A 246,202-nucleotide genomic window follows, 5' to 3' on the forward strand; every position below is an offset into this window, starting at 1 on the left:
CAATGTACTTACTGATAAAATGCACTTTTAATGCTAAACCTTTATTCCAGTGACTGCAGAGGTACTTGTGGTAGCGTTTTTCTGAAGTGTTTGACAGTTCTCAGAAGCCCTGCCATATATTTTGAAAATACTCGTTCTCTTATCTGGGAGAAAGTCAGACAGGGGGATAAATGGTCTAATAACTAGCGTACCACATTCAATTACTTTTTCAAATAGTAATATAATGATTTTAAAATTTTTGTTAAAGCTGTTTAAGAAGAAAAAACGAGCTCGAAAGATAGTAAATGCATGAAAATTGTGCATAACGTGCTGAATAAATCAGGTTTAGAAATAGTCAATAGGCTTACTGTGATACTATCTCAACATACTACATACGAAGAGGATTCTTAGCACGCACTAACATGACTGGTCATCTGCACACAAAATCTGCATCACAACTAAAAGTGCTTTTTGCAACCAGTAGCAGTGACTCTACTTCAAAATCCCAGCCCTAAACCACCATATATTGGTAAATTACAGTCAAAATATATACAGACATACATATTCAAGATCAACTATTTTTTTTAATGTTAATTTTGTTCATTTCTGTAATTATATTTATAATATATATGATATACAAAATATGTTGTATATCTAATATATATTAGATATTAATTTTCTGTAATTATATATAGTTTTCTTGATGTGAATCCAGATCAGAAGGAAGTAACCAGAATGACGGAGAGAGCACAAGCAGTTCTTACCGGACTGTACAGGCAATTATATGAATAGTGGAATAAGGAATGTCACCTTTAAGGTGACAGTAATGCCCTAAGCAGCTACTTTCATCATTAAGTTTGCAATCCATACACGCTTTAAAGGAAAGTAATTTTATGTCATTTTCCTCACCCATTCCTCACACCAAGCAGCTTTACCTACTCCTCACAGAAAATATCCTATAAAGGACAGACAACAGTATGCAGTGACCGAAAACACTTTAACCATAATAAAACTGACAAGGATAAGTTTGAGATTATTAAGCGGGCAAGAGACAAAAAACACAATCTAGTAATTTATGCAAAAATTAATGAGAGTAATTTCTGCTGGTTTAGATCTCTTATATGACCTTAGGCAACTTACATTTATTAATAAAGGTTTGAAATTACCCCCCCACTGCAGTTTCATACTCATACCCTGCACTGATTTACACGTATGGAAATTCTGAAAGAGATCAGCTCTGGTATAGATTTGAAGTATTAAAAAAGTCTTCCCGATTCTCACTTGTGTCTTTCACTCTGCCTCTGAGGAAGCCGGTCAGACAGGCTGGCTGCTCTGAGAGGAAAATCAAACAAATCACCTGAGTCAACCAGAAACCTTTTGTTTGCTTGGTTGCTTTTGTTTTGGTTTTTTGATTGGTTGGTTTTGTTTGTCTGGTTGTTTTTAAAGGAAAATGAAGTATACATCTACTGAAATACATAATACAGGCAGTTTTAGTCTAAAAATGGATTATGTCAGAGTAGCCAAAAAATATAATATATGCTTTCCTAATCCTCTTTGTGATTACATAGGTTCCCCAAGACAATTTCAGCAGAAGAAATATTAGGTAAGCAAGTGACTCTTTTTTTTTTTTGCATTCTCTAATAAGCTGTAGCAGAAGGTTTAGGAAGGGAAACAACCAAACCTCCACAAAACAGCAGTAGTCTGTAAGTAATGGACTGCCTTATTTACAATGGACCATCCAGTTATTTATAGTGTGGTTATTTAGAATGTGCCATAATGATTTTAGAAAATTATTCTATCCAAATGCTGCCACATCATGCTTATTAGTTTTGCATAGCAATTAACCCTTAATCTGGGGTTAGAGCCTTTTGCTAGCTATGATAAAGCAGCACCTATTAAGAAGAAAACAAAAACAAAACAACAAAAATATTAATAATTTTAAAACTCTGAAACAACAAAAATAACCCACAAAAATAAAACATCTTTTTTTAAAAAATAATTATTTTATTAAACCCTTCTTAAAAATCTGAGTGGTCAGGCTTGGTGAGTGTGTCATTGATTATTAGTTCATGCTCTGTAACCCTGTTGTTTTCTAGCTTAGCATTTTATGGAACCCACAGGTTGCTGTGCCCTAGCACAATCAAAAACCGAAAGCATTATTATACGATAAAAATAGATCCATGAAGACAGTTCCCTATGGCAGTTGCTTGGTGCACCCCGTACTGAAGGAGCAGCAGCTTTGCTCTGAGGTCCCCAAGTGGTTGCTGCTTGAAGCAGCCACTGCAGTTTGTAAAGACCCGGCCTCTGCGCCAGACACTTCCTGAGTGATGGATCTAATACTATGCCTTTCCTGTATAGATCTGGCATTGTAATCCACTTGGATTAAATTATTCAGTCCTAAATCTGTGTTCTTGTTACCATGATTAGTTAATTTGACATAAAGCCTTCTCAGACACGTGGGGCTACTCCATTACTAGCAAGGTCCCCTCTCCTGCATACTTTGCCTCACAGTGTTGCAGTGTATCCTGTGTGAGTGGTCTTGCTGCTTTTGCAGTGACCATGTCATCTTGCCTGTTGTCTGCTCTCCTAAACCTTTCTGGAGGGTAAATCTGGGTCCTGCTGAGTAAGGCTGGGTCCAACAAGAGGCTTAGTCTGAGCCCAGCCTTCCGGACACTGTGGGCAGTGTGGGCACTGTGTTTTCCTACTGCTAGGTGAAAGCTGTGGGCATGCTGAAGTACAATGAGGCAAAATTATTTCAGAAAAGCTTATGCTGAAGTTTATGAGGAAGCTGTTTTAAAGGAATTCAATACCCCTTTTTAAAATATTTTCAGAAGCTCTTTCACAGAACTCTTGCTAATTCCCTGCCACAAGTACTATTGCAAGAGCTCACCAGTACAGATAAGAGATGTTAGGTTTGGATGTTTTAAAGAGATGAAGAAATATCCTTTTGTGATGAAGGTTTCAGGCCATAGGAGAGGGAAGCAAATGTAACAACTGCAGAGGACAGGGAAAGAACAGCATCTTCAGAAAGGTCTGAGGCAAACAGATGATGAATGTGGTGTGCCAGGGCTGGAAGGGGTTCCTGGAACTCCTCTGCGCAGGGTGTGTGTCATCTCTTACACCTTAATACCAGGGCACCTTTTTTTTTTTTCCCCTGTTGCAGAGTCAGGCTCAGTGTGTATTAGAAAACGCTGACTGGTTCCATGCTGTGCCTGTATTGCTTGGTGTGGTAGTGTGTGCTTGCTGCCTGGCCTGATGTCAAGCTAAACAGAGCAGGCTATTGCTAAGCAGTCTTTTTGGTTGGTTGGTTGTTGGTGTGTTTTTGTTTGGCTGCTTGTTGTTTTTTGTTTGTTTGTTTGGGTTTTTTTACTGGGGAAGCTAATTTGGATTTCTCAACTTGGCTGTTCCTTCCTGCCCTGCACCCCCAGTCTTTAAGAGCTTCATAACAGGAGCTGTTAATTGGTTGGTGGCATCAGAATTTCTCTGTGGGACGAGAACCACACAGACATAGTATGTCCAGGCAAGCCCTGAGAGAGGAAGAGGGTTGCTTAGAGCACAGAACTAGAGCAAACACAGGACTAGAAAATGTAAGTAAAGTTCCTATTCTGTGTTCAGTTCAGGAAAAGAGAACTTAGCTCACATGCATTTTCAATAAACAAATAGGTTTTTGCCTCCTATATCATCTCTGTTGTTGGGACCTGAAGAGCTGTTGAGGTTGCAAAGTACCGGAATGGGATTTGGGAACTTCAACTTCTCTTCCTAGATCTGTTCATAGCTTGTCTCTGACTCTCAGTAATTTGCTTTATCTCTCTAGGCCTGATCAACCCTGGTGTTCACTTTTCAAGAAAGCTTTAAGATTGACCAATGAAAGCCAAGCTGTAGGTGGCAGCTATGACTGGTTCTGTTCTGTCCTTTTGCTGTCCCGTGTTTGCTTCTGTTAGGAACAACTATCACATTTTTATGAAAATGTAAATATGTGATGCCATGTTCATACTGTTAATTGGTTTGCTGTTAACTGGTTTTAGGGCATTAGCCTTGTTAAAGCTTTTCATTTGTTGGCTAAAGGGCAGTGTCCCTACCCTGATCCATTGTGACAGGGATAAGAGTTCATCTGCCAAGAGGCAGGGGAGGTGTTCCCTGCGATCGGACCTCTCCTGGCAGCCCAAAGTGTGCACACAAAGAGCCGCAGATACCAAGCGGTGGTGACGGGAAAATTGACATCTTGCGGTGGGAAAACTGTGAGCGTGTGCTATTGGCTGCAGTGTACCAGTGACCTGACTGATCAGCTAATGAGACATATTGGTAGGGAGATATGTAGTAAGGGTGTCAGAAAGTCTGTGCCCTCTGAGTAACTTAGGCAATGGGGAAAGGACGAGGGATTGTTTGTGGTCACAGAACTAGGATAAAAAGGGGGACTGCGTCCACCCCACCTTTTGAGAGATCCCCTGGGAACCTGGTACACTGCTGTTACTGGATTTGCACTTTCTGGCTTTAAATGAATTTGGACTTCACCATCACGTTAGCCTGGGCTGAACTGGGATAAACTGATAATAAACTCAGGCCTCTGTAGTGCTTCTTTAGTTTTTTAAATGGGCCATTGGCGTTCTTGGTCTTCAGGACTCCAAGCTCTGCTCTTTGCGCCATGAATGGGATTATCTTTTTTGTTGTGTTTCGTTTTACTGGAAAAGATGGAGAATGATGTTTTCTGCACAAATGTCTTTCCTTTTTCTTTGTTCTATTGAAGGAGATTTGTGCAAGATTTTCTGACTTTCCACTTCCTGAATGGCCACTGTCGATGCTGCATCTCCTGGACCCCAGCAGCAGCAGCCTGGACAAGACCAGGAACCGCAAGCAGCTTTTGGAATCCCAGGCCTCTGTTTTAGCATGTTTTACTTTGTAGGAGAATGTATGTGACCCTGGTAGGCATCTTCCATTTACATGGTTGCCTTTTTGCCTGTCAAACTAAGCGCTGTGACAAGTTTAGCTGTAGCGCACTGAAAATGTGACCTTTGCCATTATTCCAGGAACCCACCATGTGAAGATCAACAATTTCTCTGACAGTTCCTCTGTCACACTCCTCATCAAAATAGATGTAGGTTTTGTTTCCCTCCGCCTCTCAGAGCTGTTCAGGTGACCATTAAGCCTCTCTCCTCCTCCAGCTCAGAGTAGAATTCCCGGTTTCTTCCTGGTATTCCTGAGGATGGAATCCCACCTGTGCTGGGGAACCCTGCAGTGCCTGCAGGATGTACAAGTGAAACAACAAATTTGGGGAGATTGTTGGTTCCTATGTGCCTGTGTAGCTTTGCGGAAGAGCAAATACCTACTGAACAAGGTATAGAGAAGTTTCTTCTTTCACGTTACAGATGTCTTCTTCACCTGCTTTACATTTGTATATTGCTCTTGAATCCCAGACCTCATTTGTTGTTCTATTGAAGATTTCTGCAAGATGTTGTGACTCTCCATTTCCTGAGTTGCTACTGTTGATGCTTCATCTCCTGGACCCTGCTGCCAGTGGCAGCAGCCTTCCTTCCCAGGGCAGTCTGCTGTCATTCATTATAACATATGGAGCAGATTCTTTTGTTTACTTTCAAATGCTTTTCTTTCTATTCAGGTGAAAGTGAACTAGGAAAATGTTATGCCTTTATTGTGATAGACATGTTGAATCTGTCTGAAGTGTCAAGCAAAATCTTCCTACTATGAATACAAAATCCTTGAGGCAGGCAGTGCTGGAAAGGTCCCTGCTGTGAGGGGTAAGTTTATTTTCACATGGAAAATAATTTGTGAAAGTTCTGACACATGAAGCATATCTATGTATTGCAAAGGCAAATATTGCTAATAGGCAAATATTGCTAATAGGCTGTAGCAGAGGAGACAGACCTCAGTTTGTGTGCAGTCCCTTGGAGAGTTCAGTAGTTTACGTGGCTTGTTGTTGCCAGGTCAGCCATTTTGATTTGTTTGGGTAATCTAAATTTTTTTTTCTACAAAATATTTTATCAAATGATCACATCTTCTTCTAGAGATAAACTCAGGATCTTGGCTTATTTTCTGTCTCCGATTTTTGTGTGTTTTTGTTGGGTTTTGGGTCTTGGGGGGGGAAGTATCTTTGTTCATAAGATGTTTGTGACTTGTAAGTAGTCCCTCAGTTTTACTTGCCTTTTCTCATTTGATCTTGTCTCAGTTGCAGAAGACAAGCAAGGGAATATGTGTAACCCAAAATGTAGCAGAAGGAAGGACACATGTTTTTTGCTTGTGTGCTGTCATTTGTGTAGATTAATATAAGGAGGAGAAGCTGGAATTGAGTAGATACAAAGAAGAGATCTGTTTTAAAGGAAATGCAGAAATATGTTGAGCAGTTCATATAGCAAAGTAATAAGAATGAAGGGGGACACAGTATTAGCTTATTTTGTCAAGTGCACTGCATTAAAAAAAAAAAATTAAAATCAAACGATCTATACATGTAATACAGCAAATACAGTTTCCATGAATATTAAATTTGCAAGTTTATTTGAAAATCATTAAATTAAATAAAGCAGCATTAAAATCCAACAAATGTGGAGGAAGATGAAGAGGAAAACAATGACCACATAACATTTGTATTCTGCCCTTCCCATGTATCTTTTATGCTAGTTGAACATTTGTTCTCCATGGAACCCGAAAAACCTCCAAATTCTGAGGTTATATCACTTGTCTGAAATAATTCCAGTAGAGCCTGCACTGGTGAGCTACAAGAACTTCTCCTCTCTTCAGGAACAGACAGTCCATCTGTATACTTTACACATAACTCCATACTCTGTTTCCAGGTTTCTCTTTTATTTCTTCCCAAGTAAACCTTCACTTTTCTGTGCAGCTTTCCAGACGGTGAACTGTGTGCACTGCTGGCAGCCAATTCATTAAGTTCTTTGTTTACAGCAGTATCAGACCCCTCAGCCTCCAGAAGAACATTGTGCTGCATCTGTTGATGATTATCACATAAATCACGATGTTTCTTGACTAACGTAGGATTGGCATCTGTTTTCTTCAAACACTTTGCTGGTAGAACTACTGCATTATTTAATTTTCGTTTTGGCTGTGATGGGTTTTTGTATTTTTCACTAAAATCTGTAACCTGAGTATGCGAATATAAAGTACACATGTGTTCTTGAAAACACTGTAAAGTCTTTTTATTTACTTCTGGTTCCACTATTTCTTTACGGAATGGCTGATAAGGTTGAGACAAGTTCTCTGTGTATGCTTTGTCATCTTTCTGAGGGGGTGCCTGTATGAAATTTGCTGATACAACAGTTTCTCTTAAGTTTGCAACACAGGAGCAATCAGTTTTTAAATTTTCATCATTATTTCTGAACTTACTTTTCAGTTCTGAAGGTTGAGAGAGGTGACAAAGACCTGAACAGACAGATCCATAAACAGGGGTAGGTATTGGCACAGAGTTTGGTTGTATTTCTGCAGGCTGGAGATCCAGTTTGAGTGCCTGCATTGCGGTGTCCTTCCATGAGTAACTTTTCAATGAAATGCGTTGCTTTTTCAGTCGTTCTTTCAGCTCGTCTGGTCTGGTTATCTTTCCAATAATAGGAGAAAAACATCCTGTACTACATTTTGTCCTACAATGGAATTGTTTAAAATGATTAACAAATGCTCGAAAGAGACATGGGTAACATAATTCCATAACTGATCCTAGAAAAGCAACCAAAGTGACAAAGCAGGTTTTGTTTTTACATTTAAGGAAAGGTATATTCAGGGTAGCAACACACTTTCTGCAGGAACAGAGTGCCTTACATTTGAGTTTGATGTTTCCTTATTGATTTTTACAGCTCATGAAATTGTTTTTAAAATACATGAAGTAAGCAGTCTAGTATTTCAGTAAATCGCAATTCACAGTGGTATTATGAACAGAAGTAGTTTATAAATATAATGCAGTGACTACAAATACTTACAAATGTTCTATGCTACATACACACAAAATTAGTAAAATTGTATATGCTTTTCTTGACATAGTATTTCAAACCTAACCACTCTGAGAATTTTGAAATCACAAAAGGAATAAAGGTTTGCCTTCATTAGGCTACCAGTTGTTTGACTCTATTTGAATTTCTTTTGGTTTCACTAGGAGTACCTTTATTTCTTCAATACTTTCTTCTTTTAAAAATAAATCAGAAATTTATTCCTTATCTCCTGACTTATTTACAAATAAATCAGAGCAATCCTGAATTGAGTTACTGTTCCAAGTAATGAAGATGGTGGTGCCTACAGTCCAAGACACGAAACAAGTCCTCTCCCAGTTAAGCCTTTGAGCTATGAACAAGAAAGGAAAATCTGCTTTCCCTGTCCAGCACAGGTGGGACAGAAGCCAAGAGGCTTAGAGTAGAGATAGGAAGATCTAGATCAGACAACAAAAAGTTTTTCCACTGGTAAGGGGATCAGATTGACTGTGGAGGATATAATTCGCTGTTCTTAAGACTACTAAGAATGCCAGAAAGTTTTTAGAGCAAGATGTCCAGACATTGCTGTTCTTCTGTCAGCAATATTTTAGTACAGCAGATCTTGCTTTTTGAAGCTGAAGGATGAGGAGGACAACTTTTGGTAATTCCTTTCAGTCTCATTTTCCTGTGATGCCATCTACACTTTTAATGTTTGGTTGTTTTTTTTTAATAATATCTGCTTTATAGAACTGATTTGCCAGGTACAACTGCATTGCAGATTTAAGTGATTTATTTCAGACTGAAAGTATGAATTTATTCTGTACCAGATCCAGAATTTCAGAACTAAGTATCTTTATGTTTTATGTCTTAACTCACACCCTTTGAAACTTAGAACATGTAACTTACCTTGTTATTTTTTTTGCATCATCCTTATATTCAACAAACTCATAAACAAACTTGGAGATTATATCATCGACAACTTGATACTGTGTGCTTTGTGCAAAATTTCGGTGCTGTTCACTTTCAAGATGCTGGAATTAAAGAAAAAACATGAAACAAATCTAATACTACAGATACGAATATACAAGTCAACAGTATGATATGAGGCAGTAAGTAAATATCGTTGATTTATTACCAGTGTCTCTGACACATGAACTATTAGTGCCTTCAGCTATCATATATAGAGGCAGGAATCAAGAATTAAAACCTGTAAGGGAAAAAATACTCACTTGCTGCTTTTTAGGGGACATATTAAAAGAAAAAAATCTTTTAAGATAAAAAATACATTAAACTAACAAGGAGAAGTGATTGTTGATACCACACTTAAGAAATATGACTGTATCAAACTATATACTTGACATTTCACATACTGTTTGTAGATCTTCATATTTCTTCCCACAACATTCACAATATCCTCTCTTTTTTTTGTCCTTCTGAGGGAGCTGAACAGGAGTTCCGCCATCCTTGTCCATATTTATTTTGTTTCTGTTAACAGAAAAAGATATATTAATGAGTGTCAAATAGGGACCTGAGCAATATATTTGTTTTTCAGAGCATGTTCATTCTTATTCACTTAATTGAAAAAGAGCAAATATCTTTATTTCCCCTGAAACGATCTACATTATGTTATCCAATGCTTGGGAAAAACAAAGAGAAAAATTGTTCATTAATTAAAAAAATATTTACTGCAACAAGATAGGCAGATCCAGTAGAACTATATGTCAGCATAAAATGTCCAGGTTAGTACAGGGGTACTACTATCACTGACTCAGAATAAACAATGCAAAATTGTTAAACAAAAAAATCTCACTTGACAAATCAAAGGACACACCACCTCTGTGCAGAGCTGATAAAAGAAAAAGAGGTTTGATAAAATCAAAACTAGAGAAGTCTTCTAATATGTCATCGACTGTCAGTACTTTTGATGCCAACAAAATATGCAGCAAAACCACTTGATCTAACAGATGACCTCTAATTTTTTGGTAAAAGAACAGTCCTATTTGTTGGTTATACGTAGCTTTTGAATATGCTGACCAAATGCCATCATTTCTCTAGGTACAGGATAAGTGGAAAGACAAGGAAATGAACCTCAGGTTCTTCATGGATACTAAAACACAAAGAGGTTTTTAATAGCTGCCCCATGACCTTCATAGTCCTCATCTGGAAAGAGCTACTGTTTGCTACAATTCACTATTAAACTACCTAAGGATGATATGGTAGTGGTAAAGTAAAACCATCCATCTCCACTTCCCTTTTACATCAGGGGAACAGTGCCATCTCCCTGTCCAGCCACAAATCATTCTGACAGACTTTACCAAGTATCTGCATGGATGTAAGCTCAGGATTTTTTATCAAAAACTTGTCTTGAAAAATCTCTAACTTACAAAGCATAGCAATGTGTTGCCCAGCACCATATATGTACACTGCTTTCAACAACTGCTTTCAATCAACAAGTCTAAATTGGTAACACCTCCCCCAGCATTTGTTGAGTTCCACAGAACAAACTCCACCTGACTGTACTTTACTATTACAGGAGCATTTTTACGTTCCCTCTTTAGAACTGTAAATATCACAGAGAACCAATCAAGCCAGATATAAGCAACAGCATTTATCATCTGAAGATTGAATCATGTCTGCAGGTCTTGCCTGATGCAGAAGCAAGCAGAACTAACAACTCAGCTTCAACAAGTGTTTCTCCCAGATAAAGATAAGGGAGCACTCTCCTTTCTCTCTCCTGAAACTACCATTCCTCACGTTTACCTGCAAGTAGGAAATAATCTCCCACCTAAACAGCTCTTTGGCATGTGTCAACCTGAAAGATTATATAGGAATATTAATTCAAACATAACTCCTGAAATTTTTAATATATCATATTCCTTAATCCATATAAATGAAGAGAATATTGCCATTTTTATTTTTAACGCTTTAAAAAGAATGGGTCTTTCTACCCCGCCTCTGAAGAGAAACCATCAAAAATTGCCTTATTATTGCAAGCGTTACTGCTGTATTATATTTGCTTTGATTTTTCATAGTGCTTCCTTCATTGCAATTAAAAAAAAAATATTATATATATATACATATATCTAAAAATTTCATAATGGCAACATCAGCTGAAAACCTCAGGCACTATCATAATGGTGAAGACTGGACAGAACCTGAACAGTGGAGAAGTTAGGTTATAAAGAAAACAAGGATCACATCTAAATAAGTCTTAGACCCCACAGACAGAGAAGCAGCCAAAGTTACTAGATACAGAAAGTCCCACACATAGCAAAGCTACCTTTCACCTAAATATCTTTAATCTCTCATATGAATCAATTTTAGAAGTCAATGAAAGACTCATTAATACTCCAGATATGCTAGGCTGAAGAAATCCAAGACAATAGTTTGATTCGCAAAAAACTCCCATATAATTAAAACTCCGAAGTAATTTCAAATAATAAAAATTATTTACCAAAAGTCCTAACTGCATCTGGAATGCTCAAATAGAGCCTGAATGCCAGAATATATCATATAAACACTTGCTGCAATTCTGCTGGGCAGTTATCATCCACTTTCCATTACTGAAGAGTTGCAGCAGTATTTGCAGAGTCTAATTTCTATAAACTAGACTTTATCAACAATGGGCACTCTTTACCAACAATGATTTTGTACTGTGACTGAGTAGCACTGTTTTAAACTGACTACTTTAGCATTATACTGACAAATATCAAAAGAAGTCTTAAGAAATACACTTCCTGTAAAGTACTTACTGGATGGCATCCAAGAGGAGGACAAAGAAGAAACCAGTGGCAGAAAGGAAAAAAATATCTTATGCTGACCCACAGTGATAGGAGAAGGCTGCATTTTTGGATGTATGCATCTGTATGTCCAAAAAAAGGACTAAAGACAGGATAAAGACAGTACAGAAAGATAGACAGACACCAACAGTTACAGTTGCAGCAAACACATCATATCAGACATGGCTATTAGTATTATAAACCACACAAAATTCGAAGTAGAGCAACTATTTTCGAAAACAACTATGTTAGAATTATTTTAGAGAACTTCCCTGTCCTCTAGCCACACCTCAATAACAAGTTTTCTACAAACCTTTGCTTAGGCTGAATTTGCTTTTGACCAGAAGGATACTTCTTATCCACCTCAAAGGGACTATACGGTTTTGGAACACAGTAGTTCAGAACTGGAAAAATGGGTAACTGCAGATAAAACGGTCGGTAGTGCCTGTTTTAGACAAAAGAAGTGCATTAGAACCACCAGAAATGGAAAAAGGGAGTTTATAGAACAAATTACAGTCAGGTACAAATAATGAAGTATTTCTCTTTTACATGTAACATACACAGAATCCTAAGCAGATAAATATCCCAGAATTATAAGCAACCCAGGCAGAAGAAAAAGACCAAGTCAGGAAAACAGAATAGGGACAAATTAAGTATATTATTCTGCTTCTGAACTGTTACTTATGTTGCATAAACAGTTACATATCCAAGAACATTAAGTTACCTTAAAAAGAGTTGCAGGTGTTTAGTAAAATGCTACATTCAGAAGTCAAATTATTTATATACAAATTTCTTGTACTTAGAACTGTGTTTGTCCACTTCTCCTCACTATCCTCATGTCCTTCATAAATATGACATCAACTCACAGTGCAAGACCAGATTTTGATTTTTTTAATTTTTTTTTTAGTTCAGGATAGTGTCAAAGAAATCATGTGAAAGAATTTGGAGCTTATAAACATCAGCATAAAGCAGAAGGTAGATAAGAATATAAAGATACAAAACATACTGCGTAGCCCTGTGCTTTTTTGTAATTCATTGCTCTCTCAACTTCTGGGAAACTGGTATTTCCTTAAACAACCAGGTCTGACCAATTACAGGACCAGAAAAATGTGGAAATTTTCAAGGCTGAAAGTATCAGATTTCATACTACTCTGGATACTGAAATCAGATTTATATATATATATTTTTTTTTTACAAAAAGAAATGATTGTACAGGAAATTAAACCTAATTTCAAGGGATGACTGGCAGTGTTATGTTTACAGTTGGATTCTATGATCTTAAAAGTCTTTTCCAACCTAAATGATTCTATGACAATTCTATAACAACTTATTTCCTTACATCCAAACAGTCTCTGCAGAAGATGAATGTTACTGAGTTGAACTACAAGACTGGAATTTAGTATACAAAGTTTTACTGGCCTTTTGGGCTATTGGATACGGACCTAAGATCATAGAATCAATCATATAGTCATAGAACACCAGGTTGGAAAGGACTTGAAGGATGATCTGGTCCAACCTTCTGTGGCAAAAGCACAGTCTAGACAAGATGGCCCAGCACTCTGCCCAGTGTCTAATACTGGGGAATCCACCACTTCCCTGGGGACATGATGACAATGGCCCACTGTTCTCACAGAGAAAAACTTCCCTTTTGAGTCTAATCGGAATCTCCCCAGAGAGTCTCCGTCTTCTTTGTAGCCACCCTTTAAATACTGGAACATGGTGATGAGGTCTCCTCTAAGCCTTCTTTTCTCAAGGCTGAACAAGCCCAGTTCTCTCAGCCCTCCTCACATGGTGGCTTCTCAATCCTTTGATCATCTTCCTGGCCCTGCTCTGGACCCTCTCCAGCCTGTCCACATATTTTTGCACAGCAGGGACCAAAACTGAACACAGTATTCCAGGTGTGGCCTGACAAGCACTGAGTAGAGCAGGATAATGACTTTGTCTCTGCTGGTGATGCCCTTGCTAACACAGCCCAGCATCCTGTTAGCAGCTCACTGTTCACTCATGTTGAGCTGCTTGTCCACCAGAACCCCCAGGTCCCTTGCCATAGAGCTGCAGGATGCAAAGGTTCAGAGCTTCCAGGTTTCCTTTTCATTCACATGGTCCTTGGCTGAAAGTAACTCTACCTATCTATTCCCTACTCTGCTATTACCTGCTCAATCTCATTCAGCCATTAAACGCAGATATCCACTCAGAGCATACAAAAATTAAATTTTTGTACCTTATTTTAAGAGGACAGTATGTATGCCTGGCATCTAAAGTCAGGAAGTTGAAGGACCTTGAAATCTGAAGGTCATTTCCTCAAGACATACTACACATTTCTGAACTACTCACTTTGAAAACCACATTATTGAATGCATGAAGAGAACACTTACCGACTTCTATCTTCCACCTTGACAAATGGATTTTTCAGTTTACCTGCTCAAGGGGAATAAAAAGGAAATTAAGAGAGAAATAATTTTCTTCATTCAGCAAGTTACTACAGTAGCTGAGTAAATAAGCTGACATTATAACTCATTATGCATACGTACTGACAAACCCTTGACTTCCATGAAGTTTTTCTATGCTTTTTTTAGACACACAAACTAGAATACAGCAGCACACTCGATCAGATGAGAACTGTAGCACATTTTTAAGCATTCAGAGGCAAAACAAAACCCTCTACAAATGTTGAAATACTTACTTCTTGACTTTTGAGCAGTAACTTCTTTTCCCTATGGAAAGAAAAGAGGACATAAAAATTCCTCTGAGTATCATTCTGCATTTTACTTCTAAGATTTAGCTGTAGCTAATTTTAAGTTATGAGGGTCTCCCTGTGTTAATCATGACTTCATACACAGTCGTAATAAATTTTGCAAGACACTAAGCTCATTAGTACTTCAGAAATACGGCAATACATTTCCCAAAGAAACATTCAATTCTACACTGCAAAAAAAATGTTTTCCTTGAGACTTTTCACTTTCTCTCCTCCCCTAAAATACCTTGCCATGGTTGAAAGTTGATTCTTAAATACAGATATTATTTTTACAACATTTTATAAACGCTAATTAACTACAAGATGTAAAACGCCACCAAAAATTGCAGACAGCAATGTTCTCCAATCAAAAGAATTCTTCTCATTTGAATGGATTTATACAGGCATTTTTGGTTTTGTTTTAGCAATGAAGATGATAAGTAATAGAAGTATTTTCTCTTCAGAAAAGAGTAAAACCTACATTCAAGCATTAGCTTTAGCTGTAATTGATTCTGATAAGGGTACAAACTCGCACTTCATACTTCTTGCAAAAACCCACCACCCTGCTAGCCATGAACACTGATACTCACACTATGCATTTTAAAACTGATGATTTAGCAGAGGATTTCATGTAGTCTCAATAATTAGCCAATATTGCATTCCAAAACAAAATAACATGTACTAAACAGCGTGTTTTCATGTACTTATCACAGACCTGCCTTGACTAGATAATTGTACAGCTTCACATTTAATTTAAATTATAGAGCAGCTGCAGACAGAGCACACAAGCAGCTAAAACAGTTTCAATGTCTAACTAGATCACACATTAAAATCCAGAGAATTTGCGATTTTCACATGCCAACTTCACATTATTGGTCCAATAGCTCAAAGATGCTTTATGATAGTTCTTTAAAAGACTCAGATGGAAAAGGTGCAGACTTGAGCAACTGACACAGATTCCCTAGAGACAGTTTCTTCAAGAAACATAACTGTGATTCTTCAAAATGGTCCATCAAAAGGAAAGAGTTCCTAATCACTGTGTCATGGGGAAAATTATACAAGGCAACTTAACCACAGTCTACGACATACCAAAACCAAACTATATTTACTATTTTTGAGGCAGGCAGAATGGAAATTTGAGACAGTTCGTTAGTTACGATTCCTAGATACTCCTTGCAGGAGCAGAGGTCTAAACATTATTTAATCAATGCTACTACAGAATTGGTTTTTGAATAATGCTGTAATACATAGCTAATACTTTCTCTTTTTCAAAGATGGTTTTAAAATCAATTCATAAAACATACAGGCCTGAAAAACTGAATATGAGCAAAACTATTTAAAAAAATCTGTAAGTTTCACAGTAGGCAGCATTTAGTACAGTTGTGCTTTCTCAGTTAATGAAATAATTTTCACAAACAGCAAAGAGCCACTTACCCCATCTTTAATAGAACTGCCTCCTCTTTTGATTAGATAGAGCTCCCTCTTCTTTTGTTCGATGTAATTCTTAACATCTGTCAAAAAAAGGGAAAATTACAGTCAGCCGAGTTTATTTTCATATGTTTGAAGCAATTGTTTGCTTTTAGTATTTTGAACAAAAGAATAATTAAATGATTATTACAAGTTCAAGTTAGGCTTCATGAAACAAAAATATTTACCATCAATATGAAGTATTTTCACTCCCCAACTCAAAGCATTGGATAGTATACTACCGGAGGGGATTAAGTCCTGCAAACAATAAATTTTATTAATGATTTTAAAGCAATATATGGTAGATTATATAATTACAAATATATTAAAACATGGAATATGAAAGCTGAGATCAAAGTGCAAACGCTTTGCTTCTTGCCAGAAGACTGTCACTTCCCTTGACTGACTTTTCCGTTTCTGTGTCACGACATTTCACCATCAAAAGATGGTATGTTATCTTTCATACATCCAAAACTGTTCTCTACTGTCACATTTTAAAGTAACTAAGATTTGAAAAGCGAATTTATACATTTGCTTTAACTTCATGAGCACCTCTCAAATGCTAGCTATACTAGCTATCCTGATAAATTATAATACTGGTCATTAGAATGTATAGACTTTTAATCCTTCAGGAAGTATCCAGAAAGCGTGAACCAACAGTTTTACTTAGAACAATCCCTCAGTTTCTTCCTGAGCGTTCCACAAGGGACTCCTCTGTTAGACCATTAAGACCACTTTTACTACTGTTTGTTTTGTAGAAGTTTTTCAAGCACAACTTTGACTACTCTGCTTACCTGCTCTTTGATTGCTTTTTCAACTAAGGATTTTCCTCTACTCATACGTACCTATATTAAAACAGAAACATGTTTGTAGCGAGTTTAGAACTCATTAAATAAAAATGTAAGGCAATTTACACTGTTGCTAACAAATACATGTTTTAGCTATGATAATCTCCTTTTGTTTACCATACTTCTATTTTTCATAATTCACATCTTCCCCACAAGGTTAGAATTGATACAGTCTGAGGGAAAAAAAAAAAAAACAAAAAAGTAGTTGTTTTCAGTCAAAGCAGGTCACTGCATGGCTGAAGCAATGTTAGAGCTGGAACAACATCGAGGGTGGCAATAAGCAGCCAGTGGCACATGCCCAAAAAATGAGGCTTCATCAGCTGCACTTGTGCCATGAATATAATCATAGCATCTGCCTTAGCCCCATCTTTTCTACCACAAGCGCATCTCCTCTTGTACTGCATGCTGTTTGTTAGTAACGAACATGTCTTTACCTATCCAGGTTATTCGCAAAATGAGGTCATCTCACCTACGTAATGCAAAGACCAGCCCACAGACTGCTCGCAGTCAGGTTTCTAAATAAGTACCATGTATATAGTACAGCTAATTGTTGCCAACTGTATTTTGAAAGGATGCAAGACTTGCCCATGTAAGAAATGTCACATCAATCTGCACAAATTCAGATACTGTTGCAATTAATGTGATCGCCTAAGAAAGAGCTCAGAAAAACTTACTATTCATAATGTTTGAATTTAATTATATCCTTGAAGTACTACCAAAGAGTGATGTTAATGCCAATACCCATAGATGTCTGCATTAACATCAAAGCAGCCAGATATTAATAGACTGTGTTGCTAAAGGCACAAGAACAAGTAGATTCAATCACAAGCCTATCCATATTGATCAAGCTGTCAAACATAATTATGTCAACATTAAATTATAAGTGAGGCATACTACATTAGACTAGATCTTAGTGTAGTTAGCTTATTTGCAGAAAATGCTCCTTTTTTAAATTAATCTTTTAAACTTTGCTTAATTAGTTCGAATTTGTTAAGCTTAGAAAGTTAACCTGAACTAGTTCAAAAGTATTTTTCATCTGTATAAAAAAACCCCAAACCAACAAAATATCAACCAAAAAAAACTCCACACACTAAAAATAAACTCTTAGCCACCCAAGGAACTGTTGCTATACTTAGGAAATGAAGTAGGCGAAAAATTTTAAGAGCATAATACATCAATTATACCCAGTTTGCAGTATTATTACTAAGAAACTTACTGTATCTACAATCTTAAATGAACTTCCATCATGTCGATCTTTTTGGTTGCTAGGATGAGCTGAACTATTTCCTCCATTACGTGCAGATTCTGGGCTAGGAACAGGAGAAATCTGACCAAGAGATGGTGCAAATTTTGCCTCCTTTTTATTAGACACCAGATAGCTGATATCTTTACTAAGAAAACTCTCCACTCTCTAAATGTAAAAATATAAAAAAAGTTAATTATTTCAGGGCAACCAATCAGTAGCACAATTTTACATTGCATATATTAAAGAAAAGTGACAAAACTTCTATAATAATTAAAGTCGAAACCATTTAATTAATGAACAGGTATTTTCTAAAGATCTGGATGACAATTACAATTGAGCTGTAGTAGCATCTCACCAGTTACAAACTCTTAATTTCAATTTCTCAATTTTGTAATCTCTGTGAAACGAAGTTTTGCTTTGTTTTCATTATTATCATTCTTTGAACTACCCAGCTGTAATACTTTTTAAATAGAAGACAAACATTACACCGAGAAATAACAGAATAATTAAAAAACCCCAAAGTTTTTATGATCTTGTGTAACATAAATTCCATAGAAGCCATACTTAAAGGTAGTGTACGCAAATGGAATTTACGGCTTTCAAGGAGCTACAAAATTCACCGAGTTATTTGAGAATCAGCAGAAAAAATAAAGTTTCAGGATAGTTACAATGTTTCACACCTACGCTTATGAATAACACTTCTCAAAAATGTAGAAGACTTTAGTAGATTCATAATATTTTCATACTCAGCAAGACAAAAGCTATGTTTTCCCTATACTTATTTTCTACCATTTTGCTCCTTCAGTCTTTCATAAACAACTGCTGTGTGACTATTAAATCTATTCGCCTGATTATTTCTTGCCAGTTTATGAAGCTTAAAACATTTTCCTCTTCTCCACTAATCAATATAGAAAGCACAAAATCACACAGGCAACAATCTTGAAGCTGTGCCTTCCAATCCTGCTCTATGTACCTTTTACAGAATTGGGACATTCAGAGAGCGGAACCTTTGAGTCCACTCCACACGAGTAACGAAGAAACACATGTGGTAGAATAGAATGATAGAATAGTTTGGGTTGGAAGGGACCTTCAAAGCTCATCTACTCCAACCACCCTGCCACGGGCAGGGACATCTTCAACTAGACCAGGTTGCTCAGAGTGCCACCCAGCCTGGCCTTGAATGTCTCCAGGGATGGGGCATCTACCACTTCTCTGGGCAACCTGGGCCAGTGTTTCACCACCCTCATTGTAAAAAAATTTCTTCCTCATGTCTAGCCTGAATCTCCCCTCCTTAAGTTTAAAACCATCACCCTTTGTCCTGTTTTAACAGGCCCTGCTCAAAAAGTCTGACTCCATCTTTCTTAGTAAGTAAACTTTCTTTGAAGTCCTGAAAGGCCGCAATAAGGTCTCCTCAGAGCCTTCTCTTCTCCAGGCTGAACAACCCTAACTCTCTCAGCCTGTCCCCACAGAAGAATGGTAGCTGACCTGGAGGGCAGTGGTCACCACAGATTTAGGCATCTACTCCTCAGAATAAAAGAGAAAAACTTCATTCAGTCTTGGATTTGCAAGCTTAGCTTTCATATATGAATGTCTAAAATTCTGTTTTAGAGAGAAAGACAAAAGATAGCCTGCACTCATTTAATGATAAATGTAAAGGGACACATTTACCTTAAAACCATATTATTGCTGCTTCTTGCCTCTACTATATTTTCAGACAGCATCTTGATTTATAAGCATCAGTTTTACAAAACTTATCAGTACTCCTCTGAGGTCAGAAAAGTATTGCCAAAGCAATGTTCAGAATAGCTACCAATTTAAGCAGATCCCTTTTGCTTCTGTGGTTAAAGGGTGTTTAATACTTTAACTGCCAAGATTCCTCTACCCAATTCAAAACACTCAACTTTGAAGCAGACTAAGGAATTGCATTTCTTGTGTGTCATCACAATACCCTGTACTTGCTTGTATCAAAGTGTTTCTTCCATACAGAAGAAAGAATTAGGGGAAAAAAAGGTACTAAGATGCTTAGAAAATTTGTGATCTAAGTAAGAGTACTAAAAAATATTCATTAACATACTCTGTGCAGAAAGTACTTACTGAAGTTACTGACACAAATAACAGAGAAAAGGTATTGCATATGCACAGATTTTCTTCTACTTTCATAATGGCTTCTGCTCCTTAACTTACCCCTCCTAGATCTTTGAGGTCCTTTCCTATTTTTTCAGAGATCACATTTGATGGAATATCAAGGTAAAACACCTTCCCAGTCAGTGGCTTATACTTAAGTCTCTCTGGTTTTCCTGTATCTGTTTTCACATTCTTCAGAGATCTTATCTTTTCTGGTTTTGCTTGCATTCCATCCGCTGCAAAAAGGGAATTTAAACAAGACTGTGTTTTATGAATTGATTTTTTTCTTTTCAAAAAGAAAAATTCCTAAATTATGAAAATGGATAAGTCCCTTACACACAATTTATGATTAAAAAAATAAAATAAAATACCTGTATGTTAAAAATGTCAAAACCAAGACATTAATAGTAATACCACATACAGCCCTTAAAGTTTCTAAAAATAATATCCTAAAAGGACTTTTTACTACAGTTGCTATGCAAGGCCATACATTTTCTCCCCCAGTTTGGCACATATTTGCTATCTCTGTACCACAGTATATACACTACTTGCACAGTCACTGATAATCACAAGAACACCATTTTAGAACAGAACCTGTCTTTCTCATATTCATCTGAAACCAAAAGGATTCATATAGACTCACAGAACAAAAAGTGGTCAAAAGTAACTGAAACGCCAAAAAATAAATTACCTAGACCCTACTATTTATCTACATTTTGAGCACCCACCTAAGATGCAGGAAAACTAAGTTTGAAGTTCAGAACCATTCTAGTTATGACCACTCTTTATGTCTCAGTTAACTTTACTCTAAAACTAAGGAACAACGTACAGCAATTAAACTTTGCTGATGAACCTTCCCAATGCTCAGCGCAGAGCTATCCACCCAGGTCTAACTATTAGATTAAAAAACCAAATAAAAAAATTAGTCTGGGTGAAAAATAAGCCTCATTTCTCCAGGGAAATCTTGGAGCGTGGTAGAGTTCTACAAGAGCATCAGCTCAACACTGAGTAGCAATCAAAAAAGAAAAAAAAAAATCAGAAATTGCTAAGAAACAGAAAATAAAATGGATAATTATGTCACTTTATAAATGCAGGACTCAGCTACATCTTAAATATAGCCTCTGAAAGAGTAACAAGAATGACCAACGGCATGAAGAACAACCTCATAGATTAGAACTTTGCAAATTATTTAGGGGAAAAAGAATGGAGAGATGCAAAATCAAGATGTACATAAAGAGAATGGCTAAACGGCCTATGCCAGTAGAAGAGCTATGGGGCACCAAACAAAACTAAGAGTCAGGTACAAAAAGAAAAACAATGATTTATTCTCTATGCAACAGGGCAAACCTGCCAAAGAATGTTATCCATTCTAAGATGCAGTTTCTAGGAGAGCCTGGACAAGTACAAGGAAGACAAATACTTTGAGGGGTCCCAAATGCATTAAAGTGACATGCAACTCATGAAGTTCCTGTAGCTACACATAGCTAGAAACTAGAATAATATTAATAGCTGCAAGGAATTATCCCTTCTCTGTTCTCACATACTTTCACAGGAATCCATTTACAACCAATGACAGAGACAGAATCATCAAAAACTTGAAATATTGTTAGTTTCCCATTCTATTTTCTTCCTCACTAACAACCTACTCCTAGTTGTTTCTCTTCTGGAGAAGCTCAAAACAGACAACGAGGGCTACTGCAGGAAGAGAGCAGGCTTCTTCTGTAGACAAAAATCCAACACACAAAACAGTCCTTCTGTTATGTATTTTCACCCTGCCTGAAGTGGTCTTGGATGGGAGAAGGAGCAGAATCACCACTCATACTGCAAGATTCTGTAAGTAATGGCTATGAACACACATAAGAGAGGCAGGAATAGCAGAAACATTTGTAGAATCTAGGAGACCAAAAGAATTAGAGAAATAGGAAAACGGAGAGGTTTAGGACAGTGTAGCTGATTCAGAATCTTAACAGAAAAGATGGATGATAAGCAGGTGTGCAAGTGAAATTCTGCAGATGGCCATGGATCAAATACAGTGTTAGACCCAGCACACATATGTGATGGCCAGAGCAGTTCAAAAATTAACATATTAAATACTTGAAATAATATTGGAAAACACATATTAAACTTCTTAGTGATAATAAAAAGCTCAGAGGGAGTCAGTAGTACTGCAGTAACGCTGAGGAGCCTCTCTTGCAAAGCAACAGCATTTCCATCCCCTGGGCCTGGGTGCTGCGGTGGCCCCTCCGTGCCTGCTCCTGGGGCCGGCAAAGGGCTGCCCGGGGGCAGCAGTTCGCACGGAGCGGCCTAGTGAATTTCAACACAGCGACCAGCTCCTGTGCACCGCAGGCATCTTGTAACGCAGAGCGCGTTATCCAGCTACCTTTTTGTACGTTTAACTCCCCAAACCATGCAAAGGCTATTTCAGCCGTGCACCACCACCAAAGCCAGCCCCAGGCGTGCTCAGCCGCGCTCTGATCGAGGCAAGAGGCCCACACGGGGCTCCGGGCTGACCGCGGGGTCTCACAGCGACAGCCCGGGAGGAGCACGGGCCCCAGGCAGCGGCCCAAAGCGGAACGCTCGAACCCCCGAGCCCCAGCCGCCCCCAGCCACCCGCCGCTTACGGGAACGCGCTCCTTCCTGGGCGGCCTCCGCAGCGTTCGGTTTCATCTTCCCGCGGAGTCACATCCTCCTCCCTCTCTCCGCCCGCCGGCAGACCCGCAGGGGTTCGGCAGCTCCAGCCCCACTTTCCCCAGCGGCTTGGAGCCGCAGCCCGCCCACCCGCCCCCCGCTCTCTCCGCCGCAGCCGATGGGGCCGGCGCGGGTCTCCGGGCGGCGCCGGGTCGTGCTGTGTCTCCACACCCGCGTTTCCCGCCTCCGCCAGCCGCAGCCCGCCGCGGGGCCTCGCTGCTCCTGCCGCAGAGCGGCGCCCGGTGCCGCCGCGGGCCGCGCGCCACCAACGGCCGCCCCGCCGCGCGCACGCGGTAGACACGGGCAGGCGGGCGAAGGGCGGGGGCCGAGCGCGGCGGGAGGTGCTGTGGGGCGGGGAGAGACGCGGGCGGACGGGGCCCCTCTGTGAAGCGGAGGGCTGAAGGGAAAGGAGTCCCGAAGGGAAAGGAGTCCCGGGGCAGAGGGGCTCCGCGGGGGAGGGAGATCAGTGGCCGTTACTACGGGAGACGGGGAGAGGGGCGACACCACCCCCTCACCGCGCCTCAGGGTCTGGTCAGGCCGCTGGGCGCCCCCTTCAGCAGAAATCCCGGGGAAGAGTCTCCGCCCGGCCCCGGCAAGGTGTGAGGGAGGCCTTCGGAGGAGCAGCCGCCTCGCCCCGCCCGCCCCGGGCGTTCCTCGCTCGAGGGCAGGTGGGACGGCGGGCCCGGGCCAGGCCGGGCCCGGGTCGCCGCCTGTGGCTGTGCTGGGGCTGGGCGCTGGGAGAGGCGGCTCAGAGGCCTGGCCGAGGACGCTCCACATCTTTATTACGGAGGGTTTGGCCTCCCGCCATCACAACTCGGTCGCGGCTTATAAACGGGTTATATATGATATTCTGGAAAGTAATTTTGTTATAAAATAAGTTTTAAAATAGATTAAAAAAAACCAAACAACCACCAGCCGAATTAGTAGTTAGCCTCTGAAAGGCGAGTATTGTCCTATGTAGCTGATCTTTCTTTTATTTAAAGCAGTGAAAACAGCAAAACATAATGTTCCTGTAGAGCAAATAAAAGGTTTACATCAATGTAACCTAATGAAACTGCACTTATGCAGAATGTGCATTTTGAAAGATATGCCTCTATTTAGGGATTTTATGTTCTGGAGTGTTTTTATTATTTTCTCCTGTCCTGGGTTGTTGCAGATACTGGGAATATATAAGCTCCTTATTTTTAGATACTGTGAGTATGTTCCTAAGGTATTGTAACCTTGTCTGTGCAGCTATACAGCAGGATTTGTTCAAGAAATTAATATTTAATGGTAGCATTAATAGCAGTTAGTCACTGCTCCTCACGTGAGGAGCTTGCCAGTGTGTATAGTCATGACTACTGGGCTGTGGCTGTTGGATCAACCTGGATTTTCTCACAGGAGTGACGGAAGCAAGAAGAGGGCTCAATGAATTATTCTGCTGTGCTACAGTTTATGGGCCGCAGGCTGGAAATTTGTATTTGTACAGATTATTTAAGTGTTCTTAAACCCTCTGTTGCAGCAAGAGGTAATACATACTAAATATTTAATGTGATTTACAAAAACTATAAACATTGTAATTCATGTAAGAAGGATTTGCAAGATTTATTGCCATTTAGAAAGCTTATACTATTTATAAAACATGGTGGAAATACTCTAATTTCAAAAAAAATACAGAGATGTTTGTATACAAGCAGAAAACTAATATTTATGTTATTGCTTCTAAAACATAATGTATTAATGAAATTTAAAAATATTTTTCCCTTTGATTTTTCTGCAAGTTTTGACAATAATGTTGCAGTATGTTTTTCTGTTCCTTGACAGGTTTTTCTTCTCCAGGAATAAAACCATGGCTGAAATGAGTGATAGCAACTTAAATGGAATCACCGTTACTCAGCAAGCAATAGCCTCTTGTTGTGGAGCTATAATTACATCATTGTTTGGTAAGGCAAATTGTCAAGCTTGCCACAGAGAATCTTTCCAAAATGATTACTCTTCAGTTTGATTCAGCATGATGTCTACATATATATGGTTTATAAATTTCCATTAGTATTTCAACAAGGATGTTTTTTAATCATTTTCTCATAATTTTTTGTATTTAAACAAATGTAGTTAATTGCAATCTTTTCTGTCCCTGATGATCTTTAAACATTTCTAAAAATAATTTTTATTAACTTTTCATTTCTATGTCTTTTTTCCTCTTGATGTAGTAATTAATTGATTTTTTTCTGCAAGAAACAAAATTAATAATACAAATTAATTTTCGTACTTCCTGCTGCTTAAAAATAGATTTTAAGTAAAAGTTTGCTTTAGAGTACAAGACACAAATCCTGAAAGACTGGCCATTTCAGTAGTAACATTAATTTATTCTGCTGTGATGTCTTATACTGTCAAAGCCTTTTATTGGGGGGCAGGGGTGCATCCCTAAACACTGCTTTTAAGGATAGCTTTTTGTTAGGCTTTTAAACTTCTGAATAGTCTATGGAATTTATCTTCTGCTTCATGTTCAGGCATCATGCTCAGTACCTCCTTCTCCATGCATAACCAAATTGGTTGGTTATATTCAGCACTTCATATCCCTTGGAGCTCTCCAAGCTCATTAGTTTCTACCTAGTATTTTGGTTACTTTTTGGCTTAAACTACCTTTTGGTTCTGACTTTTAACACTGATTATGCTGGAGGGAACTGTGTGATTTTCTATGCACTGTTTTTTCCCTCACCAAATTCCCAAATTTTTAAAAAATAGGATGTTACCAGGAACCTGTCAAATCCATAGGGATTTTAGCCTGTCTTCATACCATGTGTCCTGTGATGTTAAGTAATGTAGCAAGCAAAGCTACATCAGACCTGCGGAATTCCTAAGATGGATTCCAACTGGGTGTACATAGGATTCTAGTACAGTGTCAGGTGTTGGTATTCAAGACCTCAAGAGGTATAGGAGATTGGCTCCTTTCTGAAGTGGCAACTGAGAGACAAGGCAGAGTATGTGTGAGTGGCTAAAATGCTACTAGTTGCCAGATTTTAAGCAACTGAAATAAGCTGAAGGAGTTGCATTGAGATCTCCACGTTTGGCTAGGGAGATGTGAGCCAAGTATTTCAGCCTTGGCATCAACAGAGAGCTCAGTCGTGAGCCAGTTGCTGGTGTGTAGGAATGGGCTCAATGAGACACATGCTGGAGTGTTTGGCTTAGCCTCTAGCTGCTGCTTAGTAAGCAAGGTTGTAGGTCCTGTGTGATTTTTGTCAACTGCATAGGTGTTTTGGATACCTTAGAGACTCAGGTGGTACTAGCAGCTTCTGTGTAGGCAACTGAATCAAACCCTCAGTCAATATAATCCAGAGAGGCTGGTGCAGCTGACCAGCCACTGTAGTGTTCAGAATGTCTAGGCCTGTAGTAACTGTAAGGCCTGGAGTGGAAGCAAGAAAATGCTCACTAAACCTTCATGTACTTTTCAACAACTCTGAAGTTTTAGGTCTTGCCTATGCTTGACCCCAAAATCTGATCTCATATGTCTTGTGGTATGCCACTTATAAAAGGTTGGTGACAGGGCAAAATAGCACAAGTTCTAGCACTTTCAGACAAGATCACACAATGGTTTTTGCATGAGGTTTGTGTATCTCTAATATTTGTTGCCTGTGCAACTGTTAGGAATTAGAAAAGATAATGTGGTCACTTGCAAACCACACAGGATTTGCAGGTCTGCCTTTTTTTCTTTGTTTGATAACATTATAAAACAAGTCTGTTTTTTCTTCTCCGGGGGCAAAAAAAAAAAAAAAAGTTGTGTAAGTTCATGGTAAGGCGTCTGTACAGTTCTACATTTTCAGGGCATGCAGGGTGTTTCTAAATTACTTCTGTTTCATTTTAGTAACTCCTCTTGACGTTATCAAAACTCGACTGCAAGCCCAAAGCAATCCATTCTCCAAAGGTAAACAAATGTGTAAGTGTAATGGAGGACACAGTTTGCTTTTTGCTTGTTTCACAACAGTTGTGTTTGTTTCTTCAGTGTAAGTAGGGGGGGAAAAAAGGAACACAGCAACATACACTGAAATTACTAGAGAAAGAATGTGCCAGTGAACATGTACGGTGGAAAAAAAACAAAACGAACATAAATGCATACCATTTTAAACAGGCTTTTTTTCTGTCTGTCTTAGTATTTTCATTGTGGCAGAAAATACAGCTATTACTGAGTTGCATTAAAAAACCCCACTATTAATAAAAAACGAATATTTCATCAGAGGGCTTATGTGATCAGGATGCTATATCAAAGTTAATCTTCTCCAGAATCTTTTGAAAAAGAGCAGTAAGTCACTTCTCACTTGGGTTCTAAATAGATTGAGACATTGCACATTCAAAGATATGCTAATGTTTCCTACTATTTAGTTGTAATTGATAAATGAAAAAGGAAAGGAGATGACTGGTGTTCCATGTTGTATATGGAGATTAATTTTGCAGTCACACTTACTGTAAATCAGGAAAAGTATTCCTGCTTTCTAGCCTGTTTTTTCAGTAAATTCTAAACCCTTCAGAAATCTGAAAATGTGAACCATGGAGTATGTTTTTCTAATGGTGACAATGTTTTATCAAACAGGTTCAAAGTATGTGAAATAAAAAACAAGTAGGTAGGATGATCTAGTATAAATACCGTCTAACCTAAGATATAATACCTCCACTTGTAATGTGGATGCTGAGGCTACTTAATAAAAGATGTAAAACTCTGGAATATGTTCATCTAGTTACATACAGTAGTGACATTCAGGTTTTATATAGCTGTTAGCCTTTAGCAGATGGTAGTGTAATGTAAACGTCTCCTGGAGCCTGCGAACGCAATTTCACTTAGTCAGGCATTTTGAGGAAAACATTTGTTCCCTCTTCCCTTTTACCTAATTTGTCATTGAGTTTCCAACATTATTTTACCCCTGTGTCTAAACAGAGATAAATCTGTGTTGCTGTTATACCCAATTTGAAACTGCTGCTGAGGAAGAACAATCTTACAAGCATTAACTCTATTCTTACATACCATTTTATTAGGAAAGTGTTTTGTATACTCCAGTGGTCTTATGGATCATATATGTGTTTCTGAGAATGGGGACAGCAAAGCTTGTTATAAAAAACCTGGGCATTTCAAAGGGATGTTGGTAAGAACATTTTCCATTTACTTAAAACTGTATATTGAAAACATTTTTAAGTAGCATACTGTAAATTTATTGAGATTTTTTCAAGTTCTAGTAGAATCTGTTGTAATTTGAGAGGGTGTTTGTGTGGTTACACTGTCGTTTATTAATTATACCTTCTCCTTTCTACAAGAAAATACATATTATTTCCTTAGGATGAACAAGGGGGCAGCTGTGCATCTCTCCTCACAGGATAATGGTTCTATGATGTTATTTTCCCCACCTGAGCTATATTGCCAATAGTTGCTGGTTGCAGGTACTGAATTTCTGTACCTGCTTACAGCTTTTCTGTCTACAGATCTCCCAGTGTGCTCCTGAGCTGAACTAACAATGCAGACAATGTTTTAAAGTTAAGTTCATGTGTCAAGTTCTGGATCCATTGAAACTTGTAGGACTGGCATTTTAGCCCAACACTTGAAGCAGACTTGCTGTTGGACACTGTGGTGCTGCTTCATTTATCAAGATTTTGTTTGACTCTGCCATCAAATTACACTTATGATCAAGGATTTTTCAGAATTGAATATCTGAGAAGAATGAAATGTTCATACAGAAGGTTTCTTGAGCAGTTTTATACTGTTGTTTAGAAAAAAAAATGTCATAAGTTTGATTTTTCCCGTTAACTTCAACATACAATTTTTAGAAAGTCAGTTTTCTAATTGTCATGATTTTGTGCCCATTTTTTGCTGTGAAAAGGTGATTGATAAAGAAGAATGATTAGCATGTAATTGGATCTCCTTTCTTTAAAATAAAACAGTGCTGGACAACTGTGCAGTAAAGAATACTGTAGTGGACATTGTAGGTTTCCAGTGATAGGACTGTACAAATGTTTGCTGTATTTGCCCATATAGTTAGTAAGGTATATAAATATGCTGCTCAGTCACTGGATTTAGTTACATCCTTTCTCCATCCTTTTAGGTATACCTTTCTGTGTTGGAAATTCGTTGGAACTTCACTGTTTACTCTAGTTAGTACAGAGTATATATGGAGAAAACATAAGAGTATGGCATTTTCTGTCTTTTTTTCTTCTTAAGTGTCTTTTTTGTGAGATCATGTCAGGACCTTTTAGGGTTTCTTGATTCCCTCTCAAAGCTCTGTTTTTAAGGTCAGGCTTGTTTTAGTAAATTGTGTCTTTGTTTTCACCATGCAACTTTTTACTTCAGTGGATCTGTCCATTGAGGCTGCCTCCTCTGGAGCTATTTGCCTTTTTCTTCCTGTGAATCCTTTTTATGATCTGTCAGGTTCTGTATCTTTTGAGGTGCTGAGATAATGTCTGGTCTTAAGCATATTCTAATCCATCTAATCTCAACCTTTCCCCAAAATGTTTAAGAAAAGTACGTATCCTAATATTAGAGAGTTTGTCTTTTTGGTTGTGATTTCAGTTGAATGATCTTCAAGGTTTAGTGTTCCCCTCCTGTTGGTGGTCTGGGAATATATGGGACAGCTGTGTTATTAATTGTAAGCTTCTAAATACATAGTATAGTGTATATACATGGCACATATGTTGTCATATTGTTGTCAGAGAACGCAAGTATTGAAGAATCATTGAGAGTTAATTGCTATTTCATGCCTAGAACTTTTGTTATGTATTAAAAGTATTTTAAATACATTTCCACATGTCGTTCCTCTGCTGAAAATAACTTACTCATAGGGCTGTCAGTTACTGATAAAAACATACTACTTGGGTCCTTTAAAAATGGAAGGAAATTCTTGATTTCAAACACACAAATTGTTTTGTTCAGCTCAGTGGAACTATTTACGTGGCGTTAGCAATTACAAAATTGGGATCTTAGAATGATAAGCCATTTTAGAAACATACCATTTTAACACATTAATTTTGTGTTCTGCTGGCTAAAATATATCATTGAGTATAAAAGCTTTGTAGCTAATTATCACTCGTTGTCTGATTGTATTTTTAGGACGCATTTTTGAAAATTATCCAAATAGAGGGAATTAGATCTCTGTGGAGTGGACTTCCCCCAACACTGTAAGCTGATTGTTGTTTTTTTCTTGATAACGTGTTATTAATTATTGTTTAAAAATTTGCTCCATTATTTACACACATGAGTATGTTTTTTCTAAGTTATTTAATGATGTAATCAGTTAGATCAGAAACATCTAAAGGCAATATAATTTCTGCCAGAACTTGAGATTTCTCTTTGCAATTTGATACATTCTCAGTAGTTAGGCAGGAATATCAGACTTCATTCTGCCTTTTAGATGTGGTAACCTTACTGTAACCCTTCCTTTGACAGTATCATTGAATCACAGGGTTGAATGTGAATGCTGTTCTCTGGTTGATATTTGCTATCCTAACTTGTTACTAATGACTTGCAATAAGCAACACAGCTGTTTCTACAGACACTGTAGTTTTTCACCTCATTATCATGACTTTTTTTTTTTTTCTATCTAACTGAAATCTTCTTTATTCCAAAAAACTGTATTGTTTTTTTATCGTATACAATTTTGTCATGGAAAACAGATAATTCCTTTTCTCTCCACAACAGCAGTTTACATATTTAAACACTGTTATCAAATCCCCTCCTGGATTCCTCTTAAGGCTAAACAACACCAATCTGTTTTATCTTGTTATTCATATTAACCTAGTACAGATAGTAATTAAGTCCTCTGTGTCCTCCTCCATAAGCAATCTGAGAAAGTGGTCGAATCTAACCTGTATATTAAAGTTGTGTCTTGTAAGACATGAAGTGTTTTGTTACAGTTCTCTTGTTCCAAGTCAAAGAGCCCACTGGGAAAGCCCTGGCACACTTTTGATTTGCACACAGTGCTCCGTATAATAGGCACAAAAAAGCAAAGAATGGTGGAGCTCAGGCCTTGGTATGTAAGCTGCAGCAATATATAAACCTTGAGGATCTAACTGCACCAAGAGGTCTGTGTTTCAGCCATGACAGAGATTTTCTTCAACCCGTGTTCTGTACTGCTGCAGAGAAGAACCATCTTCTTGACTGGAGAGAGATACACAGGTTTAAAAAGAAGATCTAAACTACAACTTGTTGGTTTTCCAAGAGTCTTCACTGTTTTTTGGTAATGGTGATATGTGCTATATTGGCACAGACGTAACTCCTACACTGATTACAGATATCGCTGGTTTTCTTATAGTCTGTACTATGCTGGAATGGAAGAGGCTTATATTTACTCCTTCCATATTGTCTTTTAAGTAATAAGAATCATAAGCATTGATTAAGATAGAGAACATACTTTCCAATTGTAGCTGCTTCCATAATGTTTTGCTTGCTTGCTTGCTTCAAGTTCAGGTCTTTCAATTCCGTTCCTTTCTCAAAACAGTTCTGAAGCTGATATGAAATACGTTTTGAAGTAAATAACCCATCATAATTTTGCTTACAGTTTTTCCCAATGAAATTAAAAACTAGAAAACTGGGAAACCAGTGAATTTGAAACTCTGAACTAGAGGCAATGAATCAAAGCCATGGGATTAATACTTTTTCTTCATCCATAACTACACACAGCTGGAAATTTAACTTTTCCTTATTTAACCAAAACATGCATTCAAGATGGTTGACTCCTGTTTTTCTTTTATTGATTTAATTCCCTCTCTTATATCTTAGAATAATGGCACTTCCTGCCACAGTGATCTATTTTACCTGCTACGACCAACTGAGTGAAGCTCTGAAATCTAGACTAGGAAAGGATAATGAACATATTCCAGTTCTTGCAGGTTCCTTAAGCAGAGGTAAGTTGTCATCTGTTTAAATAGAAACTGAAATAAAATACCTGCATGCTGCTTTCTTGGCTTCATTTTGTTGATTTGTTTTGTTTTTAAAGTAAATTTGCCATGGCTTTAAATGAGGGATAGTATTACGTGGAGTGAGTTATAGGAAGGAACACTGTAATTACCCAGTATTTCTTGGGTAACATAACATTCTAAGCTCAAATAATGTGGTTTATTTTTGCTGTTACACTTTCAATACATTTGTAATTTGTCCAAATTTTATAGTTCTATACTTCTACTTCAATTTAAGTCTGTTCTGTGATGATTCTAATAATAAACATAATTATTTTCAATAATGGAAGCTACACAGGTAGTGACAAGGAAGATGAAAATTGAACTTGTACTGATTTTACAGCTGTATGATATAAAGGGACTGAATTTCTTTTTATATTTTCTTACTTTTGTTTATCCTTCTCCTCATCTAGTTTTGTAGAAGTGGGTGAGGTCACATATTTTGAGGCTTCCTTAGAAGGCTGAGGCTGTAGTTCCGTATTCTACTTGTGACAACTGTGATGGGGGACTGGAAGACCAGTAGAAAAATAATTGTTATTGTGTGGTGATGTGGCAAATTGATATTATTAGGCTGTTCCAGATTTAGAATTCACATGACAAAGAAACCTTCTACCAGCAAGAGGAAAAAACTGAAATGATTCGAGTCTGGTGTGTGTGTGATAGCAGCTTGTTAGTGATTGGTGACTCACTGATATTTCCAGGAGATGCAAGAGAGTTACTTTATCGGATACAGATTGCCTGCTAAATATTCTTGGTGGTTTGAAATAAGAATAGCAAACATGCTTAGAAGTCCATAAAAGCTTAACCTCTAACCATTTTCTTTTTCCTTAACAAAAAACCCACACAAACCTCAGGCTCAGTTTCTTCAAGTTACACTTAAAAATGGTAATTATTGAAAAGTAATCCTTGTAAGTACTTGAAATTATCAGCCTATTTATGTAATAAATCTAAAAATGAGGATTTTTATCATGTTACATGGATTACAACATGCCAGTATTGAAAAAAGGTAGGTAGCTTGTGTGCCCAGAAAATTTAGGTACTGTGAATAGATATGGTATTCTTATCTGGAAAGGAAATTAATTTTGGGAATTATTTCAAGGAAAATGGGAAAGTTGAAAGGAATCCAATATATAAAGCAAGGTGAGATCTGGCTTTAATGTTCAGGAAATATTACTATTAAATGCTGATTTTTAAAAAAGCTCACATTTTTATCATTTGCAGTTGGTTCAGTTACTGTAGTGAGCCCCCTGGAGCTGATCAGGACCAGAATGCAGTATCGCAGGTTGTCCTACAAGCAGTTGTACGCACGCATCAGCAGTGAAGTGGCTGTAGATGGATGGTTTTCCCTGTGGAGGGGATGGAGTTCTACTGTTCTGAGAGATGTACCTTTCTCAGGTAGGATTTATTTTCCATGCAAGTTTGTATTATGTCAGAAGATCTGTTTATGCGTAACTCTTTTAGACTTTTTTTTTTCTGTGGTTTTAGGTAATTTTATTAGTTAGCTGTAAGAATGACTGAGATTTACTTGGGTTTTTTTGAGTGTTTTTATTTATAAAATCTTTGAGGACCTGTTTTTTTTCTCCCCATTTGGTTTCTGGATACCAGCTAGGGTTCATTGTTACATTCCCTTTCTCTATACTGTTGCTTCTCATCTATAGAATTGTAGAACACCAGGTTGGAAGTGACTTCAAGGATCATCAGTCCAGCCTTTCTTGAAAAAAAAATAGCTTATGTAGCGACTGTTTTTTGAAGACTTTCAGTAAAAAATAGTCTGTGATAGGTGTAGTGGCTATTTCCTTATAGAGAAACATGCTATATCTTAGCGTCTGGTGCTTAATTTTGAAAACATGTCCAAAGAGAGAGTGACACAGTAGTGTCTTTGGGAATTTTTTTTAGCCAGATGAATGAAGTGAGAGCACCACTTGTTAGCAAAACTTCAAAGCTGACACTAGAAGAAAAGTCTTATACAAAGCATAACTTGTCCTGGGACTATTCTTTAAGATGACAAAGAGAGGAGATCACACTTTCTTCTTTCTTGTTACACCTCTGCTGTGTTGTAAGCTGCAGAGATAATTGGATGTGACAACTAAAGGACTGTTTTCATGTTAATGCCAGTGGTGAGAGCCCCTTTCTCTTTGAGGCACGTTGTTGTCAGAGCACTTGTGTATCATCAGGCATCAATTGTCCTTGAAGCAGTTTCTATCCTTTAGATAGTACCAGGAGTAGCACCTTTGAACACTTTGCGCTGACCAGAAAAATGCTTCAAACCTATTATTGGGGGCAGAGAACCCTTGAAGTATTTGACCTACTATCTTTGTTCTCCTACTCAATTCTTAAAATAATCTGTCATGCAATTTAATTTGTGATTCCCAGCAGTCTAGTGAACCAATCATTGGTTTGGACTCTTATGGGATTTCAGCACATTTAGGTGTGTACCTGGAATAAATTTTAAATTGGCTGTGAACCAACCCAGTGCCTGGTAAGTGGGGATGATTACGATATTTAGTTAAAAATTGCACTTAGAAGTTAAGTGAGTTAACAGAACTAAGTTATTTCAGCTGTTTTCTTTTCAGAATGAATAATACTCTGTTTTCTTTCACTTTGCTACTGGTAGATGTTTGAAGATTGTGGTTGGATTGTATTTCCTGCTTAAGGATCCTGTTACTTTATGAGAATTAATTTAGCCTTCTGTGATAGGCAAGCCTTCCAAACCAATGGAAACCTGCCTTCTCTAAGCCTAAAGATAACTGTCAGAATTCATCTGAACTTTTTGCCCAAAGTGCTTCCTGTTGAATATTCAATTTCCTTATTTTTCTTCTCTGCCAAATGCATCTTTCTCTCAGGCTGTTCTGCTAAGCTTTAAAAGGAAGCTCTGAAAGTCTTCATCCAATTCCTGTTGTCTGACTTCAAGTGGCAGCTCTTGTTCTCTTACTGATTTTTGTCTGCAGCAGTGTGGCAGGAGCTAGTGATCTTCTTTCCCTCTGCTGCTTGTCACAGTGTGGGAGTATCTGTGGAAGGCTGTGGAGGGAGTGCACAAGGAAGAGGGCACTAAGGTGGTATCTGTATGTTCTTCACAGCCCTTTTCAGATTCTTGCATCCATGCTTGCTGTTCCTCCAGTGGTCTAAAACATCCTTGTTGGGTTTAAGTTAGTCCCCACACTGCTCTGGCATTCACTTTGCACCTGTCGGGCACTTGTATGTGCCCAGCAGTTCGTAGGCATCATGGGGTGCTGGACAGGTAGAGGCACAGGTTACCACGCAGCTACTGCCTTATAGGTTAAGGACTATTGTTGAAGAGCCAGAAGTGAGCAGGCAATTAGATGCATGAGTAAAGGAAAATGAATTTAAAAAAAAGAAATAAAATCAAAATGAAATGACACAAAACTCAGACACAAAACTCAGGGTGTTTAATGCTGCTTAATACATTTTCCAAATGTGCTTTCTGATTATTTTCTCCATGAAGTTAAGATGTGCTCCCTTAATAACTTCAATCTTAGCTCTTCTGTTTGAATGATGCCCCAACAGCATCATAGCTTCTGGTATTCTTACAGCAGTCTGCACCTTTGCTGCAGTTTGCTTAAGTCAGCTCTTTCAAGAGGAATTAAAATCAGTGTAACAATTTGTATGGAGAAACCAGCTCCCCTGTGAAGAGTCAAGCAGCACAGAGTAACTCAAGCAGCACAGGGTGATTAGAATCCCACCGGATTACTAGCCCAATTATGAATGATGTGCTTCAAACATATTCCATGGCAGTTTAGCTAGACTGAATAAAACTGAAACTGTTAATGTTTATAAGCACAAGAATTGGGTTAACAATAACACCTGAATAATTCATTAAGCCATTTTGCAGAGAATATAAATGTCAAAGGTATACAGGGAAGGGAGTCATGCAGGTCCTTAAGCTAAGTTTTGGATTTAGGTAATTCATAGTAAATTAGGGTTTTGTACATTTCAATAGTAGATTTTCCTCAAACCCTGAGAATGCCTTCTGAGATACTGCCTACATTTACATTTGCAAAATGTTGGAGGCCAGATATATGTGCTGGCTATTTTCATGGCAAGAAAATCCTCTGGTATTTCTCTGCTGGCACAGCCTCCAGAACTCGGTGCAGAATGAGACATAGTTATCTTCCGGGATATGCAGCTGTTATTTGCAGTATTTATTTGACCAGCTGCCACAAGGAATCACTCTATAGTTCAGCCCATAGCATACAGTTTGAAGAGTTTGAGAGTGCAGAAAGAGTGCAGTTTAGTTTAGCAGATGAAAACAGAATCCAATGTTACTTCTAAAAGTTGTTCACCAGGCTTGCCTTTGAGAGTTCTCACAAAGGGAATCCCCCCTTAGTAATTCCAGAGAGCACAATTGCATTTCTTGGCTCTCTCAGAATTAGATTTTATACTCTGTCCCCCAGAAGAGTATGAGGCAGTCCTGAGCAACCTTTCCTTTTGTATGAAACATTTTTAGAGTTAGTGAGATCTGTGAAATCTGTGAAATATACCTTAAAATATAGCAAATAATTAGAAACCTACATTTTGATTTCTGTTAAATTGAATTTAAAAAAATCGGTTATGTGAGTTTCGTAGTGCTTGGGTTAGATTGCATTATGGAAGGAGTTACTTGATGGAAATGACAAAATTATTAGGCCAATTTGTATTGTATGAAGAAATTTGGAATATGGAGATACAGGGAACAAGGCAGTCTGTCTATGGATCATCACAGAGAACACTTCTACTTTGCTTTCAGCTTTTGTTTGGTTTTGCTCCTTTTGCCACAGTAGAATTCTTACATCTGTACTTGATAAAAGAGTTTCTGCATTTGACATACAAGTGTGTTGTAATGCAGGTTTATTGTTTTATAACCATAGCATTGTACTGGCATAATTATGAACGTTTCAAGAAGATGTTGTGCAAAGAAGTTGGTGTACATGAACCAACATTTTTTATTGCTTTTACTTCAGGAGTTGCATCTGGGTCTGTAAGTATGTTTTTGTTTCTAGTACTACTCTTTATTATTATCACTAATAAACTAAAAGAAGTATAATATTATTCTCTCAGAAATGCCGTATGTTTTGAGGTGCATCTAATTTAAATACACATGGCTTAGCATTCAAACTTATTAGGTATATCTGAGTAAATTAGTGTTCTGAAGTACAAGACTTATAATAATATCAGGCGCTTGGAATATCAAATCTAGTTTTAAATTGTGTGCACTTTAATTTTTTTAATTAAATTTTAATTGTTTGTGCTCTATGTTAAAAATTATTTCTTTTCCTGATAGATTGCAGCTGTCATAACTCAGCCATTTGATGTAGTGAAAACACATAGGCAGACTGAACTTTGGACGCGTGAGACCTCAGAAAGTAAGTTGCTAGTAAGGAGAAAAAAAACCTATAATGTTTGTAAAATTAAAACCTAGTGTTTGAGTATATAGACTTTTGGTAGGAATTTTAAATATTTGTCTCTTCTTCTAAAGTTTATCTAAAAATTATATCACTAAGGCCTTTTTTCTGTTGTGTCTGAAAACTTTCTTTTCCATTGCTTGGGAGGTGGACCAGTGAGGGACTTTCATTAACTTAAATAAATGTTAGATCATGGCTTTAAGATTACAGACCGGTAAAAAAGCTGAGCACCTGAACAGTTCCTGCTTAGAAACTAATCTGAAGGCCCTAGCTCAGAAAGATGTTATGGAAACTTAGCGCATGGCATGAGGTTTCATTCTCTCAGGTAAATTTTTTTTTTTCTGGTATAATTCTCAAAAAAAATTGTGTTTCATTGCTGAACAGACAAAGATCAAAAAAATCTTTAAATAGTTTGTGTTTCAATTCTTCCCTTGTGCTGATGACTGTAAGGATTCATTGCCAACACCACTTAGAATCACAAGTAGCACCATATATTTATTAGTTTGACATTAACTAGATTAATTTGTATTTAAAATTTCATTATGGTTATCTGTAATTTGTACTAGTTTAATTCTTTCCAAATCCAGTTGCTGTTAGAGTTGGACACTGACTCTGCATCTACATATTATGTCTCTGTGACTGCAAAAATATTTTGCAGCTTCCAGATGCTGTACGAAGTTCCTGCTGAATGTATTCCATGAAACTGTTTCAACTTCAGTTTAGAAAGAAAATTCTTAATCACTTTCATATTACAGATCAATGAAAACCACATGTGCAGAGTGAAATAGCACAAAAAAAATCCCTCAATTTAAAACAGTCACACATGGCTGCAATGCAGATCGCTTCTTGATGCTGCTGCAGCTGGATTGCTTGTGGTATCTGATCTAGCTCTACAAGGAACTGTGATCCATATCTCATAGACCTATACTTTCTTAAACAAACTTCTAAATTTTGGGAGGATTTGATATTTGTAAACTTAGATGTAAGGTGTAGTGTCCTAGCTTAATTGTTATATTCATTCTTATGATATCCATTCTCACAACTTACTTTTAGATTCAGTTTACCATAAAGGGCAGTTCTTGTTTAAAAATCTGAATTGCGACAATCTTTTAGCTACATATAGAAAGTGACGTGGAAAGGGACTGGCACATTTGACAGCGAGGTGACTTTTAAAAATTATTTCAGTTACTCTAGTAAGGAATATTGTCTCTGTTCATACATCTTACTCCAGGTGCTACTACAGGTTTTTCTGTATCATGCTATTTTAACTTGAGTATTTTATGAATTTTCATACTGTATGAATTTAACATCCTGTATAAATAGTATGGATAAAATTAACAAGGAATTAATTAAACCTAATAATTACATCTGAAGTAACTGCCTCTAATTTCTAAAAATATTTTTCTGTGGCATTGTGTATGTTCCTTAATTCACTGTTTCCTTATACTATCTTGAGTTCCACAGGGGGGCTGTCCATCGGCCTGGGCAGTTACGAGGAAAATCATCACTCAAAATGGGATTACTGGATTATTTGCTGGTAAATCTTTTGATAGCTTTCTAAAAAAAAACTCAGACCAGAGAGAAAGTTTTTGAATCAGTAACAAATTATTATAGATGTTAATATGCATAAATTATATAATATTTCCATCTCTGTGAACACTCAGTTATGGAATAGTTTGCATATATAAAGCAACAGACATGCATCCATCCCGAGAGAATTTTGGTGATCTCTTGACAGGTTACTGAGATACATGTCCCAGATGGACATGATTTATTCAAACAATACAGGGACTGGGCTTGACAGATATGGTTGTATTGGCAATTAAAAATGGTGGGAAAAGGTTCATTTCAGGAAATAGGTTTTTTCAAATTTAGATAATTTGTTGATTTCTTAAACTGTAATGCTTAGGGTTTTCAGGAAGAATTGGTACAAAGGAAATGAAATGTATTGTAGGTTTGGAAGCTGCAGTATGGAGGTTTTTCTAGGCTGAGAAAGTTTCTTAGATGCAGCTTTTAGTCCAGTGCTGAACTTTCCAAACCGTCAGTACTGTTGTAGCACCTATATTTAGGAATAACCATCCTAATTTTTATTCTTCATCTCATACTAGTTTCTATGTCAACTTTTTTTGTTCTTTCTGTCTCAGAAACAGACCTTAAGCTTCAGTGGTATTTTTCTGTCTCCCTTCTTAGTCTTTGAAGAAGATGCATTATTGAGAACCCAAAAATTCTGAATATGGAATAGATATTTTGAAGTAGAATTCACACAGTAAAATACTGTTAGTGGCCTATGGGACACTGGGCCCAGGATAGATCTCATCTACCCTATGATGCAGTCATTTCAAGTTGGACTTCAATGCAGTTTTTTTATAGAGGAATGGAAGATACGGCAATTCTATTAGTATTTGTTTGTTTGCTAGGTGGGAGTATTTTTGTCAAATACTGTATATAATATTTGAGACATTCAAGGTCAAGCAACAGCTATTCCCCAAGAATTTTTTCCTTACATTTTTTATTAAACTAGAAATGTTATTTAGAATATTTGTTAAATGTTTATGTTTAAACAAATGGAGAAATGCAATTTTGACAATTTAATGGTTGTGAATGAGTCAAAGAGTTTAAATTTTACTTGTATGTTATCTCATGTGTACTCACCTGAGTGCACACATCTTACGTGACTTCCTTACCCTCACTGCACCTATGGAGGGACCATTGCTGCCCAGCTGTGTCCAGTGTTCAGTACATCGGTACATAGTTTACTGTGTAGCTGGTGGTGTTTCAGTTCCGCTGAACCATTCAGTAAGACAGAATGTCACTGATAAGACTTCATTTAGCTGTGGACTTCCTTGATGTGTTTTCTTTTTCTTATTGCATGGACTGTCTTAAAGACTGTCTTTTGGATAGTTTTGGCAGATGTCACTTTTTATCCCTGAACCACGTGCAGTAGCTATTTATACTGCTGAGCAGCATAGATGTACTCCTGACCATCATAAGACAGCTTGGCCATTTAAACACTGCAGATTTATAGAACGGAAAAGAAATCCCCAGGAGTACCTTCTGGTCTCTTTTTCAAATCCTGGCAACTCTTTGAAACCAGTGAGCCCTACCTAATCATATGATGTAATTCTTGGTACTAACTCAAAACCTCCAGCAACAAAGCTGGTCATTTTTCCAAGAGGTCCAGGAGAAAGTAGTATTCCTCCTTATTTTCATCATTATGGCTCAATCGTAAGAGGACTTTCTGGCATCAAGGAGTGCTCATAGAGACCTCACAAGACTCATGAGCGTCTTTGCCATGGCATAAGTGGCTTTGTGAGCTGGCAAGTGTGACATGAGACAAGAAAAATGACATCATCCTGAAACTGAGGATTTCTTTTAATACATTAGATCTCTCAGGAAATGTTCCATTTCTGTAGTTACCAGAAAGGATTGACTCCCTTCTGAGATAATTACCAGTCTTTTCAGTAACTCATGGTGGATTTAGCCAAATCTCAGAATATTCTCTTGGAGAATGACATGGAAATTTTTTCACAGATTTGTAGGTTTTTGACAGCAGCTATCGTGGATGCTGCTAGCCTTATGCCAGAGATTTCTAATTGGCATGCTCTGTCAAGCAAAACAGGAGGAAAAAAGAAGAACTGTGTTTCCCAGGAATTGGATGTTCTTGCATTCTCATCCATTGTGTCCTAAGTAGCCATAGAATGCAACTTGTGTTTCTAGTTGCCAGTCTCCTAAGGAAACACAAAAGTGCTTTGATCGTTTAGCTGTATGCTGCTCTCCCCTCTGCAACTAGCAGATACTCTACCTGCATGCACAGGAACTTCTTCAATATCTAGACTGAATGTCTCTGTACCCGGCAGAACTTTGTGGTGAAAAACTGTGTGCCCAACTAGTTTTTAGGACAACCCGCAAGATGGAGCTGGAACAAGGATTGCTGTCATAATGGGAAGGTCTTGGCAGGAAAGCTCAGCATGCCTCAGGAATTCAGGTTTTAGTAGAAAAATTGCTTTTCTGTAAGAACATTATTGAAATGAAAAATTTATCATCTTTGATTCTTAAAGATTTTTGTAGAATTTTTAGGTCATTTGGTGTTGTATTAACTGTCCCTCAAGAAATACAACACTGCAGCTCAGTAGCAAAGCAGAGCCTTAGACCAGACCATTCTCAGACTTCTGCCTAAAGCAGTGAGAGTATCAGACTACAGCTGTTAGCATCTCTTCCATGGAGCTGTGAGCTTTCTGTCAGCAATCCTGAAGGTGCCATTGGAAGGTGCCTGTTATTCTTCTGATGGTTGCAGTTCCCTCTTTCTCCTAATTTCTTTCTCGTTTACATTAGAGTAGATCCTTACTAAGCATCACAACAGTTAGTGCTTGAGACACAAAGAACTCTACATCGTATGGCTTGTCCCTCTTCAGTCTCTCAATATGTTGTTCTTTCTCTGAGAGGCTACTTCAGGTGGAAATCCCGGTGCTCTGAATGAAGGGTATTTTTACAGTAGATTTGTCTATGCCTCATTATTTCATTGAGGAATGGAGGTGTCAGGGCACAGTTTAAATGGGGGAAGCCAAAAGTTTTCATCTGTGGGCTCAAAAGTAGTAGAATGGTGACTACAGAGCCATTTGAGAAAGATGCTGTTATGTTCCTTTGGCTCTTCTTGATGTGTATTATTGTACCTTAGAGAAATTCATACTTTATTTCTCACCTTCCAAAATACTTGTGCTTCACTGTGGTTCATCACCATTCTCGTCTGTCTTGAAAAACATCAGAGTTCTTAGCAAGAAGCCTGCAGTCATTTCAGCCTGTATAAAATGAAAGAGTATTTTTTCCTGGATTATGGTTTGGTATGAGGTTCCTAGTTCCTCCAGCCTTCCTATAACTCAACATTATTCTGCGCTTCAAATAAATGCATTTCATGGTGAATGCTTGTAAGTTTTGCTTCCCACTGCTCAGTCCACGATTCACATCCAAGTATATATGAATACCAAGGTTACTACTGAGTTATATTTTGGGAGTGCACATGTATGTTGTGCTGTGATTATCAGTTAATGGAATTCTTTGAGACCTGCCATCCACAAGTGCACTCACTGTCTACCTTCTCTCCCATTTATTTATTGTGGCTGAGTAGGAATTAAGAGGAAACTCAGGCAGTGCCAGGCATTTCCTACTCTTTACCTGCGTACGCACAAAGGCAGTCTGGGATTGCCACCACATGTGACAGGAACTGAGAGAATCAGAGTCTCCAGCCTCACATGACAGTGCAAATGGATATTCACAGTGTGAATCTTCAAGCTCGCTGCACATCCTCAGGAATTCTAATTACTGGTTCATATATTTTTGTGAAGAAGTGCTATCATTCGTTAAACAAAAGCAAGTATTTACCTGGGGGTGAAACTTTGCCTTTGTTGAATACCTACATTCAGGTAGTTCTATCAATAATTTACTAGCCCAGGTATCGCCAGACTAAAACAGTCTCGTGTCTTAACTAAACTGTTTTTAAAGTGTTCTGCTTTTGAATATTGTCCTTTCTGTGCATGGCAACTGGACACTGAAAATTCAACCTTGAATGTTTATAAAATGCTCATAGTCACAAAGTGCTCTTGATTTCCTGTGTGCCCCCCTCAGGATATCCATCTCCCTCAGCCTTCTTACTTCCCTGGTACCTGGTGTTCAGCTCCCGCCGTGCCCTTCTCCCCAGCTGTAGGGAAAGAGATTCCTGTGTCTTTCTGTCTTCAGCAAGCCTGCCTGATGGGTGAGGCTGCTCTTGCCCTGGTCTGTTGAATGGCTGGGAAAATACTCTGTTGTGGCCGTGCACAGACGTCCTTGGTCATGACACGTGTTGTCGTGTGTGTCTCTGGAAGCCTAAGGAGGAAAACACAACATACTGAGATTAAAATGGTATTGGGATAAAAACCTATGGTAGCTCATACTTACCTGAACAACAACGCAAGAGACATTGCAAACCCAGGATACTTACCAGTCTTGACAACACCGTGTTGGTTCATTGAGGTTCCTTGTGTGAATGGCTACACAGTTGGCTGAAGACTTGCAAGACTTGTGTTTGCTGACAGAGATTAAATTGCTTTACTTGCTGTACAGTGATGATGTAGCTGGGTAACAGATTTTGCGTAATTCAGAGCACTGATGCCAGCAGAATGCAAGACACCACTAAGTATCAACATTATTAGACATTTTGGGTGAAATTTACTTCATAGATTAGGTTACCTACATTTAGGTCTTGACACGTGAGTAACAGAGTGTAGATACATTCTCTTGATCAGCCTTTATCTCGGTTCAGTCGCCCACAGGTAGGTGAGATGACTTGGGGCTATTCTGCCTGATTCTTGCTGCTGTTGCAAAAGGACACAAGTTTTCCGTAGGTCATGCATCATATGTGCTAGGTCCATGCAGATTTCTTTGCGTTTCAAGTGGAAGTAGATGGCTGTGATAGACAAGAGGATTCAGCCTTATTTTTCCTACCTCTACGTAAGCTCAATCACTTTCCAAATGCTGACAAGATCACAGTGGATTGTAATGGGAGACATTTAACACCCAAATTCTATTGTGTATGCATGTGGCCAGGATCCTTCCATTTTAATAAACATGCTGTGGGCCTTAGGAGAGAGTGGCAGGGGACTCACGCATTTTGTTTGGCAGCTGGCTTGAAGGGCTGAGACACATACTTACGGCAGAGGGTACAGCTCAGCATGGTGCTCAAGCTCTTTCCTCCCTGCCTTCATCCATTTCAGCATTCAGGGCTTCTTGCACCTCTTCTTGTTCCACCTGAGAGGTCACAAGCCTCTGCCTGTCCCACATGAGCAGCAGGTTTGCACTGACCCTCTGGTGAGGGCACATTCTGCCCCCCAGGGCCTCCTCATCTCGGCAGAGACACAGGGGACTTGGGGCAGGCAGGGCCACACAGGATGAGCACATAGGATTATTACAGTGGTAATACGTACAGCCAGTAATTCTGGTATTTCGGACAGGTAGAACCTCAGTTCTACACTGATAGACTATGGCATCAAGATACTATGACCGCTAAATAGTACTACTGCAATTCGATCTGAAAATAAATGATAATGAACACTTTCCTTTCTTTCCTGGGCAGGTATTATTCCACGGCTGTCTAAAGTTGCTCCTGCATGTGCCATAATGATCAGCTCATATGAATACGGAAAGTCTTTCTTTTCTCATTTAAATGAAAAAATGAACCAACGTCCTTAATTCTCCATCATCTGATTATATGAAGTCAAAATACCAAATTTGTGCCAAATTTGAATCTGTCAAGGTGTTTTCTAGAAGTCCCAGTGAAATTCTGCCATTACATTTGGTAACTAAGTACAACTTCATTTTTAACCGTTTCACAAAGGATAAATTCACTTTTTTCTTAAGACTAAGAAAATATACATGACCCTTAAACTATCATTGAAGATTTTGTGACTTCTCTTGCAGCTAGAGAGAAAAACGAAAGAAGGAGAAAAAAAAAAAGGTGCTGACTGTTCTTCAGTGATAAGTAAAAAGGGAAAAAAATGAGGCTGGACAGAGCAATGAAGAATAACCACTGCCACTGTGTTCATTTGCAGTCTGACTAAACATTTTTGTTGGGTATTTAAAATGATGTTTAGAAAAGGTTTGGGGGTTCCAATTTTATGATTTGATTATTCCCCCATAAGGAGGTTGATACAGAATAAACTCAAACATTTATTCTTGCCTACCGCAATTTTGTGCATGTTTGTTATTTGCGACTCTATATTTTGTGTAAATGCATATTATAAAACAGTCTTCAGCTTCTTCATAGGTTTATTTAAAATGAAATATGCTTTAGTTCAAACAGGGAAAAAAGTACATAATGGTCATTAGAAACCCAGAGAGCACAGTGAATACATCGGTAGGTGCTGCAGGGGCTTTTTAGCCTATGGTAACACTCCAAGAAAGTAAAGCAGACACGGGCACTGAAGACAACTGTCTGTACGGGTGTGCTGGAGGAACACGGCCTCGCCTGGCTTTGGGAGGTGCAAACTGTCACAAAGCTCCACGCTGGGAGCATCCCCCACAGACAGTTGGTGTGGGATCACCTGGGTGTGAAGGCCAGCTTTGTCACAGGTGGGGCCGTGCCAGTCTGACTCAGCCATGTCACCTGGAGGGAGGAGCACGTTCAGTTCTGAGTACAGACACAGCTGTTCTCTGCTGGGGGGTACACTGCACACCCTGCTATGAATGCTTGCGGTGGCTCCCTTGCCCACAGGCACTTGACTTACTGTATCAGAGCTTCTTCTGCATGATCTTCATTTTATAAACTATTTTTAAATACCCTCACTACATCCTTTAATGCATTTTCAATTAAGTGGCTGAATTTTATTTTTTGCCTATTTTAATGAGGGCGTGGACTGGTACAAAAGCAACTCAGTAGTCAGGTCAATTAGGGCACTATTTTTCAGGTGTGCTTTACATAAGGAATGAACTTCAGTCCTAGTCTATGATGAAGAAGGTATGTATCCCAGCGTGTGTTTGGCCTTGGTGAAAATGTTTCATGCACTAGTTGTAAAGACGTTAGGTGCAGAGTTACAGCATACGGTGCAGGCAAGAGCTACTGCTGTAGGAGATATTTGACACTATTACACCAATGTGATTTTTCAGCATAATTTTACACTAGAAACTCAAAATAAGGCCTAAGAGAAAGAAAGTAACAGAGATTTTGGACCACATTGCAGGTGACAGAGCACTGGAACAGGCTGCCCAGGGGGGTTGTGGAGTCTCCTTCTCTGGAGACATTCAAGATCCACCTGGACATGTTCCTGTGCGACCTCATCTAGGTGTTCCTGCTGCAGCAGGGGGATTGGACTAGATGATCTCTTGAGGTCCCTTCCAATCCCAAACATACTGTGTGATACTGTGTGAAATGCAGCAATGAAACCAAAGTCTCACTGTCTGGCAAGAAAAGAATTTGCTATGAGGTCAGCAATACTGTGATTTGCTGAATGGTCTTATTTTATCATGTACAATTAAAAAAAGAGGCAAAAATGAGTAATTAGTGATGATACAAAATGTTTAATTTACATGCAGCATCTATGGAACATCGAGGGAACAAAACATACAGGTTTGGCATTTTTTCAATTTTTTTGAAAAATGATTAATGTTTAGAACTGACAAAGACACACATAACTGATTTCCCATGCACGAAATGACACCCAGAAACTCAGTGGTGTCAGACTACATAAAAGACTTCAGTCAAATGACGTGGATTTCACACCAGTAGCTCCATAAAATGAGCCATCAGCAAACATGACTGAGGATCATGATTACAGCCCCCTCCAAAACACTGACGTAGTGGGAGAAGTGGTTACAGCAAATAAAACTGATTAAATCACTGTACCTTGATGTAGAATGTCAACTTGCGGAATCCAGACTCTCTCATTGTATTCAGAGTAAAAATGCATCTCTAGTTTACAAATCAGTATTTAATAATGTTACTCAACTGTCATGAGAGAACAGCTGCTTAATGTGACAACAAAATCAAAGAGTTACATGAAGTAATGGACATTCTGACAGTGTATGGAAGGATTTAATAGTCAGAGTTTATTACAGAGAAATTAACTGGGTGTGTAGATGAGGGCTTGAAAGAAAAGGTCTGGCGGATTTTGCGAAGCTGCTTTAAAATCTGCATTAAAATGGCACCAGTAGTTGTTTACCTGCCATGGACGCAGTAACCAGCACTGTGGACTAGAGAGTTGAGGAGATGTATCTTGAACCTCCTCCAGCTAAATCCAACAGTGCCTTGAGTTCCAGAGATGCACAGCCTCGTACTTTAAAAGGCTCAACATTTCCCATAGTTTTAGTACAGGTAAGAGCAGATCCTTCCTTTCAAGCCCACCCTAAAATGAGCAGATCATAGTAGTAGTGCCAAGGTACCATTACAAGAGGCAAATCAACTCAAACTATACAGTGTAGTGACATACTGTAAACATCTAAGAGTAAGCAATAATTAAAAATCTGTTTTGTATTGCAGCTACTCATGTAAACAATTTATGAAACTTCTTTGGCACAAAAAAGCATTTTCCCTAGCATTTATAAATACAATGTACTTACATGCATTTAAGTCTTGTTTAAAAAGTTACTAATCATACTGATAAGCATTACCTTGATTAGCAAAATTCATAGATAAAGGATCCATTGTATCTTACAAAGAATTAAGAATACAGTTTGCAATTCAAAAATTAATTTGCAAACTTTGTAGGGTAATCTGGAAAGTTAATTTCACTTTAAAAAGTCTCTTTTTTTTTTCCTATCAGTAATTTAAATCAATGGCAAGTAATTTGAGAAGACTGACTTAAATAAGTTCTGTTGTGTTACCTAATCAAGAAAAATACCTATTGCACTACTACAGTAATGAGAAAAATCTTTAACATGAAAATCCTGTCATTGCATTGTCTTTGTTTCACCTTTTTCACTCTCCTTGGGAACTTGCCAATCCAGACACAATCCACACTTCCCAAGGTGCCAACCCCACCATCCTTAGTCCCCATCTTTCTAGCAAGGCCAATAAACGAAGAAATTTCTCATATAATGTTTCATTATCTGTAACTCAGGTCACTCAAAGGCATTTAGTGAGTTTCCTCAAAATCTACAAATTGCTAAGTATGCTTGATTTAAATTATCAACTTACATTTGTTAGTCACATGCAACTTCAAGCGTTAGTAAGTGTGTTTCAGTGTGATTCTTCAGTGTGATTCGGACTTCTCCTAAGTGCCACGATGCTGACAGGAATGTAAAGTCTAACACTGAGTCAACTTGAGAAGAGCTGTTGATAGGTTAAGTATTCTATCTGAGGCCCTATGCAACATACACAGATGAAAAGCTGGGGTTTAGGTAAAATATTTACTTGCCTGCAAAGACTGGCATTAAGGATTCCCTGTCTATTCTGCAAGAGTTGGTAGCCGTTTAAAGCACTGCAGAGAAGAACCACGGCTACGGTAGGGCCAGGCCGTTGCAAGGAGAAACAAAGGTCATGGCAGTTAAGTATGGGACTGATTTTCAACTGTTTCATTTTAAAAATCAGTCACTAAATATTGACTTACATGTCCTTTACCTGACCAAGAGCTTTAAATAATTCAAGACTAAAACAGAAAATTTGAAAAGTCCTCTGGGGGGGAAAAAGGGAATGAAACTGACAGACTTCATGAATTAAACAGGTAACCATGAAAAGAAAAAATAAAGCAGCTTATTTTTTAACTTACAACTAGCAATCTTCATTGCAAGTCATTTTATGGAACATAAACCAAATGCGTATAACACAAAGTTCTTTCTTCTTGTGCTTATCTCAAGATGGTGTTAAGCCTGGACTTGTCATCTCTGTTGTGGGACTTGCAAGATATTCACTTGATTTAAGACTTGTGAGCGATTTGTAGCTTGCTACTGAAGTTAGAGAGCCACAAAGACCAAGCAATGATGGAGTGTCTTCCTTCCCTGTTGAGAGAAACAAGAATTAAGCTAATCATTTTTACAGCACAATATGACTTGATCACAAAAAAACCATGATGGAACAGAAAAACTGTTTCATCCACACTATTATGAATGACATATCACCGCTTCAGCACACACGTACTTCGTAAATGCAATTAGGAAGACAGGTAATTAATGGCACAATTTCCCGGTCCCTGCCTGGGCAGTGCAGGCGGGGCCATCATCAGCCCCCTCTGGATGGGGACTCAGAGGCTCCACTGACTCCATGGAGAACAGAAGTCCTTAATTCAAGCACCAGTTTTATTTGAGTAATTATGCATAAACGAAATTGAGGTTACTAATATAATGTCAGTACCAGAGGTGTAATTTTGAATCCCTCAGAAAGGAGTAGAATTGACTGGAATCAGGATATATTTCTTTGAAAATAAACACAGTGTGTTAAACTTTGGTAATTTGAAGTACGTTAGGCTCCGACCACCAGAAAAAGCCCTACAACGCAACAGTGGTAGCACGAGTAGCTGCCCTGCCACCCAAATACACTTGACGGTTAACATGGAACATCCTATATGTATAGGACTGCATTTGACAATTTTTCAATTTATTTTATGTGTTCCCTTCTCAAAACATCTGTTCAAGCTATTTTGTGCCAACTCCAATTACATTATAAAGAATTTTGTTTACCGGCATCTCCTATTTTATCCTCCTGGCTCAGCCACAGAATAGCAAAGATCACTTTGAACTACAGATTAAAATAACATTTAAAAGGTCACAGGCACAATATTTTCTTGATAAGCCAGTCTAATAGAATTTTTTAAAACACATCTATAAAGTAGAATTTCTTAAAATTGTGTCTCTTCTTCCCGTCAGAATGGTTTTCATCTCATGAGAAAGATGAAAGAAAACACCAAAACAACCCAAACCACACCCTGCCCAACAACTCATTATTTAAAAAAACCCAAAACCAACAAAAGTGAGATGTAGTTCTCTTGCATCACTTGCCGATCTTAGTAGAAGTTTCCACCAGGTTTTAGGCCTCACCTCTGAGTTGGTTTTTTTTTCAAGTGACTGAATAGCTTTCCCTAACAAATGAACTGGATTAGCTCTTACAGAAAGTCTTGACTTAAAAAAAAAAAATACTCTTTATTCCCATAAAAACTATCCTTGAAAGACTACATTCAATTTGAGGACAGAAAACACACAAAGAGCACTGAACACTGTTCGGCCACAGCCATTCATTTCAACAAGTGTGAAGCTAAAAATCTGACTACATGAGTGGGCTTAATAGTAAAGTGAAAGTTTAGTACCTCTAATCTTTTAATTAAAACCACCATACCGGAAGTTAGACAAGAGGTATTTGAACAGCTGTACAAAATCTTATTAAAACTTAGGTACTGATGAACCTCAATAATTTAGAAGTGAGATGTTATGCTAACCTTAAAGACAGAGTCTTGAAATCAAAACCTAAACTATTCTTATCAGTGGTTTTGCCACATCTTAATTTACAGAACGTAAAACAAAGTATAACTTTAAATGATTAATATTGAAAAAAAAAAGCTAGTTGAAAGTAGATCTCTACAGGAACTCTCTTCTCAATAGCCACACGAATTCTATTTCACTTTCTCTAAGCTAACTTGAAATAATTTAGATTTTAAGACTGTTTAGTTTTTTAAACAGTTCTAAATTTTACATCCTTGATATTTTAAACCCAAGAAATTTTATAGTTACAAACTACTGTATTGTCAAGTCTATTTAAAGTTAACATTTGAAGAGATATAAAAAGGATTTTTTTAATAGCAACTTATATTCTGTACCCAAAATGCTATTTCAGAAGTCTTCCAGCATTTTTCTGTTTTTCACATTTGCCCAGAAGATGGAGCAGCTCAGTGCTGGTAAGTACAGATTCTGAAAGGGGGTGTCTGTGTATATTACATTTCTATACTAGCATGGTTCACATCGTGTTCCTCTGTTTTAACAAAACCACTATCAGGCTGCATCTCCACAGACAAATGCTGAAGGCAAGAGGTAAACATGACAGTGTTGGTTGCAAATCCAGTGCCTTTAATGTCTAATAAACAAAAAAGAAAACTTAAAGAACTCAAATTATTTGCGGTAGTAATTGCAGAAGGATGACAGAAGATCGTCCTTGTAGTTGAGCTGTCCCTGTTTCTGTGATGGAGAAGGAATATATCTTGAAGCTTAGCTTTAGATACAGCACGTAGTCTTATAATTACCGGGGAGGTGGGCATCTTCATAAATCCAAACTTATTTGAAGCATAGTCCTTAGGGAAACTGAAACAATTTGCATATCAATTAAAAAATATGCTGTTCCATGCATATTCTGTTCACACTGAAAATTCACCTCACAGAGACCAAAGATCAGAGCTATGAAGAGCAAAATAAACTGAAGCCACTGGACTGGCTCTGTACCTTCATTTAACAAGTTCATTCTATCCTGCTTCCCATCCTGTGAGTGACCTGGATCCAGAGAGGACTGAGAAAGACTAACGTCTGCTGAAAGCTGGTCCAGACTTTGAAAACTTTTCCTGTAAAGCAAGTAATATTTAACAGTAACACATTTAAAGACCTAACTAGGTATCACTAGGTATCTTACATTCTCCACAACAAGGAACCTAGGCAGTTAATCTTCCTTCTCTTAAATACTGTTTGTCTCCCAAAACACTGTTTATTCCTAAAGCATGTTTTTAAAATAAATCCAAAGGAATTATTTTTTTTATGGTAAGCAAGAAGGATTGTTATTTTTTTTTTCTCCCAGCTGATCTTTGTACATTGTAACAGGTAATTCCAATAGGATACGTTTAAGAGTATGCTCAGGGAAATGTATAATTTTGAGTTTCCTTGTTCCTCTGACGGTGAATCAAAATAAATATTATAAATGTTTGACTTACTCATCCCATTGTTGATTATGCTTTCTATAGAGCAGAGTGTCCAAGGCAACAGCATTGACATCCAGAGCTCCTGGGGAAGGCCACTGTTTGGTGAGGTGAGTAGTTAATTCTTGTCTTGATCTCAAGTCATTGTTCTTTAGCACAGTCCTGTGAATACAAAAAGCAGTAAATCTAAGTCTATTAAATGCAATTCCTTAAGATACAGAAAGAAACAACAGGACAAATTGTTTAGGAGCACGAGAAAAGTTAAAATTAGAATCTTTCTGCAAAAGCAATAAAAAAGCAACTGCTTTCTACAGATTCTTTCTGCCAGCATGATTGTCATTAACAGTCCAACTATTTTGCAAACTGATTATAGGAATGTGATGTCCTTTCCACCCCCACCGCTGCCAGTTTTTCAGTTTGAACACACACCCTCAATACTGTTCCAGAATGGATTAAAAACGAGACATGTTAACTCTGTTACATGGTTCTAGGTAAAATATAACACACAGCTATTCTGTTTTCTACCACCTTACAGTTTCTAGTAATTTGTGGTTTTAAATTACAGAAAATGTGTTACCTGAGAACCTTATCTGTTAAAATTAGTTTTGCCCCATTGTCCCATGAAGCAGACCAGTTTTCTAAAGTTCTGGAAACAAGGACATTATTATATCACAAAAGTCACACAGGAATGAGGGAAGTACATGGTTCTTCAGGTTTCAAGACAAGACCAGCCTTTTTCAATAGTACAAGCCAACCTCCAACCTACCTTTGTACTGCTCTAAATAGCTCTAGAAACAGAAGTAATATTGCTTGTTAACCCATAAATCCATGAAATACTAGGCAATAATAAAATGCTGCTTTACAACAAGTTTGACCATCTGTGGCCTAAACAGAAGAGCTAATGTTACGTATCTCCGTACCAAACGTACTCAGGAGTTCAAAGCCACGAGCCATGTTGTTATCTGAAATGCCAAACTGCATAGCAAATTAAATAGCTATTCATGGCACACATACATTCATGTGAATTCACAAATAACACTGTCAACAGGTCTGTTTTTACAATGCAGTTTTTATTTTGGTGGCATCTAAACTGTTTAGACCAGAACCTCAGTAATGGCAAATAACAGCACCCAAAGAGCCAGAATTTCACCCAAAACAAGGCAAGACAGTAGTGAGTTCAGTAAGGAACCTTTAGTAGCTGAGTTTGAGAGAGGAGACAGACACACAGCAATTTTGCAAGAGGAGGTGGTGAAGCACCACAGTGAACAAAACTACTTTCAAGAAACTCTTGTGATGATGAATTCCTCCAGCATTCATGCAAGCAAACAAACAAATTTTCTACCCTGGGATTTCTCCTCTTGTCCTTCTCTCTACGGGGTCTATAGGAATAACCATTTTAAAAACTCCAAGCTCTCAGTATTTTCAAATATCTTGTATGGTATTCACTTCCACATGTAATTCCCCTAATCCCACCAGATACATTGGATATTAAACCGGTGTGTTAAATGCTTGTTGATTTGAGGAAGCTGACACAGTGACCTAACAAGTTCTCACAAGGTTAGCCAGGTACACAATATCACCTCCTTATTCAGAAGGACTCCTTGCATGCCTCCATAGAAGCTTCGTAACAGGACACAGCTTTATTAGCAACTATGCATGCAGTAACTAAATGCAAATTCATCCCCATATTAACACACACATGTAAATTCCTGTTTGGACAACTCCTGTAGGTTACCACCGCACAACTCAGCAGCAGTGTTATTGCTAAATAAACATGCTGAGCAAAGATGACAAAACCACACATCTACAGACATGTTGCTAATAGTGGAATTTTGGCATTTTATGTAGGTTTCTATACTGGGGCTTTTTCCATAAATCTTTATGCTATAGTAACCTGAAAATTCAATCTGTGTAGATAAAAGTTCTGAAACAAAGCATAACCAAGCTGCTCCAGGGATTTTAGCATAACGATATTTAAAGACAGTTCCAGCAGATTACTACTTAAACAACTTCACCATGCTCAGGAAGAAACTTGGCATCAAGTAGGATACAGAGGTAACGATTCTCCTCTTAAAACTTTTATGCTTTTAGTTTGAATTTTTAAAGATCCGTAAAAATAACTTAGAATATATAAAATCAGTCCAAACATGGTATTCAGTATATATAAAATAGTAGTATAGAAAATAAGAAGTTAGACAAAATATTCACAGAGGGTGCTGGTAGTTACCACCTATTTTTTCAGCCTTGTAGATAAATTTAGCTGTTTGCTCTCTTGCAGCCATTTGTAAAGTATCATGAGATTCCATTGCAGCAAAGACTTAGTAAAGGCACTGCTTGCAAACAGCAATTCTCTCAAGATAATCAAAGGCAGTATCAATTGATGCATATTAAACAGACTTATTTCAAGAGTCAAAGTATTAAACTGCACAGAATCACAGAATTATTTAGGTTGGAAAAGGCTCTGAAGATCATCAAGTCCAACCGTAAACCTAACACTGCCAAGCTCACCACTAAACCATGTCCGTAAGTGCCATATCTACAGAGCACACATCATCCTTAAACTCTTCATCACCATGAGGCAAAAATGATCCTGCTACAAATATTCAAAAATAGGAAGATGAAAAGAAATGGCAACAAAAGCATTTACCATGGAAAGGAGTTAAAAAGGAATGAAATATGACCAAGTTTTAAGGAAAAAACATTCACATTTCAAAACACTCAATGTGAAAAAATGCTGCACAAGATTATTGAGCGCTGTCCTACTCCGGATCAGACAAGAGCAGCTCTTTCTAGGAGTTAAGAGCTCTCAGAAGACAACAATTGATTTTATCCAATGCAGACAGTATTTCTACAGTAGCTCTCTTGTTCCTCAGAATGCAAACACTGTAACTAGTGCTGGCCAACTCTGGGCTGTGACACTGCAGGGTCTAAGTAGGACTTTTCCTAATGATCACTGTGAGTGCAATGAAGATTAGGAGCTATCCTCTGTGTGTTTACTGTCAAGCTGTTTAACCAAAAGAAGAATATTACTATTAAAACTTATTTATCTGCTAGTGTAGCAAAATCAGTTTGGCATATAAAAGCTTTCAGAGGAAAAATTGAATAAAGTGTTCAGAGAGCAAAACAAGTTTCACAAAATATTCAAGAATAAAATGTAAAATTAGTATTCTGTTATTTATACACACATTAAAATGAACTAGTGAACTCTTTGGGCTTTGACGGGGAAGCATTTCAAAGTTGGCAAAGTTCACATAAAAATAATGTATTGTAATACGTAATCTTCCATATAAAATGCTGGTCTATAGTAAAACACACTGAACTGGAACAGTCTACGTACAAACAGATTTTATTCTATTGCTTCTGTTTCCAAGAATGAACCACTGGTGAGAAACAGCAACTGAAAACCAGAGTGACCTGAATGAGCCTAGATTTTATGGAGGATATTGCCTCATAACTTAAAAGCATAAGTTATATGGAACAAAATCCATAATACATCATAACACTGAAGATCACAAGTATACAGTTCGTTTTTCAAATAAAATTCAATAGAACAATATTTTATTGACTTTTTTGTACCTGTGACGATTTAAGGATGATGCAAGATAAGGTTTGCAGACAATACATTAAGCCATTTAATACATGAGTAAAAGTAAGGACATTCCGAAAAACAGAAGAGGAAAGGAGAGACAAAAGGGTTTACTATGAAGATAAAAAGCACGAAATACAATCAAATTTGAGTGAAAAAGTGCAAATGAGCATATACAACAAGCTGTTAACTCCTTTTCTTCAGGCTGAAAATAGAAAAGTTGAAAGGCAAAAAGATAAGAACAATGGCTTCTAAATGTAACAATCTCAGGAAGGCAGCTGGTACACAGAGAATACAGTGGAACTTAATACGAGAACGTATGATTATTTTTGGAATGAAAGAAAGGCAGCATGTGAGATATGGCTGAATGGGGAATCCTGGACTAACACAGTAGGACTGCGGAGTGTTGAAAGTTCTGTGTGGAGTAGGGAGAATATGTAACAATTTATTATGAGAGCAGGGGGCTTAAACAGATTTATGGTACATCACCTAATCTAGGCATGAAAAAATTCTTGGTTGTCTGAAAGCCTGTGAACTTCTTCCTTTTTCTCCTGCTCTCACCATTTGTGCCCTGAGCAGTCCTGACCTCAGAAAATATTTTTAGTAGGTAACTTTGTATTGTGCTTAAAGTTCTGAAAAACATTACAAAAAATCAAGAAATACTGAAGAAATGCAAGGCAGAGAGAGTATTTCTGATTCCTTTGGAAGTAATTGCTGAATTACTATTTTCATACTGAAAAATTATAAATGAAGCAAACCCAGCAAAATGCTTCTTGAGATTTATTACAGGAGAGAGGCACTAGTGATGCTGGAGACAGAATGCATTCTCAAAAAATTGTTTTAAAATGATCAAATAGCCTTTGTATTACTTCATGGCACAGATTTTTCCATGATGCACATATATAACAGAAGTATAATATACACAGTCTCACCATGTGAGCCCAGGATACCCTGTTTAATTTATGACATTTATGACAATGTGGTGGTGTTTTCTTAATGTCTAAAGAAATAAAAACTCATATGAATCCAAAGTACTCCTACAACTAGTACCTTGTTAGGAAAAACAAGCAACAAAAGAGCTGAGAACATCATCTTAATACTAGAATACCTCATTAAAAACTAATAAATATTTGGCTTACATTTATATTTTTTGTTCTTTACAGCATGAACTGCTATTTAAATGAAGTTCCTCTTAGAAAACAAAGAAAAATATTCAGTAAAAACATCCTGCTAATGAATTTCTGCCTGTTACAAAAGAATACTAATGATTCATTAATTTATCAATACGAACATAGTCCCAGGTTAGGAATAAGCATCTGCTTGAAGTGCAGATACATACGGTCCCTCCAGGCCTGTAAATTTTCTTACATTTATTCAAGAATAACAGCAACAGCCAGAGTATTAACATAAGGTTTATACAGCTGTTCCCAGAAGTGCCTCTGCATGCTTTTGACTTTCAGTCCTCTAATTGTGTATTGAAGTAGCAGGGAAAAGCAAGATTAGTGAAGTCTTCTGATAAACGTCCTTCTCCACTAGTGTTCACTGGCCCAGTCTTTGTCAGGTACCTTCCAGAATATTTACTTGCCGATTTCCTCAACTTGCATTTATTTCAGATGTTTATTTCATGATTTGTTCTTTTGAGATTGTTTATTAAGCACAAGCAGAATATCACTATTTATGGTGCACATGAATGATAAATTACTACTCATTTCCACCCAGGCTCCACAGTGTTCTGCCCTTTCAGCTGTCTGGTACAATCACATAGGAGCCACTCTGAAAACGGATGATTGAAATGGTTTGGGTTTTTTTTTGTTTTTGTTTTTGTTTTTTTTTTTTTTTTTTAAGAAGCCTTTTAGAAATATATATTTAACTCACACCAGTTCTGTTTGCACTAGCATCACTTTTCGCAGCTCAGCTACCTCTCAAAATGATAAGAAATTGCTCCTTCAAATTATCACATCTAAGCCTTCTGCATCTTGCAACTGTGACCTGACTTGATTTGCTCATTTACAGTGGGGGGGATAGGGACAAAAGACAGCCTGTACATGGGGTTCCTGCACATAAAACTGAAATGATATTAAAAAGTTATTATGTTTGGTCACTTACTATACTGTAACTATATTACCTTTGGAAATCTAAAAATAAATAACTAAATAAAAAATAGTCTCAAGTTTAGTAGAAAATGTAGAAAAGCTAATGTAGAAAAGCCTTATCTTAGTAGCCACATAAAATTTCTGGTGTTGTTTCAGCTAGACTGGATTTCCAATTTCCCCTGGATCAAATCCAGATTCACTGGAAGCCTGTTCTGAAAGACCCATTTACACAGGTGTTTTTTTTTGTTTAATAAACAAAAAGTCAGTTCTGTTTCCAGTTATACCTATGAAAAACCAGTAATTTCTTACCTGCAAGTTTAATTTCTCCAAATCCAGAAAATGCCAGTCCAGTTGGCAATTTGCCCTCCTACCAGCAGATGAAGACAGGAAATAAATCAAACAGACTAATTCCCTAAGAAAGGGAATTATATCAGATGAGTGCTCCAGTTCAAGAACTACCTGAGTAGTGAAAAGTAAAAGTGAAAATAAAAGCTTAAAAAAAATAAAACATTTGAATAAGAAAGATCAAGCTTTAAAAACCTTTTTTTTTAGGACAGTAAATATGGAATGCAAACTCAAATTGATAGCACACATGAATATAACAAAAATCTGTAAAAGCAACTCTAAAATAAAAGAGAACTCTCAAATTGTCAGTTCTGTAGCAAGACAGTGAGCTGTCTGGACTGGTATGTCATTGGACTTTGAGAAATTAGATCAGCAGGTATGAAAATGAGTTACTTACCAGTAGATTTTGATGCTGCAATATATCACCCCACTCAGGTTTGTGCCCTGTCCCCAAATTAGATGCCAGAGCAGTTAGTTCCCAGCAGACTTTCTAATGGCAGCCTCCGCAGTCAAAAACAGCAGGTGTGTCCCACCGCACCACATGTTCTCACTCTTTCTGACCGGCCAACAGATCTTCTTGTGTAACAGCAACAGTTCTAGTTGTGCCACAGAACTGACCTCCTTGAAGCTCCTTCAGCAATCTTTTTGGTCCTCCTATATTACTTCTTAGAGATCTTGAAATATGTCTTCCAGTCATAAAAATACCATCATCAATTTTATACAGCCTTTGATTTCCTTGACCTTTGGAGTAACTTTAATAAATTTATATTGGCAGAAATACCAGTAGCTTGACTCTTGAGTTCTAGTCTAATTACAGTGGAGATTTTATTTCAGAATACAAACATTCAAACTGGAGCAAAACACACTACAATATGATAACTTTGCATATGCTCATTACAATACCAGTGCAGTTCGTGACTGACACTCACAACCAGGCCCGATTCCTTTGGAGAAGGATAACAGACACAACACGGCCTGTTTCTCCAAATAGAAGGTCCTGACTGAAAACAAGAAAAATACTGAACCTGACTAGCAACCAAATTCAAAAAAGTAAAAAGCAGCTTTTAATTGTGTTCTTCAACTATGAGATCCTTCCTGCTGGAAAATGGAGGACTCTTAGCAAACAGCTTTTTTTGACAGATTATCAAATTTGCCTTTAGTAAGTATCCTCTCAAAGGGACCTCATCATTCAATGATTTTTTTTTTCCATGTCAGTCAGGTAAATACAAATCTTCCTTCAGAACAGATCAGGAAAACTTCACTAAAAGTAGTGGTCTTCTCAATATTTTTGTCATTTTAACATACTTCCCTTGGATTCACTATAAACAGTAGTATCAACCACAAAATGGTTGACTAAACTTTGGGTTGACAGAAAAAACACTTTTTTAAACTTCTGCTGTCAGATTAAGGCAGCCAGAGTTTCAGCAGAAATATCCAATGTTATAACTGCGAGATGAATCTTCCATATAGACAAGTATTTGCCAAAACTAGCACATAAACTCCCATAGCATGACACGTTTCTAATGACGAAAAAGTGAATAAGGGAACGTTGACTTACTTTGCATAATATCTCAATGACAAACAGAAAAAGCACCGATCTAAATCTCAACCACTTGCTATCCAAATCGAAAGGCAGCTAATAAAATTCTTTCTCAAGAAATCAGGTAACACACTTTACTGTATTTTCTTGGTTATAACTACAGACATTTCACTTTTCTCTGGTTTTAAGCCTTCACAGAAATAATTTGTGTTTTAACAAAACATTGAGAAAATCCAAGACAGAAAGTTAAAGCCTTAAAACTGGATTTTGAAGAAAGAACAACAAATTGTATCCTAAATTTAGAAAAATCATCCATAATGAAAAACAAACAAACAACACCACCACAAACACACACACCAAAAAACCTCATAAACATTTCTCTGTGTACACACACCAACCTGTAACTCATGTTTTCTTTGGTCAAACTATCTGTATTTTAGAGAAAATCTCAGTTTTGTTTTGAAAGTATAAAATGGATTTTTCTATTCCTTTTTACTGGATGAAATGTAATTCTTGATCTGATTTAAAACAACAGATATATCCAAATAAAACTGAAATTTAGGATAATGTAAATATCAATGTCTTCTGTCTAAAGACTCTTAGATTGATGCAGTATATCAATGATAATGTAATATCTCTGCAAATATAGAATTAGCCTCACCATTCTAACCTGACAGTATTCTTCCACCCTCAGAAAAATTGGTTATATCTTTTCTATTTGCCACTTAAAGTTCATTAGTTTGGCATTGAACTTCATGTAACTTGCATTAAATATATTAGAAGAACCTACAAGTAACTTTTGCTGAACTCTTCTCACTTACATATACACACTATCAGGTACTAACTTTTCCCTTCACTATCTTCCAGAATATAGAAGCAAATCTACAGTAAATGTACATAAGGGTTAAGAAATGAAGCAAGAAAAATTTGGACTCTCAGAGGCAAATGGTAATGCAAGATTATTTATCTACATGGGCAAAGCACAAACAGATCAAATTCAGTCTCTCTTTTTGTACTCCAGGAGCTAATGATTCTGCATCGTGATTGACTTATCCTATTTTTAGCTGATGTTCTCTATCTCCTCCATTTGCTGTGAGTATTAAGTTTATCAAACCGTTTTATGAAATCAAAGCCTCGGGTTGACCTATTGTAGACATGAGATAGTTGTCCTTGTGGAATTAAAACAGGAGAACTTTGGTATTTGTTGTATAGGTTCTTTAACATTATCATGCCAAACCAACTATTCTTTTTCTGCCACAGTTCAGGTAAGTTCAGGTAATACTAACAGAGGAAGAAACTCCACGATGCATACAATATGCTTTCCTACTGGGAATGCACATTATTCACAGCTGCATTGTACTGAGGCCCTCAAAGGTTCAACACTTGCATTATTGTATTGAAAGGCTTTACTTCCCCCTGCTCCCAACCTTATAATTCATCATTGGATAAAAATTCTGGAATTTGGATGCACATAGTGCTAATAAGCAAGTAACTTCAAGCTTTCTTACTTGCTACTTTTATGTGATGCCTTTACCCTTAAAAGTGTAGCTATGGGAGAAAAGAGATAGGACGCCGCTATAAAAACAGATTTTAGTATGCATTAGAGACTCAGAGAAGGAGACTCATTGCCATACTAGTGCCATTAAGAATGGAAAATGGTCAGAGGAAAGTCCCTATGATTGTCTAACCCACTAAGGAGAGAAAACAAGGGGGAAAAAAAGGGGTAAAAAGCGGGAGGAAGCGGGGAGAGGGGGAATTCATTACAAAAACTAGTACCTTTCTCTTCGGAGTCAGACAGCATTTTGTTGTAAATATACCAACACATCTTGTCCTTGAAGATACCAATAACTTCAAGAGCTTTTAACATTTTGAAATTTAAGATTTATTTTAATATAAACCCTTTAAACCCTCTTTTTAAAAGTTCAGAATGAGAAATTAAAATATGAGGGTTTAAAAATCATTCCCTATCTACTGCATCCTAAGGAGTAAGTTTTTTCTTCAAGCTGATTGAAGAATCCAGAAACTTTTGGCTTCCTGCTGTGCAATAAATCCACACAATCCCCCTGGACTCTAAGAACAGTGGGTCCCCCATCATTTTGGAGGCTTGGCTGCAATTGTTTTCAATTATGTTTATTTCTTTGCTGTGCCTCACTCTGTATGCTCCATTCTGAATTGCGGGAGTCTGTCTGTCCATGTATGATGCCCAGCTGAACTTTTCCTAGGTACACTTTTAAACAAAAAAAACCCTCCCATTGTCTTCACAGGTGTCCACCTCACTGAAAACAGAACTTTCCTTCTTGCTGTCTATTCACACCTTTGTAAAATAGAACAGGCGTACAATATTGCAGCAAACTGAAAAAAAGAAAGAATTCCACAAAAATAAAATCCAAAACACTCCATAAACAACACTGTTAAAAAAATAAAAATAAAAAGGACAGACAAGTTGAGAAAATAAGGTGATGAAAACAAACCAGACTTAAGGATTTAAAACTGCTTCTGCAAACTTGAGGGAGTCAGAGGACATACAGGAAGCATTAGAAATAAAAGCGTGGCTAATGTGAATTACAGTTTGATATCAAGGATCCATGAAAGCTTTAAAAGGAAAGAAGGATTACCATTCTCAGTTTTGACATTCTAGGAAAGAAAATCACCAAGAAGATCAAACATTCAATTTTAATCTCCTAGTTCTTTTCAGTGAGAAAATAAATCAGCTACAATAAATTGGATTTGCTGTACTTATGCAGTAGAGGAATTCCATTACTACATTCAATTTCCTACACCCTCTGCAACTCTGTGACCCTCCTCGCTCTCTCAGGCAGAGTCTCTGTGGCAGCACTGACAGATCTGGAGCATTTACAACCAGAATCTTGACAAAACGAGGAAAAGCACAGGTACTATTTTCATAAGCAAGTTTTTTAAACACATGGGGCATGATCAGTCTTTGGAAAGGAATCACCTTTGCTGCAAAGAATACAGTTAATCATCCCTTAAGTACTCCATAATACACCTGGCAGGACACGATGTATTTGAAATAGAGAAGCTCCTTTTGCCTGGACCTAAATATGTCTTGATTTACTGTGGCACGCTGTTCTCAGATAACTATGGTATCTGTGTTCCGATGGTGCTGAGAACAAGCTGGTGGACTTTGCTGAAAGGCTGGATGTGTTAGTTAGCCTGAGCTCAGAGCAGAGCCAACACAGGGAAAAACAGCTGTATGGACACCCTACTCCAACAGTTGATGCTGGGCAGAGAGTGAAGCATTGACATGCTGTGTGCAGCTCTGATGGAAACACACACACAGCATTTACTGTGCTTAAGGAGTGTCACTGAAAAAAATGCTCTCTCAGGGTTGCAACTAAACTGTTGTTTCCTGTCTTTATAAAGACATTGGTGTTATTCAGATAGGAACTGCAATACTGTGATTCTGTGATACTCCTGGATCTCTCAGACACCTAAATTAAAATATTAAGAGGGAGTACAAACACTGTTTGGGCCTTGAAAAGGCTGACTGATTCTGAAGTAGCAGCCAGATGAATTAAAAACACTAGCTTTAAGATTTCATAAAACATACAAAAGAATCTAAATTATACAGAAAAGCTTAATACAATGTAAAATGTGAGTCTCCCTACAATTACAATTTTATTTCAGTCTTATTTGTGGCACAACCAAAGACAAAATTCCAAACACAGGAGAGTTTTCTTGACTTTCCTTCCCTCCACGAAACATCAGAACAAGACAGGGATATAGGAAGAAACAGCAGAGGGAGATAAAAACCAGAGCATTATAAAATATAGCAGAGTCACTGAACCTAAGAAATACATTTGCAATACAAGTGAGAAATAAAAAAAAAAAACAAAAAAATGCACCAACTGGGACAAAGGGGCTGTATCATCTTATCCCAGGCACACCAACCTGAAAAATACCTTAGGAGGAAACCCATGTTGGTAAACATTATGCAAATCACTGTTGTCATGTCAGCAGAAAAACACAGCAGAAGAAAAAAAAAATTAAAGCATGTTAACTTCAGGGGTTTTTACCTCTGTATACAATGCTTTCCTTTTCCCTTATCATTTTATTTAAAAGTGGTTTTGTTAAAGTGATTAGCTTTTATAATATGAGTCACTATGCAGGAGATGAGTCACTATCCAGGAAATTGATGGAATCTCTCTTGTGATCATACATCAATATTTAACATATATAAATATCAATTTCAGATGCAGAATCTAAACTTTAAAGGAACAAAGATCAGCAGTGTTTGCCTTAGACACAGGTAGTGTGTAATCCAAAAGAAAGGCTAAGAATCACCCTAAGGGGGATTAAAGCCTGTTGAAGCTGAGATAAATAGTTTTACTGCAAGGATGTTGTAGGCAAACAGTTCCAGATTTTGTCCAGTTATTTCTTTGCCTGAGCTAACTAGTCCTCCAAGGACGTGGTCTCCAAAATGGGGCTCATAAGAGTCCATTGGGGTATGGGAAGAAAATACATTTGGTACTATTAATAAACAAACAAACAAATTAAAAGTGTTTTTACCCATCCTTATATCATCCTCTTTAATTTCTATTTTTGTGTTTGTTTTATAATGTACATAATATATTAATACAGTAGTACATGTATATAATTAATAAATAAATATACCTATATTAGGGGGTATGCTCAGAATTTTTTTACTGATGGCGTGTGCAATTAAATATATCTCTTTTCCAAGAGATATTCAACACTTCTTTGAGAGATCTTAGAGGAGGAAGAAATGGCTGCCATTGTGAGTTTCAAATATTCCAGGACACAGTTTCTTGATGATTTGGGGCTCCTCTCCCCTCACATTTTGAACATTATGGAATTCAAACTGTTATCTTCAGTCAGGCATGCCATGGATCACAGGTTTCTCTTGGTTGTCCTTGGAAGAGATTTAAACCTATGATCTAGTCCAACTGCCTGACCACTTCAGGGCTGATCAAAAGTTAATGTGTATAATTAAGGGCATTGTCCAAGTGCCTCTTAAACACTGACAGGCTTGGGGCATCGATCACTTCTCTAGGAAGCCTGTTCCAGTGTTTGACAACCCTCTCTGTACAGAAATGTTCTCTAATATCTAGTCTGAACATTCTTATTTTCCTGATCAGCTGTGCATTAGTTTAAACATGTCCAACAGGTGACCAGGTGGTTTATTGCAGTTTCATTTTTCTAACTTGATTTGCCACCAGACACCTGTCAGCAAAGTGAGACATCCAGTCCCCAGATAGGTGGCGATATTATAAAGAAATCCTAAGTTGAGAGACAAAAAAAATATTACTCTTTTGTGAATAACTAATTTGATACATTCTCAGCTTCATTATTTTCCAGATATTGGTATTCATAAGACCTATGAAATGGCTTTTAAGTTAATTGAAGCTGTGTTGTTCATTGTAGTTTGGAGCGTATGAGGCAAAGTTAAGAATACTCAACATTGTAGAATTAAGTTTTGCATAGCAGCTGTAAAACAAAAATTATTTCCGGGCTTCTTCAGTCTCCTATCTCCATATTTATTTCACGCTTTATAGAAAACTGCCTTATTAAATGTGAATATGGAGAAGTTTCTCCATAGGTAATCTAATTTATATCCTGAAAGCCTTGTTGATCATTAGTGCTATCTGGTTTCCAAGTCAGCAACAAGAACAACCTATATTGCCAAGAAAGTCAGATCTCTATTCCCCATCCCCTGCTTTTTTAAAATTTTTTTTTTTTTTTGAGGGAGTGGTGAGGAGGGGAGGGAGACCCAGACATAAACTCAGATTCTACCCAAATCCATTGAGAATACACATAAAACATTTTGACTTGCATGCCTGTGAAATGCCATTTTGGAAACATCAACAAATACACAACAGAAGTTTGAAGTGGTAGGACTTGCTATCTTAACAACAGCCAGTGGAACAAAAAAGCATCATTAAAAATAAAATATAAAATATTTATTTAGAATAGTTTCCATTACACAGCAAATGATCCTAAATCAGATCTCAAAGTGTTTTACAAAGAGTTATGTAGTATGCCTTGGGCAGAATTACAATCCCAAACTTGCTATTACCTGCTGATAAAGAATTAAAAAAGATTACAGCATACATTCACTACTTCAAAATGGTAGAGGTGCAAAACACTAAGATTTGGAATTATGAACACCGTTCAAAACAGCTGGACCATAAAAAGCAACTGGCCAGAACTCATGCCCCATTACAGACACATTAGTGATACAACATACTCTGCTACCAGGTCACCCTTGGTGAGAATAAAAAAAATTTTTAAAAAAAGAAAAAAGGATGGAAAAACAAGCATGAAAGAATGATTAAATGATGTTAATTATGACTGCTGACCATCAGAAACCTGTTAGGAATATTTCTTCCCTTCTCTCTCCTCAACAAGAAACTATGAGTTCCTAACACACTTTAAGAAGAGTTCATCTGGCGGACATGCTGCACTCACAGCAATAACAATGCAAATTTATACCTCCACTACTAGATATTTATACCAAATAGTGTAGTCCAGGCTCCTGACTGCAGTGTGTCACAAAGAGCTGTACAAGACACACTGTCACGACAACAGAAACTGCTCCACAATTTGAGCCTTTACATAAGAAAGCCAGCAAACAATATCAAACCCCAAGGACTGAGACCTTTAGAACAGTCTAATTGCATATAGCTCAGCTAAAAAAAAAATAACAGCAGGACTGAATGTTCAAAACTTCCAAGTATCAGAATCGGTTTAAACCAGCTCACGCCCTCACATACCCCAAATGATCAGGGAGGCCAAAGAAGTATAACATGAATCGTTAGCTGTATCAGTAAGAAGAAGAAAAAAAATACTTGGAAAAACATCTTTTTTCTTCCTCAGCTCTGAAATTGGAATAAATAAAAAGCAAATGCTGCATTTCTGAGGATTTTCATAAAATCCATTTCAGGCGCTGGCAAAAAAAAAAATGATCTACCACAAGACGGAGCGGGTAAGAAAACAACTCAAAGCTTTGTTTACAAGCTAGAAGTACTTTTTACTGCATGGAAAAGACCCATCTGGGTGGTGTCTCTGTGAGACAATGGGCAGCGGGAACCAAAGTACCCCAAAGTCATCTTTAAATTCTCTCCATCCTGGATTGGTTCCAAAGGCCATAGATGACTTCCATTTTACTTCAGGGCTCAGACACATACAAACTACCCCAGATATAAGTTAAAATCATTTATCTTGTATTTGTTATGAACAGATGCATACTCTAGCAGCCTCGTGGCAATTTATCACCAGACAGCAAGTGTCCTGTCTCTCTAGGTCTTTAAACATTACCAGGGAGTGTCTCTGCAAAAAGGACAATGCCTCCCTACCCAACAGACAAGGCTGGGAGGATAAATTGTGTAAGGATCATATGACATTTGAATATTTATCACATTAGGAGTCACATATGCTATTACGAAATTAAACCTTCTCCTGTTGTTTTAGCATTTTGCCTTGCATTGAAGAAAGGGTGAATAGCAAACTGTTTCATCAGTTTGAATATTTTTAGGACTACCAGATGAACTTCTACTGTATCTGAGCCACACGTAAATAAAATAGAAACTATACAAAGAAAATAAATATTTCTTTATCCACTCCTGCCTAACATTTTAAAAATAGTGTTCAAAATAAAGCTGCTTCCAGTATTTTTAAGGGTAGAATTAAATCTAGAAGTAATAAAATATAAAGAACATTTTATAAAAACATGTTTAAAATTTAAACAAGTTTACTGTAAGCTATTTCAGAACTAAAAAAAAATAAACCTCAGAATTATTGTTTCTTACACTTCTTCAGTTTTCAGGGGAGCCATTTCTGAATATAACGCTTGTCAGGGGAAAAACAAACAAACAAACACAAAAACCAAAACCAACCAAACAAAAAACCCCCACCAAACTAAAATACATTGATTTCTTTAAGAAGTTTGACTCATCTCCACAGGACCATAAGTTCTTCATATTATATAGTTAAATAATTTAAGTAATACCGCTTTAAGAATGTTTCTCCATTATACTGACTTACAACTGGTCTTGCAGTTCCACAATGATAAATTCCAGCTGTTCCTTCTCCATTTTATGGGCTAGATCCATATCTTCAATTCTTTGTAACAGCAGTTTATTCTGTGAGACAGATTCAGATAGCTGGTTTTCTCTGAGTCGTACCAATTCCTCGAGGTAACCCTGGAAATAAAAGTGTTAGAAAGCTTTATTGAACACACTATCAAAAAACCTATTCGTTATGCATGTTCACATTTTTCTGGTTTAAGATGTATACAGTGCTACTCTGGTTTTGTTGCAGGGTTTTTTTGGATTTTGCTGTTGCTGGGTTTTTAATTTTTTTTAAACAGACAGGTAAACTGACCTCTGATTAGTATGATGTTTCCTAATAGGTACTCAGAAAATCATGACTTGTTTATATAAAATAGAATAGAATAATAGAATAGAATAATGGATGAAGCAATGAGACAGAAATACCACCAGGATGAAGCACTAATTTGTTTTTCAAAAAGAACACAGAACAGTCCCTATTACAAGAAAAAGATCAGAACTCTACAACTTAACAGATGCAGGATGTTAGATATTGCATAAGAAGGACGAAAGTACAATGTATCATCTATACAATTAATGAAAGGGATCCAGAATTATTATTAAAAAAGCCAACAATATTTAAATTTCCTTTGAAAACTGCAATACAACATCACACATTAAAATGACAAAGAAAGTTATTGAAATAAATATTCATCTACAGCAAAGCATAAGGTAGGAGAACTAGTGCAGGTCACATCTTTTAGTACCATTGGACATGTACAGCTGGAACGTACGTGTGCATTTATGTCATCATTTTTTCTGCTGATACTATACAAGATATGGGGCAGTCTTAATCACACTCCAACTACCTAGTAATTTACAAAAACCCACATTGTGAGTATTTAATAGCCGCTGTGATGGCAGGCTGGTCACAAAGTATGTTCACAAGTTACACATCTGGTTACAATACTAAGCAGCTATTTCTTTTTCTTCCTCAAGCAAAGTCACAGCTTGTCAGATACTAGTAACTTCTTATAAATTCTTAGTTAAAGATGGATAGAATAAGTCTATACAGCATAAAATTTTGCACAATCCTTGAAGCCCGTGGAAAAATTTGCAATTCTTTCATAGGCACACACATTCAGAAAAGGAAAATTAAAATGTAGTTTTCAGAGACACAGAACAGGTGTAGTCCTGTTGAGGAAGAAAAATGTTTTTACATTACCTAGTAGTGAAATGCTACTAATATAATTCACCACAAAGACTGTTAAGAGGTTGGAGGACCTCATATATAAGTGGAGGCAGAAAGAGGATTGCTCAGTCCAGGTTTGGGGAGGAGGGAAGAGGAAGAGAATCACATCAATATTTGATGGGAAGGTGTAAAGAGGATGGAGTCAGACTTCCCAGTGGTATCCAGTGGAAAGAGGCAACAGGCACAAATTTAAATACAGGAAACTATTTAAATGTAGGAAAAAACCTTTTCTTTTTATTTATTTTTTTTTTATTTGTAAATGAACACTGGGACGCATTGTACAGACAGGCTGGGGAGTCTGCATCCTTGCAATATTCACAGCCTGACTGAAAAAGGCCTTGACCAACCTGCTCTAGTCTACCTTTTTCTGAGCAGGACAACTGGACTAGACAATCTCCAGAGGTGCCATCTGACCACAACTATTCCATGATTCTTTGATGATATACAGTTCTATCCACTGGATATTTTTATATTTGATAGGAATTTATTTCAGTCTCAGTACAAGTTCCAAGGAATCTTGAGAGCTTTTCAGTATGTCTAGTTCTGCCCCATCAAATGTTACTGTTATCTTGACTGCTGAGTTACTCCTTGGAACTCTAAGTAGCACTTTGAAAGTACTAACTGATGCATTAGGAGAAACACAATTTTCCTGCCTCCCAGAAACATCAAACAAACATTTTACAAAAAGATTTTAGATACGAAGCATCAGTATTTGAGACAGAACACTATGAACAGTAAATACCTCTATCTACAATGACACAGAGATGCATCATCCCACCAGTGAAAGCATATAAAAATCCAGTATAAACAGTACAAGAAGAATTTAGGAGTTTACTACACAAAAGTGAACAGCTTATACAATTCCAAAAAAGGGAAGGGTTAACTTCAACATAAGTAACAAATGTGTAAACTATGACTCATTAATTTGGACAAGAGACAACCTGGAAAAGGCAAACTTGTATTTCCAGAGTGGCCTGGAGAGGGCAGGAAGGGACTGTTCATCATTTTTTAAAATACAAGAGCTAGGCACCATGAAATCAAGCTAGTATGAGCCAGATTCAAAAGACAGAAAAGGAGGCAGCTTTTCGCACAACAGATGGTAGATACACAGAATGCTTTGCCAAGAAAATGGTTTGGATGCTAAAAATTTACATGGGGTCAAGGGAATATTTGACAAGTATTTGGAGGAGAGATTTAGCATCACGGGTTGCTAAACAGAAAACCCTTATCAGCTTCAGGAAGTCCTTCAGCTGATATGCATTGGCCAAGAAAGTATTAGAGGAAAAACACTGCATATACATTTGCTTTGTTTTTATTCTTCCCTCCACAGCTATTCTGGGCAAGTGTCCAAGATAGGATAGTAGGATAACCGAGGATTCTTGGTCTAAACCAGCATAACATTGCTGAACCAATAAAGCAATGCTAGGATTTACCTTGCTGAAGTAATACCTGATCCTATCCCACCATTCAAACAACTCAGAAGATAAAGGTATCTGTATCTCAGCTGCAATCCGACTGCTTGTCATATCGTGACCCTGGTAAACATTCACCTGTGCTATTAATGACTGCAGTACGCATACTTAGGAGGCACAAAAGGAATTTATCTTTGTTTGCGCAAATTGAATGACAATAGAACAAAAGATGGATCTATCAGACTCACTATATCAGTTAGCAAAAAAGCATTCTTTTCAACTTGGTCTTCTTGTTCCAGTCATCAGTTTTCCAACACACAGATAATGTCAGAAAACCCCTTTGTTGAAAGAAAACACTCTCTGATTAACTGGTACCTACTGCACTATGTGCCATGACCTAGGTCCAAAAAGGGAAGGAGAGAAACACTCAGAAAAGGAGCTCTATTCCATAGTCCATCTAACCTCTTAATGGTCATTTGTTCAAGTTATAATAGAATAGATGTACCATGGTTGATGTTAATTATATAAAAATTTGGCAGGCACATCCCAAATGAAAATTAGACAATAGAAAATTTTCTGTCTGTGGGAATAAAAAGTTATTTTGCTGCTGCAATTATCAAGTAAGCATCCTAAAAGAGAACAATTAGGAAAGTGTCAACAGCTGTCAGAGTAGCTATGATTTTGAAAATTGTATTAAATGCACCAAAGTTTTCAAAGAGTTATCATAAAACCAACTTAATTCACAAAATGTGACCTGAAATAATCTAGGACAGTGTTACTTGTCCCAGGCCAAAATCACACCAACAATCATTTTTACAGTTTAAATATGTATGTAACTGAGTCAGTACCAGGACTTGAGCCACAGTATGTACAGAGTCCCACCTGACAGAATATCCATTCTAGATCCCATCTGCCCTTCTCTCCTCGCCCCATCCCCACCCAGTTTGGTAGAAGCTAGAAAGTCAGAGAGATTATCTTGTGATTCTAATGCTCTAAACTACGGGAAATATTTACACCTCCAAGCACTCTTACGTAGTTCCAGCCTTTCCCATGGCTTACTGTGTTCAGTTTCACCAAAATCAAATTCTGACATTAGGAAAAAAAGGACACTAAAAATACTAATAAAGTTCTTTAAAAACATTAACCATTTGTCTTTCTTTTTTCTTCCCTTTCATTTTTCCTGACCTTTCTTTTTCTGTGACTATTTCTTCAGTCTCTATGAACAATCCCTTCTTTCTGCCACTAGTGAATACACATTGTCTCTGTCTCTGTAGTTGTAACATGCTCTTACAAAAAAACAACCCCCACTTTGTTTTTAAAAATACTAGAAAGTTTGGATATATAATTTACTTCACCTTTAACTTACAGTATTTTGGGTGGTAGAGGGAAAACCTACCTTTGGTTTCTATAATAACATTCAATATGTCACCTAAATTATTACAATCAAATCCAAGCACACACTTTTTTTTTTCCCATTTAGCTTGAAGCAGGTCTTAAAACTATGTATTTTCTAAGACTCATCTCAGGATCACTGAGAAGATAGTTTGCTTTTCATTCCTAGACAGATTACGTTGCCAATCATTTGTGTTTACTGCAAGACTAAATGTTAGAAGTTTAACATCACTATCATTATAGAAGACTTCAACAGGCAGTCTACCTACATCAGTAAAATTCTATGACTTCTAACAAAGAGGAAAATCATGTGTACAGTTGTGTTCACTTCAAGGTTGCAACCCAACAGCTCCAGAGATACACTGCCTGTAACCCTGAGATTAGAAAAAAGAGCCAAAGCTTCTACATTGGATTGTGAAATCTTATCTCTCTATTATCATAATTAGTATTCTCTCCTCCCTCTCCCCAAACCTCTTTTCCTTCAAAATCAATGAGCAAAGATACTTAGATAGGCTGAGGATCATAAAATTTATGACCACTTACATGACGCTAAAAAATATTTAATCTATTTTTCTGTCTTTATTGAAATGGATATGTCACCAGTTGGCTGGTGATGAGCTTTGGCTCCATCACTCCCACAAAAAAACTAATCTTTTACCTTCTGTTCCAATGCAAGCCGGTACTTCTGTTCTACCCTTTTGCATTTGTTGTACCAACTGTTTTCATCCGTGATGAAAGGAGGACCAACGTTCTCTGGAGTACTGCCTTCACTGCCACTACTGCCCAGCGTTCTTAGCTCTTCTTCGTCACTGCTGATGCTGTCAGAACTGAAGGATCATATTTATTAGCCAAGTGAAAAGCTATGTTTGCTAAAATGCAAATTCCCCTTGAAATTAAAACACCACAGATATCTAAATCTCGGTAAACCAAAAAGAATCAAAATGTTGGGACAGTGTAGATCACCAAACTGTTTCAAGCTTGTATTTGTATAGCCACCTAAAGAAAGGGCAAAGTTTGCTTGTGACGTTAGTCAAGTTAGACAAGTGCATGTGGGATTCTCTCCTGGAATATAAGTGGCCAATGCATTACAATACGCTATCTAAGGAACTGGTGACTTCATCTTTACTTCATAAATTCAGGGCAAAGAGCAGTATCTGAAAAGAGATTTTGTTTCTAAAAAAGTAGAAAAATGAAAAACTGTTGTTATGTGTAGTCATGATAAATTTAAATGAGAATATATGGTTATCATTATAGTGAAGACCATGGTCCTGTTATTTCATGGACCATAAGTATCTCCCTAAGTAATACACAGATTCATTGTTAAAGTATCTCCTTAACATCCAGAATCAATGCATGCCAAAGAATTCAGGCATTGTCTCAAAGACAAGAATTTTAATTTATCCCAATACCCATTTGAAATCTTCCCTTACAACTATACTTTCCACTACATTAACAGCATTTACTAGTTCGTTAAGTAAGCGATTCCTCTGACCCCACGATTCTGCTGTGATGCAAATTCTGCTTTAACTGAACCACACAATTTGTCATTAACGTGTAAGCTAGGAAGAACTTTAAGAGAATAACTAGGATGTTTCATGTTCAGTTGTACATTTTCAAGACTACTCCTATCTCCCACCCGCTTTCCATAATTTTGGCAAACGCACCAATATCCATTAATTTCCATGCTTTTTGGAGATGTCAAGTTGCTATCTGATCTATTAGATAGTGATCCTTCTTTTTATTACTAGTTGTATGGCTGATCAGAGGAGCAAGATGTAGTTGGAAGGTCAGATTATGCACACATCTAGTCATGATTTTTTATTATGTTCTAACGGCTCATCCTGATTACTTGGCACATTTTACCATTTACCAGGGCATATATAATTTTTATTTACAAAATAACTACTTTTAAGTTTATGGCTACACAGAAAAGGTCCAAGAGAAAAGACAACTTGGTCTTTACTTCAAAGGAAGTAAAAAAAATTGTTTCCTGATGAACTGTAATTCTAATCCAAGTAAACAAAGTTAGCATGAGTCACTCTGATGAGTCATGTAATAATTCCACCAGTCTGAAAGAGCAAGGTATCTGAGTGTACAGGTTTGTATTCAGATACAGACGTTATTTTGAGTGTGAAATGAGAAGTAAAAGGCCCAATATGAAGTAAAATTTTGTCAATTAAATGAAATTTTAAAAGCACCATAAATATAAAAAGTACCTCTGGGTGAACTTCAAGTACGGTGTATAATCTATGACAGCTGGAAAGCTGCCATCCAATCCCTCACCCTTCAGACAAAAACTGATAAAACAGAGAAACAATGATAAGATTATAACAAGAAAATTAAAAGACAGTTGAATCTTACCAATGTAAAATTTGATTTTTCTCAGTTTTTTGGTAATAAGAAAGGCCTAGAGCATTTAAAACCGAAATCCAACTCAGCCGAATTAGACTGCTTAATATTAAATGGGAGTCACTAAGCATGTTATAGGATAATGAGAACCCTAAAAACAGAAATTACACATAACCAGGGAATAGAGAGGAGCAAGTGATATAAACTCTCTTTTTTAAGTATTCGCTTTTATTCTGAAAATACAGATTACAATGGAATAACAGGAAAATGAAAGTTAGCTGAATCAAGAGAAACAGAAAAAGCTACGTATGATCTTGGAATCTTCAGTATTTAAGCTCATTTAAAGTGTTTGCAGAGTCGTTATGTAACCGTCCTACTAACTTTAAGTAAACAATCAGTTCTCAAAAGTATTTCAGAGTCTTTCTCCTTTCAGATACTTTCTGGTGTTGGGCTGCAGGAAGATGAGGAACATTAAAGAAACTAACTTTCAGAAAATTTTCTTAAATTGCAATAGCTTTACAAAGCTTTCATCTATGTTCTTTTTTGGTACTGGATATAAAAGATTGTTTTTGAATCATGTTTAATTATTACTGAAGTGACAAAATTAATTATACTTCCACAAGGCTTCCTAACTCCTATTATCTCTATCATCAAAAATGAGATTCTAGGAAGACACAGCTTTTGCTAGCTTGATTGCAAAGTTCCATTTTTGCCAATGCAATTCACTTCAGTGGTATTTGGGAAGTACATCTGAAGGTGTGTTTTTTCTTTTCCTAGGAAAATAAAACAACAAAAACCAGTCCTGCAAAACCTCAGTTATTTTAAATAGATACATAATTCCATAATACTGTGAAGGGAAAAAAAAAAATTAAAAAATTAGAATCTGTTCTCACCTAGGTTCCCGCATCTCCACCCCAAAGTCTTACTCACAGTTCCACACAGATAAGCCAGTCAACATTTGTAAGAAACTGTTTGAACTGAAAAAAATTACCTCAAATATAACATACAAAGAATGGCTACAGCTTCTCAGCCGTTCAAACCACAATACTATGACTTACAGGCGGCACAATAAAAATGCTGCTCTTGTACTATGTTCCTGTTTTGCCAAGAAAATTTCTAGGCTCTTAAAAGCTGCACTGACAAAAAATAAAATGTTTCCAATGAGAAACAATCATTAATCTGAATATTGTTAACAGTATATGCTTGTAAGAAATCAGAGGACAAAGGAACAACAAGCACACTCACACAACTAATCTCTCATACCGGTAGTATGTATCACTGAGGCTTGTGCAAGACAAACTCAGTCAATTGATGATGTTTTATGGTAGCATTTACATAGAGCAGACCTACTCTTGCTATGCTGCTTATTCATGTATAGCTACAGTCCTTTCAACTACAGTACTAATACAGAAGCAGTTTCATTTTGCATAGTTAAAGCTTAAACTAATAAAATCTCGTAAGATTTTCATTTTCTCTACACAAGACTAGCTCTTTTATCATCCTGCAGCACACTTCTGTTCCCCTAGAACGTATGTTGAGGATGCAGTTAAGCCAATCTAACGGCTAAATGCTGGCAATTCTTTTACCATCCTGCGTTTTCACCCTCTTCCTCCCCACATTTGTTTCCCCTCCTTACGGTACTATTGGCAGTTATCTGACTCCGTAATGAGCTAGTTCAGCCACCAAGTCCTGACTCTACTTTTTTTCCCCTTTAGCATCCAGTTGCAGTCCCACAGGCAGCTGAACTAAATGCTCACTGCTACCAGAAAGGGAAGACATTACTCAATCTTTTTTTATTCCTTCTCTTCTCTAAGCCTTATGGTCACATCATCTATGCCACTAATAGGATGCTACCAACGAAAGAACTATCCTGTCTTCTTACTATGTTTTTTTCAGTCTTTAACAAGTTAAGCTGGCTCACAGAGGGTCCAACAAGCCCCCGAACTGGTATAAGGGTACATAAACAGCAATAAATCTCCAAAGGCCTTTCGGCAACAGTCAATCACTCAGGTCATCTGGTGAGACTATGTGCTTTTTTCCTGGCAGTTTATCTCCTAACTGGTTTGTGACAAGCATTAATGATGCCAGAGAGTAAATATTAATAGTGTACTGCCAGGAGACTGGAGAAAAGCACTATCATTGTCCCTTTTCCTGTGCTGTATTCAAAACCCTTCCCCAGGGGCTCTGTATGAGGCTAAGTGGGTCCAACCAGCCATATATTAACAGGACCTTACAACAGCCAGGCTTCATCTTTTCATAGACACTATAGTCTTTATACCTTGCTGATGTTTACATATGTATATATACATATACATGCCAAGATGGTTTTTTATATTATCTATGGTATGCTTGCACCTTCATTACCTCAAAACACTGAATTAATCATACAACAAAGCAGACAGAAGCCTAGCTAGAGATTGTAAAGGTAAATTCATGTAATCTGATGACAATTTGGAGGTTGGCTGCAGCTAATTATAATACAAATTAATATTCAATGGTCATTCGCTTTTAAAATTTAGAAGTGCTAAAGATACCTACACTTTCTACATATGTAGTTACAATGCTGTCATTGAGTACCAGGGCATAATCATGTACTTAATCACACAGTTTTCCTTACAGTTTAAAAATCACTTCAAAAGATTCAGTTGTCTGTAAGTTTAATGGGTTTGATGTATCTTCTGTAATTAAACTTGTGATTACTTTTAGGATTTTTGATATCTGAAAGAAAGACCATGTAATCATGCAGCTATATAAACTAAGGCATAACATTGTTCTGATCTAGAAGAGTCAGTTGAGATTTCTTTCTCAGACTCTCAAGGGAATCTAACAATGTTTTCCCATAATGCATCAATTTATAAATACTTTCTCTGAGCACTTTGTTAAGAAGTATGCATATAAAATACCTGAAATCAATTGCATTGAGTCCCAAGAGCATGCCAGCAAGCATATTTGCTTCTTCACCAAGAACAATTGCTCCATCCTCATAAAATCTCCTTCAATAAAAAAGAAATCAGTTCAGTTAATACCATTTTCTCTCAAATAATAACAATGTTTTCCATAGTTAACAGCAAACTGAAGAAATCCAGTTTCAATAAAAGCAATTCATGTGAACCCTGGGGACATTGATATTTCATTTCAAATCAAGCAAACCAATAGACTGCACAGCACAAAACACCACAATCCTAGACTGTATAAAATTTAGAAGCAAAAAGAAGTTACAATATTAGCCCTAAGAAACAGAAAAATGGGATGGACAAAATGCAAAGAAAATAACAAAGGTATCTTATATTTTACTGCTGAAAGGAAGAACTGGCGTCGTGCACATTAAAAAAAACCTCACTATTCCACTGTGTGAAAAAAAGTTCTCTCTCACAATTGTATTTGCAGCCTCTTTTGAAGCTCGACACTTACTCTTCATTCTTAGTGGCTGATATTTTTTTTTATATTTTCACAAAACAGCTATTTTTCAGGTAGCATACTTTTTCTTAAAATCCTGCATGCTGGGAAGATACATGCTGCATCCACTTATTCTGAGATTTTAAATTTTCATTATTTGAAGGAGGAGTGTTTTCTTAATACCATTTTTTACTGTAAAAGACCTATTGGCCAAATTTTAAAACTCCATGCCTTGATTTCAAAACACACTTCATATATGCTGGTATGTGTAGACACGTGAAGGCTGCTTGAGAACAGCGACCAATAAAGCAACTATTTTAAAATCTATATTTCCTCACCACCTCCCCATTCTCTCCCATTTGTTCTAATTTTCTCCTCTCAGCTATCACAGAAGCTACTTCTAGACAGAAATATTCCATACACAGGGCAGGCAAACAGGACCCACCATTTACACACATGGCCTTGTAAAAAAGGCATTTGGTCTGTTCAGCAAAGTAGCACACAACATTAATTTCTGTGTTAAAGTAGTCCTGGCAGCAGCAGAGGCAGAAAGGTCACCAGAATTCACCTGCAAAACCTAAGCGTTACATGTGGAAACGGGGAAACCAAGAGGTGTTCAGTACCAAAGGCAAGGTTGCAAGGTCATTTACCAGAAACCAAGATGCACAGTCCACCGACACCTTCTAGCAATGTATGATGCAAAAAGGTGCCAGGTTATTTAATGCAACCCACCTTTCAGGCAAACACCAGCAATGCTGCCCTACCAAAAGTTACACCTGTTTTAAGAATTACATGAAAGCACTGGGACAGCTCAGTGAGAGCTCAAGTTGGCTGCATGGCAAACATCCAGAAAACACACATTTTGGGGCACATCTCCAAAGACTGAATTGTGCTATCATGCGCACTGTCAGAAGTTCCACTTTTGCATTTTCATAACAGACATCAATTAGCTGTAAGGAAATGCTTTGTCCAAGGCCTTGCATGTTCTCAGTAGAGGCAAGAAATCTGGAAGACTTCCTCTGTGAAGACAGAGATTATAGTCCTGACACTGAGGCTATGATGTACAGATTCCCCTGTCTATACTCTGATTCAGGAAGGGCACCAGGAGGCCAAACTGGCCACTGCTTGAGACAGAATACTGAGCTGGATGGACTTTACAGTCTGATTGAGTACAGTTACTCTTACTTGTGAACTGACAGCAATGCTCCCAGCACAACCTGATTACAAGGCATTTCACTGGAATTTGTAAAGCACTGCCAGGTACCCATCTGTACTGTGTTCAGTTTATCTTGTAAAAATCAGGCCTAGGAAGTAATCAGACAAATAAGATAGGGCATACTTAAAACAGTGAGATGAAGATGTTAGCCAGACAGTACCATATTTCTCAAATCAGCTACAGTAATCCAGCCAAAACAACAGTTCCTTGGAAAACTCACAGATCTTCTTTCAGTGCTGTACTGTTGAGATCTCACAACAGAACTGACTACTTTCACTTAAGAGTCTGTGCTGACCAATTTGTTAGAAAAATAGTTGTGTGCCAATGCTTAACCAAAGCCCTTTCCAAGCTTAATATGCAGATCCAGCACTAATAATGTGCTGCTTCCTTAGAGGACTTGCCCTTAGATCAGGCACCTAAACACAACAGCAAAGGTTAAAAAAGCTAGCAGTGTGATAAATGAATCTCATATTCTACATACACACATGTGTAACATATGATATTTATAATGTATGTAAATAATTAAATATACATATAGCTCAATACATAATATAAAATGCTAAATAAATGGTGCAAAACATCACCAAAAAAATCAGGCCACTTATATAGGCATCCAAAAATGGGAAAAGAGAACATACACATAATTGCTAGTTGATTTGAAATCTGCACTACCAAGATCTGAGACTGTAACTTTTATTTCCATTAAATGTATTTAAAATATTACTTCAAAATAAATTTTGCACTTAGTAGGTTTGGAATGCAAGAGAGGTTGCTTCCAAAATTTATACCACTGAAAGAACATTCAAATATATTAAACATAAACATGTTCAAAAAATTAATTTGAAAATCCTAATAAAATACTACTACCATTATCCACTAGGCAAACAAACACTACCAAACAGGGACAAAGAAAGTACTATTTCACTACATAGTTTGTGGCCCTCCTTTTTCCTCCTCATCTCCTCCTCAAAACCCCAAGTGACTTTTAAGTTTGAGGTAACATGAATAAATCTTTCCCAGAAATCTTTGTATTTGAACTTCATCTCTACTGTAAATGCAAGCAAATCTGGGTAAAATAAAGACAACAGGTCTGGAAAGTTCAATAAAATGGGAGGTTTACATAGTTGTGTTTCAAAGTCACCTTAATATGGGCAAAATATGTGGAGATCTGTGGAAAAGTAGTATTACAAACAGAAATAATATTCTAAATGAACAGAAGTCCTTACAGAGAAAATTCTTATTGTTTAAACAGTCCATTCAGTACGTCTAAAACTTTTAGAGTTCAAGATAAGGTACCACAACGTTACAGTCTCACTCATATTTAGATGACTTCAGAAATCTACAAGACACACTTGTTACAGGATAGAGCATTAAATAATAATCACATTATCTAGCACCAGTCCAAAAATGCCAGAGTATTTTCTATTACGAAGCATATTTTTGTCCATAAGAGCTTTTACCATTGGAAGGTACAACAAAAATCTGTTACACATTTTTCATATTACATCAAGAATCCAAGCTATGCCTGATCACTAACTCTGTTCTACATTTCTCAAAAGGTTCCTACAATTCTCTTCCTTTCATCAAGAAAAGTTTCTATAAAAATTATTTTTTACTGAGTCTCTAGGGATTTCTGTCAACCATTCCTAGTTTCGAAAGGAACATTACATCTTTTATCCTTATCAAGCTACAATTTCAGAATTAGTTCCTTCTTTAGAGAGCTTTTCTTCTCTTTTGACCTTTAAAGAATTCCAGACCTATTTCCACAATTTGAAAATCCCTTTGTGATGTTCAATTTTGTGGTTTTACCTGTGTTAAAATCCAGTCAATTGATACCGCCTCCAGATGTCTTTTACTAGGTTACAGCTCTTTTACAAGTGACTTTCCTATACAAATCAATTGGAACATTCATTTCCAAATGCAAGTCTCTCATTTAAGCAACATTTGCTAAAATACAGCAAAAATAAGTCTTAGAGACCTGGTTGTTTTGAAGTCTCTCAGAGCTGTGGAAATATATTCAGACAAATGTTTTTCCATAAGTGCTACTCTGATCCAGGCTCGACCCTGCAAGAAGAAATAGATACCAAATATTTTAGTATTACAGAGCAAAACAATTTTTCATCTGGCAACAAATACAGTTGATTTACCTGAGTGAAATGAACTGATTAACAAAATTATCACTAAACGGAAATTTTTGCTGAGATATACTTATAGTAACAAGGAAAATAGAAAATACATTCTTACAAATAAACTTTATTGTGAAATAAAATTCTCCAAAATTTCAAAGGAAAACCCTAAAATGTCATTCAAACAGCTCTATAAACAACAGCAATAGCTTCAAAAATAACTTTTAGTATGTTGAACTGTTTACAGGTCTAGTGCACAGGACTGTAATTTACAAGAAAGAGACATTTTAAATGGCTGCCATAGTTATGATTGTCAGCTTGAGAACACCAGGAACATTTCTTGTAACCCATATAAACTTACAATTAGTTATATAACTAGTAAGATGTCTTTCTGCTTAATGTATTTGGTCCTTATTGACATCTAGCTGAATATCACTACAGACATTCTACCAAAACCACCTGTAGTATATTAGAGTCCTACTTTTAATTTATATAGACCTAGAACAAACTAAATTTATAAGATAGGCAGATGGTAAATAACAAGAAAATTCACTTTCATAAATGCCAACCACATAGAAAATACTTTAACCAAGAGCGCGCTAAAATTAAAAGGCTGTTCATCTGGATAGATGCCTTTATGTTGCAGTTATTTAGAGCACAAGTGAAACAGTCAAACCCTGACAATGCTGCTTAGCTGACAACTAAAGCCCATGCAGCTCCAGTGAAAGCAGGACTAACTACCACTGGTGAGCCCTTACTAAGAGCTTCCAGGCTGAAGCAGATACCCTTTTGGGCCACCAGTAAAACTGATGCATCCAGCTGGGTAAACACACAGTGCAGTGGGTGAGCAATTGGCTGACAGGCCAGGCTCAAAGGGTTCTAGTCAATGGGGTTATGCTGGGCTGGCGACCAGTCACTAGCGGGGTTCCGCAGGGATTTATCTTAGGGCCAGCACTCTTCAATGTCTTTATAAATCACTTAGACTCAGGACATGAGGGAATACTCAGTAAGATCGCTGATGACACAAAAGTGGGAGGAGCCGTTGACACCCTCAAGGGCAGAGAGGCCCTGCAGAGGGATCTGGACAGGTTGGAGAACTGGGCAATCACCAACCGCATGAAGTTCAACAAAGGCACGTGCCGGATTTTGCACCTGGGACACAGTAACCCTGGTTGTACATACAGACTGGGGGACAAGATGCTCGAGACATCATTCAACATCAAGTTGAACATGAGCCAGCAGTGTGCCCTGGCAGCCAAGAGGGCCAACCGTGTCCTGGGTGCATCCAGCACAGCATCACCAGCCAGGTGAGGGAGGTGATTGTCCCACTCTGCTCTGCACTGGTGTGGTCTCACCTGGAGCACTGTGTGCAGTTCTGGGTGCCACAGGATAAAAAAGATATTAAACTACTAGAAAGTGTCCAGAAGAGGGCTACAAAGTTGGTGAAGGGCTTGGAGGCGAAGCCATATAAGGAGTGGCTAAAGCCGCTGGGTTTGTTAAGCCTGGAGAAGAGGAGACCGAGAGGAGACATCATCGTGGTCTTCAGCTTCCTTACAAGGGGAGGAGGAAGGGTAGGTGCCAAACTCTTCTCTGTGGTGACCAATGACAGAACACAAGGGAATGGCAAGAAGATGTGCCAGGGGAGGTTTAGGTTGGACATGAGGAAAAGGTTCTTCATCCAGAGGGTGGTGGAGCACTGGAATAGGCTCCCCAGGGAGGTGTCACAGCCCCAAGCCTGACAGTGTTCAAGAGACTGGACAACACCCTCAGTCACATGGAGTTCTTCACAGAGTAAAAGAAAATTTTAACTTTTTTCTAAGAGTATTTCATAAAATAGCTTTTCATCTTATTAACAACTAAATTTAAATATTCATGTCTATTAAAATATTGAAATTCAGAAATACCTTTAAAATAAATCTTGAATATAAGCACAACCATCAGATTCTAGAACATGAGTCTCTCCAGAAAGTAGTAGGAAATACCAAATTATCTGAATTTCTAGATCTCAACATAAGCAAGAAGAAAAGCTGCATGACTTAAATTATCAGTCTATTACTCCAGTACATTGAGTGCTAGGAAGAGCATGTGATATTCTGGATAGGAAGACCAATCAATAGCTGTTTTGTCATAGAATCTCAAGTGTTTCAAAGCTTTCAAGCAAATTACATATATGTTTACTATGAAAAATCTAAAACTGAGTCCGTACACATGAAGAAAGTAGCAACAGTAGCTGTTCTGCAATACTATGCAATACTATGGATCATCTGAAAGGCTGCTAAAAGATCTACTGCTGCTTGATCTAAGCATCATCCTTTATTGAAGAAAACTAGTTGTGTAAATACCTGTCATTTAAATTGTACTAACCACAGTCATGCCCCTGAAAAATAAAGTTCCAAAGTTTTTGTATATAACAAACTAAATATTTCCACCTCACCAAAGATACCAACTGTGAATAATCCTGAGTATAATAAAAAACTGGGACTACAAGATGTTTAAAATAGTCGTGTAACATAGTTTGGATACTTGTTCAAACAACTGCGCATTAATTTGCGCATCTTCTTATACTACTTATACTTTCAAGTCAGAAGGTTCTTAGTCATCAATCATGGCTGCTTTACACAGAAATGCGAGCTACTGAAAAGCATTCCAATCTGGTAAAAAGAACTTGTAACCTCTTTCCAATAGCTGTTTTTTTTTGTTGGTTTGTTTTTTTAAGATGTTGGTCTACACTGTCTCACTATTGAGATTTAATGATAGGTCAGTTTAAAGCTTATTTTTATTCAGATGATATACATATAAACATAGTGAATTGTTACTTCCTTAATGTTTCTATTGTACCTACAATCAGAAACTGTGATGTCATTTCTATATTGATCCCTTTAAATTATGGATGTTTATTAACAAATAAATCTTTTAATGCTTCCTGTGCAATCACACCAAACTCAAGAGTTGATCACACTTTTTGTATTACTGCATAAATTATTTGCAAAATAAAATGATACTCAGGAAAAAAACCCTCACATTACTACAATTTTAGAATAATATTTGTTAGGCATACCCTCATGAACTTAATCTCCCTCAATATACTGCATTTTCAAAAAAATTATGCAAGTTTGAAAATGTGAAGGCAATCACTTTATTATATTAATAAAATGTACTCACTGAACAGAGAATTAGAGATTTATTCTACTGAATGAACATAAATTTGAAAGGAAACACATTCAGATTTAAAAGTGGGGTTTATAAAAGTAAATATTTACTAGGTACATATAAAAATAATTATTTCAAACAATGAAAAATTTTACAGGGCAAGCTTAGTAATATGTTTTTATTCTGGATACAGAAATGTCAGCTATATTTTACACAGAAAAATGTAATTTAAAAAAAAAAAAAAAAGTAAGTTTGACCTTTCTCTTCCCTACCTTAGCTCTAGAAGAACCGACATTCTCCATGTTCTCAATACTGCAGATGCAATTGTGAGATACTTTTCGACAAGCTACTCGAATGTAGTCCCAGAAACTACGAGGACTTTCATAGCCGAACCAGGTGATCTGACCTTAAATCAAAATACAAGATATGTAAAGATTTATTAACCTCCCTCTCTGCTTATCTGTGATAAACATAAATACATTCCCTATAGGTTGCTTGCACTGGCAAGATTTTTTACTACCAAGTCCATAAAAATCCTTCTGAAAACTGGCTTACAGGTGTATAAAAACTTGCATTATCCAGGTCACTCTGATTTGAAACTGATGCACAAAGAGAAGTTTGGGGCTTTTGTGTATATTTGTGTATTTTGTTGGGTTTTTGTGTTTCCCTTTTTAGTATTCTATATACTCAAGAGTTCTTCACAGGATTCTTAAATCATAGTAGAGCAAACATTGTTGTGACATAAAATACAATCCAATAAATACTTCTGTTATTTATTTTCAGGTAGTACTGTATGTTTCACTAATACAGTCAACTAAAGAGTTTTGTTCTTTAAAAAAAAAACCCTGTTATATATATATAAAGACCACTGCTTGTTGTGGTAGTGTTATCTTTATTTTAGGAGCAGGTTGGAATTCTTCAAAATGTGCTTTAAGTGAAGGAGAAATTGATACATGATGAAAAAGTTTTGCAGTCACAATTTATTTTCAGTACACCCAGAACATTCCTCTGGGAGGTGACCAAATGAATTGAGCAAATCAATATCTCTTCTGGAGCTTTAACCAAAATCCTTCATATTTTTTTCCCCCACTTGCAATGTATTACAGTTAGAAAACGAAAGAATTACATACTACTTGCAACCACTTCACACAAAATAAATTTCATCACAGACCCAACAGTTCAGACAGAATAGCATACAACTGCAAAAAGGTATGTAAAAAGTAAGATGAACATTGCCCTCTGGTGACCACCATTATTACGTACCTGCAAATCCTTTTCTCCACATAAAATGAGATCTTATTTTTAAGCTAACTTTAATTTATTTCAAGCTTTGAGTTGTACTTCTGAAGCTTTACAAATTTATCAGAAAGACTTCTAAGTCTTTTGCTGTTAGAAAGCTCAGATTTCAAGGAAGAATATATTAGACTTTACTGCAAATAATACATACTGAAAACAAAAATGCCAAAATAGGACGACAAGGATATTTTTATCTAACATGACTTATCTTAGCTCCAAGCATAGCCAGAGCAGTGTCAAAGATCTGCCCCCTAAGATCTTAGAGAAATTCAAGTGGTAGTTGTTTTTTTCCCTAGAGGGTGCATGTAACTTGACTTTATGGTCCTTCTGCTTGCTTTGCCGCATGGATTTATTTATTAAATTCAAAGTTTGATAAGACTTATAAGAAAAAAAAAAAAAAAAAAAAAGGAAGAATTAATATATACCACTCAATATGCCAAAGGAAAAACAAAATCTCAAGGTGCTTCAGTTACTATAGATTCAGGTCTTCTCACCTCTGTGGACTAAAATAAAAGAATTTCCATGAGGTAAGCACTCTTACAAACTGTTTTTGTTGAAATGTCAAGTGTAGCAGACAGCAACAAGAATTCAATGGCACTTAACAACATGAAAAGCTACAGATGTTTTTTATATTCTTTACCATATCAGAAATATTTCTGCCCTGGGGATTTTGCTTGCAAAACTGAGTGCAACTTAAGCGTGAAGACAACTTTGTGTCAGCAATGCCAGTGGTAACTAACAAAGGCAAGCATATCATACAATAACTTTTGTGGCCTTTTCAAACTGTCTTAAGGACAGAATATATTCCATAAAAAAATGGACAGCTTCCTTACAAAGCAAGCTGGCCATAATTACAACATACTGACATAACAGTGGGCTCTCATCTTGCAGCCATCTCTGTGAAAGGGTATGATGGGTTTCAGACTTTAGTAGGAATTGTCTTCACTTGAAACTCACAGCTGGATCAGGACCTTTTGTGAACCAACAACTTCTAGATTTCATTATTCTCTCCCTACAACTTTAAACATTGCCCACATTCTATAATATAATGGCATTTGAAGAAAAACTTCTTTAATCATTCTATTCACAGAAAAATATTGGGAAGGACTGTCCAGGAATAGTGAGAATGTATTTTAAGAACCAGTAAATAAGATATTAAGCTGTATAATCTCCAAAATTTTCAAAGCTTTCAGCATTTAAAAGTCTATTTGGCCCTCAATTCATTCAATGTACACAACCATGAGAAGACTCAAGAATGAGGAATGAAATAGCTCCCACTACTCAGTGCTTATCAGGCTGCGCCTAGGGTACTGTGTCCAGTTCTGGTCCTCACAATTCAAGAACACCGACAGATTGGAGAGGGTCTAAAGGAAGGTCACAAAGATGTTCAAAGGGCTGAAGAACCTGTCCCACAAGGAAGGACTGAAGGTGTTAGGTCTCTTCTCCCTAGGGAAGAGAAGGCTCAGAGGGGAACTCATCACAGTATTCCAGTACTTAAAGGGCGGCTACAAAGAGGATGGAGACTCACTCTTTACAAGAAGCCATAAGGAGAAGACAATGGGCAGCAGGTATGAGATGCACTTGGAAGGCTTTCATCTGAACATAAGATTTTTTTTTTTATTTTTTTTTTTTGTTACAGGAAGAACAATAATTCACTGGAACAATCTCCCCAGGGATGTGGTAGAGTCCCCATTGCTGGAGGTTTTCAAGATGTGACTGGACAGTGTGCTGGGTATTCTCATCTAGGCTCCCTTTCCCACAAATGGTTGAACCAGATGATCTTTGGAGGTCCCTTCCAAACTGGGCTGTTCTATGACTCTAAAATAATCTCTAAATGTTAAAGGGTCCTAATAAGCTTGGAAACTAATTTTAGTATACAACTTATATTCTGTCAAAGTATTTCTTAAGGAAGGAGTAAGTTTCCTGAGAGGTCCAAAGGACACAGAGTATGTGGTCTTTGCCATGAAGTTTATTTGTCATCAGAAGACACAGAAGCTGTCCAACAGGAATGATGTTACTGCTTTTGTCAGCCAAACAAAATTGTTAGGTGAGCATGGAAGCTGCATGTTTAATATTAAACATTGTTCAAGTTATTTAATTCCCGTTGATGGAACTGCAAAGCAAATAGCAGAGCAATATTGTGAATTTTTTTTATTTCATCCCATTTTTGAATACTGCTACAAACCTATTTGTATCAACACATTTCTGCTCTATTCTGACAACTAGATACAAAGATTCGCAACACTGTTGCAGATCTTTTTTTCCACGCCCAAGGAATTAGTCACAGATAAGACATTAAACAGTTTGATTCTTACTCAATCACAGTCCAATTTCATATCTACAATTTTCCATAGTTGCAAAGTAGTATTAACTAGGATGCTCTAAGGTACAAGCAGGTTTTCTCCAGACTTCCCTGTATTATGTAGTTTTCAGCAATTTTTTCTATCCTGCAAAAAAAAGTTTTAATACAACTTGTTGGCGATAAACTGGCATGCTAGTCCTTTACTGAATTTCTGTGATACCTACACTTTTATTTTGGACCTACAGAAGAGGTCATTAAAAATTAAAAATTTATAGTAATTCATAAATCCAGTCATTCAAGATAATGACAAATTCATTTAATATTTTTCTCCATACAGGAGAGAGGAGAATGAGCTAAACCAGAAATTACACAAGAGCCTTACTATTTCTTTTTAGCCAAAACCAGTAATATGGTCACTATGTGTGTATAAATATTAAATCTAGTAACAAAAGCTATTCTGCTAATAGCATTATTGCATGAAATAAAGGGCCACCGCAGCTATAGGCTTAGACTTTTTCATGACAGCAGTGCCCTCAGCTCTTATTTCCTTAACCTACCTTTTCCACCCCCATTGTATCTCCATTACCTTGACTATTTTATCCAGCAGCCTTGTTTCTCTCAAGAAACATTTCATTACAAGCTGCATCATGCCTCAAAGAAACCTGCCTCCTCAACTGTGACTTAGACTTACAAGCATAAATTGTCTTCTGCAGACATAATTTGTACCCTTTCCTTTTGTAACCACTGTTTATGCCTGACTAATTAGAATTCAGGGGATTTTGATTAATAAAAATTATATTACTATTCATTGCTTAAAAAGATACTCCAATGAAATAGCAGGTAGTAGTAATTGCTTTTTTTTCCCTCCTAAAAAGAAATAAAATAAAAAACATATGGGAAAAGATAGAGTACACAGCAGATGTAAGACAAGTCTTTCACTGCTTCAGAATTGAATTATTTAATAATTCATGTTACTGTATCGAAATGCAAAAACTGAATATTTACCAGTGACATCACTAGTACAGCCATTTACCATTGCTACCACCAGGCTATTGATGATGCATGAAACTAGAACATTTTATAGAATGAGAAAAGGAAGATAATTATTACATTTATCTCTCCACTCAAGCAGCACTGATCACCCTATAAGCTTACTACTCAACAGTAAGCTTTCCAAAAGAAAAAAAAGCAAGCAAATGAATTCCAGTCACTAAAAATCAGGAATAACAGATCAGATAGAGACAACCAGCTTCCATGGGTAACTCTAGCAGCAGAGTATCTTCTAAATGTACATATAAGAAAAAATTCACACAGTTGTGAAAGTGTCAGAATAGCATAGTACACTGCATACTGTATTGTGTCATTATGATGGTAAATGTAAATAAGCATATACATGATCTGAATGAGGTGATCAAGCATGCCCTCAGTAAGTTTGCAGACAACACCAAACTGGGTGGGAGTGTTGATCTGCTGGAGAGTAGGAAGGCCATACAGAGGGATCTAGACTGGCTGGATCATTGGTCTGAGGCCAGTTGTATGAGGTTTAACAAGGCCAAGTGCTAGGTCCTGCACTTGGGTCACAACCACCCCAAGCAGCGCTACAGGCTCAGGGAAGAGTGGCTGGAAAGCTGCCTGGCAGAGAGGGATCTGGGGGTGTTGATTGACGTGGCTGAACATGAGCCAACAGTGTGCCCAGGTGGCCAAAAAGGCCAACAGCATCCTGGTTTGTATCAGGAATAGTGTGGCCAGCACAAGTAGGGAAGCGATTGTGTCACTGTACTCGGCACTGGTGAGACAGCACCTTGAATCCTGTGTTCAGTTTTGGGCCCCTCACTACAAGAAAGACATTGAGGTGCTGGAGAGAGTGCAGAGAAGGGCAACGAGGCTGGTGAGGTGTCAGGAGCACAAGTCTGATGAGAAGTGGTTGAGGTTTACCCTGAAGAAAAGGAGGCTGAGGAGAGACCTTATCGCTGTCTACAACTACCTGAAAGGAGATTGTAGCACGGAGGGTGTTGGTCTCTTCTTCCAAGTAGCAAGTGACAGGACAAGAGGAAATGGCCTCAAGTTGTGCCAGGGGATGTTTACATTGGCTATTAGGAAAAACTTCTATGAAGAAAGGGTTGTAAAGCAATGGAACAGGCTGCCCAGAGAAGTGGTGGAGTCACCATCCCTGGAGGTGTTTAAAAGATGTGTAGATGAGGTGCTTAGGGACATGGATTAGTGCTAGAGTTAGGTTATGGTTGGGCTCGATGATTTTAAGGGTCTCTTCCAACCAAAATGATTCTATGATTCTATGACAAGTACACTTACAGTAACCATGGCATGCAAAAATTACAGAAGTCATTGCTGTACGTGTAACTGTAAAGTAGCACAGATGTGGCCTTTTGGCCATGGCATATTATGTTACCTTTTTTGGAACTATTTTGGTGCCATATATGCTAAGTCTTCTGTAGCACAGGAACAGGTACCTGCATTCGAGCAGCATTCACAGCTCTCTGCTGTATGAGCTGATATGTTTATGCTGACCTCATTTTATCACTAAACAAACACCCACATCTAAACCACTCTTAAAAAAATGAGCAGCTGGGTTAAAAGAAGCGCATCCATGGGGAAAGTCATTAGTTTTCTGCCTGTTTGATTTCCTGTTCTGGCTCACCACAGCATCCAGTGAGGACCATGGCCAATTACCAGGGAAAGGCAAACACAAAACAAGGGGATGGGGGGTTGGGGATTGGATGGATATAAAATTCTGTTGCAAATGTCATGGGGGTTTTCAGTGCTCAACAGGAAAATGTCGTAAGCAACCTGAGACAGGTGCTTTCCAAAATAATTCTTCAATAATTCTGAAAAGAAAAAAACAAACAAAACCACCCAAACCACTATGAATGTTGTTTCATGACCCTCTTGCTATTCAGAGCTGGCAACATCCAATCAGTCACCTTTCAAAAATCAGTTTAAAAATGGTGCTCATATTGCTATAATGGGCATTTTTAGCAGAACAGACAGGAGGATGAGGACTGGAGAACTATTATTCCAGAATTCTTAATTGCAATGTTTTCAGGAAAAGCACAGAATTCTAGCCCCTGCAGTAGAACATTTTTTTCCCTTAAAATGGCTATCCTTCTTCCTCCCATTTTGTTTTGTCTGGATCCTATCTGAACATGAAACCAATAAGTAGCAACAGTCACTATATTCCACCAAGACTATTTTTTGCTCCTTAAACGTATGTTATACTTAGTGTCAGAAAAGACAGTTGCCAGTAAAAGTATTCTAATAAAAGTAAGCTTAGTCCTTTACAATTAAAATTAAACACATTTTTTTTTTCCTTCCTCACCCAGTACTTTTGAAAGAAGTTAAAGATTAAGAATTGTTATTTGCCATAGCCTTAAGAAAGTAAAGGTCTATATACTCAAACTCTCAAATCTGGAACATCTGTTTAACTACACTGCCATGGGATTACCCTGACAACTTTAATGCAATGAAGCCATTTATCTTAACATAGACAAACAGACCATGTATGTTCTGCCTGCTCTAAAACATTTTATACAACCCACTGCAATCACCAGTCTGCTTTTAGTGTGCTCCTACTGACAGGAAGCATGCATTCAGAACATATTAGTCATTTCCATCAATAAAATGCCATTTCTTTCAAGCCTCGTGTTGTATAATATATACCCTCTTAAAATTTGAATTATCATGGTACACTTATTATCTTGATTTCCCTTTCACATTTATAAAGAATAAAACAATTAATTGCAGTCATCTAGCTTATTATCAAAATATTCTCCATTTGCAATACAATGCACAAGCTGCTCCCTTTTTTGTATTTTCACTTAACTCTGCAAACTTAGAAGACCATAATGGTAATTACAAGGGGAAGACGGAAACAACAATTCACCTTTTTTATTTTCTCTCTCTCTTATTTGAAATAATTTTTTTACTTGTAAATTCCATTTGCCTGTAACCCATTTGCCAACCTATCAAGGCTTCTTCTCTGTACTGCCTGTCCTGAATAGTAGACTGTGAAGCAAAAGAACACTGGGGAAAAAAAATTAAATCATAATATTCATAATGATTTTTGCTTAAATATCACTGAAGCTGGGGGAGAAGAAGAAAACAGGGCAATTTCCCTGCAGTGCCAAGTTGCTAAGTACCCATAATCACTCCAATAATCTTTATCACAATGTGACAAACACTATGTTCCTACCCCACTGTGTGATTTTTTTTTTCCTTCTCTGACAGAATGACAGCAGGTAGTAATTGTGCTACTGAAATGTCATCCTACACACAATATTGTTCACAAAGCTTAGTTATGAATATTAAAAAAGTAAAAGTATGAAAAGGAGTAGATTGCCATATTACACATCTATATTTAGATGATTATGATGTTCTTCATAATCCTCCAATAGTTTCAGAAACTGTACACAGAACTGAGAAATGAGGAGAAGCTTCCAAAGTCCTTTTCTCGTGACTGTTACTGTTAAGGCATGTTCTGTTCTTTTAGCAAAGCAGCTTCCTCTAGAACAACCAGAAATCACAGACATTTTCTTGAATTAGAACATCTGACTCTAATACAAGATGAAAATACACAACTGACTTTTCTCAAAAGCAATGCAATCCAAATCCACTGTATTCCAGTAGCAAAAAACAAGCTTCACTAGGGGAGAAGAGGGACAGGAATTAAAGCATCTTAACACAGTGTCTGGAAAAGAAGGCAACAAAAGCAGGGAAGGGAGAAAGAAAAGGGAGCCGCACCACAGATATGCTCTCTATAGCTTCTGTTAAAGCAGAAAATGCTACAATTGTCTCTCAGACTCTTAGGACACAGCCTTATCATAAAGCAGAAAAGCAGACAGAGCTCAGCACCATGGCAACATCCACTCGCTTAATTATCAGCCAAGAAGGCTTTCAACAAGAACACTGGAAACATGTTTCCCAAAAACATTTTCCTTCACTTTTCCATAGTAATGCAAACAATCAGGAAGACAACAGTGAAGGGACAGACACATGAAGAAAGCCAAGACTTTCATTCAGCATCAAAGAGTTTCTACAGATGTACACTGGTTTCATATAAACAAATTCTCACAGCAAAAACATCACTGGTAAGGAAGTCAATTAACGTACCTTTCAGTCGATGACTTAGAATCTGTTCCAGAATGGCTGCAAAGTTATTAAATTCAGGGGAAGTATCATCTATAGTCTCAAAACATGAACGGTCAATCAGAGTCTTGATTGAAAACCTAGAGCAAAAGTACAGGACAGTCATAAATTATATGGACAGCTATTGGTGCTCTCTGGCAGGACAGCAGTTTGTATAAACCAAAAGAGCAAAGAATCAGGAAACCACCCTGATGATTTCAAATTCAGTCAGAGCAACACAAACACACACCACATCAAAAATTAGCCTGGAATTACAATCATCATTGTTGTTCTTACACATAAAGCCTTCAAATAAAAAGAAAATAAAAATCCCCACACTTTCTATGCAGAAGTGAGTTAATTATTTTATAATTATTTTCATCTTCTCTAAACTATTCTAATAAAGCTGTAGAAAAACAAGCACTCAAAAGCATCCCACATCAATTTCTCTTTGTAATCCCAAACTTCATGATTTTTGCTTGATATTTCATCAATGCTGCTTTTATTCTCAAAATCCATGCCCAAGAATCAGAAACATAAACTTTATCCTATTAGGACAACACTGTAGTTTCATCCTAGTGCAAAAATAATCCATACATATTATAAAACAATGATTTTTTTCTGCACTGTGAACCCCATGCATTAACTTGGACAGGCTGATTTCCCTGCGAATAACAATAATCCCTATTCAGCACCATATTATTTCATTATTACACCAGAAAATCTATCAATTTAAATGATCTAACATTTGAAATTGGAAAGGCTGAATTAAGCCACTGTAAAAAGCAGACAAGATGTAACTAGTCAATTAGCAAGTTAGCTGTGTTTAGTTACACCTGCACTGACACAATTCCATTCTTATTCAGAAGACATTTTAGACCTCAAGAAAACAAGACAAAATTATTTTTCTTTTGCCTGTGCCATTTTAATCATAATCCATTCTTATTTTCCTTTTTGTTCTTTGTTGTTCAGTTTTCAGTCTCAAGGCAAGTTTCATATGTCCACAACACTGAAAGAAACATCTATTTTCAGGCCTTTTTTTTTTTTTTTTCCTCCAAAATCCTTATTTGTATTAATGGACCCATACTAGAGCCTGAGGCAATAGTTTTCACAACACCCAAACTTCAACAGTACCAGCTTAGGAAGTTCTTGCTGTCTGCTTATCCCAGATCCCACTCTGCTCCCTCAGTGGGCTCACTATGAACTGGATCTAGATTTCCAGCATTTGAGAGGAGGGGTGAAGTGACTCTTCAATATGAATACATTTTTAATAAATATGCTTCACAGCATATCAACACAAACAGTTCTACAGCACAGCTGCAGAAGCAGCATACTATGTAGGCATGGGCAGGGTGAGACTCCTTAAACCAGCAGTACTATTTTCAAACGCTTTGCTCTGTAAAAGTAATTTAACTGCATCCTTAGAGGAGTCAGTAAACACAGCCTCCTGATACTCATTTACTAAATGGAACTAACTATGCTCAAACTGAACTGAAATACATACATTTTAAGAGTTTCAACTCAATTATGTTATACTAAGTAAACTTCTGAATAAAGACTTGCCATCCTACCTTTCCTGCAGGCTTCTATTGTGTTTTTGGCAGAACAGGAATTAGGAGTGAGAAGGGTGGGGGAGGAAGCTGCTTCTGCAGTGCCAAGTTATGACTCAGTTTTGAACTCCTCCACATTTTTAACCAATTTTGAGTGAGAGACATGCATGCCCACCAGTCAATTCCTACCTAGTCAGTATCATTGCTATTGACTAATGGCAGTAATGACCGTTCCCTCAAAAACATACCAGAGCTGTGAAATTATCTATTTAAAAAAATTCTTAATTTTGAAAAACAAATGCATATAGCAGTGCCATGACTAAGTCAGTATTAACTCTAACAAGAAGACTCCTCCTACATGGTGCAGGTCTGAAAAAGAGAAGGTGCAGCATATCACTCACTCATGGGTACAGAGACAAGAGAGACAGTGAGTTAGCAGTGTAACGTACTGGACTATACATAGGAGAAATAATCAGAGAAACAATCGTGACAGGATCATCAATAAACTACAAAACAAAACAGTATAATATGTAGCTATGCCCACTTTTCCTCTATTCAGTGTCCTACTTCAAAGTTCACTGGTTAACATTGTATGGGATACTTATTCAGAAATAGAGACATATTCAGGAAAAAAAAAACAAACAAACAAACACTTGAGAGCAATTCAGATACACTTCTAAAAAATCACAGATAAGTTGGACTTTTTTGGGGGGTTGTTTGTTTGTTTGTTTTAATTTTAAAGCATTCTGCAATTCAATTGAAGAAAAAAAACCCGTTTTTTAAAGAGAAAACAATTTAAAAATCCTTAAGGTCTAACAGCTCACTATCATTAATGGTGATCTTTTTAAGTACTCATATTACTGCCACCCTACTCTTCATAGAAATATTAATTTCCCTCTCTCTAGACTGTCACCAAAAACCTAAACAACCTTTATAGCTATGTCAAATTTAAAAGCTATTTAAAAGCTATGTCTTTAAGAAGAATTGACAGGGAGTGCTACCAGGCAAAATTTGACCAGAATTTTTTTTTTTTTTTTTGAAAGTTAAAAAAATTCTTAGGTAAATACTTCCATGTTGATTTTTTTCTTTTTCTTTTTTTTTTTTTTTTCCCTCCAGTACTACAGAGAGGCAAACATATCTCTAAATGTAACTTAGAAGTCACAAACATATTTTGCATGTTAGATATTCACACTTCACCATGCTTACCACACAGACTGGAAAATGGATTTAAGGTATGTAGAAGAGATGCCTTTGAAAAAAGTTACACTGTAAGTAAGCATTGAGTAAGCAAACTGTTGTTTCCAGTATACAGCCCCCCAAAAAGAAACCCCATGTTCTTGTGCAGATATGTGGAACCACTTGGGGACTGAAAGTCAGAAAGAAAAGGTTATGTCTAAAGTACACAAGAGTTATGAACAAAAGTGTCCAAGTGGGTAGAGTTAGAGCAGCTTTCTTGTTTCTGTTTGTTGTTCCCAACTTCATTTCTCCACTGGGCTGCTATGGCAGCACTGCACTCCAGAGCAACAGTCCAGCTACCTTTCTGAGGTTAACAGAGAAATTGTAACAAAAGGGCATGAGAAAATAAAGTAGCTTCAAAACAAATGTAAAATTTTCTAAGATGAGCTTTTTGGTGGACTATAGAAGCAGAGGAGTAATATAAATCCAATACCTGTTGCTTCAAGACTCTTAAAAAAAAAACAAAAAAACAAAAAAAAACCACAGAAAACAAAACTAAAATAAAACCAAAACAACAAAACAAAAAAAAACCCAATATAGTCTTTTATCCAATCATTTCCCATTGTGTCACTGCAACAATAGGGCTGGCTTTGTTTGTGTGTGTGTGTGACTTTTATTTGGTTGGTTTTGGCTTTGTTTGTTTTTCTTCATACAGTAACTCTCATTGCAGAGATTCCAATAATAGTGTTTCTAAACAACCTTTTTGAACTCTGATGTTTTCAGACTCTGACATATTCTTCTCTGTCATGAATCTAGTCTTGTTTGAACCAAGAAAAGATATAGAAACAGTAGCATTCTCCAGCCTTAAAAAGACTTTCTGAATTATGTAAGAGAGAAACATTCTCTAATAAGAAAGATTCATAGCAATCTTTTGAAGTACATTCTTCTACTGTTTTGCAAGATGCACAAGAAGGTCTCCAAAACTTCTTGAATAACTCCACACCAAAGCCAAACCTTTTGTGAATAACTCAGGTCTACAGGCTTATTTCCAAAATGGCAACAAGTCTCTAATCAAGACGTAAATAAGCAGAAAATTTGACTGCTATGGGAATGTCACTTTTCATTATCAGATTCCCCTTCTCTCAGATTTCAAATGAATGGAAGGATTCTGTCAAATTTATTTAGCTTGCAATTTGGGAAATGTCATTAAAATGCCATTTTAAAGAATGTAGTCTATTAATATAGAACAATCCCCAAGATTAGAAACCAATACCCCTTACGCTGAAGAACACAGCTTGGGCATGGAACCAGACACTTCAGCTAAGGGTCAATGTTATTGAAACAGCTCTGATATATTTCCTGACAGTTGTTTAATTCTGTGTGAACATTCTGTATTTAAGCTATGAGCCTCACTTCCAAGGCCTGTCTCTACTCTTTTTGGTGGTTCTGTATCTTCAATCTATGAATCTTAGGGAAGACTAGATTAAAACAAGGTGGACAACCTAGAACAACCTCAGTATCCCGGTACCACTTGTTCGAAAGTGGAAGACACCAAGCTTCAGGGGAAAAAGGTAGGGAGAGAGACAGAGCTTAGAATGTCTTACTTATTCAAACAAAAAAATCCTAAAAATTATTGCAATTAAAATCACGGCTGTGCAGTTACACAAACATAACCATGTATTTTCACATATAATTGGTTTATGAAACTTTAGTAACTATGTTACTTCCCATGGCTACAGTGCCACTCATCTTTTTACTGGAAACAAACTGTTCCTTCCAAAGTTGTAAACAGAAGAAACTACCCACATCTGCATGAGGAGCTGGATATCATCACTGTAAGAAAAGACTAAAAGCCCAAATCCTAGTTCAACTATTAATTAAAAACCTGTTAAATTGAAGCTCTGACAAAAATAGTTCATTAATTTATCAGAGACTGTTAACAGATAATAATTCAGAAGAATATCTTCCTTGTGATCTCTCACCTTCACTGGGTAGCAAGCCATTTCATTTACATTTAATCAAATCAATTTATTTGAGCTAATTTTACCAGAAATATTTTAAATTCTCTTAGGATTTGATTGGAAAGGACTAGTATCTTACTGGTTTTGATACTATTTGGCTATCCTAACAAATAACACTTTACAGTAATAGAAAATGTAGAATAACTGCTGCAAACCACAGAAATATTTTAAACATTTACATTGGCAGTAGAAAGAAAATATAAACAAATATTTGCACATTATAATAATGCAAATCCTTTTTCCTCATCATCCTTTCCAAATTTTAAGATGCATTCACAAACTAGGAACCTAAGGTTTTGTGCAGATATAGCAAAACAAAGTTGTTCTACTGAAAATAATTAAAATATGCCAATTTCAAGTAGTTTCTGCAGTAGCTCTTTGTTTCATATGTGTTTGATTGCCTTCACTCAGATTTCTAGGCATATTTTTAATATGTTACAACAACTGCAGGACAAGTACCTGAAATAAACAAAACAAAAAAGAAAACGTAACAGTACAGAGTACAGAAGAGCTCCTCTCAAATGAGGAGACAGGAAAAAATAGCAAGCTCTACAGAATACAATATACACTTTTAACAAGAACTGTTTATATCCTGTGCAATTATGCCATTAATTGATAAAACCAGTGTTTTCCCAAGCCTGCAGACTGGCAATATTTGTATCTGTAACAACAGCAAAACTGAAAACTTCCGCTTCTTCTATTTGATTTGCTTCAGCAAGTTTGATAAAAACATTTTTCAATGTTATGGTTACCCATCTTTTTCACAGGCAAGAGTAGAAGTGAGCATAAAAGCCTGGGAGAAGACAGAATAGCATCCATGCTGCTCTGAAACCCAGACACTAGGACTTGAAGGAATACTGAGGCAAATTCCTTTCGGTAGCCAGATGATACAGTTACACTTTGTAGAACCCTCTAACAATGTACAATAAAAGCAAAGGAAGAATATGGGGTCCTAAACTGTTTTTAAAAATACTGCTGCAGCATTAAATAGTGATGGTACAAAGTTATCTAATAGTTTTCCTGGTACATTATTAAACTTTCTGAGAATTAAAATGACATCATAGCTTATATGAATCTGTTGAAGACTCTCTCTGGGTAATATTCAAATTAGTTCTCTAACTTAAGAATTTAGCAACTGAAACAACCGAACAAACGGAGTCATTGCTGCCAGCATGTTCATGTATTTAAAAGTTTGCCATGATGTAATGGGTCAGTACTGCACACTTGGAAATGCTGCATGAATTCAACAATGACAGCAGTGGAACCACTCGCACAGAAAGCCATAGGAAGTATTTTTAAGCTTGTATAAGCTCAGCACTAAGATACTACCAAAAAAAAAAAAAAAAAGTGTATACACTGGATCTAGCCTATACTGCGGATCTCCTGATCTAGATTTTGGAGATAAAAATATCCCCGGAACCCAGCCTCCTCGGGGCTGCTCTTGCGGCACCAGCGCGTTAGCGAGAGCACACGGGTAGCGATTCCACAGCACCCTGGAAGAACAGTCTCCGGTTTCATTTCACGTCCAGTATATATAAAGTCTAATTTTTAAAAGCGACCATACCAATTTAAGAGAAATCGACGCTACACCCTTCTGTTTGCATATCTGATGAAAACCTCAGTTCAATACTGCAGAGAGTTTAGGCTGCCCTGCCTGGCTCCGCCACACGCCTTGTGCACGGGAACACAATCAAGGGGCCGAAAACAAACCTCTCCCCCCTCAAAAACAACACTCAACGCCCCGACGCACCGGTGGCGCTGCCAGGATGTGCCCTTGCACCCCTCGGGCAAACGCTGCCGAAGGAGCTGAGTCAGGACGGAGGGCGCTGCCCCCCCCGCCACTCCGTGTCCCCGGGGCCGGCACCCCCGGCCCCCACCCCTAGCAGGGCGGCCGCAGCTGCGGCAGGGATGCCGCCCGCGCTCCCGGCCCCGAGCGGCCGCCACGAGTCACCTGCGCGGGGCGGCGGTGGCAGCGCGGTCGGTCCCCTCGGGCAGGGCTGCCCACGGCCAGAGCGGTGAGAGAAGGAGAGGCACGGTCCCCTCGGGCAGGGCAGGGCCCGGGGGCTCACCTGCAGACCGTGATCAAGTTCCGCCTTTCCACCGCGGCGTTGCGAGAGGGGACGCTCTTCCTGCGGGCGGAGACATTAAGCCCCCCTAAGCCGAGGGACGCCATCTCCACTGGGCGCAGGTGGAGCCGCCAGGGCTGGCGCGGAGCCTTTGTTCTCGGCCTCCCGGGCTCGAGGATGCTGCGCCCGCCGCCGCACGCGAAGGGGGAGGCCCCCGTGTGCTCCCCGCTCCTCCTTCCCCCGCCCGGTCCTTGCGGGAGCAGCGCCCCGAGGCGGGCGGCAGGGCGGGCGAGGCAGCGCCGAGGTGCCCGCGGCGGGGGCGGCCCGGGCCCCCCCGCCGGTGCCGGCAGCCGGGCAGCCACAGCGCCGCAGAGCGCCGGCGCCGCCAGCCAATCAGCGCGCGGGAGGGGCGCGGCGCCGGCGCCGCCAAGGGCCGGCACTTCAAAGAGACGCGCGCAGCTAACGGTAAGCGGCCGCGAGACGGGCGGATCCCGGTACCTGAGGCGGCGGGAGGGAGGGGGTCGTCTTGCCTTTCCCCTTCCCGTTGGGGGAACGGAGAGCGCTCCGCCGGGTGTGGAGGAAGGAGTCTGCTGGACATTTTCTGCGCTCCCCTTTTTGTCAAGTGCTCCTTTCTCCTCATTCGCCCTCGTGTCCCATCAGTTAGTACCTGTCTCCGCGGTTCAGGACCCTCGATCAAGTCCTGTAACCCTCTAAGCACCTGTGAACTTGTGGGCTTCTTTTGGTATCGCTTCTCTCTCTTAGCAGTTGCCATCTAGGGTGTGACCTGGTTGTAGGCTGTGGTGGTGCTTGGCTTAGAGTTAAAGCTACTCTGAAGCATTAGGGGCTGCATACGTAACATTTGGAGGCATATGTAACATTCGGAGATGATGCTTGTGGGAAAAGGTGGATGAAACCTCTGTAACAAAAGTACAGTCATCTGTCCTTGCTCTAAAGAAAAGGCCTGATTTTTGAGCATGCTTAGAAGAGTGCGGGATGAAGGACTTTGCATTGGTGTCAAGTTATACATGAGACACAGAATGAAATGAAGTTCAAGCCACTGGAAAGCATGTTGATTCAACAACTCTGAAGAAAACTTGTGTTTCGTGGGGTGTGAATAAGTGTATTTGTCTGGATAGTTCAGATGTGAGGCTGTATGGATTAATTTGTTTTCCTTCCTCTCTGGTAAGAAGTTCCTTTTCTGCTTAAGAAAATAACTTTGTGTGCAACAAGCATGAATGGTGACGTAAATAGTAGCACAATTCTTTAGTCTACTGAGTTATGCATATGATATTGCTAAATCTGGCTGTTAAATTCTAAGCTATCCATTCCTATTCATGAAATACAAACATTTCTACTTACCAACATGCCAATCCCTGCTGTACTATAGTTTCCTCAATGAATATTACTTGTTGATATGAAGCTGTTTCTTAGAGATGCTATGAAGCAGATGAGTGTGTCTGGTTACTGACTGCCAGTTACATTACCTGAAGAAGAATTGTGTTGAAGTAGGAACTGTAAAAAGTAGGTTTCCAAATAGATGACCATGTTTTTATATGTAGTTACATACAATTGTATCTTATTTTTTAATCAGAAGATATTTCATAGAGTGTTTCAAGTGTTGTTACCACTTACCAAAACTTCCATGATCATATTGTATTATTTGATATACTGTTTCCTCACTCCGCTCAGCATGTAGCTGAGTAATTTTCAAGTAATGTTTATCTTCATTAACTTCTATATCAAATGGTAAGCAAACTGTTCTGCTTTCCCTAAGATAAATCTTCATCTTTGCTTGGGTGCATTTTTTCTCAGACAAATTATAATACCAGTTATGAGGTAGCTCATCATTCTGTTTCCTGTTTCTCTTCCTCGCCTCTCCAGAAACAGCATAAAAAGTGGGGCCACAGGTAAACCTGAGGGGGGATATACTTTCTAATCTGAAAGCAAGACTAATAATTTTTTTTGATGAAATGACTTTACTAGAAAAAAAAAATTGAAACAATCCATTGTTCTTTACTCATTCTTTTAGGCAATCAAAGGAAAATGTTGAATGTATTATTGGTTGACTCTCAAGAACCTGCCTTCAGGTTTCTTTCTGCTTCTCAGATTCTTTGTTAAGGCCCTTTGTGTCTTCTATTAAGAGATTCATGCAGCTTGACTCATCTTTCGATTACTCTGCAAATGGACAATTTCAATAGCAAGGTCTTGAACTTCTGATAAATATGTTGGATAATTACCAATATTTTACAAAACAAACAACAACAAACAAACAGGACAGCTTTTCTTCTCTGTTCTTCTCCTCTGCTTTGTTTCCAAAAAGTACAACATTTTATTTTTATGCTTCAGAGAAATACAAATGAAAACAGGCTTCTCAGTTGGATCAGGCTTTAGGCTCAATATTGGTAGGTTTAGTCCTTAAGTAAATGAAAATTCTCAAACATCATTGCTTTCTATCAAATATAGTTTATCTTCCACTACTGTCTTATAAAAGTAGGAATTGTAAAAAAAGCTCCAGAAGGCTTCAAAAGAATTAAACAAACAAAAAAAAAACCCAGCCTGAACATCATTAGCTGTCTGAGGAAAACTCTATAAATTTATCAGGAAATTTACTGTGGTAACTCTTGCATTTTTAATGCCTCGGTAAGAAAATAGCCTAAGGGAAAATCTGTCTTCAAATTCCTAATGGGAGGATAGAGGGAAGAGTCCGGTTCTTCTGAGGTCCATTGGTGCTTATTGCTCATAAAATCTCCTATGCTATTTGCATTTTTAACAATTTTAATACCACTTTCCAGTTCCAGTACTTTTATTTTTAGAATACTAATAGGTTTGCTACTTCTACCCACATTCAAATTCCCATATGACATTGTGAAATCTTAGATAAATAACATTCAAAGGTGTATTTACTTCATGGGTTTTGAATGTTGCATAATATGCCTCAGTTTTGAAAACTTACTAGTCAACTTTTCTACATCAATTGTGTCCAAAATTCCAGTTGCAACTTCTGCTCCCTCTAAAATGGTTTTCCTAAACCCTCTTGCTATGTTGTACTCAATCACATGGAATCTATTTCTGGGCCAATGCTATAAATGTCTCTTTAATAAGAGGTGTTTATCTGTTCTGCCTTGGAAAAGTCAAAGTCAATGCTTTGTTCACAGTAATAGGCATTCCATCAATTTGCTGCCAGTGAGCAGTGTCTTGTAGTCCCAAAACTGTGAATTGTCTCTCAGCTGGAATCTGTGGTTTAAAAAGTTAAGTAACAGCAGCAGTAAAGCCCTGTGAACTAAACTTTTGACCTTTTCTTTTTTTTTGTTTTGTTTTGTTTTTGTTTCAGTTTCTAGTTCTCTTCTGTCTTTCATACTTGGTTTAACCGTCTCTGATGTTTTCCGCTCGTATTTCCGTTGGTGAGGTTGTTCAGGTTCCATCACAATGGTTGTGGGTTATTTTGAATTTTGGCTGAGTAAATAGAAATAAAATATCCTAGTTAAATTTGGATGTTGCTACAAGCCCCTATAACACATTTCATTAAAGCCAGAGACAGTGGTTAAAATCACAAGAACCTAGATGCTGTTCTTTAGCCTTCATGTTTGTCTCCCATAGTTTTAAGGTGGTGGAGACATGTATCCATTGTTTTTGTGGTCTTTGGTAGAGAAGAGCTTTCCATGGCCACTAGAGGTAGGGCCTGTTACGAGCAAAAAGCAGGGAGCTTGCTCCTCCCTTGTAATACAATAAATATTCACAATTTTGAACCTAATGTGATTATTAACATACAATTTTTGATAAAAATAAAACCATGCAAACCTCATTCAGACAAAGCCTCACAATTAGTTAATGCTGCTTTTTAATAGCCTTGCTGCTGCTGCTGACTCTAATGAGACTTCCCATATGCCTTACTGTTGAATTTTAATAGCAACCTCTATAAGATAACATTCTTACTTTTTGTTAACTTATTTACCTTCCCATAATTAACATTAAAACTGGAACTACTTTAGGCATTTTTCCATTCTGGAGTTTTACATGATATGTGTAAGGTCAGGCTTTGTATAAATATTGGAGCTAGTCCATCCCATTTACGGTTTAGATTATATACTTGCGTGGGAAATAAGGAACATTACTTCCCATCCTCCTTGCCATTCTGCAAAGCAGTGGTTTGGTCTTGTTTGTTTACCCACGCACTAAGCATTCCTTCCCATTTGAGTTGTGTCATAGCATTGATCTCTTTCTGGTGTTTAGGTAGGGTCCATTCTTCAGTTAAAGCATGAGGCAGTCTTTTTTCTGCCAGGCATAGATCTAAATCACATGAACTAGTGAGAAGCTGCTGTGGCTCACAGGTCATTCAAATGGCAAGATGATGGGATATCCCAAACCTTTCTGTAACTTTTCACCATTTTGCCTAATTCTATTTTTATAGTCCCACTGGATCACTCAATTTACCTTGAACTGGGAGTTCCCAGCAATATGGAACCTTTCTTTTCTTTCCAGGCCTCCACATAATTCCTTGTTGATTTGCCCTGCAAAATATATTCCTTGCTTCATATCAGTCATCTGGAAACACAACATTAGATGCCTGCACTGTGGTAGACTTTCTTTACTGGAACTACCTCAACCCATTTTGTCAGTTGATTTAGTATTAGCAAACAACGCTTAATTCCCCTTTATGTGGTAGGTGGGATTAAGGTGGGACTACATGTGGTTTAGTGGAGTCTATTTTTAACCTAGCCTGTGGTTCATTAATTCTCTAATGTTTTAAGTTCTTTTTCTCTTAGTGGTGATATTCAGGTTGTACAGGAATGGCACCTCCCTTTCCTCATTTCCATGTTACAATGTGGCTAGGTCTTTGATACCTTGCTTTGGAGGATTTTATTTGTTTTCAAACTGGGTGTGTCTTCAAATGTTAAGTCTACTGGGACCACCACAACCTTGGCAAGGTCATTTGCTTGACTATTCCAATAATGCTAATTCTGTATTTTTCTTTTTGCTATGCTTTTACATGACCTGCATTTTTTTTACCTCTCTTCTTCTTTCAACTCTGTTCAGGATTTCCTTTCCACGATCAACAGGCTACCAGATTTCCATTCTGTGTTGCCGGGTCATCTTATTCTGTGTCAGTAGCCAAATAGTTACAGCGTGATATATCCGGTCTGAAACTATGTATAAAACCAGATCATTTCCTTCAGGTTTCTCTTTTAACTTTGTTAGCAGAGCTTGTAGCTGTGTGGCTTGTGCAGAGCAAAGGCAGGCAGCTCTTCTTATTTTTCCCAGGGGTTGCAGCGTATCTAATAGAGCATTTTCCAGGCTTTTGAGTAAAACTGGACCCATCTGTGAACCACACTGAATATCCTGTGGCACAAAGTCAGCAGCAGAGCTTTTATCTGGCGAGAGACACAGAAACAGGTAAAGGGTACTTTTGTTTGTTCCAGTGGTTACAAACCATATAGGGCTGGTGTCAAAATCTGCTTGTCTTCTGCATAAAGCTGTTAATTTGTGAACACCAATGTCATGCAGTTAACCTAGGGTTTGATACATATGCAGATTGTACTTTTCCACTGATTATATACTTTGCTGGAGTGTGTGTGATATGTACTACTGCAAAACAGCCTCTAGTGATACTACTAACTTCCTAATGGGAGGATAGAGGGTCAGACTCTTCTGAGGAATGCATAGGAAATGGGCAGGGGGCAATTTTCAAAAGCTGCAAGGAGGAGTAGATATTATTAAAATTTATTGACAGCTAAGATGTTGAAACATTGGAAAGGATTGCTCAGGACACCTGTAGAATGTTTGTCTCAGAGATACAAAAAACTTAACCAGACGAAGAATCAAAATGCCCTGACCTTACTTCAAATTTGGCCCTGCTTTGAACAGGTCAAAAAATTACTTCTATTATTTCCTTTCTGCCTAAACTGTTTTGATTCACACCTGATAGTTATATCATAGAATTATTACTATAATAAATTTCATGATAAAAAGTACTTTTAGATCTAAAGTGTCTGTACACAAAATGCATCCTATGGATGCACTGTATTAATGACAACACTGCATCTGTGTGAATTGATGCACAGGCTTCAACTGGTTCCCTCAAACAGTGTAATTAACTTCAAAACACTAGTAAGATACCAATACATGCGTGTGTCAGATTATACAACTTCCCTTAAAGTCATTCTCTGTAAAGCGTGGCATGAATAATGAGCAATTAAAAAAAAGTACACCATAATACTCAACCAAAACCAAACTTGCTGGGATCTCACTCCTATTTGATTTCAACCATATGAAGCTGGAATACATTACTTACAATATTCAGAAACAGTATTACTTAAGTGGGAATTCAAAGTGTAGGTGTATGAAGCAACACAGCAGCTATGACTGGTATAGCAGCAATGAGGGATATTAATTGGTTAAAATTTATGGATAGCAATATCTTCATGAAAATCACTACATCTCAAAGAAAAAAAGACTCAGAAGTGTTTCTCCAGATTTACTGGCTTTTGATCTATAAGAAGCTGCCTTTTAAACAGATTGTTTGCATAACTTAAGTGGTGAAATCTCCATTAAGTTTATTCTTAATTTAAAAAGCTATAACTTGTGCTCCCCTTTCAAATTTGACAGAATTCATTCACTTGAATTACTTTCTGAAGGAATAAGCACATTGGAAAATGAAATCTAAAAGTCAGACTTTTAATTCTGTTGTCAGTGTGTTTACCTCAGCACAGTTTGCAACTTTAAAACTTCATTTGTGAACAATGTAAATATTTACAGGGTTTAGTCCCACTTGAACAAACTTACTATACAAGTTGTGTACTGAATCTAGCAGGGATGGAGTTTTATTCACAGCAGCCAGTACAGTGCTGTGGTTTGGATTTATTACCAAAACAGTCCTGGTAACATACCAATAATTTAACTCTTGCTGAACAGTGTTTACACAGTGTCAAGGCTTTCTGTTTCTCACGCTGCCCTGCTAGTAAGTACCCTGGGGTGCACCAGAAGGTGGGAGGAGACACAGCCGGGACAGCTGACCCCAACTGACCAAAGCGATATTTCTCATCATATGACATCTTCCTTGGTGGCAGACGGTCAGGGAGAGAAGGAGGAAGTTAAACCATTTGAGATTACGGCATTTGTCTTCTCAAGCAACTGTTACAAATAATGAAGCTCTGCTTTCCTGGACATGACTAAACATCTGCCTGTTGATGCAAAGTAGTGAATGTATTCCTTATTTTGCTTTGTTTGCATGCACTGCTTGGCTTCACTTAGTTAACTGTCTTTACCTCAACCCACAATTTATCTCACTTTTGCCCTTTCACTTCTCTCTCCCATGCAGCTGGCAGGAATGACAGGCTGTGTGGGGCTTAGCTGCTGGCAGGGGTTAACCCACAAGAAGTTGACACTGTACTGTGATTTGTAGTAGGGGAAAATTTGCTTGGTATGACCTAAGGCTTCCTCAGGAGCAAAATGCAAGCAGGTTATGGTGCATTTGATATGAGATGTGACATATTTTACTGTTGATTTTTCAGATAGTTTTGAGTGTACTGGTAGTCTGGAGCACATCTTGTGGATTTCAGTCAGTTCCTTAGCTTTATGTATATGTAGGAGGCATTCATGCTTGCTGTTTTAGAAGTCTGTAGTTTTAAGGGGGTTTGGCTTTTTTTTTGTTTTGTTGGGCTTTTTTTTTAAATTTTCTTGTGTGTGTGTGTGTTGTCAGCATCCTCTGCATATCTCTGTATAATTGATTTACCAATATCCTTGTACTGAAACCCACTAGGTACCATTTGGAGCTTTGGTTGCACTCCTGTAAATCGGTATCTCTTACGTGAATTCTCAGAATCAGTAAATTTGTCAGATTATTCATAGATCTTGCACTTCAGCATTACTATTTATCCTTATGTCTGACAAGAAATTCATACAGGATTCTTTAAAAGAAAGATTTGAGGATGCTTAGAAGATGGAATTCTACCCACCTTCTTTTTCTGGCATCCTGCTGATACTTAATTCTGTTGAAGGAGTGAAAGGAATTGAGGAAAGCAGAGTAACATACGCCTTTTTAGAGCATGCTTGGGTGACAGTCATGAACAGAAGGAGAATAAGAACAGGACCTGAATTCTACTAAATGACATCATCATAGTAGAATTGGCCAAGAAAAAGTAGACACTGAAATATGAAGTGTGTTTCTGATTTAGGACAAGAAGGATGTAAATTTCAGTCTATGAGTTTTAAAACTTGTTGTAAGTCAGTTTAAGGTTACTTGCCTGAAATGAGTAGGAAAGCAATATTTGAAGGCATTGTGACTTAAATAGTGGAACACAACCTCTAAAAGCTATAACCGTAAACGAAACTACAGCTTTCTGTCAAGGCGCATAAAATTTAGTCCATGTTCATTTCTCTTAAATATTCTTTTTGCATATTCTAAAGTTATGTTATTAAAAGGTATTACACTGTTTCCCTTTTGACTTGAGATATTTACATTGCCGCTTGGTGGCCTCATTTCACCTGGTAATAGATAATAAAAACATAATTTTACATACTTTTTCTTCATAGGTGTGCAATTCAAACCTTGATATATAATCTTCCTGTACATACAGGAACAGTGTATCCCTTTTTGCAGCTGAAAGTGTGTATGCTGTGTTGTTTGCTGTTCTTGAGGGCCTGAATTGCTTATTGTTGAGGTGGTCAGACTTGAGAGCTCTTCAGTAACAACAGAACTGAAGTGAATGACTTTTCTCCCCATTCTTCCTTGCTCATCCTTGATGTTTTAATGTTCCTTACCCCTTCCCAGTCAAAACAAGCAGAGGATCTCATCTGCTACCAACATAGTTTAACTTTTTTTTAGGACTGGTACTGATTTTACCAGGCTTCTTTCTTGCTTATCCTTAGTTTGTATTTTCCAGATTTTATTACTTGCAGACAATTTCTGTATCGTTTTTGTGAAATTATATCTCAAGTCTCTATCCCTTTGTGGTTCCATATTATTTGTATAATTAGCTGAGTTACAAAATCCTTGTATGTTATGGCTGGCTGTGCTACTTTAGTGTATTTATGTCCGAGTTCAAAGCAAGCAAACATTGCTTATATTGTGTTTAGTATACTTTTGCTCATAGAGCTCTTCTGCCTTGGCATGCATCCTGTCAGTGACAGGATGAAAACTCAGTTCCCTGATTCTGCACCCACAGTGTCAAGCACTGCTGGTTCAAGGCTAGGTACTGGTTTTCTTGCAAAGTCCATGTAGTTTTTTCATAGTTGTATGGCTTCAGATAGCTCCAGGATCTTCTGTCACAAACTACAAGATATACTGCAAGCTGTAACAGAAAGACAACCAGTTAATACATAGGTAATGATTAAAGGCAAAAATAACACTAAGTTCCCATACCAGTAATTGACTGTCCTCTAAAATTATCATGGTAGAATCGGGGTTTCTGCATCCGTTCCTGACCTTAGTGGCTGTTGATTCTCTAAAGTAGTACGTCCTTTCACTGCTTGGTGCCTGTTCATTATTTTTTTAGGTACTTTTGCTGTGATTTCTTAACTTTTGGTTGGTTTGTTTGTTTTGTTTTTAATAAAGATTCAAAATTAGCTGCAGGTTTGTGGTGTTCTGGGTATTATAATTCTGGTGATATGGGTGAACATTGCACATGCTTACCCTAAACTACATAGATGAGAAATGTTGCATGCTTATTTCTCTACGCAGAACACAGTTTTCTGACAATTCCTGCTGAAACAGATGCAGAAAAACAGTAACATATCAATGTCTGGTGTCATAGATCCTAGAATCATTAACTACTAATTGGTTCCACATACAAGTAGTTACTGCTATTGTTAAAACAATATCCTGTTGCCATTGTGGGGGCCTCTTCAGACTCCATTCCAGTGGGACAGGCCCCAGTCTCTCTAACCCTCTTTCTTACAGTGCCTTTCCAAATCTGTTGATGTACCATCAGTAATGCTGCTTAGCTTCTGTGCAGTGACTGATAGATCTCTTCAGGCAATAGAAATGCAGGATGTGCATGTGCTGTTTTACAGTCATATCTATGCCTCCTGCATAATAACTTTGCCTTCATTTCTCCTAAAATCAGAGTTCTATCCCATTTCAGCAGTTGAAACTTGGGCCATCCTACACACAGACTGGCCCATAATTTGTGTGTTGGTGTTTATTGCTCACAGAATCTCCTATGCTATTAGTAGTTTAACAATTTTAACACCATTTTCCAGTTCCAGTACTTTTATTTCTATGAAACTAATAATTTTGCTACTTCTATCCACATTCTAATTCCCATATGACATTGTGAAATCTTACATAAATGACATTCAAAGGTGTATTTATATACATATATTTACTTCATGGGTTTCAAATGTTGCATATCATGGAATCACAGAATTGCTGGGGTTGAAAGGGACCTCTGGAGATCATCTAGTCTAATTCACCTGCTAAAGCAGGTTCACCCAGAGCAAATCTCACAGGAATGTGTCCAGGTGGGTTTTGAATGTCTCCAGAGAAGGAGACTCCACAACCTCTCTGGACAGCTCATATAGTCCCATTGGGTCACTCAATTTACCTTGAACTGGGAATCCCCAGCAATATGGAACCCTTCTTTTCTTCCCAGGCCTCCACATAATTCCTTGTTGATTTGCCCTGCAAAATATATTCCATGCTTCATATCAATTTATTGGTTTAAATCTCATCTGGAAACACAACATTAGATGCCTGCACTGTGGTAGACTTTCTTTACTGGAACTACCTCAACCCATTTTGTCAGTTGATTTAGTATTAGCAAACAATGCTTAATTCCCCTTTATGTGGTAGGTGGGATTAAGATGGGACTACATGTGGTTTAGTGGAGTCTATTTTTAAGCAACTGTGTACACATCTATCTTCGTGCTCTGCCAGCTGTTCTGTCTTCTAATACTCCCTTTTGCATTCATACAACCCCTACATGATCCTGTTTATGCACATATTGAAACAAATCTACTTGAAGGGTATAGAGTGCTCTCCATGTAAAAGTGTTTGTCCTTTGGCCACATTACACTCTCTGTGCTTCACCTGTCTACTAGGTTGTACAGGAATGGCACCTCCCTTTCCTCATTTCCATGTTACAATGTGGCTAGGTCTTTGATACCTTGCTTTGGAGGATTTTATTTGTTTTCAAACTGGGTGCGTCTTCAAATGTTAAGTCTACTGGGACCACCACAACCTTGGCAAGGTCATTTGCTTGACTATTCCAATAATGCTAATTCTGTGTTTTTCCTTTTGCTATGCTTTTACATGACCTGCATTTTTTTACCTCTCTTCTTCTTTCAACTCTGTTCAGTATTTCCTTTCCATGATCAACAGGCTACCAGATTTCCATTCTGTGTTGCCGGGTCATCTTTTCTCTGTGTCGGTAACCAAATAGTTACAGCGTGATATATCCGGTCTGAAACTATGTATAAAACCAGATCATTTCCTTCAGGTTCCTCTTTTAACTTTGTTAGCAGAGCTTGTAGCTGTGTGGCTTGTGCAGAGCAAAGGCAGGCAGCTCTTCTTATTTTTCCCAGGGGTTGCAGCATATCTAATAGAGCATTTTCCAGCCTTTTGAGTAAAACTGGACCCACCTGTGAACCACACTGAATATCCTGTGGCACAAAGTCAGCAACGGAGCTTTTATCTGGCGAGAGACACAGAAACAGGTAAAGGATATTTTTGTTTGTTCCAGTGGTTACAAACCATATAGGGCTGGTGTCAAAATCTGCTTGTCTTCTGCATAAAGCTGTTAATTTCTGAACGCCAATGTCATGCAGTTAACCTAGGGTTTGATACATATGCAGATTGTACTTTTCCACTGATTATGTACTTTGCTGGAGTGTGTGTGATATGTACTACTGCAAAACAGCCTCTAGTGATACTACCAAAGCTCATTGCCTAGGCTAATGCTAAACCTAGATTTTAATATGGAGCAGAGTTCTTTCGCACTGACCTTGAAAGTCTCAAAGCAAAGGCTGTGACTTATTTCATCTTATTTCTGTGTTCTTGAAACAGCATGGTCCAAAGGTCTAGATCAGTAGCAGCCGGCTGATCACGATACAGCTTATAGGAATCTGGGCATCTTATGGCTGGGGTTTGAACTAGTGCAGTTTTGCCTCAGTTCTTTCTTTGTTCTCTGTTCTTTCTGTTCCTGTTTGTGAAATTTCTTTACTTATTTGATTAGTGGTTTTCCAGTTTCATGCAAATGTAAGGATAATCTCATAGAAATGTAAGTAATTTCAAAAGTGCGTCTAATACAATTATTACTGTAGGGACATGGACTCTCATAGTCAGTTCTACCCTTTGGTGATCCCACTATCACTCCTCCTTCCTGACCTAAAACTATTTCTGAATATTTAACTTCAGATTGTACTAACTGAATTTTGTCTTTATTAGCTTTAAAACCTGTGTTTTGAGTAAGGCTGGTTAATTATTGGGTATATTCCTGGACTTTCAGTCCAGTTTTGGCATGTATCAACACATCTTCGATATGTGATATAACACATTTTGATGGTAATTTCATCCACATGTGATACATTTGATCTCAAAGTCTTGAGGTACAGGGATAAAACAATATTGCTTTGCTTCATGGGCAAATACTTGTTTTTACCAGCTTTCCTCTGCTAGTGGAATTGCAAAGGAAGTATTGGCTAAGTCAATACCAAAAAAAACCAATGAGATATTCTACATAGTGCTACAAGAATTACAGGCATCTTTCCAGCACAAACAACCTGAGAGGTGGTTACCTTATTGAAGTGTTAGAAATATCCACTTCTAGGCTTTTTCCTTTGCTTTTAACCCTGGAAAAATGGGATGTTAAAATTATAGGTCTCTGTACTAGGACCTTGCTTTCCAGTAAACTTGTTGATGGTGGGTTGGAGTCCTTCTTCTGCTTCTTGCAGTTGTTGGTATTGGTTTTTTGGGGAAGGAGGATCTTGACCTTACACAACTTCTATTTTTCCACATTTTAACTTACAGACACACAAAACTTGAGGAAATTGTGTTACCCAAATATCCACTGTTTTTACTTCCTCCGGATTCTTAGTAACAAAGCATCAATGACTTGCAGGAATCACTCCACCCTCACCCTCCTACTGGTCAGTCCCAATTCCACAAACATCCGTAGCAAAATCTGCAGCTAATCCATTTTGTTTCAGCAAGACTATGCCAATAATTCCCTGCTGTTTATAAGAGGGATCCTCCCATTCCTACACTCAGAAGGAACTCCTGAACTTGGCAGCTTTTTAACTGCAGGCATAGATATTAAAAGAGGTGCTAGACCATCCTTTCATGCATATAATACAAGTTTTAGCATTTTTACAGTTTCTTGATTTCAAGCTGGAACAAATAGTCATTGAAGAGTGTTTATGAACACTGTGGTATCAATTAACATCTTAGCACTAGTGGTAGTTAATGTTCTTTACCTGACCGCTCAGCACTAATATTGTTATTGGCCATTTGCATCGGTTATGTTGTAATTTTACCACTAGAGCAGAGGCAGGTAGACAGCAGAGTGTCCCTAGTCTTTATTTTTGAGAGGGAAAGATGGTGCCCGAGGGCTTCACTGAGGAGGACCTGCTATGTTCTGTAGATTTTGTTCCTCCTCCTCGTCTTTTTTCATTAGCTTGACAAAAGAAGCCAGTAGGGGAATTATGGATTTTATCTCATTTTCTTATATATTTGCCTCTTTTTCTCAAATTTGCCTTCTTGCAGCCCTATTGGTGTTCCCTAGAGGATGTTTTTATTATGTTCTCCAAGGATGTTCTGCAGTTACTGTTACCACCTCTTTTTATACGATGAGCTAAATCCACACTGGGGACTGTTTTCTCCTTTCTGTTCCTTTTGATCTTGATTTTTAAGTGGAGACTGTGGGTCCTTTATGACCATATTTCTGAAAATTACAGTATGTGCAGACCTGTCAGATCCATGGGACTGAGATTTCCTTGCATTCCTTCTTACCTTCATTACCTTGCTCATTTGTTTAAGCTGAATTTGCAGCTCCTCCCATCTTATTTCTGCTTGATTCACAGGTCCTAGAATTACTCTTGCTGGCTTAACCCTCGTACCAAGGCACTGTGGTTCTATTAACTCAAATCCATCTCTGGATGTCAGTCCCAACAATTTTTCCAGGATTAATATGATTTTATATCTTATTAATATTCTTTTAGTGGAATAACCTGCTAGCCAAATCTTCTTTTGGTGCTCAGATAACTGTTCTGAGACATCTACCTACTAAATTTCTTACAGGAGTTTCTTCTTGCAATGTAACTGACAACCATACTCTACTCTGAGGCTGGGTTTGTAAGGGCTGTGCAATCTTTACTAGTTAAGGAAAGTTAATCCTCAAGGCTTGCAAGCCTGATTTTACAAGTTTCTAAATTCAGTGGCCTCAAGGTTTAAGCAGTTTCTCTTGCTTGGTCTGCAGTCAGGTCAGCTATTTTTGTTATCATCTCCCAAGTTTTAGGAGCAACACAACCAATCAGGAGTAGCCAGTGCTGTGTTCTGTTTTCACCACTGTTTTGGTTGTATCCATTTAACTGGATCATAGAAGCTTATTTTGCTCTCAAATTGTCATGAGTTTTCAGATTAGTTGAGGACTGAGTTTCCCATATATCCCTGTTTTATTTTGGATAGAGAAATTTTAACAAATTCATTATGTATAGTTGACAGTTGTGTCCTGGGTGACTGCTATTGAAGTAAAGGGCTCTCTGAGTGTTCAGACATCTTTCTGTACAGAATAGTAGCTTTCAGGATCTGTCTTCAAGTTAGTAAATGGTTCACTGCAAAAACTATAATGTAAACCTAGCAACTGGAAACTGAGGACCTACTCTTAAAAACCATTAGACTAGTATTATATACCCAGGTCAAGAGAGAGACAAAAATCTGACTTTTTATCATCATCTAGATCAAAGTTGATGTACAACAGAGGGTTTTGGTTACACTTGCCATTGTTCTCACGCATATTTTGCTGGTATGGACGATATATATACATATTTATTTTTTTCTGTTGTTTACCCTTTTATTTTCCCCTATATAGTCATATAAATACACGTGAAGAAGATAAGGGGATTTTCATAGGTGAACAATATCATTATTGCTTTCCTCTATTTCATGTCACAGTTTAACATTAATATATGACTCATCTGATATGGCATGTCAATCAACTCCTTATCTGTGTGAGGAGATCAGTTTACCATTATCAGAATAAGCCATCACTATTAATATTGTGCTAGCACGAAGGATGTTTTGATCCCTATCCTAGCAGTGGCACATAAACAGGATAATAACTTTTACCTGTTCTTGGGGTTAAAATGTTTATGGGTAACATCTTACTATGAAATCTTGCAGTAAGCATTATTCTGCCTCTCTTCACCCTCTTGTGAACCAGAGGAAATTGTCATGGTTCACTGGAAGAAGGTAAACTCAGTAACAAATTAAGTGTGATCACCTAATCTAACCCCCAGTATATGAAAAAACATACATGCCCTCATGATGCTGTAGACTTATCTTCATTTTCAGGCCATACAAAAGCAAGCACATATACTTTTCTTGGGTGACCTACCACTCTTAAATAGTTCAGTCTGCCAGAAATATGAATATAGGTGGAAATCAATTAGGAAAGCAGGTAGTAATTGTGTCCTGTGATGTGACACACCACACTAGTATTCAAGAGGTGTATTTGTCACAGATATATTTGGGACAAGATGAAGTACCACATTTCAAAGATTTTTTTTTTTTTTTTTTTTCCTTGTAAACATGTAATTTCATATACACATTAGATTTGCACTACCAAATGTGTGTGTGAGAAGTTATTTCTGGTCATGTCACATAGGCATCTTACTTTGCTAATGTGTTGCCAAAATGTTCCATAAATAACCTAGGCCGATAGATTCATCTTCTTCATGGGGACCATACCATTTAGAACCAGTTTTCTTTATATAATTTGGCCTTGTTCTGGTTATACGTTCTTATAACTGCCAACTCAGTGGACCTTTTAATGAGCTGATTGCCAACATGAGTAATCACCAGAGAAATCATCTGTCTTCTTTAGGATGTGAGATAACCTAGTAATATATCTGTCCCAAGACACTATGGAAAATGCTAGAGTGTCTTCTGCAAATAGCTCATTACATGGAATTGCTACCATATCATGGATAGATACAAGGCTTTTTTTGTATGCCACAAAGTCCCAAGATGCTCACCAAAGGTAGTTTAAAACAGATCTGTTCTCTAAATCCAGCTCTCCTTCATAGTAGGGACCATACAGGGAACCTCAGAGGATGATCTCATTGAGGAATCCCTGTAGTATTTACTAAGCATATCTTGTCCACAGGGGGACCTGTAGATCCTCAGGATGTGTGACTTAGGATATCTTATTTCTAAGGGAACAGCATTCCTAGTGTGCTAGGTGCAGACACTGAATAGAAGATATAGGTCTTTTCTTACAGTAGCAGGTATCTCAGTTTGACTGAGTGGTCAAATGAGGTCATGAGAGTTGCTTCCTTGAACATTTTTCCATACTGACAAACTCACTTGCCCTCAGTGAAGGGTGATGTGGAAAACAGGGCTGCCCTGAACACTTTGTTCAGTCAGGGCAAGTTGTTAGTCATTCACTATTTGTTGCTCAATATAAAAAGAAATAAAGTAATTCTTTTTAGTGTCATGACCCTTGCACAGTTCATATGTCATTTTAGACAAGCAGAATGTAACCTGGGCACAGGTAGTTACTCAGCATTGAGTCAGAAAGGAGGAAGTCTAGAGTTCAAATGGTGAGGAAATTGGAATATAAACAGTTGTCTCTGATGGGGCTGAAACACTGTCCCAAGCCTCATGGATTAAGGGTCCTGTGAACATCACCATTTTGTGGATCCACTTCTGAGTCTGTCTGGCTCTGACCTACAGCCTCTATCTCCCATTCTGTCTGGAATGTAGACAAGAAATCACATGATTTCACAGTCCATGCAGGGAAGGGAGCATTGGGGAAGACCCCCAAGGTTTCCTGATTAGTGAAATACTTTGTATTGGTTATTTTTACTGTTTGTTGGGCAGGAAGGTCTCTACTAATATTACTCTGAGTTTGGCCATGCTTAGCACTTCTTACATTTTTTCGATCATGTTGTTGTTTAATATGTTATGTCACTTTTATACAAAGTTTATGCTTAGAAATGAGTAAGAAATAAATAAGAAAAAACATGAAATTTAGATGTTTGAGGCAGAAGTCTAATAAATTCAAGTTTCAGTGGGAAATATATGGGAAAAGGTTGTTTTGCCCTTGATATGGATAATATGTGGGAGTAGAGCAATAAACCTTTTTGGAATCAGAATATATTTTAATGATCTTATGAGGTAGTGGCGTGTCAGGACTGGAGTGAGTTTCAATAGAAAAGAAAGAAAAGAGCAAAATAGTATTTTGAATAGGTGAGAAATTAGTTTTAGTTTAGAATGCTGGTATAAATTTAAGTAAAATAATAATGTTATTGTAGTATAGATATCAATGAAATTGTATCAAGCACTATAATACTGTACCCTACACTGGCTGCTTAATAAATATATGAAGAAGTTGCTGTGAAGATAAGACAGTTAAGAAATGTTCTTTAGGAGTTTTTCTAGGATTGGCACTCATTTAGATTTTTACATAGCAGAGCTGTCAATGAGAGAGAATGTTTTAATCCCTTGGGAAGACAATTTTCTATCCTTTAGAAAGCATGAAACATATAGGATAAAGCAGATCAGCTATCAAAAGCTGACCTCTAAATGCTATGCAGCTGTCTGTTTCTGAGTGATGTTTGGCCAATGATAAGATTAATGAACCCCTATGGAATGAGGGAAGTTGGGAGTTAAGGGAAAATACGGATAACAAGAAAATAGAGCACTTGGTTTGAGTCAATAGAATGACTACAGCTAATTGCCTCTTCAGGAAATGTAGCCATGATGTAGCTGGCCACAATATACAGAAATGTGATGTTCTTGTTGCTGAAGTGCTGCATAGTGAGAGTTAATTCCTTCAGTCTCTTTAGAACTATTTCTTGCAAAGTGATCCCTTCTAAGCACATCTTGATATCACAAATAGAATCTCCCTGGTGGATCTACCTGGATTGTTGTCAGAGATGCATTGGCATTGTGGCATGTGAAGCAGACAGAGTTGTGGCATGTGGTTGGATGTTTCTGGAAGCAGAAGTGGTTGGTAAGAGGAAGCATGACTACCCAGTGTCCATGGGTACAGCTATATAAAATGTTTGGAGCCTGGGAGCAAGTATGATATGCACTGGATGCAATTGCCCATAGAATCACATTTACCTTACAGAATAGAATCATTTATTTTACAGTAAACATCAAAAAGAAACAAAGCAATTTCCCTATAGTCAAAGACTAACATTCAGAATATGGTCATAGTGCCATAATTTATCTCTTATGAGATAAATTGAATGAAGTGATTATTTTTAGTCATTTCACTAGAATAATAACATCCAATATACAAGGTTAAGTAAAATAAGTATACTTCCAAATGGCTACAGCACAAGGAAGTCAAATTAGTTATAGAAATTTCAAAAATACACAGATTTTTAAATACATTCCAGTTTGGGACTACTTTCCTCAATGGAAAGCAGTGAAACGGTTCGAGTCCGGAGGACAGCAATGTCAAAGATGAATAGCACAAAGTCTATCCAGAAATGTTATAGGAACTGAGGGGGTTTTGTTTAGAGAGGACAGACAACACTTGTGAAAGCAGTATTAAGATTTCAAAAGTACTGCAAAGTGGAATGGAAGTTGTTCTTCATATTTGCTGTGGATAGGGAAGGGGTAATAAGTATAACCTATCTCAAGGGCAATACAGGTTAGGCATCAGAAAAACTTCCTAACAGTTCAGATACTCTGAAAATCTCTGCCTTTTTTTTTTTTTTTTTTTTTTTTTTTGGAAACTGCCAACTTAATTTCATTCTATGAAAGATTACCCACCTAGTTGACCCCTGGCTGTACATACAGACTGGGGGACGAGATGCTGGAAAGCAGCTCTGCAGAGAGGGATCTGGGGGTTCTGGTTGATGGCAAGTTGAACATGAGAAATGGAAATATTTATAAAATGCAATTTTAAATAGTGTTGTAGAATAGTATAAGTCAATATGAATAGCTATGATTTCTGTATAGCTTATAATATACTGTTATGTATTGAAATGTAAATACTTGCGCTTGTAAACTCCTTCCCCTCCTCCTCAGGAGTTCAACTGTCTGTAATCCAAGACACAGCTGCATAACCCTCTCTCTCAGACTTGTGAGGAAATTGCTAAATTCTGAGTAAGAACTCCAAAAAAGTTGATAGGGTGGACTTCTGCATGTTAAGAGTGGTAAAACTGCAGACAGAGGTAAAACTCTTGAGATGGAGCCAGGCAGCAGTTCAAGGATTCAAGAGGAAAAACAGCATAATGGAAAGGAGAAAAATCCTAAGGGAAAAGCAGGGATTTGGAAGACAGCAGTTCAGTCACCATGAGGATCCATTCCAAGGGCAGAAACCAGCCCTACCCCACCTCACTGAGAACTTCCTGGCCAGCAAAGACTTTTCCTTATTTAGGTCACTGAGCATACTGACACTCATTTAGTATTTCATTAATTTAAGTTATCTTTTGTGTGTAGTAAGTAATCAGTAACTGCCGAACGCTTTTGTGTATGTTGAGCTTACAAAGGCTCTTTGTGCATGGTAAGAGGTGTCCAATCAAAGTTAGGGAAAAGAAAAACTCATTCAAGCTCCTTGGTATATCATTAGCTAGAAAAATAATCATTTAAAATGCAACTATACTGCAAGCAGTGATTATGAAAACTAAAATCCTCACACATTAATGCACCATTAAGTCATATTTATAACTTCAGTGATAAATAAACAAGTAAATAAGTATTTGCTTTGGTTTCTTGTTGTTTGCTATTTTTATTGATAAGCTTAAAATTGTTAGATTTTATTGATTTTTTTTTTTTTAAAGTTGAAGTTATCATGCTGTTATCAATTAAAATTTCTGTGACAGTGGTTTATTCTTATATCATGTGTCAATTGGTCATCCTCTTTGCTGGCCTGTATCAGGTTAAAAAAAATACATGCATCTAATGTATGATTTGTGGGATGAAATTGTCTCAACATGAGTTGGTTAAATCAGTAGTTTACCCCCAGCTTTAACCAATCTTTGACATCATCAAGGGAGATTTCTTTTTAATTCTGTAGGCTGAATCCCTGAAGCACGAACTCTTGGGTAGACATTGTCTGTATCAAATGGACATTGACTTAGTGCAAAATAAAGATGTTCTAAACATCTTGAAAGCAGAGTGTCCTGTTTACTCAAAAGTCGAAGAAGAGAGAAAACATCTTTTTCTCCTACTTACTAGTCTCGACATTTCCCACAGAAGATGGATTTAAACAGACAACCAATCTATGACCTTTGAGCTATTCAAGGCTCATAAACTATTCAAAATTCATTCCCAAACCAGTTTGTTATCCTATGATCAGAAGAAGCAGGAATCTGCTGATACAACTGTTGTACAATTCAAACCCCTATTGGACAAGCAAGAGAAAAATGGCTGATAAGGTTCATGCACAGGGATTGTCCAAAACTCTGCTAAATGTTCATCTCATCCCTGTCCCACATGGGTACTCTGTGAAGATAATGACAGCTGCAGCTTGAAGAGCTACCTCCATTGAGTTGTGTGGTAAATGTTTTAAGAAATTTTAGCCAGCTGAAAGTTCTGGAAAGTGACTCATAGGATCAGGAGAGTTGACCTTGTCTAAATTAAAGCCTATACAAGAGGAAAATATCTAGTTTCACTTAAAAAACTGCAGTTGTTCCCAGGTTCATTGCACCTATTGGGTGGCTGCTTCCATGCTCCATTTCCCTTCATGGAAATTGTTTAGTTCAAGACAGAACAATATCTCTTGGATGCTATTACTTCTATGAGGATCTTAATTGCCAGATATCTTTTCTATATGAGAATACTTGTAAGTTTTCATAAAGTTTATTCAACACTCTCTTTTACAGTAATAGCCAATTTCCTTTTACCTGACATAGTTTTATGGCTCCTACATTTTATTAACACATCTTTTTAGAATTTTGAGCATAAGAACTTGTTGCATTTTTGAAGGATGACCATTAGGTCTCTTGAAATTAATTGATTCCTCTCTTCTACTTGATATAAATACATGGTTTGAATCCTCTCTCTTGGACACTCTACTGCAATGAGAGATTGTACTGTAACAATAAACTATGACAAACCTTAAATCCTTCTCTAAATCATTGCTCTTACAGACCATTCACCCATCTTGTCAGTATAGCTCTGTTCTTCACAAGAGTCTTTAAGTTGTATTTTGCATCATTATAACATAATTTTTGGACTGCAGTTAAGTTACGTGACATGGATCATTCTGTATTTTACAGAATCGTACTCACTATTAATTATTCCAGACTGTTTCCATGCATTTATTTCTCCAAATTTACTTATCCAGTTTTCTCCTGTATGTAAAAATGTCTTAATACTTCATGAACAAACTGATCGTAAATCAGCATCTGGAATGGTGGAAAAAGTCCATTAAGATAAAGTCCAGCAAAGCACTTAGGCACACAAGTTCTACAGACAGCTGAAAGCAGCCTCGCAATTACAGGCCCTGGTTGTTGTGAGGGATTTTAACTACCCTGATGTTTGCTGGAAGGACTACTCAACCAGCCAGCCACAGTCCAGGAGGTTCCTCCAGTGCATTGATGATAACTTCCTCATGCAAATGGTGAATGAGCCAACTAGTAGAGGAGCGCTGCTGGATCTCATCCTCACTACCAAGGAGGGTCTGGTTGAAGCAGTAAAGGTTGAGGGCTGCACTGGCTGCAGTGACCGTGAGATGGTGGAGTTCAGGATCTCATGCGACAGGAACAGAATACCAAGTGGAATCACAACCCTGGATTTCAGTAGGGCCAGCTTTGGCCTTTTCAAGGAATTTCTGGGGGAAATCCTGTGGGAAAAGTTACTTGAAGGTAAAGGAGCCCAAAATAGCTGGTTAGCATTCAGTGACTGCTTCTTCCAAGCTCAAGATCAGAGCATCCCGACACGTAGGAAGTCAAGGAAGGGAGCCAGGAGACCTGCTTGGTTAAACAGGGAACTGTTGGGTAAGCTCAAGTGGAAGAGGAGAGTTTACAGATCATGGAAGGAGGGGCTGGCCACTTGGAAAGAATATAAGGCTGTTGTCAGAGGATGTAAGGAGGCAACTAGCAAAGCTAAGGCCTCCTTAGAATTAAATCTTGCACGAGGGTTCAAGGACAACAGAAAGAGCTTCTTCAAATACATGGCAGATAAAACTAACACCAGAGGCAATGTAGGCCCACTGATGAGTTGGGTGGGTGCCCTGGTGACAGAAGATACAGAGAAGGCAGAGTTACTGAATGCCTTCTATGTCTCTGTCTACGCTGCCGGAGGATGTCCTGAGGAGCCCTGTACCACTGAGGCCCCAGAGGAAGTCAGGACAATGGAGGAGTCTGCCCTGGCTGATGAGGACTGGGTTAGAGAGCAATTAAGCAATCTGGATATCCGTAAATCCATGGGTCTGGATGGGATGCACCTCCAGGTGCTGAGGGAGCTGGCTGAAGTCATTGCTAGACCACTCTCTATCATCTTTGCCAAGTCTTGGGAAATGGGAGAGGTGCCTGAGGGCTGGAGGAAAGCAAATATCACTCCAGTCTTCAAAAAGGGCAAGAAGGAGGACCCAGCTAACTATAGACCAGTCAGCCTCACCTCCATCCCTGGAAAGGTGACAGAACAACTTATCCTTGGTGCCATCTCAAGGCATATCAAGGATAAGAGGGTCATTAGGGGCAGTCACCATGGCTTCACCAAGGGGAAGTTGTGCTTGACCAACCTCATTGACTTTTATGAGGACATAACCAGGTGGAGAGATGATGGCAAAGCAGTGGATGTGGTCTACCTTGACTTGAGTAAGGCATTTGACACAGTCTCCCGCAGCATTCTTGCACCTAAACTAAGGAAGTGTGGTCTGGACGATGGGGTAGTAAAGTAGACTATGAACTGACTGAAGGAAAGAAGCCAGGGAGTTGTGGTCAATCAGGCGGAGTCTAGTTGGAGGCCTATATCTAGTGGTGTCCCTCAAGGGTAGGTACTGGGACCAGTACTTTTCAATATATTAATCAGTGACTTGGATGAGGGAATAGAGTGCACTGTCAGTAAGTTTGCTGATGACACCAAGCTGGGAGGAGTGGCTGACACGCCAGAAGGCTGTGCTGCCATCCAGCGAGGCCTGGACAGGCTGGAGAGTTGGGTGGGGAAAAATTTAATGAAATATAACAAGGGCAAGTGTAGAGTCTTGCATGTGGGTAGGAACAACCCCAGGTTCCAGTATAAGTTGGGGAACAACCTGTTAGAGAGCAGCGTAGGGGAAAGGGACCTGGGGGTCCTGGTGAACAGCAGGATGACCGTGAGCCAGCACTGTGCCCTTGTGGCCAGGAAGGCCAATGGCATCCTGGGGTGTATTAGAAGGGGGGTGGTTAGTAGGTCGAGAGAGGTTGTGTCTCCTTCTCTGCAGACATTCAAAACCCGCCTGAACACATTCCTGTGTAGCCTCATATAGGTGTTCCTGCTCCGGCAGGGGGATTGGTGTGGATGATCTTCTGAGGTCCCTTCCAATCCCTAACATTTTGTGATTCTGTGATTCTGTGAAGTTAAAACCCAGAAATCTTCCTGTTAACTGCTGTGGATAAAAAACTTCTTCTCAGTGAGGGTACCAGAGCACTGGAATAGGCTGCCCTGTCTTTGCTGGAGACATTCAAAACCTGCCTGGACATGTTCCTGTGCGACCTCACCTAGGCGTTCCTGCTCCAGCAGGGGGATTGGACTGGATGATCTTTTGAGGTCCCTTCCAATCCCAAACATACTGTGATACTGTGATACTGTGTGATAGAAATCTAAACAAATATCTCAGGATGACTTTTCATAAACAGACAATATTTATATTTATTAATTCCTTATATTTTGTTTGACAGACCATGGTAAACTACCCTTTCTAAAGTAATCCTGACTCTGATAAGACTCTTTGTATTCCTAAACACTGTAAATGTACTCAGTTTTATCAAAATTTTGAGATTACAGGTAAGCATGACCAAAAGGAACAAAAGTTATCTCTTCTGGTTAATTATCAGATTGAGTAATTTTGTTTGAGTGAAGTGACAGGAGACATACAGAGAAATTCATGCAAATTTTCTTATCTTCTAGAATAGGGATTTTTATTTAACATTTCGTAAATTTTATTACTGTAAAGGTGTTGAACATATCTATTTTACTATATGCATTGAAATAACAGTTAAGAAGTGCAATTAATTTATTTTAAATGTTTTAAATAGTTGTTTTTATTTAATTGAATTAATTCCTACAGATACTCATAAAAACAATATATTTCACGATTTTGAAGAGTTTAGAATCTGAGCATACATTCACAAATCAGAATGATTCTAATTGAGCACCATAGATATTCCCAAACCATTTCTAAACTGAGTCTGAAACTCGTCATGCTGCTCTGCAGTTATTCAAATGAAAAATGATATGAACTGTAATAAAATCCTGTTTTATTTCAGGTTAGATGGGTCATATTTTCCTGGATGAGACTTAGAAGAAGGTAAAAGAAACGAAAGAATAAAACACTCCTTTTCTGTTATTTGGTTTCCTTCTCACTGTGTATTAAAGAATGGATTCATCCTTAAGTGTAGGAGTAACTTGGAGTATTCAGCACCATCTCTAATAAGGTAAAAATGAATTCCTAGGAGTTTTAAGGGACATAATTAAGCCAACAGTGATAAGGGGAACTTCTCCTGGTGGAATATTAGACTGTTCAGGCTTATTTTGCCAGGTGACAATGAAATAACCATTTATTTAATAACTTCCTTTGTTAAATACGCTAAAGGGAGGCAGAGTCCAAAGTGCTTAAACTTTACTCTCCAAAGTAGGTGAGGCAACGGAACTGGGAGGGGGGAAGGACAAGAAAAAAAAATATATAAAGCTGTTCATCATCTCTGTTTTACATAAGAGCAAAGTCCAGTCATGGTGCACGTCCTCAACCACATTAATTCATCTGATTTTTGAACAGTCTTTCAGAGAACTACACACAAACCAAGAACAACCTTCACGGTAAGTCAATGTATTTTTCTTCTAAATCAGAGATATTTGTAAAATTCACTGATTACTGAATTGGGAAAATTCCAAATAACTGTGTATTCTTTTAAATAAACCTCTACTTTCCCATTTATTTTGTATGTCTGTGCTGAATTACAGAAAATATAAAGCTTATATTCTTCAAATGAAATTAAAGGAAAGACACACAGTTATCAAATAGACAGAAATACAAAATGTACATGTTTGTAAGCAAAATCCAAATTTCTGGCTTTGTTTCCACAGGTTTATACTTGCCTGTGACGAGGATTCATTTACAACGTATGACATTAATACCTTTTTTATTTTAATAAGTATCTATATTTTTATTTCAAACAAATCATTATTGATATTACTGTTCTTGGCTTAATGCCTGTGTATTTCTCAGTAAGATATTATTTTACAGGAAGCTAACTTAAATAAATTTAAAATGCATTCTGAAGATGAAAAGAAGCGGATGCGTATTGCAAATAGAAATAGTTATGAGGTCACTGCCTTCAACCAGGGTCATGAATCTGAGGACAAACAGTAAGTATTCTTAAACATTGCAAATATGTTCTATATTGAAGCTTATAAGGTTAAATTATTTTAGATTTTTATTTAATTTTTAAAATTTTTCTTGTTTTATCAGGAAAGTCTAATAACAGAAAGCTTTGTATCAATTTGAAAGTATCATTGACTGACACATTTATTTGGTGCAGAAGACCATTTATCTTTTTTCTTTTAAGGACTGTGTCCACAGTATTGACTACAGTTTATTGAAAACAATTCTATAATATTGCAGAAAGGATGTCAGAATAGACATCTGGGATACAATTATGTCATCAGTTAAAAAGCATGTTAAAATTTTTAGTATGGAAAGGAATCAGTATTTTGCATTCCTTGAACTTTTTCTCTATTTCCCATCCCTCATGTGCAAAAAATTTGACTTTATAAGTTATCTTCTGCTTTCCCATTTTGAAAGCTATATACTGCTTCAGTTCACAACTTCCCAGATCAGATAGTGGAACCACCAGCCATTTTTGGTGTTCTTGCACCCTTGAGAGGGGTGAACTGGGAAGATGTTGACTTAAATTTATAGCAGCAGGAGCTGATGCAATTTATATACCTGCAGGCTTAAATAAAAATATCCCAAGAAAGCTCAATAAATCATATTCATTTACACACAATTGTTTTCTGCAAAATTATTTCATAATTATACTTTAATTGAACTTCATTAATACACTGCATTAGTATTTCTGTGAAATCTTTTTGCTTTTTAAATGCACTAAAACCACCATACCTTTTAAGCAAGGAGAAGAAGAAGAAGAAAGCAGAAAAGCCTAAGATGGTCAGCCCGTTTCAACTGGTACGTTTTTATATATATATATATGTGCACATATACATACACATGTATGCAGATTTCAAAGTGTACACAAAAAATGTTTTAAATTATGTTAAGAGTACTGCATATATCATTTTTCCTCTACCAAATGCTTTGATACTACAGAACATGTGATAAATTACAGCAATCAAACATTTCTTCTTTGGATGTAGTTTTGTTAAAGAATCTGTCTTATTACTGACATGGATTCTTAGCCACCTTGCCTTAGTAAGTTGTCATGCTAAACACAGCTGTACTAGATTTTTGTTTGAGAATTTGGGGATTTCCATGTTCAGTCACTTCAGATATAATGGAAAGTGTGCTTGTGTACCTAAGATTATGTGTGGTCTTGACCTCTAAATTATTTGAGTCAGGTACTAATAACACTAGTCAGCCCCGTTAACCATTTTTCATCACCTGAGTCAGCAGTAAAGTGCAACTCCATGGCACTGATGATACTTACAGTTAAAAAGTGCCTTAAAAAGTACCTTAAATTCCAGAAAGTTTTAATTTACTGTATATATCATAGAATAGCATGCCAGGTTGGAAGGGACCTCAAGGATCATCTGGTCCAACCTTTCTTGGCAAAAGCACAGTCTAGACAAGATGGCCCAGCACCCTGTCCAGCTGAATCTTTTAAGTGTCCAGTGTTGGGGAATCCACCACTTCCCTGGGGACATGATGCCAATGGCTGAATTGTTCTCATAATGAAAAATTTCCCTCTTGAGTCCAATCGGAATTTCCCCAGGAATAACTTGTACCCATTACCCCTCGTCTTTTCCATGTGACTCCTTGTAAAAAGGGAGTCTCCATCTTCTTTGTAGCCACCCTTTAAACACTGGAACATGGTGATGAGGTCTCCCCTAAGCCTTCTTTTCTCAAGGCTGAACAAGCCCAGTTCTCTCAGCCTTTCCTCACATGGTGGCTTCTCAATCCTTTGATCATCTTCCTGGCCCTTCTCTCGACCCACATATTTTTTGAACAGCAGGGACCAAAACTGAACACAGTATTCCAGGTGTGGCCTGACAAGCGCTGAGTAGAGCAGGATAATGACCTTGCTGGTGATGCCCTCACTAATGCAGCCCAGCATCCTGTTGTCAGCTCTCTGTTCACTCATGTTGAGCTTGTCGTCCACCAGAACCCCCAGGTCCCTTTCCACAGAGCTGCTCCCCATGTGGGTAGATCCCAGCCTGTGCTGCACTCCTGGATGATGTTTTCCCAGGTGCAAGACCTTACACTTGTCCTAGTTGAGGTTCATAAGGCTCTTGTCAGCCAACTCTTCCAGCCTGTACAGGTCATCCTGCAGGGCAGCTCTCCCTTTCGAAATGTCCACTTCCCCACTCAGTTTAGTGTCATCGCGATCAGGTTTGTCAAGCACAATTTGCCCTTGGTGACTCTGTTATTTTAAAGTAATGCAATATGTTAATATTTAATTAAAGTAAATCCTAGGTACTCTTCGTAATATTGAAACACTTAACATTTTGTAGGTTTAGTGTGCATAATGCACAGCAATGATATGGCAAATAACAAAAATAAACTTATAGCCTGTGATGCTGGCCAATGCCCCATTTTTCTGCTTTGTTACACAGGCTTGCACTTCTACAATTACATCATAGTGCTATAATTTACAACAATAAACTTAGTATTTTTCAGTACAGAATAAAGCAAATGATTTTGTAATAGATGAGCTCAAACTTAATGAAGTTCAATGGCAAGAGTTATTTAGGATTTCAGTAAGTTTTGATAATGTCTATGGTACATTAGGAACAGTTTTTATGACTGCATAATAATGAATTTACAATAAAGTAATTATTGCCTCAAATAGCATAATGCCATTAAAATTTCTTATAATTTGAACTTCAAATATCAAACTTCAAAGGGGAAAATTTATTGTACCTTGTTTTCATTTTCTTACCCAGTTGCAGATATTGATACACTAAAATAGTACACTTCTCTGGTTTTGAGAGTTTGTAGTATAAAGGTGCTTATATTAGAATGTTTTATTCCTGTGCATTTAAATTGTTTTGTAAACCAAATTTCTAATCAGATAAAGTTGTAGTTTTGGGACACTAGGTGTACAGTTGATAGATTTTCTTGGCATCCCAGCTTTTGCATACAGAACATTGTGTTAGCATTCTGATACCACAGTTAGAATGAATTTATCTTCTCACCCACAGTTTCGATACTCCAGTTGCTTGGATAAATTACTAATGATAGTAGGCAGTCTCCTGGCAATAGCGCATGGAAGCAGTCTACCTATTATGATGATAATTTTTGGTGATATGACTGATAGCTTTGTTTCTTCTGGAGACACAAATATTCCAGGTAAGAATTTATTTTCTATGAAAAGAACAATGGCTCATATGTGAAAAACAGCCAAGGAGATTCAATCATCTTTACATGGGATATTGATGTCAGAAACCCAACTTGCTACTATACTATCTTGCAAATTAGTAACTCTTGTGTTTGCTGTAACAGAGACACACTATGATTTTTTTTTTTCTCAGAATTCTTAGTTTCTGCATTAGTAGACTTTTTTTTCAAATTAACTACTACAATGCACATTTAATAAATCATGTTTAACTGTGACTGTGATAAATAGAAAGAGGCTGGTTTTCCTTTTCTTCAAAATGAGTTCCTGTTGATTCCCTCACATCAAGCCTGAAAATTATATTTCATAAGGTGAATCAGATCAGTAAGCAAACCAACCAAAAATTTGCTACCAAAAATAAAAGTACTTATTTTCTCATTTTGTTGAATAGCCTTTCTTTCTAAATCAGATATATGAGATCAAAGACAAAGTAGGGCAGACGCGCAATGCTGGATACAGGAGGTAGGAGTGACACTGTCACTTTTGTATCAACTGACAGACCAGATTGCATTGTCCTCTGAAGTCACATATTAGATGTTAAACTTGTGAACAGGTTTGTTGCCTGAAATACTATCTAATACAATTTTATTAAACATTTTAATAAATGTCTATGGCGATACAGAAAACAGATGTGATTGTCTTCTGTCCTGCATCCATTTTTTTCTCTTATTATGCTGCTGTAAGACAGAAATACAGGCATATTGCCTTCATCAGAACAAGTAGTTTAGGATTTACTCCTTCCCAAGTACAATCAGATTTTTACAGTGCAAATGCAAAATGCTGCACCTGCAGTCTTCTCAAAACATTGGTGTAATTTTGCAGTCAATGGAGTTATGACTAACCTATTATTAGTACAATCATTGTTTTTGAATAGGTAGAAGACTGAAATCATCACACTCCTCCTTTCATTAAAATCAGCTTGATTCAAAAGGAGATGTAGCAACTCAGAATTCGCTGAACTGCATGCAGAAAAACAAATTTGTTAAAACTTGGTCTATTAAAAGTATTTACTCTTTTCTTCCTTTGTAAGAAAACATTTCTGCAGTGAATTCCTCTTCAGATATTTTTGCCACACTGGAAGAAGATATGACAAGGTAATTAGAAATTGATATTTCCTTTTCTTTTTTAATGTAGGCACATATATCTAGTCACAGATGTTTTGCATGCTTTAAACAACATAAAAGCAATGGTTGTTTGAATGATGTATGTCGCTAAAGATTCACACATGAAATTATTGGGGGCAGTGGGAGAGTTCTTGAACATCCTCAACCATTCCTACCAATTTTGGTATAACTTCTTGCTCTCACTCACCCACATGTGTCCCAGTGCCATCTGTATTTCCATCCTTCTTCCTTCTCTTCCTCTGAATTTATAAACAGTAGCTGTTATGCTAAAAAATTATGTTGATTATCGTCCATTGATTTCTTGAGCTATGGTGATTCACGGATAAAAGGCAGAATTAAAATTGTCAGATAGTACCTACTTTGGTGCCAACACATCAAGCTCAACTAAATTATCTGGATTACAGAAAAGACAGAGTTAGATCATATGCAAACTTAAATCTTGCGTTCTAGAGTTGACAATAATTAGTACAAAGCTTCATGAAGAAAAGGGCAAATCAGGAGAAACATCAGTTGCCAATAGATGTGTTTTGTTATGGGGCTTTATTGACCACTGTCCATGGACTTGGTTTATGCCGGATGTCTAAAGTTCAAGTGCATTTTCTTGTACCACTTCAGCTTCTTTTCTTCAGGTTTAAGTCTGTTCCTCATTAGGTATTTAAAAAATCTGATATCTCAGGAGTGCTGATGTGTTCAAGGCAATTGTCTTTTCCGAAGAGAAGGAAGAGAAAAGGCATTTGCTTATCTCTTGATGTTTTATATTGAAGTGCATTGTCATTTCTGGTAATGGTATAAACTTATAGATGATTTATATTGAGTAGTTAAGTTTCTAATTTTAAAAAACCTATTTTTACCAAAAAAGTTTCTTTACTCTGAAATAAATCAACAAGAGCTAGTTAGGAAAAGGCTGTTGCTTAGAAATGAAGAACTCATATGTAATGAGAATGAACTAGCAGGGAACTGGCAATTATGTTTTGTAAGAGAGCACAGGCATGCGAAGTTTCTTGCTCCTGCAACATTTCTGTCAGTCTCTGACATGAATGCAAGTAATGCTTACACACCTTCAGCAGGATATAAATGTGCCCAGTGACTTGAAAGCAAATTTGATGGCAAAATTTCACAATCAAGTAGTTTGTGCATGGGTGAATACACAGCTTTCAAATCAACGTACTTTCTTTTTTTTTTTCTTTTCTACTCAAACATATATAACCTGTATTTTAAAGCAGGATGTAATAGAATTACACAAGGTATTACTGACCATTGTAGCATAAGAGTAGAGTGTATTTTAATGTGTCATTTATAAGTCTTTTAGACCAACAACCAATCATAACTATTTTTGAGTAATGGTTTGGTGTTCTTTTAATCTCTGAACTCATATCACATCATCTCAACTAAAAACAATAGGAATCCTCCTGCTGTTCTCAGTGGGCGATTATCTAGGATTTGCTGCTGCTTGAAGAACAAAGAGTACAGGAAACAGACAAACTGACACAAAGTGTGAATGTGAATATAGATCTACATCAACATCTGAACATTGAGAACTGCCTGTTCTCATGACCCTAAAAGATGGTCTATTTGACGGACATCTTTTATTAACACCATGTATGCCACCTAGTATTTTAGACATTAACTCTGAAAGTACAAGTATAAATAAAAAGCAGCTCAAGTTTCTCTTTAGAAACACATTGTTGAATGAGGAATGTATTACTTATTGGCAGCACAGGAAGAGATTCTTTTTTCTAAAGCTTTTAGATAGTGCCTCGAGTTAGCATGTTCACTGGTTTGAAGAAGCAGTTGTTTGTACCCAGCCCCTGTTTCTCTAAGAACACCTGCCAGCAGGTCAAATGATAATAAACACTGTTTACAGGGACAAAGTTCTCACACAGGTGTGCTCAAATACTGAACTATACACGTGGACTTGGTTGTGTTTGTTACTCAAAAAACAGTTTTCCTAAAACCCTACTATTTCTCAAGCGAAAAAGAACCATTATTTTACAATGCAGGGAGCGTTTACTCTCTATTAAGTTTCAGCAGTGAATCTACAGAATCTATTTCTTCAGCGTAGAATCTGGCAAATATATCAATCCCTTTGATACAATTTCTTATGAAACAAAGTCCAAGCATAAAACAAGTGATGTAACATCATAAAGTAATTGTCTAAAGTAATTACTGCTGAATTTAGAAAGAGTGTTCATGGGTTTAGTTTAGTAGTTTCTGTGTAGAGTTTTAATGGAGCTAAAGATGACTAAGGTCAATATTCAACTAACCAGCATTCAGTTAGGAATTAACATATTTTTATTAAACAGTTTAGGTAAAGTTCATTTCATAATGAGTATTGTTCCAAAGTCCCTGACTAAACTGTATGACACTGAGTTAGTTTTACATTAATTTTTAACTAGTGAGGCACACAGAGGTGCAACTCTCAGATGTATGAAAGGCAATTCAGAATAAACAAACCTGTTTTGTCTTAATAGCCATGTTCTTCACCTCCATGCTACTCTTGGCCATTCAGAGTATCATTGCTATCATGACAGCACTACAGAACCTGGACACACTAGTGCTCCCAGACCGTGATGTTGTTTGTTATCAGTTTGCAGGATTACACTTGCTTGAAAATAATTCACGGTACACCAAGAAGGTTTCTTTAAAGTAATTTTGGCAAAACTTTTCTGGAACAAATATTCTGAAGTCCTCGTTCATGCTCTGAAGAGGGAGTGCAATAATAGTGGCTTTAATGAAGTGGCAGTGGAAGGGAATTTAAGTTCATACAGAAATTAGCCACAAAAAAGTCTGGATTAAAATTGGATGTTTCATCTATAAAGCCGTTCTCTCCTTTTTTGAGCAGAGCATTTGCACACAGATTCCTGCAATTTGCTCCTGCCAAGTTTCACGCTACAATTTTAAAGAATCAGTATGAATAACTTACTACGAGTGAGTGAAAGTCCTAAGAGCTTTAAAGCTTTTTGCTAGTTATTTGCTTTTATATAGATTCAGTAGTCTTGCAATTACATGTATTATAGACCATTAATATTTAGCCATTGTTTTCGGTCATGTTTTACAAACAGAGAATCAGTTCAGTTATATTTTTATGGTTTAGTTCTGGGTTAAGTTCACCTGTAACTGATTCTGATGTCAATTCTGAATTAAATCATATCTGATTTGATTATGTTTGAACAGTTTATAACTGTGGTTTAAATTCAGTTCCAGTTTAAGAAATACAGTGGATCATGCACTTCTTGGTTTTGATTAGACACCCTGCTCATAGCACAGAGCTCAATTAATTTAAAGTATCAGTTCATAATAAAATGGAGAGCAAAATAATTTTGATCTAGTGACATTTGCCTGCAATAGATGCATATATAGTAGTGTTGTATTCTCAAATCAGGAAATACTTACAGCATTCATGCATGTATATATTTATATTGATAGCCATGTCATATGCTGTAAATGTGTGTGATTATAGGCAGATATGATTAAGTCTGTCTATATGTGGTAAAACAAAAATGTTATGGCATTTTTATAAAAGACACATTTAAGTGAAAAGGGTATTGTGTCTAAAATATAGTTCTGAAGTAGTCTTATGAGGAAATATATACTATATTGACAAAAAGAAAAAGTAATTCCTGTCTAACGATAGCTTTGTTTCATTTATTGCCTATCTGAAAACTGATATTAAAATACTACTTATAGAAAACTTGGCAAGTTTTACAGGAAAATGTAAACTCTAGTAAAAACATGTAAACTCTAATTCAGGACCAAGACAGAAGAAGTAAGCATCAAGCTAAATACAAAACAGTGAGGTAATTAAAACTAATTTCAGACAATTTTGCCCTTTTTAAATTCTTTTTCTTTCAGATATGCATACTACTATTCTGCAATAGGAGCTTGTGTTTTCCTTGCTGCTTATATCCAAACTTCATTTTGGACTCTAGCAGCAGGCCGGCAAATAAAAAAAATCAGACAAAATTTTTTTCATGCAATTATAAGACAGGAAATTGGATGGTTTGATGTAAATGATGTGGGAGAACTTAACACTCGTCTTCTAGAGTAAGTACGCTATACCTTACCCAATGTTATTTTATCTTATGAAGCACGTATAAGTTGCATCTTTTTCTTTTTATTTGTAAATTGAATTATTTCATTGTGAAATGAAATTTCACTGTGAAATTAAATTGAATTGTTGCATTGTCAAATGAAGTTTTCAAGTTTTCTCATGGAGAGTCTCAGAGACTGAACTTCTAATGCTTCTGATACTGGACTGTCACAACGATATCAGAAAAGCATTTTCATAAGTTCCTTTAAACTCTGAGGATGGATGAAGCCCAGCCTACGAGATTACCTCATGAAGAGAAAACATAGTTAATTTCAGTGCACATTGAGGACTGAATAAAGTGCTGACTGACCCCAGCAGGGTGAACAGCTTTAATTGCATGGCAAGCTATTCCTTTCCCTTTGCCTTCATGAAAGGCTTTATCTTTTCTTTCCAAATATCCAACAGTTTCCAAAGAGATCAAAAAAAAGTGAGAGTAATTTTGCAATGTAGGCAGAATCTCAGCCTTTTAAGACAAAACCAGGTTTATAGCATTACATTTTCACAAGAGATGTGAATTTTTCCTTGACCACACTATATAGTGCCTTATCTTGAAGCAGACTGTTGTTTGGAAGTAATTGAATAATAAAGATTGACTTCTACATAGATGCCCATGTAAAAAAACTGAAAAGCTTTCTTGTTCTTTCTACATTTTCCTTCCTGTCTGGATGTAATTTGTTTTTCAGTGATGTCTCCAAAATTAATGATGGGATAGGTGACAAAATTGGATTGCTTATTCAATCATTAACAACATTTATAGCCGGATTTATTGTTGGTCTCATAAGAGGATGGAAATTAACCCTTGTAATACTAGCAGTCAGTCCTGTCCTGGGACTTTCAGCAGCCATGTGGGCAAAGGTAGGTTAACATACATTCAGTTCCAAGTTTTATATTAAACAGAGATAATGAAATCTACATATCTGTAATGTATTAGAATGTATTAGAATGTATTGCTTAGAACAATTATAGCTTTAGACCATGTCTATGTACATAACCTCTCAGATGAACTGTATATAAGTACCTTCATGTAGTTTGAATATTATAATTCCTGTAGATTGTGCAGATTTGTTTGATTTAAAGCTGTTTCAGCCAATATGGCATATTCTTATATAGAAAAGAAAATAAGATATATGAGTGGAATCCACATCTGTAACTGTTAAACTTCATCCACGTGATTGCCTGTTCTGTTGGAAGGAATAATTCCACCTCATGAATAATTAAATTAGACCAAGCCTTGGTCTTAGACATAGAATTTATTTTCAGAGTTGTTAACAGCTTTGGTAAGAAACTTTAGGCAGACTTAGATGAGACAAATACTAAATTACCATGGGATTGGTGACTTACGTTTGTAGTTTGAAAGCCTTCAGATTTTTATTTATTTATTTTTAAATTTAATTTTATTTATTTATTTTTCTTGCATTTCAAAGATCATATAATCCTTCCCTATCTTGAGTGACTATATTGTGGAAAAGGTAGGAGTAGAGAAGCATGTGCTAAGTATGTCTACAGGCTAAGAGTCTTCATGGACTGTGGCCAATTAAAGTAAACCATAGAGCCCTCCAGCTAAGGTAGCCAGAGATGAGAATGAGCTGAGGAGATCTGCCTGGCGAGAACCACACCAGCTCAGTATGAGTTGTCATCTAATCTTCTGCACTGGGTGAAAGCAGACTGAAAAATCCAGCCCTTAGTTGTTGAGAATGGGTAATGTTGAATTCATGAGGTACTTAAGGATTTTGATATTGAACATTCCGCACTCATATATAATATAATCGGAAGTCTTCATATTGGAAGAAAGTAACTGTGATAAAAACGATTATGAAGTGTTTGAGCTCATTTAAAAAAATTTGATCCTGTATTAGATTCTCTCTAGTTTCACTGACAAAGAACAAGCTGCATACGCAAAAGCCGGTGCTGTTGCAGAGGAGGTTCTGGCAGCAATCCGTACTGTAATAGCTTTTGGAGGACAGGACAAAGAAATTAAAAGGTAAGAGCAATATTTGCTTTCGTCAGCTGATTTTGAAGTACTCACTTCAAATGGTTTGAAATTTTCTTGTGTCTTTGCTGTTGAAAGTCTGTCAAACAAGTAAATCTTGTGCTTCCTGCATTTTTAGGTAATGCCAAGTGGTCTGTTACAGGTTTCACTATGGGTTATAAGTTTAACTACATTTTGAAAGACAATTAATTATTTTTCTAGAAAATAACAAAATAAATTAATATATTGTCTCTACTCTAGAAAGCGTACAAACTAAGTACCACACAGTGAGAGCTTTAGACAAAAAAAAAAGGCCCTACCATGAGAAGAGATGATGGTATCCTTGGTAATCTGATTACTCAGTAGTTATTCTGAAGGTACTAGTAAACAATATCTTGATTTTCACTATACTGTAAAACATCATTCTTTTATATTAAGCTAACAATTATAATCTACAAACCTGTCCTGAATGGTTTATGATCAAAGTTCACTGTCCCACAGGTTAAGAAACTTGAATGCCAGTCCCTGCACTGCAGTGCTCTTCTTTTTTTTTGTATACCAGCTTGACTGATGTTGGCCTTTTTAGGAGTTACCTTAAAGTCTCTGTGCCTGACTACTGGGCTTACCTTTGTACAGTCTTAGAGTTATATATTTTATATATCTTGTTGTACTTTTTGAGTGTTCTTTTTCTAATTCACCCACAGAGTTTTTGGTGCTGCATGCTATGTTAAAAGTCTGAGTCTATTTTGAACTTCTGTGTTCCTTCCAGATACCATAAAAATTTAGAAGATGCTAAACGAATAGGAATAAAAAAGGCCATTACTTCTAATATATCTATGGGTGCTGCTTTCTTACTGATATATGCGTCATATGCATTGGCATTCTGGTATGGTACTACCTTGGTCTTAAATGATGACTACAGTATTGGCAAAGTTCTTACAGTAAGTATTAATGAGGAAATTCCCAATAATAGTGAGAAATACTAAAGAAAATACATTAAAGTCTATCTTGGGAACTTATTTGAGTTTAATAAGAATTATGAGCCAAAACTGGCAAAATAGCATCTCCTTAACAAAAAGATTATCAACACAAAAATCCACATGTTGTTTCTGTAGTATCTCAAAATCTACATCAAGATAAATAAAACAAGCTATTTTTAACTGTTTCTACATTATTTAATTACTTTCATAAGACCAGACTGATATAGAAACTGTTCAGACAAAAACTGAAGTACAGTGTCCTTCCTAGTTGCTATTTGTTTTCAGGTTTGTGGGGCTAAATAGATTTTCACAATGCAGAAGTAAATACTTTTTCTTTTTAACTCTTGTGTGGTCTGAGTAGATGATTGTATGGATACTTTTCTTATCTTTTGCACCATAAGAGCTTGGAATCCCTTCTCAGTATTTTTAGAACACAAGGGAGAGGAAAATATACTCATGACTAGGCAATATGTCTCAGTCTAACCAAAGGAAGAAAGCCGTATAAGTGATAGCTTAAATTCTTCTCTTTAACCATTTTAATTTTGTATGAAATATCAAACCAACATTGTAAGAAGAATAACTTCATTAACCGTGATGAAGCCCAGCCGGGAGACCATGTGTATAAATGTATATATTTTTTAAATTACCTGATTTGTTTTATTTATGAATCACTGACGTTTGTGAAAAATGGCTCTGATATGTGTTAGTGGCTCTTTTGAACCTGACTGTATTTTTAAAATGCAGGCTGGCATACAGAGCATCTTAGTGAGATGTATGCCTTTGCATGTAATTTTTTCAGTTCAAAGTATTTGCAATTTCTGTTGTGGATGTTGTAGTTCCTCCAAATGGTGTTTTTATGACATGAACAGGAGAACGTTGCCTTATTAGGTATGACGTTTGTGAATGAACACTGTTGGAGGAAAGTAATGGGTGTGAGAGACCTTTGCTCTGACATACCATGGCTGTTATCTCTGAACAGTGTGTTTTTATTACTTTTAGTTTGATGCTAACCTGAGAGCTTCTCTGAGAAAATAATGTATTTTTTTCTTTTTCTGTTCTTGTTTGCTTGCAGTCACTCTCATTACAGCAGAGGGACATTTTATTATTTTATGAGGGAGAAGCTGAATTTGTATACTTCTATTTCACTGTCACTTTGAAAACAGCATGATAGTGCTTTTCATATCTGTCTTTGTTGCATTGGAAGACATGCAATATACTTTCTGACCTTTGGAACATCTTTTGCCAAAGCATTAATTAGTATAATAAATCCTGAGACATCAAGCATATTTACACATTTTTTGGCACAGGTTTTGCAGGTCTCAGTCACTTTTTCACTTCTTATCAGTATGTTTGCAACACTCACATTGTGCAGGAGCTCAGCTCTCAGCTGAATCTTAAAAGCCATTTTCTTGATGTTATTCTCTGTTTAAGAGAGACCCTTTCATTTTTTTCTTTAATTCTAGATTCCTTAGACATCTCTTAATTAGCATAGAACCTCCTGACCCAAAGATACCTAATGTAAATAAATAAATGCAATTCTATGCTTAAATAAGAATTGATATATGTCACCACAAACATTTCTTTCAGGTCTTTTTCTCTGTATTGATTGGAGCTTTCAGTATTGGACAGACTGCTCCAAGTGTAGAGGCATTTGCTGCTGCAAGAGGAGCTGCCTATGTAATCTTTAATATAATAGACAATGTAAGTATCTTCGCCATCACTCTCATTTCAAACCAGAGAGACCCTTCTTTTTAAAGTACAGACACTATTATGGATATGAAGTCATTAAGGGTAAATAATGTGTAAAATAAGAAGAAATAGAAACAAAAAAGCAGATCGAATGTGTTATTATTAGTCAGTTCCTGTTTGTCCTCTAGAGTTATCAGTTCTTTCTTCAAAGCTAAAAGTACTGGATCTCTGAATCACTTGGTGTTGGAGGTATCCTCTCATGTTTTTATCATGAAGGGCATGTCTATGGTGCTATATAGATTACAGCAATGTAGGTATATGAGCATATGTTTTGAGGTATCAGCGTCACCACCACTAGTGTGTCAGCAAATCGATAAAACACAACCTGGAACCCAGATATGTGTTTCAGTTGCCAAGAGAGTCAGAAATCAGGGAAGCTGTGATTTTACTAGCTAATAAAGCTCTATGACATGCAAATGGAATGTTTTGGGTTATTGTTAAGACATGTTTCAAATTCTAGACCCACCCTGGATGGAAACAAATCCAGTGTTTCTTCTTAGTGTTTCAGTGGATTGGTTCTTTCTCACACAAATTCTTTAAGTAGAAAGGGCAAACTACAAATGAACAGTGTATGAACAGCTCATTAGCAATGATTTGTTCAGGTTAATCATCACGCAGTAAAATAAATCTCAAATTATGGCCAGCTGTGGGTACAGTCTTAAAGACAAGGTACTAAATCCACACAAAAGCTTAAATAGAGAAATTAGAAATGTATACTTGCATGAGCAGATCATCAACGTAGCAATGAGCCAGCAAAACATCGTGCAATTTACATGTTTCAGAAATCTCACCTAAATTACTTTAAAATTACATTTAATATCTCTGCAGAATAATGGTGTGCTCTAGGACTTCTTTATGAAAAAAATCATTCAGAAATGAGTTTGTTTGTTTTAATTTATTTTATTTTGCACAGGAACCTCAAATTGACAGTTATTCAGAAACAGGTTACAAACCAGACTGCATTAAAGGGAACGTGGAATTCCAAAATGTTTACTTCAATTATCCATCCAGACCAGATGTTGAGGTACTGTAAATGAAACTGTATACATATTACAGTTAAACATGTGGATCATTTGTTAGAAAAAGAAATAAAAGTCACATTTATAAAATTTTGTTGAAAACATAACAAATCCAAGTTGATTCTCTAATTTGTATAAGACTGTCTCATCATCACAGTGAATTAGCTAGAACTATTTACACCTTAGCTTAACCTTAAGTTTTCTGAATAATTTTCTGGCTAAAACTATAGTCAGTGTGGCTATGCAATAAAACTTAAAGATTTATTGCTATCAGAATCTGAATTTAGGCATCTACCCCAAGTCTTTGCACTATGTAACTATTTCCTTCCCTCCTTGAAGGAAAATTACTGACCTTGATAAAGGGATCTTTCTTACTTTCGATAGGCAGAAAAGATACAGAGCTTTCTTTTAAAGCCATTTTTAGTCCTAAATATGTTACATATTATAGCTTTTCCTTCTATCAAGAAAGTGAATGAAGTGAATGTGCTTCATTTTTCTTCATATAGAAATATAAATTAAAAAACAACTCAGTGGATTATTTTCTAAGTTTATACAGGTACAACACAAATAGAGATTTCTTCCCCATGGTTTCAGAGATAATAATTATAGGAAGTTAAGGCCACACCAAGCATTTATTGAGTTTTTCAACTATAGTAAACCATAGTAAACAGAAAAACAAGGATGTCAAATAACTCAGGGTAGTTTGTCTCTGCCTAAATTTAATCTGCCTGAATTTCAAGTTAACTCTTCTCTTGAGTGGGATTAAGCGCAGCAAAGACAGGCACAATTAAGACTTCAAGTTACTTCCTATCTCACTAGCCTGATTTATTTGCTGTCCTTACTCTCTGTTCTCTGATTGCTTTAAGTTGTTAAAAACAGCTTAAATGGATTTAGTTATAGATTCTATTTTGGTACAGGAAAATCAGTGGTAATGTACAAGTTTTAGATCAACTTCTATTTGCTATTTTATTTACATTAGATTTGTTTAGTTGTTCTATAGAAGGTATAAACTAAATTATCAATAGCATTATGACCAGAAGATTAAATAAGCCTGCTTCATAAATTTTCAGTTGTTCTTACTTATGTTGGATTTCTTGTTTAGATCTAAAAATACTATAGCAAAATAAGGCATACTAAAAGTTGTAATTTGCCTATGCCTCTTGTTCCTAAACAGTGAGATACATTTTACTTGTAAAGCAGATAAATATTGCTACTGAGGGTGAAGAGGCAATGGTAGCGCTGAGGGTAGAAATTTAGGAAGAAACAAACGGTGACAAGGACACAGAGCTTCAAGGTATTAGGAAGTACGCTGGGAGAGTATTAGAGCATATCGGTGCATGGCTGTACATTTAGAATGGAAAAATGCACTTATCCATGATACAGATGCTGACATTTAGCTATGCATGGTTCATTGTAGGCTAGTCCTTCCAGAAGGCTAATTAGCAAAAAATATGTTTTTCTCAATTTCAATATACATTTCCAACCACAGAAGTTGTACAAAGCAGTGAAAGATGTGCAGACTCCTGTACACCTTTTGTCAAGTAAAGTAGAAACAAAAACACTTTATTCCTTTTTTTCCTGTTGTTGTACCTTCTCACTACTCAGGTGAGCAGGATAAGCAGAAAGGTGGGCAAAATTAAATACACATGGTGTGGACATGCTAACTCTGTGCCTGTTCTCCAGCCCCATTACACAGCCCAATACAGGTTATATTATTGAAAGTGCCAGCTACGTGGCACTGAAGAGCTACATTTACCCCCTGTAAGAGTCCAAAGGAGGGCAAAACTTTGTCTTTTCCATGGTTGTGAAATGCTGTATTTTATGCTTGACTATTACAAAAAGGTTGTTTATTGTGCAGTGAAATGTCACTTGTAAAGAAGCCCCATCAGCAATCCCAATGAAAAGGGGAAAAATAAAGGATACTTCAAGATTACTAAAATGTCTTTCCCTCCAAAACAATGTAGAGCATATTCTCTCATTTTTAACCATGACTTTTACTGTACAATAGTTTTCCTGTATTTTGCATGGTGAGGCAACATAATACAGAATTATTGCATCACATTGTTCCTGTATTATATTTTAAATATAATAATTATGAGTACTAATCATATTATTATTATCATGTCATATGAACTGGTTCATTATATGGATAACTCTGAAGTATGTTGTATAATACATTAATATTGGACCAGTTGTGATGCAAATATGAAGAAAATTAAGCTGAAATCATCAGTTATCCAACATTTAAACTCATGTGTTTATAGATTTTAATTTGTACCAGATTCTGCTATAAATATAAAGGCTATTTTATTGTAGTCTTTAGAGTTTCTTCACATTGACACTGACATTTTTACATACTCTGATGGTTTTGGTTGCCTTTCTTACTTGCACAGATACTGAAGGGCTTGAATCTCAAGGTCAGCTGTGGCCAGACAGTGGCCCTGGTTGGTGGCAGTGGCTGTGGGAAAAGTACAACTGTCCAGCTCATCCAGAGATTTTACGATCCCAAGGAAGGCACGGTAAGGTACCACAAGTGAGATGACTGCTCTGTGTGTCACAGTCGTTGGAAGTCTAGTTCTGGCCACCTTGCCCTTGTTCCGACCTGGGGTGAGAGGTTCCTTCACCAAAACACCTAGGTCTAACAGTTTTTGTCTTTTTTCTTTGGTTTAGGTTACCATTGATGGACACAATATTAAGACCCTAAATGTAAGATATCTGCGTGAGATTATTGGTGTGGTGAATCAAGAGCCTGTGCTCTTTGCTACTACTATTGCAGAAAATATTCGTTATGGCCGTGAGGACGTCACCATGGAAGAGATTGAAAAAGCCACCAAGGAAGCAAATGCTTATGACTTCATTATGAAGCTACCCCATGTAAGCAAAGCAGCTGTCCTGCTGAAGTCATTTCTCCTCAACCTCCTTGTCTCAAATAGTTCTTAGAAAAGATTCTCAGGAACAGAGCAAGCTATCTCTGGAGCTGTGAATAAGCAGAGCTGTGCAGAGTTTCCTCCTAACTTTGGAGCATAACATTATTTTTTCAACTTTAGGTCATGATTTGGTGAGCATTTGAAGAACTATGAGAATTCCAGGGACACAAATGATTAGGCGGGTGTAACCAAGTGGATGTTTATACTGTACCGTTTTTGAGGAATGAGAGGATGCTGCCGGGGCTACAAATACCCATATGCATTTTCTTTTCACTGCCTTTCTTTTGTTGAAGGTCTGTGCCACTGAGTGTTTCAGAAATGTGTGTGGTTGTCTTGTAGAAGTTTGAAACCGTGGTTGGAGAAAGAGGAGCACAGCTGAGTGGAGGCCAGAAGCAAAGAATAGCAATTGCCCGAGCTCTGGTTCGCAATCCTAAAATTCTTCTGCTTGATGAGGCGACATCAGCTTTGGATACTGAGAGTGAATCAGTTGTGCAGGCAGCACTGGACAAGGTCAGTAGTGTTCTAAAATGAAGCAGGTAAGCAGGAGCCTAATATTTACTTTTTTCCCAGACATTTGTTTAAACAGCTGGGAGAAATAGAGACCCTTAAAACAAAAAAGGTAAACTTGGATTTGGTAAATAGTCTCTCTACAGAGAATTTTTAGATCCTGCAGGCATTACAGAGAAGAGTCTTGTTTCAAGTGAGAAGATTGAAATATGTTTTCATCATTATAAAGCTAAAATCCACATTTTCTTGGTATAAACACCATCCCCTGCAATTATTTGTCTTATTGACATGCATATTGTTGTCAGTCACAAGAATTTTATTTCCCGTGAAGCTACTTGAGTTGGATATGATTTAAGAGTATAAAACGCTGACATTTTTCACAAGTCTGTGTGAAATGTTTTCTAATGCTTCTAAGTATAAACTGTCCTTCACAGATTTTAAGGTTTAAATGAACAATTATGGGCTTAAATATAAAAACTTTCAGCATTTTTAAAACTTTAAGGTTCGTAACTTTGTAAAATTCTATCAACTTTTGAATACACTTAGAAATACTGATGTTAAATATTGTTTTTTCTAGGCAAGGGAAGGACGCACCACAGTTGTAGTAGCTCATCGACTGTCAACAGTCCGAAATGCAGATCTTATAGCTGTTTTCGAAAATGGAGTTATCACAGAACAAGGGAACCATTTTGAATTGCTTGAGAGAAAGGGAATCTACTACAAACTCGTTAACATGCAGGTACTTCTTTCTCACTAGCCTCACATGCTATTCCATGCCTATAGTTACTTTATGCCATCAGAAGTACAGGGAGTTCTGCAGCATATTTTGTTAACAGCAAAAAAAAGTGAACTTTGACAGGAGAGTAATCTAAGAGACAAGACCACTAGTTTAGATACCAAACCTATTTAAACCTAGGATAGTACATTTTTAATCCTCTAGAGATTTGAACTTAAAAGATTTTTTTATGTTTTTCTTTGATGCACTTCATGTAGAGCAGCTTACTACAGTAGTTGCTATTTCATTGCTTTCTCTTAGCCTATAATAAAATGTAAAATACAGTAGCTGAAGAAGAATAGAGCATGCATATTTTAAGCTGTTTAGTCATGATCCTTCATACTGGATGTCTTTCTAAAGAAAAAAACATGCCAATGAACAGAAGAAACAGAAAAATAATCCAAGTATGCTGAGTGCAAAGATAAGTATACTTTTAGCGTTATGTAGCCAGAAACAAAAATATTGGAAATTAATATAAATATCAGAAACTTATTTGTTGCAAAGTGAAGAATTAGGCCAATTAAAACTTTTCTTCATAAAATAACTATGAGAATGCGTCTGGTCACCTTACATTCAAAGTAACTCTGTATTCAAGCAAAACTGATAATGGAAAAAAATAAAATAGAAAGAAAATTAAAAATAGGGGGAAATGCCAAAAAATTGAAAGAAAGCAAAACCCAGTAATTTTTATTAGCAGTACAAAAAGCAGTAAGAAATACAAACTATCTGAGGAAAAAAAAAAAAATAAATACAAATTGAAGGCAACCTTGAATCCAGATAGTATTAAATACCTCAGTGGTGGGTAGACATTTACTTATTCTGTCAAGAGACTGGCAAAACTATCACCAAAAGTAGAGTTCTTTTCCAGATTGTTCAGATTTTTCAGTCAAAATCTCTTCCTGACTTGTTCCATCCATTTAAAGTCAAGAACTGTTAACAGTGTTCTGCACTAAAGAAGAGTAGTTTTTTCCCACTTCGTGGACAAACAGCATATCCACTGAGACCTCATTGAAAAAGATCCCAACATGAGTGCAAATGGTTCACTCTCAATTTAAAACTCTGTTACAAGTTAATACATTTAAAAAGATGAAGTACTTCCCCTCCCCTGCCCTGCACTGAGTATAAGTATTTTCTTGAGAGGTGGGGTACTCTTATACATGAATCAAGCTTTGAAGACAGAGATGTGCTCAAGTATAATACAGATGTTCATATCTGCTTTATAGTATTATATATAGTTTTCCTCATATCTCTTTTCACTGAAACAAGTTATGTTTCCCTTGATTACTTCATAATTTTGAAAGTTCAAAGTAATATATGCGTAATTAATCTTAGCATCATGTTCTTCCCTATTGTAGGCAATAGAAGCTGAAGTTCCATCATCAGAAAATAATGAGAATGCATTTAGTGTCACAACTAGTGAATTTAAACCAGAATTTCAAGAATCCTTACCAAAAGGATTGAGAAGACGATCAACTCGGAGAAGCATGAAAAATCCAGGAGCAGAGAATGACGATTCTGATGAGAAAAAGAGTTCACCTGTAAGTATTTTTGCAGAGCTGTTAGTGAACTTTGACTCCTTTCAACAAGGTATGTTAAAATTAAATTAATCCTCCTGCTCTAGAAAAGTACAAGAAGGAGGCATTTGATGGGGTGAATTTTGTTATTCTCACCATGAGTGATTATGCAAATAAAATGGGATTTTAATAATCTATAACAAGGATGAGTTGATTCTTGAAAATCAATTTGCTGTAAAATAAATATACTTACATATACTTACATACCATACCAACATAGTCTATAAAGGTTAAACATTAATTTTTGGATCAGAAACAGAAGTTTTTCCCCGGCATATAACTCTTACAACACTTGCATTCATATTTGCTTGCATTAATCTAGTCATGGATTGCACACAGCAATATACCCAGAAGGAAGAGTTTAGTCAGCATTGAGCAATACCAATCAATGAAAATGAGAAACTAAAATATGATGACAAGAGCTGTAGATATATTATAACAGCTCTTTCTTCCTTGTATTAAAATAATAAAAAGAAATGTACAGTCAGTTAATTTTCATGACATTAAAAAGTATACGTTTTGACTTCCCCTGAGTAGATTCTGGGAGTAGGAAACTGACTTTTAATTTCTCATTTTCTGGATATTTCTCCAAATACATACATGTTTGTCCTAACAGAATTACCATTTTTTTAGGATGAAGAATTACCTGCAGCTTCATTTTTTAAAATTCTGAAGCTGAACAAAACGGAATGGCCATACTTTGTAGCTGGAACTTTTTGTGCAATTATCAATGGAGCTATGCAACCTGCATTTTCAATAATATTTTCAGAAATTATAGGGGTAAGTGAAAATGAAATATGCAAAAAAACTATGAAGCAAAATTTATTTATATTAATATTAATTTATTTATAATACTTAATATTAGATTTTATTACAAATTCTATTTGTATTAAAACCAGGTCTTAAACAATCACTGTATAGTGAAGCTGAGGATTGTATGAAGCACTTTTACAAAAATCTGAAGAATTATGTGAAATTTACAAAATCCTAAAAATCTTGCTACAACCTGAAATTTGCTTGTTATACCTATAATCATATGTGACATATGCTTAAATTTTATATGAATGCAAATGATTGTCAAACATTGTTATTGAGAAAGATGGGAGTATTTTAGATTATTAGTTCATTAAAAATGTTGGTTTAAATATTATTTTATAGATTTTTTCAGAAGCCGACAAGACCATTGTAAGAGAAAAGGGCAACTTGTATTCAGTGCTGTTTTTAGTACTTGGGATTGTTTCCTTTTTTACTTTCTTTTTCCAGGTATGTCTTGTTATTTTAGCTTTACTATAATTGTTCATCATGTTTTAGAAACCAGATCTGAAATATACTCAAAATGTATGTCTTCTTAATACATGTCTCAAACTCAAGCCAGAACCCACATCTATGGTTGTGGATGTGCCTTGTGCTGAATTGAATCTTTTTTGACCTAAAGTTCCTCATGTGTTAGAAACCTTCCAACCTATTCTGACTCTTCACTTCAGAACTTAATTTCTTCTTCAGCAGTCAAACATATCTCAGCATGGAGCTCTGGATTCTCTCACTCTTTTTTTCCATTGCCATCTCACAGCCACCCCCTCCAGCCTTTACACTGTACCACTCTCTTCTCACTCTCAAGCCCTTCCCTTTGAATGTTAGGAATTGCAAATCAGCCAATCTCCTGCCTTAGCTCTTCTATTTTTTTACTTCTCTAACCCCTTACTTATCTTATGTGAGCCCCCACAGAGATTCACAAGATTCACAGGCCCAGTTCCTCAAGTAACACCCATCATGCTGATATTCATCTCCTCCTGCTTAAATACTAGTGGTTGAACAGTAATACCCCATCCCCTGTTCTCACTGATCTCTATAGCCATCTCAACTTTAAAAAAAAGTATTTTAACTTTACCCTAATTCTTATATGTATCTAACTTATACAACAGTGCCACACTTAAAATAAAAAAAAAAAAAAAAGGTTGCAATCGTACAGTGCAAACTGTATGTAAATGCAAACTTTGACATTTAAGTAATTTCATATGTTGTCTGGTCTATAATTTCTGAATATGCTTGTATACTGTTACCCATTAAGCAAGACTACACAGTGAAATAATAAAGCACACTTGGGACAACAGCATAAACAGTCTCTTGCAAAAGCCTTCTGGTTAATTTATGGAATTGTCTTATTGCACATGCATGCAAGAAGGCCTTGAATATGGAACACTGAGCTGTAGATGGCTGCAACAGGTTTGCTCAATTTATAAATGTTCAGGTAATGCTTTAAATGTGAGTGGGAAGAGTTCATTGAGATGTAACACTCCCAAATTAGTGAGAATGAAAAGAATTCTAACTATTCTTGTAATTTCTTTATATACTGCCCATTCTCTGATGTTATTTTGTGATTTTTGCTAAGTCACATACTTATGCAAATTTACTGACAGTATGGGAGAACAGCAAAGATAATGATCAAAGTTAACTGAGAAATATTTGCTGAGTGGAATATGCCAGAATGATTTTTCTTAGTATCACATAGTACAATTGCATCTGTGGTTTGTATTTTAAGAGTGTTCAATTTCCCAAATGTACATTCCAAACAATTAACATTTGTAATCACATAAAGGTGGTAGTAAGTTAAACACACCATAAACACTGATGTCATACTAACACATAGGGAGAGTGTACCTTCCTGAAGATTTAATCAACATATTCCTTTTTGTATCTTGTTAGATTGATTCATATATCTGACTAAAACTATGTCAAATTCATTATGAAACATCACTTATGTATTACTGCTGATACTTATGTCAGTTTGTGTTAGGATTCCAGGGAAGAAATCTTAATTCTGTTTGAGTTAATGGGAAATGTACATTCGACTTCAATGAACCCAGATTGCCTTATGAAGTCTTTAACTTAAAACAAGTGGCTGAAAAACCATTTGTTTAAATCTGACTTAAGTAAACTCATACAAATGAAGTCAAGTGGTTGATTAGTGATCATCTTTTCCCCGAAGCACGCTGGTGAATCAGTGCTGGGAAATATTGCTATGCTCTATGTATTTTTTTGAGAAAATTTTGAATGTCTGTACTGTGAACCTACTACCTATGACTATTATACCTGGTTTTACATTTGCTTTGTGCAATCAGGACTGCAATATTTTGTAGTTTGACACTGTAGACAAGGTATCTAAAATATTTATTGAATAAACACAAAAATTGGAATAGTATCCTAAACGTTGTACCTTTTCTAAAATAGGGGTTTGCATTCGGCAAAGCTGGAGAAATTCTTACAATGAGGCTTCGATTCATGGCATTTAAAGCAATGCTGAGACAGGTAAAGATAATAAAGATTTTTATTTCCAGGCTTTTAAACATAATTATTTGTATAGATATTATAAAATAATTGCATTCTGCATTATTCTATCATATTATGACTTGTCTAAGCAAGGTATCTTTAGAGGGAAAGTCTTAAATTGATACAAGTAGAAGAGCCTTTTATGTACTCCTTGCAAAGACTTGGATTTACAACTGAGTTACTATAGCCTGACAAATTGATGTGCACCAACAGTATCCCATTATGTGTTCATTTGTGTGCTTTGCTTTCTTGATGTCCTTTCTCCCCTGAAGAAATGCAATACAATGCAGCTTACATTGTAACTCTTATTTCAGATGTCTGATTTAAATTGTAATATATACCATTATGTTTTATTTATTTATCAAAGAGTTCCAAAATATATAGTTGTTGCTTGTTAATACAATAGTGAGATTATATACTTAAATCTAAAGCCACTTTCAGAGAATTAAAATGTAAATATATTGTAGTGTTTTTAAGTAATTCATGTCGTTATCTAAATTGGCCTTAATCTTGCATGATTTCAGGATAAGTATTTTAGATTTTCAAATATACAATATGATGTTTCTGTGGTTTTATGTCGTGCACATAAAGCTACAAGTAGACAGAATTTGATTAATGCGAACATGACTGTTTGAAATGTGGACAGAAAACTGTTGTAATCTGAAGAACTATTATTTTTAGATCAGCCTCACTGAAAACCTAATGAAAGAGCAATCTTGCCTGTACTACATCACCAGGTCTTCATTCAATGCATATTACACATGAAAGTTTAAATTAGATATTGGGTCACGTGGTGAATAAATTATAAAATGTATACCTGACCCCAACAACTGACTTTGGTCAGATAGACCAGTTTGTTTTGTTTTTCTTCTTTGTTTGCTTGGGGAGCTTAAAGGCTTATTAGCCTTTAAGCCTCTTCAGTCTGGGGAGAAACAAAGCAATGAATTGGGAGTTCTTAACTTAAAACTGCTTTACGCTTAATTCATCCTCAAACAGTTGTGCAATTGTGAAGGAGTGTGACTGAAGAGTCATCTCCTTCAAGGGGATGCAGATTCAGCAGCAGTGAGGAGGGTAGATTTTGGTTTTGAGAATCCCCCAGGCTGCTCTCCTTCCTCCTCAGCAGTGACACATCAGATCACCCACAAACATACACTTTTTCTAAAAATATTCATTGTGCAATGAAGGAATTAGAATTAACTAAATATTCAGAACCAATGCACTGCCACACACCCAGTCTTTTGGCAGTTATATTAGGTAGGCCTCAGTTTTACTTTGCAGTTTATCTGAAATGTCCAAAAACCGGTCCTAAGAAAAATGTTTCTCATTGTAGGACATGGGCTGGTTTGATAATTCGAAAAATAGCACTGGAGCATTAACTACAAGACTTGCTAATGACGCCTCACAAGTCAAAGGAGTAAGTAAAATTTTGTTTGGGAATTTTTCGTATTTGTTTTAGTGTGTAGTGAAGTTGCAGCTTATGCATAAATATGTGGTATACTTAAAGTCTGTTCAGCTTCAAGAGCAGAATTTACAAATTGCAGTGCAAACATGTAATCAGAATACAGGGATAATTTTTTACTAAATCATCTAAGAAACTCCAATTTTTAAAAACAGCAAAACAGGGTTAAAAGTTTCTGAATAGTGTTTTGAGAATCAGGACTATTATAGGAAATGCTTTCCTTATTTAAGATGCAGTTGCTTTGGCAATAAATGTCCTTTTTTCTTCCTCCAGGCAACTGGTACGAGACTGGCATTTATTGCCCAAAACGTAGCTAACCTGGGGACTGGAATTATTATATCATTAGTTTATGGCTGGCAGCTGACTCTGCTACTTCTAGCTGTTGTGCCAATTGTGGCAGTGGCTGGAATGATTGAAATGAAGATGTTGGCTGGGCATGCTAAAAAAGATAAAGAAGAGCTGGAAGTTGCAGGAAAGGTGGGTCTAAAGAAGTTCATCTATTTCTGACCAAAGCATTGTTGATGGATGTACTACTTGAAAATACAAAGCATGTCATAATATTTAATTTCCAGAGACAGCCAGACTCTGTGTAGTTAACACTAATAGACCTACAGAGCATAACACCTCCTCAGTAATAATTGAAGACTTATGTTATTAACTGATATTTATTTTTATAATTTTTATACCCCAGAATGTGCTAAGCACTATTCAGGCATATTCTTTTCTCCCTCCTGTTCTGATCATCTCCATTTTCCTTATTTTGCAACCCTATTCATTTTGGCATTCTCTTTTTTCTTTTCTGTCATTCCTTCTTGGCATGGCATCTATTTTAGATATATTATACTGCTCCTTTTTCCCTTTTTTTCTCTTTTGTCTTGTTGATATTTGCAGGGATAATATGTATATATCCACTGTTTTCTGAATCTGTTTGCCCTTTATTTCTTGAGTGGAAGAGAAAGATGAGAACCGAAAAGCAAGATGGCTAGACTCTTGTTTAAGAAATTAGATGAAAGCATTTATTGTAACTTCATTCCAAAATTCCTTTTGGAACAGAACAACTATTTCACCACTTCCCAGATATTGCTTTATTCAAGGTAAAACTTTTCTAAAACCCCTTCCTATGTCCTACTGGTTTTAAAAGCTGTTGAGAAGAAAATGATTTCTCTACGGCCGAACACATAAAGAATGGTATTAATCTTCAGATGTGGTGTTTAAAAGTATATGTCTGTACATATGGTAGCAGTCTAATGTCCCCTTCTAGTTAATGGAGATGCCGTAGTGTGGGTGGGCACCAGCTGCCGTTTCAGAAGGGTATGGACTACTCTGTGTTCTATGTCATATCTGCCATACCTTACCCAAACGTTTTGAGTATCCTAGAGCATCTCCAATGGCACAAACCACCTGCATGTGGGCAACGGAATTGGAGTCCTTCGCACTCCAGCTGATGATCCTGGAGAAAGAGACTAGGTAGGCACATAGTGCCTAGGCAACTGAATTGCTTTTTTAGTTTTATTTAATAGGTATCCATTGACTACATGGGTAGCTTAGACACCTAGATTCATGTGTCTTAATATGGATCTGAACACCCCCCAGGCCCACTAACTCCTATTTACTAAATTAGTTTTATTTTCTTTCATAATGTCTGTAAATAAAGTTGCTGGAAAACATTTTTGTCCCTCTAAGTCCACAGGAAATTTTGTGTAATGATCTTTCCATGGGCTTTTTTGTGCAAGCCAAAGGTTGCTTTTCCTTTCAACTGGCTACATTTCTTCTGCTTCTTCTTTCTAACGGTTAAACATTTATTTCATATTGTTTTATTGTAAGATACAGCAGGAAAAAGTTGTCAGTTCTTGGGATAGGCATTAGAGACCTTCTTAATGCAGCAGATTGTGAAGAATTAGCATAGGTGTTACAAAAATTTATCAGTTTTTTGCAAAGTTTGAGAAAATACTTTATTTTCTTGGCATTATATGAGTTTCCTCTCTTAAGGCCACCCAAGCAAGCACTAGACTATGGGCATTTTATTCAGTTACAAATTTTTTAAAAATCAGTTTTCTTCAGTGACAATGGGTTTCTACCTGGAAAATTTGCTTTCTGCAAAGTGTTGCTGAATGTACATTACTAACAAAAAAACCCAACTACTCCTTTGAGTAGTACAATATAACTAAGAAGAACAAAATCTATTTCATTTCTTTGTTATCATTAATATTGTGTATTGCATTCAAATCAATGAGTTAGTCAATTATTGTGCAAATTTTCAAACAGTTTCACAAACATTACTGAGGCTATAATTATATCCCTATATTTTAGAACAAAGATAACAGGACCACAGTTTAAAAATATTGGGTAACAGTTTATGAAGAAAAATGTTTTCAGGTCTGTGGTTTAACTTAGATAAAAGTAGAAGGGTATGGAGGTCATTTTTCTGTTTTAAACTGTAGGCATTTGAACTGTGTGGTGAATTGCCATAACTCTGGTGTCCTAGAAGACATAATATACAGGATCACCTTTCAGAATAGGCTTTCATTTTGTTCAGATAATCAGAATCATAGAATATCTTCCATTAGAAGGAACCCATGAGTATCACCGAGCCTGACTCCATGCTCCTCACAGGACTACCTAAAAATAAACCATATGACTAAGAGTGTTGTCCAGACACTTCTTGAACTCTGACAGGCCTGATTCCATGACCACTTCCCTGAGGAGCCTGCTCCAGTGACAGACCATCCTCTTCGTGAAGAGCCATTTCCTAATGTCCAATCTGAACTTCCCGTGATGAAGTTTCATACCATTTCATTGTGTCCTATCACTGGTCACCAGAGAGAAGATCAGCATCTCCCTCTCTGCTGCCTCTCGTGAGGAAGTTGTAGACTGCAATGAAGTCATCCCTCAACATTCTTTTCCCTAAGCTGAACAAACCAAGTGACCTCAGCCGCTCCTCATAAGTCCTGTCCTTGAAACCTTTCACCATCTTGGTCACCCTGCTCCGGACACACAGTTTGATGTCCTTCTTATATTGAGGCCCCCAAAACTGCATTCAGAACTCAAGGTGGGGCTGAACCAGTGCAGTGTAGAGTGTGTCAATCTCCTCCCTCAACCAGCTGGCTATGCTGGGCTTGATGCACCTTAAGATGTGTCTGGCCCTTTTGGCTGCCAGGGCACACTGTTGACTCATATTCAACTTGCTAAAATATCAACCTAAACCTCCAGATCTCTTTCTGTGGGGCTTCTCTCCAATCTCTCACCTCCTGAGTTGTATGTATAATTAGCATTACTCTGTCCCAGGTGCAGAATCTGGCACTAGCTATTGTTAAATTCCATACAGTTGGTAATTGCCCAGCTCTCTAGCCTACCCAAATCTCTCCATAAGGCCTCTCTACCCTCGAGGGAGTCCACAGCTCCTCCTAATTTAGTATCATCGCCAAACTTACATAGTGTACATTGGACTCCTGCATCCAGATCATAACAGATTTATAACAACATTAAGGAATACTGACCATAAAATTGAGCCCTGCGGAGCACCACTAGTGACTGGCTGCCAGCTTGAAATAACCCCGTTTACTGTAACTCTTTGAGCCTGAACCATCAGACAATTGTTCACCCAGCATATTATGGGTTTGTCTAGATGGATACTGGACATTATGTCCAGAAGGACAGTGTGAGAGACAGTATCAGAAGCTTTGCTAAAATTTTAAAAAACCCACATTTACTGGCTTCCCTTGGTCAGCTAGGTGGATGACCTCATTATAAAAGGAAATTTAATTAGTTAAACAAGACTTTCCCCTTGTGAACCCATGCTGGCTATGACCAATGACTGCATTGTCTCTTAAGTGTTTTTCAGTAACTCACAGAATAACATTGTCCATGATATAACCAGGCAATGAAGCGAGACTGAAAGGCCTGTTGTAGTACAGTAACTTATTAGAAGTGCTCATGCTTCTCCCTGAACCTTCTCTCCTGCTTTTTGTGTAAGTCTGTTCAGAAAGCTTTGTGCAGAACAGGGAGTTTTCTGACTTGTAGCCATGAGCTGGAAAAAGAGGGAGCTCAAGGAACTAGGTCCACAGAAGCACACTGTTCCAAAGCACTGGTTTTCAAGAAGCTTTATGGAAAATATAAGCCATGTGATACACCAAATGCAGTAACAATATTACGTAAAGGAGCTATTCTATGCTTTCTGAAATTAAAATATAGAAGAATGTTAAGATTGAACTTGTATAAGTTTTAGGATGTTAAAAAACATTGCCAGTCTCTTGGGAACAAAAAGGAAACAAACAAACAAACAAACTCTCCCCAAGTTCAAATATTTAGATGCAAAGAATCAGAGACTCATTACACCTATGGGAAAAACCCAGGCATAAATAGGAGTTCAGTACTGAAAAAACACCATCACTATGTAAAGCCCTTATTTTATAATCTAAATGTGCATGAATATAAATATGCAAGCAGGGTACTTGATTTCTTTTTCAGGCAGATACCATCTAATAGTTAGTTTCAGATTTATACCTTATCTACAGCACTGTGATCTTGTACCCCGTGACCAGTTCTAGTTATTAAGATGAAAAGTTCACTCATTCTTGAGTCTTTTGCTTAGATATACTTTCCTTTCGTTATATTTTCCCTTGACCTTACTTTATGGTCTTCCTTAGACTAAAAGCATAAAGCATGAAATGTGTATTTCAGCAAAGTGATCTTGAAGCCATGAGGTTCATTTATAGACGAGGTCTACAAAAGTCTACCTATGTTATTTTTGGCATTGTCCATATGAATTTCCTGGTAATGTATACTTTCTTGTATGTACAGTTCTCTGAGTTATGAACAGACTTATTATGTGCATTTGTACAGTATCTATGCTCATAAGTGAGCTCTCCTGCTCCATACCCATCCTTAGAAATGAGACTAGTTGGCAACTGAATAGAGCCTACATATAGGTGTTTAATACTATTCGAGATGCATTAGGAAATAGAAGCCATCCATCCCTATGGGATTGTCAAGTATAATGCAGTATGTGTGGGAACCCCTGCTCTCCCAGAGCAACAGCAGTTGAGGCCAACTGGAACACCCAACCTACCACATACTTCACTGCAGGCACAGTGTAGGTCATGGACTCAAGCCCAGTGTTTCAACCAGAGGTGAACAGAAGGTACAGCACTAGCTCCAGTTTCTAAAGGGATGTGACTGTGTTTTCTGTTGGCCATCTCTAAGCATCATCATCTTCTACAACGCATATGGACTGAATTGAGCATACAGGCTCCTAGCTCCACTGTGTGGTTGTTGAGGAAGACTTTGTGGGCACTTACACAGACCTAACAGACTACATGAAAGGCTTGCAGTTGCTCCCACGTAGGCATGCGTCTACCACCTTCAAATGTTACTAGTACCCTTGTATACACAGATGATTCAAAGCTAAAGAATCTGCAAGCTTTAAGAAGATATTATTGATCAGATCAAGTATTAATTGCTGAGATCTAAGTTAGGCTCTAGGAACATAAGTAACCCGGACATTCTGATTATAGCCCAAATTCAGTGGACTGGAAATGGAATGCTAAATTGCCATTTTTCGTATAGAATTTCTCCATAATTGTCACTGTTGTCTAATGTCTTTTCACTACTTATTTGAAGGACATTAAAGAGGTCTTGACATAAAATTCTGAGCATCATCAGAAAATCTCACTGTCATAAAAAGAAAAATGCAATATGCTTACTTTTGAGATCAAAAGGTCAATGATTTTTATAAGAATTATAAAAAAATATAAAATATATCCCAGCAGACTCTTTTTATTAGTTTAGAATAAGGAATCGCAACATAATCTTAACTTTTGATTAAAACGTTTGTGTTTATATTGCAGATTGCCACAGAAGCCATAGAAAATATTAGAACTGTTGTTAGTTTGACCCGAGAAAAAAAATTTGAGTTGATGTACGGAGAACATCTGCATGTACCATACAGGTATAATAAAAACAACTAAGCTAAAAAAATAAATCTATATTTAAATTATAAAATAAATTACAAACATCTACTTGGACTAATGTTGATTTTATTTTGTTTCTGTGAATGATTTAATGTGTAATTTAATTACCTCAGAATTAATATAAATATTTTGTATATTTTTAATTAACAGATGCAACCACCAGTCAACATTTTTGTTCTTTGATTTGATTTCCTGTGATAATAATGGTATTTTCTATTGCAATGTTACTTGGTTTGGAAAAGTATTAGTTTGAAGTCAGGTTTGGAAGTCTTCTAATCTAACCTTCCACTTTCAGTGTTTCAGATATTTAATTAAAAACTTTTTAATGTGAATTGAATATTGCATTATACCATTTTTGAAAGTATGAATGGGATCGAAAACATTTGAATTTTTTTTAATTCATTGGTTTGTGGGGGAAAGAAAAGGAATATAAATCTGTCTGGACTAAAGCAAAATTTAAAAGTCTTAAAGTAAAAAAATAAAAAGATAGTGTTAATTAAAGTTTTATTTGTTGTAGAATGAAATGTTTCATTCTCCGACATCCATGAGAAAAGTAAAATAAATGACTGCATATGTACCCAAATATGACAGGAGACAATTAGGAGTGCAACTAATACATCCCCCATAATAACTGAGTGCTTAGAGCATAGTGCAGGATGTGAAAGACATTCCTTTAGCTTTCTTCTCAAGCTGCTGTGTTTTGAGTCCATATCTCACACCTTGCAGGAAAATGCCCAACCGTTCTCCAGGTTGACGTTGATAGGATTGCTCCAAGGCTTCTATCTTAACGTTGTTCTAGTATAATTAAGAACTTATTGCCCTGTGGGGCAATTTGGAAAAGAGAGGATGTGGTTTTCAGTTAATGTTTCAGTGGGTGTCAACCCACTGATTAGGCAAAGTTTTTATTTTATAAAAATAGAGCTTAGGCCTTCTGTTATACTGGATTAATGTACAAATCAGCTACGTAAAAGAAAAGTCACAACAGCCTCTTAATCAAACAAAGCACACTTGTGAATCTGGCTTTTGTTTGGTTTATATTGTGGTTTTTCTAGAAGGAACCATTCGGTTCTGACTTTGCAATAGCAGCAATAAAATTATTTTCTTTTTTTTTTCTGGTAGAATTCACAGTTATAGAAAATTTTCTCTCTGCCTTGTTTTTAGTTATAGACATAGTTTTATCATCCAAAATCTAATTTCTGCACCATGCATGCAGGCTTAATCTTATTTGAAAGAGGAGTTTTGATGGATTAAATTTAAAAGAATCATATTCTCAAGTGTTAATATCGAACTGTTTGTTATTTGATTAACATAAAATTGCAAGTAAAGAAAAATGACACAAAGATTTTGTTTTGGCGGAAGGTGAGCTAACAGTTCTGCTTGGTTTTTTTTCCTCTTACATGATACAATAGTAAATTTTAAATGTGTTATTTACATCTTCAAAATGGTAAACATGGACTGAACTGCAAAGTGTTTTAACACTCAAACTATGAGATGGTAAGACAGTAACTATACATAGCAGCTAAGCTGTCACCTTTTTCTGCACCTGTATTCTTGAAAGTAAACAGAATTCTAGAAACAAAACAAACTTTCTCTAGGACACAGTCTAACAGGAGACAAGGGGTTGTAATGTTTAAGCACTTCCCATTTGTAATAGTATCATCTGAAGTCAATTTATTGTTTTTTCCAAAGCAGGATTCCAGTATGATCACACATTGTTATGAAAATATACATTTGTTCTTACAGAAATTCTGTGAAGAAGGCACATATATTTGGAATTTGTTTTGCCCTTTCACAAGCAATGATGTTCTTTACCTATGCTGGCTGTTTCCGGTTTGGTGCCTATCTGGTGGTAAATGGATACATGGAGTATAAAAGCGTGTATTTGTAAGTATCTCTTTTGCAAGCTTTTTTCTATCAGTCCCGATAAAGGTCTTTGTTTGCTGCTAGGGATATCATAAATCCACTGGGTAAGCTATGGGAAAACAGGCAAATTCTTTTACTGTACTTAAATATAATGAAAGCATACTACAAAGTGCATTCTCTAGGTGACTACAGAATCTGAGCTGTTCAAGTAGGCCTGATTTTGGATTTCCTTTTCTGTATTTATTTGGGACTATAATGTTTTCCAGAGGTTGAAAAAGTATCCTACTTATGTCACTTTGTTTATTCTTACCAATCTTATTGTTCATGTCACTGCGAGGTCCTCTGTATATTCTAAAAAAAACATAGATGTACCTGTTCAATGAAGCACAATACTATAGTAAAAATCTTTTTAAGAATAGGTCATCATCATCATCTTCGTTATTTCTACATCAGGTTTTTTCATTGAAATTTGAAATCTTCTCTAAAATACATGTTAAATAAATGGATAACAGGATTCCATAAGGTAGATGCTGTTCACTGTAAGGGAAGGATAACGGAAGTGTTTTAGATTATATTCTGATAACAAGCTTGTTCACTTAAATGAATAAATTTTGTGTGGGAAATGAAAGTATGAACTATGAGTGAAAGAACAGTATGTGGAGTTGTGTACATACCCATAGCCAGGTGGAACATTTTATTTTTAGTTTAGACAGGTGCTTGTCTCTAAGGGCACTTTTTAAGTTTTCAAGGGCAGAAACTGTACACAAATTAAAGGAATTGTTTTGAAATTATAACATATTCTTGGCTTGGGTTTGTAATTACTGTTTATCCAATCATTTATAGCAATACCTAAGAGCCCTTATCATAACTAAAGTCCCATTCTTCTAGATCATATATAAACTCAGAAGAAATATAATTTCTGATTTAAGAGGCAATAGCTCAATACAGGCCTATGGAAAACAGTATGAAAAGAATGAGATTCTACTAATATAGGTAACAGTGACCTCAACACCTAAGAAAGGCCAACCGTACCAATTTTTTTGTTGAGAACCCATTTTAACTAGAAGCTGTTGGGAAGTGCCTGCATCCCATCTGCTCTCTGAGCATCTCTAGCCAGCTGAGGAGTGAGCTTCCACTGGCTCTGTTAGACTTGGAAGGGATTGTCTGACATAAAACTGTGTGAGATCTTCCAGGCTGTTCAAATGCAGAATAAACCAGATTAGTTCATATAGGTCTGAAAAGATAAAAATTCATGTAAATGGATTTATTTTACTTTGCCTTAAAAACAGGCTAAGAGGTCTCACATGTCAGTTACCAGTTTGCAGTGATGTGTAATCCTGTGCTGTGTGGCAGGAATTAATAGCCGAGGACAGCAGGTTCTGATACCAGTCTTGTGTAAAGGCACATGTACATTCACCATACAACACTAATAGTGTATTTTTCAACCTTTTTTGGTGTTGTGAACCCTTCAAATTTTTCTGGCAGAGCTGTGATAGCAAATTAACTCTTTATTGTCACCTTGTTACAGGCTTGATTTCTTATTTTCATTGATGCCTTAAAAATTAATCACTAGGTCCCAGAGGCCGTTGAACCATAGAGAGGAACCACAGCAACAATATAACAGGATTAGAGTAACGATTTTACCCTGCATTGACCACTTTCCTCCTAGTCCCAGCTGAGACTTAATATAGTTAACCAGTATTAATAATTAAAGAAATTAGTGCTAATAAGTAACAAAACCATTGGAGGGTTGTTTGTCCCACTTAATTAAAAGAGATACAAACAAATTTCTGGAGCTAAATAAGTAATTAAAGAAGCAATAGTTGGTTAATACTTTATTCTTTTTAAGTTTAGTCCGCTTTTTTTATCTGAGTAAAATAAAAAGTTGACTGCAGCGTCATTTCCATTGTCCTTTTTGTCACTGTCTACTTTTTTTCCTGATTTCTTTTATAGAGTGTTTTCAGCTGTTGTATTTGGTGCAATGGCATTAGGACAAAGCAGCTCTTTTGCTCCAGACTATGCCAAAGCCAAGATGTCAGCAGCTCACTTGTTTCTGCTGTTTGAAAGAGTACCCTCAATAGATAGTTACAGTGAGGATGGAGAGAAACCTGTAAGTAAGCCATGTGTAATGGGTGATATTATTTATCAACAATATGGACAGTACTTTTCTCAATTCCTCCAAAATGTTATTTCCTCTCCTGATTACTTCCCTATCTCAATGTAATCTTGACACTATCCAAACACAACATGGACCAAGTTCTCTATGATGAGTCCAGCTTTTGCCCACATTGTCTAAAGGTTATTTGTTTTGAAAACCTGGTTAAAAGTGCAACTTGTGTGGAACTCAACCAGCAGAATTATGACAATTTTTAAAATAGGTCAGTGCTGTACTTTGATTTTATAGCTTCGCAGAGATTTAGACTACAGAGTTAAAGTCAGCATTCCAGCAAATGCAAAATTCTATTTTCAGCAGGGAAAAAAAAGAGACTTCTGCAATTCTATTTGACTAATTTGTCAAATTGTCTTAAAGACGTAACAATGATACTGTTTCAATTATAGGAAACATGTGGGGGAAACATAACAATCAAAGATGTGGCATTTAACTACCCAAATCGACCAGAAGTCAAAATCCTCCAAGGTTTGAATCTAAATGTAGAAAAGGGACAAACTCTGGCTCTTGTTGGTAGCAGTGGCTGTGGAAAGAGCACGGTTGTTCAGCTGCTTGAGAGATTTTATGATCCACTCGCTGGAGAAATGGTGAGTATTTTTGTAAGAACATGTCAAAATGTTAAGTAAGAGTGTGCTTATTTGGTTTTATGTGATTAAGTATAATGGATTTTTTTTTTAGTTTTATTTTAAAAATATTTTTAATGTTAAAGACAATCAGTGTCTCATTTGGGTTCCTTATTTAAATGTGGTTAAATAATATAAAGGAAAAAGTCCCAGTTTCCCACATTATAATGAATTAATAGAGCAAGATCTGTGTGGTAAAAATATGCCTGATCCACAGCCCAATGATGGCTTTGAATTCAGAGCAAATTTCATGAGGTTTTTATGTTAAGAATACTTTAAAAGTTATTAAATATATGTATCTACTTCTGTATAATGTAGTAATAGAATTTGTCATCTATGTTTTTTCCTAAAACAGTAAACATTGACAAAAATAATTTTTATCATCATTTTGACTTGTCAGAAACATTATTCAGAGTATGCCCACTTGCCAAGTGAGAGATTGTGAATAGTTTTAGTAGTTTTGGTTTAAAATACATCTAAGGTTTCCAACCCTACTTATTCAGCAACTCTACATATTTTTTTCACATAATGGTGTTGTTTGTTGCCTTTTTCTCTTTGATATAAATGTGCTCAGAGATTTTGTTTGAAAAAGAACCCACATATTTTGGGTCAAATTAGGTGAGAATGAGAAGGATTTCAGAACTTGGCTCTGCAGAGATATTCACAAAAGATAAAGCAATGCTTAGATAAGGCCTAGATGCAATGGACAATATTTTTTTAAGGTTGGAAATGCCCATACAGGTCCAGTGTAGCAAACTGATGTGTAGAAAGAAGCAGCACAGGTGCCCCAGAAGCATTTTTAGCCAAGTGCAATGTCATTACCAATGTTTGTATCCATAAATGACCAACAATAATTTACTGAAGAGAAAAGCACAGATCTCTGACATAGAAACCGCAAACACGGTGGACAAATTCACAGTCTCAGCTGAGTGCCGGAAAAACAGCTGTTCACAACAGTGAGCACTATGCGGGTCTGGTAAAGAGAGCAACTATGCCTAAAAATTGTGCTATTTGATATCATGGATCCAAAATGCATAATAACTGAGTCCTCTAGCTTCATCAGCAATTTTTCTCATCAAGTAGGAAACCTTATTAGCCTACAAATCCATTGGAATTCTAAGGAAAAGAGGTGGCAAATATCTATGTAATTGAAAGAAATTTCTCCTTTCTAGCTTCTTTTTCCCCTTTTACATCTTCAGATGTAGAAATGCTCCCACTGATTTCAGTGCATTTTGAATCAGGTTCATTATGGTCTCTTTCTTTTGAAAAACAATTATGTTGGCTGTGAATTGGCTGTCCTAGCACAAACTGTGGAATTAGTAGATTAATCTTGTCCAGTAGCCACACTGTGAAGTGGGCAATTACCCAGCTGATCAAGTCACTCAGCCAGAGCCTGAGCACTGCACCGGGTGATTCTAGTGCAGATACAACAGCCCTCTTAATGTCCTGTTATATTTGTGTCCAAGTTGATATGACTTGTGTAATTATGAAACTGATCTAGCTGGAAAAAAAAAAAAATCTTTTATCATTTATCTATTAGACAATGATAGCAACTCAGCAGCCAAATGTAGCAGAAGTGTGACAGAGTTGCCAATAAAGAAAACTGGATGCAAATAATGTGTTAAGGAATCCAGAAGTAAATTTGTCCATTCTCAGGCATTACATCACAATTAAGTTTAAGATTGGAGGCTGGACTTAGAAGTGTGTGAATGAATGAACTCAGTTCTTTATTTTAATGGAATACTACTGCCAATCTGTTCCTTCAGTGGGAATATATGTGCAAAACAGGAAAGTTTTCCCAAGGAAGAAGGAAATTAAAGAGCTTTGCCCAGAGTTCTCTGAAGTTGCCTCAGCATATCCTGTGTTCCCCTGTCTTCAAAAACAGGATTAAATCTTGAAGCAAAGAAAAGGACTGAAGTAGCAGAAGGGACTATCCTCACTTTTATATAATAGCCCTTAGAAAATTTTGGAACATAGAGGAGAAGGAGGGGAAGGGATTATGTGAACTTGCAATACAGTATCTCTAAGGAAAGAGCTGCAATTGCACAGCTTCTGTGTATGAATTTACAGTTAGGTCTCAAACACACATATAGCCATATGACTGAAATGTAAAATGTTTGATCTCTCAGCTTCTTGATGGCAAAAATTCAAAGACACTGAATATCCAGTGGCTGAGAGCTCAGATTGGCATCGTCTCACAAGAACCAATGCTGTTTGACTGCACTATTGCTGAAAACATCGCATATGGGGATAACAGTCGAGAGGTGCCGCATGAGGAAATTGTTCATGCAGCAAAAGAAGCCAACATCCATTCCTTCATTGAATCACTGCCAGATGTAAGTTATTCATTTTCTCTCCTTCTCAGAACTGGAGGTGACCTACTGTGGCAGGGAAAAATTGTGTCCATTTATAATATGATTCCCTGGGGTACAATAATTCCCTGAGGTGCAAACAGATCTGAAACTGATTTTCAAATCCTACCCTTTCTTAATTGTGTTTGCAATACTTATTTTCACTCTGGGAAACTCCATTGTCAGGCAGAGAGCTGAACATTTAAGGTATTAGGGAAGAAAATCCACAATTATATCTAATGGAGAGCTGGAAGTGTGGGGTGGTTTATTTTAAGTGAGTTAAACATTTCCTTTTAAGCTTCTATTTATCTCAAGCATATGTACAAGACTCCCCTAGACTGATGAGTTTCTTATGCATTTCTTACAGTTATACCTAGTCAGAATTTAAATTTCTACTATTCCTACAGGTCAAAAATTACTAAGAAGGTCTTTCATATATATATATATATATATATATATATATATATATAGATGACCAACACATAAAATTGTAAGAATGAACATCTTGGTCAGATGAAAGGTCTGCCATGCACAAAATCTTGTCCCAGGCAGTGACCAGCAAATATTTACAAATACATATTCAAAAGGGCCAAACATTTAATCACATTTCCACTGAATTCTCATCCAACTTTACATAATGCATGACTTGGGAACTTCCTAAGGTAGACATCATGCTTTGTTATTTAATAGTTCTGTATGGATTTTTTTTTTTCTGTTTTCAGAGAGCTATTGGCATGGAATATGCAGTTTATGAGTGGCTGGTGTCAGGGTTGATATGCTTAAGTACACTTCAGAACTTATTTATATTCATAATCTGAACTTAATATATTGTTTCTAGAAATACAATACCCGTGTAGGAGACAAGGGAACTCAGCTTTCTGGTGGTCAGAAACAACGTATTGCTATTGCCCGGGCTCTTGTACGCCAGCCCCACATTCTGCTACTGGATGAAGCTACGTCAGCCTTAGATACAGAAAGTGAAAAGGTAAGTTAACTGTGAGCCAGGAGTCTGGAATCTAAATCCATGTTTGTTTGCATTATGAATATTGTTTTCACTCCCACAGATTAAAGCCCAAGGCTGGAAATAGAGTGTTTTTATACAAATTGCATGCTGATGATAGACAAATATAACAGTTTTACTCCTCCTTGCCAGACTCATCCCCACCTTTTATTTTTTTGCACCTGTATGGCAGTAGGCAGATTGAAGGAGCAATGAAAAAGGCATTTCTTTGCCTGGAATTCTTCAGGCTTTAATTGGAAAAGTGCTGTCAAAATTGAATCAGGTGTTATAAACTTCAGAAGCTGGAAAAACTGAAGATGCTGTCAGAGATTCTTTTTTTCTGGGAAATGACCAAATCTTGCTTTCATAATTTTTCTTGCTTCTCCTGTTGCTTTCCAGTCCTTGCTATATGTTCATGGCTAATATGCAAACTTCCTGTGAAAAAAAATGCTAGAGCATTTATTTTTTAAGCCCAAAGCTTGGTATAACAGAAGTAAAATCTAGCTACAGAAAATCAACACAGATCCTACAAAAGTACTCACTATTAATGAGGCAAGTATTATAACAAATATTATAATCTGAAAAGCTCAAACCCTATGGATTAAGTTTTGATCACTTCTAGGCATATAAACATAAAGTTTGAGGAGAAAATGACATTAAATAATTCCAGGATTCTCTATTTTCTTAATTATGTGCCAGTTAAGTACAGAAATTTTATCTTTTATTCAGCATTAATAACCATAGGGAATAAGGAAAAGAAAGCAGAGATTCTTGTTAGTATTTTTCTGTCAGTGGTAGCTTTAAGAAAAACATGATTCACAAGACTCCCTACAAAATCATGAGAACGAATATGATAACAGTTCGCCCAAGACTGCTGACCTAACTTTCATATGTAATTAATTAGCCATGGCAGGGACCTCTGGAGGTCTTTAATCAAACCTCCTCTTCAATACTGAATTCAAAGTAGGTTGGTTTGTGCTGTGTCCAGGAAGGTCCTTGAAAATCTCCACAGAGATTCAACAAGCTCTCTTTTGTCCCTGTTCCAATCCTTAATTATCCTTGCAGTGAATATTTCTCTTATAGACAGTCAGAACCTCCTCTGTTACAATTTGTGACTATCTCCTCTTGTTCTGCTATAACACATCTCAGTAGTGAGCCTGGTTCCATCTCATCTTCTTAGCTGTCATGGCATCATCTGCTATGACAGATTTGACTCTTTTCCAGCACAGGCTCATTCTAAAACAGGAAGCTAAAGCCACACATATTCCCTTTCCCTCACTGTCATATTACAGTTTACTTCACAGACAGCAGCTGAGGTGTATCTCACAATAGCTGACAGAATTGTTCACCTTTTGGCTTGTTCCTTGTGCAGATTGTCCAGGAAGCGCTGGATAAAGCCAGAGAAGGTCGCACCTGCATCGTGATAGCTCACCGCCTCTCCACCATCCAAAATGCTGACAAGATTGCTGTGATTCAGAATGGCAAGGTCGTAGAGCAAGGAACCCATCAGCAGCTCCTGGCTAAAAAGGGCATCTACTATTCTCTGGTCAATGTTCAAAGTGGGTCATGCAACATGTAAATTAAAGGCAGTACTTATCTCTGAATTGTCACTGTAATTACTTCCGTGCTGCTGGTTTTGTCACTGTCATTATTTCAATATCAATAGTTTTATACTTTTGGTTTTCCTCCTTCCTTTTGTATGTCCAACAAGAAATACTGAGTAAATATGTACCAGTTTCTCACTATTAGTTTTCATTATTCAAACCACTCTACTATGTGACCAAAGCAGAAGCCTATTGCACTACTTAAAAAACAAAACAAAACAAACATGCTAAGCCAAATGTAATTAATATGAGCTTTCTTTGAACTCTGTCAAAATCATGCTAATTAGGCATGTCTGGTAAACAACCTGTAAACATTTTAACGGTCAGTAAAAATAGTTTTGCTACTGCCAGAAACAAACCTTAAGCCTTATCTTCCCTGTGCCTGTGTAGGGCAGTCAGACCTGGCCTGTTAAGCTTGCAGATCAGCTGGAGCTTGATGCTAGATGTGTCTTGTTATGATGTGGAGTTTTAGGCTGCTATGACAGCAAAGGTCTTGAAAATATGGGTGCCGGCTGAAAACAAGGGTCCCAGAACTGGAGGTACTTCAGTGATGGTCAGTTACTCATCACTGAAGAGGTGCAACCTTAAGATATGGGAAAAAACTGCCTTAAGTAAAACATGGAAAAGAAGCAGCAGATTATAAAAAACCCACAACTGATGGGCAAGGCACCTGCTGCAGTCTGGGAAAGTAGTATCTGCAAATTTCCCAAAATCATAGGGGTCAGAGGTCAAGGGCTAAGAACTCTCTAAAGATTGCAATATTTTATAAAAGGTGAAAACTTGAATTTGGACTTGGAGGAGGGTGAAAGAAGGACATCGTTTTCAGCATTCGCTTCCTTCATTGAAGAGCTCTTGACCCCGATCACCCTGATGACTGAGACTATCAAAGTCTGTAACCATCAGCACTAATTACATAGCATCAGCTCTGTGGTATTGTATATTAGTTGCTAATTTCAGATGACTGTTAAGGACTAACTGCTTTGAATATGTACTAATAGTGATTAATAATTATGAAGAACTAACCATTTGCAATGTATATTGTTAATGAATATCTATGCAGTAAAGCTTTTTTTTAAGTTTAAATCTGTCCTGATTAATCAGTCTTCCACACTTCTGTCATAGTAATTTCCAGCTCCCTGAGATTTATACATGTGATCTGCCACATCTACCTGTAGATATTTATAGACACACAGCCTAACCAACAAGCAGTTAAGCTCATCAGTGTACTAATAACACTCTCCAGAATGTTGATTATTGCAGTCTCACTGTATTCCTCTTGAATCACTTAACTGTTTTCTTCTGTTCCTGCCTTAGATGGAAAAGCAATTTGACTAGCAAATTTGTTTGGTTTATATTTATGTATGACTTGATACAACAGCATTTTTGTTCATGAGTAATGCTATTAGCCTGCATCATAATATAAATAAGTTATACTTGCAGTTGCGAGAGTGAAATATATATTCTCTCTGAAGATTCAAGTGAGAACATATTTAAGTTGATTTTTTTACTAAATTCTGGATTTTATTTTTATTTTTTTATTTTCCCCAACTTCTCTTATTTCAAAAATGCTTTATTTACCAGACAAATTTAGCTCTTTCTGAAAATCAGGCAAACACTGTAAATGTTTTACACAGTAATCTGATAATGTTTTGAAAATTTTGACCATATATTTAAAAATCTTTCAGAAATCCATGACAAATATAGAAACTTTCCAAAATAATCTATTTTTCCATATCCTTTTCTTCCACATTTCTAAATACGTATTTCCCCTTAGCTGAGATTTATGCAAAAGTTTGCATAATAATTGCTTAACACCTCACTTTTGGTTGAAAGGGGCTATAAGGACAGGAAGCGTTTTCTTTTAAGGAAAATGGATCTTTATTTCCAAATCCACCATGAATGCTTAAATAACTATATTGCTGATCACAAATGCTTTCCTTTAAGAATTTCCTTTTGGAAGACCACAACAACCATATTACTACTATTGTGCTACCACCAGATGCTTCATAATGTAATTTTTAGTCACAAAGCCAAAAGGAGAGACAGGGGCATGTGTTCTTCACCATATTCTATTCATACACTTTTACATTATACTCTTTAACCCAAAGGACGTGTTGATCAACCTAGGACAATTCTGCTTTAAGTACCATTATTCCACCACATCTTTCCACAGAGCATAAGAGACCATACTTCCTAGCTCTGTCTTTTCAATTAGGCCCTGAAACATTTTGATTCACCTTGATATCATAAGCTATTCATCTGAGCTCTGAGTCCTCCTTGTTGGCATGGTCAGCACTTGTTTGCGACCATAAGCATGGTGAACACTCAATGATGCACATATGTTGTTATTCTGAAGCAACAAGCCCTTTTTTCCTGTGTCTTGTTCTTTTGGGAACCTGCAGCTGTTTCAAGCAGAACTCACCTTTTTGGAGGAAGGATATCTAACAGTGCTTTTCAGACATTCCTTGTGTGTCTTGCACCATTACCTTTGGAACAAGTCTTTAGAAAGATGTCATCGTCGATACCACTTTGGCAATCCAAACCACTTTCCAAGGATATGCCACTGACTGTGGGAAAAAGGAAACAGGAAGCATTTAAGTTCAACAGTCTCATAGCCTTCCTGCTGAAACAACTAATAAGAAGAGAACTCTCAGAAGAAAAACAGGGTTTAGGTCTACAGAGCCTTTCTTACTGCAGATTCTTATCAGAGTGTTGAACGCTACAGTGTCCTATTGCCCAGCGTTTTCCGACATACTTATCCCTGCAAGGGCAATTTGCTGTTCCTTATGCAACAGACTCCTCACCTACTACGCCTTTCTATAATTTCTGTCATAGAACAAGGGCATAAATAAACTCCCGCATTCTCCCTCCCCTCAAAAGATTCTGAAGGAGTATTTCTCACCAATGCCACAGACCACCTACTATCTACAAAAACTGTAAATCAACTCTGGATCTTCACTACTCTCTTCTTCAGGCATTCCCTCAGAGTTCTTCGTAAACTATCCCCACATGTCAGGAGATGTTCCACAATCTTCCAGCATGACATTGACTCCCCAGCAACCTAGCCTTCATGGAACCAGTTTTCCTTCCTTATGAGTAAATCCTTTGAACCTCTTGTCTCTTGCTTGCTGCTACACTCACACATTTTCATGTATTCATATATACATGAAAACAACCTTCCTGGTAGCATTCATTTCTGCAAGACACTAAAGATCTCCTTGAAACATCTGTTAATGGGTAATTCTTGTAGTCATACTTAGTACAAACAGACACGCAGTTAATCTCTTCCTTAAGATGTATAGTCTATTTGTATATGTATAACTTTTCCTCCTATTCCTCTCCCTCAAAATCCAATTTACCTTTGTCGACATGGTCATCAAAAGGAAAGAGGAGGGAAGGAGAGGAGAAACATGGCACACTGCCTATAAATACAGGGTGAAAGCACTCAACTAGCAATTACTGTGCAGAAAAAGCCACTTTGTAAGTGGATCCATGGAGAGTTTAAATAACTGTTATTGTCAATTACCCAGTCTTTCTTCTAGATAAATTACCTAGAACAATGTAGTTTAGTCACGCATTCATTCTGTATTTCTAAGACAGGATGGTATCTTCTATTCTAGATATTTTAATATAGTAAACTGAAAGCAGGAAGTAGGAGACAGGACCAGCAGCTACTTCAAATCCTTTGCTGTGAATGCCATGGACTGTAGAGATATCAAAAGTAGAGAACAGGAAGGAAAAGAGCAGAACACACAAGGACAACTATCTTTAGCCATCTCTATTATTGTAAGGTGAGTAAATTTCCTTTTGTCTTTGCTTATTCCTGCATACGTTTCATTCTAGCTGTACACTGTTAACTAAGATCAGTACACTAACACTGTTGTTGTAGAGATCTCGGACAGGACTGCATCTAACTGAAAGCAAACATTCATGTCTAAGCTCATTTCTTTAAGCAAGCCCATCTTCTGCAGGCTTAACAAAGATCTACCCAATGACATCCAGGCACAGTTCATCCCATTCTAGGGCTGCTGTCACTAGCAGGTCAGATTAACAGCAAGATCATATTGTATCTCTTCATGAAAGAACATGAGTCTGATTATTGTAAATACTGACATTATCAAGGCCTTAGTGTAGAGAAAATTAGTCACACCTTGACTGACTGCTGTATTAAAATAAGCATCTTAGATCCTACGCTACATAATGTTTCATAAAAGTAGATCTGCAAACGCTAGCTGCAGTTCTGTATTTACCAAGGCAGAGAGATTTTTAATGGAAATACTATAAATTGTATGGGGCTGTTCTAAAATGCCCAAACATTTAAGTCATTGATATTTTAGATAACTTAAAAGTAAAGACTTTATCTGCATAGGTGATGTATATATAATGTGTCTTAATAGATTCACCATAAGTGTCCATGGGTATAAATTATTTATTTGCTTAGTAAAGGAGACAAAAATGTTAACAAATTTTTTGAATGCAGCAAACAATTGTTCTAAGTTAAAATAGCATGGTATTTATATCATCTAACAAACAGGAACAGTTTTACTTCCATGTTACTTCTGATTTTGTTCTCAAATCACTTATGGGGTAAGTGAATAACTTGATTAATGTGGAATCTAAGAAAAAAATTAAGACCAGGATATGTAAGATGTTAAAATGAAGCAATGTTGAAGGAGAAGGAATGCTTATCTATCTGAAACAGTAACTCATAGTTCCCATCTACTTTTCAAATGTCCTTAATTAGGTCAGCTTTGTTTACAGCAATATATAAAAAGAATCAGGGGAGAGCTTAGAAAGAATTAAGCTACTATAGGTGTATGATGACCAACAGGTCAGCATTATCTACATACATATGGTACATATACCACATTTTGGATTAATCAATATGCTTGCTTCTTGTACAAACTCTTCAGTCATTCCTTGACATGTATATATTTCACAGTGATGTAAAATAATACATAATTTCCATGTTGTTCAAAAAGCAAGCAAACAAATAAACAAAATTTATGCACACATTCCAAGGGATGGGTAGAACGTGGTGCTATGGAATTCTGACATTTTTCCATCCACAAAGTGAACTCAGCATAGAAATTCCTAATCTAAATTCTGTTTTCCCAAGATTTTCTGTTGGGTAGCTCTACAGAAGATTTATCTCCATGTATCTGTCTATTCTTTAATGTAAAAGAAGATGAGTAATTAAATATGAGAGTTATTTATGTATCTGCTAAATCAGAAACAACTCAGACATTAATCTTCATGCATGCTAGAATTCAGAATTACAGTTCAGGATGCTGATATTTCAAGTTTCAGTTTGTTAATGGTATATTCAATGAAGCATACAACAATCTGGCTTTGCAGATGTTTATAATTTGTTTCTTGCAATTTCCTGAGGAGCTCCATAAATCATCAGAAACTTAGCTGCTCACTTGGCTCTCATTTGAAATCTTTCCTTTGAAGACATGATTATTCTTTCTAACTCCCATTCTTCCTTTATTACCCATGAGACTTTAAAGGTGGAAAATTGTATGTGCTTTCTATCTAAGAGTCTTTCATTGATACAGAGTTTCTAAACTATCCTTCAAAATTTCTTAAGAATTCCTTGGGAAAAAAAATAAAAGCCAAGAGGAATTTCTGTGTCTGAACTTTCAAAAAAGTTTCCTCTAAGTTCCTGATAGAGGATGTGTATTTTCTTTATCATCACCAATGCTATTAATCAATAATTTTCCTTTCTGTGGCCTTGCTTTTAATTTGCCACATGATGGCCTCATTTGTTCAGACAACATTTAAGTTACTCTGCATTTTCGTTTTCAAATTTTCTTTTCTTCTTCATGTATATCTTACTCAACTCTATACATACAGTGTTCCATCTAATCCAAAGACCAATATTCATAGGAGCTTTTGGTTACTGTCCAGGATCCTCATTCTCTTTTCTGCCCAAGGGAAGAGTATCAGTTTACAGTCCTGACAGCATTACTACCATGTCTACTGAAGTCAGAGCTCTTAAGACCTAGGCTAAGGCAGTAGACAATAACTGCTCTTCCCAGCTTGTACTGTGTTAAGCAATCCTACTGGAGGCAACCAATTATGGTAGATAATGTTTATCTTAGCATTTAAATCAAAGACCTTTCATTTATTTCTTCCTAATCTAATCTTATTTGTCATAAAATATGTTACGATAAAGAAGAAGGTTAAATGAAAGTCTTCCTATGTATTAAAAATATTTCTGAGTATTACAAGAACAAAGAGGTTTTTGTTTAGTCTGGATAATTTCATTCCAGATACATAGTTTGAGTGCCATTTTCCTAAGTGAATTACTTCTTTAAGAGATATTATGTTGAACACCACTAACATTCTACATTGAATTTCAGGTGTCCTATAATTTTTAAAGGACAGATGTAGAAATTTACAAAACAAGGTATTAAAATGCTACAGTTATGTTAAAGTGAAACTTTTCACCTGCAAGACAACAGGCATTTTACCATTGATGTCAGTATTTTATACTAGCTGAATTTAGTAATTCCTTCTAACAGAAGATAAAAGCATTACACAATTGCTTGATTTTGCAGCCATGGACAGGAATTTCAATGTTTGTTTCAATTTAACATACCACAGACTTTAAAACCGATGTACAATGCACTTGCATGTCACCCAAATTAAAATACCAATCTTAAAAGTATTTAATTATGTAATTGGCAAAACTGGCTGCCATGAGTGTACAAAGATGGTTTATCTCTCTAAGTTCCGGAAACGTCTGTTTCCAGGATGAGACTTCTTCACAAGAAGCAATGTCTGGTGATTATATTCACAAAAATCATAAAAGAAAATTGCCCCGCAAGTGTGCTCTCGTCAAAAAAAAAAAACAAACTTAGATAGCTACACAATTCAAACCTTTCAGTTCCGAGCTGTAGAGGAAATGTAAGTCAGTTTAGTTAGTGAATAGTTTGGTGCTTGAAACACAAAACCAGCCCTGACATTTCTGAGAAGCCTCATGGAGCACTAACACAGCCTTCTCTGGCTGCTCCCACTCATCCAGCTTTAGGAGTTCATGTGTGTGTGGCTGCTTGTACAGTTGGGCACTGGCCGTGACTACAAATCTTATGCAGTCACCTACAAACATCAGAAAAGTAGTTGCAGTCTACCTGCCCATAACCCGCCATCGGTCTCCTTCTAGTGGACAGAGTAAATCCCTCTTTCAGGAGTTTGCCTCAGGATTCCCATATAATTTCCAAAAGCAAAGGATCAGAATATTCATGCAAATAAAAGGAACTTCTCTCTCATATTAAGTCAACAAAAGTTTTGGGCTATTGTTTTTATCCACAGCTTGGTTACTAAATACTCAAATTATATTTCAAATGTTAAGCTTCAGAATACCCTCATGTCAATAAGAAATATTACATCTGGTTCAGGAGGAATCATTTCAACAATTTCAAGTGGTTTTGCCTACTGACTTCAGTTCCAGAGATGATAAATAACTGACAAATTGGCCAGTTACTTGGATTCCAGCCTACGGATTGAGATTACTTATCTTAGGCATTTTTTATCCATTTACCATCATACATGGTAAGAAATTAAGTCTGTCATCTTAAAAGGTCCGTATTAGGGAATTCACATATTAAACGGATACTTGAACACTGCAATATCAATTTGTTCTCAAGTTATATATTTTCCATGTTTACAGAGGTAGCTATGTTATACTATTTGGTCATAGCAAATTCCTTAACTTTACCTTATTATATCTTAGTTGCATTTGACCTAGAGAACCCATTTTCTATTTCACACCTGTTCTTCAGTTATAGCCATCTGAAAACCTGGAGTCTACATTTATATATTCAAAAACCAGACTAGAGAAGGCCCTGCGCAGTGTGCTCTGCTTGACCCTCCTATGGTTTGGCATAGATGATCTCCAGAAATGCCTGCAAACCTCCTCCATTCTGTGATTCTGTGCAGGAAAAACCTTGGTCAGCCATGTGGATCCAATGACACAGCTTCCAGTGCATCAAAGCCATTCAGTACACTACAAGCCATATTAAAAACAAAATAATCATAAAAAGAATCCTTGAAATACTTTATGACCTTTGTTTTCATCTCCAATTTTGGCTGACAGCCTAAGCCAAGGAATCAGCCTTGGGTTGTGTCTCCCCAAGAAGAGACAGGGGTGTTTTGTCATTTTACCAACAAGCCATCACTTCTAACAGTGTATAGTTTTGACAGCATGACAGCAAGCTATGCCTTTACTCAGTGAAAGCCAAGGACTGGCAAACTTTTGTGTTTGGAATTGCAGGACAGCCATAGGAAGCTGAAATATGGATGCTCAGGTACTGCTGTTGTCGCTTCTCTCTCCTCTTCTACAGCAGCTCTCTCCTTCCCCTCTGCCACCTCCTAGCGCAACTGCATTGCTGTAAGTCCCTCAAAGGCCACTCTGAGAACTCATCATGAAGGAGAACGCTGAGTTCCTCCAAGTTCCTAAGAGCTCTCACATCACCAAACCTCATTTTGACTGTTCAAAACTTTTTTTTTTTAAGCTTTCCAACCCTTCTCAACCAACACTATCAAACTCTCAAAAGAATGTTGTTTCTCCAGATAAAACCACAACCATAAAACTTTGAGGTAAAATCGTTCAAGAGATAAAATATAGCATAGTTTAAATCCTATTATAAAAGTTACATGCATTTTCTGTTACCTATTTTAAGAGTAGGGCTAAAGAGTCTGTATGAGCATTTGTCATTGAGGAAAGTATATGATTTTCTGCAAATGAAGTCCATCTTTTGGCCACAAGATACCCAAAAGGGACCACACTGACTCCCATTCAGTTAGATCATGGATCGCTGAACAGTGATAACAAGAGCACCTACCCTTGAACAGCTTATGGTGCATTCATGGCCCAGTGTGATGGTCTGTTCCAGGAAATGGTGCTTTTTTGGTCATTCTGATTACTTGTGAACCTTATGAGGAATGATTAAAATAGGAAGAAAGATAATTCCTTTGGAAGGAATTAAGAGGAGACTTCTCAGACACTTTCAAGAGTGACAATGATAAAACAGGCTCTTCAAAGCTGTTCATCTCTGAGCACTCCATTTCTGGAGGCAGAGTGTACACATAGTCCTTCATAGACCTAGCAGGCTCCAAGGGGGTATGTGCCAGTTTTCAAAAGTAAATTGAGCAAAGTCCAGCCTCACTGCTCAGTCCAAACCAACCTACTCCTATTGACTGTTGAATAACCTTCCAGAACAGGTGAAAACAGATAAAGAACACCCCTCTGGTAAGTCAGCACGTTTATTTTGTCTGAGACAGATTATCAATGTTCAGTAGTGAATATTAAAAACCAAGTAAAAATATCCAGTGAAATTTCATTCTACTTTAAAATACATTTTATTGTTTATTTTGTATTAATGATGGTGAACTGCAGAAATTTGTGTGCTTTGAAATGACATATGTACCAAGGATCGTGCAGAGGTTGTCACTGTGTGGCCTGCTGTTTCAAACAGCACATCAGGATATGGGTTTTTGGATTACTGGTTTGGTATTCTCTCAGTTAAATATTACTGGTAGTTTTTCCTGAGGTACTTTGTTTCTCAAACAGATTAAAATGCATTCCGAAGATGAAATAAAGTTTTGCAGAAATGGTGATAGTATTGCAATATCATATCAGGACTATGGATCTGAAGGCAAACGGTGAGTAGAGCAGTTGACTTCAAAATATTCCCATGAAAGGCTGGACCAGGTGATTTACAGGGGTCCCTTCCAACCTGAGCTCTTCTATGATTCTGTTCTACTAATGTTCTACTTTAACTGCATAGGCTTAAATTTTACTAGTAAACAATACTCTTCTCAGTTTTATTTAGTAACAGAAAATAGTTGTCCTTTTTTGGAAAAGTCTTTGATATCCATTATTCTCTTCAGACAATACAGACAAACACATGTTAAGATAAATCCAGATGAACCTCCCAGGTCAGGGGAAGCCTGTCTGAGGAGCAGAAAACTTTACTTGTAACTTGATGCGATGACTGAGACTTTCTGTTGGGGCTATAGAAAATTTGGCTGCTTCACTCATTCCTTTGCTAAAAGACAGTGACAGCTCTATCTGTCCTCTTCTGCTGAAAGGCTGATCCAAAATACGGAGGGAACTGAAGCCAGAGTAGTTAAACGACAGCAAAGTTATGTGCTTCTCCAAGTTCTCTGAAGGAAGTTTAAACTTTTTTACTAGAATAAAGGGCTAATTGGGGTCAGATGTCCCGCATGCTCTCCTCTCTACCCCCTTTATGTTTCAAAAAAAGAAATGGATCACGGTGGAGTATAAATTCCATAACTTAAAGAATTGCATGATATTGCAATTCACTGCTTCCCATGTTACGCAGTGAAACAGACCTAATCCCCACATACCTTTATGGGAGAGGGTTTAGGATGGTCTGAATGGGATTTCCAGGCACCAGAAACAGAACTGTGTGCATGGCAGAAGTGGAAACAGTGACTCATCCCACTTAGGATTAAGAGTTTGTGCAACTGTTGACTGGCTTTGTGTCCTTTAAAATCACTTGCAACGATGACAGCAGTAGAAAGACTAATATTTGATATGATACTGAACCTTTTAGAGCTGAGAGAAGTTCCATTGCAAAACAGTGGAAAGAGTTTGACATTTTACCTACATCTTTAAAATGTGCTGGATGGGCTTAGTTTTAACTAGAGAGCGTGGGCTGTTTGGAGGGAAAGCTGTTTATTCAGATAACAGCCTGCTCACACCTCCTTTCTGATGGTTTATAGGTCAAGGATCCTTATTAAAGCTCTTCTTTCTCCTTTTTTTGGGCCAAAAAGGAGACATTCAATTCTGATTTAGACAAAAATTCTTAAAATTTTAACAAATTGTCCCAAACTTTTCCATGGAGGGAACTATGGTAGTTTATCATTTAATATTCATCAAGTTGCAGTCCCTGGCATGTCAGAATAAAGCATACTGCTACCACTGCTAGTTATACCACACCAAAAATCTGGGAAAATGTCAGGTAAAAATAAAATATCTCAAGTTTCTCTTTGAATTTATTAAAAAACCCCACCCACAACCAAACCCCTGTTTCCCTCTGCAAATGAGGTAGACTTTAGTAATATTCTTGAAGCCTGGCTTATTTTGGAAAAAGGCAAATTAATACAAAATTGTATCATATTTTAGAGTATGCAGTGAAAATCTGTCTCACTGCAGTCTAATGATCTGAAATCAAAGTGCTTAGCTAAGAGAGGTCTTTAACAGATAATTGGCAGTAACATTAGATTAGCCCACTCACCTAGTTTTCCAAAACTACTTCAAAATATGGCAAATAGCTACCACTAGGCCCTAGCCTAGGCTAGAAAGGCTAGACAGACAACTTTAATCAAAGAACTTCCCACCTTCTTTAATTAGAAAAACCTGGTATGTAAATAGGAGGACACTAGTAAAGTTTGTAAGATGACCTTTGCTACATTATCAGAGTCCCACCATAGATTTACCTACAGCCATTCTTAATACTTTTTCATGGGAGCTGTAGTTTTTGAAGTTTTACATAGTTAGCTTGTATATAGTTAGCTTGTACTCTACAGCTATACTGAGTGTTGTTGGCTTGGTTTTTGTTTGGTTGGTTGGTTGTTTTTCCCAAATAGACTCTGTATTAACAATACCAAACCAGAAGATTTTTGGAAGTATTTTTGACAGTATTCACAGATGAAATTTTTTTACAATGAGGGTGGTAAAACACTGGCCCAGAGAGGTGGTAGATGCCCCATCCCTGGAGACATCCAACACCAGGCTGGACAGGGCTCTGAGCAACTTAATCTGGGTGAAGATGTCCCTGCTCATGGCAGGGGAGTTGGACTAGATGACCTTTGAAGGTCCCTTCCAACCTAAACTATTCTATGATTCTATGAATCTACATTAGATTAGTCTACATCTACATTAGAAGTTCTTATTTTACATTCTTGTATCTCCTCCATGCATTTGAACACAATAAGAGACAGTAGCTATATTAATAATGCATTAGGCTTGCTTTGTTGTCTTAAGTGCTCTTCCTATTTATAATGCAATCATAATTTTTTAGCAGTGAGGACAAGAAGAAATCTGAGAAACTGAATATGGTCAGCCTGTTTGCAGTGGTAAGTTTCATACTATTTGAGTGTTTAGCAATCTCAGTCTACCATAATGTGTAAAATTTGTTATTTTTATACATGTATCTCTACTCATGTTGCAGAGCTATGCTAGAGGCCCTTCATTGCTTACGGTATAGAGAATTCGGAGATCTGCAATAGGAAGGGAAAATTGAAGGAAAGAAAAGACAGACACAGAAGATTGAGTGAGCTAGTTTAAAATGCTGGAGGTTTTTACTGTCACAGCTACATCCAACAGATGCTGACACAGGTCTATTAACAAATGGGTGGGAACGGGGATGTAACATGGGCTAGGAAGGAAGGAAGGAAGGAAGGAAGGAAGAAAGGAAGGAAGGAAGGAAGGAAGGAAGGAAGGAAGGAAGGAAGGAAGGAAAAGAAAATCCCCAGTATAAGGGTATTTTATGCCAGAAAAAGTATCTCCCACACTAGCTATACTTTCATAAGCACCTGGCATCACAGCCTAATGGAATATTCTCTAAAAAGGCATTGTCAGAAACAAGGAAATCTTGGCTTTCATTTTCAAGTTATTATTTTGCAATTGATTCTAACTTATCAGTACTATGCTAATTACTAGCTAGTCTCAGCCACTCTCCCATCTAAATTCATATCCAGAAATCAACAGGAGAGACCCACAACAGATTCTACAGTACAGCTGCATTCATTTTAAAAAGATAATTTGGAAGAACACCATTTAAATTTTCTTCTTTTTATGCAGGCCACAATATTTTTGCATTTTACATAGAGCAATTATAGATAAAGGGGACCTCAGGATGTCATCTGGCCCAATGTTTTTCTCAAAGTCAAACCAAACAACAAAGTTACAGCAGGTTGCTCGGAGCCTCATCCAGGCAAGTCTGGAAAAATCTCCAACAGCTGCAGTTCCACAGCCTCTCTAGGCACCTGTTCCAGGGCTTGACCACAATCATCTGAAGAAGTTTTCGTAACATACTGTAATGCTTTCTTTTATCACATCGTTAGTTACGTGCCCTCTTGAGGACTTCAGATGAAACTGCACATGAGCTATTTGAATTAGCTTGAAAAGGAAATAAAAGGGAAACTTCTATACTCTTTCAGTCTCATTGCTAACGGTATTGACTTAACAGAGTAATTCAGTTTCATGCTTAATTAGCAGTGAACTAGAGATTTATATAGGTTTAAGTCAAGTCTGTGTCTAACAGAATCTGAGGTAGCTTTAGGGAAAAATTTTCTGTTTTGTAAGTGAAAAGATTTCCCAAGTCTCCCAACTACCTTTAGAAAACTAATGCCCCTTGACCTCCTGAAGGACCATTCCAGCATTTGAAACAAAACTTCTTCCTGTGAAGGAAGCAAGAGAATACTACTACTGCAGAATATAGGAGCGATGACAACTAACATCACACTCTCCACACTCCAAGTGCTGGCACTGCATTCAGCAGAGCTCCCATCTTCCTCCCCATTTTCTAAAAACCTGTGGGAAACTGGCAGTAAAACTTCACATATAGGAGAAAAGAAAAATACACATTGGTAATTCCTGCTTCCCCACACAGAGGGTAAGAAGGACTGAACTGCTCTGACTCATCTGAAAGACCAGGGTAACCCCATTCAGTTCATAGTCACAGCAAAACCCAAAGGTGCACCCTGCAGACCCTTCCTACATGCCAAAAGCACAGATTCCTTCATTTAAGGCATTATTTCACAGCTGTGCCTTTCAGACCATCACTACAGGCTGAGGGAAGAAGCCCCATTCATCTTCTCTTGTCCTTTGTCTGGGTTCTCCCATGGATCACATCCATGATCTGGTCTGAGCACTGTCAGTGGGGCCAGACATGTCTCACTCAAACCAGGGCCTCCCAGGAATACCCTGGCTGGCACACTGGCAAGGGTGCCTTGTAAGAGCTATGGGATGCTGAATATGTCCACTCCATTACACATCCACAGATACATTTTCACTCGAGGACTCATACTTGTTAGTATACAAGGAAGACATTTTTGCCCCCTTTTCTCTTTCTCGTCTTCCTTATTTAGATTATGGGGATGGGAACAAGCTACAACATGTTGGCTGCTGTGAGCTAACTGTTCATAGGCATTAATGTTCTAGGGCTGGAGAAGTGATTTACCAACCCCCTGCAAGGAGGGTAAGGTATCTCACAGTTTCTATGAGCTGAGGGCCTGCTGAGAGGTCACCGTGGTGACATGACATCCCTTGGCACCCGCCTCTCTACAGGCCTAGTGATTGAATTTAAGATTTTTTTTTTTTTTTTACTTCAGTAGACTGACTAAAACCCAGAATGATTTTCCATTTGTATACTCGTGTATAATAAAATGTATGATGAAATTCTTGCTCCCTTTAGTAAACAATCATATTTTTTATGACCATTGTTTCATGAGAAGTATTAAGTTAAAATAGAAACAGGAGAGTAGACACCATAAAATTAGAGGATTTTTTATAGATATTATATTCTTAGATTTTAATTTTTTAATTTCAATTATAGTCATAAATTTAAATTCCCATTGGATGTAGTTAAATCGAATGCAAAATTTGTTTTGAACATATGTTTTTAATATTTTATTATCATTTATATTTTATGAAAGCCATTATTTTATTCTTAAAACAATTACTAAGAAGTTACTGGTTTATGTTAGGATTTTACTATTTTATGTATTAATATTTTCTTATTTTACTTTTTACTGCCTCCTTTGCGCTGTTAACACTGTGCTGCCACTCAAATGCATTTGCTGTAATTAAAGAAATTTTCAGCACAGTTCTATTTCCACTTTCAGTTCCGATACTCTGACTGGCGGGATAAACTCTTCATGGTGCTCGGCACTACCATGGCTGTACTCCACGGAGCAGGACTCCCCCTCATGATGATTGTCTTTGGTGACATGACAGATAGCTTCATTACTTCAGAGAACATCACGTATCCAGGTAAGAACTGCTGTAGCTTCTTGTTAGTGCTGTTGAAACATAGCTTTTTTGCTACAAAACGTGAGGGCATTTGGGAAAAAACTAAAGGGTAGAATAGCAGCTCACTTCAAGCTGTTTTCATCCAGGGAAGCAGTTTGCTTCTGTGCTGTGGGCCAGATGTATCACTGGTCCACTCACTACTGTGAGAAGAAACAAGGCTTCAATTTGACCAGTTCTGTATTTCCTCCAACCAGTCTCCTGTGCTATTACAAACAGTTCACTAATTAACTGAAATGCCAGATTTAAAGGAAAAACTTTAAAGAATTTCAATTAAGGTTAAGGAATTAAATAAATGCATGAATGAGAAATGGTAAAAGAAACAAAGGTTAAATGCATTGTGCTATGCCTTGAAATCAGAAGCTGTTACTGAACAAAACTAAATATGTAAACTAAAATATGTAATAAAGTCTTAGTTATTAAAAAAATCAGGTGAAATCAATAACCCAGCACAAAAGTTATTAGATATTTCAGTATTTACTAACTGCTGTGTATTTTAGAAGGTTATTAAAAGTGTCCCAAAGACTATGATTAAAGGTCCACTTATTTGAATCAAAAAAGAGCCCCTAATACAAGCCTACTTCTGTCATTTGAACAAGAAATCTCATTCAAACATGAGGTTTCTTTCCCTAAGGAACACTTTCTCTTCTTCCCTCTAGAGTAGAGAAAGCTCTTCCAATGCAACTTTATTCTTCTTGTGTGACTTAAATGTAAAATTCTGATCTTGAATTATTAAAAAAAAAAAAAGTTCTTAGAGAAATGTATTAGGAAGTAATAGAAGATGATCCTTTGCTACATGACTTTATTTCTCCTTAGATTAGCAAATCAGTTTCAGACTGATATAAGGATGAGATTACCAGAAAAATTGCTTTTCTGTGGCTGAGTTTGAGCATATAAATTACCAGTCTTCAGCAAGATGCACCAGAGAGCCACTTTTGTCCAAATGCCACCACCTTTCTCCTCTACTTCTAAAATGTTTCTCAAGCTACCTGAATGTGGAATTTCCCAAACTTCTCCAAAGACCTCTGTGGTATCTCCCACAATCTCCCCAACACCAGTTTGCTCCTTGACAGAGAAGTAGACAAGGTACAGAGGGCAAAGAGCTGAACACCATATTCATGTTGCATGGTTCAGCCAAATGCTCTTCATTAAAGAGTATTATGCTTATTTTAATTACCTAACTTACCTGTCAAGCATTGATTTAATAGAATCATAGAATCATTTTGGTTGGAAGAGACCCTCAGGATCTTTGAGTCCAACTATAACCTAACCTAACTCTAGCACTAAACCATGTTCCTAAGAACCTTGTATAAATGCCTTTTAAACACCTCCACTCTCTCTGAATATTTGGACAAGAATCACTGTTATCGATGCACAGAGGTATAATTATATTCCTCAAAGCATCCCCAAAAGAGTCAAATTCTTCAGTGTTGCCACCTCTGCCTCATAATTTGATTTCTACTAAGCAGTATGTGCACTGGAAAACTAGTCTAGGCTTAAATCAAGTGTAAATATAAAGTACTGTATCTAATTCTGAAAAGTTGTTATGATCACTTCCGACTGCAGAGCCAAACCAGAACAAGGCACATTTATTCTGAAATTAAAGTGCAATATGCACATTCCAGAATTGTTCATTCCTGATTAGCTTCACATACAGATGAATCCTTATACAAATTAATTACACCTTTAACCTCTGGAAACAATAATTAATTAAATAAAAACATGACCCCTGGACACTAAGAAGGAAGCACCTAATACCATATTTATGAATTTTCTGAACTTTACTTACTTAGGAATATACATTTGTAAGTACTCCAGAGCACTATTAAATAAGGTGAGCTTTGTATCACCAGTGTATTGTTTTTATAAATATTCATTACATCAGCACACATTCCAGAGCAAATATTGTATTTCAAATGTGGAATTCAGGCTAGCAATTGCAGAGTAGCTGAATTTATCTATTTTTTTAACTGTGTAGAATGTTCACTTCTGGTTTCAGAAAATGCTTTCTAATTTGTTGCATAGCTCCAGTTCCCTTAAACATGGTCAGGGGCTAGGTAGGGTGCTAGGTGGCCGACTGCCCTCAATCTTCATTCAGCATTGCTGGGATAGAAGTTTACAGAAGGAATGATTATCATGTGATTTAATAAAAACAAGCTTTTCTCTAATTTTCTCTTTAGCAAATTTTTCTTTATGGAACTATACGTCAGTGAACTTTTCTATAGAAGCTTTTTCTTATGCTCTGATGGGACAGTTGGAGGAAGAAATGACCAGGTAATAGGAAGATTGTCATTCACTTCATGGCTATTCTTTTCTTGTAATAGGGCAACTGTACTCTAAAGATTGTTCTAAGATTAATAGATTAATCTTGCCATAAATATTTAATGTAACTGAAGGAATTCAGGTTTTGTTATGTTTTTAGTTAGGAGCATCTTCTGTTTTCCTACTCTAATCCCAATCTGTGCCAGATGGCTCCAGCAAACCTACAACCTTTCTGCCAAAAGCTCAGAGAGAGGGTTATTCCTCTTCTCATGTGTCAGGATAGCTCCTTCTCCTCCCATGCCAGTTCTCATGCCTTTCTCTTGATACGTGGTCCTGCTCCTGCTCCTGCTCTTCCTCCTTGCACACATCCCTCCCTTCTCCTCCTCCCTTTGCATTCTCTGGCTCCTGTTTTGCCACCAGCCCTGCCTGCCTGGCAAGACGGCTTCTCCCCTTCCTGCCACAACCTTCCCCTTCACTGTTTTCCCTTTTCTCTGCTGCTTTCCTTCCTCTCTCCGTAGGTAACCACCATAACAGAGTAAGGCACAGGCCAATGCATGAATCGCTACCACTGACCTGGTCCTGGGGCAGGTCCCGGGTGCAGGATCTCTCACACTTGAGCAAGGGCTGTCCCAGCTCTGCAAGGGTTTCTACAGAGGGTTTCTACAATTTCTGTTCCCTCCTCTTTGGCTTTCTCATTTCCATCAAAAATGCAAATGTGTTAACTGATGCATAACAAATTCCCTAAAATGTCTGAACTGATCATATGCAAAGCCCTCAAACTATTTTATGTTCTCCACAATTAAATGGCACCAAATCAGTTACCAAAGTCAACTAATTACTTACAATCTCTGAACCACATTTTTTATATTAGTTTATAAAGTTTTTAAAGGACGATACCCTGGACACCCTAGTAACGGTATGAAAACTGTGGGTACTGTTTTTACATTACTCCATAAGCTAGTGAAGTTTGTATCCAGTTTTATGAAAAACAAACAAAAAAAAAGTGAAATGAAATTTCCTGTAACTCAGAGAACCTACTCCCTCTCTTTCTCTCCTGTGCAAAGCTCTCAACATCAAAAGCTCATTATAACTTCTTAGGCAAGCCATTTATTCACTCCATGTTCTTAGTGCACAGGATCACACATTAAAAATTTGTTGATAATAAGTGAAATTCTGAAAGACATCCCTTAAAGACAAACACTTTGTAGTCTATTGGAAATAGAGCAAATCAGAGTATTATGAAGTCACACATGACAGAGTTTCCATTAAATTACCAGTTTTTCAGATAATAATAATGATTGCTGTTGGGAAGGTAAATCAAGTACTTTTTGGTACCCTTTACTTTCAGAAGCACAAAGAACAGACAGTAAAGTTGAGACATGCCAAATTTTAAAGTGATAAAAGAAATGCTTTTTATATAATGCCCAACAAATCTGCCGAGCTCATAACTAAAAGATATAAATTAGGCCAAGATCTTACTATGCATTTTTAACATTTTCTGATTGGACAAAATTGAAACAGGGACTGAGATGTGACAGATGGACAGATTAAACTGCCTAACTGACAAGATGTTTCATGTTAATCTAATAATGTTTTTTCACAGTCTTCTAAGGTGTTAAGCACCAGCTAATTTCAGACACAGGCTGTGGCGACACATGGTGTCATCATCTGAGTGATTGCCAGGTTTTATGAGTGGAAGGGGGTTGTTTCTTTTTCTTACACTGTCTACCTATGATGATAGAATGCAAACAATTAAAAGTCAATGTCACAGTCTTTACTTCATTAAATGAAAGTGGATATCCTGAAATCTAACGTAATTTTGTTCTTATATCAATCCCTGTCTTAATTTTCGTTCATTGTGGGAAGTGTTTCTAAGAGTAAATATGCCATTTGAATCTTGTTTTTTTACTTTGATACCTTCATGGATTTTGAGAAATTACTCTTTTTTTTTTTTTTTTTTACTTTATGGAAGTTGTGAAATAAGTTAGCAAGGTGATTTTCAAAGCACTTTAAAAATATTCATTTCAGTGAAGATAGAGAAATGGCAGCTAGCCCTATTTGAAATAGAATTAATTCAGTTTCCAATCTTTTTGTTTTCTTTCAGATATGCATATTATTATTCTGGAATAGGAGCTGGTGTTCTTTTTGCTGCCTACATGCAAGTTTCATTTTGGACGCTGGCTGCTGGCCGGCAAATAAAAAGAATCAGACAAGAGTTTTTTCATGCTGTAATGAGACAGGAGATTGGATGGTTTGATGTAAATGACGTAGGCGAACTTAACGGTAGACTTGTAGAGTAAGTATTAAGTATCAGTTAAATGCTGAGTATTAATTCTAATTATTGATAATCAGTTGTAATACTTCCCTCAGAGCAATGTTATTTTATCTTACTAAACTCCTTGGTAAGCAATGCTGTTATTTATATGGACCCTGAGATGTGTATGGATCATTTAAATGGAGCCTGAGGAAGAGATGTTGGAGAACGTTGCTCCATGTGCTCTGTGGCTGCAAACTGGTAGCTGTGTTGAATTGCAGATGTTAGAAATGTGACAGAGCACTGAAGAAGTGTATCTGAAGAGCTCATTTCTGCCTTTTCCACAGTTCCTTATTTGTTTGGATATAATTTGGTTTTTTTTACAGTGACATCTCCAAGATTAATGAAGGAATAGGGGAAAAAATGGCAATGTTCTTTCAGGCAGTGGCTACCTTTTTCGCTGGGTTTATAGTTGGTTTTACAAAAGGCTGGAAATTAACACTTGTGATTCTGGCACTCAGTCCTGTTCTGGGATTCTCATCAGCTCTCTGGGCAAAGGTAAGCAAAAAGAGTGAGTTTTCCATAAACAGGTAAACTGCATCTTCGATAATCCCTTTTGGTATCTGTAAGACTTAAAAATACAAACTAGCTCTCAGTGAATTTAGACCTTGCCCACAGGCAGAAGGGAGTGAATAGGTGCATAATGACACCCTCCACCATGGACTCAGCTATACTGACACAAAGTTTACCTAAGTATAACATCCCCTCCTATGAAAGGGTAAACAAGCGGTACCTTTGCCTTCTTCACTGGACTCCACAATAACTACACCAAAATAACCCAGGACTGTCAATAAAAATAAATAAATAGATAAGTGAAGTAAAATAGGTAAAATAGCACAGCTGCGGTCATTGCAGTTTGGACAGTGAGTTCAGGCAAGAACCTGCAGTAAATCAGGTTTCCTTTGATAAGGCCCATCTGTGGGCTCTGACCCCAAGCTGAGGAGGACATTATCCCCAGGGACAGCACAGGGACACGGGCAGACACAGCTGGGCAGCTGGCACACCGTGAACCCTGCTCCAGGTTGTCCCTTTGCTGTTTGCTCAGCTGCCAACAACTTCCTGAAAACAGCATTCCACAAATGGATGCAGACCACTTGGAAAGAGACTTAATCTATAGAAATGTAATTGCTTTTGGCTAGGACTTTTAGAGGGGCATTGGGTTGTGGAGTACCAACTGGCTACTGAGTTTCAGTGACACTGGCCAGCCTTGCCCTTTCAGCTAAGATGAAAATCCCAACCCTATTTAACATGTGCAGTCCCTAATACTTCAAAGCACATGAGTATTCTGCTATAACTCCATCTCCAGCCTGCTGTGTGTTGGCAGCATGAGTGTTCCCGTGCTCGTCGGGTAACTAATTGTCCTGACACAAACCAGAACTGCCTGACTGTGGTGCTACAAATATTTCTGAGTGTAAGGGATCTTAGTAACCTCCTCTGGCTTTCCAAAATGATGAAAGTACAGAAGAACTGAAAATACAACCTCATTTTTTGGCAGCAGATAACACGCATTTTTCTGGTTAATGTATTTTAGCAATGCTAGCATTTTCATGATGCCCTTCATCAAACTTCTGCTTCTACACAGATAATTTCTGCATTCACTAACAAAGAGCTAACTGCATATGCAAGAGCAGGAGCTGTTGCAGAGGAAGTTCTGGCAGCAATTCGAACTGTGGTAGCATTTGGAGGACAGAGAAAAGAAATTGAAAGGTGAGAATAAAGTTTCCATATGTTGGCTGTTTTTATGATAGTGACATAAGAGATTCTGAATGCTTTTATATCTTTGCTGCTGATTTTTTAAAATTTTCTCTATTTTCTTTATTAGCTTCTAAAAGCACCATAAAACATGCAGAGATGCAGTCCCTTCCCCAAAGATAATATTGTCTTACAGGCCTCATAAGCTGAATGAAAGTTGCAAGCAAAAAAGGCAGGCATGTGGCAAAAAAGGACAATTATAAGACTAAGGTCACAAACTAAGGTCATTCACATGTATTTATTCATATTATACTATGTAATATAATTCTTATTATCTTTTTGATCTTTTATCTCAAGATAACCAGCATGATGACAAATACTGTCAGGAATTTTTCAAACTCAAAGGTCAGTAACAATTGCGTCATTGACAGGAAATATCCACCATTCCCTGACTTGTTTCTCCATTTATGTTCCAGCTGCTACCACTGCCCATTTCAGGCAGCTGAAAGAAGTATTCTTTTGCATGCCCAAGTCACTTTGAGACTGACTGAAGAATTCATGTTGTCAGCTTGTGGGGTATTATAGCTCCCTGTTGAACATCGCTGTCTTGCTTCAAGCAGTTCCTTAACTTACTGTTCCTTTATTATTTTACAACTACTGCTTAATTAACAATTTATCCTATGGCTTTAGGATAAATTGGCATTCGATGACATTAACGACATCCCAATGGATTAGTTTTACTGTGTCTCACCTCTATAGAAAAGGCAGTATTAAAGAAAAGTCATTGTGTTAATCCTTCACTTTCATAACCCATGACACACTTTCATTTCTCATAATTTCGTATTATTTTACTTTATTTCCATTTATTTCTGATTTTATTGTTTTCTTCATTATTTGTTTGCAAGATTTATGTGCTGGTTTTGCCAGGCTACAAGACTGTAGTGTCTCAGGTTACTGTTTCATCTGTAATACTTCAGTTCTGTGGCTCTGTTCACAATTTGAAAATAATCACTAGAAGTCTTTACTACTGGACCACTGTTGTTTGCCAGTTTATTTAATACTCTGAAACAAAGAGTCCATGATCGCCATGACAGGTACATTCCTTCCTTACTGCTTTCCCTCTCAGTTCAGATGTGATAATTAAAATACCCCTGTTCACACTGGTCATCCTGCTTTGGCACTATGTACATTTGTGGGGGGTTTTTTGAACTTGAAGTTGAGGATGAGCTACAGGTTCAGAGCTATCCCCAGTGCAATTATAATCTCAATGCTTTTTAATTTCTAAACCCCATGAAACCGAAAACCTTTTTTCCAGGCCTTTTTTGTGCATGTCTTCAATTACTTTAACTGATTCAACCTGCAATCATTTTATCCCTGATTTTTATCTATAACCAGCTTTACCTTAATAGCCTTGAAGTAATTCTGAAAAAAATCTTCTTTTGTTTGTTCAGTGACTATTTAAAGAAACTTCTCAGCTGTCACCTCCTGGAGCACATGGGTCATACAACTATTGCTGGCATTTGATTCTTTACTCTGTATTTATGATGTGTGTCTCACAGTCACACAATTCAGACTGAATTGGTCTTTCTGTTCATGTCTAAATCAAATCTAGACTATGAGATACAAGCACCATCTCAATAATATCTTTTCTATTCATCACTAAAGATATTTTGACATAAATTGATTTTCTCCATATCACCATTTCTCCTTTTTTCTTTACAGTGAACTGCAACACTCATGCAACAGTTATCCCATCCTTGCTACCTTTATTTCTGATCCAATGCCAGTGTTTTCTTTTCCTTGTTATTGATTTTTCTAGTCCTATACATCAGAACTGGTTTTGGAATTTATGTGAATCTCTCCCAGCTGTTACACTTTATACCCTCAGAAAGTTTCTCATCAATCCTAGATGCCTACTATGAGCTACTCAGATGAAGTCTGCACATCAAGAGGAGACATCTTTCAGCCAGTTCTTCCCCTAGCTAGACACTGCTTACTTTTCTTCATAGCATCAGTAATATTCACTCACAGGTGGAAGATTCCACTGAAAATCCCAAGATTAAAGCTGTCTAATACCTCATCACAACCTTTTCCACTCATCCAGGACTTGTTCTAGATGATAAAACTGATCAGCTCAACCTGTCGCAACATGCAAGACAGTAAAAATATTTTCTGCTCTTAGCAAGATCTTCCTCAGAGTTCAATTACTGTTTACAATAATATTTTCTATATCTTTGATGTGTTTTATGGGAAATTTATAAACATACATAATGAAAGAAAGTAATTTCCTGTATGCTGTTTGTTTGTTTTTCTTTCAGATACCAAAAAAAATTAGAAGATGCCAAACGCATTGGTATAAAAAAGGCTATTTCAGCCAATATTTCTATGGGTATTGCTTTCTTTTTGATATATGCATCATATGCTTTGGCCTTCTGGTATGGAACCACTTTGATACTCTCCGATGATTATACACTTGGAACAGTCTTTACAGTATGTATTCATCAGTAGCTGAACAATGTTTACGAAAAATACTGAACTGATCCTGTATAATCTTATTGGAATATGTAACATCAGATGTTAAGTGAGATTGAAGTTAGCTTTTGAAACTACATTTTACACTGTTTCATTCCTGCTAACAAAACCAAAACCATTATACTTCTTCATACCACCAATATTTCTGTAAACTGGGTAGCAACATAAAAATCACCTGTTTCAAAGTCACTTTTTAAAAAGCCAGCTTGGCTCAATAATAAATTAGCTGTTAGTTTTTTATTCAGTCACACCAGATCTTTGCTAAAGGACTGAGGTATAACTTCTAGGAATCATGATTCATGCCAGGTGGTTGCATTCTGGGGAGAAAGGCCAGGCATCAGCTAGCATCCCCTTTGTAACACATTAGCTCCTGTCTAGGCACAGTTCATTTACCTACAGTATTTATCTCACTGATATCATGTTGGACCTTTTGCTGGAGGGTTTGGGGTATGATTGAAGGTTTGATCCTGGATTGAATTAGGGCTTCTCACCAGAAAAAGGTGGTAGAATCAATAGCCTGGCTGAAGTGCATCTATATGAATGCACACAGCATGGGCAACAAACAGGAGGAGCTGGAAGCCCTTGTGAGGCAGAAAAGCTATGATTTAATTGCCATCTCATAAACATGGTGGGATGACTCTCATAACTGGAGTGCTGCATTAGACAGCTATAAATTCTTCAGAAGGGATAGACGAGGAAGGAGACGAGGTGGGGTAGCCATGTATGTTAGGGAGTGTTTTGATTGTCTGAAATTTGATGAGGGTGATGATAGGGTTGAGTGTTTATGGGTGAGAATCAAGGTAAAGGGCAACAAGTCAGACATCCTGGTGGGGGTCTGTTACAGACCACCCAACCAGGATGAAGAGTCAGATGAAGCATTTTGCAGGCAGCTGCGAGAAGTCTTCCGATCGCTAGCCCTAGTTCTTATGAGCAACTTCAACCTACCAGATGTCTGCTGGAAGTACAACCCAGCAGAGAGGAGGCGATGTTCCCCAGGGCTCAGAACTGCAGCCAGTTCTGTTTAATGTCTTTATCAATGATCTGGATGAAGAGGTTGAGTGCATCCATAGTAAGTTTGCAGATGACACCAAACTGGGGGGGAATGTTGACCTACTGGAGGGTAGGATGACCATACAGAGGGATCTGGACTGGCTGGATTGTCAGGATGAGACCAATTGTATGAGGTTTAACAAGGCCAAGTGCTGGGTCCTGCACTTGGGCCACAACAACCCCAGGCAGCGCTACAGGCTCAGGGAAAGGTGGCTGGAAAGCTGCTTGGCGGAAAAGGATCTGGGGGTGTTGTCTGACAGCCGGCTGAACATGAGCCAGCAGTGTGCCCAGGTGACCAAAAAGGCCAACAGCATCCTGGCTTGTATCAGGAATAGTGTGGCCAGCACAACTAGGGAAGCGATTGTGTCACTGTACTCGGCACTGGTGAGACAGCACCTTGAATCCTGTGTTCGGTTTTGGGCCCTTCATCATAAGAAGGACATTGAAATACCAGAGACAGTACAGAGTAGGGTGATGAAGCTGGTGAGGGACCAGGAGCACAAGTCCGATGAGGAGCAGCTGAGGGAACTGGGGCTGTTCAGCCTGGAGAACAGGAGGCTGAGGGGAGACCTTATCTCTGCCTACAACTACCTGAAAGGAGGTTGTAGCATGGAGGGTGTCGGTCTCTTTTCCCAAGTAGCAAGTGATAGGACAAGAGGAAATGGCCTCAAGTTGTGCCAGGGGAGGTTCAGCCTGGATATTAGGAAACATTTCTTAAGGGAAAGGGTTGTCAGGCATTGGAACAGGCTGCCCAGGGAAGTGGTGGAGTCACCATCCCTGGAGGTGTTTAAAAGGTGTTTAAACAAAGTTCTTAGGGACATGGTTTAGTGCTAGAGTTAGGTTATGCTTGGACTCGATGATCCTGAGGGTCTCTTCCAAGTGAAAGGATTCCATGATTCTATGATCACAGTCACAGCCTGCCTGCTAAGGAATCTACATCTGTGATAGCTCAGCAGCTCTTGAAGCCAACCTCTCTATTATGCCCAGGCACCAGGGTCTCCAGCAAGACCTAAGAGTCTTTGAAGAGCTGCTCATTAGATTGTTCTGACTTATGACCAGGTCAGCAAGTCTATTGTGTGACCAGCAGGACCAGGGAAGTGATTGTCCCCCTGTACACAGCACTGGTGAAGTCCCGCCTCGAATCCTGTGTTCAGTTTTGGACCCCTCACTACAAGAAAGTCATTGACATGCTGGAGAGAGTCCAAAGAAGGGCAATGAATCTGGTGAAAGGTCTGCAGCACAAGTCTGATGAGGAGTATTTGAGGGAACTGAGGTTGTTTAGCCTGGAGAAGAGGAAGCTGAGGGGAGACCTTATCGCTCTCTACAACTACCTGGAAGGAGGTTTTTGCGAGGTGTATGTCAGTTTCTTTACTCAAGTAGCAAGTGATAGGATGAGAGGAAATGGCCTCAAATTGCACCAGGGGAATTTTATGTTGGATAATAGGAATAATTTTGTCACCAAAAATTATCAAGCACTGGACTGGCTGGCCAGAGAAGTGATTGAGTCACCATGCTTGGAGGTTTTTAAAAGACATGTGAATGTGGTGCTTAGGGACGTGGTTTAGTGGTAGACTTGGCAGTTTTAGGTTTATGGTTGGACTTGATGATGTTAAGCATCTTTTCCAACCTAAAAGATTCTGTCATTCTATGATTTTGTCCCCTCCAGGGCAAAGCCAGGCAGGTGAGTTTGTACTACCAATACCCTGCAGAAACCAGATGGGAAGGACCTTTGCTCTCATGTCCTCAATGAAAACAACTGATGGAGGAGGGAAAGCTGGAGCACTTGCAGCCAGCCTTGTGCTTTACCTTGCAAGCAGCACATGGCTGTAGAGCAGGGATCATGACTGGTTCTTGCAGATGACCATACTCACTGTCAACTCATCTGGGCCCCTAACAATTTACACTGTAATAAAAGCTTGATCTAATACTTAGATATGGTTAAAATAAAATGCAAATAAGTCTTCATCCCCAACATCTGGAAGGCATGGCAGAGTTTCATGTATTCAGAAGAAACACCCAAACATGAAAAAGTTTAACCCAAGGCTGAAAAAAGTAGATTAGAAATTAGTCTGCTTTTGGCATGACAAACAATTTCAGTTTCAGACAAAGAAGTTTCCGGTTTCCTCAAATATTTGATTCTGTTCTTGCCAGCACTACACTGAAGTAGATCACTGTGCCTTTACCTTTTGGGTTGAATTACTCCTGGTTTTATGTTATATGAAGAATGAGATTTTTTTTATGTTTAATCATAAAATTAACTGATGGCTAATTTTTGTACAAGTGGAATTAGAAACATCCTTCTGACCTCTATTGTCACTCTAAAGAAAAATCCCAGCCATCAGCACATCACAATATCCTTCTTACAGTCCAGTTCCGGAAAAAGGAGATTTTATTCCCTTTTCTCCTATAAATGTTTACCTTTCGTTAAATGATTGCCAGCTGTTTAATTGCTGCTTTGACACTAGATTACCTCATATTGCATAGCATGCATGAAACTACTTGAAACAATGATATCTAATATTCTCAGATAAATGAAGCTATCTAACTAGACTTACTAATTCCTAGCTACCTATTATGTGTTTGGCTGTGTTGTTTTGGTTTGGTTTTTTTCTCTCTTTAGGTCTTCTTTTCTATATTACTGGGAGCTTTTAGTGTTGGACAGACTGCACCAAGTATGGAGGCTTTTGCCAATGCAAGAGGAGCTGCTTATGCAATCTTTAGTATTATAGACAATGTGAGTATCTTTGCCATGTCTGTCATCCAAAACAGTTGAACATCTGACTTATTTTCTGAATTAAAATTAGCAATTATGTGTACAGTATCACAGCATTTCAAAATTCTACCTATTACAATTTTGAATAGAGGACAAGCATCTAAATACTGGAATATGAGCTAATAATTGAGGAAGATACAAATTCCTACCAGGTTTTTTTTTTTTATCTAGTAGTTCAGAAGACTAGGTTAAAGATGAAAAAGAAATTATTTCAAAGCTTGCCTGAATAAATGTACTTCAATCTTCATTCTTAAAAAAAACCCAACTTAACAACTGAGAGAGGATTCTATACCTTCTGTAACTATGCTCACTTTATTGACAAAATTTATTTTCAGCTATCAATAATTAAAAAGAACTGCCTTTATAGTGACTACATCTGTGTGGTTTGGCAATGTAACTTCTACTCAAGTCCTGTATCAAACAATATTAAAATACTTGTATATTTTGTAAATATTGTAAGAGTTATCTAAATACTATATAAAAAATACAACTAATCTTAGGGTTGCATTTCCTATTTTTGCTGCATCAGATGACAGTTATGAAGCAATGTTGAAGTGTCCACTGACATTTTTACCTCTGAGGTGACATGTACCAGAGGTGTGAGTACAGCCCTTGTAATTATACCCATGCTAACTCAAGTAACTAGCTGAGATACCAGTAACAGCAGCACCATGCCTGACAAGGATTGGATTGAGCTATAATATTTACTTACCAGACTTACAGCACATACTGGCTGGCTGGCAGGGGCTGTAACCTTGCTGCTATAGTATAATTGTGAATACAATGCTGTTTTAAAACTAATCTTGAGTTGTCTACACAAGTTATATTTCTGCCTATGGATATTAATGCACTATTCTTGATTCTAGACTGTCCTGGGTAGGAATTAAAACAAATGCATTAAAACCTAGTCCTCTGTCTATGTTGATATGGTACAGCTGCTGTCTCCTACAGTACATTAAAGGAAGTGGAAGCATGAACACTAATTACTATTTGTATGCAATGGCTAGATGTGAATGTGTAGATTACTCTTTCTTTCACTGGTGTTTTAGATTATTTCCTCTATTCCTTAATTTAACCCTTGAAGACTTAAGGCCCTGAGCATTTGCCTTGGTTACTGACCCCTGAGAGCAGATGTGCCAGTGGCCTGGACTGGCAGCTTCATGCATCTATGAGTAGCTGCAGCTACTTCGCAATGAGGCCTTCTATGCCTTATTATATGGTAACATTAACGTCTAAGATGTCACAGAGCTGTATCATGCTAAAATGTCATTAGGAATTTAAACAATGTGGGTTTTTTCCCTTTTCTTGACATGTTATTCTGCACAGGAACCTCAAATTGACAGTTCATCTGATGCTGGCTATAAACCGAAGCACGTTAAGGGGAATTTGGAATTCCGAAATGTTTACTTCAATTATCCTGCTAGGCCAGATACTAAGGTATTACACATGGATATGATACAGATTGCATTTAAGATAACTTGATTGCCTTAGAGAAAAACAGCTGCTATAATATAATTTAAAAAAAAAAAAAAAGTCCTAGAAATAATGGAAACCTTTGCTTTTATTCAGAATTGATAACACATTTTAGCCAGAACTGGTGCAATTAATGGGGCAAGAGATCTGAATTATTTCTGAAAATATGTTTATTAATAATGTATTGGAAAATAATATTTTCAATGTGAAGGAAGTCCACATTCACTCATCTATAAAAGGGGATCTGTTTCCCTTTAGTTCAGGTAGAATGGGGAGAGAGAAGAAGGGGAATTGCATAGCCAACTTTTAAATAAATAGACAAAGAAAATATTCCAGCTCACTAGTTTCTAAAGAGATAAATTGAAATCATTTGGCATTCATATTAGCTGCCATTAGAATCAATATGAAAACTAGAAAGACTACTATTTTCAGATAATTCTGTGTCAGGTTACTAAAATATTTATAAGATTATCTAGTATTAGATAAGAGCTTTGTTTTTTTACTTCTTCGTCTATCTGTTACAGAGGTGACTTTGTTAGCACTTAATCCTGGTGAGAAAGGGTGAAGGATGTTGTGTAACAAATGGAAACAAGAATGATGAGCAAATCAGAGTATGCAAGGGAACATAATGTATTCATGGAAACACCATTGTGTACTGCTAAGTTGTTTTTGCCCACTGACAACAGTAAGGTCTAAGAGGGTAGTGCGTAACAGAATACCTCACTCTGCATTCCTAAACTTGTGCAGATACATGTGACTTCAATGGCTGGGAATTCATCCCATGTGAGAGCTGCAAGAACCCCAGCAAGGGCTGCAAAACCTGCCCAAGACACGGAACAGGTGCTTGTGTGCCATGACAGTGCCAGGATTCCTGCTGTCACAGCTACATTTTAGCAGAGTTCAAACTACCTAGGTCTCTTCTCTAATATTAGCCAATGGCAGGATGGAGATAAAAACCTAAATAATGCCCTCAGATAGGCCCATTCTACCTTTTAGCACTTTTTATTTTGCATATTTGTGTGTAACAAAATACTACGAAGATAACTTCTCACTTCAGTGAAGGACAAAGTGTTTGGCCCAAATCTGACTGAATCTGTGAAATGTTTCCATTGCATCCTTAGGTTTTGAATCAGGCTCTTAGCTTTTATCTTATTCCCAGGGCTAGCTCCCATTTAAATGCCTGATATTGTAATGAGTAGATTGCCATGTAAAAACTTGCAAAACACGGACTTTTGATTGAGTTCTAAGGTATCTTAAGGGTTTAAACTAGGTTGTCTCAGTTTATACTAGCTCATTTTCACATTACCTGAATCTCACAACTCAAAATATTCTTGAGAAAAATGGCAATTATTCAGAGTTTTTACTATTACTGAAACAACAGAATGCTTGCTTTACCTTGTTGGCCTGAAACAAGAATAGTCCTGAAAAACATTTAATGGAATGTTGGCTCTCCCACTTCTTTTAAGCTAAGAACCACCTTATGATGGCCTCCTACTGGGTTACTCATAATGAATTAATATGATGTTTTATGTAAATATGCAAAAACAAAACTATAAATAGTCTCTGCTTGGTAACTGAAAAAGAAAGATCCAAGAAAAGGTTGCCTTTCCTCTCATTACACAAAGGCTTATAAATGTCTGTCTGCTTCTTGAAATATTACAGAAAGCTACAGAGAAAGCTCCCATAGGTCAACAGCAGGGTAAGAGGGAAAGGAAAGTTCTTATTTTCCTCTAGAACTACAGTAATTGCTGTGTGGCATCTTCACCACCTCTCTGAGACTGAGGAGTAGGTTTGCACGGAAAACAGAACTTCAATTTTGCAGTAGGTGTGAAATGCCACGCGTAGAAGGGATTTGCAGAAGGAAGAATCTGTTCATAATGCAGTAAAACTCCATAAACTCCACATCAGCCCTTCCACAATTGCACTTGTAGTCCTTCCCCTTGACTACGTAGAGCTATTGAAAAACTTTATTGTAGTCTTTAGAGTTTCTTCACATTGACACTGACATTTTTACATACTCTGATGGTTTTGGTTACCTTTCTTACTTGCACAGATACTGAAGGGCTTGAATCTCAAGGTCAGCTGTGGCCAGACAGTGGCCCTGGTTGGTGGCAGTGGCTGTGGGAAAAGTACAACTGTCCAGCTCATCCAGAGATTTTACGATCCCAAGGAAGGCACGGTAAGGTACCACAAGTGAGATGACTGCTCTGTGTGTCACAGTCGTTGGAAGTCTAGTTCTGGCCACCTTGCCCTTGTTCCGACCTGGGGTGAGAGGTTCCTTCACCAAAACACCTAGGTCTAACAGTTTTGGCTTTTTTCTTTGGCTTAGGTTACCATTGATGGGCATGATATTAAGACCCTAAATGTAAGATATCTGCGTGAGATTATTGGTGTGGTGAATCAAGAGCCTGTGCTCTTTGCTACTACTATTGCAGAAAATATTCGTTATGGCCGTGAGGACGTCACCATGGAAGAGATTAAAAAAGCCACCAAGGAAGCAAATGCTTATGACTTCATTATGAAGCTACCCCATGTAAGCAAAGCAGCTGTCCTGCTGAATAATTTCTCCTCAACCTCCTTGTGCCAAATAGTTCCTTAGAAGGGATTCTCAGAAACAGAGCAAGCTGTCCCTGGAGCTGTGAATAAGCAGAGCTGTGCAGTTTCCTCCTAACTTTGGAGCATAACATTATTTTTTCAACTTTAGGTCATGATTTGGTGAGCATTTGAAGAACTATGAGAATTCCAGGGACACAAATGATTAGGCGGGTGTAACCAAGTGGATGTTTATACTGTACTGTTTTAGAGGAAGGAAAGGATGCTGCCAGGGCTACAAATGCACATGTGCCTTTTCTTTTCACTGCCTTTCTTTGGTTAAAGGACTGTGCCACTGAGTGTTTCGGAAATGTGTGTGGTTGTCTTGTAGAAGTTTGAAACCATGGTTGGAGAAAGAGGGGCACAGCTGAGTGGAGGTCAGAAGCAAAGAATAGCAATTGCCCGAGCTCTGGTTCGCAATCCTAAAATTCTTCTGCTTGATGAGGCGACATCAGCTTTGGATACTGAGAGTGAATCAGTTGTGCAGGCAGCACTGGACAAGGTCAGTATTGATAATTTGTTTAAACATCTGGGAGAAAGGGAGACACCTAAAAAGTCTAAAGTAAGCCTGAATTTGGCAAAGACTTTCTGTTCATACAAAGATTACAAACTCTAAATGGGGATGAATAATGAGATGCTTTAAAAAGAAATATATTAGCAGTCTGTTTTAAAATTTGCCAGCACTAGCTCTATCAGGTCAGGTAGATTTTCCAGAGGTATTTTGTAAGTGCCCATAGAATTCAGTTAATAAAGTTATGGATAGGACTACACTGTACCAGACTTTCCCAAACAAGCTTTAGTCTTTGGAGCAGTGAAAAGCTCAACATGGGATAAGAGCTAAATAATCCCAAGCAGGTCTGGGGATCCATGTGGGCTATATTATCAAAAATACCCAGAAAAGTAATTCAAAACCAACTCCAGGGTGTTTTCAGGAGCAGCTGCTATGTGCTGAGTGCCATCTAGACATAACTTCTAAACCACCTAGACAGCTGAAAAAAAATAGCCAATCCCGTACATCTGATTGTCTTCTCTAAGCAAGTATATGAACCACTTACAAAATAGTTCCACTTATTCCCCAGGCTGAATCAATCATATTCATTAGGTATTTTCCTTCTGTTTCTTTCTCTCACTGTGCAACTATGCTTATCCTCTGGGTGAACACAAATTACCTCCATTGCATAAATATTTTCAGCAGTGATCAGAATTTATCCATGGACAATAAGCATTTTGCCTTTGTATGCTATTCTGCCTCAGAAGAACAGCCTTACTCTACTCACTGTACAGCATTGTGTCTGGAAGTATCAGGAAACAGAATCTATGTTCTCATCTCCAAAGATATTTTAGTCCTAATTTTCACCTGGATGCCTAATTGCCACTAATTTCAGTGAGAGTAAGACTCTCTATCCACCACTCCTAATTCCTGATAATTCACACTACTCTGTGAAGCTACCCTAGCTGGCACACACAGGGATCTTTCTCCCAACCCATGCCCTGTAAAGTGAATTCCAGAGGCAGGAGGGTAGAGAACTGCTGATTGAGATCTTTTTGGTGGGATCCCAAGTAACTGCTGTAATATAAAACTTATACAGCCAGTTTAAACAAGTTATTAATACTTAGCCTCTCACCTCCTCCACCTATCTTTAAAGTATGTTGTATGGTGAGATGAATCTCCCTGTTGATGTTTCTGGCAGAGCATGCCAGAAAGACTTGCTCAGACTAGACAAGCTCTGATTGCTGATGTTAAGCAAGAGAAAGCTGAGCTGCTGTGTGCGGAGTGTTCGTCTGACCTCCTCTCGCCTACTTTTTCCCTTCCTCACTGTGCTGAGCATGTACCACTGTCAAAGGTTTACATCAGATCTAGAGGAGACCACTTTCCCTGCAGGCTTCACCAAACCTCTGCTGAATCTCTGCTTACTGTTTATGTGAACAAGGTGTTCTGCTTTTTATAATGAAGGATGTTAACTTGTTTTTCTTCTACATCTTGATGTGATTTTAACTTTTTAAGATCATCTCAGATGTAGTGAAGCTTTCAGACTACCAAGAAAAAGCCTACTATTTCTTATAGGATAGTTCAAAGAGCTGTCACTTCCAGTCATAAAATCATGTGACAGTATAAAAATATCAGATTCAGCTGGAAATTCATTAAGAATATTCCACACATTTCAGTTTTCTTTTTTATTTCCTAACTGTTAAACACTTATTAAGCCATTATTCTAGCATGTCAAAATGTTAAGTGAAGATTTTTAAACTGAATTATATAAAGTCTGGATTCACTCATTGGGTCATTAGATATTAACAGCAATTTATCCCAGCACACACTGTCACAATGTGCCTGTAAAAATATCTTTGTCCTGTCAAACTACATACTTATAGGATTTATTTTATTATTTGTAATTAAAAAGTTGGAAAAGTAACATCGTGACAGAAATATGATTTTATGTACAATATTAGATAAACATTTTCAGCTAAGTCACACAAGTAATTTAGAACAAGCAAAATTGCTAAGTGATTAATTTTTAATATGTGTGAAATGCTCTGAAATAAAAATGTCAATGACTTGCTTAATGGTCAATAGGTATATAATCTTTTTTCAGTGAAAATGTGATACATTTCCTGGGAAGATATTGAAGTGGCAGTTTCAAAAAAAATAGAGTTTAGAAAGTAATAGATGTGAAAAAGATGTGAAAAAAACGAGTACATTAATTGATATTTTCAAATAAAATATGTTTTGCGGTATTTGATTTAAGTTACATTTTTGCTTTAGTTTACCTTGGAGGAAGTGAAAAATATTGTGAAATTCAACATCTCTCAGCTGACAAATTTTATCTTTACAAGAACACTGTTTCCAAGGAAAATATTTCCGTTAAAATATTTCGTTCAACTCTAACATGAAGAGCGGAAATATCATATGTACCTGACAATGCTAATGTGAGGCCATCATTACGCTGTTTCCAGGTCAGGAAAGGACGAACTACACTTGTTATTGCTCATCGTTTGTCGACAATTCGAAATGCAGATCTTATAGCTGTCTTTGAAAATGGTGTCATCACAGAACAAGGGACTCACAATGAATTAATAGAACAGAAGGGAATCTACTACAAGCTTGTTAATATGCAGGTACCTTTCCACAAGCATTTTTTCATAGCTTTTATCTTATTGTGTGCTATTGCATTAACTGAATTGAATTGCTCTCAAAGGTACCTCCAGCTTTGCAGTGTTTTCTCAGCAGAAAATCTCTAGTGGGAAAAAAAGCTTCCTTGAAGAATGCTAAACTTCATAGTAAGGAAACTTTATATTAAGTAAAATGTTCAAGTTTAATTCAAAGTTGTGAATTACACAAATTCTAAGTAAAAACATTTATTTAAAAGTATAACATTAAAAATGAAGTATGTGAGAAGGCAGAAATGAAGATTGTGACAAACAATGAAGTTCTGGAGCTGATTGATTTTCAGACTACATTTCCAAATCACAGAATTATAAAAGAACTCAAGTTGGAGAGGACTTCCGTGGCTCATTTAGTCCAACCCTTGCTGAACACAGGGCGGACTCTGAGGTCAGAGCAGTTTGCTCAGGGCTGTGTCCTGCTGGGTTTGGAATACCTCCAAGGATACCTCCACACCCTCCTCAAGTCACGTCCTCCAGTGCTTGCCACCCACATTGTGAAAACTCAACCTCTTTTGTGCAAGTGCTTTTGCAAATCACTAGCATCTTAGTGACTCAGGCACCCGAAGCTTTGTCACTCAGACATGGTGTATCTTGAATGTTTTTATCTCTCAAGCTGTCCCCTGAACTTCTCAAACAGTTTCTGTCAGGCCTTAACTTTGAAGCAGCTGAAAGTCTTGTTCCTGTTCTTCATGGCTCCCTCCTCTTGTTGACTTTAACTCTTCTACTTTAAGGCTCTTTTATATAATTTTTTACATTTTAAAGCGGGGGGGGGAGGGACTGGGGGAGTGTCTTCAGTTAACTTAGTTAACTCTACTGTATGTTTTCAGAACAGTTTAACTTGACAAAAAGTAAGAAAATAATTTTCTGTGGCTAAGACTTTTCCCCTCCCCCTGTAAGTATGAGTGTTTTGGCAAGTTTTTCACTGAGTATGGAGGTAACTTAATGAAACTTTAATACTTGCTTGGGCTTGGTAACACTGCTCAGTTCTTATCAATCTTCCATTTACTTAACAGCAGTTGTTGTTATTTAGAGTTGATCATAACTTGAAAGTACAAGATAATATGGCTGTAACTAATTTTTAGCATCACATTGTTTCATTTCAGGCATCAGGGACTGAGGATCAGTTAGAGGAAGAAGGTAACGCACCATTTGTCTCACAGGAGGCACGGAAAGGATCAATACAGAAAAGACAGTCCACTCAGAAAAGCATAAAAAGGTTCAGAATACAGAATGATGAACCTGATGTAGAAGCTGCTGAGCTTGTGAGTGCCTCTGTATTCTTACATGTGTGTTTTTCAAAACTAACGGAATAAGAAAGAAATGTGGTCCCACTCGAGAGGGAGTAACTTTTTAACGAAATGTGCGAAGGCAGCCTATGCGTCTGGTTAAAGACACATAAATTGACAAAATCACACAAGATCTCTATGGATTTCCCATGAAGCTAAAATTTATTTTTTGTTGTGAACTTGAAATGGATTAGTCAAGTAAAATTATGAAACAAAATTATTTGAGTGTGGGAATAGCCTAAGTAGCGTGTTAATGTATTTAATTGTAGAACAAAAACAAAAGCAGGTAATTACTCATATAACTCAAATAATAAACCCTGAATAGAAAATAATTACTACTTTTGTCTAGATGTTTTACTATCTGTTGTCTAAAACATCTATGTTCACAGATAAATTAATGAAAATTAATACATAATTATCAAGCTATCTAATGACCTAAATGAGAAAGAGATCATATTCAGCAATGAGCAAGAAGTAATTATTTTAACATTCAATACAATTAAATGCAAAAAAAAAAAGTTTGAATTCATAACTTCTTTTTTCTGGATAGTCCCATGAAGGGTAAATGAGATTTATGACTAATTCTTCTGGGGAGAGGCTCAAATTGTTATTGTTGGAAGAAATGAGAGCTAATGTAGCATTCATCGGTCCTTTCCTTCTTCTTTTATGATATTATTATTGGGTACTGAGTAAGAGTAAGAATTTCTGCAGTTAATTGTAATGGGTTTTAAAAATCAGTTAGTTTGGGTCTCCCAACATAGTATGTGAGATAAGAAAGATAATATATACATCCCTCATTTTCTTCTGTTAATGTATTATATTTGTACTGATGGAATCCCTTTATTTTAGGATAAAAGCATACCTCCAGTTTCATTTTTTAAAATTATGGAGTTGAATAAAACTGAATGGCCATACCTTGTTATTGGAACTTTATGTGCTTTTATCAATGGGGCCTTGCAACCCATATTTTCAGTCATCATTTCCGACGTTATAGGGGTGAGTATAAAACAAAGTAAAAGTCTTCATTGTATGTTTTACCTTTTGTCATTTTTTCCTAATTACCTTTATGATAAATCAATAAAATGATGTTGGGTTTTTTTTCAATTTGCACTGCAAAGGTGAGGAATGGGCAAAGCTCCTTACTATGGAGAATGCAAATCCTATGCTCAGTGTCCCACAGAGCAGTGATGCAAATTGCACATCCTCGAGCAGATCAGCTCCCTGACACTGAATGAGGAGAGGTTCTCCTGTGACCTCTCCAAATGTGCTTCACTCTGACCTCTTTAGAGAAGGTAGAATGTAATCCTGAGCAGCGCAGGCCTGAAAGGGGCTCCTTGCGCTGTCCTGCCCATGTGTGCTCAGCCACAGCCTCTCAGAAGGTGTGATGTGGCACAAAACAATGCAAAAGCAACAAGATGAAAGGCCTGTGAGAGAATGCTTCTGAGCAGACATTTTGTTATACAAGAGAATTTCTGTAAACCTGAATTGATGGTGTTAGAAAATGAATTTACATTCTCAAGCAAGTGACACTTTGTACTGGTGGGAATTTTCCAACATTTTCTGTCAGAACACCCTATTTTGTTGAAAATGTGTTAAAATTGATACAGTGCAGGGTATTATTATGGTTTTCACAGTGCAGGAGAGAGACAACCTGAGTGTGAGAGGACAAGTATATGTATTTATGTACACTTGTGTACCCATATGCCATATGGTACTCATATGGCACACTAAGAAAGAATATATGGTCAGGTTACTTGCATGAGTTGTAGAAAACAAAGATTATCTTATCTGTCGGCTATAGGAGTCTGAATCCATTTAGAAACAGATACAGCCCTGGAAGCTGAACCTCAGGTTCCTGTTTTGACTGTTTTGGGATGAGGCACTCAGTCTTGTTTTCTCGTGTTTTTCATGGTTTCAGCACAACACAAGAAAAAGGGAAAAATGAAAGCACAGCAACATCTCCATTTACTGGAGCATTCTTTACAACCAGTCAAGCTGTAGCATATAACAAGAAATATACTAAAATTGCCTATCTTATTTTTTTTGTAATCATACATGAGGTGTTTTCTTCTGAAGAACTGTTTGGGAAAAGAGTATTATGTAGGTGTTATACTTCAGCTTTTAATGCAAAGAGTAACAGGAAACATCCCTGAGGGAAGGGGAGCATGCTATGCAGTTGCAATCTTTCAGCAGTTGTCCCCAAATTAGTCCAACATGGAAAATAATCTGACAAAGGACAGAAGACACATATTGGGAAAAATAGAATTAAAGTCCTTCCTTTCTAAAACATTCATTTACTCTATAAACTTTTAAAAATATTTTCAGGTGTGATAGGATTCTTAACAACTCTGTATTAGAAACTTTAAATAATTGCATTGAAACTCTTAATGCAATGGACCAAGGTATAAAGGTAAACTGGAGTCAGTCTGAGCCAACAATAAACAAGTTTTTAGTAAGGCAAACTAGATTTCTTAAAAAAAAAAAAATAAAACCACATAATGACAGTTACTCAACATCCAAAATATGTGAACACAATGCAACAACAAACAATACATAACATCCTCAAAGATCTATTTAAAAGGCTTAGGACTTTGAAGACCTCTAACCTTATAAGATGTATCCAAACTTAGGAGCATTATTTTTATTGCGATATGATCTCCTTGCTTCATGAACTATGATTTCTTTACCATATGTTAAAGTATGATGATGGTTTGAAGATATTACATTTTTAATATTAATTTACTCACTGTCAAGAGAAATAAGTGCATGGAATATTTAAATGGAAAATTATTTCCATAACAAAGCAAACTCTTCATAAAACCTAAATAATACTATTTTTGTTTGTTAACATATAGTAAATGAACAATAAAAGTCTGTTTATCTCTGAGTCTTAGCCTAAAAAAAAAAATGGGTCTGTAAAATATAACACATCATGTTAAGAACAGTTTCCATATTTCTCTCTCACTAACTAGTCACTGTTTAATATGCAACAATCTTCAGCCAGTGTCTCCAGAAATGCTATTCTAGAGTCTTGAAAGACATACCTCAGCATTTTGCAGGTGTGAATTGCAATAATAATTTATTGATATACGTTTTTCACTGATGTATATCACTGATTTTATCTTGCCAAAATACCAATGAAGCCTTCATGCACAACACATGTAAAATCACTTCAGATCTATAAACATCAAGGACAAAAAAGGCTTAGTTCAACAGGAAATGTATTTGTTATCACTTTAAGTGCATGTAATGCATATAGCATGTATGTAATGGTAACGGGGAATTATTGCACTGCAGCAAGTAAATTAATTCTCAAAATTTTCTCTTGTAGATGTTTGTAGAAAAGGGAGAGGCTGCCATCAGGAACACAAATAGCACATATGCACTACTCTTCTTAGGTTTTGGAATAATTTCTTTTGTCACTTTTTTCCTTCAGGTAAGTTTCTGTTTCTGCAATTGTGCATGGTGTTTGAGGCATTGTATCTTAACTATGCTAAGTTCTCAGCACCTCAGTATCAAGCAGTACGCAACAAAAAAAAACATTATGAACTTTCACTATCTGATAAGTTCAAAATATAGTAAGAGGTTTCAAATTCTGCCTGTGCTATAAGCTGACCCACATCTGCACAGCAAAGGAGAGTTTGGGTGTAAGACCTACCCTCCATCACTGACTGTGTAGGAAAACCCAATGCTGACAGCACTGACAGCAATGTTGGCAGCACTGGTCTAGATCAGGTTTTGAATCTTCTGTCTTGCATAAATGGTTGTCTCAACACCTGCTCTGAGCTCCATGCAACACTCCTGTCAGCATCTGAAACTGGTTGCACTGAAACTAGTCTGCATGAACCTACCTGAATTCAATCCCTTGGGTTTCTAAGAAAACGTACCAAAAATAACTGAGGAAGACCACATCATATGCTTAATTTATGATTATTCAAAGCTCCATATCATGAAGGTTAAATAGTATCTCAAATCACATCTTCAGTCTACGGGATTGTAGTGGAGGCACACAAAGTTCAAACCAGGCAGATGACAAACTTTGCCAATGGATGGAATTAGGTACATTGCAGGAAAACTACCAAGTTCTTATGTAAATCAGTTCAGTTGCTATGTGACTTGATGCATATCACATTTACATGCACAAAACCCTTTAGTTATCACTCAGCTACTTGTTTTTTTTTTTTTTCTTAAACAGGGTTTCACATTTGGCAAAGCTGGAGAGATCCTTACAATGAGGCTTCGATCCATGGCATTCAAAGCAATGCTGAGACAGGTAAAAGCACTGTATATTTAGCTTTCAAGAGCTTTAAAAATGCTTGTTTGTTTACATGCCATAAATTGTCTTTGTGTTTATTTAAGTAGTCATGCAGCAATCATATCCATAAAGATACCACACTGATTTCTTTAGCTCAGTTTAGAAACTGTCTGGACTAAATCTTCATAACAGGTCCAAGTAGATATTTTTAATGGTTTTAAAAACTTCCTAGTAATATAACTAATAGACATCATCTTAAAACCAGTGTAAGAAAGCTCAAAGGTGATGGTAGTATTTATTTAGCTTATTTAATAAGATCAAACTACCCAGAAAAAGTAGGCTGTACTCTAAGAGGCTGAATCTGAAATTCAGATCGGCCTTCACGGTCAGCTAACTCCATATATATATGTATATAATTACTAGTGAAGGTTATAGGACCTGAATATCTGACTTGCTGCACTCACTAAACTGGTGACTGCTCCTACATAGCACGCACAGAGCCAAAGGCAGCCATGGTAGGGGTCAGGGGCAGGAACAGGACTCTGCTGTCAATAGAAGTACATTGAACAGCAGAGTGGAAGCTTTTTAAAATAATTAGTCTGAAATCCAAGCACAGCCGTCTCTGGTTGCTAAGCAGTGAGGAAGATGGCAAGGATCCCAGCTATGCACATTAGCAGCCTTATCAGCATCATTTGGTGCTTGGCATTAGCTGCTTCCTGGAGCTCGTGCAGCGCTGAGCTGTTCAGCATCCGTGCTCTGCTGCAGCATGTGCCGTACCAGTGCAAACTGGTGAGGCCTCCCTGGAAAGCACTGCCTGCACTGGTAGCTGCCCTGCAGCCTTACCAGCGTTTCCAGTTCCTCTTTCAGCACAGCTACAACTAACTCAGGTATTTCTGCCCTTCTTTTGCTGCCATTTCTATCCTTACCGGTTGCTTTTTCTACCAATTTATGTATTTATTTCTTTATTTATTTTTAATTCAACAAGTACATTAAGGAAATCACAGAATCATAGAATACCAGGTTGGAACGGACCACAAGGATCATCTGATCTTAGTATCTTATGATGAATCCACAGCATAAATTCAGTCCATCCCTGAAGTTTCATAAAATTTTGCCCCCAGCTGACCCAGCTGTTGGTGTGCCTGTGATCCCTGAGGCAGCAGAAAGCAGAGCAATGTGAGACAGACACATCACTCCCTTTCGCTTCCTACAGACAGTGGCATATCCCAGCCATGCTGGTCTGATACCTTGGCAACTCTGGGAGGTCTCCAGACAGGCACAGCCCCACCACTTCTTCGGCTCAAACAGCTGAGCGAAGATTTCCTGGTCTCCACAGAGGGTCGTTTCCTCCTTGAGGAGTTCCCCAAGCCAACCTGAGCTTCATCAGCTTCCCTTTTGTTAACTCCTTTTGCTGGAGGCCCAGATGCCCCTTATTTCTGATTTACACAGGGAGGGATTATAGATCACCTCCTTGGAAATTAAGTTCCATGAGAATTTTTTTTACTAGCCTGGGAGGAAAGTGAGGTCTGGAAGACCATATTGAATCTCAACAGACCCCTGGTAGAAGGGCTTGAAAGACACTAAAGGTAACAGAGAGGTTTATATGGTCTGAGGAGTCAAGTAATGTCATTATATTCACTTTTCTCACTCTGGTGTGAAAATAGTGTCCACCTGGCATCATGTTCAAGTATCATGCACCACAGCAGTGGGACCTGGAAGGATTTTGTGTATTAGCAACAACACATGTGGTGTGTTCCATATCATGCAACACTGAAGCAACCATCTGGCTAAATGAGCCTACAGCCACAGTGTACCTGTTTGTTTTACATACCTTTTTCATACTGTATTTAAGAATACAGTACTTCACTGCACTTAAAAATAATCCCTCACCTGTAATAAAACCCCTAAAATCAAAATGTAGCATGTTTATTGATCTGGAGGTTATGCATTTATAAACTAATGGTAGGAAATATAAAAGCTCTTACAGCAACCTTATGGACAGTTATTACAGAAAAATACCATACTGTTGGTAAGAATTATGTGTATATAAAGTGATACAAATACTTAGATTGTTTCATTATAGTGATCTTTTTGGTTTGAAATTTGTCAAATCTAGAGGAAAGACAGAGTGAATATTTTATTTTTACCTGGGTTTAAGCAAGACAAATGCTTTGCCTTTAATTCAAACATTTCAGTTTTCAAATAAGTGCTTTAGAGTCACTGCTCCCTCTGACCAATTAATGTGAATCGCTAATGAGATACAAAACTACATGACTGATTTTTTTTTGCTGAAAATAGTGTCGCCCAGATGAGAAAGAGGCAGTCTTGAGCAATCTCCCAGCACTGCATATCATTTTACATATGTCTTCTCAGGCACCACAGAGATTTTGCAGCACCACTCAGACTTTCAAAACACTTTGCAGCAGAAACAGATTTCACAGTACTTGTAGCTGATAGAGAATTAAGATGTATTTTTAGTTTTTTAACAGGAGAAAGTATATTGTTCAGTTAGTAGTCTTTGCAGATGCATGTTAAACACGCAAGTAATAGTCCTTAAATGGCAGATGCTTTGGCATTGCTATTTAGTGAGCACCTGATCATCAAAAACACAAGCAAAAATTTATTGTAAAGCTACATTTAATATGAAATAATATGGTGATGTTTGTGCTATTGCAAAAAGGATATACAGATTGTTAATACAACTTAGGTTTTAATTTGGTATTCCTATATCTTTATTAAACATTTAGGTCTATTGTATCTATGGTTACACGTTAGAAACACCATATCATATGTGTCATCCCATTGTAATCCAAAGTGATTAAGTTATTTTATGTAGCCTAATCAGGTGATGTGCAGACTAAAGCTTTTAAGATTATCATAACTAGATTTCATGTTGTAGGACATCAGCTGGTTTGATGATCCCAAAAATAGCACTGGAGCACTAATTACAAGACTTGCTAATGATGCGTCACAAGTGAAAGGAGTAAGTAACAAGCACTGGCATTTTTCATACCTGCTTTAGCATGGAGTAAGTTACAGACTGGATTTGATAGCTAGAAATCCAGCGTACACAGTCATCTGGCAACTGTTCCTATTTACTAAATAATTAACATGATTTAGTAAACAAATATTTATTAAATAATATTTATTTTGTTGTCACACAAAAGTCTAATATCATAATAGTGGGTAAGATATGTTTTTTATATATATTTGCTTTTAGTTCATACTAGTGTTCAGTCCTGTTATTGCCAGTATAAATGAGTCATACCCTTAAGGAGTCCATTTATTTAAAGTTATTTATCCGACCTGCTTAGATGTCTAGACAGCACTGAGTTTCCATACTAAATGCTACAAATATTAACAAAATTCTTGAGTGTATGCCTCAAAATGAGGACTGTGCTCATTTCAGCAGTGTGTTTGTTCAAATGCTTAAAAGTGGTCAGAGAGAAAAAAATGGTTATTTCAGACTCCAGGTTAGGAAATGTCATGTTTCAGGAGACCTAGCAAGTTTGAAGTCATGGTTCTATGTATAAAAAACATGAGCACTATGAAATGTCTTTTTGGTTTTTGGGGCATAACCTGAAAACAAGGACTATAAATCAGAGTGAATAGATGGAAACAGAGGAGAGAGGCTACATAAGACACAGAAGATTTGAGGGAATGATCTGTACAACAGAATCATTTTTCAAAAGATAAGCATCCAGTTCTGCAGAATATTTAGACTAAATTACACATTTGCAGATGTCCTGTGGTGAATAAATCTCATTTGTCTAGGTAACAAAAATTTCCTGTCTAGTTTTCAAATAAAACAGAGTATTTTACAATGGTTTCATTCTTTTCCAGGCTACAGGTTCAAGACTGGCACTGATTGCCCAAAATGTAGCTAATCTTGGGACTGGGATTGTTTTATCATTGATCCATGGCTGGCAGCTGACTCTTCTGCTTTTAGCCATTGTGCCAATTATTGCTGTTACAGGAATGATTGAAATGAAGATGCTTGCTGGACATGCAAAAAAAGATAAAAAGGAACTGGAAATTGCAGGAAAGGTGGGTTCAGTGACATTTTTATCTATTTTTATGTTGTAATACACAATGTTGCTTAATAGGGATGTTGGTGATGGATCAACTGTCAACTCCTCAAATAAGTAAAAGTCTACATTGTTGTATTGTTCTGACAGAATGGTGATATAGCAAATACAAAGCTGAAAATTTCTCACACCTTGTAGTTGTCTATGGGCTTAATATAAAATTAATAAAAATTAATATAAAAAGGTACAGTATAGAAACCCCCAGTGACAAGGAAGCATGAAACATCACGGTGACAGCGTAGCTGACCGTGCCATGCAGGCTCTCGCTCTGGTTTTCATTTCTTCCCCTCTCAGCTGGGAAGGGAAGCAGGAGCCTGGGAATCTGCTTCAAACAAAAGTGTGAGTGTGGCAGCAAAGATGGCGGGTGTCACTTCATCTCATATCTTTAGGAAGAACTGTTTTCTCACTTCCCAAGACGTGCCGTCCCAGGACAGTCTGTGCTTTGTGGCCACAGGGTTTTTGACACAGCCCAAGCAGCACAGCACCTGTGTGATCTTCTGCCCTTTCCCTCCCTCCCAATTACACCATCGTCAGTTGTGCAGTGGAGTCTGGGTGCAGGGAATCTTATTAGCTCTTTCCATGACATTCTGTGATTCTGTGTGATTCTGTGATCTATATTAGGAAAGTTTCTCCAAGGCACTTCTGTGCACCAAGGCTGATTAGAAAATGGTTTGGGGTGTTTACTCCTAGCCCCTTTCACACTAAAATAAAAAGAAACTCCTCTTGGTTTTGCCTGCCAGGCATTTTGGTATAAATCTATAAGTCCAGTAAAAACGTAACAAACAGACAAGAGAATTCAAGGGAATTAACTCATCTTTCATTTATCATGAATTCTACAACAGTTTTCATTTGAGGCTTACAATGCAACTTGAATTTAACAAGCAAAGTCTCACAATGCTCTTTTGAAATAAGTATCCAGTGCAAGGACTGCACTGACTGATGATCTGGCTAAAATTGTTATCTGTCTTCTATGTCACTTTCCAGATCACACAATGATTGCACTGGCTACTTATCAGCATGGGCTGATAGCAGTGGTTGGGAAAAGGCAAGAGATAGTAATGAGAGTAAGTTTCCAAGTTTCACCGGTAGTGAAACTTGGAAACTTCTGCGAGCCCACAGGTTGGCTGTTAGAAAAACAAAGAAACAGTCCAGAACAATCTTGCTTCTAAGAGGAGAAAATTCATTAAAGGTTTTTAGTAAGGCAACTGTAAAGCTTCTCAGCCTCAAAGCATTTTAAAATTGTCTGTGCAGAGAAAAAATTCACTTGACATGTCTGTAAAACTATTCTTATCTGTAATACAGACATAAAGAAAACGTGGTGCTTGTAGAGGAGCCAGGTAATATTTATGAGCAGTTACATTAGTTACATTAGTTTTTCCACTTTATTTAATTATTTCAATATCCTATCCCTCATGCTACTTAGTCTGTTGTGTTTCTTATTTGTAGGTTAAGTATTTATTGTAATTATTATGTAGAAGTAATGATGTAGAAAGAAGGTTCTGCTAAATGCATGGGTATAATTAAGCTTTTGGAAGTTAGTTCTCATGTATTTGGAGCTGCCAGGCTTTTCCTTTTTCTTACTGAGTTGAAGGCTGAGAGTCATGTTTGCTTCCAAGCTATTTTCTACATTTACAGTAAAAGCTGATAATTCACAAGGCTAGAGGTGTTTTGTTACACATTAAAATAAGAAGTTAAAAGAGATTTATTTTTAAAATACTATATTTGTTGAAAAAAAAAGAAAGACATCTGTTTTTCTTTACATGATAGGGTAATCAAGAAAAAATTCAAGATACCATAACTAATTATTCATAAAGCTTTGCCAAAAAAAGTAACCTTGTTGAGTACATTCTTATGCATTGAAATATTTTAAAGCTATCTCGTAGCCAGGTTATTTACAGATGATTATAATTATCTCATGACAGCTTCCTTGGAGACTATTTGTAAGAACAGTTACATAATTGTTAGATGATGACCTGAATATCTGGTTTTGGCAGACTGTATTAGTCAAAACAATTTTTTGTAGATTCCCAGTTTCTGGCAAAACTTAAAACATGTATTTCCATAGCGATTCAGCAAAGTGTTTCACATTCAACAGATCAAGCAAACCTGAAGGAAAACAAGTTCCAAGCATCTATTTTTTAGCTCTAGGTAAAAATCTACTCTTCTCTTTAAAAGAAGGGTTCTTCCTGGAAAACTGCCTGTGGAGAAACACCATCTTCACACACCAGAGATAAGCTACTCTCATTGAAAGGTAGTGCAGAAACAATATAGCTAAAAGAGAGTAAATGTATTCCGTGCCTTCCTTATGAGCAGCAGGATTCATCACACACTTACCTAATGGAGCTCGTCAGCTCCTGGTACAACCCACGAGCACACGATTTGGAACAGCACCGACACTGCGGGGGCTTTTGTGGAAGTGGTGGGATTCCACAGTGTGCGAATCTTAAATGGGTGACGACATGTGAGAAATTGAGCTTGAGGCCCAGGTCCTGGGTCACTTTCTAGACAATGGATAATTTTGCATTTTCTTTTCCCCTAAAATGTGTACATTGGAACTGAGTCATAAGCTGATATGACTGCAGTGCTTTATGAATATACTTTACAAAATTACTTTCCAAGATTTTTTGCATTTTGAGTTTTGATTTGCTGGATTCCTGACCAAGGCTAAATCAGCTGCCGTTATTAAAAGATTTGCTGATTATATTAATTAACTACAAGTAAATTGCCTTAATATTTGGGAAGCACTGAGAAAATTAAGGTATGATCTGCCACTAGTTTTCAGTCAAGACTGAGTACCTAACATCATTAATCATTTTGGAAAACTTCTCTAATTTTTCTTCTGTGGCAAACCAAGAAGATTTTAAAAGATACAAAATTAACAGGAATTAGATGCCAAGCTGCCATATGGGCCAGGAAAATCTGTTTCTACATTTTTAGGATTGGCCAGTGGTTCTGAGTTTCTCCTTTACGAGTTTCGAAAGACTCCTAATTTTCAAAAAAGGCTGAGAATGCAACCTTGGGAAAAGTCATTTATTTATGGGAGAGCTCAGAATCACTAGTTATTTTTGAAAATGTGGACATATAGTTTACTTCGCAGTCCCAAACGCATTTGCAGGTGATGAAGCTTGTTCAGTTTTTCCTGTCTGGGCACCCACAGCCATGACAGCTGCATGGCATCATCCTTGGGACAGGTTGCACAAGTTCACTGGAAAATAAAATCCCATTGCTGGCCTCTGCTAAAATGAATGCTGTCTCACCTTCACTGCTATAATGCATGTTAATTGGATATATTTAGCAGCAGCATATCTACAAATGTTGCAACCATGCTTTCAACAGTATTGTAGGCATACTTTTATTGCAGTTATTCTATTTATCAGATTATGTTTAAAAATTTTCATATAAACCTGTTTCTCTGATGATGGATATCTGCTCTCCAATACAGATTGCTTCAGAAGCCATAGAAAATATTCGAACTGTTGTTACATTGACTCAGGAAAGAAAATTTGAGCTTATGTATGAACAAGGTTTGCAAGCATCATATAGGTAAAAAAATCCTTCTTTAAAATAGTTACTGAAATATTCCTTTTCAAAATGAACATAAATTAACACCAATAAACTGAACCATAATTTATCTCTGTCAGTGCATCATAAAATTTTTCATTCCAAACTCAGCTTTGAGATAAAAAACATGGGTTATCTTTCCCTTCAAGCTAATATTCTTGACATTTTGGCTAATGTTCTAAAGGTAACATTCTAAATTACTTTTTTCCCCAATGTCTCCATAATGTTTTTGACTGCTGTAATTCTGGAAATTGAATTTTTAATTAATTCTTACAATCACAAGCCCTATCTTCTAAGGGAGTCTATTGTTTAACAAACTGGAAGTCAGTCTTTATCTGTATGATTCCTATAAATTCCTATAAGATTTCTATAAAAATCAGTGGGATTTTCCCAAAGATGGAACCAGAAGGGTAGACTTGCATAGTAGCTTCTGTATTCATTTACTCTGCTATTTTGTCAAAGTACTATTGCAGATCACATGAAACTTCACAAATTGTCATTTGCTTTGGTTCAATGTAAGGGTTTGTTTAGCCTGGAGAAAAGGAGACTGAGGGGAGACTTTCTCACTGTCTACAACCACCTGAAAGGAGGTTGTAGCATGGAGAGTGTTGATCTCTTCTCTAAAGTAGCAAGTAATAGGACAAGAGGAAATGCCCCCAAGTTGTGCCAGAGGAGGTTTAGATTGGATATTAGGAAATAATTTTTCATGGAAAGGGTTGTCAGGCATTGGAACAGGCTGCCCAGGGAAGTGGTGGCGTCACCGTCCCTGGAGGTGTTTAAAAGGCATTTAGACAAGGTTCTTAGGGGCATGGTTTAGTGCTCGAGTTAGATTATGGTTGGACTCGATGATCCTGAGGGTCTCTTCCAAGTGAAATGATTCTATGATTCTGTGATTCTATAAGATAAAGCACAAAGATTTGTTCTATTGTACTCATTTCTGCTTTGTAGAAATTCTAAAGTTTTTCCTCATGTGTCAGTTGAAACTTTGAATTGCAACAGTAGGAATGGTTATGTCTTAGGTTAAGATCTTACAAAGAGCTGGAGATTATTTTACTTTTTAATAATAAAGAGTTGTGGATTCCTTTTAATTATAGGATACTCTTCACATTCTTGATTGCTACTAGTGGATGTACAATATGATCATTATTATGTTTTTTCTGTTACAGAAATTCTGTAAAGAAGGCACATATCTTTGGATTTACTTTTGCCTTTACACAAGCTATTATGTACTTTACTTATGCTGGGTGTTTTAGGTTTGGTGCCTATCTAGTAAGAAACGGACATATGCAGTTTAAAGATGTGCTTTTGTAAGTATCTTTTTGTTAGGTTCTTTTTTGTCTATTTGGTGCTCTGTGATTTTTCTATAGGTGTCAAGAAATTATGGAGTATGAACTGAAAAATTCAATAAATACTTCTGTCTTCCATTCTTCACCCTTACATTCCCCTTTCTTCCTTACACTATTACAAATCCAAAATAAGTGATGATTTTAGACCGTGTTTAGCTACCTACATACATTTTTCCTTGTAATCAGGTGGCCTGATTACAGACAACATGAAAACAGGCAGAGCAAAGCCATTTCTTGTTTTCATGGACAACAAGGTTTCTTTAACAACAGAATCACATGGCTGAGCTGTAGGGAGCACAGGCGGACAAGATTAAAAGGTAAGTGGAGCAAGTACCAAGTGAAACTGAGGTGAGGAAATTACGAGCCCTGGGGAAAAAGAGGTGGGGAGCAGGAGAAGGGTTCAGCAGACATCCAATCTGGGAAATGCCCAGCTAGAGCTGAGAAAGCTTCTCTGAGTGTTTTCAGTGAGTTGTTTCCACTGACTGGCACTTTTCCAGCCTTCTCTTTCTGTCCTCCCTATCTCCAGCATCTAACGAAGTTGTCTGCTTTTCTCCCTGCAGCTGAAATCCCTGTCCGTGTTTGTCAATAGCCACCTTGTCTCCCGTGCACATCCCACACTTGGTTTCAGCACTTGCCATGCTCTTGCCTGGCAAAAAAAAATGCTGCTGAAGCTAAAGCTGCTTCTTACCCTGAATACACCAACCCCTTCTCAAATACCAGCATTACCCTCCCTTTCCCTACGCTTGCAAGTGAATCCCTCCTCCCCATGTGTCTCCTGCTGCCCATTGCTCATCTCAGATTTCATGCCTCTTTCTCATCTCCCATTTGTCTTTTATCTTTTCCTCCTGAACTCAAGGATTTGACTGTGGCTGGAAGACTGAGTCATTCAAAGAAAATGTGTAATGACAAATTTCTCTGTAATTCTCAGACTGCTCCACAACACATTCAATTTTATAGATGAAGAAACTGAGCTGCAAGAAACTATACATCCTACCACATCTCATGAATTAAGAACAGATAGATAAATCAACACATCCATTTGAGATAAATCCAGATAAGTGTGCAAGGAAGGGAAGCCTAGAGTGCTACCCTCCTCCTTACAAACAAATTATGGATTTTCTCAGTAAGGAAAAAAGTCACAGAGGTTGCAGTAGACAGCTCTTATCCTACTTCAGCCTTATTAATGAATATTTATCTGACGCCCCTAATCTTCACATAAAAGCTTTTCTTGCCTTTGCCACATTGATGTCAATATATTTTTCTCCTTGTTATCTTTACAGAGTTTTTTCAGCTATTGTATTTGGTGCAATGGCATTAGGACAAAGCACTTCTTTCACTCCAGACTACGCCAAAGCCAAGATGTCAGCTGCCCACTTGTTCATGCTGTTTGAAAGAGAACCCTCCATAGATAGCTACAGCGAGGAGGGAGAGAAGCCTGTAAGTAAGCACGGTGTTATGCACAGCATAGCATACTCAGTGAACTCATTCACATCTGACTCATACAAACAAACTGGGGTTATGGGGTTAAGCTTTGCTTTGTGGCTTCTCCTGCCAAAACATCCCGCCTCTTGGTGAAGCATCTTTAAGAGCCAGTGGAAATAGGGTTGATGCAGGAGAGATCATTTTTCAAGACTTTTTTGCATGAAGCCACCTGAGCATGCATCTTGAATGTATAACTAAGCCTCTAATATTTAACCAGAAATTTTTGAGGGATAACCTACTTGCAAGTCGTCCGTAATAGATTGTCATATGCTTTAGTAACCAACAATGTATGTGAACATATGGGTGCATGTGGCTGGTCATATAAAAAAGAAGACAGAACATTCCAGACACTATCGCATATATATTATAAACCCTGTGTTTATTATGTATATATATGTCTATAATGCATATATACACAGAAATAATAAAGAAAAATAACTATGAAGTCTTATGAAGTATCATACATTTGAGCTGTTATGTTGATTGGTCATTTGCATATGTCTGTATTTACATTTTATATATGCTCATTCGTATGAACCATGTTTCTTATTGTGTAGGTATATATCCATATTACATATATGATCCTATATCTTGTAGTAAATTAATTAGAAAATATCTTTAAGTAGAAGGATTGATTTGGTGTACAGAACAAGATTAGTAGATCATTTTCAGTATCTCTACAGACAATAATGGAAAAAAAATCAGCAAAGGACATGCCAACAATCTGAACAAGGTCCTTGCAAAGCAGACAGAAGTCAGCCGCCCAGAGTTATTGTTACTTTTCAAATGTAATCTTGTTTAATAGATGCTGTAAGAGAAGCTGTCAAAAATTGTGTTTATGGAACAGAATTTTAGTTAAAATATACCTGCAGAATAGGTATAGGATAGGTATATTTAGGAGAGAAGTAGGTATATTTAGGAGATAATTTGTTTTTTCATAATAGCTTCCCGCTACATATTAATTCCTGAGGACAAAAAAAAAAGTCTGATCCTTTGGAAAAACTCCCACTAATCTCTTCTATGAATATTCTTCATAGTCTTTTATGATCTGTTACATTTGCATAAAAAATTGATCTAACTCTACTGTTTCAATCAGAAAATATTTGGTGGAAATGTAACATTCAATGACGTGGCATTTAACTACCCAACCCGACCAGAGGCCAAAGTGCTCCGAGGTTTGAACATCAATGTAGAAAAAGGAGAAACTCTGGCTCTCGTTGGTAGCAGTGGCTGTGGAAAGAGCACGGTTGTTCAGCTGCTTGAGAGATTTTATGATCCACTCAGTGGAGAAATGGTGAGTGTTCCACAGTAAAGTGGAAGTTGCATGTTCATGATACATCTTACTCTGTTTTATTAATATAGTTTTTTTGTTTGAGGGGGGTCTTTTTTTCCCTCTTAAATAATCTCATTAAGTGTTTGCTAGTGTAACAACTCACTTTTGTCAATGTTTCTAATATGTTTTGTAATATTTTTGAAAATCAAGGATTTTCAATATTCTCTGTGCAAGCATGGGTAGAACAGAAGTAACACTTCTAAATTTCCCATGCCATTTCAATTGACTAGAACAAGATGGAGAGAAGGTGCTACACTGGCCTGACCAGAGCCTACTGATGTCACTGGGGTTTAGTTTAATTACAGTAAGGATGAATTGTTGAAAGTTTAACAGCAGCACTGCTTAGGGCAGCCACTGAACTTCATTGCATCATCACCTAGCAGATAAAAACCAAGTAAAGGGAAGATGAAAAAAACCTGAATGGCTCCTCCTGGATCTTGAAGCATCCGGAGGCTGCAGAGAGATGCCTGTGCATTCCTAGGACAGTTTAGTACTTAGCAAATAAAGAGATCTCATATTTAATCTGTGGTGATGATTTAGTCCACAGCTCATTAGCTCTGCTTTAGGTAGAAGACATGAGGATAAAGCAGAAATATAGACTGATGTTTTATTTTAGACAAAATTAGTCATGTGCAGAATGGCAACAGTTAAACAACTTATAATTGTGAATGCTGAAGTCCAGATAAGGTACAGTGGGAGAAGAGAAGGAGTTCAAGTACAGAGTTTTACATCTGTCTCATCTGACATGAGCAAGTGGTGGTAGAGGAATTTTTCTCACTGATGTACAAGGATAATATTCAGTTATGGGTTTGGGATTACTGTCCATTACTGTCCCCCATTACTCTCATTTGAGACATGAGGACATCTGATTCCTAGACCAGCATAATGGAGATGGGATAAAGCTGCTAATAAAGGAAGTGGCTGTGGAAACACTTTGGGGTATAGATCTTCTTCTGCTTTCTGAAATAGATCTTTCTGTCGGAAGCAAAGTACCGAATGTCTCCAGTACTGACAGGAAGATGATGGAGCAAGTAGATCTGTATTGGCTATTTTAGTTAGGTTGCTAAACAAGCGGAGTGAAATACAGTGACTTGATACAGGTGGAGTTTTTCAAGGTTCATATAGAGGTCTGATGTTATTGTATTTATTGCAAGTGTAAATAGACTTTAACACTTATCTCCCCATCTCTGCTGCAATGCACAGGTGTCTAAGCTAACAGACTCAGGGTATAAAATGGTGTGAGTGACCAATCTGCTAAAGACAGCTATACAAATAAAAAAACTCAAACAAAAAAAAAATTTAAAAGTGCCATCTATAAAGTACTATGATTAAAATGTATTATTTCTGACTTTTAAGCTGCTGGATGGTCAAAATGCAAAGACACTAAATGTTCAGTGGCTGAGAGCTCAGATTGGCATCGTCTCACAAGAACCAATGCTGTTTGACTGCACTATTGCTGAAAACATCGCATATGGGGATAACAGTCGGGAGGTGCCGCATGAGGAAATTGTTCATGCAGCACAAGAAGCCAACATCCATTCCTTCATTGAATCACTACCAAAGGTAATTAGGCTCTCATTTCCAACTTGCAACTGGAAAAAAAAAATACAGTGTCTTTCCATGCTTTCCTAAATAAATACATGTTAAAAGCATTTTTTTTTCCTCTGACTTACTGAATTAGACAATGAAAATTGGGGATTTTCCCCCTCAGAAGAGCTGAAGGACAAGCAGAGAGCTAGGAAGTGATAGTGGCTGCAGGCATTTGCTCAGTCCTATTGCTGCAGGTGCCTGAATGGGAAGGGTCTTCATCCCTGAAAGAGAAGTCTCTGTTAATAAAATAACCTGGGTCATATTGATACTCAGGCAAGCCATTCTAGATGGAAGAGCAACAGACAGCCAGAGCATGGAAAAAGAAGACGATGGGTACTTCCCTTCAGTTAAGTGAAAGCAGTAGGAAAATGCCAAGGCAGCCTGATAGGTGCTGGTGTCACTCTCCTTTTGTGAACAACATCTCATTAGCCAGGTGTGTAAAGCCACACACCGAGCTGGCTTGCAGAAACCCATCACCTTGTTCCCACTTCTCTCCCTTCCCCTGTTTATACCCGTTGTTACACCCCAGTTGTTTTTGATGTGACAAACTGAGTTCTCCGGTACAGTGGGCCTTTCTGCTGTAAAATAAACAGCATCCTGGAGAGAAAAGCAGTTTCAGGTTTTCTACATTGGTTGTAAATAATTATGCTGGGGGGAAAAAAAACTCCCAGGAGTTGTTCTGCTCATGTCTGGCTGAGCAGCTGCTGGCAGGTGAGTGCAAGCAAAGGCTCTTCCTACCTGCTGCCTGAACCGATCAGCTGAAGCCAACACCTCTTGTCAGCTTGCTCATGTAGGAAATATGGGCTAGGGTAAATATTTCTCCCTCAGTAAATTCCCACAAACTTAGGAGGTTGGTGTTTTTTCCCTGCAAAGCCTCATCCCTTAGATGAAGAGATGTACATTGTGCACACAGTCGGTAATCAAGAAGTCTGACAAATGAGGGAGTGCAGAGTGGGAACCAAATCACAGAATCACAGAATGTTAGGGATTGGAAGGGACATCGAAAGATCATCTAGTCCAATCCCCCTGCAGGAGCAGGAACACCTAGACGAGGTTACACAGGAATGTGTGGAGGTGGGTTTGAATGTCTCCAGAGAAGGAGACTCCACAACCTCCCTGGGCAGCCTGTTCCAGTGCTCTGTGAAGAAGTTTCTTCTCATATTTAAGTGGAACCTCCTGTGTTCCAGTTTGTACTCATTGCCCCTTATCCTGTCATTGGTTGTCACCGAGAAGAGCCTGGCTCCATCCTCGTGACACTCACCCTTTAGATATTTATAAACATTAATGAGGTTACCCCTCAGTCTCCTCCAAGCTAGAGAGCCCCAGCTCCCTCAGCCTTTCCTCATACGGGAGCTGCTCCACTCCCTTAATGTCTCAAGTTAATTTGTGTCAGGTTTAAAATAAGGTGCAAGACAGATGCAATTTTGGATTTGACTGGCTTTTCATTCATTCTAAATCACTCACAGTGTTTCTCAGGCTGAAATTTCTTCTTACAGAGAATGGGATGGTGGAAGAACTGCGGCAGTGGCTGCCTGGGCTGCTTGTCACTCAATGGAGTCTTGGGTTTGCTCCCAGCCTCTCTCACACCCTGTGCTTAGCTTCTCTGCACCTTGGTCTACCACCCAAAACCAATGACACTGCTCCTGCTCAGCATCACAGGGTTTTCTCCGCAGTTAAATACACTCAGAAACATGTTTCTCATCTTGGCTGCTGTATGTAGGCTCCTCACCCACACCTGTCCTGGCACCTGAGAAACGGGCTGCCTCAGACTCGGCCCTCGGTGGAAATGCAGTTGCAGTGTCACACTCCACAGGATTAGGTCCAAATCCAAGTTGACACCTGTGCTTCCTTTCTGTATCTAGAAATACAGCACACGTGTGGGAGACAAAGGAACCCAGCTCTCTGGTGGTCAGAAGCAACGTATCGCTATTGCCCGAGCTCTGGTACGGCAGCCCCGAATCCTGCTGTTAGATGAAGCTACCTCTGCGCTGGATACAGAAAGTGAAAAGGTACCTTGGCTTTGCAGAAGGGAATGGGGATTTGTGAGTTGGCTGGTCATGACGTAGCTGTGATATATACAGACTAAAACACTGAATTGGAAATAGAGGACTATTATGAAAACAAGTATTTGTATTTATTCCTTACTTGTATAACAAGCCCAGATGTTTCTTAAGGAAGAACAGAGGGTTTCTGGGTAGCTGTAGGAGTCTCGCAACTCAGAGGCTGTGTCCCTACGGTTGGAATCTTTAGGATGCCAAGTAAGGATGGGCCTGCCAGCAGCCCAGACTTGTTGAGAAGCAGCAGAAACTCCCTATGTGCAGCTTGTAGCAGTGTAGCAGGTTGTTATCTGCATTTTGAAACAGCCCAATAGCACAAAGCAGAACAGAAGCATGGGACCATGATAAAAGGAAGACTGCAGGGAAGAATGGAGACATTATCAACCTAGAAGAAAAATATGTAAGCATATTCTTTATATAAAAACATGCCTTACAAACAGGAGGCTCTTCTTTTGTAAAAACCAAGCCCCCCTTCTCAAAAGCAATTCAGTATTACCAATCTTTAAAACATTTTTGTTGCAACATTTGGCATCTTTGTGGCTGCAGAACCTAGAACATCAGGTAACATTAAAGAATTCATAACCTTTAGAGAATGAAAAAATAAAAAGGGGGGGGCAAACTAGTACAGCATACTGAGTACTTAGAAACTGGAATACAAAATTATCCAGCATTATATTTTATTATATCATGATTTTATAATGGAACTATTTGGGGGATTAAGTTGTAATTATTCAATGAGTGGGCCTGAAATTTGGAGCAGTTTCCCATGTTGCTGAGAGTGAGAAAGTGCCTGGCTTGTTAATCAGACCAATTTGTTCAGGCCAGTTTCTAAAACTAAGCAAGATCTGCCTGCAGCACTAGGGAATGACCAGGCTGTGACCCTGGAGAAGTCTGCTGAGGTGACTTCTGGGGCCAGCACAAGCATGAACACATGAGGTCTTTCCCCTGTCCCACCCCAGATGTACCAACAGGGATCTGAAACAGCCATTGGGAGTAGAAGGTTTTCAACTCTGAGGCCACAGAAACATCACTTCTGTCGTTGCTCTGTAACAAATGACAGACTAAGGGCACCACAGGTAGAAACAGCTGCTGTATTTAATTTTCCTTTTGGTTTGTTTCTTGTGCAGATTGTCCAGGAAGCGCTGGATAAAGCCAGAGAAGGTCGCACCTGCATCGTGATAGCTCACCGCCTCTCCACCGTCCAAAATGCTGACAAGATTGCCGTGATCCAAAACGGCAAGGTTGTAGAGCAAGGGACCCATCAGCAGCTCCTGGCTGAAAAAGGCATCTACTATTCTCTGGTCAATATTCAAACTGGGTCATGGAATGTGTGACAGGGGACAGTACCCTTTGCTGAAGTGCAGCTGTACAGCTGGTTCAGGCCTTTGTATAAGACTGTTGAGGATGTTCCACTACTGGTTTTGTAGTAAAACTCTGTAAATAGTTTCCTTATACCCCTTAACTATTAAATAACTGCGGTACATTTGCTTTAAGAACCCAACCCTCTTCTTCCACCGGCACAAAAATTCATAGTTGTTCAAGTTAAAGATGACACAGCAGTCATGACAAGGCCCTGCTGACTTGCCACACTGCAAAAACGAAGGACTCTGGGTGTGAAGGGCCCCTCCTGTCCTGCGGGCACTGCGAGGATCAGCGTTGGGCACAAAAGCAGTCTCTGGAAAGGAACAGAGTAGCTGTTGCTTCTGCACAAACATGCCAGCACTCCAAGGCAGAAGGAAGGCAGTGATGTGCTCCTCTGCAAAGCCAGGCCCGAAGCGCCATTCCAGGTACGACTGTTTCTAAATAAATGCCTGTGCAACCCAAAGCGGGGCAAAGGAAGCCTGTTGGGATTGGCAACTGGCTCAGTCCCACTGATGCAGAAGCCCAGCTCCTGTTCTCGCCTTGCCACTGCACTGATGTGTGCAGCCAATTTCCACGACCCCCCACTTAAGTCTCAGCGTCTTCAAAGCAAGTGGTGCCCGGCCTGTGACATCAGGACTGCTCAGCTTAACCAGCCAGATCTGAAAACGGAGCTCCTACCGCACAGTGCTCCTTCTGCACTGGCTACACATGCATCACTTATACGGGCTCCCAAATCCACATAGGGAAAAAAAAAATCCGCTTAACACATTATGCATTAGTTCCGTATGGTCTATAGAGCATAAACTTAGCCAAGCAACTTTGAATCAGAAATGCTTTATTCCTTTGTTAACAAATTAACACCATGCTCATGAATTTGTGCATCCACAGCACAGAACAAGTAGCTCTAACAACTCACAGATTTTAATTTTATTCTTCCTGGATACATTTCTGTCTGTCCTCCATTCCCCTAGACAAGGCACAGACTGTCCCAGCTGAACAGGAAATTCTGCTTATGCTCGTGACAGGATGACATTTTCTCAATGATAAGACTCTTTCAGCAAGTGTTCCTCCTTATTTCCGCCAGGATTTCTATGCTCCCAAAAACCCTCAGAGAGGCTGGGGTAGGTGTGTGGAAAAAAATGCAAATAAATGCAAAGTTACACCCTTCATCAGACTTCAGGCTGTTTTAAATCAGCACTCAAATCAAACTGTCATCATTTTTGCAAACAGGTTTACTAACCCAACTGAGGGGTGAAATGTTGTAAAATCTGAGACAGAACTTATTAAAAAATAATTAAAAATCACCATGCATAGCTTGATCCAAAATCCTAATCTATCTCACAGAAACCACAGCATCATAAAGACACGTGCTCCACTAACCAAGAGATTTCAGAAAGTCATTCACCTCCAAGAAAGAGACCAGGCTATTACGAGCACTCCAGAACATGAATTGATTCTTTCTCTGTATGAACTTTGAAAGACATAAAATCAACCATTAAACAATTAATGGTTGTCAGATATAATTGAGACAGGATGTAGAACTAGACCAATAAAGGCAGAGAAGACAAAGGCCAAAACAACTAGACTAGTTTCTGAGAGCAACAAGACTGTGTAACACACCTTGGCCTGTTACTCAGAGAAGTGTCAGGCTTTAAGGAAATAAAAAAGAAAACTCTGTTATTGCTGGGGTGGAAAAAAATAAACCACAGAGCTTCCAGATGGCAAAGAGGCTGCTTGAGTTATTTCTCTAAAACAAATAATCATCTCTGATCTCTCTCAAAACTCCAAAAACCAGAGAAAAGAGAAAACAAAGGGTAATGTAGAACCTCTATTTCAAGTTCATCTGTTCCTAAGATCATTTCTGTTACACAAGGTTTAGTTGCCACGCATTCAACAGTCCACCCACAAATCAATCCATACAAAGCTTATTTTTAGAATAATTTTATTTATATGACAGGAAAATACAAAGCTGCTCAAACAGAGGAATCAAGTCTTAAAATTCTGAAATTTATATCCAACTGCATTCAGTGCTTATTGTGTATTATTAGTGTAAAGCAGCAGACATTCACAGTTCACTAAAAGATAAAAACTCTTGAGGAGCGTGAAAACCACCTGCTGCTTTCTGCCTTTATTATTGAGAGCTCAGTTTTCAAGAGTTCAGACTCTCCTAATACAAATGTAGTGGAATCATCCCCATTTACAGATACAACATTTATTGGGTATAAACCCGACAGCAAAAATTAAAGATCATTTATAAAGTAACATACAGCCTGATTGAGGCAGCCCTTCTATTCCATAAACCACTATGACTAGGAAGTATAATCACCTAAAAGGATAGTGTAGTTATTCTTAAGTACCCAGATAAGTGCTCCACTGGTGTAAACAGTATCAGTAGACCGTTTAGAAAGTATTCTACATGTTACTGCTATGATCATAAATGTAAATCTCCCATAAACTCTCCACTTCCAACAACCCATCTCTCTAGTATGTTTGCATTTTTGAGGCATATTTTAATATTGCATAGTTCTACATAGTTAAGGTACTACTGCTTGCATTGCTGTTGCAAATGGCTATGATACTCTTACCACAGTAAATCCCGTAATGATAGGTAGGCTTCACATAGATCATTAAATGTCTTAACTTGACTATAACAGTACTCTTGCGTAGCCTTTCATTTCTAAGTATTACTTGTGAGTTGCAAAGGCTTTTACATAGCAATCAACCTTACAGCTGAGCCACAATTGTTAAATGCAGCATGTCCTGAAAACACTGAAACACAGTTCTGCACAGCACCTCTGCATCGGTCTCTGGACACGATTTCCAAGAAGAACAGGTAGCAACGATCCTATCAGTACAGAAAAAAACGATCAATTGTCATGGTGTAGGACAAAAGTCACACAAACGGCCCTGAAATGTGAAACTGTTCACATAAATTCTGAAGCAAAAAATGTCACACAAATATACTGTCTCAACATCCACAAAGGACTCGGATCCCTAGTGCTTTCAGTAAGCAATAATGTCAACAGATCTTGAAACTAGATACTTTGATTTAAATAGTTGCTTCCACATACACAGTAAAGTAACTTTTCCACTTATATTTGCAAACAGTGTGAATTATATTTCTTCTCTGTAACTAGTTCAAGGTTTAAAGTACTTTTTTCTACTTACCTAATAAAAGGTAAATCTTTATCTAGTTCTATTTATCTTAACAGAGCCATGAATCAAAGTATAAATGGTTTGTATTCTCAAACTGAATCAAAACTGCACACAAACATATTTAGCTTTAGGAAGAAGTCATCCAAATTACACCTAAATCACAAAATAGCAAGTTATCACAACATATTATAATCAACGTAGTTTATTGGATTTGATAAAGCAGCAAGAATTTTTGTCCATAAGACAAGCCAAAGTTGAATCTTTTCAAATCCAACCACTTTATGAGAAGCGAAGCCAAATGTTTTAGCTTCTCCTTGTTACTCAAAGAGGTCTGGTCTGAGTCAAGAGATGTGTCTGTCACGCCCAAGGACGATGACCAATGTGCTCACCTTTCTAGTCACCTTTCGCTCTTTCTATTCTCAGTCAATTGCTACTTTAAAAAAAAAAAACCTTTGCATGTTACATTTAATGATCTCTAAAACAAAAGCTTATTTTTAAGTAAGTTAACTTTTGTTCCTCCCTTCTTTGACCTTCTCCACTCTTTCATTTCTGATTATTGTCAGTATCTTGGTGCTCACTTCACCTCTACTGTTCATTATTACTCCCACACGTGCTTTCCCAGAATGTTACTGTCTCTGTTCTCATGTGCCTCACTTGACCTCTTCTTACACATTCAGCTGTGTTTCTTCTGTCTTTCCCTTTCCTCATTCCAGCTGTTAGCTGCCTTTCCTTTTGTGACAGAGCCATAACCATGCCCAAAATGAAATGACATCCTTACCTGTCATCTCTGATTGCATAAAAGAAGCCATAGCCATGAGGTACCATAGGGAGTGTAGATCCACTAAACCTAGTGTAGCCAGTCAGACTAGTTGAAAGAACAAAATTCCCACCTCCTCCACTGTAAAACAACACAAAACAAAACCAGGACTTTCAAAGATAATTTCAAACAAAGTAAGTTTTACAAAAAAGGTATTTTGTCCTGGAGATCAAGAAATCAGCACGCATAAGGCCAATGTAAAGACTCAGTATCAAGAGATACAACCTCCCCACAGGACAACACTAATTACCTAGTTGTGAAGGCACTGTCCATATAAAGTTCTGGCACTGGCAGTCCTTGCTCCTGTGCTATGAGTAGGAGACCCAGAAGATGACGATCAAAGCCTGTCAAATAAATGCAAATACTCCATCATTAACAGCAGCATTTCCTGTTTTTCTGATTCTTCTGGTCTGGGTAGCTGGAAGCTCAAATAGGAGCTGAAGGACAGATAAAAGACTCATACTGTAGCACACAAAAACATCTCCCAAATATTTATTCTAAGAGGCCTCCATCACTTTCAGCTGGCAACACTGAGCTCAAATGCAAATGAGCTAAGGAATATAAATCCAGGACAGTTCCTATAGAAAACAAAAACTAAAAAAACCCACCCGTTTCCGCCAAGGAGGAGTTCTACGCAGTGAAACTGGCCCACTGGCAACTAGACGGACAAGGTGAAAAGGCTTTCAGGGCCACAACTGCCTAGATAATTCACCAGGTACGATGGAGAGAGTATGAACGTTCATCAGGTGACTATTTCGCAGCTCCTTTCTCATTCATAGAATAACTTAACATGCTAACCCAGTTGGATTAGAATTTCACCCAAATCTCTCCTCTACCTTAAAAGACTGCATTTCCCACTTTCCAGCCAATCTTACATTTGATAAGAAGGTATTCTGAAATAATGTTTAGCTGGGCAGAAAAAGTGAATTAATTTTCAAACTGAACATATCTTTGGGGCACAAGGAAGGGTGAAAGGACTAGGTTTTAGTTCTTCTCCCTGAAATTCAATTATAAAATGTTAAGGGGTAGTTTTTTTCAGGTTGAACACAAGGAGACAAAGAAAATGTATTAGCTAACAAGAATATTCCCTTTTCACCCAACAAGAAAAAAACAAAACAAAACAAAAAATCTTTTGATCCCAGAGTACCTTTTCCATTCTCACATTCTTTCCTCATTTTATTGTGCTTTGCAAATGCTTTATGCATCAGCTGTAGTCGTTGATAATTCTGTGTAAAGTAGGGGAAACAGGATTAAAAGGGAATAAATAAGAAAAACTTATCCAAATAAGTAACACATCAGGAATCACAGATCAAGTTTTTTCCCTTCCAGTTTCTAGCAATTTTAGATAGAAGAAAATGAAGGAACTTGAAACCTCTCTCTAACTCTCCCCAGTCCAAATTCCTTTTTCAGGAGAATTTGCTCATTTGTTTCCTCTATCTCTGTTCTGTTACTCCCATCAGTTTTGCACTGAATAATATTCTAAACTTCATGCTCTTTCCCAAACAACCTGAAAGTGGCAGTCAGCCACTGTGAAACAGAATTACCAAACCCAAAAATTTTCTACAATACCACTTCTTTAGAAGCATACTGATTTTCAGCAAGTGCAGTTGCATTTACATGATCATCTCTCATGGAGGAAAAAAAAACAAAAAAAAACAATAAACACCACAAATTAAAAAAAAAAAATCTGTGAAGCAAAAGCAGAAAATCAAACAAAAAAAGACCTTCATTAAAATCCACGCCAATGCCAACTCCACTCCCAGCTCTTCTCTGCTGATTGAAGCATTACTTCTATGACAGTAGTTCTGCCCAACTTTTTTTTAATTGAAACTTCCACATTAAAACCAGAAAGAACAGAATACAAATACATGATTTGGTAAAGCAGTCCTAGAGAAACATTTCTAGACACCCAAGATCTTGGTTTGTAAGATCTTACATCTTACTAGCTTCCTAACTACTTAAGAAAACCTTTTATTCATTACATGGGAGGCTGCAGCAGAAAATGTGAAACAAGGGCAGCAACCACTCAATTTGGATGAAAATCAAGCTACGAAGCTCATAAGAGGCAAATAAAATTTGGGACAAAAGGAGTTTTCTGGAGTACCTAACTTTAGGTATTTTCTAGTACCTTAGAAGCAGACTTTTAAGCATCTTAATTTCAAGACTATTGAACATATTAAATGCTTTTTCAATGCCTAAGAGTTCATAATACAAAAAAATAGCAATAGGAAGATATTTGGAAATCCTATTTAAAATGACAAAGAGGGACAAAATAAGGCTACAGTTAGTGTTTGAAATAACAAACGTCTACACATATTAGCCATAAAATCCTGACAACTGGTTAGAAGATAACTGAAGAACAGGAAAATAAGAGGAATTCATATTTGCTATAGGAAGATCTGAACAAAGGCAGGAAAACTGAATTTTAAAGCTGCAGCACATGCCAAAAAGAAGCCACTGAAGACAAGGAAAATATGTTCATGAAGGCCATAATTATCAACCACACATGTTTCCTGTGTGTTTCTCAGATACATTAACAACACAGAACCTTTTAATTTCCTAAAGATACACAGCCCTTTGTCTCAAAAAATCTCCTTGCCTCACTTCTCAGGCTCTGAGAAATGTGCAGTGAGGACAACAGAAAGAGCTTTAGTACAGCTCTCACTTGGCAAGAAAGGCACCATGTGTCTTGCCAGCCAAGGACCAGAGGGCACTTGCTGGGAAAAGGCCACTGGTTCAGCTATTCAGAGACAAACTCTGAATACATCCCTGCTGCCACCAGGACACAGATTTCAACCTTGCTCTCAGATACAATTATTAGATTAACATGTCTTGATTTCACTTAACAATTAAGAGATCACTCAACAGCAGAATACAATGGTTCCAACCCTGTCACTTTTTAAGGTATGAAAAAAATCAGTGTAAATATAAGTCAAGACACATTTTTGAAACCAAGAGGTTAATAGAATAAAAAACCAAACAAGCCCAGACATGAGAGCTTGCCTTACTCACAGTGACCAGAGACAGATTTCAAGCAACATTTGAAATATGCTTCACTGGAAACAAGCCAACTGCCATTAATGAGACAATAACAAACCGAGTTTTAAGCAGTTCAAATGGCAGGTCTTCTAAACACGTGATGATTAAAGTAGGATCTCAGTATTTACACTGTCAGAAGGATCCAGCATGGACTTGCACCACTCCACTGCTTCCATAGTACATGATCTTATGGTCTCTGTGCGGCCATGATAGAAACGCCTGGTCATGGCAGTTTCGTAACAGCAGCCCGGACTAAGAAGAAAAATTGGAGAAGAGTATCTCATTAACATAACGAAACTATATGGTCTCTCAAGGAAAAAAAAAAAAAAAGTTCTGCAAAGAGTTCTGCAAAGTACCCTACACATCTAGCCTAGTTACCAGTATCAGTAAGCCACTAATTTTCTCCAAATTTTTTGTCTGGAAAAAAACAACAAAGGAGTTCTGCAAGCTTTTATGAGACAGATGACTGAAAAACTGCCAGTGCTGCCTGTAACTGTGCCTTGGAAAGACTAGATTGTCATGGCTATTTTCTACAGACTGCAGATCTACCAGCCTCTACTACAAATAAGCTGAAATTACACAAGCTTCAATTTCACTATGTATTTCCACTAAAGAAACAATCTACACCCTCAAAAAACTCGAAAATTAAGAGACACACTAAAAATAAGCTGTCTCTCTCAATGTATTTATAAGGAAAAGGCTCAAATCCTCCTCTGTTGCATACTGATGCTCACTCAGCACCCCGGCCCTATGACAGTCTGCCAGTTAATATACGACTGACAAGAAACATACTTGCATGTTCAGAACAGATTTCATGGGCTATTTTAGTCAGACGATTTATTCCAATGTTCAGCAAACTGAGACGTATTGACCTTTCTTATGATGAGACAGGCATCTCCAGTGACTAAGAACCATGCTCCTATGATGAAACTCTCCTTTTTCTGAAGCAAGCAATACTCCTCAGGTCAGTAATGACTTACACAAGCTATAATCAGTGCAATGTAGCAAAAGAAAATTTGGGATCACCTATACCAGGAATAATGCTGTCTTTTACCAAGAATACAAAATAAAATGACGCTCCCAAAAATGTAGAACCAAGCATTCAGAGGGCCACTGTCTATAGCTCTATTATTCTGCCCAAACCTTCACACCTAGTGGTGTTAAGGAAAGTGAGACACTGAGGTTTGCGAGGTATTTACAGGTTCGGAAGACAAACTGTTTTACTGATGGCTGTTACTTACTACAGATAAAGCTTTCTTTTCCATCTGAGTAACTGTTTGGCATTAAAGAATCCCAACCCACTGTATGTTTGGCATTTGTCTAATTATTACTAATCCACATTTTCATGGGTTGACTTCTGCCCTCTATTCCACAGTATGTACACACATGATCCTTGTGGGCACAGGGACACAATTCTTCTGAAGCTAAGAGCACAGGCCTGGTGGATTTCAATAGCACAAAACAAGGCCCTACTCAAGTCTTCACAGTAAAAAAACCCTTACTTCTTCATTCTTAGAGCAGCATAGCAAATTACACAGTGCCATTGCGAGTCCACTGCATTATATCTCTAGATCCACCCCTTCACTCAAGAATTTGGTTTTTTTATTCCTAATCTGGGTGAGGAGCTTTTCTTACCGTCCATGGCATTTGTAATAAGCCAACTGAAGGGCGAGCTGCACAAATGTATCAGGATGAAGTTTCTTCTTCCTGATCAATTGTTTGCCAAATGATGTGAAGGCATAATTCACTAGCTGCAAATCAGATACCTGGCATGTCAAAGGAGGAAAAGTCACAGAGGTCTAGAAATAACAACTCAGTCCACTTCAAATAAAACATGCTTAACATAAACCAATAATGTAGCAAATTTAACTATGGTGTTAAGTCCCCTGATTCATCAATTTATCAATAACATATTCATCTCTGTTCCCCAGCATGGAGAAAGACCACTATAACACATAAACAGAATGGAGGGAAAAAAAAAATCACTGATAAATAAGAGAAACAGTAAGAAATTCCACCTTTTTATAATACATTTCTTTAGTACGTCCAATTTCATTTATAATTTTTTGATCCACTGTGAATACAAGTTCCTCTGGCCATGGCATATCCCTCACTTTGTCTGATCCCTGGGAGAATGTGACAGAAAGAAAGAAAGCAAGAAAACAGAAAACATTATCCATAAGGAAAAAAACCCCACACTAACTGCTACACTTGAAAGTTAGAGGATAGATACCTTCCATTTTCCCTCATTTTCAATAATCTTCTTTTCAGCAAAAGCTAACATGGTGATTAAAGCCATGGCATCAAAAGGAGAATGCTGGAATCATACAAGACAAGATATCACATTATTTGCAATACTGCAAGAGGATCAAATTGCTTTTTACCCTACCCCTCTGAAACGGAAAACTTAGTAAATAAATACTTGAAAAGTTTATAAGAGGAGGAATTTTTCAACTTACATCACAGAATGAGCCACAGGTTCCATTAGAAAAGAATATGCAATTGTAGGATTTATCTCCCCAGCGTACAGTTGGATCACCTGTGAGCGCCAGCCTTGTAACCTAAAGCAAAAGTTACACACTGTGGGTTTTCAAAACCAGACAACCTCTGTCAGCTAAACCAAGCCTATATTAAGCCAGTGAGACTTCCCTGAGACATAAGACTTTTTCATCCAGTCGAAAATGAACGATTATAAGCCTAAGTTTTTAAATTCAGAGTGATAACAAGTTGATGACTATATTTCTGATGCATAGAGGGCTAAAAGATTTTGAAGACAGATTTCAGCCATTCCCACTTCAAACGTCCTAACAATTCAAACTATTTAATCCTGTGGATCAACAAGTAGCACTATCTGCACATTTATCTGCTTCATCTTCTCTGTTCTGGAAGAGTCAGAAGTGCTACTTTACTATAGAAAGAGCATTGCAAACATGCAGAGGAAATTTTTATGTAATCAAAATATGAATTATCAAAACCCCTTAGCTACCTCGCTGTAGTCTTCAGGAGTTGCATGGGGACTAGAATCATCCAGGCTGACTGCAAACAAGCTGCTCTGAATTTTTTCCAGAAGAGTTAAGTTTTTTGGATCAAGAGCAATCAAATATTCACGTAACTAGAAAGCATAAAAAGACAAAGCTAAGTGAAATGACATATTTCCAGTGATCACAATGCTCTTCTGAGGTACCAACTGCTAAAGTGTTCCCACCTCTGCCCATTTTGTCCTTTCGTTGCTTGTCAAGGCTGCCAGTCCTGGGCCATCTGGTTCACTATGGCATCTTTTCTGGATATATGTAAGTTGCCTTTAAGAAGATTTCAAAAACTGAAGTTAACAAAGAGGATTTGGAGATAAGATAAAAGTCATCCTTTTTACCTCTCTCTTTTTTTGTTTTGCCAAGCTGGAATTTTGGTTCCACATTCACAAATTAACGTGAATTTCCAGGAAGCATGAAGCAGCTCCGTCAGACCCTAAGGGCACCTGAAGACCTGCTCTGTTTTCAGTCACTAATGGTTAATTCAAATTGCATCTCCTGGCCCAGTACAACCTCAGATGTAAGCAATCCTAAGTGCTATGTACGCACTTAATTTAAAACTAGATTTAAGACTTTGCCGTGCAGATCAAACTTTCCTAATCAGCACACATCTGCAATACTGCAGCTTTGCAGTTTTTATAGCAACTAATGAGATAGAAGGGGAAAACTTCCACTCAAGATAAACTCTGAAATTTAAAGCAGAACAGTAGCTACAGGACATCCTAAATGGAGAGACTAAACTACAGAAGAATACTTCTCTTCTTACTTTTTCCTTGTATTTGCCGTTTGAAAAGCTATTAACAGAAAGGGGTTTTTTTAGTTGCAAATTCAGTTTTTCACATTGTTTTAGGTGTGAAAAAAACTCCACACATTACAGGTGTTTAATCTGTCTTGCCCTTCCTTCTGGCACTCTTGCCCATTGAACTTCAGTACTGATCATTAGTTATTATACATAGTTGTCAAAAATATAAGATACCCACAACAAGGTTACAAAATACCAAAAAACAAACCCCAAACAACTTGCCCTTTCTATAGACAATGGGAAGCTTTAGGGGTTTCTGTCTATATTCCAGGTGTTCATTTCTTTGTTACTTGCTTGATCTAACAGGTAAAACTACAGACATTAGAAATACATATGTTGAAATATCTTTAGTATATAAGCACTAGACTTTCCAAAAAAAAGTTACTTTTGAGCTTCTAACTAGTTTTTGTATTGCCTAAGGAATTTGACCATCTACCTTTTGCCAATTTCCAATTACCAAAGTCTTCTGTTGCGCTCTATAAACAGCAAATTGACAAATGCAGCAAGTTATTCCTAGATGAAATGCACAGTCCCTCTTTACTAAGTAGATGTATATGGATCCCACGCTGATCACAAGAGACTTATGTTGAAACCACCTCTGGATGTGACACCAGAGTTCGACCAAAAGAGTAGGAAACCTTGTGGCCACAGCTGTATTGCCAACTGGAAAATCTGGCACCTCTGCATGCTACTGGGAGCCTGGAGATACAGCTCAGAAAGCTTTAAACATTGCCAGTTGCACTAGTACTGAAATTTACTATTTAAAGAACTATTTAAATTCTTTCCTTCTGTTCCCTTGCAGCAGCTCAGGTCTGGCACAAAGGCAAGAAATGTAAGTGAAATGCTGCTGTGCTGCTCTGTAACTAGTAGAAAGCCCATCAATATATACTGTGATATTGGACTCTGCCACGCTCCCCAACAGGAATTCCAGCTTCTCAATTTTTGAGAAAATTGACCGCAAGTGTCTTACATTTGAATCAATACGAGATTGGTGGTGATCATTAAGTAGTAATGAGACAACGATCAATGTCAATTGATCCTGAAAGGAATTATGTTACTTATAATCCTAATAATTCCACGTCAAGAAACTTTACACATAAATGTTGTTTCCTACTGAAACATCTTAATTCAGCTCTTTTGCATGACGTTTTACGGGTATCTTACAAGAATATAAGATCACCATGCTTCATGGCAAGAAGATGCCAGCCACTAAACAAGAATTTACTCAAATCTCAACCCTCAGCTATAGGAGAAGCTATAGCCTCTGTCACACCTTATTCTTTGCGGTGAAGGGGATCATAGAAACATAGAATCATTTTGGCAGGAAGAGACCCTCAGGATCATCGAGTCCAACCATAACCTAAGCCAACTCTGGCACTAAACCAAGAAAGACTCTCTTTGGTATGTAACTTCAATAGCATAGTTCATTTGAAACAAGGTGGTTTGAAAACCTGGAAATCTCTGCAGGAGTCAGCATTCTGCCTTCGTAGATAGCATCAAATGCAAACACTCGACCTCGACACAGGATTATTAAATGAGATGGGCATTCACCTTCAGTCTCTGAAAAGAAACAAAAAACAAAACATGAAAATCTAACTGCGGGGATAAAGTGAGTGACAGATACAGAAAAACACTCAGCAAGTCCTACAGACTTATTTGTGTTCAAACTGAGGCAGATTTCATATAGCTAAAAACAGTAAAGAAAAAAGAATAACTTTTGAAGTCCATTTGCATGACCTTATTGCAAATTTGAAGAATTTTTTAAAACTGTTAGAGAAAACATACAGAAGTACAAAACACTGACAGAAGGTAAGTAAAAATTATCCCAACAGAATGTACAGCAGCACACTCGAGAAATGCATTTTGTGGAAAAATATGAAATTAGCAACGATGCTGAAATTCTGTCTGTATAACACATGGAATCCACCTATGTTTATAACACATGGAATTTGTCTTTTTTTAAGTTCTTAACGCTAGCACACTATTATAGGCATCAGGCCAGTAACAATTTGAAGCAGAGCTTTCTTTTAATCTTACTTAGAAAGGACTAAATATTGGACAAAAAAGGGCCTTTGTAGATAGATATTTTCTTTGCTTCCTTATGTAAGCACTCAACAACAAATATCTGATTTAATGCTTGAAGAAGCAAGTATTTTATGGTTAAAATAACCACTTCATTAGCTCATTAATACAAAATTATTTGCTTGTATTAAACCCCAAATTGCATTTGTTTACCAGTTTTAAAATAACTGCCGATTGAGTCTCTGGTAACTCCAGGAATTCTGCACGTGCAGAAGAGCATTCGGAATTGGTGCATGTCCAGAATAGCGTCCCCAGATCTCTCTATAGCCACCTTCTCACTGTGGTAAACAAATACACCAAAATTAAACAAGGGAGGTGATAATTGTGCAGGTACATCAAGGTATGATAATCCCATATTTTACCACAAAGAACTCTGCCAATGAACATAAACAGATTTTCGTGACTAAAGTACACATGTATCATTAATATTTAGAATCCATTATTTTTTCTTAAAGTCTTACGTTCGTAATAGATCCCAGTATTTCAGGGTGTGCCATACATTTACAGATGCTCTTTCTATCTGAGTGCCCTCTTTTGGTGGCCAGCAGTGTTCAATATAGGGACCGGGGCCTGCCATGTTACAGTGTATTTGCGTTGATATGCGAAGATCAAGATAAGACACATTCAGCCACCACTCCTCCAGCTGAAAATGAAAAGTGTTTAGCATCAGAATAAGTTTTAGGCATTAATTCTTTAATAATCACCTGGTTGTTCAACTGCCTGCTCCTTTCCATTTAAAAAAAAAAAATTTGAATAGTGATTCCTATATAACAGAACACAGGACAGTGGTTCAAAACTAACTGCTGAGAGTAATGACGTACGTAGCTCTTCTATTTTCAAGCTTGAAATAAAACTCAGTACTGCTCAGGACTATTAAACTGTGAACTACTACGAAGAGTTCTTCCATGACATTCATCATCTTAAACTCTTACAGATGTCAGCTGCGGCTACTGCAAATACCAGATTACTCCATGAAGAATGGAAGGAGAGTTGTGAGAGAGAGGATCTGGGATGGACAGCTCATAATCTATTTATTCTGTCATAATCTGAAAAATCCCTGCTCTGGAGTGTGTCATGTTAAGATTTACAAAGTTCTCGTTAATTCCACTTAGTAACGATCTCCCTTGTATCCCTTTCTATGGTGAGAGAAAAAAATGCAACCACAAAGCTTTCTTCAGGAAAGAGGGATATAGAGAGCAAAATCTAAAATCCAGGTTTGGGGTTTTGTTCATTTGTTTCAGGGTTTTTTGTTTTTGTAGGGTGGAGACAGGGGGAATGGAGGTGATAGAAGAAGAGACTGACAGATAAAGCATTCAAAAGCTGGTAGGAAACGTTTCAGTTAGTGAACTCTCTTAGTCAGTCAACCTTGAAAAAAAAAAAAAAAAACACATTCACTTATGTATGTGTGAATTTTTTTCATATCCACAGGCCAAGTGGCAGCATAAGGAAGATCTTAAGATTCAAAAAAGCTAAATGGTTAAATTACATCCTGAACAACTAACTTTCCATTTGTTGTCCAAAGAGATGCTGGTATTTTCTACCCTAGCAAAGCACATGCAATAACATGCACATGTAACTGGAGCATATGCTGAACTACGATTTCTTACATATCTAAATACATACCCAATTCCTTCTTGTTTTGGCTCTTTCCAGTAATTTCTGATGCAATTCTTTCCCAATCCCATTTCCAAATTTTTTAACTATATCCTCAGTTCTCTGGTATTCTTCTTGATTTAGAAAGGGTTTCACTGTAAAAAGGAAACGTTAAAGACATCTGTACACTGAGATTTATTCCAAGATTCAGATATCCACAGGCAGGGGAGGAAAATACTCAGAATTTATGTTTAAAGGGAAAACACTTTTTAAAAATCTGTAAATAAACCACGGTGTGTTCTAATAAAGCAAATGCACACTTTTAAATAAATACAGATGTTAGTGGATGAAAGCAATTACTGAAAACCTGAAATATCTACCAGATAACTAAATCAATATATTTAAAACTGCACCTGAGGAGTCCTGCAACTCCACCAGCTGCCACAGAACTCTGTGGAGGGTCATGTGGAGCTTCTGATTTGTTCTTCAGAAGCACCTCCCTTCCTTCACAGACTAAGCAAATGAAGAGCTGAAAAAATAGGAATCACCAAGCTAGTGTCTAGAATTGTGCACTGCACATTCCGGCTTTAAGTGATTTGAACAAAAGAAGACTGTGGCAGAATAAAAAATACTGGACTAACTTTCCTCCAACCTCCAGTGAGCCTGAAGGAGAACAACAAGGTCAATGAAAGTTATAGAATGATTTATGTACAAGGAACAGTAAGCAGGAAGTAACTTCTGCATGAAAAAAGGGACATGTGATAAGGTATTTATGAAAACACACATCATAATCAAAAGACAAGAGGAAATAAATTCACTGACAGATTTTATCATTCCATTAGAGAGTTATTTATTAACTCAGAGAGCCAAATGGGTTTATAAAACTAAGCTCTAAAGGGCAATTCTGTTATCGAAGATTCACTACTATTGTAGCAAAACTTTGATTAACCTGCACTACAATTAAAATAAAACATTTTTCGACACACATACATGCACATTTTTTCTCTAAAACCACTATTTCGACATTCTGCATCAAAACATGATGACATAAGGAAAACACACACACACAAAAACCTATTACCACCTACTGGGCCATTTCCACTACACTCAGAATAAAAGGGAACTCAGAGTGAGCTCAATGATTTCTGTTGTAAACAAGGGAAATTTTGGTGTAATATGCTTCTGCTAAGGAGAGAATTCCTAGGTTAAGATCTTCTGTTAAGACTTCTGCATTACAGGTAAGATGGCAAGACACAAAACAGATGTTCCAGAAAAAAGCTCAATGTCTCAGAGTTCTGAAAATTATTAAAGAAACATAGGAAACTAATCTCAAGATACTAGGAAATGCATTTTTGTCATCCCTCACATGTCAAAGCCTGATATGACAATAACTAACCAGTTGTCTCTGCTTTATAAACAAAGCTAGACACATGTGCATTGATGTTGTTTTCAAAGTTCTTCTCTTACGTGATATTTAGACAGCCAACATTTCAAGGCAGAAATTCTCCAAAAATGCCCACCACTGCCTTTTCCTACTACTGTACAGTTAATAGCATTGGTGAGAAAGAAGAACATCTAAATGTGAAAAAGTTTGAAACAACTTTTTTTTTTTAAAAAACAAAGATCCTGGTCAAAACCGGTCATAAACAAGCGAAGCAATCATTATGCAAAATAAATTTGTAGACCGGAGGAATTTTATTAGGCTAGCTGATACAGCTGAAAAAAATAAAATAAAAATGAAACCTTACGGGGAAGAAACCTCAAACCAAAAAGTTAACCTTCCCGCACTCCCAATTCCCCTCCATGTTGAAGAAAGGCAGAAGTAAAATAGAAACTTTTACTCGGGTTGCTCTAGGCACTTAGTTTCCTGTTTTGAACCTGAAGAAGAGCTTTTGTACTCTAAACTTGTCTGGATTCCCCATCCCAATTACATCAGTTGATACAAGCTGCTTCTACAAATCACAAACACCTTCAGTTTAGCCTGGTTACAAAAGCACACACCACACTACAATTACAAGATTAAGTCATTACCTGCATCAAGGTATTTACTTAAAGATTCATCAAGAGGAGGGACGGGCAGGGAAGGCAGAGAATCTTGGTACTGAAATGTTTGCTCCTCAGAGGATTTGAGCACTTGCTTTTCCATGATGCAGATCTGCAGCACAATATTAACAGTACTTTAATAAAGCCTGAGTTTGAGCCAGATGATGTATCTCCCCGAACTGTTTTCTTCCATTCCTCCCCCTCCCCCCCGCCCGAGGCCATTTACACGGTAAGACGCGTATCAGGGAAGCGCCTGGAGACAGACCCGGGTCCGAGGATTCCTTGTTGGCTGGGAGCCCCAGGAGCCACACACACAACGCGGGAAGCGACAACCAGGCGGCTACTGACGCTTTTTCCGAAGATGTCGCGACAAACCACCTCGAGGCCTGTTGTTCTCCCCGCCCCGCTGCCGCCGAAGAGCTGCCGAGGGGGGACTCGCCCCCGCGGCGACCCCCACAGCCGCAGTAACGCCGCGGGGGGACAGCCCCACCGAGGGCGGCCCCGGCCGCGCTCCCCGCCCCAGCCGCGGTGTTTACGGCAGCTCAGGGCCCGCGCCGGGGAGCTGCACCGGATCGGCCCGGGAGGCCGGGCCGTGAGGAGACAGTCGAGCTGAGCTGAGCCCCCCGCACGACCCTCTGCCCCACCGCGCAGCCCCCAGCTGAGGAACACGGCGGGCGGAGAACCCCGCTTACCCTGGGCCCGCCGCCGCCCCAGCCGGCTCACTGCCTGCCTGCTCGCCTTCCCGGCTGGCTGGCTGGCTGCCTTCACCTCTGCCCCACTTCCAAGCGTGCCCGGAAGCCGGGCGGGGCGGAGGCGGTGGCAGCAGAAAGGGATCTGGCTGCCCCCTTGACAGCAGCAGAAAGAGGCCTCGGGGCCCCGTCGGCGGCCGTGTCCATGAAAGCACAGCGGGAGAACGCGCTGCCGGGGCTGTGTTGAGTGCGCTGCTCGGTGGGCGTCTCCGGGCCTGGCGGGCATAGATGCCTTCCACGGGCTGTGCTTGTAACCCCAGCAGCTTCCCCATTGGGCCTGAGCCCAGCTGGCTGGCTCTGGGGGGCTCCTGGCCCAAGGGCAAGTGGCCCTGCTACTTTGTGGGTGAGGAAGAGCTTGCAAGCCTGCAAGGACATTTCTCTGGCCAGATGACTGGTGGGTTTCTGTGTGACCTGTTACAGTGGTGTGTGTGAGAGAAGCTTCTGGGGTGTGACCTGAAGCTCCACAGGAGTCGGGTAAGCACAAACCACCAGCACTGGCACTGGGCTTGGAGCAGTCCTTGTGTCCTGGAGCATGGTGAAGCACCACTGGTATGCCAAAAGATGAAAGACAGATGAGGCCTGCTTGGTCCCTTCTGCCATGGTTAATGAGGTGTCATGTTTCAGGGGCACCTGCCAGTACTGCTCACTGGTACACTGGAGGGATCTCTGGCACCTGTGAGGATGATGAAGAGCTGTGGCTCAGCCCAGAGATATCTTCCTCTCCTACTGCCGCTGGGAAATCTGGCTGCACTGAAGAGCTCCCAAGCCCTGACGAAGGACTTGCAGCTCAGATAGCTCTTGAAGTAGTAATAGAACCAGCTTGATGCGACAGCCATCAGGGCAGGAGAGGAAGGTGTATGTCAGGCTATCTACATCACACAAGGGTCTGTACACAAGGTTGGGACCAGGCTGAGGGTGTAGCCTGGTGCCTGCCATCAGTGCCAAAGGCAGAGTCAGGACCGCTACAGAAACTGTATAACCCTCACCGGTTTGCAGTCCCTATTGCTTATATCCCTATGAAGCGCCAAGATGTCTTTGCTACTCTAGGCCGTATGAGGACTGCAGTCTCCTATGGCTTGCTCTTTCCTTGGGACTGTAGACTTCAGATCCCTGTGGCCCTGCTTTTCATCAAAGGTTCCTGTCACACATTGTTTTTTAAGGCTAAAAGTTTGCTTGATCCATATCACTGGTTCCCAGGTAGGTCTAAAGGCAGCTCAGAGATTAAAATCAAAGGCAATCATATCTTCATCTAAAAATCTAATTAGTAGCCTGTGCAAAGGAACAGAAGTATGATTCTTCCAAAAATGCAGTTTAACAAGGGGTTTGTAGTAATATTTGCCATTTCTAAGTGAATTTAAGGTTAATTCAGGTTTCAGTTCACAGCTGTGAGCCTAGCTTTGAATGAATGCAGCAAAGTCAGCATGTGATAGAAAACACTATCGAACTTGAAATCCTACAATTTATCTTTTTTTTTTCTTGCCACTGAAGCACTGGTAATTGGGAAAGAAGAAAGATTACTATTTCATATTCTGTATCACAAATGGCAAGATTTTTCAAATGTTGCACTAAAGTCTTTAGTTGTAGCTATGGGAATTGTGGCGATGTTATCTAAATTGGGCTCTATCCACACATTTCAGATAACAGATAACACCAAGACATTCTAATACCCTGTTCAGGCTGTAGAGATGGAAATAAGACGGCTTTTTTTTTTTTTTTTTTTAAATCATTTTTCATTGTCGTACTTGCATAGGAGCACACCTAGCATAGCTGCTGTGAAAGCAAAGTAGGTAGACTGTTCATCTGCTGAAATGCTACTTAATCCTACTCTTCTGCTGTTCCTAAAAAGAAATATTATTATATAAATCTGTACATTTTTAGAGAAGGAAGATTAAGGACAGAAGATGGTGTAATAGGGATCACCTAATCTCCTTCACTTTCTTCATTGCTTTGGTATCTGTGACATAACTGCCATGCTCAGAACAAAATGTCAGTGTTGCTACAGGGCATTATCACTCACACCTTATGTGAACAAGGCTTTGCTCCTTGACTTCTTTCCACTTTCCATCAGCAGCAGTGGCACCTTCTGGTTGCTTCCCTGTTCCTACATGTCTTTGCTGCCAAAATGGCTTCACATCACCTGTCTCACTCTCTCTTCTTCCCTGGGCCACTTCGTTCAGTCAGCTTTTGCTATTTGCAGTTACATGTGCACACACAAAAGATAGCCCTGGAAAATGCGTATTTGTTTGCTTTTATTAATGATTATGTGAATGATGAATGTGAACAGGCATGTGTGTGATATAGTAATGTGTAAGGTACTGATACAGTTGCAGAACTAGGAAATTCTAACTAGATCACAATGTTTAGGACTGAGACATGCTGGTATCCACAGGCTGCACAAACTGCATTTCTTTTGTGAAGGATACAATCAGTAGAGAATGACATTGCCTAGCTGTCTGAAAGCCTACAAGCTCTGTTATTACAGGTTTGCAGGTATCAAGTTGTCAATGTCGTGACTTGTTCAGGGTTCCATGTTCCCAGCCGGGTGTCTCAGATGCCTGCCTGGCTGTAAGCAACTCGGCTGCTTTAATAGCAGACTATCTGCCGCCCACTGAAGTGGATCATTTGACTCCCAGGCTTCCTAACCCGCTTCTGTACATATTGGTGTGGCCTGACAAGTGCTGAGTAGAACGGGATAATGACTTTGTCTCTGCTGGTAGTGCCCTCACTAACGCAGCTCAGCATCCTGTTGGCAGCTCACTGTTAACTCATGTCGAGCTTGCTGTCCACCAGAACCCCCAGGTCCCTTGCCATAGAGCTGCTCCTCAACCAGGTAGATACCACCCTGTGCTGCACTCCTGGATTATGTTTTCACAAGTGCAAGACCCCACTTTTGACAGGTTGCTGTTTGAAAAGGAGCCATTGACCATCACCCTGTGGGTGCAGCTTGTCAGCCCCTTCCCCACCCACCACACAGACCATTTGTCTGGATCGTAACATGTCAGTTTCTCTAGGAGGAGACTGTGAGGAACCATATTGAAAGCCTTGGAGAAATCCAGGTAGACAATGCCCACCACCCACCCCAAATCAACCGGGAAGGTTACTTTGTTGTAGAAAGTGATCAGGTTTGTCAAGCACCACTTGCCCCTGGTGAATCCGTGCTGGCTGTTCCCACTCACATGCTTCAACTGACTTGTGACAGCCCCTGGGAGGATTCCTTCCAAAACTCACAGGAACTGAAGTCAAACTGATGGGCCTACAATTTCCTGGATCTCCTTTTAAGCCCTTCTTGTAGATGGGGCTGACATTAGCCTTCTTCCAGTTCACCTCCTTCTTTTGTCTGCCATTAGTTCATCAGATCACATATCTAACTCTAAAATTTATAGGTAATAAAAGTTTGTTTCTCTTGAAAACTTTACAATCCAGGAAAATTTTGATTGCACCGAGGAATTCTTACGTATCCTTCCTTCATTGTAATAGAGTCTAAGTCAGAGTATATCTGGTTTTGTTGTTGGTTTGTTGGGGTTTTTTTAGAATTTCTGTTGTAAAAAAAAAAAAAACATATATATATATATATTTCTCTAACCAGTTATCTTATATTTCAAATAAATCCAGATTCAGCTGAATGTGTGCCAAAGAAGATCAAGTATTCATGCAATAATTCTTTCTTGGCTTGTATATATATATATATATATTTCTGAATTAAAATTAGATCATCTGAATGTGTCTTTCAAGCCAGTAAGAAAGATGGTGCAGGTCTTGTGTTTCAGTAAGAGTTGTAAAATAATTCTTAAGGACTAATTACTCCATTAGTTTAGCACAGATATGTCTTTTACATTCAAACCTTGGGGCTGTATATGTAATCTCAGCATCAACCTTTCCAGCTGGTTTAAGTGGGTCAAATCTTACAAAAGGATTGTGTAAGGATCATTCCCTTATCAACAGGAGGATGGTGAGACTGTAGGGGATCAGCTGACTGATGTAGGTGAAAACAAATATATAGGATAAGTACTAGTTTTCAGCTTGATAGACAATGTGCTCTTACTGCATAGCTATGTAGTTGCTGGTGTTGACAAAAAGATTGGGGTGGAAATTTACACTCCAAGAAGCTGGGAAGGGCAGGATTGTCTCTTTCATCATCAGCAGGATCAGACAAAGCTGACAGCAAATCTGCATCTCAGTTACAGATTTGTCTTGGGTTCCTCTCTGAATCGTGCAGCTTCCCTTCTCCCCATACTTGCCTTCCCCACAGGTTTTGCAACTAAGTTAAATTGATTTCATTTGTGAGCGCTGTTGCAGCAATAGCTGCCTTACTTGTACTAGCTTTGGACTTCATAAGCATCCCAAACAGTGTGACTGCCAGCTGGAAATCACTCTAGATACTGTGTGCTGAGCCTTGGTACCCTTTCCAGGTCCTTTTTCTGTAGATTATCCTCTATTCAGCAAAAGAAAGTTGTATCAGACTCCCCAGCTCTGCAGGAGGAAATACAGACTTCCTTGCCTTTATTCATGTTCATTCACTTTGATGAGAACTTTGCAGCAAAAACAACATTGATTTTGAATACTGTTATACTGCTTTTGTCATCAAATAGTACTGTAGGTCATCCTGTGACTAACAAATCAGGCCCCATTACTGATTTTTGGCAGGAATCTTGTATTTGTTTCCATACCTTATTAGCATGTTTCTGATTGTGTGAGTGACTGGCGTCAGTCACAGTTTCAGGCCTGCTTTAGCAAATGCTTGAGCAGAGGGTCTGTATGAACAATTTGTGGACCTACCAGTGCATCAGTAAAGTTTAAAATCCCAAATCCCTCTTTTTTTACCTTTTTAAGGAGGGGCTGATTACCAAGAAAGTATCAAGTATGGGCCAAAGGTGTCATGAAGGATTAAGCTCTCTTTTATGGCCATCTTATTATGTCAGTCGGTCAGTCAGTTCATGCCTACAGCATGAGCTGCTCATTAACTTGTGTAAATATGTGTTACCAAATTCTCCTTTGGTCCCATAGGTTTGCTCTAGGAGTAGGAGAGCTGGCAGGAGAGTGGGAAGATTAAGCCTATTTGTTATGCTAATGACAACTGCTAATGATGGTAACACCTGAATGAACTCAAACCTTTTACAAAGAGAAAGGTAGCAGATACCAAAAAAAAATTCACAGGTCTTAGCACAAGACCCCTCAGCATATTTGCTCTCATGTGGTCTAGTCAGGCATGACAATCAACTCAATGTCCTCCCAGTAACAGCCTCTCAAGGAAGAGCCTGTGTTTTCTGGTACTAAATTACATCCACACTGAATTATTTCATGAGTATGTTGGCAAGAATATTTCTAGCATTTCTTTCTGTTTTGCAAAACTACTGTTCTAGAGGAGAAACAACTTTGTTCCTCATGTCATCACCTATCAAAATTTCTGTGCTATGACCTGACTGTCCAATGTGTAGTAAACAACAGTGTATGATCAGTTGATACTTATGCAAGTGTGCTCATTTAGATCTTTGCAGAATCGTTTGTGTCTTGCTTGATCATTGACCTAGGAGAGGTGAGACACTTTGTCTGCTCCCTGGCAACAGCTGGGACTGAAGGTTCATGCATCCTCATTAACATTGCCTATAAACCAAAAATATTTTCAAATATTCTATATACTTATTCCTGTTACCTAATGTGCTAGAGATTTAAACTCTCACAGGTGGAGTAAAGAAGCATCAACAGTTACAAGCTCTTCTTCCTATTCTACTTTTCTTAGATGCCTGCTATTTCCACATGTAAGCACCTGCACTTTTTCCGTCCCACATTGCACTTCACTTTTGTTTTGGTGGGCTGTCAGCACTAGCCTGCTACTCCTTCCTCAAGCTCTCCTTGCTTGTTATCGGCTTTGAGGCCTAGCACCCTGGGGACCTCGTTGTCCCCACATGCATGGGTGGCCGAGATGAGAAGGGTGTGTGGGGAGCAGTATTGGTGCAGTGCCCTACTCCCCTTGGCAGGCATTTGTACCCCCGTGTCCCTGGAGCTGTGGGCTTTGTGTCTCTCGGAACCCTAACAACATTCCTTGCTTACTGAGAAGAGTTCCTTCATGTTTTTCAATAGCTATTTCTATCTTTTCTGTGATTCAATCTCTGGCAGTATTTTACTTGGCTCACATCAAGTATTGATGATTTCTGAAGGATCAAATGGCAGTTTATAGTCAAATATATAGTCAAATTAGCTCCGCTGTTCACTCTCAGTGGTTAAGTGCTGGCAGCTGCGTGACTCTTCATATTTCATAGATGTGCAGAGGAAGAAGGGACCACTGACCACTGTCTCATGTTATTACTGTTTCTGTTGGTGAAGACTGTATAGTTTCTGCAAGTTAACTGCTGTGTTATAATCTGTTACCCTGCAGAATTTGTTGATACAGCTGTGCACAAAGTGTCCAGACACTACTGCTTCTAGAAGCTGGAGTCGTAATGTGCTATGGTGAGGTAGCTGCTCTATAACAAGTGAACACATATCTAGTGAACCTTTTTCCAGACTCTGGGCTGTGATTTTTGTTGCCAGTAAGTGTACTCTGATAACTTCTCAATCTGCATGCTCAGCTCTGCATCTGTTCCTGGTCAGGTGATACATGCCTTAGTTCACCTATTCCCCTAAGTGTGACGCATGCATCTATTGATTTTGGCTTCTTCTTTTATCTAGTGCTATCATTGCTTTGTCCCCTTAAACAAAATCCTGCCTTTAACAAGCAGTTTATCTCTTACTTCTTAGGAAGTGCAATAGACTGTTCCTTAACATCTGGC

General features: G+C 37.7%; 6 protein-coding genes across 17 annotated transcripts; 3 read left to right on the top strand and 3 right to left on the bottom strand.

Moving 5' to 3' along the window:
* Window positions 1-6,462: 6,462 nt before the first annotated feature.
* Window positions 6,463-23,194, bottom strand: DBF4 (DBF4-CDC7 kinase regulatory subunit). Of its 3 annotated transcripts, none has more exons than XM_082045738.1 (12): window positions 22,715-23,193; window positions 20,154-20,329; window positions 17,940-18,134; window positions 16,670-16,720; window positions 16,064-16,133; window positions 15,843-15,919; window positions 14,358-14,388; window positions 14,050-14,095; window positions 11,988-12,119; window positions 9,266-9,380; window positions 8,802-8,926; window positions 6,463-7,577 (listed from the first exon to the last, which is right to left on the bottom strand). In XM_082045738.1, exons 1-12 carry the CDS (start codon window positions 22,758-22,760, stop codon window positions 6,515-6,517), a joined length of 2,127 nt encoding a protein of 708 aa, XP_081901864.1. In that variant the 5' UTR covers window positions 22,761-23,193; the 3' UTR covers window positions 6,463-6,514. The 3 variants fall into 3 exon arrangements, with proteins under 3 accessions (XP_081901864.1, XP_081901865.1, XP_081901866.1); XM_082045739.1 differs by having other exon boundaries at window positions 14,050-14,092; window positions 22,715-23,192; XM_082045740.1 differs by lacking the exon at window positions 16,670-16,720 and having other exon boundaries at window positions 22,715-23,194.
* A 12-nt stretch (window positions 23,195-23,206) lies between these two features.
* SLC25A40 (solute carrier family 25 member 40) lies at window positions 23,207-44,752 on the top strand. 4 transcript variants are annotated; one of them, XR_014183357.1, is made up of 13 exons: window positions 23,207-23,378; window positions 24,162-24,288; window positions 24,585-24,703; window positions 26,623-26,682; window positions 27,786-27,892; window positions 29,845-29,912; window positions 31,513-31,637; window positions 32,910-33,083; window positions 36,554-36,663; window positions 36,967-37,048; window positions 38,544-38,624; window positions 44,190-44,411; window positions 44,534-44,752. XR_014183357.1 is itself a non-coding variant. In XM_082045747.1 (12 exons), the coding sequence occupies exons 3-12, from the start codon at window positions 24,610-24,612 to the stop codon at window positions 44,232-44,234; spliced, it is 957 nt and encodes a 318-aa protein (XP_081901873.1). In that variant the 5' UTR covers window positions 23,207-23,378; window positions 24,162-24,288; window positions 24,585-24,609; the 3' UTR covers window positions 44,235-44,752. The 4 variants fall into 4 exon arrangements, 3 of the variants coding, with proteins under 3 accessions (XP_081901873.1, XP_081901872.1, XP_081901874.1); XM_082045747.1 differs by having other exon boundaries at window positions 36,967-37,059; window positions 44,190-44,752; XM_082045746.1 differs by having other exon boundaries at window positions 44,190-44,752.
* Window positions 44,753-46,147: 1,395 nt separating this feature from the next.
* Window positions 46,148-99,133, bottom strand: RUNDC3B (RUN domain containing 3B). The gene is made up of 11 exons (XM_082043942.1): window positions 98,873-99,133; window positions 92,042-92,157; window positions 83,592-83,725; window positions 80,022-80,107; window positions 76,335-76,424; window positions 73,299-73,379; window positions 71,741-71,909; window positions 67,022-67,179; window positions 51,448-51,594; window positions 50,969-51,084; window positions 46,148-48,544 (listed from the first exon to the last, which is right to left on the bottom strand). The coding sequence occupies exons 1-11, from the start codon at window positions 98,974-98,976 to the stop codon at window positions 48,399-48,401; spliced, it is 1,347 nt and encodes a 448-aa protein (XP_081900068.1). The 5' UTR covers window positions 98,977-99,133; the 3' UTR covers window positions 46,148-48,398.
* Window positions 99,134-110,335: 11,202 nt separating this feature from the next.
* On the top strand, window positions 110,336-165,925 carry ABCB1 (ATP binding cassette subfamily B member 1). 6 transcript variants are annotated; one of them, XM_082045342.1, is made up of 31 exons: window positions 110,336-110,521; window positions 123,458-123,625; window positions 123,967-124,007; window positions 124,275-124,310; window positions 124,435-124,556; window positions 125,319-125,376; window positions 127,569-127,716; window positions 128,793-128,856; window positions 132,739-132,930; window positions 133,660-133,831; window positions 134,833-134,957; window positions 135,715-135,886; window positions 137,513-137,626; window positions 138,588-138,698; window positions 141,087-141,212; window positions 141,364-141,567; window positions 141,960-142,130; window positions 142,705-142,866; window positions 144,258-144,440; window positions 145,110-145,256; window positions 145,635-145,739; window positions 147,705-147,782; window positions 149,134-149,217; window positions 149,536-149,739; window positions 155,109-155,209; window positions 156,975-157,115; window positions 159,048-159,204; window positions 159,654-159,851; window positions 162,017-162,223; window positions 163,077-163,223; window positions 164,611-165,925. In XM_082045342.1, the coding sequence occupies exons 5-31, from the start codon at window positions 124,459-124,461 to the stop codon at window positions 164,815-164,817; spliced, it is 3,876 nt and encodes a 1,291-aa protein (XP_081901468.1). In that variant the 5' UTR covers window positions 110,336-110,521; window positions 123,458-123,625; window positions 123,967-124,007; window positions 124,275-124,310; window positions 124,435-124,458; the 3' UTR covers window positions 164,818-165,925. The 6 variants fall into 6 exon arrangements, with proteins under 6 accessions (XP_081901468.1, XP_081901470.1, XP_081901469.1 ...); XM_082045344.1 differs by having other exon boundaries at window positions 123,458-123,498; window positions 123,827-124,007; XM_082045343.1 differs by having other exon boundaries at window positions 123,458-123,498.
* A 7,220-nt stretch (window positions 165,926-173,145) lies between these two features.
* On the top strand, window positions 173,146-222,315 carry LOC309435867 (ATP-dependent translocase ABCB1-like; the record flags this gene model as incomplete). Its single annotated transcript, XM_082044608.1, has 28 exons — window positions 173,146-173,157; window positions 174,423-174,514; window positions 176,902-176,956; window positions 179,729-179,876; window positions 182,093-182,186; window positions 184,279-184,470; window positions 184,815-184,986; window positions 186,071-186,195; window positions 188,499-188,670; window positions 192,383-192,496; window positions 193,862-193,972; window positions 196,062-196,187; window positions 196,338-196,541; window positions 196,932-197,102; window positions 199,556-199,717; window positions 200,869-201,027; window positions 201,901-202,047; window positions 204,383-204,487; window positions 205,247-205,324; window positions 208,206-208,289; window positions 209,150-209,353; window positions 212,837-212,937; window positions 214,122-214,262; window positions 215,582-215,738; window positions 216,880-217,077; window positions 218,473-218,679; window positions 220,569-220,715; window positions 221,891-222,315. 28 exons carry the CDS (start codon window positions 173,146-173,148, stop codon window positions 222,095-222,097), a joined length of 3,885 nt encoding a protein of 1,294 aa, XP_081900734.1. The 3' UTR covers window positions 222,098-222,315.
* Window positions 222,316-224,555: 2,240 nt separating this feature from the next.
* CROT (carnitine O-octanoyltransferase) lies at window positions 224,556-239,534 on the bottom strand. Of its 2 annotated transcripts, none has more exons than XM_082044084.1 (17): window positions 239,379-239,534; window positions 238,675-238,798; window positions 236,674-236,798; window positions 235,512-235,693; window positions 235,204-235,328; window positions 234,420-234,528; window positions 232,343-232,436; window positions 232,124-232,249; window positions 231,597-231,698; window positions 231,371-231,454; window positions 231,156-231,263; window positions 230,773-230,903; window positions 229,266-229,389; window positions 227,246-227,324; window positions 226,349-226,442; window positions 226,060-226,179; window positions 224,556-224,970 (listed from the first exon to the last, which is right to left on the bottom strand). In XM_082044084.1, the coding sequence occupies exons 2-17, from the start codon at window positions 238,787-238,789 to the stop codon at window positions 224,850-224,852; spliced, it is 1,839 nt and encodes a 612-aa protein (XP_081900210.1). In that variant the 5' UTR covers window positions 238,790-238,798; window positions 239,379-239,534; the 3' UTR covers window positions 224,556-224,849. The 2 variants fall into 2 exon arrangements, with proteins under 2 accessions (XP_081900210.1, XP_081900211.1); XM_082044085.1 differs by lacking the exon at window positions 239,379-239,534 and adding an exon at window positions 238,952-239,162.
* Between the last annotated feature and the right edge of the window lie 6,668 nt (window positions 239,535-246,202).

Source organism: Streptopelia decaocto, assembly GCF_964273445.1.
Source record: "Streptopelia decaocto genome assembly, chromosome: 2".
Lineage (NCBI taxonomy): Eukaryota > Metazoa > Chordata > Aves > Columbiformes > Columbidae > Streptopelia > Streptopelia decaocto.

Bases quoted from the DNA above. Each gene is read 5' to 3' on its own strand.
- DBF4 (XM_082045738.1), bottom strand. From the start codon at position 22,760: ATGAAACCGAACGCTGCGGAGGCCGCCCAGGAAGGAGCGCGTTCCC. The intron at 20,330-22,714 runs GTAAGCGGCGGG...CCCTTTTTGCAG, and splicing joins CCAGGAAGGAGCGCGTTCCC to CGGATGGAATGCAAGCAAAA. The intron at 12,120-14,049 runs GTAAGTGTTCTC...TGTCTAAAACAG, and splicing joins AAGGTGGAAGATAGAAGTCG to GCACTACCGACCGTTTTATC.
- RUNDC3B (XM_082043942.1), bottom strand. From the start codon at position 98,976: ATGGCGTCCCTCGGCTTAGGGGGGCTTAATGTCTCCGCCCGCAGGAAG. The intron at 51,085-51,447 runs GTAAGTCAAACA...CTTGCTTTACAG, and splicing joins CATAATCAACAATGGGATGA to GAAAAGTTTTCAAAGTCTGG. The intron at 48,545-50,968 runs GTACAGAGCCAG...TTCTCTCAACAG, and splicing joins AATGAACTTGTTAAATGAAG to GGAAGGAAGACACTCCATCA.
- ABCB1 (XM_082045342.1), top strand. From the start codon at position 124,459: ATGCATTCTGAAGATGAAAAGAAGCGGATGCGTATTGCAAATAGAAAT. The intron at 127,717-128,792 runs GTAAGAATTTAT...TTCCTTTGTAAG, and splicing joins TGGAGACACAAATATTCCAG to AAAACATTTCTGCAGTGAAT. The intron at 142,131-142,704 runs GTCAGTAGTGTT...TGTTTTTTCTAG, and splicing joins TGCAGGCAGCACTGGACAAG to GCAAGGGAAGGACGCACCAC.
- CROT (XM_082044084.1), bottom strand. From the start codon at position 238,789: ATGGAAAAGCAAGTGCTCAAATCCTCTGAGGAGCAAACATTTCAGTAC. The intron at 235,329-235,511 runs GTAAGACTTTAA...TGTTTACCACAG, and splicing joins TACTGGGATCTATTACGAAC to TGAGAAGGTGGCTATAGAGA. The intron at 229,390-230,772 runs GTAAGAAAAGCT...TTTTCTTCTTAG, and splicing joins TATTACAAATGCCATGGACG to TCCGGGCTGCTGTTACGAAA.
- SLC25A40 (XM_082045746.1), top strand. From the start codon at position 24,610: ATGGCTGAAATGAGTGATAGCAACTTAAATGGAATCACCGTTACTCAG. The intron at 24,704-26,622 runs GTAAGGCAAATT...GTTTCATTTTAG, and splicing joins TATAATTACATCATTGTTTG to TAACTCCTCTTGACGTTATC. The intron at 31,638-32,909 runs GTAAGTTGTCAT...TATCATTTGCAG, and splicing joins TGCAGGTTCCTTAAGCAGAG to TTGGTTCAGTTACTGTAGTG.